The sequence below is a fragment of the Vicugna pacos genome, chromosome 12 (genome assembly GCF_048564905.1).
Source record: "Vicugna pacos chromosome 12, VicPac4, whole genome shotgun sequence".
Taxonomy (NCBI): Eukaryota; Metazoa; Chordata; class Mammalia; order Artiodactyla; family Camelidae; genus Vicugna; species Vicugna pacos.
The window spans coordinates 9,877,309-10,158,280 of record NC_132998.1 but is presented as its reverse complement, the minus strand read 5'-3'; the positions used below and the strand labels follow the sequence as shown (position 1 = coordinate 10,158,280).

General features: G+C 43.3%; 13 protein-coding genes, 1 long non-coding RNA gene, 2 other non-coding genes and 2 pseudogenes across 58 annotated transcripts in view; 11 read left to right on the top strand and 7 right to left on the bottom strand.

Annotated features, from left to right (window-relative positions):
- ESPL1 (extra spindle pole bodies like 1, separase) overlaps positions 1–13,217 on the top strand; it is a 20,263-nt gene extending 7,046 nt beyond the window's left edge. For 3 of the 5 annotated variants that reach the window (XM_072972747.1, XM_072972748.1, XM_072972749.1), the window contains exons 10-31: positions 69–207; positions 416–555; positions 1,448–1,582; positions 2,933–3,052; positions 3,521–3,692; positions 4,098–4,226; positions 4,361–4,517; positions 5,030–5,139; positions 6,526–7,514; positions 7,937–8,273; positions 8,471–8,620; positions 9,022–9,235; positions 9,337–9,527; positions 10,047–10,174; positions 10,296–10,418; positions 11,094–11,249; positions 11,362–11,532; positions 11,662–11,766; positions 11,943–12,058; positions 12,221–12,304; positions 12,466–12,630; positions 12,922–13,217. In XM_072972747.1, the coding sequence (XP_072828848.1) occupies positions 69–207; positions 416–555; positions 1,448–1,582; positions 2,933–3,052; positions 3,521–3,692; positions 4,098–4,226; positions 4,361–4,517; positions 5,030–5,139; positions 6,526–7,514; positions 7,937–8,273; positions 8,471–8,620; positions 9,022–9,235; positions 9,337–9,527; positions 10,047–10,174; positions 10,296–10,418; positions 11,094–11,249; positions 11,362–11,532; positions 11,662–11,766; positions 11,943–12,058; positions 12,221–12,304; positions 12,466–12,630; positions 12,922–13,123 (4,233 nt within the window). In that variant the 3' untranslated portion in view covers positions 13,124–13,217. The remainder of the gene's footprint in view (positions 1–68; positions 208–415; positions 556–1,447; positions 1,583–2,932; positions 3,053–3,520; positions 3,693–4,097; positions 4,227–4,360; positions 4,518–5,029; positions 5,140–6,525; positions 7,515–7,936; positions 8,274–8,470; positions 8,621–9,021; positions 9,236–9,336; positions 9,528–10,046; positions 10,175–10,295; positions 10,419–11,093; positions 11,250–11,361; positions 11,533–11,661; positions 11,767–11,942; positions 12,059–12,220; positions 12,305–12,465; positions 12,631–12,921) is intronic. The other 2 variants (XM_072972750.1, XM_072972751.1) reach the window with 2 other exon arrangements.
- Positions 13,218–14,247: 1,030 nt separating this feature from the next.
- Positions 14,248–17,415, top strand: PFDN5 (prefoldin subunit 5). Its single transcript, XM_006203041.4, has 6 exons — positions 14,248–14,367; positions 14,555–14,657; positions 14,969–15,000; positions 15,920–15,994; positions 16,111–16,216; positions 17,205–17,415. The coding sequence occupies exons 1-6, from the start codon at positions 14,296–14,298 to the stop codon at positions 17,279–17,281; spliced, it is 465 nt and encodes a 154-aa protein (XP_006203103.1). The 5' UTR covers positions 14,248–14,295; the 3' UTR covers positions 17,282–17,415.
- A 235-nt stretch (positions 17,416–17,650) lies between these two features.
- Positions 17,651–24,489, top strand: MYG1 (MYG1 exonuclease). 2 transcript variants are annotated; one of them, XM_072972731.1, is made up of 7 exons: positions 17,651–17,917; positions 18,110–18,222; positions 20,684–20,843; positions 23,411–23,563; positions 23,704–23,826; positions 24,071–24,126; positions 24,275–24,489. In XM_072972731.1, the coding sequence occupies exons 1-7, from the start codon at positions 17,702–17,704 to the stop codon at positions 24,471–24,473; spliced, it is 1,020 nt and encodes a 339-aa protein (XP_072828832.1). In that variant the 5' UTR covers positions 17,651–17,701; the 3' UTR covers positions 24,474–24,489. The 2 variants fall into 2 exon arrangements, with proteins under 2 accessions (XP_072828832.1, XP_006203105.2); XM_006203043.4 differs by having other exon boundaries at positions 17,653–17,917; positions 23,945–24,126.
- Positions 24,490–24,793: 304 nt separating this feature from the next.
- AAAS (aladin WD repeat nucleoporin) lies at positions 24,794–39,058 on the bottom strand. Of its 4 annotated transcripts, none has more exons than XM_072972726.1 (18): positions 38,842–39,058; positions 37,214–37,337; positions 35,604–35,984; positions 34,826–34,953; positions 32,240–32,295; positions 31,851–31,942; positions 31,622–31,668; positions 31,264–31,362; positions 30,796–30,939; positions 27,185–27,305; positions 26,559–26,683; positions 26,299–26,359; positions 26,067–26,157; positions 25,768–25,861; positions 25,615–25,682; positions 25,394–25,475; positions 25,182–25,266; positions 24,794–25,052 (listed from the first exon to the last, which is right to left on the bottom strand). In XM_072972726.1, exons 3-18 carry the CDS (start codon positions 35,724–35,726, stop codon positions 24,825–24,827), a joined length of 1,644 nt encoding a protein of 547 aa, XP_072828827.1. In that variant the 5' UTR covers positions 35,727–35,984; positions 37,214–37,337; positions 38,842–39,058; the 3' UTR covers positions 24,794–24,824. The 4 variants fall into 4 exon arrangements, with proteins under 4 accessions (XP_072828827.1, XP_072828826.1, XP_072828828.1 ...); XM_072972725.1 differs by having other exon boundaries at positions 38,810–39,055; XM_072972727.1 differs by having other exon boundaries at positions 34,826–34,920; positions 38,810–39,055.
- A 127-nt stretch (positions 39,059–39,185) lies between these two features.
- Positions 39,186–71,008, bottom strand: SP7 (Sp7 transcription factor). Of its 4 annotated transcripts, XM_072972729.1 has the most exons (4): positions 47,833–47,903; positions 47,279–47,519; positions 46,767–46,834; positions 39,186–42,082 (listed from the first exon to the last, which is right to left on the bottom strand). In XM_072972729.1, the coding sequence occupies exons 3-4, from the start codon at positions 46,785–46,787 to the stop codon at positions 40,808–40,810; spliced, it is 1,296 nt and encodes a 431-aa protein (XP_072828830.1). In that variant the 5' UTR covers positions 46,788–46,834; positions 47,279–47,519; positions 47,833–47,903; the 3' UTR covers positions 39,186–40,807. The 4 variants fall into 4 exon arrangements, 3 of the variants coding, with proteins under 3 accessions (XP_072828830.1, XP_072828831.1, XP_072828829.1); XM_072972730.1 differs by lacking the exon at positions 46,767–46,834; XR_012078332.1 differs by lacking the exons at positions 39,186–42,082; positions 46,767–46,834; positions 47,279–47,519; positions 47,833–47,903 and adding exons at positions 56,682–57,518; positions 58,469–58,581; positions 70,809–71,008.
- A 5,392-nt stretch (positions 71,009–76,400) lies between these two features.
- SP1 (Sp1 transcription factor) lies at positions 76,401–111,672 on the top strand. Its single transcript, XM_006203048.4, has 6 exons — positions 76,401–76,504; positions 77,584–77,741; positions 78,078–79,593; positions 107,261–107,429; positions 108,966–109,165; positions 109,588–111,672. The coding sequence occupies exons 1-6, from the start codon at positions 76,498–76,500 to the stop codon at positions 109,899–109,901; spliced, it is 2,364 nt and encodes a 787-aa protein (XP_006203110.1). The 5' UTR covers positions 76,401–76,497; the 3' UTR covers positions 109,902–111,672.
- An 8,611-nt stretch (positions 111,673–120,283) lies between these two features.
- On the top strand, positions 120,284–130,741 carry AMHR2 (anti-Mullerian hormone receptor type 2). Of its 4 annotated transcripts, none has more exons than XM_072972745.1 (11): positions 120,284–120,502; positions 120,804–120,992; positions 121,237–121,428; positions 121,681–121,758; positions 121,914–122,038; positions 122,146–122,376; positions 123,867–123,981; positions 124,127–124,299; positions 124,490–124,637; positions 124,802–124,938; positions 130,629–130,741. In XM_072972745.1, the coding sequence occupies exons 1-11, from the start codon at positions 120,418–120,420 to the stop codon at positions 130,641–130,643; spliced, it is 1,488 nt and encodes a 495-aa protein (XP_072828846.1). In that variant the 5' UTR covers positions 120,284–120,417; the 3' UTR covers positions 130,644–130,741. The 4 variants fall into 4 exon arrangements, with proteins under 4 accessions (XP_072828846.1, XP_006203112.2, XP_072828845.1 ...); XM_006203050.4 differs by lacking the exon at positions 130,629–130,741 and adding an exon at positions 125,799–127,681; XM_072972744.1 differs by lacking the exon at positions 130,629–130,741 and adding an exon at positions 125,215–125,707.
- A 5,353-nt stretch (positions 130,742–136,094) lies between these two features.
- LOC102526785 (3-hydroxyisobutyrate dehydrogenase, mitochondrial pseudogene) lies at positions 136,095–136,820 on the top strand (annotated as a pseudogene).
- Positions 136,821–140,755: 3,935 nt separating this feature from the next.
- Positions 140,756–144,228, top strand: PRR13 (proline rich 13). The gene is made up of 4 exons (XM_006203051.4): positions 140,756–140,870; positions 141,469–141,507; positions 141,826–142,211; positions 143,557–144,228. The coding sequence occupies exons 2-4, from the start codon at positions 141,489–141,491 to the stop codon at positions 143,593–143,595; spliced, it is 444 nt and encodes a 147-aa protein (XP_006203113.1). The 5' UTR covers positions 140,756–140,870; positions 141,469–141,488; the 3' UTR covers positions 143,596–144,228.
- Positions 144,229–149,477: 5,249 nt separating this feature from the next.
- Positions 149,478–171,023, top strand: PCBP2 (poly(rC) binding protein 2). Of its 15 annotated transcripts, none has more exons than XM_006203053.4 (15): positions 149,622–149,746; positions 152,078–152,220; positions 152,788–152,811; positions 152,901–152,933; positions 153,499–153,615; positions 155,491–155,622; positions 156,578–156,706; positions 157,741–157,815; positions 159,662–159,754; positions 160,833–160,874; positions 162,106–162,178; positions 162,688–162,726; positions 163,657–163,709; positions 164,666–164,835; positions 170,591–171,023. In XM_006203053.4, the coding sequence occupies exons 2-15, from the start codon at positions 152,152–152,154 to the stop codon at positions 170,625–170,627; spliced, it is 1,086 nt and encodes a 361-aa protein (XP_006203115.1). In that variant the 5' UTR covers positions 149,622–149,746; positions 152,078–152,151; the 3' UTR covers positions 170,628–171,023. The 15 variants fall into 15 exon arrangements, with proteins under 15 accessions (XP_015093668.1, XP_006203115.1, XP_006203114.1 ...); XM_006203052.4 differs by having other exon boundaries at positions 163,654–163,709; XM_015238178.3 differs by having other exon boundaries at positions 157,729–157,815.
- LOC116282726 (U6 spliceosomal RNA) lies at positions 153,995–154,101 on the top strand. Its single transcript, XR_004192308.2, has one exon. It is a non-coding gene; the product is annotated as a U6 spliceosomal RNA (small nuclear RNA).
- Positions 171,024–171,404: 381 nt separating the features above from the next.
- On the bottom strand, positions 171,405–186,141 carry MAP3K12 (mitogen-activated protein kinase kinase kinase 12). Of its 4 annotated transcripts, XM_072972720.1 has the most exons (16): positions 185,956–186,074; positions 179,050–179,231; positions 177,856–178,028; positions 177,548–177,756; positions 177,044–177,227; positions 176,669–176,860; positions 176,249–176,407; positions 175,942–176,100; positions 175,085–175,193; positions 174,713–174,822; positions 174,473–174,589; positions 174,208–174,345; positions 173,388–174,012; positions 173,126–173,196; positions 172,764–173,037; positions 171,405–172,389 (listed from the first exon to the last, which is right to left on the bottom strand). In XM_072972720.1, exons 3-16 carry the CDS (start codon positions 177,990–177,992, stop codon positions 172,291–172,293), a joined length of 2,583 nt encoding a protein of 860 aa, XP_072828821.1. In that variant the 5' UTR covers positions 177,993–178,028; positions 179,050–179,231; positions 185,956–186,074; the 3' UTR covers positions 171,405–172,290. The 4 variants fall into 4 exon arrangements, with proteins under 4 accessions (XP_072828821.1, XP_072828822.1, XP_031538778.1 ...); XM_072972721.1 differs by lacking the exon at positions 179,050–179,231 and having other exon boundaries at positions 185,956–186,089; XM_031682918.2 differs by having other exon boundaries at positions 177,548–178,028.
- Positions 174,291–176,645, top strand: LOC140700108 (uncharacterized). 2 transcript variants are annotated; one of them, XR_012078329.1, is made up of 2 exons: positions 174,291–174,615; positions 175,672–176,645. It is a non-coding gene; the product is annotated as an uncharacterized lncRNA (long non-coding RNA). The 2 variants fall into 2 exon arrangements; XR_012078330.1 differs by having other exon boundaries at positions 175,518–176,645.
- Positions 186,142–187,636: 1,495 nt separating the features above from the next.
- On the top strand, positions 187,637–192,944 carry TARBP2 (TARBP2 subunit of RISC loading complex). The gene is made up of 9 exons (XM_006203061.3): positions 187,637–188,029; positions 188,576–188,745; positions 189,555–189,657; positions 190,265–190,360; positions 190,931–191,003; positions 191,227–191,344; positions 191,623–191,750; positions 192,145–192,346; positions 192,505–192,944. Exons 1-9 carry the CDS (start codon positions 187,977–187,979, stop codon positions 192,660–192,662), a joined length of 1,101 nt encoding a protein of 366 aa, XP_006203123.2. The 5' UTR covers positions 187,637–187,976; the 3' UTR covers positions 192,663–192,944.
- A 267-nt stretch (positions 192,945–193,211) lies between these two features.
- Positions 193,212–195,966, bottom strand: NPFF (neuropeptide FF-amide peptide precursor). The gene is made up of 3 exons (XM_031682917.2): positions 193,885–195,966; positions 193,530–193,651; positions 193,212–193,418 (listed from the first exon to the last, which is right to left on the bottom strand). Exons 1-3 carry the CDS (start codon positions 193,990–193,992, stop codon positions 193,301–193,303), a joined length of 348 nt encoding a protein of 115 aa, XP_031538777.1. The 5' UTR covers positions 193,993–195,966; the 3' UTR covers positions 193,212–193,300.
- Positions 195,967–196,104: 138 nt separating this feature from the next.
- LOC102544487 (cyclic AMP-dependent transcription factor ATF-7) lies at positions 196,105–278,768 on the bottom strand. 11 transcript variants are annotated; one of them, XR_012078325.1, is made up of 13 exons: positions 278,207–278,261; positions 262,895–262,963; positions 221,577–221,673; positions 217,736–217,854; positions 214,469–214,609; positions 212,612–212,769; positions 210,938–211,037; positions 210,293–210,406; positions 209,544–209,696; positions 207,053–207,250; positions 205,741–205,849; positions 202,011–202,359; positions 196,105–196,938 (listed from the first exon to the last, which is right to left on the bottom strand). XR_012078325.1 is itself a non-coding variant. In XM_031682911.2 (12 exons), exons 2-12 carry the CDS (start codon positions 262,940–262,942, stop codon positions 202,139–202,141), a joined length of 1,452 nt encoding a protein of 483 aa, XP_031538771.1. In that variant the 5' UTR covers positions 262,943–262,963; positions 278,538–278,768; the 3' UTR covers positions 198,921–202,138. The 11 variants fall into 11 exon arrangements, 9 of the variants coding, with proteins under 9 accessions (XP_031538771.1, XP_015093647.1, XP_015093648.1 ...); XR_004192116.2 differs by lacking the exon at positions 196,105–196,938 and adding an exon at positions 198,921–199,424; XM_031682911.2 differs by lacking the exons at positions 196,105–196,938; positions 278,207–278,261 and adding an exon at positions 278,538–278,768 and having other exon boundaries at positions 198,921–202,356; positions 214,469–214,606.
- TRNAV-AAC (transfer RNA valine (anticodon AAC)) lies at positions 229,181–229,253 on the bottom strand. Its single transcript has one exon. It is a non-coding gene; the product is annotated as a tRNA-Val (tRNA).
- On the bottom strand, positions 253,670–254,153 carry LOC102544223 (large ribosomal subunit protein uL24 pseudogene; annotated as a pseudogene).
- Positions 278,769–280,972: the final 2,204 nt, after the last annotated feature.

The window sequence follows — 280,972 nt, the reverse complement described above, 5'->3', positions numbered from 1 at the left end:
AATTATTTTCTCTGGGCCCCCAGCAAGCTGATACCAGCTCTGTTTTTTACCCTGATCACCCCATCCAGGGTATTGAGCGGGATCGGAGAGCCCAGGCCCCTAGTAACCTGGAGGAGTTTGAAGTCAATGACCTGAACTATGAAGACAAACTCCAGGAAGATCGTTTCCTATACAGTAACATTGCCTTCAACCTGGCTGCAGATGCTGGTGAGGAATGTAGTGTGGTGGGATAGGGCCTCCTCTGTGGCTTCCTAAGAGCAGAATGGGGACCCCAGGGGTGAGAGAGACTACCCTGTGGAGTGGGAGGTGGGCACAAAGGACAGAGGCTGTTTTGGAGAAGAGGAACACCGTCCCCTAGATGGCCCAGGCTGAGAGAATGGCTGGTAATGGCTGGTCCCTGTCTTCTGACTTCCAGCTCAGTCCAAATGCCTGGACCAAGCCCTGGCCCTGTGGAAGGAGGTGCTTACAAAGGGGCAGGCCCCCTCTGTGCGGTGTCTCCAGCAGACAGCAGCCTCCCTGCAGATCCTGGCGGCCCTCTATCAGCTGGTGGCCAAGGTAACAGGGCAGGGCATTGACACAGACCCGAAACCCAGCTCCCTCACCTTTGGTCTGTGTCCCTGCTGCAAAGTCATGTAATCCCGTGTGGGCTCTATCGCCAATCTCCTTGAGTTTAAATCCAAGCTCCATGGCCTTAGGCAAGTTGCTTAACCTTCTAAGCCCATGTTTCCTTATTTCTAAAATGAGGGTAATAATAATACTACCTCATAGCCGTGTTAGTGTTCAGTGAGCTAATGCACGGAAGATTGTGTGTGTAAATGGAATACTCATATGTCAGTCATGATTATTGGTAATATCACTTGTGACCTGTATATTCAGAAAAAATACATAAATACCTTTGGATACAGTTTTACGTTTTACATGCAGTGTCAGGAGGTTTCACAGACTTCCTGACATTCTTCCCGGGACCCCACATTGGGAACCTCTGGAAAAGAACACTGCATGTAAAGGATTTTTGTTAGTGTGGGCATTAGGCCCTGTTTCTAGCGGGAGGAGCCTGGGCCCTAGATTCGAGTCTTGGCTCTACCACATGCCTGTTAACATGAACTTAGACCAGTAACTTAACCTGTGTAAGTTTTAGTTTCCTTATCTGTAAAATTGGGATCAGAGTTGCTATGAAGATAAAGTGAGTTGGCACAGTGCCTGGCACGTAGCAAGCGCCCATTAAATCCTGGCTGTTGATGATGACTGGTGTGTGGGCTTTAAAATGGAAGGGAGGGGGTAGGAGGGTTTGCAGACTCCCTCGCTGACGGCTGATGAGTGCTCTGTGGGGTAGCCACCTTCCAGCCAGGCTGCTGGTCAGACCAAGGTCCCAAAGGGCAGGAGAGGAGGGGGTGGAAATGGAGGCTTGAGCACGAACTGGGTAAACTTGCTGCTCCTGGCCAACCAGCCCCTGCAGGCTCTGGAGGTCCTCCTGCTTGTGCAGATCGTCTCTCAGAGACTGGAGGACCACGCCAAGGCAGCTGGCTCCTCCTGCCACGTCACCCAGCTGCTCCTGACACTCGGCTGTCCCAGCTATGCTCAGGTGAGTGCCCGGTCTAGGGGGCTGCCAGGAGACCTGCCTTCGGTGACCCAGCTTTTCTCTGAGAAGACAGGATCCTGAAAGGATGGCTTCCCTGCCTTCTACCGCATTTGGCAGGAGGACCATAAAGTGTGGAGCGGTTGGGAGGCGGCTGTGGGAAGAGGAGACATCTTTCTCCTTCTTACTGCTAAAACAACTGTTCATTAAGTCTTACATAGTCTGCAGCTACCATATGCTGCTAATCCTGTATTTCCCAACTATTTCTACTTTTTTAATTGAAGTCTAGTCAGTTTACAGTGTTGTGTCAGTTTCTGGTGTACAGCACAATGCTTCAGTCATACAGGAACATACATATATTCATCTTCATATTCTTTTTCACCATAAGTTACTACAAGATACTGAATATAGTTTCCTGTGCTATACAGTATGAACTTGTTGCTTATCTGTTTTATACACAGTAGTCAGTATCTGCAAATCCCGAACTCCCAATTTATCCCTTCTCACCCCCTTCCCCCTGGTAACCATAAGTGTGTTTTATATGTCTGTGAGTCTGTTCCAACTATTTCTGTTGCCCTAGTTGATGCTTCCTGCTCTCTTAGGGCTGTTACAATGTCTCCTAGCTGGTCTGGCCTCCAGTTCCTCCCATTTCCACTACATCTACTGGCATAATCTTTTTAGGCACAGATCTGATCTTACCTCTTTCCTGCTTAAGGGATTTTGTTGGCCTCTCCATCACCTGGAGGATACTGACCAGATCCTTTACTCTCCATCGCACACTATTTCTGCTTCACACTTTCTTGCTGCTCCTGACCACGAACCTTATGCCAGTCTGTACCACTTACTTTATAGTCCTCGTCCATGCGAGGCTGTGTTAGTCCCTGTATCCTAAATGCACCTTCTCCCTCACTTTTTTTTTTTCATTCAGCAAACCTGTCTTTTCTTTTCAAGGCTCAGCTCAATTGTCTCCTCCTTCATAAAGCATTTTCTCTGTCCTCTTCTTCAAGGACAAAATCAACCCCTTTGCCTGGGTCCCCACGCCACTAATGGCATTGGCTCATGATTACATAGGTATGCCCCTGCACCACCCCCCTGCCACCCCCATTGCAAGCTGTTAGATGGAAGCTGCTCATCCAACTTCATCTCTCTAGCTTAGTGGTTAGCTGAAAGGCACTAAATGAACTTTTTGTGAGTGAGAGAATAATTCCTATATAGATTATAATATTTGAAATAATTTCGTATTTAATTGGACATGTTCAACATTTTGCTTGGGGATGCTTTAATCTGCTGTAATCTCAAGAGTCTGGCTGCCTCTCCTCACCAGCATGGTCACGTACCCCCTGATTGCTTCCTCAGCTGTACCTGAAAAAGGCAGAATCAAGTCTGAAGCTTCTGGATCACACCACTGACACGTATTTGCTCCTTTCCCTGACCTGTGACCTACTGCGAAGTCAACTCTACTGCGATTGCCAGAAGGTGCCTCTCACTTTCTTAGTCTCTGAAGGTCCTGGGTATTGGAAGGACTTTAGGATTCTCGAGATACCTGTCTGGCTCCTGAGGTTTCCCTGGAGCTGGGGAGAACGGTCCAGGCCCTGCGAAGCAGCGCTCTCTCCTCGCCTTGCCCTCTCCCGTGAATCGTTCACCAGCATTTCTCTAGGGGCCACAGCATCCTTTTCACTCTTTTCCAGTTTTCTCAAGGGCAAGGGGGAAAGTGTCCTGGGACTAGAAACTGGGATCACACAGGTGCCCTCGACTGGAAGTCCAGTGGGATTTCCACACACAAGCTGTGTGACTTGGCCCGTCTTGTGCCCTCTTGGGTTCTAGTTTTCTTTCCAGCTTTTATCGTCTGAAAAGCAGGGGGTTGGTGACGTTCAGGGGCATCTTAAGCTCTGAATAACCGAGCCAATATCACTCACTGCTCTCCTCCGCCTCACCCCTGCCCAGGTGACTGAGGGCGCCTCTCTGCTGCTGTCTGTGCTTCGGGACCCTGCCCTCCAGAGGTCATCCAAGGCCTGGTACTTGCTCCGCGTGCAGGCCCTGCAGCTGGTGGCCGTCTACCTTAGCCTCTCATCAGATAGCCTCTCAGCCTCGCTGTGGGAGCAGCTCTGTGCCCAAGGTGAAGGAAGAGGGTGGGTGGCCCTGCTTGCTCAATGTGTGTGGTTTGTCTGCTGTAGCTCTTCTCAGCCCTCATCCCCTCTGCTGTCCAGCTGCATGGACAAGCCTACCTAGAAGCTGCCCAGAGCAGGCCTGGGATAGCAAATGAGTTTCAGTTCGTTTGCTGACTCGAATTGATTGTTTAGTGACTGCCCAGAATACTACATTGACAAGGATTCTGAGACTCCATGAGTCTCAGGGGAAAGAGTTCTGTGATTGATTAGCTCTGTCTGCCTTAGGTGCAGAAGGAAAGGGTGAGAGCATGCTTTGCATTTGCTGTCTTAATAGTTGGAGGTGGCAGAAGTTCTGGCCATATCATCTCCCTTCTTGTCCCTCCCCTCTTCCCTCCCTCTGCCCACTTGCACAGGCTGGCAGACACCTGAGATAGCGCTCATCGACTCCCATAAGCTCCTCCGAAGCATCATCCTCCTGCTCATGGGCAGCGACATGCTCTCGACTCAGAAAACAGCTGTGGAGACACCGTTTCTGGACTATGGTGTGTCCGAGGAGGAGAGCTAATGTGGGAATAAACAGGCTGGATGGTGGGGCTGGTAGATTTGTCTCCAGAGGATCCAGGCTATGGATCCAGGTTCCATGTGGTGGTGATCTTGTCTCTCTCCTTTGCTACAGGTGAAAATCTGGTACAGAAATGGCAGGTTCTTACTGAGGTGCTAAGCTGCTCAGAGAAGCTGGTCTCGCGCCTGGGCCGCCTGGGTAGTGTGAGTGAAGCCAAGGCCTTTTGCTTAGAGGCCCTGAAACTCACAACGAAGCTGCAGATACCACGCCAGTGAGTATAGGGCCCAGGAGGATGCCGATTTCCAAATCTGAGTGCCCGTGCCCTTGACTGTGGGGTCCCAAACTATTCCACAGATGTTATGTTTAGAGGGGTTGGTAGAAGAATGCATTCTGTGGCTAAAAGGAGGGAAATGCTGAGTTATTCAAGATTAGATGTTTTTATTTCCTATAGGACTTCTCTTGTCCTCCAATATGCTAATAATTATAAACCCAAAAGGGAGGTCTGGTGTACAGTGTTTCCCTAAATCTCTTTGCCTGGAGGATCCTCTTTGTGTGGAATCCAAAGATTGGGAAATCGAAAGATTGAGAAATCCTGTCCTCATGCACGGGGATGAGTTGGTTTGAGAGAGGAGTGTAGAGGGTTTTCCCCAGGGAGCGCTGGAAGTCAAGGCCTTTTGGAGGCTGGAAAAGACTAATGGCTCTCCCTGGGAAACGGGCATAAAGAAAGACTCTCCAGGGAAACAAAGTTCCCACCAATGGGTCATCGTCTGCTCTCCCCACCAGGTGTGCCTTGTTCCTGGCGCTGAAGGGGGAGCTGGAGCTGGCGCGCAGTGACGTCGACCTCTGTCAGTCGGACCTGCAGCAGGTTCTGTTCTTGCTGGAGTCCTGCACAGGTGAGCAGCCACGCCCCCGCGCCTGTGGGCGCTGGTGCGAGTGACACACGCACCGTAACACATCTCTGTATGTCAAGGTTTGGTTCCTTTCTAAATCACAGCCTTGGCGGGAGGGTATAGCTCAGTGGTAGAACACATGCTTAGCATGCACAAGGTCCTGAGTTCAATCCCCAGCACCTCCATTAAAAAAAAAAAAAAAATTACAGACTTACTTCTGGTCCCATGGAAGGTGCCTTTACTCCACTCAGACCATGGTGTCCCTCCTTCAGATGGTCTGTCTGGGACTAAGCCTACCCATTTCTAGTTTTCAAAGCTAATATATTCTGGCTCTTTAAATTTAGAAACTTCACTGATCTTTTATTTTTCCTATTTGACTTTTCAAAAAGGGTGGCATAGTCAGAATTTTCTTCGATATGGTTTGATAATTGTATTCTCTTATTCTCTATTCTGAGACTTTTCCATAAGAATATTCACTTTAATCTGTCTTTGTGTGGCTGCAAAAGTGGAGATGTAATAACGCTTTCAAACTCTCTTTCTTTACTCCCTCATGCTTCTCAAGTGGAGGAGGCTGGCTCTGGTCTTTTTTTCAAGATTCTTTCCTTGAGGTTTTGCTCTACAAGTTCTCTCCCTCGAATCATGCATTCCTAGCGGTCTTTTAAATTTTACTTTAAATAAAATTTAACATTCAGTGCCTTGGGTAGTCTCCACACTTGCCATGTTCAGTAGCCACATGTGGCTGTGACTCCTGTATTGGGCAACACAAATGCAGCATCCTCAGCAGGGCTTAAGCTAATAATAAAATGTATTTATGGTACGTTTTTTCTTATCAGCCATGTTTTTCTTTTTTTTTTTTTTTTAATGACAGTATTGGGGATTGGACCCAGGACCTTGTGCATGCTAAGCAGGCGCTCTACCACTGAGCCATTACTCACTCGCCCTCTTAGCAACCACTTTTACTTGTAGTATTTCATTGGACCCACACAAAACCTTGGAAAGAAGTGGGAACATAAAGTTTTTTCATTTGTAAAATAAGAAAGTTGAGAACTTCAGTGTTTTGGGCCAGGATCACGGGGCTAGTCAGGGGCCGGAGCCAGGATTAAGAGCTGGGCCTCGGGTGCTGGCCTGCTGGTCTGAGCCACACAGCCTCTGAGCTGTAGGTGTGGGGGCTTTGTGGGCCGTGACGATCCGTTGTTAGAAGGGAAGAAGACACTAGGATTTTATAAGAAAAATAATAAGCCATACGGATGTTCAGTATGTTAGTATAGTAATGTATATGGGCAGTTAGTAAGTATATGACACATAATAGGGCATCGGCCGCTGGGGTCGCTCAGGAAGCACTGGTGTCATTTCTCCCAGTTTTGTAATTCTTGTTCCACTGTCCCTCAGAGTTTGTCGGACTAGCGCAGCACCCAGGCTCTGTGAAGAAGATCCACTTGCGGAAGGGGCAGCAGCAGGCCCGGGCGCCCCGCCCTCCACAGCTCCCAGAGGAAGAGCTCGTCCTGAGAGGCCCTGCCCTGGAACTGGTGGCCACTGTGGCCAAAGAGCCTGGCCCCATGGCACCTTCTACAAACTCTTCCCCAATCCTGAAAACGAAGCCCCAGCCCAGCCCTGGCTTCCTGACCCATTTGCCCACCTGTGACTGCTCACTCTGTGCCAGCCCTGTCCTCTCGGCAGTCTGTCTGCGCTGGGCGTTGGTCACAGCAGGGGTGAGGCTGGCCATGGGCCATCGGGCCCAGGGTGTGGATCTGCTGCAAGTTGTGCTAAAGGGTTGCCCTGCAGCCACTAAGCGCCTCACACAAGCTCTGCAAGCTTCCCTGAATCACAAAGCAGCCCCTTCCCCTGTCCCAGGCCTCTTTGATGAGATCTTGGCTCAGGCATACACACAGCTGGCACTGGAGGAGCTGAGCCAGCCATCAAACAAGAGCCTAGGGAAGGTCCTGGAGTCGGGGCTGAAGTTTGTGGCAGCACGGATACCCCACCTGGAGCCCTGGCGAGCCAGCTTGCTCTTGGTTCGGGCTCTTGCAAAGCTGTCTGGCCTCAGCTCCTGCACTACCCAACTTTTTGCGAGCTCCTGGGGCTGGAAGCCACCATCAGTAAAGACCCCCTCAGGCTGCAAAACCTCTAAGCCTCGCAGCCAAAAACATTCTGGACGTGGGCGCCAGCAAGTGGTCTCTGCTACCCTGCCCCTCTCAAATACCTCTCTGAAAGGTCTGGAAGGCCAAGGACCACCCTGTACACCTAAGCCCCCAGGCCGAGTCAGGCAGGCCGGAGCTCGTGTCCCTTTTACCGTGTTTGAGGAAGTCTCCCTTACAAAGAGCAAGCCTGAGGTTCCCAAGGCCCCCAGGGTGCAACAGAGGGTCCAGACACGCCTCAAGGTGAGGTGGGACTGTGGCTAGGTGTTACTGGTGTCGGGTGGGGGTGGTCCTGGAGAAAAGTCCTGCAGGTCAGGTGTCTGTATGGAATAGCTTCCCAGGGCCTGGTGGGGCCTTTAACTTCTGTTTTTGTGGGATGCCTATATCTTCCACAGCAAGACCTAGTTCAAGTCCACATTTGTTTCAGACAGAGGGGACTTTCCTTAACTCTACAGTTCCTTTTCCCTTTTCATCCTTCCTCCTTATCTTCTGTTCCTCCTCTCCCTCCTTCCACACCCCAGAGTTAACTGCCTCTGATTGAGTATGTGGGAGGTTAATTGTTGTCTTCCCCAAGGGCCTCTGTGATGGTGCGTCCGCAGCGCCATCTGCTGGCAGACATTGTCACTGAAGGCCCCTTGGCCCTTCTCTTTTTCCCACCATCCTAGGTGAACTTCAGTGATGACAGTGACTTGGAAGACCCTGTCTCAGTTGAGGCATGGCTTGCGGAGGGACCCAAGAGACGAGGCACTGCTTCCCGCGGCCGGGGCCGAGCTAGGAAGGGCCCGAGCGTGAAGACTAGTGCAGTGGCTGCCCCAGGTAGTGCCCCTGGGCACCCTGGCCTTAGTGGCAGAAGCCTGAGGGCCAAGAAGGTGGCATCGGGACATTGTGAGGAACTGGGCCCCGAGATGATGAGGACCATCCCTGAGGAGGAACTGAATGACAACCAGATGGAAAGGAGCTTTGAGATCCTCAGGGGCTCTGATGGGGAAGACTCTGCCTCAGGTGTGATGGCAAGGGTGGGAGGTGGAGGTACATGTTTTGGAGGGGCTGCCCTGGGGCCAAAACACAATAAGTAACTGGTGCCAAAGATGGAACAGAAAGAAAATTCTCTTGCCAGGTCTGGGATTGGACCCTAGAAGGGAGAGCAGAGGGGACAGCAGAAGGAGGGAACTCTACAGAAAAGTCATGTTCTCTAACAGGTGGGAAGACACCAGTTCCAGGGCCTGATACAGCCATGGGGGAATGTGAGGTGCTGAGACGGGATGTCAGCAAAGAGGAGCTGCCCGTCCCTTGCCCAGACAAGGATCTCGGTCCTCAGCTCCAAACCCCCTCAGCCTTCGGGGCTGTCAGTAAGTATGCTGATCAGTGAGGTCTGGTCACGGGAGAGGGCAAGTCTCAAGGTCTTTTGATCCCAATGCCTTTCCAGTCTGTCCTTGGTCCTGGCTTTGGATCCCCATCTGGATCTGGTAACCTTTGAGCCTGGGTTTGAATCCCAGCACTCTCTCTACCAGCTGTATGCTGGTCATGCCACCTCTCTGAACTTCAATTTACTTAGCGTAAAGTGGAATTTGGGGAGGATGGAGCGAGTGATGCATGTAAATTGTGTAGCACCCCAGTTGGCACACTGCTCTTCATAAATGGTAGCTGCTATTTTCCTATGGGAGAGGAGATGAGTACTCGTTCTTAGAAAGTTCCCATCAGCTCGGAAGCCAGGGATTCATCTGTAGTGAGTGCCTTGACCTTCCTCTAGGTCTGTCCACCCTGGATTCCATCTGTGACTCACTGAGCGTTGCTTTGCGTGGGGTCAGTCACTGCCCTCCTAGTGGGCTCTATGCTCACCTGTGCCGCGTCCTGGCTTTGTGCCTGGGCCACCGGGATCCCTGTGCCACTGCCTGCCTTGTCACCGAATCTATCTCCATCACCTGTCGCCACCAGCTGCTCATCCACCTCCACAGGCAGCTCAGGTGAGTGCCCACCATCCCCAAGACTTGTGCTGGGACAGACTGGAGGGGAGGGTCCAGACTTTGAAGGAGGGAAAACTCACCCCCATTTGTGTTGCCTGCAGCAAGGCCCAGAAGCGCCAAGGATCACTCAAAATAGCAGACCAGCTGCAGGGGCTGAGCCTGCAGGAGAGGCCTGGAGACGTCCCCCTGGCCCGCATTCAGCGCCTCTTTTCCTTCAGGACTTTGGGATCTGGTCACTTCCCCCAGCCAGAGAAGGAGAGTTTCCAGGAGCGCCTGGCTCTGATCCCCAGTGGTATGGTGACAAGCATCGCTGGCTCTGCTGTGCTTTCACACAGCTGGGTGAAGGAGTTTAAGGCATTAGTTAGTTCCCAGGCAAATTTATGTTCCTTATGGAAGGACATGTTATACTTTTCCTTTGGTTATTTTGTTGCTCTCACCAGACAGACATAGCTTAAATCTAAAAGTCTTTTTTCAAATCTCAATTTTTGTATCAGCAAATTCAGTGTCTTTCTTCAGAGGTAAGTTCAAGTGTCCAGGGCCTTCCTGGGCTAACATGAAACACATTAACAGATGATTTGGCTGCCTCACTGTGTGCAGGGGCATTTGTTAATTTCTGTAGGGACAGAAAGAAGTACAAGATATGGTCTTTGTCTACAGGGAGCTGTTGGGGCAAGGGAGAGCACCTTGAACTCCAGTGGCCAAGGAAGACTTCTAGAGTTGTCTTGAGTGATGGCAGGGATTGAGTGCAGAAGACAGGGAAAGAAATTCCTTGCAAAAGCTGAAATAACTCTGGGCATGTCCTGTGTGTCAGGGATGACTGTGTGTGTGTTGGCCCTGGCCACCCTTCAGCCTGGAACTGTAGGCGACACCCTCCTGCTGACTCGACTGGAAAAAGACAATCCCCCAGTCACTGTGCAGATCCCCACTGCCCAGAACCAGGTAGGTCTCCTGGGCCAGGGAGCAAAGTTGGGCTGGGGCGGGCTTCTGGTCAGGCTGTGCCTGGGGGATGGAGAGGTGGTGACCACGTGGACAAGCAATCTCACAGCCCCATCTCCCAAAGCTATCTCTGAGTTCGGCTCTGAAAGAGTTTGACGCCATCCAAAAGGAACAGAAAGAGAACAGCAGCTGTACTGACAAACGAGAATGGTGGATGGGACGGCTGGAGCTGGACCGTAGGATGGAGGTGTGTGCCCCAGGTGGGGTGGGATCGGGCCTGCCCAAGGAATATCTTCTCTCTCAGGGCTCCCAGGTCTGTACTGAGCTACCTCAAGTCCTTTCTGGAAGTAAAGCCTAAATAAGAAATCCTGTCACTTGGTGGGGTGTGGGTATAGGACAGCTCAGCAGTAGAGCGCATGCTTAGCATGCACGAGGTCTTAGGTTTAATCCTCAGTACCTCTATGAAAAGAAAAAAAAAATGTGTAAAGCAAAACAATAAAGGCCCCCATTAAAAACAAAAATAACAACTATATCACTTGGGAAGGACCTTAAACAAGAGCCCAAGACTTGAAGGGGTTATGGCAATGGAAGTTTTAAAAATAAGTACAAAAAAAAAAAAGAATTGAACCCCAAGTATCAGCCTCCCAGCCTCAGTTTTCAATTCATTTCCAGCTTTTGCGTTTGCCCACCTGTTTGTATTTGTCAAAATGTAATGATTTATTACAAATCGTCTTATCTAGACTCCCCCAGAGTCTCAACAAATGAAAAATGTTTCTCACTTCTTGCCTTTCACGACTGGCAGTAAGAAATGTAAGACAGATCCTCTCATTGGAAGATCTATTTCCTTGTCTCCAAAATGTGGGTGCCTGTAGGGAAAGAAACTCCGCTCCCTCCCTGACAACAGGGTCTGTTCTGCACTCAGGTTCTCACCACTTCCCTAGAGAAGTACGTGCTGGGCTGCTGGAGGGGGCTGCTGCTGCCGTCCAGTGAGGACCCTGGCCCTGCCCAGGAGGCCTCCTGTCTACAGGAGTTGCTGCGGGAATGTGGCTGGAAATATCCTGACCCAACTCTGCTGAAAGTGAGTGGAGAAAGCAGGGGAGGGGAGGAAGAAGCCAGCCTGAACTCTGCCACCTGCCACTGAGGGTGGGGATGGGGAGCTTTGGTAATTGCTGACCACAGTTCCCCCACAGGTCCTGCTCAGCAGTGCCAGTACCCTCACCCCGCAGGACATTCAGGCCCTGGCCTATGGGCTGTGCCCAGCCTGGCCAGAACGAGCCCAAGAGCTCCTGAGTGAGGCAGTAGGACGTCTACAGGGTCAGACGGGACCAAGCAGTAAGCATCTTGTCTTAGTGCTGGACAAGGTAAGGAGCTAGGGGCCAGAGGGGCAGCATCTGGTGGGCAGTGGGTACCTCCTCACCCTCACCGCCATCCCTTCTGACTCCTGCATACACCTGGCTCTGGACCGTAACCTCTGAGTGCCCTTTGCTCAGGACCTGCAGAAGCTGCCGTGGGAAAGCATGCCCAGCCTCCGGGCCCTGCCTGTCACCAGGCTGCCCTCTTTCCGATTCCTCCTCAGCTACTCCATCATCAAACAGGTGTGGGGTTCAGGGAGTGGGGCCTGGAGGGGTTGGTGATTGGGCGAGAAAAGGCAGAGACCTGGAAGAGAAGGGGAGGTCTTAGGAATGGGTCAGTTGTGGAAAGGGGCCTGGGGTTCATTGGAGCCTGGGCCCTCTGGCCAGCTGGATCCTGATCACCAGTGTCTCCCTCTCAGTCCGGGGCATCGTCGGTGCTGAGCCAAGGGGTGGATCCTCGCAGTACCTTCTACGTCCTGAACCCTCACAATAATCTGTCCAACACAGAGGAGCAATTCCGAGCCCATTTTAGCAGGTCAGGAGGGACAAGAGTAAGAAAGCGGGTGGGGAACGGTAGATATAACACACGGACAAATGTCCTTTTCTCCAGAATCGACTGTTGCAGCCCACCTTCTCCCTAGTGTTCGTCTGCCCTCTCTGCCACGTGACCCTTCTCATGCCTACCTTTTCCCTGCAGTGAAGCTGGCTGGAAAGGGGTGGTCGGGGAGGTGCCGAGCCCAGAACAGGTGCAAGCGGCCCTGACAGAGCATGACTTATACATGTGAGTACTCAGGGCAGTGAGTGGGGAGAGGAGCAGTCCCAGGGGCAGAGGGATGGGAGGATATCACCAAGGTTTGCTTTGGGTGACACAGGATACCTTGGGAGACACAGCAGAGGCCTGGCACTGCTAGTTCAGGCTCATCTCGCCTCCTTCTGCCTTAGTTATGCAGGGCACGGGGCCGGCGCCCGCTTCCTCGATGGGCAGGCTGTCCTGCGGCTGAGCTGCCGGGCAGTGGCCCTGCTGTTTGGCTGCAGCAGTGCGGCCCTGGCTGTGCACGGAAACCTAGAGGGGGCTGGCATCGTGCTCAAGTATATCATGGCTGGCTGGTGAGTCTCGAGGGGCAAAGTCCATCCTAGGTCCCCACCCCAAGTGCTTTCCCAGGTCTGAACCCTAAGTCTTTCCTCTTTTGTGCTCCACCTTCCTCCCACTCTAGTTCCCTGGCATGTCTGAGCCTTTAACCCTTTGCCCTCTTCTGTCCTCCTGCTAGGACTGTGGGCCAAGGGACTTCCTCATTGGCTCAGTTTCTCTCTACTCACTCACCACCACCATCAATCATGTTTTCCTAAGTCTTCTGTTTTAGAGCCCTTACTTTGTATTTCTTCCTTCTTTTTTCCCAGCCCCCTGTTTCTAGGTAACCTCTGGGATGTGACTGACCGTGACATTGACCGCTATACGGAGGCTCTACTGCAGAGCTGGCTTGGAGCAGGCCCAGGAGCCCCGCTCCTGTACTATGTCAACCAGGCCCGCCAGGCTCCCCGACTCAAGTATCTTATTGGGGCAGCACCAGTAGCCTATGGCTTGCCTGTGTCCCTGCGGTGACCCCCTGGAGGACTCCTGTTGCTGTCAGAAGCCATGTGACTGCTCTACCTCCAAACTCAACTTGGCCCTTAGAATAAATATTTTAATTAATTTTCCCCAGTGTTTTATATGAAACATTTCATTTTGATTCAATCTTAATATAATAAAGATATATCACTTAAAAACCCGGGGTTTTTTTTTTCTTATTTTGTTAGTAAAACTCTGTTTTATGTAGTTCTTCTGAGAACATTTGAAGACAAGACTATTGCCCCCTTCCCATGATGTGGTACTATAAATAGGTAACAGCTTGCAGGAATTCAAGTCTGAGTGTGTCTGCCTGGCTTGGCCTCAACAAAGCTGAAAGAGAAAGAAGTAACAAAATGCTCTATGTGGGGATGGGGGCCCAAAGAAAGGTACAGATAGACCCATTGGGAGTGTCTTGGTCAGGTGCCCTCATGTCTATCCTGTCTCCCTGCCCTCGGATATCCTGGGAGTTGACGCTAGCTTTAATGCTTTCCAAGTGGGTGTTAGAGTCTGCTCCCCTCCAGCATACAGTGGTTAGACTTGTCAGTGCTCTGCACCTTAGCAGCAGATTCTGGGGGTTTCTGCTGCTTATGTATATATATTTTCTCCCCAAATAGATTGTTAAGCTGGGAAGCACGTATCTTACACATCGTTCACTTCTAGTACGAGGTAAAACACTGTATTAATAAACCTAATGCTGTACTTGTTGGTTGACAACGCGCCTCCTTCGTGTTCTCTCCACCACCAGACTCCCACTTCATCTGCCCGAAGCACCCCTTTCACAAGGCTACTCCCCGGACCCGACCCGGAAAACTTCACAAGCCCCTTCTGTGTCTTTTATCACTAGGTTTATACCACTCACGTGGAGTAACATACATTGCTTTACAAACACTGTGGTTATGGCCTGAATACTTTTAAGATTCTTAAGTTCCTTGAGCACAGGACTACGCTAGGCTTGGGATGTTTTGTTAAAAAGAAAACGCCAATATCCTTTTTATTCCAAGGCGAGTCACAAGAGAAGAGTCAGCTCGGTCTCCTGCTCCGGAACGGAGGACCATAGAGATGTCTGGCGCTGCGAGGCCTCCCCGCGCAGCCACCGAGATGCGCAGAGGACGGCTAGAGCGTTACTCTCCCGGCTGGCTTCCGTTTCCTTAGTCCTCCTACCCAACATGGCGCAGTCGGTTAACATCAGCGAGCTGAATCTGCCGCAGCTAGAAATGCTCAAGAATCAGCTGGACCAGGTGGGGATGGGCCCCACAGACACCCCTTTTCTGCCTCACTACCTTCCTTCCCACGAGTACTCTTTCGCTCCCCATTCCGCCCCATTTGGAGAGGCCTCCCTTTCCAGGTGAAGGACCCGCCCCTTCTCCGGCCGTGCCCCCCTCTCCCGCCATTCCCCACACTGACCCTCATTCCCCTCCTCTGTAGGAAGTGGAGTTCTTGTCCACGTCCATTGCCCAGCTCAAGGTGGTACAGACCAAGTACGTGGAAGCCAAGGACTGTCTGAACGTGCTGAACAAGAGCAACGAGGGTATGGGGTAGGCGCGTGAAAGCAACCTGGGGCATATGGTGACCCGGCTTCTCCTCTCGTCCTGCCTCCTAGTCCAGTTTTCCTTACCTTAGACTAGAGGACGGTCTGTTACGTATTGTATACCACTGCAGGAACCCTTTGCATGTTGCGTATCTGGAATTGAAATGTACAGGACATTACAGCTCCTGTTGTCCCTGTTTCGGTCCTTTTCGTACAGTCTCTGGGCGCTGTCCTGTATTGAAACTCCCTTTAACGTCTAAAAGTTGGAGCTGCCAACCTTCCCCACATGTTTGTTTTAATTGCTTTCACAGGAAAAGAATTACTCGTCCCACTGACGAGTTCTGTATCCTTTCCACAGGAACCGCTACCTTGCTCTCTCCTTTTCTCTCATTCCTACCCTGCAAAATGGAGCGGAAGGTTTTGATTACTGCAGAGTACCCCGATGATTCAGAGAATACCTTTATTATACACACTTGGTGGTTCTTTTGCCTAACCTGGGGTCAGCATCCAGCTAATGCCTTGTGAGCACCAAGGTGTATGTAGAATTGAGGTCTGATTATTTCTCTTCGCTGTGTGAGGATATAACCTAATAGGGAGATAAAACTGGTGGTTTACACTTTTACTAATGACTTAGAAAACAAACAACAGAAGAATAGAGGATATAGAAACAAAGGGATTGGCTCCGTTTATTAGTCCTCAATTTCAGTTTAATTGTGGCTCTTATTCCTAAACTGTTGTTACTAAGAAACCTGGAGTGTGTCCACCTGTTGAATGTTTTATTTGAATGAGCAACTTATGATAGTAGGGCATCTGTAAACTACCTGAGAACTGACAGGCTGAAAAGGGAACACAGGAATAACAGCATAGTAGGGATTGCTTAAATAATGAACATTAAATCCATCAGAATTAGCTGGTTGATGGTTGGGGGTGTTAAAGGGGAGGTGAGGCCGGTTTTTCTCTTTTACTACTCAACAGCAGCAGGAAAAAACCATTCTATCTAGTTTTTCTGGAAGGGCTAATGGGGATTGTAAGAACTGCTTGGAGGGAGGCAGATGGATCAGGGCAACAGAGAATGCCAGCATATGTGATTTTCTCCATAAGGAACCGACTTTCCTGTCTCTCCCCATTTGGATTTTATAGACTTTCAGATTATTCAGTCCCTGTGCCTTTTTAGGAAAGGAGGGTCTTGGGAAGTCAAGCTTCTAGCTTCAGGGATTCATGACTTTTGCTGGACTAGTTTTCCCTTAATCCTTGCTTCTCAGATGTATGTCCCTGGGAAGCTACATGATGTGGAACATGTACTCATCGATGTGGGAACTGGCTACTATGTAGAGAAGGTGAGTGGAAGAAAGCACATTGATGCTGCTTTGAGGAGGGAAAGGGAGTTTAGGGGGAGATCTGGAGTGCAAAATGTGGGCTTCTCTTAGCCCCTCATTCACTGCTGACCTTGCAGACAGCTGAAGATGCCAAGGACTTCTTCAAGAGGAAGATAGACTTCCTTACCAAGCAAATGGAGAAAATCCAGCCAGCTCTGCAAGAGAAGCATGCCATGAAACAGGGTAGGCTTGGCTTTGGGCACCTCTTCACCCTTTCTGCCTCCATAATAAAGAACATGGATTGTAGTGTGAGCCATGGGGGTGTCGCCTTTGCTGGATTAAAACCATGTTTTTCTCTCTGCTGTCTTCATGTATTACTCTTTAGATGCTGTGCATTACATACCCACTATTTGTAGGTTCCTGGGTAGGGTTCTTGCAAAATTTAGAGGAAGAAAATCATGTCTGTGTTCTCTTGTCTGAGTTCCTATTTAATGTGGATGGAATGAGGGAGAAGATGCATGTAAATGAACACACAGGAAAGAAATATAGTCCTAACTAGCTAACTACTGGCAATTACAGCCCTGGCTGCACGTTAGAATCACCTGGGGAGTTTAAAAAGAAAACCTGGGCCCACTCCAAACCGACTACATTTGACCCTTGAGCAGCGTATGGGTTAGGGGTGCTGACCCTGCGTGAAGTGGAAGAAAATCTATACATAACTTATAGTCAGCCCTCTGTATCCTCAGTTCCACGTTTATGGATTCAACCAACCATTGATCATGTAGTACTGTAGTATTTACTGTTCCAAAAAATCCATGTATAAGTGGTCTTGTACAGTTCAACCCCGTCTTGTTCAAGGGTCAGTTGTAAATCAAGGGCGTGGGGGCGGAGGAATTCCAAGAATGTTTTTTAAAAAGCTTCCTAGGTGATTCTGTTATACAGTCAGAATTGAGAACTACTGTTCTAAAGTCAAAAATCTTTTCACGTTATAATTTTCTGGTTATATCTGACTCATTTAATACAGTATTTTGTTCAATTTTGTATTTGCTACCATATTTACTGACACGTTGTAGACTCTAAATTTGTGGTGTGCCCTCCACAGTGGATCATTATGTTAAAAGTTTTAACTGTAGTTGGTTGGTTACCTGTACTTAAACTTCCCTGTAACTTTTTCTTAGCTCTGGCATCTCCTCTTTAGCTCCTGACCAGGGTCTGACGTTTTTCCCCACAGCTGTCATGGAGATGATGAGCCAGAAGATTCAGCAGCTCACAGCCCTGGGAGCAGCTCAGGCTACTGCCAAAGCCTGAGAGCCTTGTTTCAGAAATGTGGCCCGCTTCAGGGGTCTGGGACTTTGTGGGCTTGGCTCCTGAAACGGGGGTAGAGAAGGGTCTTATGTTTAATGCTAATAAATGTGCCAGCCGGGCAACTCTGCACCGGGCAACACTCGTTGGTCTTTTCTTGCATTAAGTAAAGGACTGGTAATGAAATGGGAGGGCGGCGGTCGAGAGGGTGCGCCCTTCCCCAGAGCCTGATAAGCAGGGTGATGCAGTGCTCTTCTTGGAGGCTCTGCCCGTGGCCTGTCGAGGAGATGGAGTCGAACTTCTGCGCGTGGCTGCATCTTCTTCCTGCGCGGCCAGTTGCCATGGGGACGGCTGGCAAGCGGAAGTGGGCCTTGCGGACGCTTCTTCTTCCGGGTCGGCGTTCTATCTCTTCTCCGGGGTACCTGCATGGGCTACCGGTTTCTGCGCGGTCTCCTTCCTCTGCTGCTGCCGCCGCCACCCCTCTGGGCCCCGCGCCCCAAGCTCAGCCTGGAGTCGGTCCCACCCTCCAAACGATCCCGGAGCCACGTCATGGCCCCAGCCCGAATCGGGACGCACAACGGCACGTTCCACTGCGATGAAGCGCTGGCGTGCGCGTTGCTGCGCCTCCTGCCTGAATACCGGGTACGGTCCGCGCAGACTGACCCGGGGGCTGCCGGCGAGTCTCTGGGACGGACCGCGTGCCCCTCATGGGTTCCTGTGGTAGCTCAGACGGCCAGGGCACCCGTCCTCACCTCCGCGGCTCCCCGGAAGCCCAACATTAATCCTCGACCCGCGCGACCCCGGCAGCCCCCTCACCTCGTCTTTCCCCTGCAGGATGCAGAGATTGTGCGGACCCGGGACCCCGAGAAACTGGCTTCTTGTGACATCGTGGTAGACGTGGGGGGCGAGTACGACCCTCAGAGACACCGCTATGACCATCACCAGAGGTGGGTTCCCACATACCATGTTTCTTTAGCCTCCTTGAGTTCAGCTTTCCTCAGTGCTCCAGTCCACCGTCGTGGTCCGTGTCAGCGAAGGGAACCGCCTCATGCTGGAAGGCAAACTCTTGTGTCCCACGGACTACTGTCTTCCATCCTTTCAGCTCTCTGCCTGCTTGCTCTGCACCCATCTACCTGGCCTGGGGACTCCCGGAGCCCTCGCATCTGCCCAAGTCTCCCTTGGCCCTCGTCAGTCCCCTGGCCCCTCCCGACTCATCTCTTTCTTCTGCTCAGTTAGGCTTTTCTTCCCCCAACTCCGTCATCACTCCGCTGAATACCCCAGCTGAGTTTAATGCATTCGTATGCCCTTATTGCCCACCTCAGACTGCTGGACCCCTATGATTGTGGTGGGTGGCGACAGTTCAGATATATGTTGTCTTCCACATCATTTATGCTCTTCCAATGGGAAATCGTTCTTGTCCCAGGGTAGCCCGTTATCCCCAGTACCATTCTAATCCTTTTCCCCTCTCCTCAAGCCTCTGCCTCATCAAACTCCCTCAGTGAGTGACCCTGCCTCTTTCCTTTCAAAGGAAATTTAGCTTTTCCTGTGCACACACATCCTCACTTTCCCACTCCTGAACATGTCAGCTTTATCCTTCCAATTCAGGAAACATTGTTTTCTTCTCTTTGCCCCTTTTCCAGTTTATTACTTTCTACCCTGGGACTTCACCTCACAGTTCTCCCCGCCAGTACATCTACTACAGCAAGAAACTCTGCTTGGGCATCTCCCATCTTGAAAACAAAGGCATGAATAAAAACAAAACCCTCCCACAGGTACACCACACTTTTTGAAGTTGTTATTTCTAAGGGGTCATGAAATTTTATTTTGTTCTAAGTCTTTTAAGTATTTCTCACCACCTCTGTCCTTCCCTCCCTCTCTTTTTCGTTGAAATATACATATTACTTTCATAATGATACCGGGAGGGAATGCTCCCAGTATTTACAGCATGATCTCTCACCCTCACTTCTCAGGCACTCTTCAGAAGAACTGATCCTGGCCCCACATCCCTTCCAATTCATTCCATTCATTTGTTCGTTCATTCAGCCGGTTCTGTCCCAATCTCTCCACTGGAAATGCTTGTGGAAAGGGCACCAGTGACCTCAAACCAAATTCAGGCTGCTGGCTGAGGGTCTCACCTCACTGACCTCTTTGTGGCACTTGGCATTATTGACTACTTCCTTTTTTATAATGACTTTATATACTTGAAAAAACTATGCAGGATTTGACATGTAAAAAAATACATGTAACATTTCTGGAATATAGAACATAAAATGAACACCCATGAACCAATCTCCCAACTTAGGAACTAGATCATTACCTTTGTGTCTGTACCTGTGGGCCTCTTCCCTGTCCCATCCCGCTACCTCCCCCAGGAGTAAGCAGCAGCCTGAATTTTGTGTTCATCATGCCCTTGTTCTTGGGTGCAGTTGAGCACGTTACGTGTATCCGTTTGCGTCAACTATTTAGTTTTGCTTCTTTCTGAATCTTTTCTGGAGGGTAATTGTTACTAGTCTTTATACCTTAAGAATATTTTATATTTTTGTATTTATTCCATATTTAATAATAAAAACCATTAGAACAATAAATGAGCTCCCTTGGTGATTCCGGACTGATATTTAGAAATTACAGCTGTAGTTTCTACTGCCCTAACAACTGCCATTCCTTTCCCTGCCCTCTGTCCCACTGCTATTCAAAGCCCTGCCTTCCTCCCTCACCCGACCCCTGCAGGTAAGCGTGCATCTCTTCTCCGTGCTGGCTGGCGCGGTGCTCTTCCTGACATGCACTGGCCTGCTTACGCTCTCTCGGTGGCACCCCATGATCTACAGATAAAGTCCAAACTCCAACAAGGCCTGCTGTGGTCCAGCTTTATCTTTTGCCACTCATTCCTCAACCTAAACTGCCTTTCTTGCAGTTCCAGGAAGAGACCTGTCTCTTAGCCCCTGGACATGTTCCCTCTACGTAGATTGCTTTTTCTCCTTTACCCTTTGTCTGTTTGATGAACACCCACTAATTCGCCTTTCAGGAGTGACCTGAATCCTTTCCTTCCCCTCCCCTTTTCTTTGTTTATAACTAGAGCATTTGCTTGGTTGTTTGTGTGGGTGTCTTCTTTAGGTGGATAAACTTGAAGGCAGGGACAGGGCCTTAGTTTTTTCATCTGTAACAGTGCAACACAAAGCCTGGCGCGTGGTAAACATTGAGTTTACCATTGCCAAATGAATGCATGAATGGAGTCTTCAAACTGGGGTCCCTGTAGGCCCCTGAGGACAAGCCAAAACCTTGCCAGCAGAGCTTTCTCCCAGCTCCCAAGGTACTCTCCCTTCTCCCCACCCCACTGTGCCTGCACGTGCGCACACACGGCAGGTTAATTGGAGCGACTCTGCCTCAGCCCCACCTCCCTGTGCTCCTCAGGTCTTTCACAGAGACCATGAGCTCCCTGTCCCCGGGGAAGCCGTGGCAGACCAAGCTGAGCAGTGCGGGACTCATCTATCTGCACTTCGGGCACAAGCTGCTGGCCCAGTTGCTGGGCACTAGCGAAGAGGACAACATGGTGGGCACCCTCTATGACAAGGTGGGGACCCAAGGACAGAGATGCTCCACACGTGCATCTCCACCAGGCCGGCTGGCATGGCGCTCACACCACACTCAGGACTGGGCTCAGGTCAGGGTTCCTGACCCGTGCTGGCCCACCGCCCTCTCCCTCAGTTGGGCTCATCTCACAAAGGGATAGTCACCTCTTTCCTGCCTCCATCCTGGGGTGGTTGTGAGAAGTGGGTAAGGTAATATGTCAGGAAGGGCTTTGGAAACTAAAAAGCAGTGTTCCCCAGTCTTTTTCTTGACCTGACACACACATATGATCATTCAACAGCTTGGTAATAGAGGAGGTAGCTTGTGTTTGGAAGCATATGGCTGAGATTCTGACTGCCCTGAAGGTGGAGAGCAGCATATCGTAGGCACCGCTATATTCGCCGGAGGCACACGACCAGGGAAACCAGGGAAGCCAGGATGGGAAGGGTTTGATTATGAAAACCTCGGCAGGTTCTGCCAGTGCCTCCTGCAGGCAGCTCAGCAGGTGCCGGCTGCTGGGGAAGGAACAGGCTAGTGGCCCTGGCGTGCATGTCTTTGTCAGATGATGATTCTTGACCCTGCTTGACCCTGCTCCTCTGAAGGTCACAAGTCAAACTTCAGGTTCATTCAGCTCTGGTTTTTTTGCAGGTAGGCTGTTGAGTTCAGTTCTGTCTCAACTTGCCTATCATCCCCTGTGACACAGCATTCGTGTGACCCAAAAATGTGGAGAAGTATAAACAGTTAAATTGGAGCTTTTGGAATACTGAGGTTTCAGACTGGGTCAGTTTTCCCTTCTACTGCTGAGGGGTTTCTAAGCAATTGAACTAAATTATACCTAAGGTTTTTTAATTTTTATTGTTTTATTTTTTTAATTGAGGTGTAGCTGATGTACAGTGTTATGTAAGTTTCAGGTGTACAACATAGTGATTCACAGTTTTAAAGGTTATACTCCATTTATAGTTATAAAATATTGGCTTTATTCCCTGTGGTGTACAATATATCTTTGTAGTTTATCTTATAGTTTTTACCCTTTAATCCCCTACGCCTGTCTTGCCCCTCCCCCTTCCCACTGGTAACCACTGGTTTCTCTGTGAGTCTGTTTCTCAAAAATTCGTTAATTTTTTGATTCCACATATAAGTGATAACATACAGTACTTGTCTTTCTCTGACTTATTTCACTAAGCATAATATCCTGCAGTTCCAACCATATTGTTGCAAATGGAACATTTTTTTAACAGCTGAGTAGTATTTCATGGTATGTATATATGTGTGTGTACATATACCACATCTTCTTTATCCAGTCATCTGTTGGACACTTTTTAAGTTGCTTCCATATCTTGGCTATTGTAAATAATGCTGCTATGAACATTTGGGTGCATGTCTCTTTTCCAATTGTGTTCTCAGTTTGGTTTTTTCTTTCTTTTTTGGATATATACCCAGCAGTGGGATTGTTGGGTCACATGAGAGTTTTATTTTTAGTTTTTAGAGGAACCTCCGTACTGCTCTCCACAGTGACTGTGCCAATTTACATTTCCACCAGCAGTGTACAAGGGTTTTCTTTCCTCCACATCCTCACTAACATTTGTCTGTGGTCTTTTTGATGGTAGCCGTTCTGACAGGTGCGAGGTGATATCTCATTGCGGTTTTAATGTACATTTCTCTGATGATTAATGATGTTGAACATCTTTCATGCTCCTGTTGGCCATTGGTATGTCTTCTTTGGAAAAATGTGTATTCAACTCTTAATGTCCTTTTTTTAAGTTGGGTTGCTTTTTGGCTATTCAGTTGTATGAGCTGTTTACATATTTTGTATATTAAAGTTACACCCAGGTTTTAACTGAGCTTTGGGTTGGGGTCCAGACCAAGAGGTGCCAGGCATAGAGTTCTTTTTCAGCTCTCCCTGAGAGGAGCACTTTTTCTACATACCACAGGTGTGATATATGGGCCTATTTTGAAAGGCAGTGTTGCATTAAACACTGATAATCCCCCAAATTCTTGAGGCATTGTCCTACCACCTCTTTAGGCTCAGGAGATGCAGCAACTGCTAATGCCATGTTACATATCGTGGGCTTCCCTGGGCCCACATCCCAGCTCTTGATGTCCAGTCCAGTACTCATCTCCACCCGACTGGTGTGCTTAGCCAGACCCTCTCATGCCTCCTTAACTGGATTACTCAGTAGCCTACTCAGCCCACCTGGAGATTTACCCCCACCTCAGCCATAGGGATCCACTCCCACCGAGCCCCTTACAGAACTCAAGACCTTCCCATTCAGAAGTCAGCAGCCCCTTCCCCACACATGCCGGCCTTGGCTCAGGCTTTGAGTGGCAGTAGAGTGAGTACTGGATTAGAAATCAGGTGACCTGAATTCTAGCCCCAGCACTGTTTGCTCGCTGACCTTTAGCAAGTTGCTGAACTCCCCAGCTCCCCCTTTCCTCATTCAGCTCATGTTGAGAGATCATCGCACGGCTGTTAAGATTAAATAACAGTGTATATGCGTAAACTTTGAAACCTACAAAGCTTTGTGCAAGTGGTAGGCGCCCTCCAGAGCATTCCTCCTCCTGCTATCTTAGATATACGAGAACTTCGTGGAGGAGTTGGATGCAGTGGACAATGGCATCTCCCAGTGGGAGGAGGGACAGCCTCGTTATGCGGTGACTACTACGCTGAGCGCCCGGGTTGCTCGGCTTAATCCCACCTGGAACCAGCCCAACCAAGACACTGAGGTAGGGAGGGCCCCGGGGAAGAGCCCATGAGGTGTGTAGGAAGCTCTGGGGAGGAAATGAGAGTGGTTGCCCCCATCAGGCCCTAGCAAAGTCCAGAGTTCCAGCCAGCACCCTGGTTCTCATTCCCACATAATTCCCAGGAAGGATTCAAGCGTGCAATGGATCTGGTTCGCGAGGAGTTTCTGCAGAGACTAGAATTCTACCAGCACAGCTGGCTGCCAGCCCGGGCCCTGGTGGAAGAGGCCCTGGCCCAGCGATTCCAGGTATAGGCCTGGGAGGAGGCACTGGGGCTCAGGAGTCAGTGACTGCTGGCGGGCTGCCAGTCACCAGGACTCCTGCTCCTACCCTAAGTCTTCTTGCCTTGCTCTGCTTCCCTTTCAGGTAGACTCAAGTGGGGAGATAATAGAACTGGCAAAAGGTGGATGCCCCTGGAAGGAGCATCTCTACCACCTGGAATCGGGGCTGTCCCCGCCGGTGACCATCGCCTTTGTTATCTACACTGACCAGGCTGGACAGTGGCGGGTACAGTGTGTGCCTAAGGAGCTCCATTCATTCCAGAGCAGGTGAGGCCCCAGGGGACCACCCTGCAGCCCTTCAGGCTTATTTCGACCCTCTCAGAGGAGGCCACCAACACTGCCTCTGCTACCCCTCTCCCGGTTCTTCAAGGCCTTCATTTGCTCCTAGCAGCTCCTTCTTTCTGCTCATTCATAGGCTGCCCCTGCCAGAGCCATGGCGGGGTCTTCGGGATGATGCCCTGGACCAGGTCAGTGGGATTCCTGGCTGTGTCTTTGTCCACACCAGTGGCTTCATTGGCGGGCACCGGACCCGAGAGGGTGCCTTGAGCATGGCCCGTGCCACCTTGGCCCAGTACCCTGCACCTGTGCCTCCCACACATCCCCTAGGCCAATAAAATTTCTTCCATCTCAGACTGACCAAGTGTCGCTCCATCACTGCCCCACACCATTCTGGGAACTTGCTGAAACCTGGGAGGAGTGTGACACCTACCTGTGCCAGAGCCTATGCAAGGTATTTTCTGAGCTTTGCTTTACAAATCATTGGAAAACCACCTAGTTCCTAAGGTTAAATAGCTTGACCAAATTCAAAACTTGACCGAATTCATCACAAGAAGTGATGAAACAGTGAAAGAACCAAGATCTTAACCAAAAGTCAATGCCCTTTTTTTTCTTCACTATACCCCAATGCAGTGCCCTGGAAAAGACAGTCTTGTAATTGAACAGAAAACAAAAAAGGACATTTTTTATTACTGGAAGTGGGAATGAGGGGAGTGGGGCCGAGCAGGGGGTGGCCCTGGGAGAGGGTCCCAAGGGGCAGAGATTGGGGATGTCTCAGTAAAGAGAGGCAGATCGTGAATAGAGCCTCCGCCCCCAGCTGGGGGCTCTTGGGTTCGGCTAAGCACCGGGCTAAAACGTGGAAACTGGGCGTTGACAAAGTACAAAGGGATGTGGGCAATCCGGCCTGTGGACCAGCACTGCAGAGAGAGGCGAAAGAAGAGTGTATCAGAGCCTGGGCCCAAAGAAGGCTACACTCCAGAGCCACACAGCAGCCGCGGCCCCCTACTCCTCCTGCTCCTGAAACCCCAGCAGCCTGGCCCACTCACCACACTGAGCAGAGCTCCTTTGCTGAAGGAAGGATGGAAGGTGATGAGCTGGGCCTGGGCTCCTGGCTCCCCCTGAATAATGCCGCTAGGAGAGGAAGAAATGGTGAGTGGGCTGCTGAAGGCAGAAGGCAGGTGCAGTGGGACGTGGGATGTGGGTTTGGTAAAGGAAGGCCAGTGAGGAACCCAGACTTAATGGCCTGCCTAGCACTTACCAAGGAAGTAGCTCAAACACAGGGCTGTTTCGAGTGCGAAAAAGGAGGATGACTGGTTTCCCATTCTGGACCCGTGGATTTCCTATAAGAGGATGCCGGGATAGGAAGGAACTCAGGAGGCTGCATCCCAGGGCAGGGGCAGGGAAACTGCAACCGGGGCATGGATACACGTGGTAAATGGGAGGCCGGCCTGAGCAAAGACCTTCCTCCCCACCTCTTACCTTTCATGAGCACAGCCAGCCGTTCTCCACTCGGGTCCCAGACCATGGAGTGAGCCTCTCCCCCAAGTCTGGGTCAGAACAGCAGGTTGGGAGGGCTCAGTGTCATCCCTCCCACCTTCGTCCCACTGCCCCTCCCTCACCCACCCCACTCACCTTTCCTCTCCATCCGGTGTTTGTACTGTCGTCTCAGACAGATCTGCTACGATCATTGCTGACTTTGCACCTCCAACGCCCCCCTTTCCCTCACCTGTGGATCAGGGCAGAGGCTCTTACATACAGGAAGCAGGCCTCTCACTGGTCCCCTGCCTCCTCTCCACCACCAGCATCAACTCATCTTAAGTTTCCTAAGCATCTTTACTCCCCTTTATCCTTCAGAGCATCATATTCCAGAGGGTTCCTGCCTCCCTCCGACTCCCCAGATCTTCTGCATCTGGGGATCTCCCCCAACTCACCACAACGTTCAGGGAATGATAAGGAGTAAATCAGCGGTTCCCCCAACACTGTGAACAGCAGGCGGCTTCCATCAGGGCTCCAGCAGCCAGTCTGGGGTCAGGGAGCAAAAAGCAAGAAAGGGTGGTCTATGGGAATATAGGAGGGGTATACAGGAGGGAGAGAAGTAGAGGAGGTGGGGGGGAGCAGGGCCCCCCTCCTCCCCAGCTCCTGGGACGCACAGTCCCCTCCTACCTGACATCGCCCTGACAGCGTAGGCCACCTCTCGCAAGTCCACATCTGGGCCTCCCAGACTCTGTGCCGGAGAGAGACAGGTCACAGCTTAGAACCTCTGGGTGCCACAACTTGAAATAACCTCCCTGTCAGTCCCAGGTCAGGTCAGGTCAGGTCAGCGAATGGGAACGGGGACATAGGGCTGTGCTGCTGGAAGTTCCAGGAGCCTGGTGCCTTTCTCTGGGGCGTTCCTACCCTCCCACTGCCCTCCCCCAACTCACCGAAAAACAGCTGAAGGAGTGGTAGCCAGGACTTTGCTGCCATCTGGGGACCAGAGCAGGTTGGTAACCCCACCTCCCCGAAACCAAGGAAGAGGAACACAGGTCTCTGTTGAGACATCCCATACCTGGAGAGAGGGGCAGAATGAGACAGGAGACTCAAGCATCCCTATCACTCCACAAGGGGCTGCCCTTCCTTAAGGTACAAAGAACCAGAGAGGGGAAGAAGCAGGAAAGGCACTTAAAACAGGAGATACAGGGCACAGCGCAGCGGTAGAGCGCATCTTAGTGCTCTTAGCGCACTTCAGTCCCCAGGACCTCCGTTTAAAAATAAATAAACTAACCTAGTCACCCCCTCCAAAAAAGTCTACAAAAAATTTTAAAGAACAGGAGGAAATAGGTTTATGTTTACAATGACAGCAGGTGGAATTTTACATCTGAGGGGTTGGGCTGGTGTAGCGCCTTCCCTGGATAAGTTTAAAATTGAATGACACCCCACAAAAAAATGTTTAACATTAAAAAACAAAACAGTGAATGGACGACTCTTCCTCTCCTTCCCCCAGGGTATTTCCCACCACTAGGTGAAGAAGGCTCTTTTCCGACAGAAAGAGGAGTGGGGACTAACTCACCAGGATGGCAGCATCCACAGGTGAAGCTGAGAGCAGCCGCCCCCCACTGGGGGCCCAGGCCAAGCTGGTGACAGGTGTGTGCCCAGGGTGAGAGAGCACTTGGGCACAGCCAGAAGAGGGTCTGCCGAGGGGAAACAGTGTGGAGTGAGAAGAGGACAAGAAGAAAGCCCCGTGATTCTATTCCCTTGCCTCCTCCGGCTAAAGCTTCCAGATCCCAGTGGCCACTCTGAGCTCAAATCCAGGTTGGGGAAAATAAGTAAGGATCGTGGAAAGTTAAAAGAAAAAAAATTTTTAAAAAGGAAGAAAGGGCAGTTACCACCAGGAGTTCCAGGGAGGAAAACGGGTAAAAGGGAGTAAGCCTGAAAGAGGCAAAAACTTCTGACCCATAAAACTAGAGGCACTGAGCTGGGGAGATGCAAGCTCTGATCCAGATGAGGGCCTTCTCCCCACAGGACCATCCTGCTGGAGCCTGGGATGATCCATGACCACCTCAAGGTTCCAGTCTCATCTTTCTAGACTTACCTGCCACTTCCCAGAACTCATCCTGTGCTCCCAAACCTGTCTTTCTGCCTTTCCTTGTCAGAACTAGCTTCCCTCTGTGCTCCTGCATCCTTTTCTGCTGGTCAAAGATGGCCCTTGTGGCTACCTCCCCCAGTAGGCTGGAACTAGCTGAGGACCCCGGCTATGCTGGTCAGCCCTGAGTCTTCAGAGCCACGTACTTGGCCTGACAGGCACAGGCTACTGTCTGAATTAATGCCACCTTGTCCCTCTTCCTCCTAACTAAAACCACCTTTAGCTCTAATGAGGTTTGGGGTCACCTACAAATTATCTTAGGTCTACAACTTATTCTCTTAACTTTATAATAAATCAGTTCACAGAGATCTGTCTCATTCTTTTCAGTGGCTCCTGTATTCCACTCAGTAGATGAACTGTAATTTATTCAGTCATGCCTCCATAAACGGACATTTCACTTGTTTGTAATTTTTTATTACAAACAGTGCTTCAAACAATATTCTCTAGATCTATTTCTTTATGTACTCATGTCATTATTTGTGTAGAAGAGTATTAAAATGGAATTGTGGGTAAAAAAAAAGGCTTGCACCTTTCAAAATATAAATATGCCAGCAAATTATTTTCTAAAAAGTTTGTACCACAATATACTCTACCATTTCCCTAATCCTGCTAATACTAGATATTATCAAATATTTCAATTTTAATAATACTATCATTCCAAATGGGCAAAAAATGTCTATATATTCTAGTCCTTTTATGTATTTCGGCATCTAGTTCTTTTGTTTGCTTGGAATTTATGTATATATAGTGTGAAGCAAGGACAAATTTTATTATTTTCTAAATGGATAGTCAATTATGCCAAAACCACTAAAAAAGAAAAAAAGAAAGAAGTCTAAATTTCTCTACTGCAATGCAAAGCCAAATTCATCATGTATTAAACTGCCATGTTATATATATGTATGACTGGACATTATGCTGTACACTGGACATTGATACATTGTAACTGACTATACATCAATTTAAAAAAAATTGCCATAAATTCTTAGATCTTTCCTGAATGTTGTTCTGTTACATTGCTCTGTTTTTCTGATCTTATGCTAACAGCTTTCTCTGACTGTAACTTCTTAAAATACTTTAATACCTGGTGGGGCAATCTCTTCTGGATAGTCTTCCTTTTCAAGCTTCTCTTGGCGATTCTTCCACAGTTATTCTTTCATAAAAACTCTAAATATCATTTTGTCTAGTTCACAAAAACAAACAAAACCTAGCAGAATTCTGATGGAAAATACACTTTACTGGACATCTTTATGATTACATTTTCCTACCAGGAATATAGCATGTCCCTCCACTAATTCAGCTCTTGTTTAATATTCTTCAATCACTTTCTTCAGGTGTCTAATAAATTAAATGTAACAATTTATTCCTAGTAATTTAAAGTAATTGTTGTACCTATTGTAAGTAGAGTGTTTTTTCCACTGCAATTTCTCAACTGATTATTGCTGATACAAAGGAAAGTTATTACACTTTCAGTTTCTTGGATCCAGCTACCTGACCTAATAAATTCCTTATTAAATAGGTTTATTTTAGTTGAATCTCTTGTATTATCTAGGTATAAAATCATATCTCCAAATAAAAATAATTTTCTCTTCTCTCTCAAGACGTTTCTTTTTCTTGTCTCAATGTACTCACAAGAACCTTCAAAATTAATATTGATTAATAATGATAACAACATCTCTATATTTATCTTGACATTATTGGAAACACCGTTAGTATTTCCTATTTCACTATTTAATATGGTAGCTATTGATTTTGAGTATATACTCTTATGTTTAGGTCATCTCTTTGTATTCCTATTTACTGTATGTTTTCAACTGAAAAGTCTGCTTTCTGAGAAGTGCATTTATTAATACAAACATTTTCTCCTTTAATTTGCTAATAAGTCATTTAAATAGATTTTCTAATGGTGACTAGTCTTTAATTTCTGGAAAATTCTACTTAAGATTTTTTTTTAATATGCTTTTGGACTCTATTTGCTAATATTTTATTTAGGATTTTAAAATCTATGCTCAAATATTTTCTTTCTTGTACTACCTATTGTCAGGTTTAGGGTTACATTAGCTTTATAAAAATAAATCAGGGTTAAAAAAATAAAAATAAATCAGGATGGATCCTGGGACAGAAAGACGACACTAACAGAAAAAAAATCTCAAAAAAGTCTGGAGTTTGGTTAATAACAATGTACACATGTCAGTTTCTGAAGTTTGAAAAATGGAACGTGATAATATCAGATGTTAACAATGAGGGAAACTGTGTGAAGGATGTACCGAAACTCCCTGTACTGTCTTTGCAACTTTTCTCAAAATCTAAAACTATGCCCAAATAAAGCTTATTAAAAAGAAAATAATAAATCAGGAGGCTTTCCAAATTATTCTATGATCTGGATTAGTTCAAGTAATGTGGAGATTATCTTTTCTTTGACAATTAAATGGAAATCTCAGAAAACCATCTCAGCCTGGCATGTTTTTTAATGGTAGGGATCATCCATTTTAATTCTTCTACAGTTCACTTTGGTAATATATATTTTGCTAGAAAATCAATTATTTCCTTTAGGTTTTCAAATTTATTGGTCTAAGCTTGCATATAATATTCTCTAATAAGTCTTCTATTTTCTTTCATATTTGTGATTATCTCTCCTTTCCCATTCTGAAAATACTTTGTGTACTTTGATTTTCTCTTTTACCTTAATAAAGCTGGCCAAAAGATTTTCTTCTTTATTCATAATTTAAAGAACCAGTTTCTGGTTTTATATTTAGTTCTCATGGGGATTCTTCCAGTTTCATCTGACAGTCTTCTAAAAGAGACCGTCTTTCCATTCCACGAACCAGAAGTACACACTCCCCACAATCCCAGAAGCCCTCAGCTCTATCCCTTTCTCTAGATTAGAGCTTCTCAGCACCTCCCCATTGGCCTTAGGTCCTTCTCTTCCAGAGCCCTGGAAGTGCTGTGAGGACAAAGAACTTCCCCCTCCAAACCTCCTCACCACCCCAGCATGAACATAACCCTCTGGCCAAAGTAAGAGAAAGACTGCTGGGACTCACCGGGTAGACAAGGAGGTGGGGTCCAGGGTCCAAATGAGAATGCAGCTCTGACAGGCCACAGCCAAGACGGAGGCACTGAGGGGCTTCCAAGCTAGGGCCGCCACATTTCGCTGCAGCCGGTGCTTCAGGGAGGGGACTATAGTGCTGGGGTGAGAGGGAAGGGGACCAAGTCAAAGCAGGGACACAAAGGCTCAGGGAAGCTGAGGGTAGTTGAGGAAGGAAACACAAAAAGAGCTGATCACCCTGGGTCTCGGGGCATCACAGGACAGAAGGACAGCATAGAGGCTGGATGTGGAAAGAGGACACATCCAGTTGTGGGCGCCCCTCCCCCCAGCCCCAATTCTGGAAGGAGCCCTGCGGATCAGGCCTGGGAACTCAGGGCTCCCTGGGCCTCAAGACTGGAGAGGGAAGTGGGGGCTGACCTATGGAAACTGACGAGTCAGCCCGCCCAGTACGCCCCCCACATACCTGTTGGCATTATACACACGGATTGAGTCATCCAGCAGGGCCACCGCGAACTTGTTGGTGTGGGGGTGCCACGCAAAGACCCTCAAGCAGCAGCTGGACCTGGGGCGGGGGTGAGCACAAAGAGGCTGAGCCTGCGCCTCGCCATTCCCGGGCCCCCGAGCTGATTCCCTTTCACATGAGGATGTTAATATTTTCACTTGTTATTTTATTCCTTTTTTGGGAAGTAGAAGGAGTGAGAATCGGGGAAGCAGTCAGGAAAGGGGTGGGAAGAGTCTCTGCCCTGGTTTCCCTCTCCCCAAAAGAAGTTTCAAGGTTCGGGACCTCCTTTGCGCAGAAGCCACAGAGCTTGTACACTCACCAGTTGGTGACTTGGGCAAATTCAGCGATCAGATCTTCGCTCCTGAGCTACAAGAACAAAGTGGACAGAGGATACACGGGAACAAAGAGAGCTTATCCCCTCAACACTCCTAGGGCGGAGCTGGACCATTCCTGCCCTCTGCAGTCTGCCCATCCCACCCTGACCTTAAGGGACAGGAAGTGGAGAGGGGACGGGAGTGGGGGAGGGCCGGGGAGGAAGCCAAACTTACAGACAGATGGGGGAACAGGGACCCATGGAGGGAGGAGGCCCATCGACAGAGGGCCAGGGCCCAGCTGGACGCCGTCTTCACCCACTCAAACACTGTGGGGTTGAGGAAGCAGTTCTGATTAAACCATTCACAGGGTTCTCACTAGGCACCCTCTGGGGTGACGGACGAGCAAGGACAAGCACATCCCAGTTCCTCCCACCCACCAAGTGCTCTGGACACTCAGTCCGAGGTATGTGGGGTAGGAAGAAGGGGAGGAGAAGTGGAGACAACTGGGCCAGGAAATAGAGGGCTAAAGGAAAAGGCCACCAGGTACTGGGATGAATTAGGGAGACAATGGACGGGAGATGGCAACTATAAATCTAGAGAAGGCTGAAGGTAAACACACTTACCCTCCTCCTCTGAGTTTGCAATTTCATTTAGTACCCCAAAAAGGCCCACGTCGCGCCTGATGAGGAGAGGAAGCTGCGAGTCAGATTATTCTGTTCCCTTCAGTCTCCCCTCTAAGTTCACCCACCCATCCATCCATCCATTCAATAAACATGGATTAAAAATAAGAACACTTAAAAAAAAGATAAAATAATCAGGGGGAGGGTATAGCTCAGTGGTAAATAATTACCTCCCCCCTCCAAAAAATGAGAATTCTCACATTTAATAAGTGGCAACTGTGTGCCATGCACTTTATATTGTCCTTTCATTTAATCATCGCCCATTCTGCCCATTTTACCAATGAGGCAACTAAGGTTCAGAGGGCTTTTAGGGCTTTCTACGCAGATCAAGGAATCAAGACTTGCCCTAAGACCATGAATGGAAAGCCAAGGAAGGAGTTAAGCAAAGGAATATACTGGTCACACTGGCGTTTTAGAAAGATCAGTCTAGCTGGAGGTTAGAGGGGGACAAGAATGGAGAGAAAGAGATGGATTAAGAGGTTATTCGGAAGATACATGCACCCCAATGTTCATAGCAATACTGTATACAATAGCCAAGACATGGAAGCAACCTAAATGTCCATCAACAGATGACTGGATAAAGAAGTTGTGGTATATTTATACAATGGAATACTACTCAGCCATAAAAAAATAAAATAATGCCATTTGCAGCAACATGGATGGACATGGAGATTATCATTCTAAGTGAAATAAACAAGAAAGAGGAAGAAAAATACTATATGATATCACTCATATGTGGAATCTAAAAAAAAAGACACTATGAACTCATCTACAAATCAGAAACAGACTTGCAGACATAGTAAACAGTCTTATGGTTACTGGGGAAAAGGGGCAGGAAGGGATAAATTTGGGAGTTTGAGATTTGCAAATGTTACCCACTATATACAAAAATAGATTTTAAGAAAAAGTTTCTTCTGTATAGCACAAGGAACTATATTCAATATCTTGTAATAACCTTTAATGAAAGAGAATATGAAAACAAATATATGTATGTATATGCATGATTGGGACACTGTGCTGTACACCAGAAATTGATACATTGTAATTGTACTTCAGTTTAAAAAAAAAAAAAAAAGCGGCTATTCAGGAATCTAGAACAAAGTGGCCTGAACCGCTGGGGATGGAGAAAAGACAGATTTGACAGCTGGAGGGAGTAGAAGGGACAGGATTTGAGGACTAATTAGACATTAGTAAGGGAAAGAGTAATATCAAAGGGAACCCCCTAGGTGATAATTACAGCAGTTAGTATCGCTCACAGTGAGCCAGGGCTGAGCTGGCTGCTTCACAGGCATCATCTAATTTTGCCGTTATCACAACCCTCCTAACTAGGTATTGTTATGACCTGCATTTTTAGATGAGCGAAGAGCGTGAAGAGGTTAATTACCAAGGTGACCTAGGTAGGAAGTAGCAGAGTCAGGATTCAACCTGTCTGTCTGCCCCAGAGCCTACACTCAAACCACTTGCTCCTGTATGATTAGTAAGGCCACTCCTTGAGATTAAAAACACAAGGAAGAAGCTGGTTTGGAGAGGGAAATGAAGAGACTGATTTTGAACCTACTGAGTGGGTGAAGCTGGGGGAATATCTGACTCGGGGCATGGCAGACAAGTGAACACCCAGGTGTAGCACATCAGTCACAAGTCCAGCCCAGGACACAAACGTCTAAGAGACATCCAGAAGAGAAGCAACAGCTAGAGAGGCAGGAAGTGAGGAAGAATCCAGGACTCAGTGGCTTTTCAGACCATGAACTGATGTTTAACTTCACTCAAAGAAACATGCAAATTAAATTATAATGCAAGACCAAATATCAGAGTTTGATACTCATGTGTTGAGAAACAGGCACTCTCATAAACTGCTGGTGGGACTGTAAATGTGTATAATTTAAACGGAGGACTATTTGGCAATTTCTCATGAAATTACAAATGAAAAGACCTTTGAACCCAGCTACTTCATTTGTAGGAATTCACTCTACACGTGACAATGATAATAATAATAGCTAACACCTGAAGAGATTGACATGGGCCAGGGACTGTTTTCTAAGTGTTTTAGTCATTTAATCATCACTACTACCTTGTAAGACAGGTTCCATTTCACAGCTGAAGAAACTGAGGAACAGAGTGATTAAGTAACTTGCCTAAGGTCACACAGCTAAAGAATGGCATAGCCAGGAAGTGAATCCAGGCTGTATGGCTCCACTCCTACACATGCAAAATGAATGACCTGCGTATGAAATTAAGAACTGTCACCTAATACCTAACCTTGCTGAGGTGAAGGCTCAGAAAGTGCTAATGACATGAAGAGGAGGCAAGGAACAGATTCATATAATCAAATCAGAAAGGAAGGCAAGTCACGAGATGAAATGGAACTACTGCTGCACAGCCTTGAGTTCCACCCTTGAAAGGACTGATAATTTGATACTTTGAAGGAGTGACAGCTCTGAGCTAGAGAAAGTCTGGAGGCTCAAGGCAGAGGTGTGGTGACCTCATTTCCTCCAGCATCTGCAGACTACGGCCCAGGAGACCCTTTCTCACCAAATGTTGATGCATCTCTTCCACACTTGCTCCCGGTGATGGATAAAGGCAGTTCTTGTGCCATGGTCCAGCCTCCCAGGGGTCTTCAGAGGATCCTTAGTGAGGTTTAGGACAGGAAGATTGATCCACTATAGCCAGAAGTGAGAGGCATGACAGTGAGTCAGTCCCTTCCTCAGATCTCTGCTGAACTCCCTGACATCTCCAACTGTGGCTGGGCTAAGGGTGAGAGGCTCCACAGACCTGTTTCCTATTTCCACAAATAAAACACTTGTGGAACTGGGAAACAGGTCTTAGCTCCCTTATCTGTAAAACTAGGATAACAAGGTTGCTGCGATTATTAAGTCACATTATTAAAACACTGTGGAGAACACTTGACTCAGAGCCTCCTTCTTACAGAGCAATCGCTCAATAAACGTCAGTTTCTCTTCCTTTTCCTTCCCAGGAACACCACGGGAAAAAACGCTCCAGGTTGCGCCTTCCTAGTTTTCCCAAATACTGTCCCCGACTTTGCATAAGTTCTTCTGCACCCTCACATCCCCTAGATTTGCCCTCACGCTCCCCATTCTCTCTAGGCTCCACAGATCCTCAGCATCCTTCATCCTCCTTCATTACATCCTCCAATCCCAGTTCTAAAATACATCCCAGCCCAGGCCAGGCTGTTTCCGGTCCTGCAGCCTGGGGACCGCGACCCCGCCCCTGTCACGCTGCCTTTGTTCCTCCATTCTCTCCGACTCCGCCCTCCATGCCTGTAGGTCTCCTCCCTCATCGCTCTAGCTACCTGGCCCCGGAAGTCGGGAGGCGGACTCTCATAGCTACTCCCTGTCACCAGCTCGTTATTGTGCTCGTATAGGGTGACTTGTCCCCTTGGCGGCGGCGGAGGGAATAACCCCAGGGAACACATCTTCCCGGTCCCGAGCACGTCCGGAATCAGCAAACTCGCCGGATCCCACTCCTCTGACTCTTAGTTCCCGGGCTAGATTCGGATGCGTACGGGTAGCCGCCTGAGACAAACGGCGTTGCAACGCTCAACGGAAGTGATTGGAAGAGTAACGGAGACGAAGCATTGGTGCGCAGTCAAGGGACACATTTCCGGGGCGTCCTCGCGCGCCGCCTGGCGGTCGGAGGGGGAGCGGCGCGGACGCGTCCCCAGGGCTAACCCCTAGTTAAGGGTCAGAACGGTGTTTTGTTTTGTTTTCCTGTGAGACTGCTGTTTTTCCCAGCTCCAAATTCCCCAACACAGTCTCCCACTCACTCTCAGCGCTAAGAAAGCCCAAAATAAGCCACGTTCAGGGAAGTACCTAATTAAACTCTTCTGGGACTGTGTATCGCCCAGAGGAAAATACCGACTGTGTCCCGGGCCGCTGGCTGGAAAGCTGAGGGAAAAAAACCTCCGGAAGGAGGAAAGTCAGGCGGGAGACCTTGGGAGGGAAAGGGCTGCGCCCGCCAGAGCCCATAGGGTTAAGCCTCCTGGAAGGAAAAGTGGGAAGAGTTGGGAAATAACATTTCCTGAGCACTAATTATTGTAAGTGTTTGTATAATCTTTACAACAACCCCATGAGGTAGGTACTGTTAAATCAACATGAAGAAAGTGAAGCACAGGGAAATCGGACCTAAGAGTATCAAACCCAGGCATTTTGACTTCAGAATAATAGTGAGGTGGAGAGGAGAGGAGCAAAATAGGTGAAGGCGATTAAGTGTTCAAACTACAAGGTATAAAATAAATACATTACAAGGATGTAATGTACAGCACAGGGAATATAGCTAATGTTTTGTAACTTATGGAGTATAATCTATTAAAATATCAAATCACTAAGTTGTATTCACCTGAAACTAATATATTGTAAATCAACTATACTTCAATTTTTTTTTTAATGAAACTGATCTTATTCTAACTCCAAAGGATGGAACTAGCACTGGAGTCTAATGCAGAAAGGGGCTCCTCTTCTTAAAAGCTCCGTGGCTTTGGAAAAATCGTTGAATTCTTTGAGCTTCATCTTTCTCACTTGCAGAGTGTTTAATTATTACACATGGTTGTTTCCCATACAGAATAATGGAAATGAAGCCATTTAATAAATTGTGAAGTGCTAAATAGATATTAGAGATTATTAGCCATACAACTCTGCATAAAGCAGGTAACCTTGGGTGTTGGTTCATTCATTTAACAAATATTAATAAGCAATTTCATGCTCTGAGGACATAGAACTGCATAAGGCATAGTTCCCACTCCCAAGAGCAGCCAGTAGCATTCGAGAATCTAGGAGGCATTCTAGCTTAGCATTCTTGGATTCTGTGTTTGCTTCCCCTTCCTCATGAAAAGTTCCCCCCAAGAGAGTTATTCCGGGGTCAGAAAACAAGGGGCTCCAGAATGTTAATGGACATAGGACTCACCTGAGGATCTTGTTAAAATGCAGATTCTAGGGTGGAGAGTTGAAACTGTATTTCCAAAAGCCCCAAAGTGATACTGCACAGAAAACACTTTGAGTATCCGCTCACCCCTCCGTAATTAGTTCACCTGGAAAGTCACAGAAAACTTAAAAGAGAATGTAAAAACTGGGGGTAGTTTGGAGAAATTCGCCGGAAAATCTCTCCTTGTGAGCGGAAGCAGTACACGTTTGAAGGAAAAGTGGGAACCCCTGACTGTGACAATTGGTAAAGAGCAGTGAGAAGCCACCCACAGTTTTTTTGTTTGTATCTTAATCATGACACCATCCAACCCCAGATACCCTAAGAACTCACTACAGCCTAGGCCTAGAACTTCCACCCTCCCTGCAATGAAGCCTGATTTTCACCAACAGACTGTGTTATAATTATCAGCTGGGTGCCTGCCTCTTACCCTTAATGTGTCCTGGAGAGAAGAAACATGTGTATTCATACTCCGCCACCGCCTCCCCCATACAGCTTATTTAACGTTTGCGGAATGGTTTTTCACAATTTGCAGATTCTTGGGAGGCTATGAAGTCCAGGCCTAGCGCACTCCCCCACTAACTTCACCAGGGGGCGCGGCGGTCCCGGCGACACAGTTACTGTGACCCACCGCCCCGCGGGCTCGGGACGCTTAGCGGGCGGTCTTCACCCGGCCCCTCCCTGCGACCTGAGCAGGAAACCGAGGCACAGACCAAAACTTATAAAATGGGCGCCCCACATTGGGAGGCGGAAGGCATCGCGGGCGCCTGGGTGCCTGGACCCCGGCCTGCCGCCCCTTCCCAGGCGCGCTGAAGCCCGGCTCCCCGTCCGGGGGCGGGTAACCAGGCGAACATGGCCCGCCCATCGCTGTTTGTCCTGGCAGCGCGCCGCCGCTATTTGAGGCGGTTTTTATCTCCTAGAAACCAGCAAAACCCCAAGCGAGTCTAGGGAAGATGAAAGGGGCCGAGGGGCCTGGGAGGGGAGGACCGCGAGGCTGCGGCGGGCGGGAGCTGGCACCGAACAGGCGGAGCCCGGGAGGCGAGAGGGCCAGGCCCTGGGGGGTCCCGAAGAGCCGGCCCGGGGGTCCACTTGCGGCTGCCCCCTCTCGCGGTCCGGCTCCCAGGCGTCCCCCGCCCCTTCCTCACGGCTCTTCCGCCGCTGCCCCCAGCCCGCGCAAGAGTCCTCGGAACTCGAATTTCTTCAAAGCGCCTTTGAAGCCCCGCGCCCCGCCGGAGGGCAGGAGATTTCGCACCTGGACAGGGGCGGGGTAGGAAGAGGGACGGCCGCCCGACCCCACCTCGATCGCCGCCTGGGACCCGCTGACCCCTCCCCCGCTCCATTGCCCAGCGCCTCTCCCGAGCCCGCGAGGGGCACCGGCGGACAGGGGCTCCGCCTGCAGTCGGGTCCTAGCTAGGCGAGCTGCCCGCGCGCCCCTCCGCGCGGCGGGGGAGCCCTGGGGGGCGGGGGCCGCACAAAGCCCTATTGTAGCTGGGGGCTGGTCGCCACAGTGTGGCTTTTGTTCCTCCGCTAACTCCGTGGCCGGCACGACTGATTGCAGGCCCCAGGCCCGGGGCGGCTTACGTGCCAGGCGGGTCCGCCCGCGGGAGCCGCACCTCGCCCGGCCCGGGCCGCTCCGTGGTCCGCGCGGCGACAGCGGGGCCGGCGCTCTGCCCGGCCGCTGCCCCGGCCAGTTCTGCTGATGTCGAGCCCGAGAAAGAGCCGGGAAAGAAATCTCTCCACTTTCTCAACTCTGCAGAGAGCGCTGGGCGGTCACACACACAAAAAACCAAAAAACAAAAAACTCCGCCGCAGGACCCGGCCGCCCGAAGTATTCTACCCCGGCAGTAACGTGCAAATGGGCACGACACAATGCCCACGGGGACTCTCTGGTTTGCCAAGGAGAAATCCTGTGGCTCACACTTCTTCCCCTCCTTCCTGTTTTCTCACCAAGACAACATTTAAAATCGAACTCTTATTTATTAAATTAAAAAAAAAGACTCCATGAGGGCGTGATCCCGTCCCTTCCACAATATTACCCTCTCCCCAAGCTCCAGCGGCTTTAACCCTTTAACTTGGGGACCTTGAGGGAGCAAGAGAGAGAAAAGGAGGATCCAAAGTCACAGGAAAGGCATTCAAAGGCACGAAGCGGCTTTAAAAGTCACTGGAGGTGAAGTTGGGGGCATCAGAAGTCCCAAGTTGGGACACACCCCCAAGTCAGCTTAGGGACTTATGTCCTCCTAGCTCTATAAATTCTTCTTTCTCATGGCTTCTAGGCACCAGCCTAACACAGCGCCTGGCACAGAGTAGACAATAAATACTTGATTTCCTTGTTCTGATCTCAGAGAAAGCCTTTCCCACCTATTCTTCAGGAGAGGCACCTCCAAACCAATGTCCTCCTCCGGTTAGGTGGGCTTCCCCAAAGAGCATGTCTATGATGGCAGCTGCAAGCTCTCCATAACCATGGCAACAAAAGATTAACCTGATGGGGTTATAGTGTCAGGGGAGGGGCAGTGGAAGAACCTGCTCTGGGGTCAAGGGAGCTGGGGTACATTCCAGTCCTCCCCTCCATAGGACTTGAGGTTTCACAGCTTCTGGCCGGGGCTGGAAATATTAGGGATCGCCTAATTGTGAGATACCCCATCAACTCTTTAACAGAGATCTAGCTAATCAACCCTATTAGCAAAGATTCCATTAAGAGAAACCCCATTAACTGAGACCCTGATGATAGAAATTGTATTAACAAGATCTCCACTATCACTTTTTTTAGACAGAGATGCATTTGGCTAAAATTTCCATAGCAGAAATGGACCCCCTTCCCTCCCCGGCTCACTCTAACCTGACCTGTCATCATAACTTAGATAAATAGAATTATTATTATTACTATTCATTTCTCTTGGAACATAAGGGTTAAATATACAGGCCTGGGGGCAGCCTCCCTGACCCTGGGGTCACCCCATCTTTGGGATCAGATCCCCACTGGTCTGCCTCCCTCTTGGCACCCTGCTCCCTGCCAGGTCACTAACCCCAATCCCCAAGCTCTAGTCCCTAAAGAAGAGGCCACCAGGGGGCAATAAATTATCATCATCTTCATCATCATTGTGTTTGTTAAAAAAAAAAAACGCTCTAGAGCATAGAAGGCAGTGGACTGCAAAGTTGGGAAGACTGGAGCCTGGAAGCTAAGGGATAGTGGTAAATAAACTTAGGAAGCAGAAAGGATGCATGTCAAGTAGTTAGTGAGATGGAGAAATAATGTGTTAGGAGCCCAAATGGAGGGAAAGTGAGTTGGTGTGGAACAGAGGAGAGAGAAACTGAGCCTTGGGGAGGAAAGAATTTAAGAAGCCTGAGTGCAGAAATCAGGCACGAGGTGAAGGCCTGAGATGGGAGTTTGCGGAAGGGGCTCATGGCAAGGGGAGGAAGTGAGGTGAGGAGGCGTGCAGGGAGATACCCAGGCCCAGAATGGCAGGGGCAAGAGATGGAGAGAGTCCCAAAGGGCAGCATGCATGGGGCAAAGGGAATGAGGGGCAAGCAGTGGTCCACAGAGCCAGGAAAGGCTGGCAAGGCAGCCGGGGGGCTGGAGACTCAGATCTCCAGCAGGTTGCTCTGCTCTGGGCTGCCTTCGGGGGCTTTCTCCGGGGGTGCCGGCGAGGCCGAAGGTCGGGGCGGCTGACTGGCTTCCTCTTCCCCCGCGCTGCGGCCCTCCCCCAGCTCCTTGGGGCCGCTGGGAGGGGGGCCTGGGCCTGGCTCGCCGTGGGTGCGCTGGTGTTTGCTCAGGTGGTCGCTGCGGGTAAAGCGCTTGGAGCAGAGCAGGCAGGTGAACTTCTTCTCCCGGGTGTGAGTGCGCACGTGGCGCTCCAGCTCGTCCGAACGGGTGAACCTCTTGCCGCAGAAGAGCCAGTTGCAGACGAAGGGCCTCTCGCCCGTGTGCCAGCGCAAGTGGGCCTTCAGGTGGGAGGCCTTGCCGTACACTTTGCCGCAGCCGGGGATGTGGCAGCTGTGAATGGGCTTCTTCCGCAGGCCGGCTGCTGCTGCCCCCAGGCGCTCCAGCTCCTGGCAGTTGGGGCAGTCGCAGGAAGAGCGCCCTGCTCCACTGCCCCCGTATCCAGCACTGCCCCCTGTGCCTGCACCTCGAGGGGTTTTGGCTCCAGCACTCCCCTCCAGCTGCCCGCTGTTGCCCACAGCCTTGGGCTTATAGACATCTTGGGGCAAGACATGCTGGGGCCCTGGTTGCAGGAGGTGGGGAGCTGGATAGGGGGCTGGATTCAGGGGGGCAAAGTCGGACGGGTAGGTGGGCAGCTGGGGGTTCAGTGGAGGCTGAGCAGGGCCCGTGGGCAGTGTCCCTTGCAGCCCATCACCCTGGCCCTGCCCACCACCTAGCCAGTTGCCCCCTGGGTGCATGTCCCACCAAGGTGTGGGAGCATTGCCCGGGCCCGGTGAGATGCCTGCATGGATACCTGCCTTGTACCAGGAGCCATAGGGGTGTGCCATGTCCAGAGAGGTGTAGACACTGGGCAGGCAGTCAGAAGAGCTGTGCCCCTTGGGCACTAGTAGCCCAGGGTCCTGGGTGCCCGTGGGCCCAGGGAATGAGTGGGAAAAGGGAGGGTAGTCATTGGCGTAGCCTGAGGTGGGTGCTGGAGGACTGCCTGCTGGTGAGAGGAGTCCATTGGTGCTTGAAAATGGGGCTGGGTAGGCATCCCCCATGGCTTTGGGGACAGAAAGGTCACTGCCCACAGGGTATGGCTTCTTTGTGCCTGCTTTGCCCAGTGTCGTTGAGTCCCGCAGAGGGCTAGAGCCACCAAATTTGCTGCACGCCGCTGTCAGCATGGCCAGGGGACTGGAGCCATAGTGAGCTTCCTCCTGTGGAGACAGGGAAGCATTGCTTAGAGGGAGAAGAGGAGACACAGGACTGTGACCCAGAGACCTGGAGAACTGAACAAAGGGGTCAAGGGAGAGTTGAAGAGGATGGGGAATTGAGGGGTGGGGGAGGGGCAGTGAGGACTGGGACCCAGGGCAGAGCTTGGGCAGAGCTCAGGCAGAGTCTGGAAAAAGAGCAGAGGACTAGGACTGCAGACTAACCCCCAACCCAGGAGCAGGACATAGAGCTCACTGTGGCACTGGGGGTGTGCAAGGGCCTCCGAGAAACAGGAGATGCTTCTTAAATGGCTGTGAGAAGAGCTGGGGCTAGAGGCAGCACCTGGATGTGGTGAGAATTAGGGATCCTGACCCCTGGAAGTGGGTTTGGAACAGAGGCCATGGTCAGGGACTTGGAGAGGAAAGATGATGTTGAAAGAGCCGCGTGGGGAGAAGGCGAAGACTTAGGGGACTGTAGTTGCCCCCATTCCAGATTTTTCCCAGCTTTATCCCTATTCACATCCTGTCTCTACTTCATCTCTTGACTAAGGCAGTGGCCTGGTCTCCCTCAAGCCGTGTCCTCATGTCCCTGGTAAGGAATCTCTTGGCAGGCACCCTGGGACTGGGGAGCAAGAGGAAGAGACGGCGGAGACACTGGGACATTGAGAGGGAACAGGGCTGCCGCCAGCCAGGACTGTGGCTGAGGGAAGAATGTCTTTCAAGCGGGCATTGGGCACCTCCTGCTTTGTGGAGCCAACTAGTACCCCTTTGGGAGGGCTAGGAGAGCCGGAAGCCCTCACACCCGCCCAGGGCAGGGAATTGGGGTGGCTAAGACACTGGCTCACAGCCACACTGCTCCATGCCTCAGTGTCCCCTAACGTGTAGAGATCACTCAACTCGTCTCTCTGCACCCCTCCAGCACAGTGAGTGAAGGAAGATATGTCGATGCGGGGCCTGAGGTCTTTTAGAAACACAAATTGCCCCTCATGCCCATCATGCTGCTGCTACCAGGCCAAACCACCCTGAGATCACCATCCCTCAGGAGCTCACGTTACCCCTTCCTGAGTCAGTCTCGACACATCCCAGAAGGAGATGCCCTTCAGGATCCATGGTTGCCATAGACAGGCATCCATTGCTGAGAATCCCACCAAAAAAGATAATCGCAAAAGCTGATCCTGTGCATTTCCTTGACTGAGGTCCTCAAAAAAACAAGTATCTGGTGCCTTCCTGGTAAAGCTGAAAAAGAACCCAAGAATCCAGGGTTCGAAGACCTGCCCGCCAGCTCCTAGCATGCGGTATGTGTGGTATGTGTCTGTGACACCAATCCGAGAGGAAGGGCTGGAGTCTAAAGGTTGGGGTGAGGGATGTGCAGTCACCAGTCCTGTACTACTCCCCAAATGCAAACCTGCTGCTCCTTCTGCCCAGTTACCTCTCTCTGAGGTCCTGTTGACCTCATGGACTCTCAAATTTGAGCCACCAAAAGCTTTCTCAAATCTGGCCATGGCAAAAACCCTGGGTCCTTCCCAGCCAGGGTTTCCCCGGAGTCTCTTACCTCCCAAGCAGAGGGTGGGTGAGGCAGGGTAGCTGATGGGGCAGGAGGCAAACCCTAGCAGAAAGGCGAGGTAGAAACATGGGGTGCAAAGGAGAGAGGCAGAGACCCAGAGACTTCATCAGAGCAGAGGACCCTGTAGGGTGAGGACCTGACATAAAAGCCCGCAGGGACGGGAAAGAGAGGACAGAGGGAGAACTGGCCCTAAGAGGCCGAAAGGAGCAGGGACCCAGAAAAGGAGAAAGGGAAAATGACAAAAAGGAGCGAGAGAGAGGAAAGCAAAATAAACAAAGAAAGAGAAGGATGGAAAGAGACTGGGCAAGGCAGGCAGAGGAAAACAGAGAAAAAGGAGGGGAAAATAGAAAAGGGGGAGGGGGAGGAGGAAGGCAGATTTCCTACCTAAGAGAAAACCCTCACGGTGCTGGGCCCCAGAAAACCCCCAGACCAGGCCACTCCTCCCTCCTTCTCCCCCTGACCACCCCCTCCCCCTCTGCCTGCCCGCCGGCTCCGTTGGTTTCCCTGCGGTCGGTTTATTTTTAAAAACGCCGACGCCGTCCCCCCGCCCGGCCCTCACACTGTGGCCACAGGGGCCTCAGCCAAGCCCAGGGACCCCACCCAGCCGTGGGGAGGGAAGGAGGGGTGAAAGAAGGCAAGCAGCCCCAGACCAACAGGAGACCCCAGTCCTGTGGAGCAGAGGCCCCCAGGGCCCCTGAGGGCAGCAGAGGGGGAGCAAGGCACCAAACCCACTCAGAAGGTTCTGGAGGCCAAGAGCTGGGCAACCCGGCTAGGTTTCACCACAGCCTCAGTTTCCTTCTCTTGCTGCTTGGGCTTTCCTGAGAACTTGGGACAGGGTCCTGGCTAAGGGTTCTAAATACGCGTCGCCATAGCTCATCAAATGTATTACTTTTCCCCGGGCCCAGGAGCCCACCTTCAAGTTGTTTTTCCTCCTACTTCCGCCTGCCATCCATTAAAAACAACAGCAAAACATGCTTTAAGTGTGGAAGGGGAATCTCTGGAGAAGGGACAAGATAAGGAGCTGTCCCAGCTCTCCCGCCCTGACAGGGAAGGGAGCCCCATCTTTCTGCTGCCCCTGCACTGGAATGCTCACTGGACATCTGAGGGCTGACTGGCCATAGGTTCTGGGCACCCAAGGTCCCAGTTTCTAGTTCTCCACTTTCAGCTTGGTTTCCCCACTTCCAAGTCTCCATCATCCCCATCTCTCCCCCATCCCCATCTCTCCCTCCTCCTTGCTCCCCTGCATCTCACTCAGCCCAGGTGACCGTCCCTCTCTGAACCCCCAGGTTCCTCCCACTGCCAAAGAGGACTTCCTGGTGGGGGGGGCAGGGAAGAAGAAAGTTGAGGGCACAGGTGCCCAAAAGATCAGTGAAAGAGACAGAGGGACTGAAAGCCTTGGCGTGGGGGCATCTCCAGCTCATGGGGAGTGAGGGACATGAAAGTCCAGTTTCCACGACACACGCCTCTTGCCAAGTGCTACCCCAATCCCGTGTCTTTCCAGCAGGCCTCTGGCCCAGCCCCTCCCGCAGGCACCAGTGCCACGCTGGCAACCCTGGCATGAAGCCCATGCCCACTGACACTGCCCTGGCCTTGGGTGGATGGACCCAGGATTTCCATGCTCCTTAGTCCTCCAGCTTCCTCAAGACCAACCACAGTGTGTCAATGCTGGCTCAAAAGAAAGTCTCTTGGGGAGATGGCGGGGTGAGCAGTCTGCCCTGGTTGCAGCAGGGGGTGGAGCATAACACCTGGGGACCCCCGGCTGGGTCATGGTTTCCACCCCCTTGGCTTGCACGCCATTCTCTCCAACTCAGTCACAAACTCAGTATCTCCAAGCCTTACACATGCACCATTCCCCACTTGGGCTAACAGGGACTCAGAGGACCCAGCTTATACACGCACACCTGTGCTCTCACGAAGCCAGCCAGGCGGGCAGGTGTGCTGCTTGACATTCTGACACTTACACGCAGGCCAGTGAGCACAGGTATTAAGAGACTCCAGCTCCACCTCACACACACCTCTCCTGCAGGCTGAATGAGTCGGCTTTCAGTTTGGCCCATCACCCCTGGGACCTGAGCTAGTGCACTGGGACCAGGGATAGGACCTTCAGAGGAGCCCAAGAATATGGAAGGTTCAAGGCTATTGATGGGAGTTGATCTTAAGGGAGAGCTCTCTGGTCCCAGATTCCTGCAGAGGGACCAGAAAGCCAGACAGAGGGTGACAGAGACAGAGTCAGAGACCCAAAAGCAAGAACTCAGGATATTTGAACAGGCTCTGAGTGGCTGTGAGTCCCCCAGAAGCCCTGACAGAGTCAGTGATTTCTCAAGCCCCCAATCCCTGACCCCCATGGTACCCTAGTTCCCTCCATCCCCAGTGCCAGAGGCAAGGGATGCTGGGGTCCCAGCCTAGAGGGGAAGTGGCCCAGTCCGCCCTGGAGCCTCCCACTCCCAAAATAGAGCTGAGTTTGTCTTTGGCTGAAAGCTAAATATTTGTGAGCCGGGCAGGCGGCCTCAGACCCTGGCCCTCCTCCTTGGTTGCCTCTCAGGCCTGGGCCCAGTTCTTCTGGCCAGCCCCCCCACATGCACGGACTGCCCTCTCTCTCCTCTCATTGCCCACCTCCTCTCCTACACACACCAGCCCAGAGGCCCAGGCCCCTCCCCACCTAAAAACCAGACAAGACCCTGCTTAGGCTAAGAGTCCCGGGAGCCAGGACCCCCAAGGGACCATGGACTCAGTGCTACTCTGTGCCCACTCAGCCAGCCCTCTGGCTTTCTTTCTCTGCCACTGTGTGCTGCCAGCTTATCCATCTCCCACTCTCACTTCCCCCTCCTCTCTCTCCTTTCTCCATCCTTTTCCCACTCCTTGGAGTTGTTGGGCTTGCCTGACCTTAGGGGTCCATGCCTTCTTCTAACCTAATCCCCTCTCATCCTCCCCTGACTGCTCTCTGACCCCTGGCCCTGCTCTCCCCTCCCCTTTCTCCTACCCACTGCTCCTCACTCCTCTGACCCCTGGAAGTGACAAGCACCACGGCAACTGTCTGTGTGAGTTGGGAGGTGGGAGGTGGACAGGGATGCAGACCATCAAGATCGGATCGTGGCTGGTGTCCTGGGGGAAGGAGGGGTCAGTTACCTCAAGCAGGGAGGACGCCATCCTGAGGCTGGGGAACGGGTCCCAGGGAGCCAGGCAGATGGAGAGAGCTGAGCCGGAGAGAGAGAGGGAGAGGGAGGGAGAATGGGAGAATGGGAGAGAAGAGATCTAAAGTTAGAAGAGACTGGGGGGTGGGGGGTGGGGGGGGCTGCTCTCTGTCTGTAGGGATCCACCCTCTAATTACAGCTTTCCCAGCGGAGAAGGCTCCGGATCCAATGAGCAGGGCGAGAGAGGGAGGCAGAGGGTCCAAATTTCCTGCTCCATTTGCTGAGCTCCCCAAAGAAGGGATCTGGGCGGGAGAGGAGAAACAGGGCTCCCCGGGATGGGGTGGAAGCAGGAGAGGGTAGGGACAGGGCAAGTTGGCAGAGCATGCTGGGGGGTGCTGAGGGGAAGGACCGAGGGCACGTGGGCCCAGGTGTCCCACACCCTGCCCCCAGCAGTCCCATAGGCATCTGTGGGAACCCCTCCCAGACAGAGCTCCCAGTGTCCTGTACCTGGGGGATTTGGGGCTGGGTGTCCTGGGTCTCTCCTCTCTGGAGGTCTGGCACTGGGAGTGCTGGCAAGGGGTGGCCTGAGGGTCCCGGGAGGGCTCCGCTGCTCTCCTGGGCCAGCTCCACTCCTGTTCCCACTCAGGCTCTGATCCTACAGTCCTACTCCAGAGCCCTGGCTGCCGGGCAGCGGCGGCGGCTGCTGCTTCTGCTGCTGCTGCTCCTGCTCCCGCTGCCGCCGCTGCCGCTGAGGGAAGGAACAGGAGGGAAAAGGAACAAACCCCAAACCACTAATTAGAGATCCAGGGGGGGGATGGGGGATTGGGGACGACACTCACACAGAGAGACTGGAACACACTGACATCCACACTCATGGACAAACACAGGATGATACATGCACACGTACACATGCACAGAGCTCCCCACAGGGGCACAGCCGCTGTCATGAATGAACAGAGACGGACTCGCACACAAATGAACACAGTGACATGGCCGGAGGCGCACACACCACACACACACCAGAGCTGACCACAGAGATGCTTGCTTCCCCAGTCACCCACCTCTAGGTCAGGAGCGCGGTGTGTATTGTAAAAGCCAGGAAGGGGAGTGTGCTCTGGGGTGGAGGCTTTTGCTGCTCAACCTTTTAGGGTCACTGAGGCAGGTTCCAGAGTAAGGCCCGGAGGAAGAGGCGGAGAAGTGGGGGAGGCTTGGCACAAGCTCAGGGCTCCCCAGTCTTCCTCCCAATGCCTCAGTTTCACTCCTAGGAAGTGACACTTAGGCCTACCTCACTTTGTCGGGCAGAAGCTAGATCTTCTGGTTCTGAGAAAATCTAAGGCAGGCAGGAGGGAGGGTGGGGGCAGAAGGTCATTGGGTCAACTCATCCATGCCTGAGCCTAGCCTCTTTGGATTAACCCTCCCAAAAAGATAGACCCTCGCCTCCATCATTCCTTGCCAGTTAACACCCCCTAGGACCTTCTTGGCCACACATTAAATCTCCATCCTTTGATGGCCAGTTCTTCTCATGAGTGATCATGCTTTCCTGGGAGGGAGGGCCAGATTCCCTTTCTTAGTGCCATGCATCATTCCCTCTGCAGCAGGAAGAATTGAAGTTAGAGCTGAGGCAGGACTTCCCAACTTTGATGAGAGAGCAGTCAGGGAAGAGGAGAAAGAAAGTCAACCAGTTGTAAGAAGGACATTCCAAAAGTCTATTGACTGAAACCTGGGCCTTGAGGTAAGTTTACAGGAGAGAGAGGACCGGGCAGCCAAGTGGTAGAACCTGCATCTCCCCCATGGAGGGGCCCAGCCAGCTGGGGTTGTTTTGCAAGTTATTCCCCAACACACCCCTTTCTTCGCTCCCAGCCCTGCCCATCAGAGGAATGGAGCCTTGTCCTTCCCCGCTCCCATCACTCCCCAACCAGTCCCCTAACTTTCAATTCCTGGGTGCCCACTTCCAGTCTCCTTTTGCTCTCCCAGCTCCCCCAGGAAAAGGTGGGGAGGGGGCAGGAGCAGCTGGAAGTCCAGAGAGGGTTAACAGCAGTTTCATCAGCAGGCAGGAGCAAAGTTCAGAGTAGGACCCGGGGGTCGGGGTCGGGGGAGTTCGGGATTCCAGCCCCATGATTTGGTTTCCCCCCAGGTACCCTTTGGGCCCAACTTTTGACAAGAGGGTTAGGGAACCAGGATGGCTGGCAGACAAAGGAAAAGAAGCAAAGGAAGAAACACAGAAAGACTGAGAGGCCTACAGTGCAAATGAAACAATCCAAGAGAATCAGAAGAGAAGCTATGGGATGTAACAGGGAGGAAAGAGAGGAAAGAGAAGACCAGGTATGTGGCTTTAAAAAAAAAACAGAGAGCTTAAAAAGAAAGAAAGAAAGAAAGAAAGACAAGGGGGCAGAGGGTGGGAAGGGATAGACTGGGATTTCAAAATTGTAGAATAGGTAAACAAGATTATACTATGTAGCACGGGGAAATATACACAAAACGTTATGGTAGCTCACAGAGAAAAAAATGTGACAATGAGCGTGTATATGTCCATGTATGACTGAAAAATTGTGCTGAACACTGGAATTTGACACAACATTGTAAAATGATTATAAATCAATAAAAAATGAAAAAAGAAAGAAAGAAAGGGAGGAAGGGAGGAAGAAAGGAAAGGAAGGAAGGAAGGAAGGAAGGAAGGAAGGAAGGAAGGAAGGAAGGAAGGAAGGAGGAGAGAAAGAAAGAAAGAAAGAAAGAAAGAAAGAAAGAAAGAAAGAAAGAAAGGGAGGGAGGGAGGGAGGGAGGGAGGGAGGAAGGGAGGAAGGGCAGAAGAAAGGGAGGAAGAAAGAAAAAAGATAAAGAAACAGGCCCAGAGAAACAAAGATAAGGAGACAATGGCTTCAGAGGACAGGGGAGGGAAAACAGCCGGAGGCCTGGCCAGAGCCCGCGGAGGCAGAGGGTTAAAGCGGCCAGGCAGGTGGGGGGCGGGGATGGAGTATAAATAGTGCGTAATTGTCTCCGATGATTACACGGGCCACCCCACCCGTCTGCCCAAGAGGAAGTGCCCGTGGTGGGGTGTCCCATGACCTCGCAGTCCCCCCACTGGTGGTGGGTGCTTCTGATCCTGAGGTGCCAGGTGGACTTCTGGACCACCCCCACCCCCACTCAGAAGTTGAGAAGAAACAGGGGAACTTTGGAGAAACGACCGCACTGCCAGCAGAGAAGCCTGAGGCCAGTTAGATCAGGCAGGCAACTGAGGCAAAGGAGAAAAGTCTAGACTCCAGAGAAGAGACAGCAGGTGGGAGAGGAGTTGGGGCTCAAACTAGATTGGGGAGGAAAGGAAGAAGCTGACGGGGGTGGGGAAAAGAGGCAGGATGAAAGGAAATGTGGGGTTGAGGAGAGGAGAAGGGGGCAGGGGTGGTCAGCCTTCTCTTCCTCCAGGGACCTGGATCCCGAATCCTACCTGGGCAGGAGCAAGAGTGCTAGGGAAGGACAGGGGGAGCAGGGTGCCCAGGAAGATGGGAGCCAGGGCCCCTGATGTGTCAACCCCAGTAGGATCGTCCCTGGACATACAGCCCCCTCCCAGGGATCTATGTCACAGCCAGGCAGATGGGCTGCCTGAAGCCCCCAGCTGCTTCCCTCAGGACCCCGGGTTCTGACTTCTTCCATATCCTTTTTAAAGATAGTCCTGCAGCCCAACTTAGGCCCTGCTATTCCTGGGTCCAGACCACCACCACCCCCCGCTGCCAGTGCCCCCAAGGGCTGGGGTCAGCAACTGGGAGTCCTGACCAAGGACCTGCCTCCACCCTCGCAGGCCTCCCTCAGCCCAGCCTCCCAGGGGGTGGGGCAGGCCAGGCAGAGGCGCCATGTGGCAGGGGCGGGTAGAGGCTGCGGCTCTGGTCCTTCCAGTATAAACCCCCTAGGCATCTGGTTTCTATCCACCACCCCCCACCACCCTGGGGGCCCCTCAGCCTCCGCCCATGGCCACCCAGACGCTGAGCTCCAGAGATGGACGCCCCTGAAGGAAGGGGTGGGGTAGTGCCTTTCTGATCTTTCAACCCCAGGACTGGGCTGAACCACAGGGACCGCTCCCTTCCCTCTCTCCCCTTCCTAGAAGAATCAGGGTGGGATTTCTAGGTTAGAGGGGGTTGAATCTGGAACCCGCCTCAGTTCTCTTAAGCTCTTTTTGGAAAGGTCAGAGAGGGTGGAGAGAAAGTGAACACTGGGGACAGTGGGAGACTTCTACCTCCCTTCTCCTCAGGGACGCCCCCTCCTTCCACCCCGCTGCCCTCTGCCCACCCTCCTGGGCTGGGCTTCCTCTGAGGGCTCCAATCTGAAGGGACGCCTAACCCTTCCTTTGTTGTTGTTATGGGTTTGGCTACCCTACAGAGAGCCACTAGTGAACAGAGAGCAGAGCCCCTGAGATACAGATCAACACATCCTCTAATATGTACCTAATGAGTGACACACTTTCAGATACAGACTTGGACACAGGCTGAATTACGAACATGTATGTATTCTGCAGGCATCCACATTGACACACACTGATGTATATACATTATCCAGACGGTACTTACACCAGGACACTGATCCAACCTCCAGTCACAAAAATGCACAGTCCAGCATACAGACATGTGGATAAACTGACAGTCACCTACAACACCCTACCCAGGGACTCACACAGACTCACATCAACACACGCATTTATATGTATGGCCAATTTCACATTCATACACATAGGTCTATCATCACAATCTTACAGCTCTAGAAATCCCTGAGAGCCCCTGGAGGGGATTTAGGAACTCCTCTTCCTACCAGAATCTGGGCATCAGGGTGATGTGGAGGGCACTGCCGGTCCTAAAAATTGCTGCCTGCAATTCCTGCTAGTTTAGGAACCTCCAGGTTACCTTTAACTTGCTGATCCTTTACTCCCCATATCCAGAGTTCAGAGACCCAGATGGCCCCAGCAAACTCCCTGGCCCTGGGGAACCCCGGCATCCCCACCCCCACCCAGACCCCCCCCTGCTCTGCGGCCCCGCTGACTCATCTCTCCCTCTGTGGAGCTCCCCAACCACAGGGGCCTGGAAGAGAGGCTTGGAAAGTTGCGCTCATGTCCCGGGCCCCTGGTCTGGCCACTACCCGCCCCGCCATGCACCCAGGCCCAACCCTTGTCTCCAGTGGAGTCACTAGTGACAGAGAACACAGAAGGGACAGAAAAGAAGAAGACACCCAGAGACAGGGAAACAGAAAGACAAAGGGAGAGACATCGAGGGAAATAGAGATGGTGGGGATACAGACAAGAGACCCCGAGGGACAGCGGCTAATCTGAGAGGGTCCTCCAAAAGCAATGGAGGGAAACTTGCTCCTTGGGTGAGGGGAAGATCCACTCATAACCTTGGGATGTGGATACTGCCCAGTGCCTTGACATTCTGAGCCTAGGCTCAGGAAGCTTGGGGAAGAGAATCCCATTCTGGGAGGCAAAGCTGAGGACACAGGGAAGAAGGGAAGAAGTTCTTAGGAGGCCAGCAACCTCTGTACAGCATAGAAAAGGAGCACAGCTTGGAAAAGGAGCTCCCCACCCCAGCATTCACATATGCACATTTACACATCTGTGCATACTTCCCGCCCTCTCTGCTGGGTCTCCCCATCCCCTCTTCCAGTGCCCAGGCTACAAGGCAGGACTACTGGTGCTGGCCCTGGCTCCCCTCTGCTCTGAGCTTCAGTCTCCTTAGTTGACATCTGAGCCCTGAGATAATATAAGCAGTTCCAGGAGAGGCAGATCAGAATCAGAAGGAGAAGTTCTGTGGGAGGGGGAGGAAGGAGCCAGGATGGCAGCGGACAAAGAGGAAAATGGAGAGAAAGGGAACACTGAATCCTGATCCTGAAACAAAGGAACCTGCGTAGGGTAGGTGTTTCAAAAGGGTCAGCGTGGAATTGACTCTGGTCATCTCGGGTCATCTCCAGGAAGTGCCTCTTTGTAAGAAAGATACCCTGGAATCCGATACATGAAATATATTACTTACTGTCTTTAAATAAAGAGAACTTGGGGTGATAGGGTCCTGATCCTATTTATAGATAGAATCCTATAAGGATTTCTATCCTTAGCAATGGGACTGAACAACCTAAGGCATGGTCCTTCAAAATCTTAGACACACTCCACCCCACTCCTCCTGCTTTCTCTGACTGGCTTAGAGTTTCCGTGGCAGTACAGTTTTTTAAAATGTAGACTGGACCCAAGGAACATTCTTTCATTCAACAAATGCTCAGCAAGCACCTACTTTGCACCACGCAGGCAGGGCTAGGCTCAGGCATGCAACCGCCAACAAGACAGACCCAGTCCTTGGCCTCACAAACCAGCAACCAACATAAAGAGTGGGGAGTATATTAAGAGAGTAAGTACTGGATGTTACTGGAGACAACAAAGTGAATCTAAGCCAGTGTTGGGGGAATCAAGGAAGGCTTCCTGGAAGAAGGGATGACTAGGTCAAGAAACTGAAGGATAAAAAAGAGTCAGCCAGGTGAAGAGAGGAAGAATGTTATAGGCTGGGGGGTGGGGTATTGTATACAAAGGCCCAGAGGTCTTGAGGGTTTAATGACATTTTGAGGTGCTGAAAGTTGAGTGTGACGAGAACACAGAAAGTGGAGGCTGATGGAGGTCTGATTAGCTGTGCAAGGAATCCGAACTTGATCCTCAGGGCAACATATGGGAATATTTGTATTTTAAAAAGATGACCTGGACTGCATAAAAGAGAATGGAATAGGGAATTAGAGCCAGGCCATTCTGGGCAAATCAGCCGTTTACTATGGTGTAAGATTGGGCAGGGTGTTTAACCTTTGACGCCTTGGATTCTTCTTCTTTAGAATGGAGAAATATAATACAGCAACCTCCCAGGGTTGTTATAAGGATTAGAAATAATACATGTGGAACTCTTACCACAGGGTTTGGCACTTAGTTGTTGTTCCATAAATGGTGCCTATTAGTATAGTCAGAGTTTGGAGGAGAGCAAAACTGAAGACCAGTTTATTGCAGCAGTCCAGGCAAGAGGTGAGAAGATGTGGCCTGTAGCAGCAGAGGGAATGAGAAAAAGTCAATGGAAAGGTGATATTTAGGAGGTTGTATAGACAGGACTTAGTGACTGGCGGCATGTAGAAAGTGTGGGAGAGGGAGCAGTCAAGGATGACTTCCCTTGGTAAGTGTGTTGGTGTGGGCACTTGAACACAGGACATGCAGGCACGTTAGAGGGATCTGTTCAGTCCTGAGAATGGCCCCTGATTCCCAGCTGCTGGGAGTAAAGGGCCATGCTGTGTCTGCCACCTGGCCTCCAGCCTCCCAGGAGAACCCCCAACACACTCTGCCCTAGCCCCTCTTTAACTATTTCTTTTTCCCTTTTTCACCCAAACTTGCCCCACCCCCACCCCAACGAGGGAACTCTGTAAGTTCAGAGTCTGCATAGGCCACCTTTCTTCATCCTTCCTTTTTCCACCGCCCGGATTAATGAGAGTCCCTGGGACTCAGCCACCACCACTACAACCTCCTCCCCACACACGCTCAGTCGGACGCCCCCCGCTGGATCCCAGAGCAAGCACTGCTCAACTTTCTCCGAGGCGAGGTTTGAGGCCCTGTGAGCCATTAAGCTAAGGCAAGACTGATGGTCTCAGCCCCAGCTCCAGCTGTTGCAGGGATGGGTGCCCCTAGACGGACAGATCGTGAGGTCTGGGGGTGTGAGGAGAGGCCGAGGACCTCCCAAGCCGCCTCTCGCAGCCTGGGCTGGGCTCAGGGCAGCCGGGGACGTCGCCTCCCGGCAGTGCCTCAGTGTCCCCACATGTGCGCGCGCGGCTGGGAGGCGGAGGGGCGGGCCAGCCGAGGCCCGGGGGGCGGGGCGCGGGCGGGGCCGGCCGGGCCGGGCGCCCGGGCAGGAGGCAGCTGCATATCTGCGGTCCCGACCACAATTGCTGGGAGTCGCGTCCCGGAGACTGGCGGCGCTGACTCTGCCCGCTGCGGCCGCCGCGCCGATTAGAGCCCGAGAGAGAGCGCCAACCGGGGGGAGGGGGAAAGAAGGCGGCGGCGGGGAGCTCTGTGTGCCCCTTTCCCCTCCGCCCCAGCCAGCGCCCCCAGCTGCCCCGCCCAGTCCTTTCTCAACGGCCTGAACCGAGGACAGAATTCCTGCCTCCCAGCCCTGGCTTTCTCCAGACCTGGATCCCTAGCGTCCTCCTCCGGACCCTGCAGAGCCCCAGGTCCCAAAGACACTAGCATTTCGTGGACCCCAAGCTGCCAGCCTCTCGTGCCCTGTCTTTTCCTTATCCATCCACACAGAGAAGAGTCTGAATCCCAGGACTCCTACATTCCTCCATCCCTCCATCCCTCGCTCCCCACGAGCACCCTTTAGACAAAAGTAGTTCCAAGAGAAGAAGGGGTCCGACTCGAGAGGACAGGCATTCAGGGGCCAGAGCACCCCCTGCTGGCTGGCCTGAAGCCCCTGCCCCTCCCCCTCCAGCTGTGACCTCCAGCTGTGGTGGTTGGGAAGAGCTGGCCTCTTTGATCTAGGAGCGTGGCCACCCCCTCCAGGCGCCCCATTAACCTCCATTATCCCAATTAGGCAGCCCTCCCAGTCCTGGATCCCAGCTTCAAAGCCCCCTCTGTGGGGAGAAGAGGGGGCTGAATCCTATGCTCCTCCCCCAATCAAGCCACACCACTTTTAGACAAGACCCAGGTGTCCCGGTCCCCAGCTTGGGTATATGCTAGCAGGGCCAGAAAAGGGACGCCCCCACCAGAGGCCACCCAGATCCCCAATCCTTAAACTTCACTAGAAAAAGAACCAGATAAGAAAGGGAACCCTCTTTTGCTGGCTCTCAGTTTTCCTGCATTAAATGATCTAGGTAGCAGCATCCGGGTTCCTGGCTGACCTGAGCTTCCCATCAATTTATCCTGCTTTATCCATAGAGAGGGGATCCAAGAGCCACCCCCTCCTCCCTTAATCCTATCTCAACACTCTCCCCCTCCCTCCTGGAACAATTTCCGCTGGGGGAGCCAGAGCAGGGCCCAGCACAGTGGCCGCTTCCTGGAACATTTTCCTGTATCCGAAACCGCGGCTCCCTCCCCAGGGACCAGCTGATCAAGGCCAGATGGGAGCAGGGATGGAGGAGGAGGAGAGGGAGCCAGGATCTCACCATCACCCCCTCCCAACATACATGCACACCACAGGGAGCCCCTGCCCTGACACACAAAGGCACACACCACATGCCACGGTCACACACCCATGGGCACTCATGGCGACACTAACAACCACAGGGGCCAGGTCTTAGAAGGAGACATATATCATAGAAGTCAGATTAGTACATTCAACACACACATGGATGATCACAGGCTCTCTCTCCCCAGTTCCTTAGCCCTCAAAAGTCTCCTTGGGCCCTAGGCCTTCCCTGCCAGCTAAGGAGACCTTAGGAATCCAAGAATACAGGGTGGGACAGCAGGCAGGCCTTACTCAACAGGGTGAGGAGGCAGACCAAGACATCTAGGGCTGCCTGTGCCCTGCCAGAGAGCCCCCCTCCCCACCCTGTGTTCCATTCCTGGACAGTTCTCAGGCCTGACCCAGGAGGGAGAGGAAGTCTGCAGTGTTTCCCTTCAGTGCTACCCTTAGAGCACTTTCTAGTTACTTCCAAATTCCTGCAGAAGACACATATGCTGTCCAGTGGACTCAGTCATGGCAACTAAGGGACAAAGAGAGGGCAAGAATGTGGCCTCCAGGAGCCTGGGGACCTGTGGCTCAGAGGTGACAACCCACCCTCCAGCGCTCACCTCTGCTCCCCCGACCCCTTCTATCTCAGCCAGATTGAGAAGAGTATAGGAATGGTACCCCCAGCTCAGCCCTTTTTTTTTTTTATTATCAAAGTATAGTTGATATACAATAGTATGTAAGTTACAGGTGTACAATATAGTGATTCACAATTTTTAAAGGTTATACTCCATTTATAGTTATTATAAAATATTGGCTATATTCCCTGTGCTGTACAATATATCATTGTAGCTTATTTTATACATAATGGTTTGTACTTCTTAATCACCTCACCTGCTTCCCTCTCCTCACTGGTAACCACTAGTTTGTTAGAGAATCTGTGAGTCTGTTTCTTTTTTGTTATATTCGGCTCAGCTCTCTCTTTAGCCTTATCCTCTTCTTCCCACTGCCTTTCCAGTTCAGGGCCTAATTCTTATATCCTGCACTTTTGTTGTTTGTTGGGAAGGATACAGATCTGGGCATGGATACAACATGGGACAAAGCATTGGAAAAGGATGGAGATACATAGTCTGCTCTTTTTCTGGAACATCTCACTGGTTTAAGGGAAATATCTGAAGTTGTAAAGTTCCAGAAAAATCCAGGATTCCAGGTCACCATGGGGGGATGAGGGAATGTGATAATCAGAGGGAGAACCAAAGCTAACCAGCCCGGCCCAAAGTCACTGTGTTCTTTACTCATCCAGTGGCCTAGTTAGAGGCATATCCTTCTCTTTCTCAAGCTCACCTGGGGAGGGGATGCCTCAAGCCATCTTTTTTCACTTTTTAATGGTTTGCCTCTCAACTATCTAGAAGTCCTCTATTTGGTGTAGCTATCAGCTTCCACCTACCTATTTAGCCTGCAGTTCTTTGCTCCAGCTCTGGTATAAAAGCCTACTCATCATTTTAGTAGTCAGTGGGGTTCATTGAGTGGCTCCTTGATTGAAATATAGAAAATGCTACATAGGACTCTCAGCACTTACTTTTCAGGGTCTTAACAACCTGTGTAGGGAAAAAAGAAACATGAAAAAGTTAGGGACCATATTTGAAAGCATAGATGACCCACTTTACCTCTCATTGCCTCTGTTTCCTCATCTGAAAATAAATGAATTTGGCTACATCTAATTGGGAACCAGTGACTTCCATGAGCACTAAGGTTCCTTTGTGGTTTATCTCAGGAATGCTAGAATAGATATTTAATAATGAAAGTCATTAATAAAGAGCATGTTAATATGTCAAACAAGAAAAGTCACATTATCAATATAATAGATGCTAAGAAAACATTTGACAAAATTCATAATGGCTATTCTTTTTTTTCTTTTTAACAAAAGGGTGTTCTTAATAAAACCCAATAGAAAAAAAAATAAGATTCAACACATGGTAGGGATTCTTAGTATTTTGGTCCCTACAAGCTCTAAAGTTCAAGGGTTCCTTTCTTGGAACTGAAATCAGATTTCCTGGAGGGAGGAGAAAGGGTTCTGACTTGCAAAGAGTAAAACTAAAGATGCAGAGAGATAGGCAGCTAGGCATTAGGCACCCAGCAAGACTGTGACAAAGTAGAGACGGTCTCCCAAAGGTCCTGGCAGCAGGCCAACCAGGACTGCATTTCAGGTAAAGACCAAAAAAAATCAAACATTGATTATTATCTCCTGTTATCTCCCAGGCACTGTGGGGTCCCCAGAAAGACAAACATTTTTAAAATACAACAACTCGTACCCTCAAGTAGCCCATAGGCTTAAACTAGGAAGATTTTCTTTTTCAAAGCAGGATCCATGGTATGCTACCTGGGTACCCAGTACCCAGTAGGGCTTAGTACACAGGGCAGCAAAGCAGGGGCATTAAAACAAGTGGAAATTTTGAGAAAAGTTTTTATTTCATTTTTTAAGCATTAAAGTAATCATTGTAAGAGAAATCAGAATTTTGTGTCACCTCCTTATTTGTACTTATTTTACCGTTAGTATTGTTTCTGTCTTGAAGCCTTTACATTAGAGGTGTGCACCACAATCTTTTCGGAGCTTAGGATCTGTAAGGGTCTTAATTCCATCCAGCTCAGCTCAGTTTCTTTCTGTGAATGGGAAGGGATTTCAGAGAAAGAAAAACTCTTAGAGAAAGGGCAGTGTGCAAATAAATAGCTTCTAGACTTTTCAGACTTTTCTCCCTAGATCCATGGGTCTGAAAGAAGAGTGAGCAAGGCTGCCCAGTACCACCAGGTGGCAGGAGTGAGCTGCCCAACAACTCCACCTATTACCTACTCTCCAGGGCTTGTTCTTGGGGCAGAGACTTGGCTGCCACCTTTTTGCAGGTGACAATGGCAGAGCTGCCAGTGTTGAGGCAACGGCTGTGCTGGGAAGAAGCCTCAGAGGTTATGGTACTGATTCTGCACCTTCCCCCAATCTTGACTCAGAGAAGGCAAGACCCTTGTCAAAGGTCCCAAAGTGTCCAGGCTCCTAGGCCAGAGTTCATGAAGCAAAAGTCTATTTTTCTGCCTGACCCACCTTCCTACTAGCCTTTCACAGGCATTTCCTGAACATCTACTGTGTGCCAGATATGTGCTAGAAGTGTCCAAAATAGCATTAAACACAAAGTGTGCGATCTAGTGGAAGTGAGCCTGGTGGACAGCCACACAGCCACACATGGAGGCAGTTTGAGTAGTAAAGTCACCATCTTGGAAGTCAGACTAAGGTGTGGATTCAAGCTCCACCACTGGCTAGTTGTGCAAACTCTGAGCCTCAATCTCCTTGTCTGTAAAATGGGGGTAAATGACTTGCATGGGAGACTACCAAAATGATATATAAAAATTAACTGCCTAAAAAAAAATTAACTGCCTAAATTTTTATTTTATTGAAGTCAGTTGATTTACAGTGTTAGTTTCTGGTGTACAGTATAGTGATTCAGTTATACATATACATATGTTCTTTTTCATTATAGGTTATTATAAGATATTGAATACAGTTCCCTGTGCTACACAGTAGGACATTGTTGTTTATCTATTTTTTTTACTAAAAACTTTGTTTGTTTTTTTTTTGGGAGGGAGGTAATTAGGTTTATTTATTTTTAATTGAGGTACTAGGGATTGAACCCAGGACCTCATGCATGCTAGGCATGCTCTCTACCACTGAGCTATACCCTCCCCTCATCTATTTTATATATAGTAGCTTCTATCTGCTAATCCCAAACCCCTAATTTATCCCTCCCCCAACTGCCTATATTTTTATAAATAAAATAAATAAAATTCACTGTCTGCTTTATAGCTGTTATTATAACTGCTAAACACTAGGCGGGCAGCACCCAGTTCAGTCTTGAGGAGACTTCCCAGAGAAGATGACCCCTGTGTAGAAACCTGAAGGGTTAGTGGAAGGTTTATAGGGGAAGTGGGGAGAAGAGGCGCCCATGTATGGGAGGAGAGAGGAGGTGGGTAGGGAAGGAGTGGACAGAAAAACTGTGGGGAGGATGGATGCACACTCTCTGGTTCACCAGCAATGGGGACAAAGAGGCTAGCTTCCTAGATCTGAGGCTGGCAAAGTCTCCAGGAATCAACATGCACTTAGTGAGTACCTACTCTGAGCCTCTTTCAAAGGTTATAAGGGATAATGAAGATAAATGGAAGAAAAAAAAAAAAAAGCCAGATCTTTGTTCTCATGAAGTCTACAGAAATTGGGAAGAAAAAGGCCCCGAACCTCCTACTCTAAGCCTGGTTAACCTGACCCTCTCACCTTCCACCTTCTGGCTCTCCCTCTTCCCTCATGATACTGAATCAACACTTGAGTCTGGGTGACTGCCTAGAAAGTTCAGTGAGCATGCTGCTCACTCCTTACGTTTTCACACCACACCACTCAAGTCTAGCTAAAATGAACACAAAGCCCACCTTGACAAAGGATCACATGATATCACTTATATGTGGAATCTAAAAAAAAAAATGACACAAATGAATTTATTTACCTATTTACAAAATAGAAATAGAATCACAGACATAGAAAACAAACTTATGGGGAGGGAGGGATACATTAGGAGTTTGGGATTAGCAGATACAAACTACTATATACAAAATAGATAAACAACAAGGTCCTAATATAAAGTTTCTAATAACCTATAATAAAAAAGAACATGTATGTATAACTGAATCACTGTGCTGTACATCTGAAACTAACACAACATTGTAAATCAATGATGTTTCAGTTTTAAAAAAAGATACAAGCAAGTAAAAAAAAAATAGCAATCTATTAGTAAAATCATATTCATAGTTTTTTCCAGGCTATCATGACACTTCCCCTGAAGCAACTCATTTGATCTTTACAAATGCCTTATCCATCAGGCAAGTATTGTTAGGTCTTCTTATGAAGAATAGGAAAGTTTAGAGACATAACATGACTCGCCCAGGGTTACTCAGTTAATAGATGCTAAACTGGGGTCTCTCAGGAACCTGTATCTGCTTCCTCGTGCTTCTTCAGCAGGTTGAGGGAGTGTAAAAGGGCAGAAAGCAGTCCCTCTCCTTCACACTGGGGAAAGGATTTAACATTATGAGGATGCCCTGCCTGGGAATGTAGGAGATGGAATATGGGACAGGCATCTCCTCTGAGGAGGTACTATGTTGAGTCCTGAAAGATGTGAAGGTAACAGCAAAGCCAAGAAGGAAAAAAAAAGGGGAGCCCAGGCAGAGAAGAGAGCATGCACAAAGTCAGGGTGGTATCAATGAGCATGACACCTTTCGAAAACTGTAATTAGCTAATGATGGGGGGAAGAGGCAGCAATTACAGGGGCCAGATCCTAAATCCTGAGTACTGCCTTGGTCATCCTAATGAGTCTGTGTTTATCCTAAGGAAATGGGGAGTCATTGACAGATGTGGAACTGGGAAGTGAAATGGCCAGATTGTTATCTTAGAATTATCACCATGAGAAAATATTGCACAGAACAAAAGACAACATGTAGGAGGATATTAAAAGCTTTGTGGTGTCAGGAAGATTCTATGCAACAGAAGTGATGAACTATAGTAACAAGGATAAATCTCAAAAAGAGGGTTGAGTGAAAAAGATAAAACAATGACACTTACAATGCAATTAAATTCTACATGCAAATTAAACACACCCATAAAACTAGCATATGTATATTCAGGGACAAATGAAGCACACTAGAATGATGCTTATAGGGAGGAGGGGAAGGATTCAGGAATGAAGAGGGAAAAAATGAAGTGAACTAGAGAGGGGCCTTGGATGAACTCAAGTGATGACAGTGTTAACCTAAAACAATAAAACAGCCAGGTATTTTACCAGCAAAATGGGCTTTTTTCTGGAAGAGCAAAGCATGGCAAGTCAGGACAAGCAATCTTTGCTGAAACATAGGCAAGTACTGAGAACAAAGGAAAGGATCCCTCTTTTATAGAGGAGACTAGGCAGTTGAGAGGGGCTGATATAAACAAAGAGTCTATTGAAGGAATCTGGGAGTTCAAAGTGTAGTAGCTTTTCACTGGCTGAGTTGTGACAGTCTCTAATTGGCTGGGCTGTCGCAGGGCAAGGAGAAATTCTTCCTTCTGCTAAGTAGTAAGGTCATCAAGGCATAGGGTATGAGTGCTCCCCTTTCTTGGCTTCTGATTCCATTTTGAATAAGGTTTCTGTTTATTAATTTTCATAGTAATGTACTACGAAGCCAAGAATATAATTAACTTGTTGACTTTGCAATATAGATTAGGGGAAAAAAAGATTCTGTATTCCAGGCTCTCGTGTCTCTATTTAAAAGTCTTCAAAATTTCTTCATAATCTAGAAGACAAAGTTCAAGGCTCTCCTGTGTCTAGAACTTATGTCCAGCAATACTTAGCTGCTTTGCCTTTGCTCTCTGTCTGGAATATCCTTGTTTCTGCCTTTGCTTTCAACTCTGGCTGCATATTGAAATGACTTTATAAGCTTTAAAAATGTATAAATGCAGAGAAAGATAAATACTGTATGTTTCCACTTATATGTGGAATCTAAAAAACAAGACAAACAAAACAGAAACAGACTCAGATACAGAGAACGAAGTAGTGGTTACAGGAAGGGAGAGGGCTGGGGTGAGGGGTGAAGTGGGTGAAGGGGATTAAGAGGTACAAACCATCAGTTACAAAATAAAAAGTCACAGGGTTGTAATGTACCACACAGGGAATATAGTCAATATTTTAAAATGACTGAAAAAATGTATACATGTCTGAGCCTCAATCAACCCCAGACATACTGATTTAATCAGACTGGAGTGGGGCCACATATGGGTGTTTTTTAAAAGATCCTCAGGTAGGTTAAGAATCACGATCTTCTCAGTTCAGGTGTTTCCAGGCTGGATTAGGGGCCCCTTATCACTGTGCAGTTTCTATTGTCTGATTTTCTGAACAGTTCATCTCAGCCTAGTGGGAGTGATTGAGCCTTTTATGTCTCACTCTTCTGCTTCAAACCTTGTAATGGCTTCCCTTTCCCCCAAGATAAAATCTAGACTTCTTAAGGAATCCTACAATTCCTATTGTTCCTGGCTTAACTTTAATACATCCATCCATTCAACCTTTATCAGTGTCTGTTATGAGCTAGGCACTCCAGTAGCCAGTGGGGACAAAGAGGCCAATAAGAACAGCACAGTCTTTTCTCTCGTGGAACTTATAATTTGGGGGAAAAACAAAAGTTGAAAGAGTAATTACAGGGTTATATGGACCCTACGTCTGTTTTAGAAATTGGGGAAGGAAGGCTTCCCTGAGAAATTAAGAGTTAAACTGGGTCCAGAAAGGTGATTGGAAGTTAGGAGGAGGTGGAGGGAGAAAGGAGTGTTTCAGGCAGAAGGAGCTGCATAATTAAGGACAATGGGTTGGGGATGATCACGGCATGTTGCAAGAATGAAACATGTATGAACTAGGAGGAGGAAACCTTGGCCAAACTTGAAGACCAGATGACTCAGAGCCTTATAGGCCAAGTTAAGGTTGGGGAATTTATCCCAAGGGTGCTGGAAAGCCTTGAAAAGGTTTAAGCGGGGAAGTATAATACAATCAGATGAGCTTCTTAAAGAAGGCTTTCTTCGGGTATATAGTGGAGCACACACTGGGTTTGAGTGTTCCAAAATCTCATCAGCCTCTTCCTTGCAGATAATATTATGGAGTCTTTTACTGGTGGTTAAATTCATCTGTTGTGACTTGTTTATGTTAGCCAAATGATTGGAATCTGATTCTATTTACAAACTCCTGGGAATGGCAGTGGAATTCCTCACTGTCCTTGGGTCATTCAGTAAACACTCCCTGAGGGCCCAGGTCCAGGTGCTGGGGATACCAAGATACAGAAAGAAAGAAAGATTTGATCTGCAAAAAGTAAGTTCTATTGCAGAGATAACAATAAAGTTAAAAGGCAACTGATGAGAAAATATTTCTAATATTTTTAAAAAAGGATTAGTAGTATTTATGTATATTTTAAAAAGTAAGATAGTATAGCAATTTTAGAAAACAGTTTAGCAATTTCTTATAAAGTAAAACATACATTTACCATAAGACCCAGCCATTCCACTCCTAGGTATTCTACCCAAGAGAAATAAAACATACCCACACAGAGGAGGGAGGTTATAGCTCAACTGGTAGAGCCCATGCGGGAGATCCTGGGTTCAATCCCCAGTATTTCCTCTATAAATAAATAAACCTATAAACCTAATTACTCCCTCCCCCCAAAAAAGCAAAAAACAAAACAAAACACCCCCCTTGCAAAATCCCACACAGAGACTTGTAAGGGATTCATAGCAGCTTTATTCACAATAGTCAAAATACTGGAGACAACTCAATTGTCCATCAAAAGGCAGAAGGATGAACAAACTGTGGTATTTTCATAAATGGAATACTACTAAGTAATAACAGGGAACAAGCTACTGATATACCCAACAGTGTGGAAGAAGCTAGAGCAAAACAAAAGGTACATACTGTATGATTCCATTTCTGCAAAACTCTAAAAAACCAAATCTAATTCTTTTCTAGAATCAAATCTAGAAATCAGAAAGCAGGCCAGTGGCTGCCTGGGGGCTGAGGTGAGGGATGGGTTGGTATGGACTGTTTGAGGGAATGGAGCATAGGGAAATTTTAGGGTAATGTTCTATGTCTTGATTGTTGTGATGGTTACACAGGCGTATACGTTTATCTAAGCTCATCCAAATGTACCTTGAAAATGGGTGCATTTTACTGTGTAAAAATTATGCCTCACTACAGTTGATTTTTTTCTATTTCAAAAATAAAACAAACAAAAAGAAAAAATTTGACATATTTTAACAAAGAATTAATATCTAATACACATAAAGAGCTTAAGTCAAACAATTCAACAGAAAAGTGGACAAAGGACATGAAAGGATAATTTAAAGAGGACAAAATACAAATGGACAATAACAGAAAAGACATTTGTCCTTGTAAATCTCAACCAGGAGAAAAATTTTGATAATGGCATTGTCAGATTGACAACAATTTTCAAAACTGGTGAGAATTCAGGGAAACTACGACTTTCACAACACTGGTATGAGTGTAATCAGAAATATTTTTGGAAGATAATTTGGCAGTGTATCAAAATTTTAAATGTTTTTAATCTCGACTCTGTAATTCCATCTAAGAATCTATACCAATAATCCAATACTTCTGTGCCCTGGGATTCCTACCATACCTCAACTATTCCCTGGAGTAAATATTCTTTTTTGTTTGTTTTGTTTTCTTGTTTTTGGTAGGGGAGGTGATTAAGTTTGTTTACTATTTATTTTTTCTTAGAGGAGGAGGTACTAGAGATTGAACCCAGGACTTCATGCATGCTAAACATGTGCTCTACCCCTTGAGCTATCCCCTCCTCCCTGGAGTAAATACTCTTGTTTCCTCATTTTTTAGATAAGGTAAGGAAGGAAGGAAAGGAGGTTAAGTGACTCACCCAAGGTCATATAGCTAGTAGGTGACAGAACCTGGATTCACACCTGTCTCCAGAATCAGTGCTCTATACAGCTTTCCATCTCCTAAATGCCCCAATGGGCATAAATATATAAATACAAAGATGTTTGCTGCAGGAGAGTTGGAAAAATTATGAACAGATGAAACTAATGAAAAGATTTTCAGCATATTTTGTTAAGTAGAAAAAAAGCAAGCTATAGAATATTATAATATCTACTTTAAAAAATACCAGCAACAAAGAACATATGTGAATATAGCAAGTAAGCTCTCAAAAGAGCAGACAAACATCATATGACATCACTTATATGTGGAATCTAAAAAAAGAAAAAAAGATAAAAATTTTGTTTACAAACCAGAAGTAAACATAGAAAATAAACTGTGGTTACAGGGCAGGGGAAGGGAGGGGAGGGATAGATTAGGAGTCTGGAATTAACAGATACACATTACTATATATAAAACAGATAAACAACAAAGACCTACTGTATAGCACAGGGAACTATATTCAATTTCTTGTAATGAGCTTTAACGGAAAAGAAACTGAAAAAAAATATATATGAATATATATATGTATATGAATTGCTTTGCTGTACACCTGAAACTAACATTGTAAATTGACTACACTTCAATAAAAAATAAGAATAAAAAATAGAAAGCAGAGTTTTCACTGTTGTCTTTTTTTTGGTTGGGGGGTAATTAGATTTATTTATTTATTTAATGGAGGTACTGAGGATTGAACCCCGGATCTTGTGCTTATTAAGCACTCACTCTGCCACTGAGCTATACCCTCTCCTCCCCACTGTTGTCTTATTGTCACACAAGAACAGTATCTGGCACATAGCAGATATTGAGTAAATATCTGTTGGATGTATATAAATATATGTAAATACATAGAAAAGGGATTGAAAAGCTGCAGATCACACTGTCAACTGGTCAAGGTGGTCCCCTACCCTGGAAGAAGAAAGAATGGTGTATGTAGGGGGGTAGGATAATGATGGGAAATGTGCACATACTCACTAAACTGTTTCAATCTTATACAAAGACATGATGTTCATGTTACTTGGATAGTAAAAACAAAAACCAAACAGACTTTTTAAAAGCCCCACAACAAAAGCAAAAAAGACTGACTACCTTTCCATTTAATTTCTCTGCAACACTTCAGGTAAGAAACAATATTCTCATTTTATAGATGAGGCAACTAAGGCTCAGAGAGGTTAGGTAACTTGCCTCAAGTTACACAGTTTCTAACCCTGGATGTGAACTTTGACCTGTGGCTCCATGACCCAGATTCCCGTTCCCGCCACTGTTTGTAAATGTACAGATAAGTAAGTGCAACAAAGTGTTGAAAGCTGCAAGCTGGAAGACAGCAGAGGTTGCAATAGTGGCACATTTGGAGAAGCGTGGCCAATCCTACAGAGAGAAGGGATAATTCTAGAAGGGAGTTCAGAGATGAAGCTTGATCTAAGACTTGAAAAGTGAGTTCTTGAACCCCTACTGGGGACAGGCACTTCAGGCACATACTTATATGTGTATCAATGGATGTCCTGGAGGAGACCATTTGGACTATTTCATGAATCATAAGCAGTTAAGTGAGGATGGCTGGAGCTTCGCTTATTTCTCTAGGTGAGAGGCAGGGCCTGGGAAGATTTGATTTGATTTGTACCAGATGATGAGCTTTGTCTTATCAATGAGCTAAGACTCCCTGGGGTCTATTTGGAAGAGGATCAACCTAGAGGCAAGGAATCCATTCTCTATAGAAACATCATCAAGTAAACAATGCTGGGGATGGGATGCCTGATTAAGATAGTAGTTAGGGACGAACGGATAAGGAAGATGTGGTGTTGTATGCAGTGGAGTGTTGCTCAACCATAAAGAAGAATGAAATAACACCATTTGCAGCAACATAGATGACCTATAGATTATCATATTAAGTAGGGTAGGTCAGACAGAGAAATACACATATTGTGTGATGTTGCTTATGAGTGGAATCTTAAAAAAAGAAAAACAAGATAAAAATGACTTATTTACAAACCAGAAATAGACCCAGAGACATAGAAAATAAACTATGGTTACCAAAGGGGAAAGTGGTCGGGGTGGGGGATGGTGGGGAGAGGGACAAATTAGGAGTTTGGGATTAGCAGATAAAAACTACTATACAAAGAATAGATAAAAAACAAGTACCTACTGGATAGCATAGGGAACTATATTCGATATCTTGTAGTAGCTTATGGTGAAAAAGAAAATGAAAACGAATGTATGTATATTCATGTATGACTGAAGCACTGTGCTATACACCAGAAATTGACACAACATTGAAAACTGAATATACTTCAATAAAAAAAGTTTAAAAAAATCTTGTAATAACCTATAATGGAAAATAATCTGAGAAATAATATATGTATAACTGAATCACTTTGCTGTACACCTTGTACATCAACTACATTTCAATTAAAAATTTTTAAAAGATAGTGGTTAGTGATATGGAGAGAGAGGAAGGGATGAATCTGAGAGATATTTGTGGAATAAGATCATCATTGGCACTCGATGACTAAATACTGCTGTGAGTGAGGATTGGGGGCAGGGGTCTGAAGAGAGTACAAGTTTGTTGGGGAGAAAACTGGGCACAAGGTCCTTTAAAAAGGGGTCCTTTGAGCAATTATACTTCAATTAAAAAAAAAAAAGGATTGCTTGTGTATGCATTTCCTCCTATCTTCCCCAGGATCTGGTGCCCTGTCTCGCAGAGAACATGTTCAGTACTGACTGAAACAACACAGCAGAGAGACTGGCTTTTGGTCTGGGGTGGGACAGGGGAGCAGGGAATGGCTGGGGGTGAATAATCACATAAGCTGGGAGGCAGGAAGTTTTCCAGCCTACTGCCTCCCTCCTCAGCCTCGGTCAGAAGCCTGCCCCAGGGGGGATTGCTCCTATTTCCCCCAAGTCCCTTCCTTCCCTGCCTTTGCCACACAGTGTGATGGATGCTGACTGGCTCAGACCTGGGTGGCTGCAGTGTGCAGAGGAGTGTCTCCCTCAAATTCTGTTACCACCACCCAGAAACGGATTCTAAAAGGGGGCCTCAGGAGAAGCCTCAGACTTCTACTCCCCTGCTCTCAATCACCAAACCTTGAGATGTATGGCAAGAGGTGGCATGTCTTTGGCACCCTGCCACAGGCTGATGTGGCAAGGGAAGCGGGGAGAGAAGGTGTGAACTCCAGCAGAAAGGAAAGGAGGTCAGGAGCCTGAGACTTGGTATGTGAAAGAAGAAAGGAGCCAGGGGGAATTTTAATTATTATTATCTAATTAATTATCTAATTTTTAAAAAACTATTTGTATTAATAAAAAATCATTTAAATCAGAAGAGAGAAGAAAATGAATCTGATATAACTACCACCTGGACTTAACAATTATGAATATTTGCCCTATTTAGGTCAGTTTTTTTTTTAAGTATTTTAGTATAATTTACACACATTATGAGTTAAACCCTTAAATATTCCAATATGCATTGCTAATAAAAACATATTGTTGTATCCATTATCATGCCCCCTAAATTCACAATCACTTCTTAATATCATTCAATACACAGCCCATATTCAAATTTTCCCAACTGTCTCCAAAATGTCTTTTTACCTTTGTTTTGCTCAAAATAGGATCACGTTGCATGTGCTTGTTTTGCCTCTTTAGTTTCTTTTAAGTAAGAGAAGCTCTTCCTCCTCCTTTTCTGTGCCAATGACTTGTTGAAGAAACAAAGTGAGATGCCCTGCAAACTGCTCTACCTTTAGGGGTTTGCTTTATGTTTTCACTTACCTTATTCCTCCAGCCCCCATATTTTCTGCAAACTGGAAATTAGCTCTAGAGACTTCCGTAGATTCAGGTTCAATACTCTTGGAAAAAATATTTGTTAGTGTTCTTCACACTGCCTTACATCAGAGCCACATAACGTACATGACTGGCCTGGTTCAGGGTCTTTGAAGCTGCTGGAGGAGGCTAAGCCTGAGGGGATCTAGGCATTCAGCCACCTCTGGACCTGACCTGAAAGCTGAGCTCTGAGGGACCCCAGCCTCTGTGGCTGCTGGCCTTAGCAGCACAGAGTGGTTTGAGGTCAGAGAGGGGGCACTCAGAGAAGCATCAGGTTAAGGTTGGCAGCTTGGAGTGGCTCAGTCCCTTGGCAGGATTGAGCAGAGGGTCCTGGGACAGAAATACTACACACGCAGCAGTGCCTCCCTTCAGCCCTGCTGTGTGCACCTTGCAGGAATGAGACTAACCAGACAAAATTCCCCAGGACTGGAGGCAGACTAACCATTCCAAGCCCTGTTTGCTGTCCTGCACTGTCCTCTGTGGAGAGCAGGAAGCCTTCCTTTTTGCTCTGGGTCTTTTGGTGGTGGGCCTGGTGTTGGTGTGGCTCAGAGAAAATTCCTGACTTTGCTAGCTCAGTTTTTCTTGTTCTCAGGCTTCCAGGGTCTGCCTTAAATACTTTTTTTTCCCATTTTATCACTTTTATTTTTTGTTTTTTTAATTGAAGTATAGCCGATTTACAATGTGTTATTTTCTGGTGTACAGCATAGTGATTCAGTTATACATATTATATATGTTCTTTTTCATTATAGGTCATTTACAAGGTATTGAATATGGTTCCCTGTGCTATACAGTAGGACCTCATTGTTTATTTTGTATAGTAGTTATCTATGAATCCTGAGCTTCCAAATTTATCCCTCCCCACTCCCTTTCCCCCCGGTTACCTTAAGTTTGTTTTCTATGTCTGTGAGGAAATACTCCTTGACTGATCGTAAACTTTAGAATGTCAGTGCTGGAAGAAACCTTGTGGATCATCTAGACCAGCCCTTCACTGAAGAATCCTCATTCTCCCTCATCCTTCTTAGAAACAGCTACATGTAAGATGGTGAAACCAGGATGGTACCATGTATTTCCCCAGACTTCAGTCATTCACACTCCACTTCCACCTTCTTATTTTTATCATGATCAGGTTCTCCTTGTTCCGCAGTATAGGGATATTTTTTTCTTCATTCTAACAGTAACACCTCTGAAATGACAGGTTTGATATGTAGTTCAATTTCTTTCCAAAATTTTATTGAAAGCTTACGGAAATGTTCAATGCCCCCATACTTTGGGAAATGCTGGAGTAGAATTAACATCAGTGAGTCCCACCTAACTCTGCCTTGAGACCTTGGTTGGACACACCTCTCAAGTTCTAAATTTATTTCCCCATCAGTAAGAAAGAGACACCATACTATCTACAGGTATTAGTTACTAGCCTGGCTGGGACTGCCTGAAGGTAAGTTCTTCCCGGAAGACGCCCAGGGACCCCTGTCCAGGCACCTCTGATCAGCTGCCGTGGTGGGGGAGGGGAGAAAAGAGAGAAGCAGGCCTGGTAAAGGTTACCTCTAGGCTGGGCATCAACGTCAGGGCAGCGGTGGGAAAACCTCTCTCGGAGGCAAAAGTCTGCGAAGCTCCCGCCCTCTCCCCATCTCCCTGGGCACCCCAAGAAGTCCTGAACATGGTGTTCCAGGGCCTTCCCCCAACAAGAACCACCCACTCGCCCTGGGGACAATGAAAACTTCCGGAAGAAGAGAGAAGTCAGGTGTCAGGCCTCTACGAACTTCAGCTGGCTTCTGGGGCTCAAGGGAGGGAGGGCAAAGCAGGAAGGAGGGGTTTGCGGTTGAGGAGAGCCAGATGGTCCACCCATAGCCGGAAACTGGGGGTGGAGAGGCCCCGGCCCGGCCCACACCAGTCTTCCAGCTCCTTGCTGGGCCCGAGAGGCCGGCAAGCCCCACCCCGCTCCTCTGGGCACCTCATGGCCCTGGCGGGTTTGTTTATGAATGCAACTCCCTCCTTCCTCAGCCCGGCCCTCCGCCCGCCCTTAGGGTGGCCCCAATTCCGTGGGAAGGGGGAAACCGGGCCAGCCCCTAGCCAACCCCCCACCCCGTCCCCCTCCCCTTCCTTCCTCCAGCCGCGGCTGTGGATGCCTGGAGAGGGCAGATCCTTTTTATAGACCTGTTGAGCCTGTCCGGGCCATCCTCCCTTCTGGGAGTGAGAAGCTGGGGGTGGTGTAGCTCTCTCCACAACTCTGGACTCTGGAGGGGACTCAGGGCTTCTTGTCCCAGGAGAGGAAGGAAAAAAGGAAACTGCTTCATTTTTGGTTAAAAGAGGAACTTGTTTTTTCTTTCTAATGCTGAACTGCCAGGCAGGACCCCAGTCACCCTTGGGATGCAGAGGTCCGGGTCCGGGTGGAGTGGGGGTAACTGGTGAGGGTAACTTGGCAGTAAGTAAGCACCCGCTTCCTTCCAGGTCTAGGAAGCTGAGGAGCCTGAGGGGTTTGGATGTTTGGGGGAGGGAAATAGTTTGATTACGTGTTCGTTTCAAGCTGGAGTCCCTAGGGCTCAGATTTAAATGTTCAGTGATGCTTTCTGCTAGTTCTAGGCGCCTCTCTTGAGTCTCCCAGGGGGCTCTTCTAGCTCTCAAGAATGCAGATGGATCCTGGAATTTGTTTCTTAGCAGTTTCTCTTCCTCTTCCCCACCATGCCTTAAACCACCTCTCCTTTTATTTGCCAAAGGGTCTTCAAGCTGCAGGGATCATCAGCTGGGTTCACAATCAGGCCTGTCTTCTTGCAGTCCTCTTCAGAAAAGAGAATAACTCAGCTCCTACAATAACTAAATTGTGCTTTTGATGGTGCCTCCCAACTCTCAGAGAAAACCCTTCTCCGCCAGCCTTTCTTCCTCCTCCAGGGCCTTCTCCAGCACCAGAGCAACTGACTAGTTGCCAGACTAGACAAAGGCCTTCCTCTAGTACAAGGTACAGTCTAGGCAGGGATGAACTGTATTGCTTCTCAGATAAGGAAATAAAGCCAGCAAAGATACAGAATGAGTCATTTAAAATGATAATAATAATAAAGAATATCAGTAGCCCATCCTGGATTTCTCATCAGCAGGTTCTGGGCTTCTCAAACAGTAAGAAACCTGACTTGTTAGAGTTCTTTTCTTAGTTTCTTGCCTTTCTAGGGTCCTGAAAAGACTGAGGGATGTGTGTGATGATCCGTCTAGCTGCTCCAGTCCTCACTGCACTGCAAATGACCTTAGCCTGCATGATGTGAAAAATCTAGGCTTGCTTTCTTGTTCAGAGAACTAGAACATGAAGGATTGCAAGACTGCTGAGACTATCTTCTTGTTGGGACTATTTTTCTTTCCTAAGCTCCTTTATCCTAGAGGAGGCAGGACAGGTAAATGAAATTTTAGTGTGTTTTGCTCTGAATAGCTGTAGTTGAAAGCTTACTGAGAGGGAAGATTACAATGATGGTAAAAAGAGGAGAATTTGAATCATTTGTGTATTTTAATTTGTAAAATGTTCACGTTACCAGATTCCTAAGTGGGAAATTGCTAAAAACAAAGAGTAGCTTCAAAATCAGGTTTAACTGGTGAAAGGCAACCAACTGAAGCTGAGCATCAGTCCTTGGCATTGTAATATCTGGAGATACATTCAGGATTTGGGGGACTGGGTTTCCCCTTCCATTTATCAAGTGTTTACTAGGTGTCAACTATATCCCAGGCCTTGAGGATACAAAGTGAAAAGGCATCATCCTCGCCCTCAGATTACTGTGTCTGGTTGGAGAAAATGTGACATTTAGATACCTCTAATGGACGTATGTGAAAAGCATGTGGGGAGGGTATAGATCAGTGGTAGAGCACATGCTTAGCATGCATGAGGTCCTGGGTTCAATCCCCAGTACCCTGATTAAAACAAATAATAATAAATAAATCTAATTACCCTCCACCACAAAACAATCAAACAAACAAAAAGAGCATAGTGGACAGAGTATTCAATAACTGGGAAAGACTTGTAGGAATGTAGGAAAGACTTTATTAGAAATCGTTCTTATTAAAGATAAGAGTTAATGAGCCCAGAAGGAGGACAAGCTCAATGAACTGTGGTTCTGAACTTTGGAGACCCAAGAAAGCATACTTTTGGAGAAAACTTCAACAAAGAACAAACTGAAGGGTAAGAGAGTATAGTGGACAGTTATGGAAGATGATCCTAAATAGGTGCAGGGCAGACCACTGACTGCCACTCTGGAACAGTACTGCTTAAGTGGCTTTGAAGCAAGACAACTCTCAAATCATCCACATTGCTTTTTAAACACAGTCATTAGGAGTTATTTAAGTGATTTCATAAATGGTTATGTAGACAGACTTGAAATAAGTTTATTCTTTGTTTTTTTCGTTTTGTTTAGTCTAAAGAAAATTGGTTCAGGTTTTCACAGATGAATTGGGCAAGATGGATCATGTTCTTTTGCTCCTAGGATCTGTCAGTAAACAAGCTTATGTTGAGGACATCCCTGACTAGGCAGGTTCGGAATTCTGTCTTGTCCTGGAGAAGCAAGAGAGAGTACTGTGAAAAGGATGATGGCTCTAGAATTTCTGAGTCTAAATCTAGGCCTTTTTTTCACTACCTGGAATTAAATCAAACCCTAGTTCCCATTGCAGGCTTAGACCAACTTAGAACTGGGGAAAAAACACAAGCTTTGGAACCAAACAAAACATAGTTTAACTGAAGTATCTGAGCCTCAGTTTTCTCATCTGTATAAAAGGATGACAATTTCTTAAAATGGTTGAAACATTAAGTAAGACAATATACGTGATGTGTTCAGAGGACTGCTCCAGAAAGTTAGTTCCTCCTCCCTCCCCGCCTGCCAGTTTGGGTGTGGTCTTTTGCTAAACACACTAAACAGCTGTTGGAATCTCTAGAGCTTGGTTTACAAAGATGAGTAATGCAGTTTCTTCCCTCCAGGAAGTTTCTTTCCTTCTGGAAGTTTCTTCTCTGAGTTTCTTTCTTTCCTGTTTCTTAATCTCTGATTTATAGACTAATGGAAGAGCTACTTTAAAATGCATATTCTCAAGCCCCACCTGAGAATCTCATTTAGTAGGTGTGAGATGGGGTCTAGGAATTTACCTTTTTAAAGAAACAGTCCAGAGAATATGGACAAAGACCCTGATATTATATTTTGAAAACCTTTGATCTAGGGAGACATGCTATTAATGGAAATGCAATGTGATGTTTTATAAAAAAGTTATAGAAGGGAATGATACTGAGACAGGAGGGAAGGGGGCATGTGAACTGTCCTGGAAGTATGGGCAGGATTTTTTTCAGGACCTAAAAGGTAAAAGTAAAAAAATTTTTTAACAATAATTTTTTTAATTAAGCCCATTTTTATAAATGGTTACAGAAGGCACTACTTTATTCACTTTAAGAACCTGTAGAAAACTTTGTGGAACTATTCTGGATTGGTATCTGGCACTACAATTCATTAGCTTTGTGATCTTGGGCAAGTTACTTCCCAGCGTCCATTTCTTCACTTACAAAAACACGTATCTGTAATACCTACTAATATCTTACTTATGAGAATGACATAAGGAATGCAAGATGCTTAGCTGACCTAGGCACCTAACACTGTAGGAATTCACCTTCTCTAGATCTTGCCCAAAGCAGCAGAGGCCTGTTTTCGGGGAATCCAGACTTTAAAAACTGACGTGACTACAATAACACGAAGTGCTGAGTTGTAAGTTATGAAGTGACACATATAAAATCCAAGTGGGAAAGACAATGTTATTGACAAGCCACCTAGGCTGCCATCACCGAACTAGGATAAAAGAGCGTTAGAATGGGAGGCCACAAATTTAGGTGTCTCAGGAAAAATTTTTAACCTTTGTAGTTGCAAAAAACCTGGAACTCTTATCTTGCTATCGTGCTTTATGTCAGAGGGTATTTACAATTAAGGAGTGGGGAAGTGGCTTACAGGACCTTGACTCTGGGAGGTTCTCCAAAATACTCCAGCCTCGAAAGCAAGCTCTTAAAAAGTTAACCCACCATAAGCAGATAGCACCTTTGTCTGGGGGAACTTAATAAAATGGCGTTTGCTGGAGTCTCACGAAGACCTTGCAAACTGGTCAGCATTAACTGATTGTGTGAGCGCCCTCGCCAGATCTCGTTTCGCCTGCCCCCACAGGGCTTAGACCACATTCAGAGGCGTCCGCCTGCCTGCCTGTCTGCCTGCCCACCCGGGAGGGGTGAGACTTGAGAGGTACTTTTAAGAGTGATTAAATGAAGACTCAAACGAGCCCTGGTGGTGAGGCCGAACTGCGCGCCGAATGGCTCAGCCTGGACACTTGTTGAGCCGCAGGACTCCAGGGAAGCGTTGCCACCTAACCACTGTAAAGACAGCCCCTGAGGAGGGCCAAAATGGCGACGGGCTCCTCTTGGCACAGCCCTGTTCCCTCCCTGACGACGGGCGGCTCTAGTAACGCCCATTGGCCAAGTTGGAGGCGGTGCCTGGCTTCCCCCGCCGCCTCATTGGGCTGAGTAACTGAGGGAGACGCCAGTTCTCCTCTGCCCACTCTAAGTTCCCGCCCTCAGAATGCACAGGGCGTTTAATTGGCTTTTAGTTCACGTCAATTTACGTCCTAGCCTGTCTCTTTTCAGTGTTAATCCAATCATAAATTTCCTGGCTGCCCGCCTGATTTCTGATTGGTTTTGATCGGCTTCATCCTATCCCATTCCTGTCTACTTCTTACCTCCTCCCACCAGTACTTTGCCCAGGTACGTCCAGGGTTCTGGTTGGTCGTTGTTCTGTCACTCCAATAAAAGCTCTTCCTATCCCTACTACTCAGGGAGCCCGCCTGGCAGTTGACTGGTTTCTTTCCGAAGCCTATCATCTCTAGTTCCCGCCCATCTTCACTTCCTGCGTGTTTCATTGGTCTTTAAAACTGAGAGGGCGCTCTTTCAGGGCGGACACCACGCACGCAACTTTGTCTTACACGCCTTAGAGAGCAACTGAGTCTTTCCATTGGGTCATCTGGCCGTCTTTCTTCTGCAAATCCCTCCTTTCTCCCTCCCTCATTGGGCGGGGCAGCAGTGAAGGGGCGGGGCCTAGGCTGGGCTTGTGGCGCTCTGCTCCCTCCTCCTTACCCCCCCCCTCCCTGTCCGGTCCGGGTTCGCTTGCCTCGTCAGCGTCCGCGTTTTTCCTGGCCCCCCCCAACCCCCCCGGCAGGACCCCCTTGAGCTCATCCCTCAGCTGCCACCATGAGCGGTAAGGATGAGTCCACTCCAAGCTTAGGGGTGGGAGGGAAGTGAGGGGGCGCGCGCGAGGGCCGACCGGGCGGTCCCCGCCGTGAGGGGGGGCGGGCGGGAGGCGGCGGCGGCGGCCTTGGTCCCGCCCGGGGCGGAGGGAAGGGAGGGAGAAGGGGCAGTGGCGGGGCCTCCGAGGAGGAGGGGGATGGGCCGCCCGCCCCGGGGGAGGGGGCAGCGTGGCCTCGCCCGCCCCCTGCCCGCCCCGGCCACGGGGGACGGGCTTTACCCCCCACTACTCGGCCGCCCGCCTGAGGCTCCTCCTGCCGGGGGCTGGAGCCGCGGGGGCGGCCCGAGCAGTGCAGGCCCCGCCCGGGCCAACCGCCTCCCTGGTCCGCCCTCTGGTCGCCGCCGGCCCCAAGGCCCTCCCCAACCCCCCCTACATTACCCCTCCCCCCCCGGTAGATTACCCCTCCCCCTACCGTCCCGCCCTTTCCACGCCCCTCACCCCGAAACCGCCCTTTCCCTCTGGGGCCCGCCCTCTATCAGCCCCGAAACCTACTGATTTCTAACCACTGGACCCCTTTAGCCCCTTACAAGTGTTAGAAATGATTCCCCACTCAAAACTTTTTATCTGTTCTTTTCCCCTTTCTCCTCCTCACCTCATGTTACTTTTTACACTTGGATTTTTCTCTTTCTCCGTCTCCTTTGACCCTAATTTTAGCAAGTTTTCCATCCACCCACATGTTGTTTTGTGTCTTACCTATCCTTATTTTTTTTCCCCAGGATACTTTTACTAAACTCTTTCAAACATGCCAACAGACCTTCACATTTTCTATACCACAAGCATCTTCTCAGTGTTTTCTGAGTTTAATTTTGTGCAAGGGAGAATTGAGGCCCAGTTTTGGCACCACCGAGCCTAGTTCACGTCCTACTCGTCCTACAACTGTCCCTTATCCCCCAATCCCTTTTTTTTTTTTTTTTTTGCACTGGTGCCTTTCACCTCCCTGTTAGTCATTTCTGTTTCATCATAGCCTGTTTAACCTTTCCTCACTTTATTCTTTTCCTTCCCCCAACTTTAAGTTATCTTTTTCTTTTTAGACCAAGATCACTCCATGGATGAAATGACAGCTGTGGTGAAGATTGAAAAAGGAGTTGGTGGCAATAATGGGGGCAATGGTAATGGTGGTGGTGCCTTTTCTCAGGCTCGAAGCAGCAGCACTGGCAGTAGCAGCAGCAGTGGAGGAGGAGGAGGGCAGGTAAGTGATGATTTGGACAGAGTGAGGAAGGTGTTGAGAGGATGTAGATATTCTTAGGTGATTGTCTTTTCACAGAAGAATTTTTAGGAAAGTGCTAAACCATTTTATAGATTGGGAAGTAAGCACAGAGACAGGTGACTTGAAGATCCCCAAAGATGAGAATTTCAGTAGTACAGACAGGTCAGGTTTTTGTTTGTTTTTTATTTATTTGGGGTTTTTTTTTCTCTTTATTTGTCTGCACTGTTTGGCTGGTTGGGTTTTTTTGTATAGTGCCCCCTGGGCTGGTAGTTGGGTGTCATTAAACTCCCTCCTTTCCTCTCCCTTATTTCTGGCCAGGAATCCCAGCCATCCCCTTTGGCTCTGCTGGCAGCAACTTGCAGCAGAATTGAGTCACCCAATGAAAACAGCAACAACTCCCAGGGCCCAAGCCAGTCAGGGGGCACAGGTGAGCTTGACCTCACAGCCACACAACTTTCCCAGGGTGCCAATGGCTGGCAGATCATCTCTTCCTCCTCTGGGGCCACCCCTACCTCAAAGGAACAGAGTGGCAGCAGTACCAATGGCAACAGTGGCAGTGAGTCTTCCAAGAATCGCACGGTCTCTGGTGGGCAGTATGTTGTGGCTGCCACCTCCAACCTACAGAACCAGCAAGTCCTGACAGGACTACCTGGAGTGATGCCTAATATTCAGTATCAAGTAATCCCACAGTTCCAGACCGTTGATGGGCAACAGCTGCAGTTTGCTGCCACTGGGGCCCAAGTGCAGCAGGATGGTTCAGGTCAGATACAGATCATACCAGGTGCAAACCAGCAGATCATCACAAATCGAGGAAGTGGAGGCAACATCATTGCTGCTATGCCAAATCTACTCCAGCAGGCTGTCCCCCTCCAAGGCCTGGCTAATAATGTACTCTCAGGACAGACTCAGTATGTGACCAACGTACCAGTGGCCCTGAATGGGAATATCACCTTGCTACCTGTCAACAGCGTTTCTGCAGCTACCTTGACTCCTAGCTCTCAGGCAGTCACGATCAGCAGCTCTGGGTCCCAGGAGAGTGGCTCACAGCCTGTCACCTCAGGGACTGCCATCAGTTCTGCCAGTTTGGTATCATCACAAGCCAGTTCCAGCTCCTTTTTCACCAATGCCAATAGCTACTCAACAACTACTACCACCAGCAACATGGGAATTATGAACTTTACCACCAGCGGATCAGCAGGGACCAACTCTCAAGGCCAGACACCGCAGAGGGTCAGTGGGCTACAGGGGTCTGATGCTCTGAACATCCAGCAGAACCAGACATCTGGAGGCTCACTGCAGGCAAGTCAACAAAAAGAGGGAGAGCAAAACCAGCAGACACAGCAACAGCAACAAATTCTTATCCAGCCTCAGTTAGTTCAGGGGGGACAGGCCCTCCAGGCCCTCCAAGCAGCCCCATTGTCAGGGCAGACCTTTACAACTCAAGCTATCTCCCAGGAAACCCTCCAGAACCTTCAGCTTCAGGCTGTTCCAAACTCTGGCCCCATCATCATCCGGACACCAACAGTGGGGCCCAATGGACAGGTCAGTTGGCAGACTCTTCAGCTGCAGAACCTCCAAGTTCAGAACCCACAGGCCCAGACAATCACCTTGGCCCCAATGCAGGGTGTTTCCTTGGGGCAGACCAGCAGCAGCAGTACCACCCTTACACCCATTGCCTCAGCTGCCTCCATCCCTGCCGGCACAGTCACTGTGAATGCTGCTCAACTCTCCTCCATGCCTGGCCTCCAGACCATTAACCTCAGCGCATTGGGTGCCTCAGGAATCCAGGTGCACCAGCTTCCAAGCCTGCCCTTGGCTATCGCAAATGCCTCAGGTAAGGCTTCAATCTTTTGCGTTTATTTCCAAAACTACCTAGCATCTCAGCTGAAACTATTGAGTCTAACTAAGGGAGTAGAACCTTTTGAGGGTAACAGTTTCTTGAGAGCAAGTCAGTTAGAGAAACAGCAATGATTCTCTTTAAATCATTTGAAATTGACATGGTGGAAACTTTTTTATTTCTTCAGGTAATCAGATGAGAAAGGAGCACTTCTGGGCAATGTTCTTGGGGGTCTCTGTACTTCCAGTGCCTTTGGTGCTACGGAACAAGGGTTGGCAAACTTTTTCTCTAAAAGGCCAGATAGTAAATATTTTAGGCCTTGTGGGCTACATGTGATCTCAGTTACAGGTACTTTTTTGTTTGTTTTTTACAACCCTTTAAAAATGTAAAACTGTTCTTACCTTGAAGGCTTTATTTGGCCTGGGGGCTTACCCCTGTGGATAGGAATTCATTATAAACTTAACCTATTTTTAGGACAGTAAGTCATCAGATATTTCTCGTGAATTGTAAGCAAGGGAACTGTGATACAATGGATTCCAAAGGATTTTTCAACAAAGTAAGTTCCCTCGTTAATCTTTAGTTAACCAGAGTAACCTATCCTCTGAGCAAGCTGGTTAATCAAGGTTTAATTTTTTAAAATTCTACTTACCTTGAAAGTACTGATTTTTTTTTTCTAGTGTATATTTGTAATAAGCTTCCTAGGTGATTCTCATACTGCCTAGGTAATAGGAGCACTTTCTAGGTTGCTTTGAAAGTAGTGAATGGTTGAAAAGGGAGGGGAGAAAAAAAGAAAAAGGAGGGGAAAGAAAAGGAGTGGGGCTTGGAATGGAGTTGGGAGGTGGAGTTGAGAGGAGTTAGGAATAAGGAGAACTTTGAAGGGGAAAAAGAGTCAGGGAGAAAGTATATATTAGAATGTATGTTGAGTCAGTTAACGCTACTATTCAGTCATTTATTTTGAACTGTGTTCATTGTTGGTTAATTTGAAATTTAAAACATCTTTTTAAAAAGGTAAAAGTTCATTTAGAATTTGTCATTTTAAATTCCATTGTGATGGAACTAATCTTAAATAAAGCACAATAAGGATACATACACATTTTTATATTCTGGCATGATATGTAGAAATAATGATGGGAAATAGCTTAATACCACCGAACATCTACTTCTGTTGGAGTATGTGTAGGTTTATTAATTGTTTACTTTTATTATAGTGTCCTCATTCCCTTTAGGCTGGTTCTTATGTAAGAGAGGATAACAAATAGGCAACCGTATTTCCTGCCTCCTGCAGTTAAGTAAAATCCTTGGCGGGGTGGTCTGCTCACATTCCCTAACTTTCTAACAATTCTTGTAGCATGTTTAAAATGACTACATTTTGAGCCTTAAGACAGTAATTTTCTTAGTGAATTGGAGATCATGTAATAATAGAAAGAGCTGGAAGGGACCTGAGAAATCATCTTATACAACTGCCTTTCTAGATGAGGACTTTGAGATACTGAGAAGCACTTTAGTGATGAGACTGCTTGCCATTAGTTCTAGTCTGATGCGTTACCTGTTAATTTTATCTTGGGAAGTGAGAAATCCTTTAGATTGTTAAAAATGTGTTAGAAAAGGTATCTTTGTTTCTTTGAAATTTAATGCTCTAGAGTTGGCAAGTGTTTTATAGGCTAAGAATTTGGGAGTAGAAATGGGAAAAGTTTAATAAAACCTGAACCCTACAGCCTGGAAAATTAGACACTTTCTAGGTAATCTACATTTGTGTGTTTTCTCTTTGCTCTTAGGTTGTTGTATCCAGCAGTTTTGCTCTTCCACAGGAAAGCAAAGCTGCGATTGTTCCAGTTAGTGTTAATTTGCAACTTTTAAAAGGTTTATAACTTAAGCCCTAAAGAACAGTTATGAAGGCACTCTCATTGCTAAATCATACTCTGGGGAAGCCTGCCATTTAATATGTCATAGGATAGAGCTACCTAGCTGTTAAACTGATGGTCTCTGAGCTTAGAAAATGCATGCCTTTCTGTAAGGTAGCAGCAGCGTGACATTGCTAAGGAGAGAATGAGGCTCTGAAAGGCCATTTTGTGAGAGTTGAGATTGCTTGCTTCATTAATAGTGGTTTCTGAAGATACAAGTTTCCTCCTTTCTGGTTTGTCAAACTTGTGCAATGTTTTTTCCCCCTTCAATTGATCTGACTTTATCCGTAATGAAAGAGAATAAAATCATTTCCTGGAACCATAGTGCTCTTTATCTGTTGCCTGGCTGCTACAAATCCTCTCATTTTACTCCCTTTTCTGGTATATAGTTATTTTGGAAAAACAACTTGGCAGTATGATGTAGTGGAAAGAGCCTTGGATGTGAAATCATGTTGTAAGATACAGATAAGTAGGTAGATAGCACTCTGCAAAGTGAGACATTATTATTACTTGGTTGTGGAAGACTGCAGCTTCCATGGTGTGCACTTAGTCTGTTTACGTTTTTATTATTTTTAAAAATCGTCTTTTAAAAATCTTCTAACCTCTCCTGTTGACTTTCACTGTTTACTTTTTTTGCTGAATATACACGCAAAGGCACAAACTTAGAACCAAAATAAGCCAGCCATCTCTGTATTCCTGTCTTTCGTGGCTCTGCCCCTGGTGGGTGGTAGTGAGGAAGGGACCACCCAGTAAACTGAGTTTAGTTTCCAGACAGTGAAATTATCTGTGGGCTCTTAGTTTTTGTTGTTGTTGTTGAAGTTAGTAGCTTTTTCTTTTTTTACCAACACCCTTTCCCCCTTTTCAGCACCCTTTCCTCTCATTTTGTAGTGATACTCTCGTAGATCTTGGTTTTTTGTTTGTTTTAAGCTTAAAGCTTCACATTTTTTGTCAGTCACTGCTAAATCCAGAAAACTTCCCCCAGGTTGAGGAGGGGCCGGTTTTGAAAGACTGAGTTTGGATAACTTCGTGGGAGTTCTTCCTAATAAAGAGTGCAGGGCTGGGCTTTGGCAGGAGAATAAAACATATTTTCTTGATGGCTATAATTCACTCAAGAAGCAAATTTCAGACTCACATCTGCTCAGTTTTATCGAGGTTAGGAAAATGCCTCCTCTTAGATGTTAAGTTGAATGTGATACCAGAGTTAGTTTGCCAACAGTGTCGCTAAACTTGGGGTCAGATTACTGAGACCTAATTTGTTTAAAAAAGTTGTGTTTTAGACTAGTGCATTTGAACATTAGTGATAAGTAGGTTTAGATGATTTAAATGTGTTCAAAATTACCATTCTAGTGCAAAAAGGTCATAGAAGAGAATTTTGTTTTAAAATATACTTTTATCAAATACAGCATCAAATGTTTTTGCATCATTTGCTTTCTTTCTAATATATTTGATTCTTCGAGTGTAAGTGCTTTTTCATTGAGTTCAGTTTTAAGTAGAAAAGGTCTTCTTTAAAACCTAGGTGCCTTGATGATTTGAAACCACTGAGAAGGCAGTCTTCAGACCTTTTCAGTTGCTCCTATTTATTCATTCCAGTGCCTTTCTGTAAATGACGTCACTGTTAAATCACGTTGCATTGTGTAATGTGGCCATTTTAGTTCTTAATTAAATAACACAAGAGTACAAGGGTGCCTAGTGTTTCAGAATTTAGTATCTCTTCTGTTCTTTTATCTCCTTTTCTGTTTAGTTGTTCTACTTTGTAAAGTAACATGTAAGTGTTGCCACTAGAAATTTAGTTCTTCTTGTTCCTTGCTAATTGTTTTGTTTTCCTCCTTGAAAATGTTTTAAAATGTAAGGTGAACATCTGTAGAAGTTTTATTACATAATGCTTTGTAAGTTATCGATTGAGTATCTATAAACATTAATAGATAATAATCAGTTGAATTTTTTGAATTTGCTGCTTAACTGAAAAACAAGCATATTTTTATATTTCTTGTGTCACAACAGTACTATCCTTTTCTCTAACATTTAGCATTATTATATGGGCCCTGGTGTGCTGAAGCATTATTTTAAAAGGTATTATGACCACACCGTGGGTAAGTTGTTAATACTATATTAGATTTTAATAATTAGTCCCTTTAGAAGACCCTGAAAAAGTTACTGAAGAAAGTTATTTTCTTCAGAGTTGATTGCAAATCTGGGCTGTAATTTGAATTTGTACTTTTGCTCCAGTGTTTTTTAAACTCTGAGTGGCTTATGGAAACTGGGAGGTTTTACTTGTTTGACAAGTTTGGATGTGCCTATCTAATTTGGTATGAATCTTGTCACCCTATACGTACAAAATAATAGTTTAACGATTTCGGAGAAGGTGTTAAAATATGAAATACTCAGGTCAAGACAAAGACTTGCCCTTTACAAAATGAGAGAACTCAGTTAAAATCTACATCTCTGAAAAAAATTTGATGGTTTTCATAGAAAATCAGATGTTTGCTGCAAATAATTTAAATACGGTTACATGCTGTTGAGATGGATCTTTTCAAATTATTCCGTATGTTCTTCATTGACTTGACGTTGGATTGCTTAGAAGTTACAGCTCTTTGCAAACACAGTACAATTAAACCAGACTGTCCATGCTAATAGCAATTAAACGGCACGTTGCTGGAGCTGGAAACCCACATCATCTCCAGTACCCACCTTTTGACAGCCTAAGGTGTAGCAAGATTCAGTGAGTTGCCGAAAGTCACTGACAGAATTTAGAGTAACAGAGAGATTTTGACTCTCAGATCAGTATCCTTTCCACTTTATTACTACTTTCTTATCTTTTACTAGGACTTCTTTCAAGTAGGAAAATGAATTTTGTTTTTCGACCCAGTTCAGTTATTTTGAAGTGTTAAATTTGTAACCTAAAACAAATAATAGAAAAAAAGGACAAAAGGCATGGTTAATCAACAGCCTCTTTATAAACTTTGTTATGAATCAAAATTCGTTGTAACCAGAACAATTAATTTGAATTTATTAAATCTGTAATTATAGTCAATGATATGATCAACACATTAGGAAGAAAGAAGCAAGATGGCAAAAGAGAAATCAGTGACTTACATAATCATAAGCAGTTTTTGAAAACATGAAGGTCAGCTGTGTCATACTGGGGTGAGGGAGTATTACTCTATTCTTCCAGCTTTCCCCCTGCAGTTAGGAAGATGTGATCTGTTTCCCTGACTGTTCCTTTCTTATTTTCACCCTGAAGTGCTTAAGACATTTTTATAGCAAACTTAGATGTATTTAAAAAAAATTATCCTGATGTATTTGGGGATATGATTTAACAACTCTTTGAGATACTGTGTATGGCCCAATTTTATCCAGGTTCTACATAGACAATGCATGATATTTTTTTTTTAATTGAGTTATAGTCTGATATTTATTATAGTCATCAGTGATATATCTGAAAATACTCTGCTTAGAATTCTTTGCCAATTTCTTGCACTCATGGAAAAATGTATTTTAATTTTTATGCAGACCATTTTTCTTAAACAAGACAAAAAGCTCTTAACTCTGGCACATAAATGCTTAACAAATTTTGCTAAACTTGTCTACGAATGAAGCATCAAAACTGGAACCCATTTCCACTGTTAACACTTTTGTATATAACTCTTAAGCCTGTTGGGGGCAATTATATTACTAAGTACACTGGTGTCTAGTAAATGCCTACGTAAGTTAGGCTCTTGAAATTCATGGAAACAAATAATATGGTCCCTTGCCTTCTTGGAGCTGTAGTTTCTATTGTGCTGTAGTTACCTACACTTGATGCATTTTAGAGGGGACCAGTTTTCACACAGCTAATCCTAGGGGTTGCAGCAAATATATGAAATAATAGGGTCCCACAGTATTTTGGACTATAGTCTCCTGGTACTGTGTTATATATTGTCAGGCTATTTATTTTTAATTAAGAGTGCATGCAGAAGCAGATGCATGGAAAGAGGGAAGAGATTTGCATAAATATTGTGATGTACTTAATGGTATTTTTGTTTGGTCACTGTTAAATCCCCAGCATTTATGTATTTTTAGGGAAAAATAGTTTAAAATGAAAGAATATGCAAAGTAATATAGTTATTTTTCTAAACAATTATTCTTAATTGTTGTCAAAAACACATGAAATTTACTGTCTTAACCATTTTTAAGTATACAGTTTAAGTATATTCGTATTGTTATGCAACAGATCGCTACAACTTTTTTTATCATACAAAACTGAAACTCTGTACCCATTACACTCCTTATTTCCGCCTCCTCTGGGTCCGTTGCAACTGTTATTCTACTTTGTATTTTTATGAATTTGTCTACTTTAGATATATTATGTAAGTGGAATCGCAGAGTATTTGTCTTTTTGTGACTAACTTATTTCACTTAGCATAATGTCTTATAAGCTCATTCATGTTGTAGCATGTGACTGGATTTCCTTCCTTTTTTTTTTTTTTTTTTTTGAGTAAAGGTAGATTTAATTAGAGAGATACATACTGCATACATAATGCATTCCCATTATTGATGCTGCTGGGAGAAGCTTCGAAAATGAAGCTGGGGAGATGATGGGGTTCTCACAGAGAAAGCTGTGGCATAGCCTGACCACTGAGTGTAAGGCAAGAGAAAGGCAAGTAAAGAGGTGTGGGAATTGGATGCTCAGGTTAAAGTAAAAGTAGGTACACACTCCATAGACAGAGTAAGGGCCGTCTCTGAAGAGGAGGGAGCCAAAAAGGGCCTGGATTTCCTTCTTTTTAGGGCTGAATAATATTCCATTGTATGTTAATACTGCATTTTCTTTATCCATTCATATGTGATGGACATTTGGGTTGCTTCAGCTTCTTGGCTATTGTGAATAGTGCTGATGGGAACTTGGGTGTGCAAATATCTTCGAGATCCTGCTTTCAGTTCTTTCTTTTGGATAAATACCCAGAAGTAGGATTGCTGGATCATATGGTAATTCTATTTTAATTTTTTTGAGGAAATTATATTTTGTAACTTTGCTTTTACTTCTATGAATAAACATTTTTAAAAAGTACATTTTTATACTATATTTTTAGTCAGAACTACATTTTAAGCTTTTCTATCTGAGCAGTTTTTTTTAAACAAAATTACTTTCAAATTTCCTAATCTAACAGAGCAAGATCATGAAAACAATATAGCTGATATCTGGCTGTTTTTACATTATTTAAATCTTGGATACTTGTGAAGTAAAGTGCTTTAAATGTAGCTCAGGGATTGAGATTTGAGACAGGACTTACTGCTGTTTAGGATTGTACATGAAAAATTGTCATGATACACAATGTGTTTGAGCATGTTTTTAAAGATAAATTATTCTTAGGTAACTAGTAATTGCTTACCTCCTTGTTTTAATTACTTATGTATAAAAGAATACAGAAAGCAAAGATGGCTTCTTGTTGGCAAGCAGTTCCCTTTTGGGAATTAATTCAGTGACCCCCTGCCCCCGAGCCCCAGAAAATTTAGGAAACTGCAGCATGGCCAAGCATCTTGGTGAAGTGGTAATTAATCTTTTAGTCAAATACCTGGTCACAGCTGTCTTAATAAAAGCACTAACATATCATGACATTGTAATATTTTTAATTGAAATGTGAAGCAAATTCAGATGTATTCAGACTTAAATTACTGATGGTTCTTTGATTAATTCCTGAAAACGTACTGATGACTAATTGGCTTAAGACTTAAAAATTTTATTGCAATAACTAGAATGGAGACATTATAAAATGTTATCATATTACATAATCTAGATGTGTCTTACCAAAAAATTTAGGAAAAAGTATTTAAACTTTAAAGAAATAGGCACATGTAATAGGGGTTACATGAAATAGGCACCTTCGTTTCCTGTACATGTTTCTTAGTATTGAAAATTTTTACTCCGTTAGGTTTTAATCATTGCTTTGCTTGGCAAAGGAATTTGCTGCTGTTGAAAAGTAGTACCAGCAAAGAAATTTCCAAAAAGCTAAACATCAAACTTATAGCAAACCTTTCATTTTGTTTAGCTCCCCTAAAGCCTCAGTACTATAGATAGCATTGTCCAGAATTATTCTCTTAATGAGAATATTTCTGAAGGACTAATGTTGTATCATCTGAAGACCCACTCATAAAGGCAAGGGTGTCCAGGACCACAGAAGGGGATTGTTTAGAGATGCCTGGCATTTGCTCAGCATGCTCTACAATATTGTACCTAGAGGAAACATAAATACAAGGGTTATGTTTGGAAGACAAGCTTCTGTTCAATTAAGAAGTCAAGTTCAGAGGCTTTTCTGGTTCTGGTTCAAAACCACCTTCAGGCCCATGCAGCTGCCTTCTAAAACCTGAAATGGAGGCTGATACTGAAACCTACTCCTGCACATGAATGGTTCTGTTTATAAGTGAATCCATATTGTGTTATGTCCCCTGTTTTTCTATACCCCACTCCACATTTACCCCTCTTTCTTTCTTTTTTTCTTTTAAATTTTTACTAAAGTGTAGTCAGTTTACAATATTGTGTCAGTTTCTGGTGTACAGCACTATACTTCAGTCATATAGGAATATACATATATTCATTTTCATATTCTTGTTAACCATAAGTTACTGTAAGATATTGAATACAGTTCCTTGTGCTATACAGTATAAACTTGTTTATCTGTTTTATATATAGTGGTTAGTATCTGCAAATCTTGAACTCCAATTTATCCCTTCCCACCCCACCCCCATTTCTTTCTCTAGTCTCCTGTGAGACATTGGTACTATGAACAAACTCAGGAGCTTGCTCAAGAATACTGTTTGTTACGCTGCTGTTAGGAGGGAAAATGAAATGACTCTTTGAAAGTACAATATGAAAATCCACAAAATTGTTGGGAACAGTTGTTGGGAAAAGTTTTTCTACTTGGCTAATACTCTTTTGGATGGGAAGTTATAGATGACTGACTATAACTGGGATCTTAAAAAAAAAAAACTGGAATCTTAAAGCCAAAATACTGTGCGTGTGTGTTTTTTTTTAATGTATTATTTTTGCAAATGAACATGTCTCACACCCTGTATAAGGTTGACTGGTTTAGCTGTGAGTGTACTCTTTAATCTGATGGATGAAATAACTCCAGCTCTGAAACTAGCAGTAATTGGAAATCCTTTGTGAAAGGAAAAGGAAGTTTGTCCAGAATGAGATATTTAGTATGGACAGGGTAGTGACACACTAGGATCCAAATCATAACTTTACTTCTTACTGGCTGTGTGATTTAGGGGAAGTTCTTCATCCTCTCTGAGCTGAGATTTCTTTATCTGTAAAAAGGGGTTAGTATTAATAAAATGAGGTAGATAACATGTAAGAGCACATAAACAAGTGCTCAACACATATCAGAGACTATGTCTCTGTAATTAAAGTTCCATCCCTGTAGTTCTCCCATCCAGTTAAAGGTAGGATTTTAATGACTTAGTTGAAGGCTACTCTTTCTTCTTGTTGTGTGCAGACCTTCATATTCTTTCTTGCCCAATATAGTCCTTGTCCACTGTTGTGAGCCTTAAACTACCACAACTACCAAAGGAAGTAAATTCCAGCTAGTATGCTTTGTTCTTTCATAAACCATTCTGGTATAAATAGTAGTTGACAATAGAGGTTTTTAGAATTACCCGTGGATTTTGTTTCTTTATCTCTCGTTGGCCTGGTTATGAAGTTGATACAGACTCTTTGCTAGAAAAACATTCTCCTTGATGAACACTTTAGCACTCCATCTAATGATACTGGGTTTCTCAGTTTCTGTTTCAGTGAATTATTTTTCTGTTCCTATTTTCTTAAGAGTTGTTTGGTTTTCTGTACATTAAAACAGTTTTGGTTTTTCATTTTACCTTCTTAGAACTTGGTTTTACTAAATCACTTACTTCCTTTTCTACTCTCAGCTAATTCTTGTCTCACCTATCACATCAGCCCCTGCAAAAAAAAAAAAACACTCAACACTTCAAAAATGATTATGAAATAATTTGAGACATGTAGGCAGGTATAAAGGATAATACAAATGGATATTCTTTTACCCATATCCCAGTTGATGAAACAATACATTGCAAATATTATTAAAGTTCACAAAATATGTCTGCCCTCTTAAAATTTTTTAAAATTTCTGCTGAATTATGTGGTTTTATCGAGTAATGGTTGTTTTGGTTGTGTGTTTGTATGCACTAGCTTGTTTTAATCTTCTGTTGCAAAAGGAAAATAGAAAGTTAAGAAACTGATTAGGTCTGAACTGACTAATTAGTAGTTTTGGGATTTCCTGACTTCTGTTCATCTACAGAACAAGGATTATATCTGCTCAATTCTTTGGAATGATGTAGATTCATAGATTTTTAAAAATTTTTTATTTATTAATTTTACAATATTTTTTTAATTGAAGTAGAGTTGATGTACAATATTATATTTACAGGTATACAATATAGTGATTCACAATTTTTCAAGTTTATACACCATTTATAGTTATTATAAAATATTGGCTATATTCCCCATGTTATACAATATGTCCTTGTAGCATATTTTATACCTGATAGTTTGTACTTTTTAACCTCCACTTCCATCTTGCCCCTCCCGCTTCCCTCTCCCCAGTGGTAACCACTAGTTTCTTCTCTACATCTTAGAGTCATAGATGTTAACTGCTCTTTGTACAATTTTAGTTACATCAGTGTTTTAGATCTTAAATGTGTATAGGGCAGGAACCACCTCTGTTTTTCTTTATATGGGGCTTGTTTGATACCATAAACATGGAAATGCAGAATAAATGATCTAAAGAGAGAACAATGGTTGCTGACAAAGGCTGCTGATGTAAATTACAGTTCAGTGTGGGAAGTGGGAAAATTCAAAGCATTCACCTTATGAAGCTCTATAGGCTGAGATTAGAAAACTTTTCTTTGAGGATAAGAAAAACATTTAAAATATATTTTTAAATAACTTGTTTAAATGATATTGGTAAAGACATTAAACAATGCAGATAATACTGCAAGTAAAGTAAAAATTAATTGAAATTTATCCAAAGATAATCACTGTTGAAATTGTGGTAATCATCCTTTGAGCTATCTTTTTGTACTTTTGTGTACAATTTACAAAGAAATCTGTATTTTGTTATATTAATACTTAAATAGGACCATACCATCCCCAATGCTTCATGATCTTATTTTCACTGAACAATGTATCATAAACATCTTTTCCATAAATAATAATAAATACACATCTGCATCATCATTTTAAATGATTGTATGGGAATTCCATAGTATGTTTGTACTAGGATATGCTTAACCGTACTGATAAAAATTTTTTTCCTAAAATTTCATTGTCGTAAGCAATGCTTTGATGAACATCCTTGTTCATACTTTTTATTTTTTAATTTTTTTATTTTTTACTTCTTTTTTTTTTTTTCTCATTCATACTTTTTAGGTTAAAGTTCTATAAGCGAGCAGTTCTACTCCTAGGTATATTTCTAAGAGAAATGAAAGTGTATGTCCACACAGAAACTTGTACACAGATGTTTATAGCAGCACTATTCATAATAGCCAAAAGGTGGAAACATCCTAAATGTCCAGTGGATAAACAAAAGTATATCCTTTTGATGGAATATTATTCAGACATTAAAAAGCAGCCAGATAGTGATACATGCTACAATGTGAGATAACCTGGAAAATAGTCTGCTAAGTTAAAGAAGCCAGACAAAGAAGGTCACATATCATTTTGTTTATGTGAAGTATCTAGAATAGGAAAATCCATAAAGACAGTGGTTGCCAGGGGATGGGGTGATGGGAGACTGGGGAGTGATTCCTTAATGAGTATAGGAGTTTTTCTGGGGTGATGAAAGTTTTGAAAGTAGAGGGAGGTTTTGAAAGTAGAGGGAGGAAAGTAGTTGCACAACATTGTGAATGCATTTAAATACCACTGAGTTTTATACTTTAAAATAGGTAATTGTGTGTGAATTGGTCCTCAAAAAAAATTTCTAAGCATTAGTGGTCGAAAGTTTTATACATTTAATGTTTTGATATTTATAGCTAAACAGTTTCAGAAAGCTAGCAATTTATTGCTTTAAATTTTATTATTTTGTATGTGTGTTTTGGCTGTTTTATTTTCTTTTTTGATGTACAACATAATGTTTTAGTCATACGTATATATACATATATTCCTTTTCATATTCTTTTTAAATCTTTTATTTCATTTTTATCATATTCTTTTTCATTATAGGTTACTACAAGATACTAAATATAATTCCCTATGCTGTACAATAGAAACTTTTTGTTTATCTATTTTATATATAGTAGTTAGTATCTACAGATCTTGAACTCCCAATTTATCCCTTCTCACTCCCTCTTTCCCCTGGTAACCATAAGTTTGTTTTCTGTGTCTGTGAGTCTGTTTCTGTTTTGTAAATAAGTTCATTTGTCTTTTTTTTTTATAAATATACCACATCTTCTTTATCCAGTCACCTGTTGATGGACATTTAGGTTGTTTCCATGTTTTGGCTATTGTAAATAGTGCTGCTATGAACATTGGGGTGCAGGTGTCATCCTGAAGTAGATTTCCTTCTGGGTACAAGCCCAGGAGTGGGATTCCTGGGTCATATGGTAAGTCTATTCCTAGTCTTTTGAGGAATCTCCACACTGTTTTCCATAGTGGCTGCACCAAACTGCATTCCCACCAGCAGTGTAGGAGGGTTCCCCTTTCTCCACAGCCTCTCCAGCATTTGTCATTTTTGGATTTTTGAATGACGGCCATTCTGACTGGTGTGAGGTGATACCTCATTGTAGTTTTGATTTGCATTTCTCTGATAATTAGTGATATTGAACATTTTTTCATGTGCTTTTTGATCATTTGTATGTCTTCCTTGGAGAGTTGCTTGTTTAGGTCTTCTGCCCATTTTTGGATTGGGTTGTTTATTTTTTTCTTATTGAGTTGTATGAGCTGCTTATATATTTTGGAGATCAAGCCTTTGTCATTTGTCTTTTTTTTTAGATTCCACATGTAAGTCATACCATATGGTATTTTTCAGAAAGCTAGGAATTTATACTACCATTGATAATCAATCTTTGCCAGTATGATCTGGGGAAAAAAGGTACTTGCTTTAATTAGCACTGTCTGGTTATTAGGGAATTAAATATATTTTCATTTATTATTTGCATTTTTTTCTCATTTTTGAGTTGCCTGTTTTTATTTTATTATTTTTCTGGTACTTTGTTTTAATAACTCTTCCTTTATGAAAGTTGTAATATTTTCCCTCATTACTACTTAGAATTTTTTTCCTGATTAGTCTCTTATTCTTCCAGGTGAATTGGACACATTTTGTCAGTTTCCCTTAATAAATTCTTCTGGAATTTTTATTTTGATTGACTCATATTATAGTTTCATTATTTTCTTATTGATCCTACATATTTATTTTTACTAAGTTTAAGCTTAGTATTTTACAGTTTTCATTGCTATTGCTAATAGGATCTTTTCTTCTGTTTTATTTCTAACTGGCTCTGATTTGTGTATAGGAAGCCTATTGACTTATGTGCATTAGTTTTATAATGGCTATCTTACTGTAATCTTATTTCTTTCAGTAGTTTTCAGTGATTTTCTTCAGTGATTTTCCAGGTGTACTGTTATGTCACCTACAAATAATTTTACCTACTCTTTTCTAATATTTATACCTCATTTCATTCTTGTCTTGTTAAATAACAGTCGTAATAGTAGGGAATCCTTGTTTTATATCTTACTTTTGAAGAGATGATTTTTCATCATTGCATAGTATTGTCAAGTAGTTTGCACAATTTTTTTCTCTTTTGTCACTCAGGTAGTTTCAAATTTTCCTGTATTGTAAATATAGAATATAATAGAGCATACAGTTCTCTCATTTTAAATCATTTCCTTAGAATAAGTCCTCAGGAGTTTGCTAGTTTTTATTCATTGCATAATCAGTATTAAAAGAGCAGAGAACAGAAAACTCAAAATATATTAAATAAAATGCATACATCTGAATTATTCATTGCCATATTAAGCAAAAGTTGAAGGAAAACAATTTAAGAAAAGGAGTACACAAATGCATAAAAGAGCACCTGTTTATTTTTATGGAGTAGCATTTCCATCTTTTATCCTTGTGTCATACTGTCATTGGCAGTTTAAAGCTGTGATGTGTTTTTGTAAGACTGAGTAGAAATGAGAGTATCTGCTTTTAGTGCTTATCTGGTAATCTGGACAAATTAAGACAAGGGAGAGTCTAGATCTTATATTAAAAAGTAACCCTGGAGTTTATACCTAGGGAGGGGTTGAAATATCAGCTGTACTATATCAGATCCTATGCTTGTACTAGGGGCTTTACTCATGCATGAACTTAGAGACCCCTGTCATTAAAAGGTACCCAACATGTAATTGCCTATTTACCTGGTCACTTCAGGGATCTCAGGATGGTATGGATCTGCAAAGTTACTTTTTTAATATTAATTCAGATATTTATGCTTAATGTTACTACTGTATTATTACACATAGGTAAAGTTTATTTGTGCAAATTAATAGTAATTGAGGGGAAGAAAAAGTGATAATAATGGATATTTTCACCCCCTTTTTGGTTTCCATTATTGTTAACAGTACTATAAATATTTTTTAGAATCTTGTTCACAGAGTATGATAGATGGCTACTATTACTCATTTTTCTTCAGGCCCTGAGGGACAATCTCTAGGGTATTTCCCATGTACTTTATTTTGTTTCAGCATTCTTTCATGCTTTTATTATCACACAACATCTCCTTGCTATATTTTATCCATGAAATTTTCTGAAAATGTGAAATTTTATCCACACTGTTTCTCCTTTCAAAATACACTGCATTCAGAACAGTTATTTCTGCATTGCTAATCAACCCTAAGCTATTTTTAATGGGAATTACATGTAATTTGAAAATTCCGATATGATTATCCTTTTTAAATGGTAAATCCAGTGGTTAGAAACTAAATGTTAGATTACTGTGCATTTTATCCTTTGTTTTATAGTATTCTTTTATTGCTGCTGTTTTAGACACTAGTTACTGAATTTGATGTTACAACTCCCCTAGATAAATTCAAAAGAACATACTGTGAGTAGTAAGGGTACATATATGTATAGAGAGAGAGAGATAGAAAAAAAAAAATTAAAAGTCACATTTAGCTCTCCTTTTATTTTCCTAATATACAGGGATTTATTGAGTACCTCCTAAGTGCCAGGAACAATGCTAGGTATGCTGTATATTAATTTTTATTTTTTAGCATAATATAATTATATCCTTTTTGCCAAAGAGGAAAGTAGGACTCAGAGGTTACTCAGATAGTAAGTGGTGAAACCAGGATTCATACCTAGATTTTTCCAGTTGCACCATTTAGTGCATTACAGTGTACATAATAGCTCTTACTAACTTTAATCATCAGAGGCGCTCAGTAATTTAAAATGTCAGTTGTTGGATATGCACAGTTTGAAAGTCAGTTAAAAGAACGTGATTTAAAATCCAGTGAGGGAGATGAATTGTGTTCATCTCTCCTTTAATCAGGGAAATGATGGAGGCATGAAATAGTCCAAAATTAATATTTTTATCATTCTCTTGTTTTATCATCTTACTGTTCTTACTAAACCAAAAGACTATATTCTTTTAACCTTTATGCTTCCCCTCCACAGCTTTTCTCTGGTATATATTATATATTTAAATGGATTTTAAATCATACCAGTATGAATAGCAATCGGTAATTATAACTAGTTTTGGAAGGATGCTTAAGTAAGTCTCTTTCCCAGGAAATCATCACTATTCTGAGAGCTGGGGAAAAAGATAATATAATTCTAATTCATTTCTCTGTCTTAAAAAACAATCTTTAGTATGGAATGGTGTTGACAGAGTTGAGAAGTAGGTGAAAGTCTTGAAATTTACAAGAATTTCAGTATATTACTAATAATGATCAAATTTTCAATCTTTAGTTTTCTTGGACATGAAAAATAGAGAAATGTGTACCTTTGGATTCATGGTGGATAATATAAAAACTAAGAGTGTTTAGTAAGGAAACATTACCAAAACTTGGGGAAAAAAATGTAGTTTAATGGAGAGATAGCTGAATTATAGTTCCTCAAATGGTCCCATTTAAAATTTGTGCACACCCCCCCCCCTTTTTTTCCCTTCAGCCTCTTCCTTGGGAGAGTGAACTTTTAAAACGCCCATCTGTCACTTAGATACAGTGACACCTAGTGGTGAGAGAGCCTTTGCCATCATTATGTTGATTGCCCTGTACCTCATGAAAACTACCCACTTTCTGAGATGGGAAGAACTAGTTGTTAAATCTATAAAACACTGTTAACATACCAAAAAGTGGGGAGACGCATAGGCTGATTTTTTTTTTTGCTGTGTAGGTGTTTTTAATGATAAAAGTTGTATAATTACACTACAGAAAGTAAGAGAAAAAGAAAGGAGAAAGGGAAAAACAAAACTAACAGCACTCCTTTATTAGTCACCAATTTAGTGTTTGTTCTACATTATGTAAATCTTAATGTATGTATTTCTTTAGCATAGCTTTCTTCTTAGTATGCATGTAATGTGTTTCTTGGTTTGTTCAGTTATATAGCATAAACATTTTTTCCAAATTGTTATACTTCAGTTAATCATAAACTTTACTGACTGCCTAGTATTCCATCAGGTTACTTTAACAATTTCTTTATTTACATTTTAATCCACTTCTTGTATTGCTGTTGTAAATAATTTGATGAGTGTCTGTTCAAACGACTTTTTCCATAGTTGGATTTTTTTAATGGACTCTGACCTTTCCCCGAATAAGTTTTTGTGTTTTTGCTTACTAGTGACATTGAATATTTTTCCTTCTGCTTGTTTACAAGTTGTACCAGTTGATTTGTCTACTGGCATAATATTCTTAAGAACTTGTCTGGGCTCTCTTTTTTTTAATAAAGAAATTCATTGTTTTTAAAGTTTACTGAGAATAACTTCCTCAAGCTCTTACTGGCTTTTTCTAATACAGGAGCTTTCATTTTTGTATGTCAAATGAATTCATCTTTTTTCTTGTGATTTCTTTAATGAATTTTTAAAAATGACATAACATAGATCTCTATGCTTTATGCCTTCTTAAAGTTTGATAATTGTTTTCTCTCTTCATATTTAAATATATATGTGTATGTATTTAACTCCTCTCCCTTTATTTTTTTATTATATTTAACATGAAAAAATACATGAAGAAGGCAATCCATCATTTAAAGAAAACAGTATTAGTGTTTTTTAATTTCTTGCCAGGCTTTCTTTCAGACATTTTTGTAAACAATTGAACATTATCTACCCAGAATTTTTTTTGAAATGTGATAAGGGTGGAGCTATCTAAAGTTATTTTGAACATATGGTTTGTCTCTGAGCCTCCTGACATCTAGAGCAAAAAAGGCAATTTGGAGATACATTTTCTCTCTTGTGTGTTATCTCATTAGAGTTTGCCTCCTTGACTGTAGCATCTAAAATAAGTGTGTGGCACACAGCAGAGGTGCAATAAAGATTTGTTGTATTAAAACAAATAAAAGATAAATATTTTCCTTCTGCCTATTCCTATGGTACCCTCCTCACTCCCTGGCAGTTTAGTGTTTTTTCTTTTTAATTTTTCCCTCTTCAAACTTTTTCCTTCTTTTTTCCTCGCTTCCTTTTTTTAAAAATAGTTTTTTAATTTAATTTGCTTTTTAAAATAGTTGTGTTGAGCTCTAATTTATATACTCTCTAATTCACCCATTTAAAATGTACAGTTCGGTAGATTTTAGTATATTCACAGAATTGTGCAACTACCACAATTTGAATTTAAGAACATCTTTATCACCCCAAAAAGTGACCCATTGCTGTCATTCCCCGTTCTCACTCCTCATCTCTAGTCCAAGACAACCACTAATCTAGTTGCCATCTCTTTGGATTTGCCAGTTGGGAGCATTTCTTATAAATGGAATCATAAGTATGTGGTCTTTTGGGACTGACTAAGCATAATGTTTTCAGGGTTCATCCATGTTGTCGCATGAATCAGTACCTCCTTTTTATTGCTAAATAATACTTCATTTAGTGGGTATACCAAATTTTGTTTATCAGTTCATCAATTGATACACATTTGGGTTGTTTCTGCTTTTTAGCTCTTAGGACTAAAACTACTTTGAGCTTTTGTGTACAAGTTTTTGTGTGGACATATGTTTTTACTTCTCTTGGTTATATACCTCAGAGTGGAGTTACTGGGTTAGATTCAGTTTTAATGAGTTCCTTAATCTGTATTTTGAAAAATCTTAGAAAATATTTGTTGTCTCTCTTTTGTTCATGTCCCACACAGTCTTGCTGTTTCAGTTATACCCCCAAAATGTGGAAGTTCCCTGTGTTCAGCCACTAAATCCTGCCTTTTTAAAATCCTGAATTTTTTTTTATCTGTGTCTTTCTGTACTGGAACCACTGCCCTACTTTAGACCTTTATTATCTCTCACCATTATCTAATGGAATAGCCCAGAATATTCCATTTGTTTCTTCTAATATTTCCCCCTCCCAACTCTTAAACTTATCTTATTAGAGCATTTTATTAGTACTTTATTATACAAATTACAATAAAGTACATATTATACTTGTTGATTTCATTTTGTGTCTTCCAAGTGAGATAATGAAGCTGGGAAGCCCTATAATGGCCAGGATTATACCTAACTATCCCTAGAGCTTAATACAGTATTTGGCACATGTTCTTATTCTTATAAGTATACTTGCTAAGTTAAATATTAGTCACATCTTAAAGATTTGATCTATATTGCCACCCTGCCCTACACACACCATGCTGTTTCGCTGACATATGCTTTTGTGCATTCATGCTACTGGGAGTTGTATGAAACTGCTTCTCTCCCCATACTCTCTCTACCATCACTTTTAAAAAAAATCAGTCATTTAAACATCTGTCTCATCTAGTAATATCATCTGTTTTGAAGTTTCTTTCTCCATCCCCTGCTCACTACATTCCTTAATCCTGCTTATAGTCTTCCCTCTGCCTGGGACGCCCTTCCCTTGCCAACATTCTTCACCTGGCTACTCCTATGCATTCTTTAAAGTTTGGCCCAAAGCTCAATTCCTTTAGGAATCAAGCCTTTTCTGAAATTCCGGACTGGAGAAATTACTCTTTTCAATTCTGGAACATCTTTTGAATGGTTTTTACTATAATATATATCATTATTTTGAAATTATGTGTTTTTCTCTTTTCTAGTGAACTACAAGGTCTTTAACATTGAGAACTATTTCTTTGAATCTTCAGAGCTTAGTATAATACCTGGAGCAATAAAAGTAAATAACTGATAAACATTTCTATAGATTGCCTTTATGGAGTCCACGTCGTATAAGGCACGATAGGAATAAGCTCTGAAGGAAGTTTATATGTAGTAAAGCCTATGAATTATCATTCATACATGTGTGTATGTGCGTGTATAAAATATGCTGTGCTAATTCTCTAACAGGAAAGATGTAATATGAAGAAATAAGTTTAGAAACTATAACACACACACACACACACACACACGGGTTTGTATAGAACACAAGTTACTGATGAATTAGCAAGGGATTGCAGTCTGGAACAGAAGGAAATTTCTGGTGTCCATTCTTTACTCTTGTGTGGTCTGCTTTAATGTAAAATTATCATCATCAGAATTTTTTGTTACATGCTTACCCTTACAGCATAGTTCTGGGAGCTGGACAAAGAAAATTAGACTCTTATCAGTTTCACACACACACAAAATAGTGACACAGAATACTGGTAGATCATACTGAGATATAGACTGTAGCCAGGAGAAATTTATGTGTGCTCAATATAATCATGACTTACTTTAAGAAAACATAATTCCTTTTTTTTTTTTGTAGTTAGGCAGTGCATTTAGCTATATGTACTAGAAAACCTATTGCAGGCGCTTAACCAGATAGGGGTTTATTGTTCTCATACAACATGAAATCTGAAGGTAGTGAGTTCAAGGTTGGTGTGGCAACACCGGGTAACAGTAGGAATCCCAGCCCTGTTTACTTTTGCCTTAGTATCTATGGGACAGTTGCCATGCTTGCAAGGCAGCTACTCCACCTTTGGTCATTGTGATCTCTTTCCAGACAATAAAGGAGGAAGCAAGCCTAGTTATTCCCAGTTTATTTAAAGAGCTTTTTTGAAAGTCTTATCCAGCAATTTTATTTTAATACCTGATTGGCCAAGACCTTGATACTTAACTACTTCTTATCTGCAAGGGAATCTGGGAAGGAGAATATTTTTAATCTGGGCACCGTTACCCTGAACAAAATTCAGGTGGCTTTTAGGTAGAAAGAATGAAAACTGGGAACAAGAATTTGTAACTCCCATTGAGCACTGTAGCCTAGTGCACATACATACACATACCACTGAAACAGCCACACATTGAGAGTGAGGAATCCACTGAATTATCTTCCGGTATCTCCCTCCTAAAAACAGAGTATGCTGATACCATGCATTTTTTAATATGATGTGATAAGAAGGGCATTTCACTTATTTGGTATTCTTTAAAACCCATAACTCCAGTCTGATAAGAAAACATCTGACAAATCAAAATTGACAGACATTCTATAAGATACCAGCCAGTATTCTTCGAAGTTGTCAAGGTCATGAAAGACTGAGACACTGTCACAGATGGGGGAGCCTAAGGAGACATGACAACTAAGTGCAGTGTGGTATCCTGGATGGGATCCTGGAAGAGAATAAGAACATTAGTGAAAAAATAGGTGAAATATGAATAAAGTTTGTCATTTAGTTATCAGTATTATATCAATATTAATTTATTGATTTTGACTAATGTACTTTGCTTATGTAAGATGTTAATATTAAGAGAAGCTGGATGAAGAATATACAAGAACTTTCTGAATCTTTGTAATTTTTCTATAAATCTAAAATTGTTTCAGAACAAAAAATTAAAATAGCTAGAGAAACTAGGACAGCAAAACCGAAAACTCTACAATGAAAGCTTATATGTACAATGAACTATAAAATGATGGGAACAAGCTATAAGATCTATGATTATTGGCATTTGGGAAGGGAAGGAAGCAGAGGGAAGGCAACGGGACTTCTGATGCCCCTGAGAACAGAATAACCTCTAAATCACAAGCAGGTATTCACTGAAGAAACATCTAGAATAGTAACTGAAAATAGGAAGGAGTTCTGCCCTTAGAGGTTGAGTACAAGGGAATGGAGATAAAGTCTGAGAACTTTGAAATTAACAAACTGAAGTTCTAATGCACAGCAAACTGAGGAGAAACTTCTAGGAGTAGAATACACTTTGAGCAAGACAGGGACAAAGAAAAGGACATGATAAAAGAGAACAAGCAGAGGGGTAGAAAGAATCAGAGTTGTGTGTTTCTTGTTTTGTGTCTTAAAATCTCTGAAACCATGAAACTTAGAAAAACCATCCTAGTTCCTACCCCTCCTTCCAGAATTTAAGAAAAACTCATTTAACTTTAAAAAATGAGTTTGATTCCATATAAAGTTACAATTAGCAAAAGACAGTGATAGCAACAATGGAAAGAAGCAGAAAAACTTTCTAAGGCAATGAAAGGATCCTGGAAAGACATGTCCACCAAACAGATGAAAATTCAAAATAAGCTAATTTAGGAAATGATAGAAGTTATGAAAGAAAATATAAATTCAAATTAGAAAAATCTCAGAATTGAGGTGATTGGCGAAATGGAGAATTTGAAAAGAAGTGCTGGACCACACAAAAAGAATTAGGAATAAGAGAAAAAAATCATTTCAGAAATAAAGATGATAATAAAAGGAACATAAATAATAAGAACAACAGATAATGACTCAGTAAAGTAAAAGCAAAGTAAAACAAAATCAAGTTTTTATATGTAATAGAGGGAAGCATATAAAAGAACCCCCCCTCCAAAAAAAGAGAGAGAGATAAAGGGGACTGGGGGAAAAATGATACGAAAAATAGGCAAAGAAGAACCAGCACTCATGTAAACAGAGTTCCCGAGGGAGAAAACAACTGAAGCCATGGGACAGAAAGAAAACTTTCCCAAAATGTGCCTGGGGAAATCAACCCAGAATGGCCAGCACTGAGACATAATCTAGTAAAACTGATGGACACTAAAGAAAAAAATCATTTGGGCATCCCAGCAGAAAAAGACCTAATCACTTATACAGGAAAGAAATGGATTTTCACTAGACTTTTTGACAGCATGTTTAGTGTTGGGATGCAGTCAATTAACATTTAAGAGAGTCAAGTAAATAAAACAAGAACCAAGAATTTTCTGTCCAGACAAATAGACTTCCGAGTATAAAGACCACAGACAATTCAATACTAACATGTAAGAATTCAGGATATAGTGTTCACATGATCCCTTCCTATGGAATCTACAAGAGCTTCAAATAACTAAAATGACTACAGAACCAGATTATGGGAACCAAATACTAATTTCTCATTAAAAAAAAAACTAGGAATACTTGAATAGCTGATTCTAGATCTGGAGCAGGAAATTAACATCAAACATGGGATATCTTGTCAAAGAATAAAGGAGCCAATTTGATGTTTCTGTGGCCAAATGTTAGAATAGCTTGAGCATCATTAAGGATAGTAAGTGCAGTGGATTGAAACATCAAATACATTTAAATCCATGAGTTCATATGGATGCAAAAAAGACAGATTGCAGAGGGCTTGAGGGAGCTACTTGAGGTGGTATAAATATTCTGTATCTTGCTTGTAGTAGTGTTTACACTGCTTACTGTATATATTTGTCTAAAGCATGGTTTCTCAACCTTGACACCATTGACATTTTGAACCAGGTAATTCTTTGTTTTGGGGAGGAGTGAGCTGTCCTATGCATTATAGAATATTTAGCAGCACTAGATGCCAGACATGACCATCAAAAATGTCTCCATATAGTGTCAGATGTCTCCTGGGCAGTATAAAGGCTCCAGTTTGAGAACCTTGGTCTAAATTTACTGAAAGGGTGAATTTCTTTTTTTTAATTGACGTATAGTTGATTTACAATGGTATGTTAGTTTCTGGTATACAACATAGTGATTCAGTTTAAATATATATATATATGTATATATATTTTTTCTTCATTCTTTTTCATTATAGGTTATTACAAACTATTGAATATAGTTCCCTGTGCTTTAGAGTAGGACCTTGTTGTTTTATCTATTCTATATGTAGTAGTTTGTATCTGCTAACCCCAGACTCCTAATTTATACTCACTCTTCCCCTTTCTATGTCTGTAAGTCTGTCTCTGGTTTGTAAATAAGTTCATTTGTGTCTTTTTTTTTTTCCAAGATTCCACATATAAGTGATATTATATGATACTTGTCTTTCTCTGTCTGACTTATTTCACTTAGTATGATAATCTCTAGGTCCATCCATGTCACTGCAAATGGCATTATTTCATTCTTTTTATGGCTTAGCAATATTCCACTGTATAAATACACCACAACTTCTTTATCCAGTCATCTGTCGATGAACATTTAGGTTGCTTCCATTTCTTGGCTATTATAAGTAGTGCTGCTGTGAACATTGGGGTGCGTGTATCTTTTTTGAATTGGAGTTTTCTCTGGATATATGCCCAGGAATGGGATTGCTGGGTCATATGGTAAGTCTGTTTTTAGTTTTTTAACTAGTTTTCCATAGTGACTGCACCAAATTACATTGTAAAAGGGTAAAATTTTTATTTTATGTAAATTATATCTCAAAAAACTTCATTTTTAATAAAAGAAAAATTCATTGGTAATTTTTTAAGAAGTCTAGGAAACCAACTCATTATTTTAAAAACTAGTAATTGACAGAATCAAGCATTTATCCTGTCTCTCCTACATTAAACTGTACCTCAAGAGCACAGATGGTCAATATAGGGATAGATTTGTGGGCCATTTATGTATATATCACTCCCAGTTGTCAGTTACTATGCCATTAAAAGTACGATTCTTCCTTTCCTTTTTCTTTAAGTTGCTGCCTCTAATTCACTTTGTTTGAAGTTTATTTTTTTATTTTTGGTGGGGGGAGGTAATTAGATTTATTTAGTGTTTGTTTATTCTTAGAGGAGGTACTGGGGATTGAACCCAGGACCTCATATCATGCATGCTAAGCATGCGCTCTACCACTTGAGCTAAACCCTCCCTGCTAATTCAGTTTGTTTGGACTGGGAAACTAAAACAAGAATATTATTATTACTTAAAAATATAAAATATTATGTATTATTAATTATCTATCTCTGTTAATAGAGATGTTTTTATTTCTTGATTTGGGGCCATATTCTAGATACTCTGTTCCTCATGCGTAAGTGATGTTACCAGTACTCCAGTTCCGCATGGCTGAAAACACACTTTGTGATCTGAGATATACTTCCTTGAATTAAATCTGTTGTGTAAAATGAAACACATTCAGAAAACCCAGTGTGTGCTTAATATATATAGATACAGTTTTAAAATTCAGTCTTACTGTATTAATAATTAATGTTAACACAATGTTTCCAGAATCATTTCAGAAAGCAGATGAATAAGGAAGTGTATGGAAACCACTCTTTTGAAAATTATTGAGGAGGTTATTTCATCTTATTTTAGTACTACCCAAGTTTTTTCTCAGAGAAGAATAGGGTGTTTGACTTACCATGTGGTGGTCTTGAAAGTTCATGACTTCAGCACACTTCTTCACTTTGAGGAAACTAAAAAAGTGTGTTAACTGCCATGGCTATTTCAGAAACTATTGCTGGAGGCAACCACTGGCTTGGGCAAGACTGTCATTAAACTGTGCCTTTGGTTTATAGTTATTTTCATCATGGTAAGGAAAATCTTTAATTTATTTCATTGCTTAACCAGTGCCACATTTTAAGATAAAACTGTTCTTTTTCTAAAACTGTTATTAAAACAGGCTGGAAACGGATTCTAGTCTGATGTTGATGCTTTTTTGACGTTTTATCCCTCCTTTTTGTTAAATGAAATTGAGAATTGTTCATTTTCTCTAATCCCATTCTCAGTTTTCATATTTAAGAAAAAAATTTGAAAGCATTGTAGGGGTCCAGGAGGATATTAATGTTGACTGTCCATTCTGTAAGAATTTAAAAGAGGGTTTGAGATTCAGTTTTGGTAGACTTGATATTTAAGTATTTCTTTGTGTCCCAATTTACTGAATGATGCCTATCGTGAATGTTATTCTTATGTTTCAATAAAATGGAGAAAGATTTGCCTCTTTCTAGTTGACTGGGACAAGGGAGAACTTTGGGGATTAATTAACTTCTTTAATTTTAATAGAGTTAGATTAGCTTGGAAAATAGATCAAAGAAGATGATTTGCTTGTATGTACCACAGTATTGTCTTCTTTCTAAAGACCTATTAGAGGTAGTTGGATCTATAGTTTTCATAAATTTCTCTTCTGAAGGTAATTTTAGTAGGTAACCACTGACAGTACTAACTAGCATCCTACCTTGTCAGCTATTTGGGCGTATTTTAAAGGATAAATTCTCCATCTCCACTAGATGGAGTTTCTACTCAGTAACACATACGATTTTTAAGGCAGAATGATTAAACAAAATATTGTGAAAAAAATACTGTGTATATCTTATTCCATGATTTGGCACTATGGTTTTCCCACAAGATATTTTCCTAATAGTATTAGCTACAGTGTGTTGAATGTTTGCTCTGTGACAGATACTATGCTAAGCACCTTACATGTATTATTTCATTTGTTTTTACAGTAACTTTATGAGATTGATAATATTTCATCCCAATTTTATTGATGGTGAAATTGATAACTAGAGAAGATCACTGCCAGAAAGCTAATCAAATCATAGTTGCAGGGACAAATATCTAGGTCTGTCTTACTTAAAAACCTGTTCTTAACCCTGTACTCCAGTACTTCCCAGTTTTAGTTCTGCCAATATCATGAAAATCTCAAACTATTCAAATTAAATTTATGTTAATACCATAGGCTGGTGCTTAGAAATGGTAGAGTGAGAAAGAAAGCACAAGAAGAGCGGCTTATTGGATATAGTAACTCACAATTATGTTGATGAACTAAGAAGAGTAGAGATTAGCTACAGAGGTGAAGTCAAGAGCCTAGGTTTCTAGGTAATAAGTCTGACCTACCCATTTTTTTAGTTTCGTTCTTTATAAAATAGATAAAACAAAGCAGACCAATTCAACATTCTTCATTTATTGGAATCATAAATATGGGTAGAGTCATTAGCTTACTTACAAGATGCTTTCTTAGGTGAATACTTACTGATAGTAGATGTGAAAGCTTGAGAAGAATGTCATCTATTCCTTTAAAATGTTGCTTTTGTCTATTGTCCTAGACCAGTGCTTAAAAATGTCAAGTGTGACTCATTACTAATTTATAAAATCAATATACTGGGTCGTGACCAGTAGAAAGGAAAAAAACTTAAAGTGTAGGAAATTTCAGAATACATAACTTATCATAAGCATTTTTTGTGAAACTTTTGTTTCAGTTGTGTGTGTATGTACTAGGTCACAATGTCAAGTATATTTTTTACTGTGGGTTGCAAGCTTAAAAAGTTTAAAAAACACTGTCCTAGAGCTTTGTGGCATTTACCGTTTTTAATTTAACCAGGACAGAAATTATAATGAGTTCATATAAATTTATCTTTACAAGCAAATGACATTCAAGTAACTTAATAGAATGTACATGGTATTTTCTTCCTTTTTCTAGCATTCTGAAAAGCATCCAGTCCCAAACCAAAACCTTCCTGCGGTGTATTGCTAGCTATACAGAATTAACTTTGACCTCATTTCTTTCCTTTTCTCTTTGTGTCAAAATTTATAGTATACATTCCTGCTGTATATTCAGTGCAATTTTTTATTTATTTAAGGAAGTTTCCCCTTTTAGATTTTATATGGTTTTGAGTTTGGAATCTCTGAAAGTTATTTTTAGTCATTTCAATTTGGTTGGTTCCTAGCACTTTAGCTCTGGGAAAGAATAAGAGATTTGTTGTATATCTTTCTATAACAGTACATGATTTTATCTCATTCTTCTAAAGTATGTGTAGTATTCCATTGCATAATTTTATCATAATTTACTTAACTAGTTCCTCAGTGGTGTACATTTTGATTTTTTTTCAAGTTTTTTTTTTTTGTTTTAAAGCTGCAGGAAACATCATTGTCACACATCTTTGTGTACTCAGGAATATATCCATAGAACATTGCTGATTAATGAAATTACTTTGAAAATGTGCATTTAAATTTTTAGTAACATTGCCAAATTGGCTTTCAAATAGGTTATACTAATTTATCACCACCTGTGTATAAAAATTGTCTATTTCCCCATATCCTTGCCAATGCTCGATTAGAGTTTTAACTTTTTGTAATCTGGTAGGTGAAAAATTATAAAAAGTCCATTATAAATAAGTAGAGTTGCGTTTTAAAAATTGAGTGAGAATGGGGGAGAGGGTATAGCTCAAGTAGTAGAGCGCATGCTTAGCATGCATGAGGTCCTGGGTTCAATCCCCAGTACCTCCTCTAAAAATAAAGAAAGAAAGAAACAAACCAACCAACCTAATTACCCCCCCCAAAAAAAAACCAAAATAAATAAAAATTGAGTGAGAATGAACATGTTTTCATATACTTACTGGCTCTTTGTCTCTTCAGTGCCAGTTCTTGAGATTTCAAGTATGGACAGTATCACTGAATGTGGTTTCAAAGCTTGAAGAAATGGTATTGTAGGAGTAAGTTGTCACTGAGATACTTGGGGCTGTGATGACCTCCCCTACTCCCCACCTTGACCCCTTTACTCTCTTAATTTCAGGTGATCATGGAGCTCAGCTTGGTCTCCATGGGGCTGGTGGTGATGGAATACATGATGATCCAGCAGGCGGAGAGGAAGGAGAGAACAGCCCAGATCCCCAACCCCAAGCTGGTCGGAGGACCCGGCGGGAAGCATGCACATGCCCCTACTGTAAAGACAGTGAAGGAAGGTAAGTTGACCCAGCCAATTTCTTAAGAGTATAAAGAAGAAAAATTAATAGATCTAGAGGTAAAAAGAAAAGGTTTTTTTTTTAACTTTTAAGACTTGGCGGTGTTGCAGAGGGATCAGAGATAGTACAATATATTTGATTAGGTTATATAAGGTGTTGGTTCCAGCTCTGATCCTTTTCATCAACTCTTAAGACCTTGGGCCTTCGTAGGTGCCTGCTTTCTCCTAGAGATTAAGAAGTCAGATGGAGCCAACAGGTCAAATAATTGTTACCATATGTCTGTTTTGAGATGGTTTTAATAAGGTAGCTTGTAAAACAGCCTTGTAAAGAAAAAGAAACATGTCTACTGTAGTGATTTTTTTTACAGTGGCTGTATGAAAATCATGAGTTTTCCAGAATCTTATTTTCCCTCAAAATAGATAAAAGTGCTTATTCCAGGTGGAAAATGCTTCTATTAGGGAATGTAATATGTTCTACGGAACAGAGTTCTGACAGATCTTCTCCTTGGGATACCAGCTATTCAGTCTTATCTCTGGAGAGTTCCAAGTTACATTCTTTTCCTTCAAGTCACTGCTCTTGACAGAGGATAGAAAGTCCCATAGTTTTTTAAATGCCTTTGAAAAAATCTGTTAAAATTTTGTCTCATTAAAAATAAGCACAAAAACAAGAAAAGTACCAAAGCAAAATAATTTGAAATCTTTGTAGGTTACCCTACTTTGCAGGAAAAACCTAAATTAAAAGCACTGAGTACAATAGAGTTTCCCTCTAACAAAGCTTAAAGTGGATTTAAATTTTTGAAGGAAATTGTCTGATTTTCACCTAAGTGTGATTTCATTTCTGTTGTTTTTTTTCCCGTCTGCTAATATGGGCTGTTAAAACCCAAGAATAATCCCTCTTGGGAATCTCCCCAGGGCCCACTGATGGGTCACACATGGTACAAATTGGTTTGGGAAAAATATTTAGGATTTGTTTCATACAGGGAATATTTTCTTACATATCTTGAATTATAGTTAGCATCCTTATTTCTCTTTTAACTTTTATCCAACCCATCTTTCTCTAACACTGAAGTCTGATAGTTGCTCTATCTTTTCAGCTTTTAATCTTCACTGTTTGGCTCTTGACCTTTATTCAAGGAGAAAAGTTCTGTAGTTGTAAAACATGTTTTCTTTAAAGTTTTTCACCAAATGCTTAAATGGAGAGACCCTTTATTCATTAAGTAAGTTCCCAGCCAAAAACTCACCATATCACCACCTTCACAGTAGTGAATGGAAAATGCTTGTATTGAATCCTAAACTCCCAGAAGAATACAAGAAAATGCCTTACAGATTTCACAGGTCACCATGAGAATGAATATCTCTGCATATATCAAACATCAGATTGACTAAAGATTTTGATAATTTTGATACTAAAGAGAAGGCTCTTTTAAAAACAAAAGTTTGGTTAGTTTTGAGTGGGTCCAGTAATTACTATGGATACTGTGATTCTTTACTTTTTGTCTCTAGAATGAATGATGAATAGTTGTGTTCTCACTTTCAGGGGCTCTGGGGATCCTGGCAAAAAGAAACAGCACATTTGCCACATGCAAGGTTGTGGCAAAGTATATGGCAAGACCTCACACCTGCGGGCACACTTGCGCTGGCATACAGGCGAGAGGCCGTTCATGTGTACCTGGTCATACTGTGGGAAACGCTTCACTCGTTCGGATGAGTTACAGAGGCACAAACGCACACACACAGGTAAGTTGAAAGTTGGGGAAGAGAGGGGTAGTAATAGACCAGAATGGGAAGACACAAAATATACTTAAGAAATAACTTAAATTTCCGAGCAACTTGCATTTGATACTGAATGTATGGGTCACAAATGGAATTGGAGTTAATCTGGAAAACCTTAAAGAAGGAAGGAGCCAGCTTCTGAGTGGGATTTTTAAGGTCTTGCCTTACTTTTTCTGCTATATTCCTTCCTTTCTGAATATTCCCCAACGTTTCCCTATTTTTTGTCCCTCCAGAAACCAAAGGTACTCATTAGACTTTTCTTGTTTTTATTCACTTTCTAAGACTAGCCTTATCTGCCTTATGTAGTTTGAAAGTAATGAATTGGATAAGGGACCCCTACTTCCTGAGATGTCAGTTTCTTATTTTCCTTCTCTTCCTTTACCTAGGTGAGAAGAAATTTGCCTGCCCTGAGTGTCCCAAGCGCTTCATGAGGAGTGACCACCTGTCAAAGCATATTAAGACCCACCAGAATAAGAAGGGAGGCCCAAGTGTAGCCCTAAGTGTGGGCACTTTGCCCCTGGACAGTGGGGCAGGCTCAGAAGGCAGCGGCACTGCCACCCCTTCGGCCCTTATTACCACCAACATGGTAGCCATGGAGGCCATCTGTCCAGAGGGTATTGCCCGTCTTGCCAACAGTGGCATCAACGTCATGCAGGTGGCGGATCTGCAGTCCATTAATATCAGTGGCAATGGCTTCTGAAATCAGGCACCCCGGGGTAGAGACATATGGGCCATACTCATCAACCCTGGGATGCAAGGTAGCGTGGGTCCAAAAGACATGTGGGAGAGAGAGCCATGAGGCATTAAAAATGCATGGCAGTGGGAAGAATTGGGGGAGGGATACCAGAGAAGAGATGGGGTCCTGGCACCCCCCTGTATCATCAGTACCTCTTTGAAGTGGGAAACATTAGTGAAAATTCTGTTGGTGCCACCCTTTGACAAGCATTTGTTTGACCCCAGTTTCTTAACACTTCTTACCCCAGCCTCCCCTTCCTGCATTTTCCCTTATCAGCTCCCCCATGATGGATCCCCCCCATTTCCTAAAGCCATTATGCCTTGATAAATATATATGATCATTGAAATACTTTTTAACAAAAAACAGATTCTATATTATATATATATATATAAAAGATATATAGATATGCATTTGCAGGGGTTGGCTGGGAGGAGGAAGGAGACCATTCTGTGACCAAAATACCTTGGTCATTTTTTTTTTTTATATTGCCTTATTTCCTTATGGCTGAGCCTTGTTGTGACACATCAAGATTTTCTATAGATGTTGTCTTGGCTTCCCACCAGATTAAGCATTTATATGCTCTGCTTTTAGTTTATATATACATACATAATGTTTTCCTTTCTTAATATTGTCTTTTAATTTGGGATCAGCTTCTTGTGCTCCTTTCCTGACTCAACCGTTTCTGTCTCCCCTTCTCTCACCTGATCATTCATGTTTTGTTTTTGGTAGTGGTCCCTGGATGAGGCACTTCTGTCATTCTTTTAAGTCCTTAGTCCCAGCAGCAGAATGGAGAAGCCTTGAAGCTCAGGCGGATGCCTGAGGTAGCTGTGAAGAGAGTGTTCAAAATACTACTGACGCAGGCACCCTCTTGGCGCTGGAGAGTCCAAGTCACCTCTCTTCATTAGCTCCTCTGAGCATCAGGAATCAGAAGTCTTTCTGTGGAATTGTACAAGAGGCCCTTTGAAGGTCATAATCTGGGATCAGTTTGTATAAACCGTGAATGGTCAAATAATAGATAGGGGCTTTCAGTAGGAAAAATGATGTGCTCAAAAGCGGAAGTGACTCAGGTAGTCCAGTTCAGGAGTTAGTGAAGTATTTGGACCTTTGTACAACTGTCTTCCAAGGTAGCGCTAAGCTCCGATGTGTGGGCTTCTGAGTTCACATTCTGAAAGGAGATACAATTCCTCTTTTGAACATCCCCAATAGTTTCTTTCCCATTATGTTATTAAGAAGCATCATCCAACGAGCCTGTTCTGAGTTTCCAGTCTGCAGAACTCCAGAGCATGTACTAGTGGCAAGGCAGTGGTTCTTTGATCTTTTCCCTTAACGCTTCCTCGGATGGTTCCTAAGGGAAAAGGAAGCACACGCGATCATGAGGATGATAGCCCAGAACAAAAGGAAATCTTGTCTTACCACTGTGGTTTATAGGAGAGATCAGGAAAAACCATCCTGCTTTCTCCATGGCCTGATTCCTGAAGAGACTGATCCAAAAATTATAGCGGCAGGGAACTCTTAGTGCATTTGGCACTGAGATTTAAATGCAGCCAGAGTTGTCCTCAAGGCCCAGCCATTAAAACATGTCTCTCTCGACATTCTGGTATCTTGTCAGAGAGCTTTTCACTGTGAGGAAGTGTGGAAATGGCTGTGTGTATGTGTGTAATCTGTTAGGTTGGGGATAGGTTTTCTGTTAGCCAATACTATAAGAGACCTGCAATAAAAAATTACCCTGATCTGATAGAAAGTGAAGTGTTTGTGTATGACTGTGTGTGAGTGTGTTTGTGCCTGTATATATCTACACACAGATGAGAAATTATATTTGAAATTGTTGGAAAATAAATCAAATTCAGATCAAAATGCCTTTCAGGCCCATTACCTAGAAATCTATCTTAAAACCTGGGTATGTTCCTGAGGTCATTTCTTTGCTTGTGCTAAATTAGTTACAATTATGAACGGGGGATATTCTACTGCACTTTTAAAAGAAGAAACTTATTTTTGTGTTTGAAAGTGAAACCAACATCCAGATCTAGTTCCTTTCATAAATCTTTTTACCTTGACTACAAATAGATGATGCTATGATTCTACTATATATTTTATATAAAATCTATCCAAATTAGGGTTTGGGTAAGTTTGTGTTGTTTAATCTGTAATACAATAACTGTTAATATTCTAAACAAAAGTTCACTCCATTTGGTCCTTTCTCTGCAGACTCAGTACTATTTTTAACACTCAGGAACTTTTGCAAGGAACTTTCTCCACATCAAATTCTAGTAATACTGAAGTAAAAGTCATTGATGCCCAGTCACTTACCACACCCTTTATTCCCACTGAGAGGCAGATCTCAGAACCTGTTATTTTATGTCTGTAATCATGTATAGGCATCTTCTGGAGGAAAGGGGCAGGATAACTCACTGGAGTGTGCAGTATTCAGCCAGAGCATTTCAAGGAATGAAATCATCCCCAGTATGAAATTATTAGATATAAACTAGCTTAATGATGCTGAGGTCTACAAGCTTTTAAAAGATTATTTGATGATGTTTTTCTCTGGGATGGAATGCTGATTTACCCTCAACTCCATTTATCAGTATGAGAGAATTTATATCCAGTTCTTTCCACTTGATCTGTTTCCTTCTCACTAAGGAAGCTCCAGATCCAGTATCTTGTTTGGCCCTACAAGTGAAGCAGCTTCTGCTTTGGTCTCCCAGCAGCAGTAAGCCACTCAGTCTTTTCCACTGGAAGTTAGGAGCCTACATTCCTTGAGTCAGGAGGTTATTGCTGAAAATCCCTTTCCCTGGACTTTTTGCCAGAAGAAGTTAATGTAACTGACAGGCATATTGATTCTAAATTTTTTTTCATGAGTTGCTTTTTTATTTAATTTTTTAATGACCAAACCTTGCAGGGTCCGGGATGCCCAGAGGAGTGGTAATATTCCTTTGTCCTTTCAGGTTGCCCATCCACATTCACTGCTTATCATTTGACTGTCTCGCTTTTTACTCAGAGCAGTAACAGCCCACACCATCTTCCTTCAGGGACCTCCCAGCTAGCACCCTGTTTGTGGGTGCTATGCAGAATGCAATTTAATGGACATTTCTTAGCCTGGTTCAGAATAAATAGAACTCTTGATCCCAGGAAGTATAGACTGAAGTGTGGGGTAAAGATTATGTTTGGGGGAGGGTTAGAGACAAAAGCTGTAAATTACTATGGCTGATTGATTTATTTCTACTATATACATATATATATTTTTTGCTTTTGTATATCCTATATAGGAAACTAAGCATTGTATTTTTTTTAACAAATCTGAGAAAGCACTATGAACTGCAGATGTTTGACTTTCAGAATATATTTTGTATTGTTAATATCTTCACATTGTGTGAATACTGGAAGCTGCAGATCTTTGCTAGAACGCAATAAATTTATATACTTTTTGAGGGGTTCTTCTAGGGGTGTTAATCAGGCCCCTGTTATGCTTTGGGGGAGCCCTGGTGCTACTTGCTTAAAGTTTTCATTCAATTGTGAGTACCCTGATGCCTTTTGGACCTTGGGATCAGATTAAAGGAGTTCTGATCCAGGTACCAAGGAAATGAGGATAGTCTAGCTGCCTCAAGTGAGGGGCCCTTTGCAGAGCTTTCCTCCCCCCTATTCAAAGCTGGGTAGCCTCTTGGAGTTGGGAGGAGAAATGTGAAATCTGAGTTTCATCTCCCTTAGAAGAAAGCCAGTAACTTATGTGCAAGGATGAAAGGTGGCAGCAGTAGCTTTGGGGAAAGGGAGGAGGATATGGCACTCCTCCAACCCCGGAAAACATTGCTTTTGAAAACTGCTGATAAAATATGGGTAGATAATTACTTTTGTTTGGGAGCCTGTGCTCTCTCTGATGCCTCCCTTGGCTCTACTCCTGGGGTACAGACCTCACCGAGGAGGATGAGCAGACCAGCTTTGAGGCTGACCTGTTTCTTTTCTTTGTCTGCCTTCCCTAAACACCAGCCCTCAGGAGGACATTAAGCAGCCTTAAGCTTAAATTCCTACTCTTTCGGATTTAGCTCACTTGCCTTAGATTGGAGTCTGGGAAAGGGAAAAAATGGGAGTCCCTGGCTTCATTCCCCTCCTAGGTCTTCCCCAGTTTGACTTCCCCAAACCCAAAAAGATTTCCTCCTCAACATTCATTTGAGATAAATGAGTATTTTGTCCCATTTTCCCCTTTCCTCATTATCAAACAACCCCAGGCTTGTCCCAGCTAAGCAAGAAGAGGTGTGGTAATCTGTCCCTCAGCTCCCTTCAGTGTCTGAGAAAAAGCATAACAAATGGGTTTAAGCTGAGGCTGCTGATGGTGAGGACCTTGTTGATACCTTTCCTGGTATGTGTGTTTTCCTCTCTCTCACCTTTCAGGAATTAGTGTGCCTTCTCCACAGAGAAATGGGTTCTCTAGCCAGCCCCCCACTTTCCCAGCACCTGCTCTTGAACAGTGTGCTCAAGGGCAAGTCTTCATGTTTCTGATCACCCCTTTCTCCCAGTGGCATCCCTTAGCTCTCACCTGGAGTCTGGGGCACAAAGACTTTGGGGAAAGATGGGGAAATATGCTGAGACTGACCTGAGGAGACCCCTTCTACACACACCAATGGCAGCTGCCCCAGGGCCTGCTTACTCTTCCCAAGTCTGTCATCCTCTGGGAGAGAGGAGCAGTGCTCCAGTCTCTGGTGCCTAAAACAAGTTTATTTTTCTCTTTTAACACTGGCAATAACCAGTCTCCATACCACTGTTGCCTTTTTAAACCTCTTAATAATTTCAAGCTGTGTTTGTTATTGGTTCCAATCCGATTATCACCAGGGCTGTGTGGGGAAATACTTTTAAATGCTCTCATCTTTCTTGCTCTCCCCCCACCCCATCTTGTGTATGTATGATGCTAATCTCTTGTCTCAGTTTCTTCCTGCTCTTTTGTATCTTCCTTTCTTCCTCTCCCCCTACCTTTTGTCTCTGGGTGTTTGGGGCTTTTTTTTTTTTTTCTTCCTTTTTGTACAAAGATTAGTTTCAATGTAGTCTGTAGCTCCTTTGTAAACCAATTAAAAAAAAGTTTTTTTTTAATAAAAAGCCATGTCTCTGGTGTGTTGAGAGGGTTGGGAATGGGGAGAATATGGTTATAACTTCATATACTGAACCCAACAAAGGTTTCCAGCCTCATACATGTTACATACATATTAATCAGCACAGTTGTCCTATGCTTCACTCCCAGGTAAACAGTTTCATGACCAGATTAATGTGCCACAACTACATAGAAATGTGGAGGACCCAGAGAAACAGGGGCACCCCCCAGCCTTTTTTTTTTAAATAAGGTTTTTATTTTGAAATATGTTTAAATTCAAAGGAAAATTGCAAAGATAGTACAGAGGGTTTCCGTATGCCCCTTCCCCAGTTTTCTCTGTTAACAGTTTTATGGTATGTTGTCAAAACTAAGAAACTGACACTAGTATATTATGTTAGCTAAACCCCGGGCTTTATGGGCTTCATCCACTGATGTCCTTTTTCTGTTCCAGGGTCTATTTCAGGATACCCACATTGCATTTAGTTGATATGTCTCCCTAGTTTCCTCTGTGACAGATTTTTAGTCTTTTCTTGTCCTTCATGACCTTATCAGTCTTTGGAAGTATTGGCCAGGGGTCGTGTAGAATGTCCCCCAATCTGAATTTGTCTGATTTTTTTTTCATTATTAGACTGAGCTTACAGGTTTTGGGGGGAAAAAAATACCACACAGGTAAAATCCCCCTCTCATCACATCCTGTCGAGGGGTCTGTGATAGCCACATGACATTACTGATGACAAAACCTTCAGCACCTGATTAAGGTAGTTTGCCAGGTTCCTCCACTGTTGCTCTTTCCCTATTCTTTGGAATTTGGTAAGTCTAGCCCACCCTTAATGGGGTTGATGGAAATTAAGCTGCTGTGAGGAAAGTGTCTCTTCTCCATTCATTTACATTAGTGGTGACTCATGTAAATTTATTTTATGGTTGGGTTATAATCCAGCTCTATTTTTGTTGCTCAGGTTGTCCCAGCTTTGGACATTGGGAGAGCTTTCAAGTTGGCTCCTGTGTTCCTTTGATATGTCTACATCCTTTTATTTTTTTGAGCACTTTCTTACTTTCTGATACATATACTGTATTTTCCCTACCCCAGCCTTGTAACAGCCAGGTCTCTAAGAGCCTTTGTTCTTTTAATTGAAGAATGGTATTTAGAAACCAAGATCTAGCTCCAGCATGTTTTACGTTCAGTTAATAACAGCCTCTGTCTAAAATGATTGAATCTGGACTGTGGCCCTTTCTGAAAATGAAATTACTCTGACAGCCTTTCCAATTTCCCATCAGCCTATGGCTTTCTTCCCTTCCTACCTATCCAGGAATCCTTGGTTGATTGTACTATAGCTACGAGCATTCTTGATTATTTTGGCTCATTTGACTCCCTGTGTCGGCCTTGTCAGTCACTCAGTCATTTGATTTCCTTATGTATCCATTAACAATATAACATTTTAATACTTGACTTTACTGGAGGGTTTTTTTTTTTCTGGGGAAGGTTGTTTATTTTGGGGCTTTGCAGCCTTAAGTGGACCTTTAATAGTTCTGTCATCTATTCAGTCAGTAAACATTTATTGAGCCCTTACTATGTGCTAGGTTGAGCACAAAAAAATGAAATAAGACAGACCCTGCTATCAAGTACTTCATAGACTGGTGAGTGAAACATACCATTTTTCCCAATCCTTACCCCATTTTTTTTGGCAGATGATTTACTTCCTATTTCATAGAGAAAGTGGAAGCATCAATTTCTTCAAACTTTCCTCTGTTATCTCTGACAAATATCTATGTATTCATCAATACCAGTTTACCTCCTCTCTTCTTAGGAGAGAAGTAGTGTTTTTCTTTTGCAAAGCCAATCCTGCCACGTTCTCTTAACCTCATTTTCTTTGACTTCTTTTTGTTCTTTGTTTGAATAGTATTTTCTCCTTTCATCTTCAGTCGCTCCTGGGTTCCCTTGTGTCAGCCTATAAGCATGTTAAAAGATCCCACCCCACCTTTTGAAAAACCTTTCTCTTCAAGCTGCTGATCTAGTTGTTTCCATTTCCAAAGTTAGTGAAAGTAGTTTACATTCCGTTTTTCTCTTTTTTTCACCCCTCAGGTCACTTTGTTCATCACCCACTGTTTATCAAAGTGTTTCTTATCGACACCAGCACCCTGGTTGCCTGCTGCAGTCGCCTTTCAGTCCTTAGCTTCTTAGCCTCTGCAACAACTGCATCTCAGTACTGCCTTCCCAGAGTGTGAAACTGATGCGCTCCTGGTTCTCCCTCAGCCTTTCTATTTGCTTAGCCTCCTTCCTAGCCACTTCTTCCTCTGTCCCTGAAATACTGGTGTTCCCTGTCCTGTGTCCTTTCCTTACTCTGCCTTTCACCCCTAAACAAGTGGCATCCACTCTTTAGCTATTACATGTATGTTGGTGACTCCCAAATCCACACCTCTCACTTTTCTTTCAACCTGGTAGCCTGCTCAGTGGACAGTTTCATCTGGATGTCCCACAGATCACTCGAAATCAACCTGTAAGAAAGGGAAACCATCCTTTGTGTTCCCCACCTCACTTAAACAGAATTACTACCCCTCGATCACTTATACTTGAAACCTGAAAATCATCCTTTAACCCTCCCTTTCATCTACCAACATTCATTTGATAACCAGTCCTGTCAATATTACCAATACAATGTACCTCAGTTTTTTCCCTCTTTTATTTTTATTTCCACTGTTCTGGTACTCACCCTGGCTACTGCTTAGGTCTTGTAACTGATCTCCCTGCTTCCAGTCTCCCTGAGCCCCAGGCGTCTATCTTCCACATTGCCACCAGACCCCTGCCTAAAATCCTCTGCTTTTAGGAAGAGTCTAACATTTCCAATCTGGTTCCACTCTATCTCTGGGGTGATTTTCTGCTTCATATCTCATACCCTTTTCTTCTGCTTACCCCCATCCCCCCACCCCAGCTGCGACACACACACTCTGTGTTTATACCTTTATTCTTGCTGTTCCCTTGGCCTGTGATAATCACCGTCCTTCTATTTGTTTTCAGTGTGTTTACCTTTGAATTTAAATACTGCTTTCTCTGTGAAAAAGGGAAAAGTGCCTCTGGGCACTTGTCTTCTACACTCCGGACAGAATTAGCTTATTTGATCTTTCTGCTTATATAGCTCCTTGCTCATACCCCTAGCCTGATACATACTTTCCTTGTTGCTCATTGACATATTTTCCTGCCTTTCTAGACTATGAGTTCTTGGAGGGCAGGAATCACATATTTTTGTAGGTTCAGCACATAGTGAAATACCTTTCTAAGACTGGGACCTAACAGATACTTTCTGAATTAAATGAATAAACAACTCACTGTAGCCCTGTCATCAGTGGGGTCAAAGGTAAATTATTGATCCTAATGAGGAGCTTTGTGCATGTGGAATCCAGGAAACCTTTCTTCCTATGCTGAAATTCTTTCTCAGGACCTTGTTAATCCCCCAGCTGTCAAATTCTTACCCCTTCTCTCACCATCCCAACTCTAAACTTTGACTGCCCCAGAGCAGGTATGTTTCCCATAAACCTGGCTGAAATGTTTCTATCTTGAGAGTAGTTATCCAAGGTTTTGGGTGAGGAGACTCTCCCCTCCTACCTGATCCTTATCTTGCTCTCGTTTGGAGGAGAGTCTCCTGAGACACTCCTGACACAAGAAGCTATTTTACCTTCAACTCCTCCCCCAGTCCCAGACTTACCTGATCTGGGAGCTGGTGAAGGAAGACAGCTGTAACTAAGTACAACATTCCACCTCACTTGCAGGGCTCTGCAGACTCCCAAAAGGGCCCAACTAAGGATGGACAGTTATCCATCTGCCTCTAGCCCTGGGCATACCACTCACTGCTGCTCCACACTACTGGAGCTTTTACCTTCTCCTTCTTTCATGCAGGCTCCCCAGGAAAAAGGCTTCAGAATCAAAGGGTATATATATAGCTCAGTGGTAGGGCGCATGCTTAGCATGCACGAAGTCGTGGGTTCAATCCCCAGTATCTCCATTAAAAAAAAAAAAGATTACTCAGACCCTCATCCCTGATGTAAGCCAGCCTATTCCCAGAAAGGGTTTTCAGGAAGCCACCAGGGGAACAGAAGGCTAGGAAAACAGGGAACCTGTCTCCTTGACTCTAATTCTCATAGGAGCTAGCTGCTCAGAGGTGTGGAAATGATCACCAATCACTGGTTTCTCATTCTGGCAATAATCTGGTGGAGCTGGACTCCTATCTGTCTCTCCATTGCAGCACAAGCTATAGACCTCTCCTGCCATCTCCATGCTGACATTCCCTTTACACACCCTGTGCCCTCCCTTCGTATTTTGCTTTTCCTGCAGCTTAATAGATATTGGAGATGTACTATGGATATTAGTCATCAGAGGAGGCCCTTCTGCCCCGTCACTTTGTCTCGAGTTTCTCCTATGTCTGCTGGCCTCTGGTGGTGATAGTTTGAACTGTTCTTTTTTTAGTTAATGGCCTGCTGGCAGGCAATGGTTCACATTTTCTCAATCCATATTCAAATATTGGAATACTATGTTCAATGGAAATACTTTTTAATTACTGAATTTTGTATTTTTTTAGGCATCATGGCATAATGCAAAGAACAAAGCCTGAGTTTTAGGGTCAGACTTACTAGGTTCAAATCCTAGCTGTGCTATTTCCTTATCAGAGTGACTTTGGGCAAGTTACCTAACTCAGCTTTCTTACCTACAAAGTGAAGATAATAATAGCTCAGTGGGAGAATTAGATGAGATGATTGTAAAATTCATAGCCTGAGCTGTGCCCTAGCTCAATAAAAGTTTGTTACCTTCTCAATAATGGTGATTTGTTTAGTGTGTGACTCAATGTGGTTTTTTTAAATTTTGGTACCGTAAAATTTACCATCACACCTATTTTCAATGTGATTTTTTACAACTGCTTTTCTGACTCTTGAGTTTGGGAAATGAGGTCAACTCTAGTGTGGGCCGTGAAGCCTCTCTGTGCCCAGGGAACTGTGCACATCTGAGCCCAGAAAATAAGGGCTAGAAGGACTCTTGGGCGCAGCTGAATGGCTCTGAGCACTTGACCTCACTTTGGTTTCCAGCCTGGGAAGGGCTGACGGGGCCCAGCACTTTTCCCAGGGTCAGTAAAAGGCAGAGGTTTGAAGTTAGGCATCACCAGGTTCTCAGTGGGGCCTCTAAGGCCCCCCTCCCACTTTACAGGGAAAAGAGGAGGTGGCTGAATAGAGGAGGATATGAGATTCGTTCTCTGTTCCTCCTTCTCCCTGCTTTCCCTCATACCCATCCTCTCCCCCACAGCAGCCGTCTCTCCCACAGAGACTGGGAAGAGGGAGGGGGGCGGAGTTGGGGACTGAGGGATCAGAAGCCCCGCGGTGCCCAGTATTATCTGAAGGAAACTCTGGCCAGGGCAGCTGTGCTGGCTCATGCTCCCCCCTCCCACTGCCGCCTCCTTCAGCATGATGCTGGGGTGTCTGGGGCTCTGGGCACTGCTTCCCGCGGCTGTGCAAGGTGAGTGTCTACGGGGAGGGGCAGGGTCTCTCCACCTACCCATTAAGGGAGGGGGCACTTGAAGCAGCCACCACCCCTTGGGAAGATGGTGAGTGGGGTGGGTGAGTGAGGGTGAAGGGTAGAGCCATGTGTCCCCCTGATGGAGATCAGGTTCCAGGTCTCTGCTGACCCTGTTTCCTCCTGTGGCTTTACCATGCTGGCCCTGGGATGTAAAACGTGTTTTGTCTCTCCTTTGGCTGCTATTTTTGCCCCTGCATTCACTCCCATTTGCACCCTCCCCTCTCCCCATCCTGGGCCGCAGCGCCCCCAAGCAGGCGGACCTGTGTGTTCTTTGAGGCCCCTGGAGTGCGGGGAAGCGCAAAGACACTGGGGAAGCTGCTGGGTGCGGGACCAGGCCCCCCCAGGGTTATCCGCTGCCTCTACAGCCGCTGCTGCTTTGGGATCTGGAACCTGACCAAAGACCAAGACCAGGCCCAGGTGGAGATGCAAGGTGAATGGCACAGCTTGTGGCAGGTGATAGCCAGGGTAGGAGAGAGGCACATGGAGGGGGTGGGGGCAGCTGAGGAGAGAAGTGGAATGTGTGGAGGGAAAGAAGAGCCCTTGAGAGGTGGAAAGGATGCCTCTGATAGAGAAGGGACACCCTCTGTGTTCCCACCCCTATTATGCTTGCTCGTGCACTCTCTCTCCCTCCCTTTCTCCCTTTTTCTCTCCTCCTCCCAATCCCACCCCATCAGGATGCCGGGACAGCGATGAGCCAGGCTGTGAGTCCCCCCACTGTGACCCAAGCCCCAGAGCCCATCCTAGCCCCAGCTCTACTCTCTTCACCTGCTCCTGTAGCACTGACTTCTGCAATGCCAATTACAGCCATCTGCCTTCTCCGGGGATCCCTGGGATTCCTGGTTCCCAGGGTCCCCAGGCCATACCAGGTAGCCACCAGGGTGCTGGAGCCAGGTGGGGGCTGGGGCCCAGGTTAGGATGAGAGGTAGAACCAGGGCCAATTCCCACCCTACTCCCGTCCCAAGCTTCCCTCCTACTGGCCTTGAGAAGTTGGTTGTCCTGGTGACTGGGAGATAAGGGAGCTTGTGACCAGGATGGGGGTGGATAGAGGAGAGGGAGAGGAGCAGAGGGCAGATTTGGGGCCAGGCTCATTCAGCCTACATTCTTGCCTTAACACACAGGGGAGTCCATCTGGATGGTGCTGGTGCTGCTGGGGCTGGTTCTTCTCCTCCTGCTGCTGCTGAGCAGCATCATTTTGGGTACTAGTCTGCCCCACCCCACTCTTGTGACCCTAGGACACTGCCCCCAAGTTCTGACCCCCTCCAGGCTCCCCGACCCCCATTACCTCCCACAGAGCCTCCTTCCCAGTCTCCATGCCCATGAACCCTGACCCTAAGGCTCTTCTCTCCCCCAGCCCTGCTCCAACGGAATGCCTGCCGAGTGCAAGGTGGGCCAGAGCCGGAGCCAGAGCCAGACCCAGACTCGGGCAGGGACTGGAGTGCCGAGCTGTCCGAGCTGCCCGAGCTGTGCTTCTCCCAGGTGCCCCGGGAGGAAGGGAGGGGGTCTCTAGGCACTCATGGAGGGTGTGCTGGGGAGGAAGTCCCGGTACTAACTGAGGCCCACACCCAGCACCGTGTCCCCACCAGGTAATCCGGGAAGGAGGTCATGCAGTTGTGTGGGCTGGGCAGCTGCAAGGCAAGCTGGTAGCCATCAAGGCCTTCCCCCTGAGGGCTGTGGCCCAGTTCCAAGCCGAGAGAGCACTGTATGAGCTGCCAGGCCTACAGCATGACCACATTGTCCGCTTTATCGCCGCCAGCAGGGGCAGCCCTGGCCCCCTGCCCTGTGGGCCCCTGCTGGTGCTGGAACTGCACCCCAAGGTGAGGCGGGAGGAATGTATCTGTGAGTGTTTGCCTGTGTGTGTATGTGGGAGGGGCGCTGGATGGTAGCTGGGCCCTGTCCACGCTTATTCTTCTGCTTTAGACTGCCTCTTTTCTAGAGCAATAAAAATGATTTTTATTGTTTTTTTCTTTTTATTACACAAGCAATACTTGCTAAATTTTTTTTACTCATAATATATAGACAAAGAAAGGGAGAAATCAAAACAATTCATATTCCCAACCTTAAGGAAAACCACTGTTAAAGAAATACCTCCAGGCATAGCCCTCCAAACTCATTCATTTATTCATTCGACAAATACCTATGAACTATATGTCACACTTCCTGTACTAGGGAAAACATACCTAATCCCTGCCTTTTCAGATTTTATAGAGTAGGAGGGAGACAGAAGTGGATCAAGCAGATACAAAAAGAAATGTAAAGTGTCAAGCGCATTAAGTGGAAAGAGAGGTACTATAAGAAAAGAAAGAGGGGAGAGGGTATAGCTCAGTGGTTGAGTGTGTGCCTAGCATGCACAAGGTCCTGGGTTCAATCCCCAGTACCTCCATTAAAAAACAAATAAACAAACAATTACCTCTCCCCAATAAATTAATTAACTAATTATTTTTAAAAAAGAAAGAAAAGAAGAAGGATCTGAGACTCAAAGGGAGGACCATAGGCAATAAGGATGAGGAGAAAGAGGTAGGCGGGGCCAGACCACACCGACCTTGAGAGCCTGCTAATGACTTGGGACTTTGTCAGCACCTGTAGTTCCTCTGAAATCTTGAATTCTGGAAAGTCCCTTCTTTGCCTCACTGCCCAGCTCAGAAATCACTGCTTCTCTGGTTTCATTTGTTTGTTTAACTTTCCTGGCACGTGGAAGGTACTCAATAATGTTTGTAGAATGAAGGCCTCCTTTACTCCTTTCCCTTCACTTCCCACTTGCTTCTTGAAGGCTGCTTTCCGACCCAACAGCTCCCCCAAGCCTCACTCTGCTACAGGCTGACACCTCAGGCCAGGTGGCTCACGAGAGGTGCCCTTGCCTAGCCCGCCCTGCCTCTGCTGTTTCTGTCTTTATCCCAAGTCCTGTGAGGCAGTATGAGGTGGTTAACAGTGTGATGCTGGATTCAGACTGCTCGAGGTCAAGCTCTGCTCCTCTCTCGCCAAATGATTTCCAGCAAGTTTACTTGGCTCTCTCAAGCGCCTCATCTAAAACTGACAGGAATGCCTAGCTCCCAGGTTGTAGTGAGGGTTCCAGGAGGCCTGGCACACAGTACGTGCTCAGGACCCTTGAACTAGAGGTGCTTTTCTTCCTGTCACTCTGACTGATGCACATTCTCCCACCTCCGCTGCCCGCTGCCTTCGCCTGGATGTGTCAGTGTGTAAGTCTGCTGGGAGATGCGGGGAAGTCTGTCCACTGATCTCTGCTCCTGTGGGCGGATCAGCCACCTCAAGCTTTGTGTGTTCCCCCCTTCTCTCTGCTTCTCCCCAGGGCTCCCTGTGCCACTACCTGACCCAGCATACCAGTGACTGGGGAAGATCTCTGCGGATGGCACTGTCCCTGGCCCAGGGCCTGGCGTTTCTCCATGAGGAACGCTGGCAGGATGGTGGGTGAGCTGGGAGCAGGAAGCCATGGGAGTCAGGAGCCACACTGCTGTTTCTGATTTTCCCTTAGCTTGGAGGGGAAGAATTGGGTCAAAAAGAAAAAAAGGAAGAAGATCCATGCCCCTTCAGCCTTGGCTTCTCCCACAGGCCAGTATAAACCAGGTATCGCCCACAGAGATCTGAGCAGCCAGAACGTGCTCATTCGGGATGACGGGTCGTGCGCCATTGGAGACCTAGGCCTTGCCTTGGTGCTCCCTGGCCTCGCTCAGCCCCCAACCTGGGCCCCTACTCAACCCCGAGGCCCAGCTGCCATCATGGAGGTCAGTACTCTGGATAAGCGTAAGGCCCAGGATGGTGGTAAGGATGCTGATGAAGATGTGGCAACAGTGCGGCAGCACCTGTCCCGTTTGGGACATTGCTGAGTCTGGTCAGGGGGATGCCACGTGGACCAGCATTGCGGTGAGGGTTGCCAAGGAGATGATTCTTGGCCTTCCATGCCTCGCTCTCCAGGCTGGCACCCAGAGGTACATGGCACCGGAGCTCTTGGACAAGACTCTAGACCTACAGGACTGGGGCACAGCCCTCAGGCGAGCAGATGTTTACTCTCTGGCTCTGCTCCTATGGGAGATCCTGAGCCGCTGCCCAGATTTGCGACCTGGTAAGGATGGATGTAACAGTGCCCCCTGACTTGTTTCCTCCCCCCATGCCCCATTCACCCACCTACCTCCTGACCCAGGAAGCTCTGCCCTTCTCCCTCGTGGCCTTTCCACAAGGGAGCACCCTCAGGCTAGCTGACACCTGAACTCATGTGCCTTGTCTCAGACAGCAGACCACCACCCTTCCAACTGGCCTATGAGGCAGAACTGGGTAGCAACCCCACCACCTGTGAGCTATGGACCTTGGCAGTGGAGGAGAGAAGGCGCCCCTACATCCCGTCCACCTGGTGCTGCTTCACCACAGTAAGAGGCTACAGGCTGGTGGGCTGGGGACCTGGAGGGTCTCAGCATGGGCTTCAAGGACTTGTCTGCCAGGACCAGTGCACCTACTCCTGTCTTCCTCTTCTCTCCCACCACTCCTGGCTCATGTTCAGCTGGAGCTGGGCCGACTTGCTCTGTCCTTCAGGTCATCCCCTTCCATAGTAGGTCTCACTCAGGCCATTCCTGAGCTGCACCTTCCTCTTGCTCAGTCTTGCCTAGTCTTTCTTTTCTCCATCATCATTTTGCCCTGTTCCTCAGTTCCTTCCTCCAGGAAGCCCTCCTTGGCTTTACTTCTGCCCTGAGCTCTGCATCAAGATGGCCCCTCTCCTAGTACGCTGGAGCTCAACATTCAATCCAGTACTTCCTCATCTGTGTTTCTGCCATGACCCAATAAAAGCCAGAACTAGGTATAAAGGGTTAAAACAGTAGCCTAACTGAAATTTCAGGGTTTCCTAGGAAATTCATTTCCTAACAGGAAGCCCCTTCCCCTGCTACCAGATCTGAAATTTCCACCACCCAAGAATCTGTTGGGCTGGATAAGAAGGCCCAGGCATTGTTTGCAGAAGACTCTGGTTGACTGAGAGGAAAGAGAATAATTTCCCATCTGCATGTTAAGCCATTAACCTGAATTAGCTCCTCAGAGGAAAAGGTGGACTCTTTGGAGAGAACCTGTCTCATATGGAGCAAGGTGCAAAGGGCTGGATATCAGTGAAGAAGGCTGCAAGAAGGATCAGAAGAGGAGTGTTGAGAATAGGGCCAGGACAGATACCTTTCACCCTGGGGCCACTCAGGGGGCCACTCAGGATCCTGGGTCAAGCCTGCCTCCTGGTCATTCTTCCCAGGACCCTGGTGGCCTGAGAGAGCTCCTGGAGGACTGCTGGGACGCAGACCCAGAAGCACGGCTGACAGCTGAGTGTGTCCAGCAGCGCCTGACCGCCCTGGCCCGTCCTCAGGAGGCCCACCCCTTCCCAGAGGGCTGACCACATGGCTGCCCATGTCTCTGCCCAGAAGACCATCTCTCAACTCCTCCCTGCTACCATTCTCCCTCGTAGGCCTTAGCTGAGTGTCTGTCACCTCAGTGTTCAGCAAAGCCCTTGTTCCAGAAATGCTCAACCTGCCTGTAGCACTTCTCATGTGTAAATATGCAGTTTATGTGTAATCTATGTGCATGCAAACATAAATACTGAGATCGGATGCCTGTTCTGCTTCACCACTGCCTTTCCTACTTGCCCAATGCTTGTACGCATCCTTCTGCGGGCTTCCCCTCCACCGCTTCTGACCAGTGACTCTGGCTGGGTGTGCACAAGACAGGGATAAAGTCAGCTTCCCTGACTCCTCATCTGTAATCTTGCACACCTCCTCTGCCTCTTCCTTTCCTTCTCTTCCACGAGCCTTTATTTGGTGGAATCTCATGCTGGACCCTGGGGAAGGAAGGATGATAACAATGGAATCACTTCTCTGAAAGCGTTCATTTTGCTGGGGTCCTGCGCAGTGTCCTGGGGGAATATCCTCTCCTGAGGTTTGAGTTGGAAGACCTCACAGAGCACAGGACGCTTGGGCTGGGGCTTGATGAGCAGGAGTTTTCCAGGAGTGTTGGGGGCAGGTGGGCATTCCTGGCCCAGTGAGGTATACCATCACGTGGTGTAGGAAGAAAGTGCAGGGAACCTGGGTAGCAAAAGTGGAGGGCGTGGAGAGAGGAGAGGTGGTTGTGAAGAACTGTAGGCAAGGCTTTGTGAGCCATGCTGAGTTCTTCATTTCTCTTTTTGGGTTTCTCTACAGGCTTTTCTTTATCATGACAGGCCCTTTAACCCTGAGTGCTGCTCGAGGTCAGGCCAGTTGCAAGAAACTGGTTTACAGCCTTAGCTCAGTTTCTAACTATCTGAGTTGCTTCCTCTTTCTAGGCCTCAGGTTTCTCATCTGTCAAACAAAGGGACTGGAGGCCTTCTGATCTAACCCCAGAAGAGCAATGGGAGGGCTTTGACATCACTCCAACAGGATTGTTTTCTGCTTAGTGACCAACTTGCCCTATGTCCTGGGGCAAGTTACTTAACTCTAGAAATCTCAGTTTTATCATGTGTAAAGTATGGATAAAGACACCTACCCTGGGCTGGGAGTAAATAAGTAAATAAACCTAATTACCTCCCCCTGAGAAAACAAACAAACAAACAAAAGCAATACCCTGCCTTCAGGGTTGATTGAGGGTGGAAAAGAAGAGGCACCAGTCTTGTGCAACACCTGGCCTTAATAGACATTCTGTAAATGCTAGAAGTTGTGACAGAGAGTTAAGATGGACCCCTTCTAGCTTGGCTTGCTGGAGTTCCAGGAAGAGCTCAGGGCTTGGGACTTACTTCCCTGCAGATATAGATTTCAAATTCTCTCCAGACATCATCACTTGGATAGGCAGCCACCATCTGAAACTAAATACATCAAAATCCATGCCCCTGCCTTCCCCTCACCGACAAGTCCACCTTCTTCCCCGATTCTTATGGGCACCAACACCAAGTTTCCCCAAGGAAGAAACTTGTCCCTTGTCCCTTCCTGTGGCCCCAGCTCGTCCCACCATGTCCAGTCAGTTCTTGCAAGGGCAGGGTCTGCTTCTGGCACCATCCCCCTTTCTTTTCTCCAAGGTCTAACAACTGGTGCCCAGTTGCCCCTTGGCCACCTATGTCCCCCACCAATCTAGGCTAAACAGCACTCTTGGAATAAACTTTAAATATAAGTTTCATTATGTCTTGCCTCTGCTCAACAATCTACTTGCCTTTTTCATGACAATCCTGTGAGCACCATTTACAGAGAGGGAAACCAAGGGCTCAGAGAAGTTCAGAAATGTGTCCAAGGTCATACAGATTTTAAATAACAAAGAAGGGATTTTCAGCCATTAAAAATGTTTATGAAGATGCCATAAATTATTAGAAATAGATATGTCATGTGAAAAGAATATACAAATATATGTTGACAAGCCTAATGTTTGTTAAATCAAAAATAAACCTATGGTGGGGAGGGTATAGCTCAAGTGGTAGAGCACATGCTTAGCACGCACAAGGTCCTGGATTCAATCCCCAGTACCTCCTCTAAAAATAAATAAACAAACCTAAATACCTCCCCCGCCCCCCAAAAAACACAAAACCTATGATCACAAGAAGAGCAAACAGACACCAATGGAAGGACATTTTTCAAAATACCCAACCACAAGTATCAAGATCATCAAAAACAAAGAAATTCTGAGAAACAATCACAACCAAAAAGAGCCTAAGGAGACATGACCATTAAATGTAATGTGATATCTTGGATAAGATCCTATAATGGAAAAAGGACACTGGGTAAGAGCTCAAGAAATCTGAATAAAGTGTGGAGTTTAGTTAACAATCATGAAGCAGTATTGGTTCATTAAGGTAACAAACATACCATACTAATGTAAGGTATTAATCATAGGGAAACTGGGTATATGGAATATGAAAACTCTGTATTACCTTCTCAATTTTCTGTAAATCTATAATTTGTTCTAGACAAAATAAAGCTCATTCAAAACAAAACAAAACTATGACCATCTTCAAAACTTCAGAGGCCATAAATACAAAGAACAAGGTTGTGGTAAGCACCACAAGGTTTACCTGCAGTATTTTTGAGTGAGTGTCTAGTAACGTGTTGTATTGAAGGAATCACTAACATAAAAACCAGTAAGCCTAGATTATAATCTTGGCTCTCCTGTCAACTCTTAGAAAAGTTTATTTAATTTTCAGGAAGTTGAATGAATGACTCTCTAAGTCATTTCCAACCTTATAATTCCATGATGATAAAATAGTCCCAGTTGTAAAGATTACTTCACCAAATCCAGTATATTCCTAGTATGATATTGCCATGATGAGTGATGCTGAGCTCATGGAGATGCAGTGTGCACGTAAGTAAACTGTTTAGAAACTTGAAAGCATAAATCTATGAGGAGAAATGGACTCATGGCAAGGAAACTATGTAGGGTGGTGGACAATGGGGAGAAGACTGATTTTTTCTTTTCTACCTTTTTTTAACCTCTTGATTTTGAACTATTTGCATATTTTGTATATTAAAGTCAAATATTCACTTATTACTTTTAAAAGTCTATGTCTAGAAAAAAAGACTAGATGGAAATATGCCAAAATATTAACAATTAGTGATTCTGTTTGCGTGATGGGACCTCAGAAGTAGTTTGCTTTTTCTTTCCAGATTTCTGTGTTTTCCAACTTTTCTTCAATTCTCATGAATTATTTATAGGAGTTAATAAAAGCATATAAACAAATTTACTATCACCAGAAAACATTCCTTAAAAAAACCACATGTGACTTTACAGTGCCACCCTTCGGCACTGACGGACACGACTTGTAGCTTATGTTACGTTTGTGGTTATGTTGTTTGCTGAAGTTATTTCATTTGTGAGCATCGTATTCTCATCTAGACTGTAACGAAAAACATGGAGTGTGTGGAGAACATAGATTATATTCCTTCTGACTTCATTATAGCACCCAGTTCAGGACTCAGCACACAGCCTGGTGTACTGGAAAGATAGAGTCCTGGGTTCCTGACCTGAATTGGCCTCTAACCAAGGCAGAACCTGCAATAAAGCCGCTTCTCCTTTCTGAGCCTCATTTTTTGCATCTGTTCAAGGAGGATGCCATTCGCTTTTGATGTGCTAAGGTATGTTCAGTAAATGCTCATTGACCAACAGACCTGGTAGGAAAAGGATGCTATTTGGTCCCGTGCCACAGTTTTATGTCTTCACCTACCTGCTATAGGCCTACCTGAAGTTCTTAGAAAGCAAGTGATAGGTGATTCATGCTGCTTCGCAATTTTATAGCGCCTTCCTTAGGTCTAGGGAAGTAACTACAAAATCTTCTATAGCTTCAACCTCTCTGAATGTCTCCTTCACTTCTCCCACCCATTACTATTTTTAAAAATTATACATAGGAGAGAGGGGAGGTAATTCGGTTTATTTATTTATTTATTCCTAGAGGAGATAGTGGGGGTTGAACCCAGGACCTCATCCATGCTAATAAGCATGTGCTCTACCACTTGAGCTATACCCTCCCCCGTCTCCCAAATTGAACCTTACTTTCCCTGGAGTGGTAGCTGTTTTTTCTTTCACATACATTGGAGGAAGGTAAATATTTTCCTTTCTGTCTGTTGCTGCATCCAGACCCTTTCTCCATCTTTCTCCTTCAAAAGCCCAAGCTGTTTCTCTGAAACACATGTCATCAGACCACATGACTTGCTACTTCACCTTATTGTGATCATTTACAGACCTCCTAGTCACTCCTGTGTATTTGTTAATATTTCAGCATCTGGCTCAAAATCTTTCTTTTTATCACTACTTTTGTCATCATTCTTGGCAACTTAAGTCAACATGTGGATAATTTACTTAATCTTTTCATCTTGATCTTTTTACTTCCAACAAAATTTTCCTCCACTACTTCAGCCACCAAGATCTGTTTCAAATTGTTCCTCTCTCTGGATGCCATTTTGTGATCTAAGCCTGGACACAATGCTTCCCTTGAACAGATCTCAGTAATGAATGATCTTAAAGGAAGTGAGGGAATGCAGAAACAAAGGAAAAGCAGTCAAAAAACAATAGTTTGGAGAAAAAGTAGAATCCTGGTTCCTCCTCAGGAGATATATATAACAATCTGATACCTATCTTTAAGTTCTGCAGGAACTAAGGCCCACACCCAGGTGGAGAATGGAATGACAATGTTGGACTTTTCTGACCCTCAATCAACCAACCAAAGCTTGGACTCTGTCAACCTTTGTCCCAATTCTATGCTGAATTCTCCTCTGTTCAAGCCCTTGCAGGAATATGCACTTACCCTTAGCTTAAAACTTTCCTAATTTTGATGTTCAAGGGAATACTGCTTTGGGAAAAATCCCAGGTGTTTTTCTTACTTGCTGTAAATAATAAATCCTTCCTTCTCTTGATCTCTGTCTTGGCTGTATCTTTTGGCTTGACATTCACCAAGAAGTAAACCCAGCTTTCGGGTAACAAGAGCTCATCCTCTCAATCACTACACTGTGCTAACTGAACTGTCTTAGCTAAGGTCAGTGTCTTGACCTGTAAACTTGAACCCCTCTCTTCCTGGTTACTTAGGAACTTTGCTCCTTCAAAGGAGCAAAAAAAATCCTTTCTTTCTCCAGCAATATTATTTTTTTTCTCTCTACTGGATAATTCTCATCAGTTTACAAACATGCTTTAAACTTTCCCTCTTAAAAAGTCCTTCCCAAATTGCCCATTCTCTTATGATTACTGCTCCGTTTCTCTTCTTCTCTGTTTTCCAGGACTCCTTGTGAAAGAGGATTAATAAAATGGCCACATTTAGACTAACAGATTGCTTATTCTTATGCTTGCCCTTAAAACGGTCAACTGATCTGACTGACCAGTTGCTACTCACAATTTCAGGCCCATTGTTAAAACTAAAGGTAGTAATTTTACTGTTTCTGCTTTATTCCAATAATCGAAAACAATAATCATACTTGGTTTCTGAGCTGTTCTCCAGGGAGGTCACAATTCTGTAATCTTACAAAGTAGGATTACCAAGAAGACCACGCCTTGGGTGCTTACGTACTTATGAGATAAAGAGATCAAAAAGTGACAACCGCTAGGCTCTATAAAACTAGTCGCCTGGAAACATCATGACGCCACTCTAAGTCTTCTGATGAGAAAATGACTCTGTTCATTGTTATCAGTGCTTTATTGTTTAAGCTATGTCTATATAATCACACTACACCATCCCCAAGGGGGGTTCACAGTTTTGAAGGCACCAGCCTGCTGTGAGTCCCCTTTGCCCAGCAAAGCAATAAAGCTGTCTCTTTTCTTCTAAGCTCAAGACCCTGTCTCTGAATTTTTCTGCTCATCAGAGACAGGGCTGATCTTTCCGCAACACTTGGAAGACTTGCTTTTGTTTGCTGCCTCCATCTTCTCACTTTTCATTCGCTCCTCAGTTCGTTGCAGGCAAAATTCCATCCCTAGCATGTAATTAAAACCATTCTTAAAAATTCACTATCCTTGCAAAATCCAATAGCCAATTCTCAGCCTGCATCCTACATAATTTATCAGCAGAATTTGACACATTTGATAGCTTCCTCCTTGAATCCTTTTTTTATACTTTTGGTTTTCTTTGCTGGCCATTCATTCTTTTTTTCATTTCTTTATGTCTTTTTTTTTTTTTTGAGTATAGATAGATTTATTTAGAAAGATACATACTGCGTAGAGTGTAGGCTATTTCGGAAGGTGAGAGAAAGGCCACAAGGTGTGGGGGTTGTGTGCTTAGGTTAAAGTAAAAATAGATACACACTCCATAGACAGAACCAGGCCATCTCTGAAGATGAGGGAGCGAGAGAGTGGTCATTCATTCTGTATCCTTTGCTCATTCCTCTTCTCTTGCCAGTTTCTAAATATTGGCAGGCCAGAGGCCAAGTGCAGGGCCCACTTTTCTACTCTGGCTACCCCTGCCCCATAGATGACTTTATCTAACTCCTTTACATACCCTGATAACTCTTTTTTTTCTCTTTGGACAAGACCTCCCCCTGAGCTCCAGACTGCCAAATCCAATGGTCTTTTCAACATCTCCACTTGGATATCTGATAGACATCTTCAGCTTAACCTTGTACAAACGTACACACATCTGCTCCTCTGCCATCTTCTTTATTTCAATAAATGACCAATTATTTCCCAGTTACTCAGTATTCTTGGGTTCATCCTTGATTTCTCTATTTTTTTCATTTCTACATCCAGTCCAAATCTGCTAAGCTCTACCTTAAAAACAAACAAAAAACAAAAAACCCCCCAAAAAACCCAAAAAACTCAGAGTCTGACCACTGCAGATCATCTCCACAACTTCCATCCAAGTCACCACATTCCTTCCTTGGACGACAGCAGTAGCTTCCTAACTGGGTTCCCTGCTTCCACTTAAACCAGCTCTCCCTATTTTGTTCTTTCACCACACAGTGGACCAGAATTATTATTGTTGTTGTTGTTGTTGTTGTTGTTATACCATTTAAACCATTTTTAAGCATAAAGTTTAGTGGCATTAAGTACATTCACATTGTTGTGCAACTGTGACCACCATCCTTCTCTAGAACTTTTTCATCTTTCCAAAACAAAACTCTGTGCCCATTAAACAACTTTCCATTCCCAGCACCTCCCCACCTCCAGTTCCTGGCAACTGCTTTCTGTTTCTATGAATTTGAATTTGACTATTCTAGGTACTTCATATATATATGGAATCATACAATATTTGTCCTTTTGTGGCTGGTTTATTTCATTTAGCATAATATCTTTAAGGTTCATCCATATTGTAGCATTTGTCAGAATTTCCTTCCTCTTTAAGACTGTATATGATTCCTATTCCATTGTATGCATATACCATTTTGTTTATCCATTCATCTGTTGACGGGTTGTTTCCATCTTTGGGCTATTAAGGATAATGCTTCTATTAACTTTGGTTATAGAATGATTTTTTAAAAATGAAAATCAGATCATGTCATTTCCCTGCTCAAAACCCTCCAGAGGCTTCTTTTCACACTTAGAATAAAATCTCAACTCTTTTCATGGCTTATAAGGCTCTATAAATACTTTCCCATGGCTTACAAAGCTTCTCCCCCTTACTTTGGGTTAATTTTTCTACACAGTACACATCACTATCTGACATTTTATTATGTAGTTATATTCTACCTTTCCCATCAGGATATTACCTATATGAAAGAAAGATTTTTTTCTCTTGTGTTTTCCCCAGTGCTTAGAAGAGTACCTGGCTAGCTTGAGAAATTTTTGTTAAATGAAGGAATGACAGAAGCATGATAAATAATTATGGATTTAATGAATGAGCTGAAACAAGCTTTAAAAGGATTATTTCAGTGCTTTTAGAATACTCTGTGATTAATTCTGAGGAAGAATTTTCCAACTAGCAGGTTGGTGAAGAGGCACATGGAGGATACCAGTAACCTATGAGGGTACAGCATGGAGGTTAAAATCATCTAGTCTAACAGTGTAAATTCTTCATGTGTATGAGAATCATGGTAGTAATACATGATAGCATATAATAAGTGCTTATTATGTGACAGGTACATGGTTATCTCATCACAACTCTATGAGATGGGCACCACTGCCACTGTTTTACCAACGAGGAAATTGACGGTCCAAGAGGTTAAATAACTTATTCAAGGTCACACAATAAGTGTCAGAATCAGGATTTGAATCCAGGTCTGTCTGACTAACTCCAAAACCACCATGCTCTAGTTGCCTAATCATTCATTCATGCAGTTATTCATTTAACAGTTTATTCATTGATACCCTCCTAGGTACCAGGCACTATGCGAAGTGTTAAGTGGTATTGAACACAGTCCTTACTTTCAAGAAGCTTACAGTCTAATGTAGGAGGCTAACATTAATCAAGTAATTACTGAATCATGTTTATAAACTGAGATAAGTGTGCTAAAGGACAGGTAAGTTTCTACCAGAAGCTACAACAAATGAGATTTACCTGACTAGGGTGACAAGGCAACTTCCCTGAAGAAAAGATCCTGGAGCTGAGAGCTGATGAATGAACAAGAGTTAATTAGGCAAAAGGGAGAGATGGGGAGAGCTTTACAGGCTGCAGGGGCAGCAAGTGCAAAGGCCCTTCTGCAACAGGAACCAAGATCTCCTGGAGGGATGAAAGAAGCCTAGGGACTGGAGGGCAGAAAGTCAGGGGTGACCAGTATAAAAGGAGACCAGAGAAGTAGCCGGGCGGCCCACTGTGGACATTACAGTAATCAGATTTTGAGTGTTTCTTTGTTGGACAAATTGGAGGAAACAGATACTCATACATTGCTGTTGAAATGTAAATAAATATAACTTCTATGGAGGGTAATTAATCAATATTCATAAAAAGAAAATATGTAAAATGACCTATCTTTGTCAGGTTATTTATTGCAATGTTGTTTTGAATAGCAGAAGATTGAAAACAACACAAATATCCATTGACTGTTTACATCAATTATCATACATTGTACATCGTACAAAAGAATAAAAGGAGATTGTGAAAAAGATGAGGGACACTGTGTACTGATACGGCAATAGCTCCAAGATATATTAAGTGGGGGGAAAAGTTGCAAATTAAACTCTGCATAGTTTGCTGTTTGTATATCAGTATTTGCTTGACTGTAGTGAAGAAACTGTGGAAGTAAATCGAAGAATCACAGGGTATGTGGGTTGGGGGAGGCTGGGTAGATGAAAAACAAGAGTGGGAGGGAGACTTCTCACTTCATACCTCTTTATCCTTTTCAGTTTTCAAATCATGTGACCACGTTACCTCTTCAACAAAGATGAATGCATACATGTAAAAATAGTTTCTACCTTCGTCTTTAGGATAACGCAAAGCCATTGAATTTTAAGCAATGGAGTGACAGCAGTTGGCTTTAGAAAGACATTTCCCAGATTGCAATATGGAGTATGAACTGGAAGAGGGCCAGAGTGGATGCTGACAGGACAGTTAATGAGACACCACTTCACACCCACTAGAAAGCTTATATGAGTAAAGACAGACAGTAACAAGTGTTGGCGCAGATGCGGAGAAATTGGAGCCCTCACACATGGCCGGTGGGGATGTAAAACGGTGTGGCTATTTTGGAAAATAGTCTGGCTGTTCTTCAAAAAGTTATACATAGAATTAGCATATGACCCAGCAATTCCTCTTGTAAGTAAATATCCAATAGAATTGAAAACATATGGTCGGTGCATGCGGACCCACGTACCCTCCTAGTCAGTGGGCCCTCAGGGAGCCACAGAGGTCACTGTGCTGAGCGGGGGTGGGGACAGCACGACAGCTTCCTTATCGCTCCATGGAGCGCCTCCAGCCTCCCTACTGAGGCCACCCGCAGTGGCCAGCCTTGCAGCGATATGTTCTGGCTCAATGGCTTCAAAGACTCCAGCTGGATTCATTGGACTAGGCAACATAGGGCACCCACTGGCAAAAAAACTCATGGAACAAGGCTATCCACTCACTCTTTATAACGTATTCCCTGATGCATGCTAAGAGTGTCTAGGTTTGTTCCCTGATGCATGCTAAGAGTGTCTAGATTTCCCAGCGGAGTCTTCCCCAGCAGATGTAGCGAGAAAGTGGATGGAATTATTAACAATGTTGCCCACTAGTATCAATGCAACAGAAGCTTATTTTGGAGCAAATGGAATTCTTTAAAAAAAGCGAAGAAAAGCTCACTATCAATAGATTCCAGAGCTATCAATCCTATGGTTTTGAAAGAATTAGCTAAAGAAGTTGAGAAAATGGGAGCAGTTTTTCTGGAGGCTCCCGTTTCTGATGGTGTAGGGAGTGGCTCAGTCTGAAAACCTAATGTTTATGGTGGGAGGAGTCAGAGATGAATTCGCTGCTGCTCAGGAGTTGCTGGGGTATAAGGGCTGCGATGTGGTGTGTTATGGAGCCCTTGGGACTGGGCAGACTGCAAGGCTCTGCTACAGCAGCCTGCTGTTAGCTATTTGTATGATTGGAACTGCTGAAGCTATGAATCTTGGAATCAGGTTAGGGCTTGACCCAAAACTATTAGCTAAAATCCTAAATATAAGCTCAAGACAGTGTTGGTCAAGTGACATTTATAATCCTGTACCTGGAGTGATGGATGGAGTTCCCTCACCTAAGAACTGTCAGGGTGAATTCAGAATAACACTCACGGCTAAGGAGCTGGAATTAACATAAGACTCTGTTACTATCACAAAGAGCCCAATCCTTCTGGACAGTCAAGCCTATCAGAGCTACAGGATGATGTGCGAGAAGGGCTAGTTGAAGGGCTGCTCAGAGAAAGACTTCTCATCCATGTCCCAGTTTCTATGAGAGAAGGAGATGTTCTGAGTTTGCCCTTTGGCAGTGGACACTGTTGGAAACCAGACTCTGTCTTGGAGCCTCCTTATAGCTCACTCCACAAGTAAAATGAGTTTAATCAAAGATCACCTCTCTGCTTTTGATTGTCTAGGTCACAGTAAACCCTGGGCTTTTTTACCCATTTTTGACTGCTTATTCTTTAAAAAAAAATCTATTTAGTAAATATATAATATCTGAATTTTTTTTTTTTGCAAGCCACTGATTTTCTCTGTTAAGTAGCTGACTGACATTTTTCAAAGGTCCCTGAGCATCTTCAACTTACAATCTTCAATCAGGTATTATTTACTCCAATTTACAAAGAAAGTCATTTTTTTTCCCCAACAGGATAAAACCTATCTTAGGGGAAAGAAAATAAATCGGTATGAGGAAAGGAGTTAGAAAAAGGGGAAATATAGTGAATTACTACCTGTGTCCCTCAGAAAGTTTGTCCTTTTAACCAAGTGGTAGTATTCTTGTATTACTGAGGTTACTGATTCATTTTCCAGGAGTTGATAAAGCAAGAGAATGCCTGCCTTGCCCCATGTTATTTAATTTGGACTCTGTCACATTTATCTTGGTGTGTCCCTCTTGTAATAACTCCCAATACTCAGCAAACTTGTTTTTTATATTTTTGTGTCCTTGTGCATTCTTACTACATATTTTCTGACTTCAAGAGAATGACATGTTTGGAACTATTTCAGAGCCAAGGGTGATATGTGCTGTAGGTAATTATTACATTATTCTAAACATAATTGATACAGAGCAGGACCCTGCAGGTCCCCTCTCCAACCCCTGCCTCTTGTTTATTGCCCCATGTTACTGAGGCTGTTGCCCCCAGGATCATACCCTTGCTTCTCCCTTGAATAGAAACCAATTACTCTTATCTAAGTCTCCGGAGGCAGCCACAAAGAAAAGAAAGAAGAACCGGTTAGAATAAACTAGGCCCAAGATGGCAGAGGATTTGCCTTCCAGTGGACCTTGAGCCTCATTATATAGTCATCCTTCATTGTAATGTATTAGCATGCCGAATGACACACCCACCAGTGCCATGACAGTTGACAATTGCCATGACAATGGGAAAAGCCCACACAAGGACAGAAAAAAAGGTAATTGGCTTCCAGCACACCCAGAAGGAGGATATGATGGCAGAAGCTTCCAATAAAAGTCCACATGGCCTGACCTGGAGCTGGAGCTGCCTTGACCAGCCGTCTTGGCTGATGGCTCCCTACTTGAACAATTTCTTTCCTTTTCCTTTTTTGAGCGATAAAACAGCTTTTCACTTTGTCCCTCTGCCTCTGCTGCAAATTCTTTCATAGCCAGTGGCAAGGACTCACACTTTGGTGGGCTTCTGAATTTAGGGGTCTTACTATCCACTAACATAACCATATAATTTTGAATTGAAATTAATTTCCATGCTGATAATAAACAAAAGAAAATATGCGTTCATGTAAAAATCTGTACATGAATGTTTAAAGCAGCAATATTCATAATAGGCCAAAAGTGAAAACAATTCAAATGGCCATCAACTGACAGATAAATAAACTAAATGTGGTATATCTAAACAATGGCATTTTATTCAGTACTTCCTTCATAAAAATGAAGTACTGACTCATACTATAATATGGATGAACCTTGAAAATATTATGCTAAGTGAAAGAAGCCAATCACAATAGGTCATATATTGTACACTTTTCCATTTGTACAAAGTATTTAGAATAGGAAAATTTATGGACAGAACATTGATTAATGGTTGCTTTGGGCCTGGGTGGAATGGGGGAGCGGTGGGGGAGAGGTAAGAAGGGGAATGAGGATTCATTACTAATGGGTGTGGAATTATTTTAAGGGGGACAAAAATGTTCTAAAATTAGGTGATGCTGATGGTTGCAGAAGCTCACAATATGCTAAAAACCATTGAACTGTACACTTTAAATGGGTGAGTTGAATGGTATATAAACTATCCCAATAAAGCTGCTTTAAAAGAAAAAGATAGGTTTAAATATTTAAATTATGAAAGGCATCATGCCTGTATAGATGAATCAATAATTTCTTTCAAACTCAATGATCTTCCAAGAAGGAAATAATGCAGATATAAATTGTTGCCTTAGAGTTAAAAAAAAAAGAAAATATTCCAACTCATTTCAAATATTTAGAATGAACCTGATACAAAAATATATCAAAATGTGCTATGGTTACATAACTATTTCAATAAAATATATATAACAAAAATTTTAAAATTAAAAAAAGAAAAAATTTTAGTTAAAGATGACAAACTTAGTATACAATTTTTCTTCTTTATATTTTTTGTATGTCACAAGTTTGGGATGTAATATTTTCTCTAGGGTTTAATTCAGAGTATTTAATTTCTATCATGTTTTATTCCTTGACCCAGAGTTACTTGAAAGATTTTTGTTTGTTTTTTTAACTTCCAGATGTATATTTGTGTTGCCTAATGCAAATTCCTGTGCCCGACGAAGAGTGAGGTCAAACAAACTGGAATGCTGGAGTTTAGATTGCAGAAAGGTTTATATCAGGGCCAAATAAGGAGAACTGGTGGTTTGCGTTAAAAAAAAAAACAACAACCCGATCTCCTCAGTGGTTTTGGGGGGAGAGTTTTTATAGGCAAAATTTGGGGCAAGAGCTGCTTTCTTCTGATTGGTTGGTGGTAAGGTAACAGGGTGATGTTCCAGGAATCTTGTGCTCAGCCGGAAGCTACCATCCTCCACCTGAGTGGGGACCTTAGTTCCTGCAGAAAAACTCAAAGATATATTGTTATGTATATTCCTTGAGGAGGAGCCGGGAGCCTCCTTTATCGCTACATAAATTGTTTCTTGACTATTCCTCCTTTGTTTCTGCATTCCCTCCCTTTCCTAGTTAGCCGCTGTCTGAATCTGCTCTTTGAAACGCAGGGAAGGTCTAGGAGGCTGAATCCTTTTTCCTACAAACAAGAAACGGGTACACAGAATGGCTTTTGTTCGTAGGACGGCCCCACAGGGTCCTGCTCAGTTTCGTTTATATTTACGTTTTAAACTGTGGTCAAAGAATACGGTATGTGTTACATAATTCTTTGAAATTTGAATATTAGTTGAGATCATTTTAATAAATGTTTTAAGTATGCTTAAGAGGAATAAACATTTTTTTAAACAAGTCAACTGTACTTAAATAAATTTTTAAAGAGAATAAGTACTTTTAAAGTTTTGGGTGCATGGTTCTATATATGTTCATTAAATCACGCTTGTTAATTATGTTATTAAAAAAACATAGAGGCCAGTGCAGCAATCCAGTTGAGAGATGACAGTAGATTGGATGTAGAGAAGATGGAGAGAAGTGGAGGGATTCCAGATTCACTTGCGAAACAAAACAGACCCTTCAGTGATGTTGGAGGGGGAAGAAGGAAAGGTGAAGGAGAGAGCCAACAAGGACGAGCTCCTTGGTTCCTGGTTAATGGCCATTCCACAGATGGCGGAGCTATGCAACTGAGATATGGGAATCATAGGAGAGATTAGAAATCTCTGTGTTTCCCCCAAGAATGTTTCTTTACTTCCTGCGGAAGCTCAGAGGGAGTCCGCAATATTGAGGCTTGGGGGTGAGCCTCAGCAGATCCCCGCCCTTCCTTAAGCGCTCTGTGTTATATATCTGTACAACACTTATCACAGTATATTCACATTACAAGGTGTGGCACCCACAGTTCAGAGGTCAAGTGTTGAGTTTCTTCTAGGCACTTGGGGACTTTGCCCATAAGCTGGTTAGGAGAGACAAGAATCTCTTAGCTCGTCCCTCCCAGCCCCACCCCGCAGGGTTTCCCGGCCCGCCCGCCCCTCCGCACCACCCTAGCCCTACAGCGCCCGGCTCCTCCCCTACTGCAACCGTTGCCCTCCAGCGTAGTGATTGACAAGTGAGTTCTCCAATCATATCGCCGAATGACCACATAATTACCAATTAGGCGATGGCAGAGACGGATGCGGGAGCTTAAGGTGAGACGGAGACCAGGAAGTGAGAGTGGAGGCTGAGAAGGACGAGTCAAGCCCAGGCAGTGGTGTAAAGGTGACTGGACATCTAGATTCCTGTTTCCTTCTTTCTTTATTCCTGGGTGAGGGGTCCGGTGGCAGCTGGGAGCCAGGAATCTCCATTTGCCCTTTTTAATGGGGAAGGGGGTGTGTCTACATATGTAAGCGTTTGAGGGTCTTTCAGCCTCCTGCCTCGTTTTGCGTCGAGGCGGGTCCTTTTCTTAGCCTAGGGTGGGGGTCCTGTCCTCCGTCACTCTCCCCCGGGGGGCAGTGAAGTTGTTTAAGATCCTTCGGCAGCATATAGGTGGTTAAAGTTTTCCGGAGTCAGTGTAGGAAAGGGAGATGAGTGATGGGGATAGCGAGATTCGAGGACTCTGACCCTCTCCGGAGGAGTAAGAAACCTCCAGCGGTGGCCAGAGCTGGTGGAAGGTAGAGGGGCCCTGGGAGCTAGGTTCCTGCGGTTAGGGAACTAGGAACCGAACAGGTATTGGGGAGAAGGGACAGGTGGAAAGAAACATTGTGGCAGTTCTCTGAGAGCCTGCTGTGGAGCAGGAGGCTTTGGAGTTGGGCTTGGTCTCCAAATCCCCTACCCACTTCTGGGCTGTCAGCTTTTGCCTTCATTTCTTTCTCCTCAGGCTGGTGGAAACACCTGAACATGTGGAATCCTAATGCCGGTAGGTGTTCGGGGAACTCTTCTCCTGCCCCAACCTTTTTTCATATGGGCTAGAATAAAAGCAAAGCCCTATTTCCCCAGGGTTCACTGTCTCCCCTTCTTCCCAGCCCTGCCAGGGACGTTACCTTTTCTCTGTACTACTTATGTTTGTCTACCCTACCCTCCATTCTCCTTCCTCACCTTTCCATTTCCCCGTAAGTGTTGAGTGAGAAACGGAATTCCCCTCCCCCCACCGTTTGTTTGTTTGTTTGTTTGCTTGTTTGTTGCCAGAGGCTCTGGGCAGTTCTAACCTTAATTTATTCTTTGCTTCTTCCACCAGGGCAGCTGGGGCCAAATCCATATCCCCCTAACGTCGGGTACCCTGGAGGTTGCAATCCTGCCCAACCACCTTGCAATCCTGCCCATCCACCACCTGTCAACCCTGCCTTTCCTCCAGGCCCCTATCCCCCTCCCCCAGGAGTTCCCCAGGGGAATCCAGCTTTTCCTCCAGGTGGGCCGGGTCATCATGTACCACAACCCGGGTACCCAGGATGCCAACCCTCAGGTCCCTACCCGCCTCCATACCCACCACCTGCCCCTGGCATGCCTCCGGTGACTCCATTGGCTCCTGGCATGATGGGACCAGGAATGGTGATGGACAAGAAGATGCAGAAGAAAATGAAGAAAGCTCATAAAAAGATGCACAAACACCACAAGCATGGCAAGGTCAGTGCCTTCTGGAGCCTGGCTAGGAAGGGCTGCCCCCTGCCCCAAACCAGAGGGACTAGGGAGGCAGAAGATGGGCAAGGAAGGGGGATTGGCAGTCTGAGGACACAGGGCAGCAATTGTGTTGCTCTGGCAGATGATTTTCCTCTTTGTATAGGATTCCAAAGGGAGGGAATCTGATAATCTTGAAAAGAACTATTAGGCTGTTTGGGGCTTCTTTCTGGGAGGGACTAGACTTAGCCTTTGAATGGATATCAGAATCTGAAGTCCTTGTGTGCCTTTCTGTTCCCAGAACTTCTGCCCCTCTCCCTGACCAGATGCATGTTTTAGCAAGTTGGACACACCCACTGAGGTGGTCAAATGTCAAGTAATAGAGTCAGTCCTTTGAAAAAGCAAAGTCTTTTAATAAAAATTGACAAATAATAATCTGGCCCTAGTTCCCAGAGTTCTTTCTCTCCTTCAGCGTTCTTAGTGTTTTGTGTTAATTACATGGGCCTTTTTGTCCAACCACCCAGCAGGGAAACTGAGAGGAAGAGCAGTAGGTGACTCAGCCTCAATAAAACCCTGAGTTTCATGCTCAGTCCCAGGGCAAAGTATCTTCATTCCAGAGGAATATTAATTAGCAAGGGTAAAGGTAGCTCTCAGGACAACTTTGGAAAGACTGAACCAACCTCGATCTTAAGGAGGCCCTAATTTACATTTTTCTGCCTAGTATTTATTTGCCTTATGGTTTTGGATGCTAATTCTGCTTCTGGATCTTTGGTAGCAGTCTGAGGAGAAGGAAAGGAGAAAGATTGAAAGGAGAGACTAAAAAATGTTTTTGATGACAGTTGTCTAGGGGGGTATGCCTGTAATGAACCTTGACTAGGAGTCTCCTAGCCTCCTCTCCCACCTTCCTCACTTTTTCCCGTTGAGGCTTAGAGAAAAGTAGAGATAGATGCACACACAGCTGCTGATTCTACTCACTTTTCTTAGACTCATAGCCACTAGGAACTTTCCATGCAGTTAACATTATAAGGTAGAAGCTGTTTCCTAGCACTATCCTATGCTTGTGCCTATAATTTATTCTTTGCTTAGGCATTGGCTTAGGTAAAGAAAGTTGGAAACTTGCTCCACATGCAGTGTGTTAAATTCTGTGCAGTGATTTAGGATGGTTTCATCCACTAGTGTATGCTCACTGCTGAAGGAAATCTTTGCGTTTACTGTTTAAGGGACAGTCTGGTTGAAGACTCCTGACCTTCTTAGAAAGCAAAGGGCACTTGGGTGGAGGGGTAGGGCACCAAAGCATGTGTCATGGAGGGATCAAAGGTCATTGGATCTGATGATATCCCCTTTCCCCTTGCAGCATTCCTCCTCCTCCTCTTCCAGCAGTGACTCTGACTGAATACAGGGCCTGGACCCTTCCCTCAAGTCTCTCCAGTTCTGCTCTCCCATCAAGCTTCAGATGCCATCTTGTACTGGGGGAATTAGCCCCGGTGTCCTTCCCCCTCGCACCCCCCCCCCCCGCAATCTGAGTCTCACTCTGCTGTTCAACCCTAACTGGCTAGGGAAAATGGGAAAAGAATTGCCATGGGTGAGCAAAGGCCATCTTCTCACTGCTGGGATAAAACTTTTAGCTGATGAGTTTTGCAGAACTATTTTTTTTGCAGATGGGGGGATCTTTGAGCTAAATGCTGAAGACAAATCTAAGATCTGTAAAATGTGATTTTTTATTTCCTTTTGTAATACTTAATGACTGGGGAGGTGTTGTGGAAATTTAGTAATGGGAAAAAGCCCAACCTGTACCTTTCTTGTAATTGTGGCATGCTTCAGTGATTTAGTGGCAAATAAACATTGCCTAGCAGGACTTTGTTGATTGCACTCACTGCAAGGCTGCTGGGAGGTGTAGCCCGTTTGGCTGATGAGCTCTGACTGCCATTTTGGAAACTAATTTGCTTTTTAACTCAGCATGCTGTCTCAGGTCCTCCTCTTCCTCTCCAACTGTCAGTCCAAATAAAGCTGTTTCTGTTGGTCTCTCTTCACCTGTGCCATTCTCTTGGGTGGGTTTAGCACATTCTACTACTTTTGCTGCCCTTTTACAGACCCTTTAAATGGTATCACTTTTATGGTAAGGAACCAGAGCATCATCAGAAAGACACCATACTGCCTCTGTATTTCTTAAGTGGGAGGATCCTTCAGAATTGCTTCAGGCTTAGTGGGATGATTCTTTATTGTCTTCCATTTGATAAATGGATATAGGTCTTTTGCAAAAGTTTTTGTATCTGCTACAGAGGTTCTTAACCCTGGCTGCCCATCAGCTATCAGAGAGTGATTTAGAACTTTGCCTAAAAGACTCTTGATTAAAGAGTCCTTAAGGATGGGATCCTACAAATCAGTATTTTTAACCGACTGTGTATGTGATTCTGATGCACAGCTAGAATTGAGCGCCACTAATTTACCAAATGCCATGCATGGTACTACATGTCAGGTTCTCAAAGATTTTCTGAGTAGAGGAAAAAGACATCTAAGAGACCAAATTAATAAAGATAGATGCTATAACACGCTGGAGAAATACCTAGGAAGGGAAGGAGGAGTCACAGATGACATCACAGGAAAGTGGCATTTCAATTACCTCAAGAAGCTTGAGTGTGAGAAGTGAGTAGAAAAAAGTGAAAGAATAGATTTACCAGGTGGATGTGGAGGGGAGCTGGGAAAGGTGTGTGCTTAGGCACAATCTAAAGCTCTACTGCATATTTTAGAATCCCAGGAATCCCAGTGAGGCTAAATTAATTCCCTGGGAAAGTGTTTACTGAGGAAATACTGTGTTCTGAGTGCTGAAGCTACAAAGATGAGTAAGACAGTCCTTGCCCTTCATGACCTGCAAGATCTAATGGAGCAGATGGACATGTGAATATGTGACTAGGTTATTATAATCTAGTAAAAAGGGCCACAATAGAGACGATCAAGCAGTGAGGGGAGGAAAGGGAAGAGTGACAGTGCCACTGGGAAATGAGCGAGGTCTTGGCTGGGCCTCAGAATGAGTAGGAATTTCCCAGTTGAATAATCTCAGCAACGCCGAGCATCATGTGCCAGGCACCAAGTCCTTTACGTTTATAACTTGTGTAGTAATCTTCACCGCAATGGTGAGGTAGGTACCACGTTCCCATTTTGTAGATGAAGAAAATTTCAGGCAGGATTCAAACTCAGGCAGTGCGGCTCCTGCATCTGTGCTCTTAACCCAGTGGATTCCAAGGCAGAAGAGGCAGTTCTGCGGAGGCACAGAGTTGGAAAAAGGCGTAGGATGGAAGTTCAGGAATTTCTGGGCGTGAGTTGCATGCAGGAGCCTGACAGCAGGAAATGCTGAAGTGGGAGAGCTGGGTCTAGAGGAAGGAGAGAACTTGAGAGATATTTCTGAGATGGGCCCCCAGCCTGTAGAGATTGAGTGTGGGGCTGGAAGGACACGGAAGCAGTGTTTTTAGTTGGCTGGATTGCATCTGTGACTTGTCCCTGGGGATAGTTCTATAAAATAAATGCTTAAAATAAATATGTTTTAGAGCTAGCTTCTAATCTTATTAGGAAATTGAAAACCAGGGCCTGTCTTCCAGTGTCCTGGATTTGGGGGCCATTTTGATGTTTTTTTTTCCCCCCAATGACACTCTTCATTTACTCATCGGCTCTTCCTTTTTGAGGAGGAGAAGGAAGATGTGGGCACAGGGGAATTGTAAGGTGAAGAGAAATAGATGTTGACAAACCAGAAATAAGGAGAGACAATGAGAAGGGTCTTCAGGGGGAAAACACAAAGAATCAAAGAAATGATAGAGAAAATTAACCAACCCCCTTCTTCCGCAATCTTAACCAAGGAGGGCCCATTTCCCCTTCCTGGTTTTTCTAAGCCACACGCAGAGCACCTTCTTGTTTTGTTGTTCTTTCGAAAATGTCTATTGACTTTGAAAGCTAAAAGTAATACATGTATTTGGGGGAAAACTAACATTTTTAATAGGAAGCTCAGTGAAAGGTAAGGTTCTCCTCTCTCAGATTTCTAGCTTCCTCCTCAAAGGCAACCATGACTACCAAATTCTTTTGGAAAATTCCAGAGCTATTCTTTGCATTGTTAAATCCCCCTTCTATTTCTATCTCACATTGTTCCTTCCTTTATATCAAATAAGAGCATAGTACAGGGCCTCTTTTGGACCTCACATTTTCTCCTTTAATTATCTACCTTGGAGTTGATTCCGTGTGTGTGTGTGTGTGTGTGTGTGTGTGTGTGTATGTATGTATGTATGGATAACTGTTTCAACAGCATTCAGTTTATTCAACCAATCTTTTGTTGCTGGAATTTTAGAATGTTTCCAATCTTGCTGTACACTTTACTGCTGTGGGGAACATTTTGGTACATGTATCTTTGCCTGAGGTTGAAAAATTGGCTATATCTGGCTATGGACTTTTTTTTTTTGAGGGACCAATTTCTGTGTAAAATATCAGACATTTTTAATAAAGGCTCAGGTTTCAAGCTGGAAACTCTAGCAATAGTGGGCCCACATTTCTGAAGACAGAAGTTCTGGCCCCTGACTAGTGGTCATTCCTTATAGATAGAGCCTGTACTTCCCAGTCTTCGTCCTTTCAACCCCCCATTGCCTTTCTTTAGGCCAGTTACATGATTTGGCTGGCCCCTGAGAACACTAGGTTAGTGCACCCTGTTTTGTGCATCAGTGTAAGACTCTAAAAATGGTGGTTCTCAAATGTTTTTATCTTATGTCTTCACCACCCTATGTCCATGAGAGGATCTGGGATTCTGCATTGTTTTCTCACTAGACACTAAGTACAGTAAGATTTCCAGCCAATTAATTAAAAATGGGATAGGATAGGAAACCCATTAGATCTAAAATACAAATTGACACTTTAGCTTTGGGGACCTCAACTCATGAGATGAGTCTTCAGTTTGCTGTCTTTTTGGAATCATTTCCCTACTTCAGGTTGTTTTGTGGCCGTAGGCAGGTTCACTCACTTGACTGGTTTGATTCCCCTTCTGAGAAGAATTTATTGATTCATAAAATTATTAAGTATTGCTATTGGGTACGTCTCTTTCAAAGCTGGCTGCAACTCTTGGCCAGCTCCAATAGAAGCCATGTTGTTGTTAGTAGAGGATGTTATTTTATTAACTTTTAATTTGAGCTTTGTTTTGCCCCCCATATTGAGGTGATTTCATGGATAACCACTCACTTTCACCACAGCTCTCAGAGCCCCTGGGTGTAAATGACCCGACCACGAAATCTTGAGGTTAATCTGTCCATCAGCCCAGGCCTCACAGTAAGCCTGCTCCTTGGTTTGCTTTTTTCCAGGTAGCCTAATGTTTTCCTACTTCTCTTCCTCTCTTTCAGTATTTGTTCTGCCTCTTGCCTTTGCCAAACGATAGACTTATTTTTATTTCTATGTCATGTTCCTAATGCCCGCCTCATCATTTGGGGGTGGGAGGAAAGGCAGTGGAGTCCCCAAGCCTTATTTTCCACTTTAGAAAGCCATCTTTCCACTGAATTGGGGTTGCCCAATAAAACTTAACTAATATTAAGGCCAGAACTGACAACCCAAGAACTTGAAGAAGGTTCAATAATAACCCTGTATCAGCCGTCTCTTTTGGTATCCTTCTTCTTATTTTGTCTTGCTCCCTTCCAGGACTCTTCTTTATTTTTTAAACAAAAGTTTAATGTGGAAATTTACAAATATATTCAGGAGTAGAGAAAGCAGTTTAATGAATTCCTATATTTCCATAATCTAGCTTCAGTAATGATCAACATTTTGCTAATCTTGTTCCATTCCATATCATATTTTTTTCCAATTTTTATTCTAAAAATTATTTTTTAACTTTTTAAGAACAGTACAATGATCACCCATAAACCTAACACCTACACTCAGCACTTGTTAACATTTTACCAAATCTGCTTTATTGATATACCTATGTGAACCATTTGAAAGTCTGTTCTATACATCATGACCCTTCACCCTTAAATATTTTATCACGTACTTCTTAAAACAGCATTTCTCCTACATAACCACAATTCCATTATCACACTTAAAATTAACAATACTTCCTAATATTAGTTAATATTCAGTTCATGTATGAGTTTCCTCAGCTTTCCCCAAAATGCTTATATAGCTATTTTTTTTAAAACCAAGATCCAAACAAGATCCAGATAGTACATTTGATTGTTACTGTCTTTTAAATTTCTCCTCTTTTTCAGCCCCCTCGTTCTCTTCTATTACATTTTATTTTTGAAGAGAACACGCTAGTTGTCTTGTAGAATGTCTCAGATTCTGAATTTGCTGATTATCTCCTTGGTGTGTTTAACTTTTTCCTTCCTCCCTTAAAAGTTTCCTGTAAATTGCAAATCAGTTCTGAAAGGCCTGATTAGATCAAGAGCACACACTTGACAAGAATACTTAATAGGTGATGCTGTGTACTTATTGCATCTCATCAAGGACTACGTCAAAGTTGTACCATTAGTGATGCAAAGTTCGATCACGTGGGCGACTACCAGATCTTTCATTTATTTATTTATTTTTCGATGGGATTTGTAAATAATCTATGTGGTGATATTTGGCACCAGGTTAATATCCTGTTCCCAAACAAACTTTTGCTTAAAGTTTTGATGATTGATGATGACACTTGCTTGAATCATTTCATTTTGGGTTGGTGAATGAATGGCAATTTTCTAACTCTTTCATTCCTCTACATTCATTATACGGAACGCAAAAAAAGTTTTCCCTTATCGACTGCCGATGAACTACAGTTCTACAGAAAGGGTAGATGCTTAATTCTTTCCTATTAATGGCCAATTTTCAGAGTAAGAAGTTGATGTAAAAGTTATTCAATGTGGCAAATTAGTTTTTTTCTCTTTTTGAGTATCACTATAGACTACTGGATTTTTCCTATCTCTTGTCATTCTCTCCTCACACATCCTATTTTCCCCTTGTCTCCTTATCCATGGCGACTGCCAACTCTCTCCGCACTTACGCCTGGACTTTTCAACCAGCCCGCTAGGGGCCACTAGATTCGTCTCGGCCTCCACGCTGCCGCTCTATCATAGACTTCGCCATCTGCTATCAGCTGTTGTCTCGCTGGTGCCAACGCTGTCCACGGAGCCGCTCTAGGCTGTTGGGAGGCCGTCCGCATTGCGTGGGGAAGGTTTGGACGACGCAGTCGCCTCGCCGGCCCCCAGGGCGGTTAGCGCTTCCGGGGTCGGAGGGTGCGCGGGGTTGAAAGCGGGCCGCTCCGCCCCGTCCCCCTCCCAGACCAGCAGAGGCAGCAGCCGGAGCAGCCGCAGCCTGCGCCCTCTCCCGCCCGCCCGCCCTCCGCCCGCCCGCCCGCCCTCCGCCGCCCTCCACCCGCCCCGGGGTCTCTTTCCCCCTTCCTCCTCCTCCTCCACCCCCCCCTTTCCTCCTCCGCCCGCCCGCGGGGCCCCCCTCGCCTTCCCGCCCGCCCCTATTGTTCCGCCCCCGGCCTCCCGCCCTTCCCCTTCCCGCCCGCTCCCCTTTTCCCCTCAGTCGCCTCGCGCCTGCAGGTAAGCTTCAAAATTCTTACTCCGCCTCCGGCTATAGCTTTATTTCTACTCTTGCCATCTTTCTTAGCGGGCTCCGGTCCTCGTCACGAGCCCCGGCCTCGCGTAGTCCCGCGTGAGCGCCTACCCTCTCACTCTGCTTGGCCGGCCATTCACGCGAGGCCCTGGCTCCGGCGAGGCCTAGTAGGCCTCGCGCAAGGCCTCCCCCCTCCCCCCGCCTTTTCCCGGTGGCGGCTGCGCAGGAGTCAAGGAGGGCGCGCGCGCGGTAGGGGGGGCGGCGGTGGATTTGTTGGTGGAGGGGGGTGGGGGGAGGCGATGGCCGCTTGCTGGCCGGGCGGGTGAGCGCGGCTCCCCGCGGGGGTCAGGCGCTGGCGCAGCCACACGAGGAGGCGCTACTAGTCCGGCCCCTCCCCCTGGATCGCAGCGCCCCCCCCCGACCAAACCGTTTATTTTTTTTTCCCTCTTTTCCAGTGGAGGGGTGGGGGGGTGCATTTTTTAAGTGGAAAATGCTTGGGTGACCAAGGGGAGGGGGGCTGCTGAGTTAAAGAAAGGGTAGACGGGCTCCCAGTTACCGAGTTATTCGGGACGTTCTCTCGGGGTAACGAATTTTGAAATTACAAAACGCCTGCCGATACAGACCCAGAGTGAGCTATTTATAGGAGAAGGGGTAATGGACTGACTGCAGGATTAACAGCTGGATTCCTGGGATTGGGTACTCTTACACTGACCTAGTCTGGAGAGAAATACGACAGGGATTTCTCGGATGATTTGCAGTTGGAATTGCACCTTTGTGCCTTGCCTCAAGAAATGGCTTCAAATAGGTTTTCAATTTTCTTGCCCTTTCGAACTTGCTTTATTGTGGTATTTGTAAAGTGCTTCCTATTACGTGTGAGTCGGGGTAAAGAATTAAACTACCAAATTTTTACCATGTCTTATTGAAAAAAAGAAAGTCATCCTTAACAGACTGAACTCTGTCTCTCCCTTCCTTCCCCACCCCCAGCATTTGTTTTTCCATGAGTGAAAAGTGTTGAATTCTGGGATTTTGCCATCAATTAATTATATTCTGAAAATGGAGGAATGTGGTGCTTTGGGGATACACAGCCCTTCTTTTAAATAATCACACACTTGAAGCAGCCCTGGGGCAGTTTGCTGTATACAGAATGGTCTGGCAGGCACTTAAACACTTTAAATATTTAGAATATGGGCTTTGTTTCAGAGCAAAGTTAAAACGGTGGCTGGTTTTGTGAAGGGGGAAAACTGGCTGTAGGAGAGAGAACATTGATGTTGAGTTTTGAAGGGATGGATGCTAAAAATGTCACTGGAGAAATTTCACAACTTGGGGGAGGTTGTTTTTAAAACTAACATCTCTAGGTTCCAAGGAGATTTTGTAGGCTAAGGTATATACAAAAATGTTTTTACATGTAATAAATTATTCTAAAGCAGAAATGTTAGGAACAGTTGTTTTAGAGGCTAGGTGGGGAAAGGGCTTAAGTAGGAAAGGCTCCTACTGCTGTTGCTTAAAGCAGCTACCCAATTAATTTTTAGCAATATGTTTTATTTTGATTGTTTTATTTGGAAGAAAATTTAAGATTTAATAGACTCGAATAAAGAGTGACTGGGATCAGGTTAATACACAGAAGGAAGGAAAATTTTCAAATTTTGAGTGACTATCATTTGGGTTGGGAGAAGAGGACTCAAGCTGCAGTTAAGGTATTGGATCATTTCCCAAAGGGCAATATGGAACCCCAGCCTGCATAAAAGGCTTTTCAGATGATGCCTTTTTCAGTGAGGTTGTCGATTTAAATCTTTTAAAAATTATTTGGTGACATCTATTGACACTCAAAATTTCAATGTGAGAGACATCTTAATTTCTCTACCTAGAAATTGTGCCAGTAAGAAAATTTACATGTGTCTTTAGCTTTTAACCTCAGCTGCTACCCAACAGGGAAGCAGGTCACTGCCCTTACTGTAGTTGGTTGGTTTAAGGTTTGGCTTCATGATTTCCAGGTGTTTCTGCATCCTTTTGAAGTTGATTCTGTTGAAGGACAACTGGTGCATGTTCCCTTAGAACCATTGCCAATTGAAAGAATCTTTCTCATTTTGAGAGTCAGCGGAAACCCTACCATTAATGAGCAGACTGGAAAGTCGCCTTCCATACTTTGTAACAGAACCTGAGCAGTTAATGCACTTGTGCTGGGTATATACAAGCCTGCCAACTGATAGGCTGTCATTTAAGGAAGAGAATCAGAAAACATTGATAATGGTTTAAATAACTTTGGGAAATATTTCTTCTATTGTTTTCATATTGTGATTTTGGTCGTCTTTGCATTTCAGTTTTTGGCTTTTACCCCCACCAGTGACCAAAGACTTGACCACTCAAAGTCCAGCTCCCAAGAACACTGCTCGACATGGACACCGGTGTGATTGAAGGTGGATTAAATGTCACTCTCACCATCCGGCTACTTATGCATGGAAAGGTATGCACCAGTTTGGGAAATTGGGTCATAGTAACTGCTAGGGGAGGGGCCAGGAAGAGAGGGCATGCATCTTGGAGCTCATCAGATTAGCACTGTGGGGCGCCTGGCTTTAGCACTCTTCTCTAGCAGAGTAGATGAGAGCGTGGTGGAAAAATGGACAGACTTGACTAGGAAGCTCCAATGAGCAGGAAAGGCTTAACCAGAGGCTAGAGCCAAAGACTGTCTCATGCCTGGATGAAAAGATTTTTCTCATGGATGTTGCTAAAGCTTGTAATAGGTAGATTTTCCCTGTCTAAGCAATTTTGGGTAACTTTAAGATGGGGTGATACATTTGGTATTTTAAAACAATTTATATTAAACACATAGATAGCATTTAATGACTCCATTATTTTCAGAATTCTTCTTTAGCTTCTCTCATATTTTGAGCAAAGAAAAGAGTAAGCCTGTCCATTCCCCTTCCCTATAAATCTTAGCTTTTTCATTGCTTTGAACTATTGAAAAATTACTTTTTGTGATAATTAACACTTCAGGTTTCCTCTTACTTGACACTAGTTTTCTCCATTGCAGGAAGTTGGCAGTATCATCGGAAAGGTAAGAGGTTTACTTCAACCCTAATTACTAATTAGTTAGTCTGGGTTGAAATAGCAGTTGGAGCTCACTCTTGATTTTTCCTCTTACAGAAAGGAGAATCAGTTAAGAAGATGCGCGAGGAGGTGAGTTGTTGAGGGTGGGAGGTGGTTAGGGACTGTTGACTTGGGAAATTCAAACCCTTTAAAACAGAAGTAAAAGTTCTGTTTAATGAGAGAGGGGGTATAGTATAGTTTAGTGGTTTAAGTGTGTGCCTAGCAAGCACAAGGTCCCGGGTTCAATCCCCAGTACCTCTATTAAAATAGATAGATAAATACAACCTAATCCTCCCCCAAAAAGTATACAGTGCTATATGTCAACCATATCTCAGTGAAACTGAAATGAAAAAGAATTTTTTTAAAGCTGGGGGAGGATCTTAATAGAAGAAACTGGTATTTTTCTGGCTTAGTTATTTGTAATGACAAATAGTATGCTGGGAAAGTAGCTCTAGTAAGTCTTCAAGACTTTAAAGCAGCTTCTGTTTGTTGAGTACAAACATGGAGCAGTATTTGAAATGATGCCAACATTGCCTTGTGTCAGGATCATGTTTGTAGGTAGCTCCTTGCCTATCTTTCTTAGGAGGAGTTATGTATTATGTGTTTATATATCTTTTTGTCTATTTAACCTCCTCTGGCTCTGTTTTCTATCCAGAGTGGTGCACGTATCAACATCTCAGAAGGGAATTGTCCTGAGAGAATTATCACTTTGGCTGGACCCACTAATGCCATCTTCAAAGCCTTTGCTATGATCATTGACAAACTGGAAGAGGTTTGTTGTTTCCGCTTCCCTCATTCTTTATTTTTAAGTGCTTCTAGATAACTTAGTGATTCTCTGAGGGCTTTTAAAAATCAAGGACAGACTAGATCATAAGAATCTGTAAATGGATCCTTTGCTCCCATTCATCATCCCCCAAATTGGACCATTTGTAGAACAAATATAGTTGGCCCTTGAACAACATGAGTTTGAACTGCGTGGGTCCAATTATACTTGGATTTTTTTCTGATAAATATATACTACAGTACTACAGGGTCAGAGGTCAGTTGAATCCATGGGTGTGGAGCTATGGATAAGTTACACTTGGGTTTTCAGCTGAGCAGAGAGTGTTGGCACCCCTAACCCCCATGTTCACGGGTCAGCTGTATTTTGAATGCTTTCTTTGGCAGCACATACGCTAAAACTGGAACAATACAGGGTAGAATAGCATGGCCCCCGTGCAAGGATGACACACAAATTTGTGAAGCATTGCATATTTTCCCAGTAAGAAATCATGGGGAGGTAATACACAGCATGAGGAGTACAGTCAGTGATACTGTAATAACTTTGTATGGGGGAGGGCATAGCTCAGTGGTAGAGTGCCTGGTTAGCATGCACGAGGTCCTGGGTTTAATCCCCAATACCTCACTAAAATAAATAAACCTAATACTGCCCTCACCAGAAAAACTTTTTATGTTGATAAGCAATTACTAGACTTACTGTGATGATCATTTTGTAATGTGTTTAAACGTCAAATCACCATTGTGTGCCTGAAATAAAGTATTGTACATTGACTATTCTTCCTTTAGCAACAAAAATCTTGAATAGTTTTAATCGTTACATATTTTTAATCAGTCTGATAGTGTTAGAGCTATACTTGGAGGGAAGGGAATGTGTTTTATCAGTTATCAGAAGCAGAATATCAATATCAGAAAATTTTTGGAAGAAACGGTTTTCTTCCAAAATGGATGCTGCGCAACCACTGCCCCAGGTCCAGTCAGCCTCCTCCCACTTCTGCAGTGATGCTGTTAACTGTGCAATTGACACCAAAGGCAGAGATCTTCTGGGCTGCTGCTTGATGCCTAATGGTGCCTGAAATCTTACCCTTGCCAAGATCAGAAATGTTATCTATTGACCTGCAAGACCTTGCTAATCCAGTTTGTAGCTTAAACATTCAGAAAATCTTTTCATACGCTTACAAATAAGAAACACTTTCTTGACTTAAGGGTTTATGTTTCAGGAGTTGTACCCACTACAGAGTTCTACTTACGTAGGCTGGGAAGTGATGTTTAAACCGCTTAATCTTCAGAAGGTTAAATTGAACTAGTTTCTAAAGCCATGAATTTTTGAATGCAGTATATTGTTACAGAAAAGGCTATGGGCTTTGGAGCCAATAGTTTCAAATCTGCAGCTTTTTAGATGTGATTGGGGCAGGTGTTCAGCCTCAGTTTCATTATTTGTACAACGGTAATGTTAACAAGGAATTAAAACAAGGATGAATAGAAGTACACTAATTAATCATTAAAAAGTGGTTGTTTGAATTTGGGTTGCATTGTTTCATCTTCCTCTTAATATTTTAATTTTGACTTCAATATTTTACTTTGCCCTATCAACTCTTTAACCTCCCCCCCCAAATTGGTTTCTCCCTACCAAGAATAATGCTCCCAGGGTGAAGGAAGATATATTTAGGGCTAAATCTGAGGTAGTTTTTAGTCCTTTTTAGCTTTTCAGAAATAGTTGGTTTGGAGAAGAGGTCAATATTTGAACTGTTGTCTTTGGCGTATTGTGACACAATATATGTTCCTTTATAAAGGTAAGTGGTTCTTTTATGACAGTATGGGTTCCCAGGGATCTGTCTAAACTTTATTTTTCCCATGTTTCTTTTTGTAGGACATCAGCAGCTCTATGACCAATAGCACAGCTGCCAGTAGACCCCCAGTCACCCTGAGGCTGGTGGTCCCTGCTAGTCAGTGTGGCTCTCTCATTGGGAAAGGTGGTTGCAAGATCAAGGAAATACGAGAGGTTGGTAATTTTTGTGCTGGTTTTTTTTTTTGAAGTGTAAATTATTCTAAATGTGGTTTTCTCTTCTCTTTATATGTCTAGGAAAAGTTAGCATGTGTTGACATTAAGATTTTTATTAAAGTAGCAGTCCTAGAAGATTGTATTTTGATAATTGTATATATTTTTTCTGTTACAACAACAATAAATCAGACTGTGGAAAAGTTAACCAGAATTTTCAGCTATTGCATGTGACTTGCTGGCAACTTTTCCATGAAGCTACATAAATCTTTTTCATATCTAAAGAGATAATTTGCTATGTAGTAATAGCAAATATTTTTCTTGGCCTAATTCCTAAACAGCAGGGGAAAATGGGAAGATACATTGGGATGTAGTTGTAAATTCTCCCTTTTAAATTGTGAAAGTTGCATTGAATTATGAAAGTTTTCAATTATATCTAGGGATTACTGAATTGGATGTTGGAATGAAATTTGAATGGCTCCTAAGAAAAGCTAATTTGGTTTGAGTTTTTGGGAGCCTGTTTTATGTGCCATGTGAACAGGGATTTTGGTTTTGTTCACTGATAAATTTCAGGTACCTGGAATGGTTTCAGGCAGGTAGAATGGGCTTAATATAAATATTTGTTGAATAAGAGTGAAAGGTGGGTGATACTTGTGGGTATTTGGTTTGATGGCCCACAAAGCTGTCATTTGCTGAGAGAAACTGTCTAGAAAGACCTTTTTCTTGAGAGCAGGTTAAATTTAGCCCATTATTCAGGCTTATTCTCAGCTTTCAGAGGCTAATTTATTTATAACTGTGATTAAACAGTCCTATCTGGACTAAGGGAAGAATGAGAAGGGAGGATAAAAATGGTAAGATAGAGAGATGGTCACTGAGCTTTAGATTCTAAAGTTTCTGCTGGGAGATACTGGAGAGTATGAGCTATTCTTTGATTTTTGAATTTCTTTTTACCCCAAAGAGTACAGGGGCTCAGGTCCAGGTGGCAGGGGATATGCTCCCCAACTCAACTGAGCGGGCCATCACTATTGCTGGCATTCCGCAATCCATCATTGAGTGTGTGAAACAGATCTGCGTGGTCATGTTGGAGGTAAGCCCTCAGGCTCATGCTGAGAATGGGGGGAGGGTGATTTAGGGAGACAGACTGATCTATATTTAGTAAGACTAGAATTAGGTGAGGCTGTTAGAAGCCTCCGGTGGGGGTGGGGAAGAAGTTCCCTGAATTCATATTTTCCTTCCCCCAGCTTTGACTTTTCTTATAGTCCATACAAAAGTAGAAACGGGGAAGCAGTGGTGATCATTTGGTTTACAGCAATTCTAGCAGCGTTGGTAGGGGAAGGTTCATTACTTGGACTGACTAGACAAAGGATTTATCTGGGTTCCTGAGAAACTAAGTTAAGTTGCCTTTCAAATTACAATAGTTTGGCTACATGCAACTTTGATATATTCTTTAAATTAGTTTCTGTGTTTTGAGGCCAGATTATATTCAAAATGGTAGATAAATAGAAAAAAAACGTATCCATAATGATGATCCTGAATGACTTAACAAGGTCTTGGTAGCTGCTATTCAACTAAAATAAGAATAGCAAACTTAAGATTAATTAAACCTTTTTAGAATTGTCATATGGAGTTGATCCCATATTGGTGAGAAAGTAAAGTAGAATTTTCAAGTAGAATTCAGAAAAATGTTGATTGAGCCTTTGAACTATTTGGATAGTTTTGTGTTATCCTAGATAACAACATTTGGGTATTTTATTTCCTATTTTGGCTTTATTTCCTGTTCATGCCAAAATGTAAGATCGTAATTACTAACTAAAATGTACATATGTACACATAGAGGTTTTTCACATTCACTAGATTTATTTGAACACATGGAAGTAATGCCTGCGTTACTACAGGGGAGAATTCGTATGAGCTGTCTTGTCCACAGACCATCTTACTGCTTTGAAGGCAAATAACTGCAGGTGACTTGAGATTAGATCTAGCCAGAGACAATGGTGGTAGGTGAGAGGATGGAAATAATAGTTGTTAATTTAACTGACCTGTGTGAGCTTAAGCCACACAGCTGAAGCAGCTTTGAAACCTTATCTCTTTTTGTTTTTTTCCCCTCTGACTCTCTCCCAGTCCCCCCCGAAGGGCGTGACCATCCCGTACCGGCCCAAGCCGTCCAGTTCTCCGGTCATCTTTGCAGGTGGTCAGGTAAGAAAATTTTTATTGGTGGGCTAGGGTGAACAAGAATTATATTTGAAATGTCGACTTTGCTAGCAGCACACCAGGCCACTCTGCATGCTTGCTGAAACCTGTACTCTGGCCATAGTTTGACTTGCTTTTAGTTTTATTTATTTTTTTTGTACTGGAGAAAGCTATGAATGCCACCTTATTTAATTTTTAGCAGGCAATGGAAGTTTTGTAGACACTCGGAAGAGGTAATTTATTTAGTAATTTAAGATGGGTTGGGTTAGAAGAAAGGGTTAAATTGCCTTGGTGTCACTACTTCTCTCCCTACTTCACCCCATCCATGCTTTTTTATGTGTGGGGTGTTCTTTAGAGGTCTAAATAAAGGTAGCAGAGAGTTGGACCTCTGAAGGAGATTCTTGGATGGTGGTCTCAAATTGGGGGATCCTAAAATTGAGTGTCCTACAAACTTCCCCTTCCCCCCACCTCACCTCCCCTACTCCTTCCCCTTCACTCCCAAACTCCAGTGTGTTGTCCCTGGGCTCTTAACCTCATAAACACTGGTATGAACCCACATGGCATAACTGAAATCAGCTGGGGTAAGGGTTCAGTGTCTTAATAGAAGGGGGAGAGCATGTTGGGCTGTGGTGCTGTGACCTTTGGTGTTAAGAATAACACCAAAGCACCCCCTTGGCCTCTCTCCTCCTTCACTCACCTAAATTCTGGATCCTTGGCACATGGTTTATTCTGAAGTTAGATTTTTAGGACAAGGGCACTGATTAGCACTATGGTAGTTTTATGCTTTTTGGTTAGTATATGAGGAGTAGGTAGGTTAGTTTTTAAAATATTGGGATTCGGGTTGAAATAGTGACCTTCATTTTGGTAGCTTCCTAAGCTTAAGAGTAATGCTCACAGTGCCTTTTCATGGGGCTGACCTGTTAACAAGCACAGTTATTCAATTAGTTCCATCTTGTATTTGAACTGGGGAAGCACTTAAGTTCATCTCATTTACATTCTACTGAGTAGTCAAAACTGAACAAGTTTTGGGGGACTTAGTTTGTCGTGCAGTTCTGGAAGCTTTCACAAGAAGTTAATCATATCACAGTGTTAAACCTTGAGACAGTTTAGTACCTTGCTTTTGACACTAGCCTTGTACAGGCGGGTTTGGTGAAAGGGCTCCCAGTCAGTCTGGATAGTCAGGCAGGGTAAGCAGAGGCCCAGAGTCAGCGTAGCAAGGAGGTTTAGCTTTAAGTTTTCCCTTCTCCCCTGGAACTACAGGTTCCTACTCTCCTGTCAAACCCATTTGGGATTTATATAGAGTCCCATGCTGCAGAGCAGCAGTCCTCTCTGTTTACAATTCTTCCTTCATTTCCCTTTCCTTCCCTTCCCTTCCCACCTCCCCCTTCTTACCTCTTTGCTTTCCTTCCCTCCTCCCCTTTATTCAGTTGACCACCCTGTAAAAGTTTGCAGCTTCTTCCATGAGTGGCCCTGTCATGGATTATTTTCCCACGGGCCTTTTTAAATGGACCAGTTCATGCAGTGTCCACAGATGGACCTGTGTCTTTTGCTCCTTTGTGACAAAGTGGGCTCTATAGGGGTTTGATTGAATCCCACACTGACCAGGAGCTGGCATCAGCTCTGTTGCCTTACCCCTTCATTCTTACTGAAAATGGCCCAGTTGTGCAGTGTGAATCTGCCACTAGGTAACTTTTTTTAAAATTCACTGATTGCAGCTCGTTTCAAATTGTGTTGTGAGCTCCTTTTTAAAGGAAAATTAAAAATTAAACAACTTTTTTTGTGTGAATTTCATGCTGGTGACAAGGTGCCGGATTGACAGCCCTGGAGACTGAAATCCTCTATTTATCCACAGGACAGGTACAGCACAGGCAGCGACAGTGCGAGCTTTCCCCACACCACCCCGTCCATGTGCCTCAACCCTGACCTGGAGGGACCACCTCTAGAGGTGAGAGGGGATGTTCAGTCTCCAAGGCTCACTCAATCCTTCCGCCTCAGCCGAGACTGCCAACACACGGGGGGCCAGTGGCGCTGGTGATTTTTGTGCTGTGGACACCACCTGTCCACGGGGACCTGGACTGACCCCCCCACCTCATTTCACACAGGCCGCGTAGCCCACCAGATGGTAACACCAACTCTTTTTTTCTTTTTTTTTTTCTTTTTTTGTTCAACCCTCTTCCCTGTTTCCTACTCCTCCTACCCCATTTTCACCTTCCCACCCCCCACCTGGGTGCACTTTTGGGGGTACTGGACACTGTGATGTGAGAAGCTTCACATCCTGTTAACCAGTTGCTCCTTCCTTCCCCTCCCTTCCAGCTCCTCCTTGCCCCCCCACCCCATTGCCCTGAAGACCCAGCTCCCTTTTTGGGAGGTTATGGTGTTGGGGGGAGGAGGGCGTAGTGGGAGCTGCAAGTGCCTTTTATGGAGGGGAGGTGGGAGAAGGCAGAACTTAGAACACTTTTGTATATGTATTCCTGTGGTCAGCTCCCTAGTGCTAGGGACCCAGCTAGCTTCTAGTGCACTTAAGATCTATAGGCAGATATAGAGAAAAATAAGATAGGGAAAGGGAAGTGTTTCAAAACATGCCATGTAGGTTTGTGCAGATATAAATCATTCATGTCACCACGATCGGTAGAAGAGCTTGGGGGTGGTTGAGGGAAGAGACTGTTTTCCTCCTAGGTTATCTTGGACACAGGGAGGAGGAAGGGGGCTTTGTCAGTCGAGGCGTTGTTTAATCCCACTTCCCACATTGTCATTAAGAAACAGATGTGTCATTTTGTCTTTGATTGCAGGGAACATGGCTCCCTTTATAGGCATCCCGGAATAAGCCATCATATTTAGGGTTTAAAAGAAGGCCAACTCGGGTCTGACTGTATTTGAGATACCATCTACTGCCTCAATCCCTGGCCTCCCCATTCTCTAGTTCAACTCTGGCTTCCTGGCTAGTTGAAATCTGTCTTTTTTCCCCCCACTGGGTGGCTGTCCGTGATTGGTTTTTAATAGGAACTGTTTTCCTCCTTTTGTAGGCCTATACCATTCAAGGACAGTATGCCATTCCACAGCCAGATGTAAGTTTTGTTTTCACTTCTTGTTTTGAAAAGCTCCCTTTCCCATTCAAAATTGTCTCCTTTCTCCACATAGGCAGAAGTGAGTTGGGTTTTAAACATTTACAGTATTGTTTTCCTCACAAGGAGAACCCTATATTTTGAACCTTAAGTAATCTTTAATCAGAACATAGTAACGCCTTGTTTTTGACATTTAATCCCTGGAAGTTATAATTTGGCAGATTATTAGATTCTCATTTTTCCCATGTTCCAGATTACTCTAAAAGAGAGATGTCCCACATTACTGTCATGTGTTATCCCAGGGCATGGCTTAAATTGACAGTGGACTGTGCGTCTCTGCATGGAGTCCTTTCCATGGTAGGGGGTGGTGGGAGGTTGGGTTTGTCCTTGTGCACTCCTCAGTCTGAGGTGACAACTTAAAAAGCATCTGGAGGGGTGGGAAGGGTGCTTATTTATGTAGGGAGGGGTAGTAAACTGAAAATTTGGGGATTCAACTCAGTAAAACCTTCCTTGTCACTAAAAACTCGAACTTAAATGTGCCAGTATTTAGACTTCAAGGGCATTTCTTTCTGCACTTTTCCTCTATCCTTACTAACCCTTTCAGGTGCTGAGCTTTAGATTTGGGAAGTTGAGTTTGGCTCTTGGTTAGTGGTAGGCCCCAGGAGGGGAAGGAGACTTAAAGAGGGGTGGTTTTACAATAGCCAGGGCAGTTTATATAGATGAAGAAAAAAGCTGTAGAAATCACGGGGGAGGGAGTGCTAAGCCCAGTTTGGTTTCGTCTTAATCTCTCTCCTCCTTGCAGTCTCTCCTCATCTCCTTTCCTCCTCCCGATACTGACAGAACCCTGCATGGTGTGTTTTCCTTAGCACCACTGCACAGTTTGTTTACCTAGCCTGTCTGTGCTTGTCCCTGGGGCAACTGTTGCAATGGCTGCAAACACCTTCATTAAATAGCCCACGAGGGGTTGGTTGTCAGGCGGGTGCTGCTGCTTTTCTTTCCACACACCCCAAATGCATTCATTCTCTTTGTACTGATACCCTGTTTCTAACCCTTACCTTCATGTTCTGCATATCCCGAGGATTGTGGTCCAAGCCCCATCCCTTGCCCTTTGTTGTAGTTTGAGTAGTAGCCAAGTTTGGGGATCAGGAGCTCTGCATTTTCAAATTTGAATGTGCTTGAGCCCTGGCTCTGTTTCGTTTCTAATGCCAACCTCTCTCCTGTTTCCTCCCTGCAGTTGACCAAGCTGCACCAGTTGGCAATGCAACAGTCTCATTTTCCCATGACGCATGGCAACACCGGATTCAGTGGTATGGACACCTCAGTGTTTATTTCTGTAAGGTGTAGTACAAGACAGAGGCCAGCCCCAAGGTCTCAGTTTGACATCTTTTTAAAGCAAACTTCAGTACCCAGCATCCTGCTGGTTTAAACTTGCCTGTTTGCTATGGCTAAACCGAAGGAGGTAATGTGTTTGTTAACTTGGTTTTCATTTGGGGAGAGTTATTCTAAAAGAAAAAAGGCCCTGGAAGATTTGGGGTGAGGTCGGGGGATGCTTGTCAGGCAAAGGGTAGGCTGATACTTCTTGCAACCCATCCTCACTGCTGCCCCTTTGATCTGATTGGCACCCCCTTTCTCTCCACCAGTTATTCACAGACGTGGGTAGAAACAATCCATTTGTGCCAAATTGTGTAGTGTTTTTTGGTTTTGGTTTTGTTTTGTTTTGTTTTTTGGGCTTTTTTTTTTTTTCTGTATAAGGAATAACTTGTCCGATAGGGTTAGGATGAGACCACCAAACTCATTTTCACTTGTATCTTAACAGGCATTGAATCCAGCTCTCCAGAGGTGAAAGGCTATTGGGGTAATGATTAAAAAAAAAATCTGTAGTATTCTACTGTTATATTAATAAACTGGTGGGAGTCTTGTTTCACTGCCCATGACATACCAGCAAAACATGCACATGGCAGAAAGGAGCCGAGAGCACAAAGGGGGTGGGGCCTGGTGCCCCTGAGGGTCCCTTGATGGATCTGGCCTACCTCCTTCTAAAAATGTTGAGTTTGAGCAGCCACAGCAGAGAGAAGGACTAGACTTGAGACTTAGCCAGCTGGCCTGGTTTAGTCCAGGTGTCATAGATGGATATGGGTGTTTGCTGATAGGATTTTTTTCTTTTTGTTTGGAAAACAGTAAAAGCCAGAACAAATTGAGCGAAAGACAGAATAAATCTGGAGAAATTAACTTCCCTCACCTTACTGCCATTTCATTCTCTCTGACCTTCAAGTGTAGGTTAGGGTAGGGGTGGGGGGGTGTTAATCTGATATAGGTATATTTAAAGCAACTCTGCATGTGTGCCAAAAGTCCATGGTACCCAGTAACAGGCATGATACTGGCGCTGGTGATAGCATCAGGTGAGAGAAAATTGGAACACATCATCAGGAAATTCAAGCAGAAAAGGGGAGGAGTGCAGAAGGACTTGGTTAGATTTTGGTCCTGAAGATTGAGGATACCACATTCCCTTGCTCCTTGCTTCCATCCCCTTAAACCCTAATAGGCTGGGCTTTGCAGGAAATGGCATGAAATCAGCTCTTCTCTGTGTAAAGAGGAACCTTTACAGCACTATTTCTACACCCCTCTCCCCCTCTTTCCTCCTTGGAGGCTTCAGAGTTAGTGATGAATCCCAACAGCCAATGCTGGGTTTCCAGTTCGTTTTCCTTCTGTTAGGTTAATGTGCAAATCAGTGGGGTTTTATATGCTGTGCATTGAACTTTTTTTGCTCTCTTCTGTCTTTTAGCAGGTTTGGATGCATCTGCTCAGACTACTTCTCATGAACTCACCATTCCAAACGATGTAAGTATAGTTAATTGGGTTGCATGGGGTGAAAATAAGAGAATTGGTTTTAAAAAATAGAAGTTTTTTCAGCAGCATCATGCCACTTCTAATGCCTAGGAGGAAAAAAAGTAGGGTTTTTAGGCATCAAGTTAAATTTTTAAAACAGTATAAAATCCTGAGTAAAAACTGATGTAAGAGATTGATAAAACTTTTGTAAGATAGATATCTTGACCCAGAAAGAACCTTTGTGTCTCAAATAGAAATTCCCATTTCCCTTTGCTTTTTATAGAATCTGAATACTTAACCTCTAATGCATTTGTCCTTGGATGTTCTATCTGTGCTGTTCAACATGATAGTCACTAACGACATTTTTTGTGGCTACTTGAATTGAGAATAATAAAATAACTTAATTTCTCAATCTCACTGGCCACACTTCATGTGTTATTATAATAATTATGTTATTAATGTGTACAGTATTGGGCAGTGCAACTGTTTCTCAATGTTTTACTTTTTTCCCCAAGGCAAAACCGTTAGAAATTAGCCAGAATTCTTGTCAGTATAGTAAAGTAGTAATAGTGGCAGGAAGAATTTAGGCATCTTTGTTGACAAAAATGAAAGATACTTTTACCTTTATCCCAGCCATAGGGATAAATTAGACTTATCTTTGCTCTACTTCACTTTGTCTTTGGAGTTAGTACTCTGAGGAAATGAGCTTGATGCTCCGAGGAGTCTGTCAGCTCAGTTGGCTCTGACTTGTATTGATCTAGCAGAAGAACAGAGCAAGAGTCGATACCATCTGTAACTTAATTTTTTAATTTTAGAGTATTTGAGTAGAGTATGTAGGATACCTATAGTAGTTTCCATTGCCATGTTTATGGACCCAAGCTATAGAAGGCTGAGGGGTGGGATAGAATTCTTGGATTTAGCCATTGAGGCTTTTAATTTGGTATGCCTTGTTGTTTTTCTCCCTTAAGTTGATTGGCTGCATAATCGGGCGTCAAGGCGCCAAAATCAATGAGATCCGTCAGATGTCTGGGGCGCAGATCAAAATTGCGAACCCAGTGGAAGGATCTACTGATAGGCAGGTTACCATCACTGGATCTGCTGCCAGCATCAGCCTGGCTCAATATCTAATCAATGTCAGGTAAGAGTTCCCTACCTTTTGTGTTATTGATGTGTTGGGGAAAGTTACACTGTAATGTTAAGTGTGGGATTATTTATTTGTGGGGTGGGAGTTGGGAAGGGTAGAGATGGCAGAAGAAAAAGTGTAGCCCTACTTCATCCTTCCTTAGTGTAGCAGAAAAAGTAACCAGATTGTAATGATTGCATGGGCTGGGGGAAGGGGAATGAATTGTTTGCATTTGACTTTTCATTGGTTTTAGGAGTGGAAAGGATGGAGCATGTCTTCCATCCACTGTCTAATATAAACTGTTATTTCACTGATTGGGTTTATTTAGGCTCCAGAACACCCTTAATTGAAATAAGGATAATGAAGTTATGTGACACCAGACAGTTTCTTGGAGGCAGTCATTACCATTTACTCCAAAAACATCCATTTTTCTCAAATTGCAAATGTGTTCCATTGTTCAGAGCTTGTGGGAAAGGGGAGGCACAGGTATTGGAAATACCTAGTGTTTTCTTTCTTTTTTCCCCATCTCGTCTCATCTCATCTCGTAATGACTTCTTGAGGTTTTCTCTTATGCAAACCTAGCTACTGTTAGTACACATGATTGTAGCAGGACTATTCACAGTCCAGTGGCCATCCTACAAGGCATTTATATTTCTTGCTTTCTTAGCACACATACTTAAGTTATGTTCTTAATTGCTTACTAACATTTTAAAGCAGTGTTAGTGACCCATTTCCCAAGGGGATTACTATCCTTATGTAGACTTTGGCCTAGTTGTCATTTATCTCTGTCACACAAGTATTTGGTCTCTGTTGTTTGGTCTAGAAGTTTTATATGCAAGGGAAAGGATTTTTGTATGAGGTCTGTTTTTTGGCATGCTTACACTGACCATGTATTTATTCCATGGTCTTTTATTCCTTGGTTAAGAAATGATCAATTTTCCATGGTGATTCTGACTTTGCCTTAAGTCTTTGCATGTCTTGAGGTATTTTCTTCTCTTTATGTAGAAAAGACTTTATCTAGATCTGCTTTCTTCTTCAGCTACCAAGCGCGTCATTTCTTAATGTTTAGAGTGAAGTGGTAGTTACTAACTTAGCATGGAGGCTGGTTGCAAAGATTTGTTCCCTTGTTTCTAATTGGAGTGGGGGGTTGTTAAGTAGTTAAGTAAGGTATTGGAAGCTGGAAACCAAGCTGTTTTCTTCTGCTTGGGTAGACTTGCCCTGAATATTGTCAGTGTTTCCATGTAACTTGCTTTCCTGACCCCTGTACCAGGACAGTGACTAAGTTGTAAGGGAGTGGAACTTGGTCCACCTTCGTTTCCTGATTTAGTCACTCTTCAGGATCATCCTTTTTAATGAAACTGTCCAAGCTATGGATTTGGGTCAAAACTTTTTAAAGTTTCATTTAACACCAGGCAAGGACTAAGCATGCACACGGCTTAGTCTTTACTTTCTCATCTTAGACCCGTTGAACAAAAAAGCAAACTGGTTTTATTATGAATACTAAGCAAGAGAGATTTCTCTGTTTACAGTAATGGATTCTAGGCATTTCTGCTGATTCTGGCAATCCAAGTCCTTTTTTATGGATTGCAACTGTCCCTGGATTTAGGTAAACAGGATGGAGTCTTAGGAGGAGCCAAATAAAAAAGAGGAGCCTCCCTGCCTTTGAAGAGTTACTCTTGTGTGATAGGTTGTCCAGACTTCAGCAAATACCTTTAGTTACTTAGTCTCGTGGCTTAGATACATGGAGGCATTTGGCAGCTACAGGTTGTTACTGTTACTTAGAGCTTATTTTAGAAGTGGTATTTTTACTTTATTAAACTGAGATTTTTCTGTAGTCCTTGGAGTTTCTTCTGGCTTTGTGAGGTCTATTTGAGAAGTATGGTCTTAAAAAAAAAAAAAAGCCCCTTTCTCCCCTCCCCCTCACCAGAAATGAGGCTTTTCTAGTTCTTATCTGTGGTTCTGCTCTAAGTCTTTGAAAATGCTACATTCTTTGAAGTTTGAAATTAGTGACCTACTTTGGTCTCTTGTCCCTTTCCGTCCTAATATGTTGGTTTGCTGTGGAGATGGAAGTAAATTTTAATATTACAGGAAAAACAATTTAAAAAATTTTGTAGATTAGCATCCGAAAGCTTCACAGGTAGTTGGTGGGTAAAACGTTTGTTCGTTGTATGGAGATTGATGAGTACTCTTTCATTTTCTGCTTAAAATCATTCTGCCTTCTGGGTTGGATCAGTGTATCAGATATGTGGAAGTGTGTGATTTCTTTTCTCAGTCTGTCAGCTTTTTCTTCATCATAGCAGTTTTAAAAAGCATTGTGGAATGGAACTTGGCAAAATACACATTTTTTTTAGAGGGTGGGACACAGAATAAAAACAGCTTGTCAGAAGTTGGTATTAGGTCTTCCTAATTAGCAATGAGAGGCACTTACTGATAACTGAAGCGGTTTTTGTCCTGTACTTTTCCCTTTTGTGGTCTTCCCTTCCACCCACCCTTTTTTTTTGTTCCTTTTTTCCTCTGTTACAGTTTAGAAAACGCTAAACCCTCCTCCCAGGCAGCCTCCGTCACGATCCCTGATCACCTCAGCATCAACCTCTCTCAACCCTCCACCCCTTCTTCTTCTTCTTCCTCCTCCACCACCACCCCCTCGCTCGCCACAGCGGGGACCTCCGACGCACCCTCCAGCCTCCCCAACCCTCTTCCGACCGCCCCTTGTGTCTCCAGTCTGCTTGGCATGAAACCCATCCCTCTCCTGGCTCTAAATGTTGTGTCTGCTGCTAAGGGTACCGGGGCTTCAGCTACCACCACCACCACCTCTGCCGTGCCATGTGTAACTAACAAACTGAAAAGCGAGAAACAGAGATTCTCCCCCTACTGATTGCATATTTGGGGCACCCCTTCAAATATTTCTTGGTTTATTTTGTTTTCCTTTGTTAATATTGGTGAGAACCAAACAATTGTGAGCTTGTGACCGTTTCCATTTTACTATTTTGGGGGATAACAGGGTGGGGGCAGGGGCATTGGTAACCTGTGTTTAGGTTTAGGCCGTTTCAGCTGAGTGCCTGTTTCAGTCTGACTTGTTGAATTCTTTATCTAGAGCCTCAGTTCTTGCTCTTCTTTCTCATGTTACTTTTTGTAGCTTTATTCTGCCTTGCAATATACCAATGTGTTAGGCTCTATGTTAATGAATAAAAGTTTCTCCGTTAACTTTTTTTTTTTAATTATTTCATGGTTAAGTTCCCAGCTGACCTTCTTGGCCAGATTTGTGTTTCTAGCTGTAATAAAGTTGCCACAGTGAGAACCTTAGTTGATTGTATGCTGTGAAGGAAAGAAATTATTTCTTTACCCAGAATGGGGAGGCAAATTGGGGAAAGTCTAATAAAGTTTGCCAGCTTCTGTCTGCATTCCTCTGAACTAGTATTACCCCTCTTCCTGCGACATTGGGTAAATCTTGAACAACCAACCTGTGACATTGCCCAGAATTTGACAGGATTCTGTCCAGTCATGCTAAACCAATCCTGATTACTCAGCTCGGTTCCTTTACTCTTCTGCTGTTCCTTGCCTTCAATCTCCCTACCAACCGTGTCATAAGTGGAGGGTTAAAGACCTAGATTTGGAATGAACCTAAGATGAGCTGTAAGTCACTGATCCACTTATTTATCATATTTAAAAAGCAGAGGCCCTGGGAGATTTTAATTTGTAGATCACATGAGTGACTAGTTAGAACGGACAACTTGTGCTTTACTTTTACTCAAGTGTACTTAATCTCCCTGAAGCTTCATTCTTAACCTAAGATCATAGTTCTCTCTACGTAAAAGTAAGAATGCTCTAGGTATAGTGACAGAAGGCCTCTGATAGTCTCTATTCAGCCTGAATGCTTACTGCCAGGGTAATGAATGTATAACGTCCTTCCGAGGGGTTAGAGAATCAGTGTGAAGATTTTTTTTTTGTACTGATAACTTTATCCCACATCCCCTTTGGATTATATTGTTTTTTTAAAAAAAAAAAACAACCCAGCTAATTACTCATGAGTCCTTTCAGTACAGTAATTCATAGTATTGTGTCCCCTCAGTCCCAGACAGTGAATAGTGTTACGTGTCCCAAGGCTGCCGGAAGGACTAGAGGGGTAGAGTTCATTGTCCACATAGGGCTTCTCTTGTTAGTTGGTAGTTGCTCCTTTACCATCTGGTCCAGCTCTTAGTAAGTTCTTTCTATATCTTGGTGATAACCATCTCCCCCAGAAACCTAGTTTTTATTTTATCTAGTTCTTGGTTTTAGAAGGTCTCTTCACCTAATGAGTACTCCCTGAGTGCAGGGAGGAAAATCAGTTGTTTTAAGGGGCTGACTACCATCACCATCTCCAAAGGTATTTGGTGTTCAATGTTTTAAAAGCTTACAGCTCCCCCATGTGGTCCTTCTAGCATCTTTAATGTAATATTTCTGGTTGAGTTTTTCCTTCTCCTTGCCCCTCTCCCTTCCCCCAATTCCTGCTCAGGCTGTGTATAAATTCCTGACTATTCTTTGCAAGTTCTTTTTGGTGCCAGAGTGCCACCACTTTCTTGCATGAATATAATTTTAGGAGGCCCTAGATCTAAACTATTTTCGGCAGCTCCTTTCTTGAACTTTTACAGTTTTCACTAAAATCAAGGCCTCTTTCTGTTGCCCTAGATCATGCCATTTTGAGGTTGGCAAGAATCTACCCCCTTTAAGAATTGTTTATTCCCCTTTATGCTGAGATTGAAACACCATTTCTGACTTAAACTAAATTCAGTTTGTAGTTGAAGGATCTATCTATTTCCTGGTCCCTGCCCCCACCCGCCCTCTTTGGCCGCCTTTTGGCTTTGCATTATTCTGAAAGAGATACAAATGGGGAAGTACCATTCATGCTCTCTTGACACAAATGGCAGTAGATTTAAAATATTTATGAAATTTATGAACTGAAACTTGAGTCTTACGCATTTAGTTCTATTGAAAATGGGAGCCAAGTCTTGCTGGCCCCCTAGTAGTGAATCAGGCTGAACGCTGAACATCGTAATACGTTTCCTTCTGAGCTCAAAATTGGATTCTGGGACCTCTGTTTGAAACAGAAAGGCATTGTAGCCGGATATATTTGGATGGAGAATTTGACTTAAGAAGACCACAAATTTGGGAGTGTCTAGAGTGAGCTAGAAAGTTGTTAAAAACAAATTATTTTTACTTCTACTTATTTAAGTCTTGAACACTAGGCCCAAAAACTATAGGTTGAGGCTAATTCTTGACCCATATTTGTTATACTTATTGCTGCCTGTTTAATGTGCATTAGTGTTCAAAACTAATCTCTTAATAGTGGTAGTCTTCACATTGATAGAAAAACCCAGGACTGATCGGTAGTAGCTTGGGAGGAACTAAAACAAGCTCAGCTGTTAAAAGAAAAAAAATTATGTTTCTGTGTATTGTGACCGTCTAGGATGCTTTAGTGTGACTCATATTTTCAGACAGTGCTTAACATCTCCCACAAAGATTCTAAAGAACATAGTTTGAGGAATACCCACAATTAATAACCAAGGTCCTCGATTTCCTTTGTTTCTGAAGTAACCTGCCTCAGAAGGCTTGGATTGTAGGGGGTTACGGGACCATGGTACTGGTTAATCCAAGAAGTCTAAAGTGTCGCCCTTGATACTGAAACACTGATGATGTACTCTTTCACATTTTGTGAACCAGGCAAGTTTTGGAGGTGAGGGTACTGCTGGAGACTCAGAAAACTAACTTTGAGTTTTTTTTGTGTGTGTTACAGGCTTTCCTCGGAGACGGGTGGCATGGGGAGCAGCTAGAACAATGCAGATTCATCCATAATCCCTTTCTGCTGTTCACCACCACCCATGATCCATCTGTGTAGTTTCTGAACAGTCAGCTATTCCAGGTTTTAAATAGTTTGTAAATTTTCAGTTTCTACACACTTTATCATCCACTCGTGATTTTTTAATTAAAGCGTTTTAATTCCTTTCTCTGTTCAGCTGTTAATGCTGAGATCCATATTTAGTTTTATAAGCTTCTCCCTGTTTTTTTTTTTTTTTTGGCTCATGAATTTTTTTGTTTGTCATGGAAATGTAAGAGTGGAATATTAATACATTTCAGTTTAGTTCTGTAATGTCAGGAATTTTTCAAAAAAATTAAAAGATGGACTGGAGCTTTTTTTCTTTGTGAATAGAAACTGGATGCCACAGTGATTCATGTGGGTTTTTATTCCTGTTGTCTTGCTGTTATTTTTGCACCTTTTATCTCTCAAAAGACAAGGACCCTGCTTGGATTTTGAATATAAGCCTTTATTCCAGTGGAGGGGAAGATGTTTTCTTCTGTTTTCCCACTCCCACCTTTTTCTGTAGCTGCTGAGCCAGCATTGCAAAGCTATAGCAATCTGGCTGTTCCCTCGGTCCAAAAGGTTGGGGGTTAAATTCTCCTAGGACTCTGCAAAGAATAAGTATGTACTTCCACTAGTGGGTGGAGAGGATGCACATACATACACATGGGAGCAGTTGGATGTGTGTTGCACTGGGATTCAGGTTATTGAGAATGTCTGTCCTCTTGTCCAAACTTAAAACTTCAATCTCTTGTTTTTTAATAACTGTTTATTTGTACTCCCCTCTCCATAATAGGAATGGGTGTTTTAAGATCTGTCCTTCTACTAAAATCCTTTAGAAAGGTTGGAGCTGTAAGTGATGTTCATTTAGTTAGAAAAGCATAAATGGAGGAAGTAACTCAGAGTCCTCAGGTGAGTTAGGATCCTTGGGCTCCAGACATTAACCATGTGAGCTACCCCATTCATTCACCAAAAAAAACCCTCAACAGCTGGGCCTGCATGGAGTGGTTATATTTCAAGGTTTTTTCACAGGGGTTACAATATGACAGTCCCCACCCCAATCAGGCACCAAGATAAAAGCAGGGACTTAAAACAACACCCCAGTTCTTCAGCCTGAGCCATCACATGCTTTTCACAATCTCCTAGCCTCCCCCTAGGCCCTAAGCCAGGGCTTGGGCAGAGAAATGGAGGGACAAAGAAATTACATTGCCACCTGAGAAACCTCAGAGGGGAGGACCCAGCCTTAGCCTCCCTCCTCCCAAGTGCAAAATATGTAAACAGAGTAAACGGAAAACAAAAGTGCAGTCTAAGTGGCTCCCTTTCCTGCTCCTCAGGGTTTGAGCAGAAAGAGTATAGAGGAACACAGGGAAGCCTGTTCTATTTGTGCCTCACCACTTGCTGAGCATATTGGGGTGAAGCAGGGGGGCCAGCTTGCCTGTACCCATGTCTCTAGGGCTGTACTTGTCCTTCATTTCCACAGCTGCCAGTATCCCTAGAGTTTTATCAGGTGACTTGGTCAGGGGTCGGTCTCCCTTGAGCCCTACTTAAGGCTGGGACAGCCCTGTCTTTGTTGATTATGTGGCGCATATATATTATTTATATAAATATTTCTCTATGTACAGGGGTAAGAGTGGCTTTCATGGAGGGAGGGAGGCTGGGGGCCGCAAGGCTTCACCACTGTTGGTGTTGTCCAGTTCAGTGCTGTCACAGTCTGAGTCCTCAGGATTTGGAGGGCCCTGTGAACAAGAGCAGAAGCACAGTGAGGTGCAGCCCAGCATCCCCTGGCAAGTACATTCCTTCAAGATCCTTCACTGAGGCCTTTGTAGTGGCAGCTTAGTGATTTTACCGTCTCCAGATTTCAGTTGCTCAGGCCCTCCAAGGCACCAGAGCCCCTAGTTTGCAGATTCCTCCCCTGCTGTAATTAGAGGCACCATGCGAGTAACCTTACCAGGTGCTCTGTACGCTGCTGCCCTCTCTCTACCACGTGGGTACGGGAGGAAACAGCTGCAAGTACTGAGTGACTCAGGCTAAATACCTATCTTTCTGTCTCAGTACCTCTTAGATGACCAGGCACCTGCTCCCTGTCCAATACCTGGTTTCTGTGACTCACCTGCTCCCCTCTGAGTAGGTCATGGTGTGGGGTGGGCAAGGAGCTGGGTTCAGGGCCCGTGACCACCTCTGAAGCAGGAGGGTCCAGTGGGATTTCTGAGCCCTGGGAGCACATGTCATCAGACCGCTCATCTGGCCGCTCGTCAGTGTTGGTACTGCCAACTTCAGGTGTGCCACTGGGGGAAGGCTCACTAGCTGTGCCTTCCTCCCCATCGGATGGATTCTCTGAGCTGAAGGTAGATAGTGACTGGCGCATGTTCAGGCCTTGAGGCCACCTATATGTTGGAAAAACCAGGGTTACAGCTTGTCTCTGGGTCTCGGCAACCCATAAAAATGCCATTACCTCCTGATTCTCTCGCTCACCTCTGGCTTGATGTCAGCTCTACTTCACTGTCCACCTCTCCTTCCTCTTCCTCTGATGAGATGCCACGTTTCTGCGAGAGAGATGAGTGGATTGTAGTCAAAAGCAGGAAGAGGTCATTGAGGATCCAGAAGGGAACATGCTTATAAAGGGTTAGGTGGGGGAATGGCTTAAGATCACAGAGCCCATCATGGGAGGTAAGTTAATGGACTTGAACCCCGGGGGGAGAGTGTGGAAGAGCTCAGGATCCACCCCATACTTTACCTGACTTCGGGTGACAGCAGCCCTGTACAGCAGTGCAGCTGGGGTCAAGTGCTGGGACCCAGCCCGGCTTCCTCCCCGTCCTGCTGTCCCTTCCCTTCCAGGTCCCAGCAGCCCCACATCGTCACCAGGCCCTACTGGTGGAGGTGGCTCCCCTTTGGCTCCCCCTGGTGAATCCGGGCTGGTGGAGCCGGGGGCCGAGCCCTCACTTGGGGGGGTGTCACCCCGGGCTGGAGGTGGTGAGCCAGGATCCCTAGCTCCCCCTGTTGCCCCCCGGCCGCGGGCTCCTAGTGCTGCTGACAGCAGATCTGGGGACGATGAAGACATCTTTCGAAGCAAGAGGTCATGGTGGAGCCCACGGAGGGCTGGAGGGCAGGCTTCCCAGGCTGAGAGTCCCCCTCCTAGCTCCCCTGGGCTTCCTGATCCCCCAGGTTCATGGGGTGGCACAGCTGCACGAAGACCAGGCAGGTCCCCACAGCTGCCCTTGGCGCTGGCCTTGCGGTGACGAGTCTTGCCACGGCGACTCCGTCCTGGTGAAGGTGGGCCCTTAGCACACCCAGGAAGCCCCACCCCACTCAGGGCTGCATCTAGTTTGGGTAGCAAAGACTCAGTCTTGAGGATGTCTGGCCTGGTGGGAGAGGGAAAGTGCAAGATGGAGATTAACAGATTTACCACGTGCAAGTACTCCTTAACCTTGGGCAGTATAAAGCACCTCTCTCCCATCTAAATATCAGTCTTTGTGGCATCCTTGAGCCCTACTCCTGCCTCTGCAGCCTCCCCCTTGCCATTCTCGAACCATGGCACTTGCAATCTCTGGTCCTACCTTTTGCTGTGGGGTGACAGCTTCTGCGGGACGTTCCTCTTCTTGATGAGCTTCTCCATTGTGTTCCCATGCAGGAGACCTCGGGAAGGGTGCGACTTCAGCAGACCAGGGCACCTCCGCTCCAAAGCTTGCTCCCTCCTAAAGACGAGACACCTCAGTTGGGCGTGTGACCAGGAAGGGGGCCCAGGCTCAGTAGGCTCTCTGGGTCAGGCACAGCTTCCTGAGGACGAGGAGGGATTTGGTGCCGGAGGATGTGTATGGTTACCTGAGCAGCTCCCGTTCCTTCAGCTCCAGCTGCAACATCAGGGCGTTAAGTTCCATGTACAGGTTGTTGGCTCTCTCCAGCTTCCGCTCATAGTGTTCCCTGATGTCCAAGGCGTGTCTGAAACGGGCAGAAGGGTCCCCAAGGTAAGCTGGCTTCACTTGGTGCCATCATTTATCCCAGTCTCTGGGAACTGGTCCACAGGCCCAGTGTGAAATCACCTTCCCAAACACAGGCACACACCTGAGCTCCTCCCTCCTCCGCATCACCAGCTCCTCTTCTAGGCGGTGTAGACAGGTCCCTTCGGACTTAATTTTTTCAAAGTGCAGCTTGACCTCTTCACGCCACTCTGCCTGGGGTGGAGAGACGATGAGGGGTGAGGGACATCCCTTCACCTAGCAGACCCGTAGAGCCTCTGCAGGGGCCGGCACCGCTGCAAGCGGTACAGTGTGCGTTGGAGCAAAAGGAAGTGGGGCGCAGGATCAACAAGACCAGGCGTAGTTCCCCAAGAGCCGATCTTCCCATCCCCATCAGCCCTTCTTCCCAGCCTCCCCTCAAAGGGCATCATCTCTGCCAAGAGGGGGCTAAGGTGTTCATTTTCCTCCCATGGCATACCTGAGACTTAAAGTAAGTCTCTTGGGGTGTGGAGAGGACATCGGCTGAGGCAATGTCCAGATGTAGCAGGATCTGTCGGAATGATGGGCGATTTCGTGGCTTGCTATTCCTGGAGGGTGTGGAGTTAGGGGAGAGAAAGGAATTTCAGGGAGGACCAGAAGGGAACTAGAGCATCCTTTCCCAACAAAGCGCATCCCGGAAAAATCCAGTCCTAGAGCACACTCTGTGACAAAAAGAATTCCCTGGTCAGCTCTCTAGGAAATGTTACAGGTTGTCCGTTAGCACATCAAAATCCTACAGTGAGGAAACCTATTTAGTCCTGTTTCCCACTTGTTTGCCAAGACAAAACCTTATTCTGAGTAACTCCATTAAAAGGAACACACTTCGGGAAATGCTTAACCAGAGATTAGAAATCTTCCACTTTCCTTCACAGCCTAGGCTCCAAATAGAGGTCCAGCACCCTGGCCTTCTGCGTCCTAAGGCAGTCGACTTGAGGCTCAACCAGCGTGCTTAGGGCTGTACTGGTCCTTCACAGGCGCTTCATGGCCACCCTCTCTATACCAAACAGTGTCATCCCTATTTTGCAGATAAGAAAACAGAATCAGAGGGGATACTGCTGGTCGAAGGTCACACACAGCTCGTGCACCCCGGTAGAGGACTGACCAGTCCAACCTCTCAGGTCTTTATTGTAGTCCCCTTGATCGACTCTCTGAATCCTGGGGTCTTGGAGAGCCATATCTGGGAGCTCTGTCCCCCTTTCCCTGTTCAGGATTCTGGGCCTGGATGCCTGGGTCCTAGGTGCTGGCTAACCATCAGCAACACTCCCGTGCTTCCCAGCTTGGCCAAGCCATCCTTACCAGCACTGGCGAAGCAGGATTTTGAAGCCATCGGGGCAGCTGGAGGGCACAGGCAGATGAAGACTGTTGCTTCCCACACCCCAGATGATGGCGGAGGAATCTACATCTTTGTAGGGGATCTCGCCAGTCAGCAGTTCCCACAGGACTACGCCGAAGGACCTAGGGATAAGAGGGGACCTCACTTGGAAGGGGCTTCTAAGCCCTGCCTACAGCAGACTCATGTCACTTCTCACTCGGACCCTGGAAGGACCGCCCCCTACCCCCATGCTGGCTGCCTGCCATTCTCAGTCCTCGGCCTGGCCCTCACCAGATGTCCACCTTCTCAGACACAGGCTCGTTGCGGATCACTTCAGGGGCCATCCAGGCTACTGTTCCTGCAAAGGACATCTTGGTACTCTTGTCACTCAGCTCCTTGGAAGTGCCAAAATCGGAGATCTTCACCACATCGTCGTACGTGATTAGCATGCTGGTAAAGAGTGTAGTCAGCTGGGGCCTGGGCCCCTCCACACACCTCATCTGGCTGCAGCAACTCATCTGGGACACCCAGAGGCAGACCACAGCACCCCCCGCTCCCTAAGATAGGACTGTCCCTTGGGAGGGCTTTCTGAGATGGCCACATGAACTTAGGACAGGGTCTGGGAGGAGGTACGTGGCCGCACTGACTTGTGTGGGGACACCTGCAGGAGACTACACACAGCAGCTTCTCCCTGCTTGCTCGCTTACTCACTTGGGGGACTTGAGGTCTCTATGGATAATCTTGTGCAGGTGCAGGTAGTTCATGCCACCAGCGATGCCCATGGACCAGTCAACCAGCAAGGAGGGGGTGACAGGGCGGCCAGCCCGCAGCACCTCATACAGCTGGCCCTGGGCGCAGAACTCCATAAGGATGCAGTAGCAGGGAGCCTGGGTGCACACACCCCTGGGGACCAAACAGTGGTATGAAGGCCTCAGCCAGCCCAGCATCCATCTGATTCACACCTGGAACCCCCATCCCCACCCTCGCCATTTTGGCATCTCCTTTAGGAAGGGCGGGGTAGATCCCTGCTGCCCGAGTAGGTCCCTGCCCTCGGCACAGTACCTCGGCCCCTGCCCTGGACCTTACTTGAAGGTGATGATGTTGGGGTGCTTCAGCTTTCGCAGGTGCTTGATGTCTGTCTCCTTCAGGTCCCGTACCTTCTTCACAGCCACCTCCTCCCCATGGAAGCGCCCCAGGAAGACGGCGCCCTGGGCCCCTGAGCCCACCCACTGCAGGTCCAGGATTTCCTCAAAGGGGACCTCCCAAAGGTCTGTGGACAGGAGGCACAGTGCCACAGGCTCAGAGAGCCACGCTCGGGGCCTTGTGATGGTAGGCACAGGGGAAAGCATTGGGTTGGCTGGAATGATTCGAGGGTGAAGCTGTAAGTAGCTAAAATGGGCCGAGAAGACTAGTTTTGAGGGGACAGGGAAGGAAAGGAATGCGTGATCTCAAAAGAAGCTGCGGAGTCAGGGGCTGATGCAAAGATAGGGGGCTGGGCCCTGGGGAGAGAAAGGGTCATCAGGTGGGGCTGTCCAACAGATCTCGGGCTCAGGGAGATGGGGAGGGGCCCCCCTCGAGGACACAACCTACCTTCCTGCTGCTGCTTGTGCTCTGTGGAGTAGGCTTTGCCAATCATGGTCCAGACGGGGCGCAGGCAGCCGAAGAGGCCTTCCAGGAAGCCACTGCCACTCTGGCACTGTAGCCGCACCTCATCCGCTCGAACTCTGGACGCCCGACTCTCAGGGGACCCAGCAGCTCCCCCTGGGCCCCCTGCATCCTGCTCATGGAGCTGCAGGACACTGTTGGCAAAAGGCTCAGGGGGCGGCTCTCCACCTGGGGAGGGGCTGGGCCCGCCCCCACCCTGTCCCCCAAGCGGCACTACATCTCGAAGTACACACTGGGTAGGAGTCAGGTCCTTCTCGGGGGTGCAGTCAGAAGTGTCTGGGTCCAGCTTACGCATGGATGCCTCGCTTAGCGTGGACACGAAACCCCCAAAGGAAGGGGAGGGTGTGCGGGTCTCATGGAGGCAAGCCATGGCCTCAGGGCCCCGAGGGGTGTTGAGCGGTGGGCCCTGTGGAAGAAAAGGAGGGAGGGGCTGTCAAAGCCACAGGCGCCCCAGCTCAGGATGCTGGCTCTGGAGACAGAGACAAGGGTTGGGGAGCTGGGCTCACAAGAGCTCTGCTGGAATTAACCCTTGAGCCTCACCCTTAGGTACCCATCCACCTCCAAGTTTCACCTGGGACCCGTCTTAGGAAACCTGATAGATGCTTGAGAGGAAGCCTTTGTATTAGTAACACAAGGCTTCCCTACTCAGTGATGCAGGTAACATACCTAAGTATTGTTCTCAGGTAGACACTGGTAAAATACATCTCCAACTCAAGTATTATGGTAACAGGCTAGTACCCTTCTCCCTGTAAATGACTGTAATTCACCTCTGGAGTACATATTTCTTTCACTTGAGGCTCACTTGCACATACATGTGTCATATAAGGGTCTTTTCAGATACACACATTTTACTTTGAGGCCCACCCTTAGGCACACAATAGTAACACACCACACCTAGGCCTCCCTCACATTGAAGCGCACACAGGGGACACTGGCAGGATTGCGGCTCAGGCACTCTCGGATGACATTCCTGGGCCTCACACTCACTCATTTGATACATGATACAGCTGAGAGTCTTAAGGCGCACTCAGGGCTCACATCTGGGTCTCCCTCCCAGGTGCTCACAGGTACACACCTGGGCTTCTCTGAGGTAAGTGAGGCTGTAACCAGTCACCTCCGTTATCCACCCAGCACAGATGGGGGGAAAAGGCAGAACCATCCAAGGAGAATGCAGAAGCTGTGTCTGGCTGAGCTGTAGCCTACTGCTTCATTCCCCTTAGCCCCCCCCATCAGTCCAGCTGCTCCCCCAGGGGTCAGTTACAGAAGGCCCTGAAAAAGCAACCATTAAAAACATTTGAATACTAGCTTTGCTTCTGCCACTCAATGACTGCATGACCTCAGGCAAGCTGTATTTGAGCCTCCACTTCTCCAGCTGTACAAAGGGATAAACAAGCCATCACTAAGGCACAGTGAATCCTTCAACCTACGCCAGTCTTGTCCAGAACTTGACACCAGAAGTCACCTGGCCGCCGATTTCCCTCCACATCTAGTCAGCAGTCCTGAGATGTAAGGATTCCTGAGGACAACAGTCCCGTTTCTCATAGCAGGTTCCTTCCTTAACCTCCTGCACCAGAGCCTCTGAATCACAACCGACGGGGGTGGCAGGAATCTACAATAAAAAGGGCTCACTGGGTGATGACGCATGCACATGGAGGTTTGGCAGCCCTGATAGCCTCAGTTCTTGTACCACTTAATTTCTGGGTCTCTGAAAGACTTTTTCAGCAGGTGTGGGGTTGGCCCGGAATCTGACTATTTAAGACACACCTCAGGTGATTCTTATACCTGGCACATTTGGAAAGTTCTGACCCAATGCCTTTGTATTCTTCTCTAGTTCGAGGTTACTGCCTTAATTTGGGCCCCATTAGCAGGACAACTGCCTCTTAAATGGTTTCCAAGGCCCCCCACCCTTTTCTCCACCTTGCCTTTAAAATAATCTTTCTAAAGCACAAATTGGTCAGCACCCCTCTCCTACTTCAAACCCCTTTGGTAGCCCCCACTGCCCTTGGTTGGGCAGCCTCACTTCCATGCTCTGGCCTCTCCCCAGCCTCACCTCCCACAGTTGTTCCTACCCAGGCCTAACCAAACAGAGCCTGAGGCTAAGCGACATCAGGCGTTTGGGCCAGGGCATCTAACAAGAATAGTTAACACTTATGGAAGGCTTACTATACACATGAGTCTCTGTTATAGGTGCGTTAGCTCATTTAATCCTAAAAAGTTGGGTATCCTTACGCCCATTTGACAGAGGTCTTCAATAAGCTGCCCAAGATGCTTCAGCTAGGAAGAGGCTCGAGTTACATCCCCAGTCTATCCCGAGTAGTGCGTGGCCTGGAAGGCGGTTCTCTTGTCCTCCAAGTCTCACTTCATCCTGGAAATCTTCCTTCCAGTTCCTGCTGCTCTGCATTAATGTCCCTTCTGGGCTGGCACAGCCCCCTGTGCTTCCACAGTCATGGCTCCCATTATCTTGGCGGCACAGTGTGTTGGGGCGGGCGCCTGGCTCCTCTGAGACCCTGGACTCCTTGAGAAGCACGAAGTCGCACAGGATCCCAGGGCTTCGAAAACCACCTGGCGCGCAGCAATGTGCCCAGTAAGGTGCAACCACTGCTCTACCCACCCCAGAGGATCGTCTCAAGGACCAGATGTACGCTACGTATGCATTAGCTCCCTCGCTCCATAGAACCACCCAGGGAAGGAGGTATTATCATTGGTCCCTTTTATGTTCATGAGAAAACTGAGGCTCAGAAATCTGAAATCCCAGTCTCGGAATCCCCAACGTATCCCGCGAAATAAAGGCGGCTTCAAGAGGTGAGATGCACGCAGTCAGACAAGTGACAGGCCAGGCAACGTGCCAATTCACCGGAGAACGCCTGCTGGAGGACCCGAGGGCTCTCCTCTGCGCCCCGCAAGCCGGGCTTCCTTTGCAGACCACTGAGAACGGAGGCCGGGGCTCTCGGCGCTCCGCCTCGGCAGGCCTGCAGGAAGCGCTGGCGGCATTGGGGCGCTCGTGCAGCTAGAAGCCCTAGGAAGGGCCCTTACGAAGCGGAGAGGAAGGGGTTACGGCCCCGGCCCCCCTCCCCCTTCCCCACTTCCTTCCCGGCCGTCACGTGGCGCGGGGCTGGGGGCGGAGCGGGGGCCCGGCGGCGGGAGGAGGGGGTCCGGGTGGGGAAGGGGAGGGGACACAGCGGGTTGGGGGAAGCGCTGGGCGCTGCGGCGTAACCATGACGACTGGGCCCGAGGCGGCGCGTGAAGTCACCCGGACAAGATTAGCCTGGGGTCACGTGAGCGGCGATGGCGGGGGTGGGGCCGCGCCCGGGCCCCGCCCCTGACCTGGGCTGGCCCACGTGCTGATTGCGGGCTCGCGGGCCAGGACCCCCGACCCCGGCGGCAGGCCGCCTCTGCGCCTCCTCCTCCTCCCCTGCCGACCCCGCATGCAGGCAGATCCTCGGCCGGCGCGCCGAGTGGAGGGAGAGCTAGTGCTGTTGGAGGGAGGGGACTTAGGTTGGCATTGGGGGTGCGGTGTCACAGAGAAAGCAAGAAATGGGGGGACAGGGAGACTGGACACGAGAAAGGGCGACAGGCACAGCCAGAAAAGGAAGGCCTAGTGGAGAAAAGGGGATAGAAACAGCATGAAGCGCAGGGAGAGTCGAACCTGAGAAGGATGGACTGAAAAACTGATTTTTGAAAAGCAGAGTGGACGGTGAAAAAAGGAGATAAAAGGGGACTTAAAAACAGGAGATCATCTATGGCCTCCCCAATTCGTTTTCTGTCTAAAAGCTGAGTTCTGAGTAGGCACAACACCTGGCTCTTTAAAGGAATTTTTCAGCCTTATGGTGCTTGGCAGCTAGGAGGTTCAGGCATAGAGAGGGTGACACGCTCAGAGACACTTGCAGCCCAGCCTCCCTTCACTTCCCCAGGGGCCCCTCCGGTATCCAGGGCCAGCAGCTAGGGAGACCGAGGGAAGCCATTTCACCTGTTTGCCTTTTCCTGCAGTGGAAGTAGCTGAAGAAGCAGGAGATGGGACCAAGGGAAAGGGAGGGAATCTAGCCAGGCTCAACGCCCCGCCCTCCCTGGTTCTCAGGCTAAAGACAACTCTTCCAGATTGACCTGAAGGGGGGAGGGGTGAGGCCCCAGGGAGTTATAGTAAACTGGAGATTCCTTTCTCCCAACCCACACCCTCTCTCTGTTTCCTTTATCTCTGACCTGCCAGCTGTGTCCCACTGCCCCCCAGCTGGGCCTTGGCGCCAGGGCTTTGGGGGGGGGTATCATGGCTAGGAGCCCCTGGCCCAGACATTCGGTCACCCTGGGGGAGGGGATCTGTCTCCCAGGCCATCAATTATGCAGAGCATGGGGGAAGGGCAGGGATGTGACAGGAGGGGTGGGTGTCTCCGTTAGTCACTCTGTCAACCATATTTACCAAATGCTTATTGTGCAAAACTCTGCTCCAGAATGGGTAAGGGGACATAGTGGTCCCTAAACTATACATCTTCCGGAGGAAGAGGCTCTTTGGAGTCCCTGGGAGGCCCCAATTCAGTTTCAGCTAGCTACCATATTTTCTATTTGCTGGTGGTTCCCTTCAGGAGGTGGTAGGGGTGGAGTTGGGGCATAGTGCCCGCCCCCAACCAGTTCCTCCTCCCAGGTTCTCCTGCTTGAGATGCTGGAGGCCTGTGGCAGGGCGAACTATTGAATCGTTTCTGGATCCCTCCTGTTCTAACAGCAGAACCTCAATGCCATGCTGCTCGTCTGGCTGTCTTGGGGGCTCAGTTGAGAGGCCATCTGTCTAAATCTTAGGCTCTCATACTGAGGCACTCGCCACTGTCTTGGCTCTTATTTTGCACTAAGGAAAAGGAGGACAATTCCCTTTCTCTCTTGAGTGGGGGGTGGAAGGGACATCTTCACAGGGAAAGGAGACCCAAGACTGTGGAATGCTAGTTCCACCTCTGCAGGCTTTGAGATCCTGAGAGGATAAAGGACTCTGACCCTTCATGGCCAAGGCTCCAGGCAACTTGGCTGCAGCTTGTTTTTGTTTGGCTTCTTACAGGATCCATGGCCCTGGCTCCAGGGTTATTCTCAGAAGGGAAGAACTACGGCTTTTCTATTGTGCCCTCATCATGGGGAGATGCCTTCCCTGAGAACCTGGGGAAAACTGAGTTCGCCCCTACTTACAGGCCCCCAGCCTCAGACAGATCCACCCCTGAGACTCCCTAGCTGCCACTGTCTCCTCTTCCAGTAAGGTGAGCAATGATGGGGATGGGAGAGAGGGTGCAGTACTGCTTAGGAATAAAGACTCAGCTTTGGATTTGGAGGGATCAGAACTAGAACCTCAGTTTTGGCATGAGTTAGTTCGAGGAATGTCACCTTTCTGAGACTCCCCACCCTACCTTATGGGGTGGTGAGGGTTAATTAAGATGATGTGGGGAATGCCGTGAACAAGTGCTGGGCTCCTGGCTTTGTCTTTCTGGTTGGCTGGACACCAGGTCTCTCTCTGTGGGTTCTGGAGGGGTCTGTCTCTTCTGTCTGACCAGAAGGGAGACTTGGTCTTTGATCTTCTACTTCTCCAGGACAAGTCTCGATTTCAGGTCCCAGGGGAACCAGGTCACACTGGCAGTCGTGTGCTAGAGGTACCCCCACCCCCAGTCTTTCCTCTGCAATTCTTACATGCCACCTCCTCCGGACTGAGAGGGAGTGCCTAGTTCTCTGTACCGGACCCTCACCCCCTGGCCATCACGGCCCAGGATCACCCCTCAGCCCTACCCACTGAGGTCTGAGGGGAAGGGGAGGAACAAGGTATGATGGGCCCCAGGGGTCCCTCCTACTCTCGACCTGGAAGAAGTATTTTAACAAATCATTCCTGAGCTTGATGTGCCTTTAGAAAAAGCAGTTTCTAAGTAGGTGGAATTGTGGGTATTTTTATTAAGAAATTAAAAATCTATTTTAAATTGAGAAAGAGGAAATGAAAATTACAGACTGCCTATCTATTTGTGTCAGCCAGCCTTGGACAGTGAGCTGCAGAGGTAGGGTGGAAAGCCTGAGAAGCAGAGAGGTTGGCTGAGGTCCTGTCTCTGCTCCTGGCAGGTTGGGCAGCCTGGAGTCCGAGGCTTCTTAACAGACCTCAGTTTCTTCATCTCTATGTGGGGACAGTGGTACCTAATTCACATGGGGTAATGTACTAGGCAACATGGGTAAGAACACAGGCTCTGGATCAGACAGACCTGAGTTCAGATCCTAAGCTCTTGCCATATCCTTTTTTTTTTTTTTAATTTTGAACAGATTACTTAACTTCTTTAAGTTTCAGTCTTCTCATCCCTAAAATAGACATGCTGATAACACTACCTCTCAGCATTGTTATGAGCAGTATTGAGATGATCCAAATAAAGTTCCTGGCCTAGTACCTGGTGCACAGGAAGCAGCCGATAAACATTAGCATGTGGAAAGCGCCTAACAATCAGTAGTGGGTTTTTAATAAACTTGTGTCCCTTCCCTTCTTTCCCTTGTCTGCCTCTGCAGAGCAAGAGGCAGCAGCGATGGTACAGGTGGAAAGGGATATGGACAAACACAAGGGATAAAAAGGACAGTGAAGAAGGAAAGAACCAAAGGAAAAGGGCTCTTTATCCTGGATGATCCTCAGTCTCCCCTGGAATAGTGCCCCTGCCATCTTATCACCTTCCCCCAACACACAGATGCCCCTCATTCTGGGAGCAAATGAAGCAGGCAGACCAGTGTCTGTGGCCAGCCCATCATGAAGCTCCTGTGTCCTCTGCTGGCATCTCCACACTATCCTCTTTCTGCCCCGGCAGGGACTCCTGAGGGGATTGAGTACCTAACTCCCTCTTTCTCCCAGCCCAGCAGGGCGAGGTAGGACTGCACACGATCAGCCACTGGGCAAGTCCAGGGTGGTGGGTACTAGAATTTAGCCAGACTAGCACATTATCACCTCCGGGAGAAGGACGGGGAAACAGCAGTCAGTTTTCACAGGGGTTCTGCCATCCTCAGCGGTGAGGACACCCGGGAAGTCCTAAGCCACTTCCTTACTTAAACTTCTTGCCTTCTCTGCCCTTAACTGTGTTTAATTAGGGGATGAATATTTAGTTGTCCGTTTTCATGTGTGTTGGAGTTGGGGTATCACACCATTGGTCTTCCCAGCATCACCTCAGTCCCTACAGTGAGTGAGTGGACGAGTGACAGGCTGGAAAGGGCAGAGCTTTTTTCCATCCTTAGGTGTGAGATAGGAGAGAGCAGGCCCTAAAGCTCAGAGGAACTTCAGTGTCAGGATAGTTTCGAAGACCCAGGGCGTACTTGGGCCTTTTCCGTCCTGAATCCCTCCTTCTTGCCTTTCCTTGGTATGGCCCTCTGGCTGAAAATCAGAGCTCTCAGAGCCACGGAGTCCATCCTGTGAGTTGGAAGGGAAGTGGTGTTTAGAGGGAGGCACTGTGGCTTGAGAGGATTCTGGGTGGGGGGAGAGACTTCACATCCACTCTGTCCTGGTCCAGGGCCACTCTCCCACTCTCTTCCCAAGAGGGAGCAGGTAACAGACCTCAAAGGTGGGACTCCTCCTCCAATTCTAAGGAACACCCCACTATTTCCTTCCACTGTCTATAGAGCCTCTGACCCCTTCTCTTCCCTCCTCTCAGCGAAAGGGCCGTGGTTATCAGGAGTTTTAACTTTGTGGAAAGGATTCCTGCTTATTTGTAAGCCAAGGAGTTTGAGGAGTGTGGAGGGAAAAGGAAGGAGGTTCATGAAAGCCCTGGGCTGGGGAAATGGGTTAGGGGAGCCAGGGGAGATGGAGAGATGGAGGAGGGAAAGAGCCACATATAAATGGGGGAGGGGAGGATGACCATCACCTGGGCATCCAGGAACAGGTGCTCGCTTCCTATAATCCTCAGGTGCAGCCCGCTAAGTGGGGGGGTGGGGTGAGGTGACGGGATGCTGGACACATGAGGCCTTGTCCTTCCTTTCCTTCCCTGAGGGGGCCAAAACTCTTCCTCCTCCTCCCCTCTCCCTCTTCTTGAGGGTGAGTGGGAGGAGATGTTCTCTTGCCCGCTGTCCTTTAAGTCTGTCCCCCAGTCATCCCCCCACCCCCACCCCATACACTCCTTTCCAGCTCTGGAGGCCCTTCGCCTCCAAGCTGGGCCGCGGCGTCCCTCTGCTTGGTTCCCCTCCTTCCCATCCCCACAGGCGTCGGGTCCAGGTTCCCAGTTCCTCCATCCCCAGTCTCAGCATCCCCGCGCCACCCTCCCCACACCCAGCCACATCTGCATCCCGACCCTCCCTCCGCACCCGATCTCGGGACCCGGACCCATCCCTGCCCCCCACCCTCCACAACTCGGCCCGGCTCTCACCTCGGGGGCTCCACGGCCGCAGCACAAAAGGCGGCGCTGCTGCAGCTCGGCTCCGGATGCTGCTCCCGCCTCCTCCTCCTTCTCCTCCTCCTTCCCTCCTCCCCCTGCTGCCCTCGACCGGACCAGGGGCGCTGTCACAGGCGATGCTCGTGCGGTGTCCGGGTGCACGGGTGTCAGTCCCAGCTTTCTCCCCCCACCCCCCGACCCCAAGCCCCGTCCCCACGCGGCTTGAACTCCCGCTCCTTCCAAGGCCCCCGCCCCGGGCCCCCCGGGACGGACACGCCCTGAGCGGGGGATGCTGCGCTGGAGCCGCCGGCCTCTTAAAGGAGCCTGCTGCTGCCATCCAGCGCGCTCCTGGCTCGTCCCTGGCCCATCTGGGCCCCGCACCTCCCAGCTGGTGGTGTGACCTGGGGCGATCCCACCTCCGATCTTCGGCCGATTCCGTAGGAGCCTCCTAAGACCGGTTTTTTAAGCTCCATCCTATATCCTGAGACAGCAGCCCCTCAGGTGGGACCCCCTCACCTCCACCAGCGATCTATCATTGCCTCCCCTGTCATATCGATCTTGCCAGCCTTCTTTCCCCTGTCACCAGTCCAGTTCCACTCAATTGGAATCCACTCAGTTCAGTGCCCCGTCCCCCTCCAGTGTTCCTGGATGACCCTTCGTTATTATTCCAAGATTCCTCTGAATCTCCACCCCTTTTCACAGCAAGTCCATCTCTTCCTTGACCCATACTCAGAACACTCATTAGAGTCAGGCATTTTTCGTGATCTTTCTCTTCAAGGTCACAAGATTCTCCCTACATATTTCAGCCCAGTGGCTGTGAAACTTTGGCGGGGGGAATGCAGCTCTGGGCCCCCAAACGCACCCAGATTAGTTCATTAGTCTTAAGAGGCCAGACGCCTCTTGCTCTCTAGTTGAGAGACCCAAGACCCATGGCAGAGGGAATGAGGCCACCTTGTGCCTTAGTCCTTCTAATCCTGTTGTTCCATTACATTCTGATTCTCAGGCCCCAGAGGGGGTCTCCTGGCATAGGGAACCAGTACAGAAAGTTTCAGTAGGACCATTCTAAAAAGGCTTTAGAAAAGAAGCAGAAACAGACAGGCTGGAGGCAGAATTAAGGGGAGGGAGGGAAGGTGAAGGACAGCTTAGGAAAAGAAAGCAGTTTCTGTGAAACGAAGGCCCGAGAGCCAGGGGCTTAGGCCGAAGGCTGAGGAGGAACTGAGACTGAGATGGACTTGAACTTACAACTGCCCCAGCGCTCTGAGAGGCAGAGCTCAGTCCCCTCTCGCGTCTAGGCCGGGCCCACCCTCCCAGACTGCAATGAGCCAGAAACTGACAGCTGCCTCGTCCCTGGGCCAATCACAACCTTTTCTCAAGAAAGAGGCGGTGTCAAGGGGGCTGACTCTTCCCTTGTCCCCGCCCCTCTAGGTGAAGTAACCAATCGCAATCCCCCTAGAGCAAGCAAGTGCAATGGAGAATAACCAATTACGCAGCGAAGCTTTTCGTGCATGCTTGACCCTGCCCCTCCAGCTGCGACAAAGACGGCTCGCGAGCTGCTGGGTTCTGTAGTTTTCTCGGGATCTGAAGGCGCTCATGCTCCAGTTCGCCCTCACTACCCCGCTCCCAGCCGCTTCCACTCTGCTAGTACGCATGCCCAGAGCCCCAGCCTAAGGGAGAGGGACACAGAGGGAAGGAGGCGGGGCGATATTAAAAAAAAAACAAAAACGAAAACAAAAAACCGCCCTCAGCTCGGGAAGCGACAGTGGAGGGGTCCGCTCCTCCCAGAAGGCGGTGCTGCATGCCAGGGCGAACCACGCGGAGGGTTGTGGGGCGGATAGCTCCCCTCCTGATGGAGACCCATGGAGTCAGGTGGGCGGGGGACTTCATATCCCAGCATGCCCCGCGGCGGGCCCGACCGGCCGCGACTCGGGGCTTGGCCCCGGCCCTAGCTCGTCGGCGGTGTATTGGGGCGCGTGGAGGCTGCAGTCACGGTGGCGCCCGCGGGGACGGAGGAGGGAATGAGTGAAGAGGAGCAGGGCTCCGGCACTACCACGGGCTGCGGGCTGCCCAGGTAAGCCGCCTCGTACTGATCCCTGCAGGGCGCAGAGCGTGGCGCGGTGCGGAGGGAGTAGCGGCGCGGCCCCAGCATGCACCTGGCCTGAGGGTTGTTCCCGGCAAGCACTGGGGTAGTGGGCCGTGGTTCCCGGCATGCACCCCGGCAGTGGCCCCTGCCTCCAGCTTTAGATAGTTTGGGGTTGGCCGGGTTCCCAGACCGCACTGGGGCACTGGGCTTTATGCCCCCGACATTCAGTGCATTTGGTGGGTACTGGGTTCCTGGCCTGCACTGTGTCAGGGGACATGCGCTTCCAACCTGCACTGGGGTACAGGATCCCCCATCTTAACTGAGAGAGGAACAGTGCATTCCCCACTTGCCCAGGGGCAGTGGACCCTGCTTTCCCAGCCTGCACCTCTACTCTACATTGAACCCAGGCAATGGCTGCTTGAGGTCCCCTGGACCCTATGTCCCCCATAGTGTGCCTGGGTCTGATATGGCAGTGCTTGGCCAGGTGGGTGCAGAGAGGGGAGGTGTGATGAGGGTCTATGCACCTCCCCCCAGTATAGAGCAAATGCTGGCAGCCAACCCGGGCAAGACCCCGATCAGCCTTCTGCAGGAGTATGGGACCAGAATAGGGAAGACGCCCGTGTACGACCTTCTCAAAGCCGAGGGCCAAGCCCACCAGCCTAATTTCACCTTCCGGGTCACCGTTGGCGACACCAGCTGCACTGGTGAGGAAGGCATGGGCAGCCTGGCTGGGGTGTGCGTTCACAGGGCCCCTTTGGCTTTATTACTTGGAGTCTCTTCACAGTCCTTTTCTCCATGACCAGTGAGGGAAGGAGAGATTTCAGGGGGAAAATCACTGACTGGATTGGGAGAACAGGTCTGTGAGGAGGTGGGTAGGATTTGGGAAAGTTAGAGGAGCAAGTAGGACAGCCACAGTGATCCGGCAGATCATCCTCCTAGAGGAAAAATTAAGAGGAGATAAACCAGAATCTCAGTGAAGTATTTGGGGGAGCGAGTACCTGCTGCACTGGGCTCTGTTCCAGGTACTTGACTAAATTCCCACTTAACCTTAAACCTTGGTGGAATCCAGTGTTGTAGGTGGTAGTATCCTCATGTTGAATATGAGGAAACTGAGGCTTAGAGAGATTTGATAACTGGTGCAGAGTCACGTGTCTAGTAGGTGGCGGAGCCAGGCTTTGACTGTAGAGCCTGTATTCTGTCTATCTTTCCAGCCATCTGTATTTATTGAGAACAGAGAAAGTGCTTCCCAGAGGAAAGTAAGGCAGAGAAAGAACATCCAGACAGGGTGACCTCAGGAGCAGTTCTGCCTGCATGGCTTAATTTGGGGAGCTCGTAGAAAGATAAGGGCCCTTCCTTCTAGCAGTTAGTGTAATACTTCCACTCTTGGGCAGGGGAGGTTGGTGAGAGGGGCCTTCGTTGACTCCCTCCAGCTGTGAGGAGAGAGGCTGTGGGATGCTGGTTTCTCTTCCGTCCTTCCAGTGACCTCCAGTATTGCCCACACCCCCTCTCTCAGGTCAGGGCCCCAGCAAGAAGGCAGCCAAGCACAAGGCAGCTGAGGTGGCCCTCAAACACCTCAAAGGGGGGAGCATGCTGGAGCCGGCCCTGGAGGACAGCAGGTGAGGGAGGATCAGCCGAGGCATCCTAGTGGCTCTGCCAGGAACCCAGGCCCCTGTCCTAGCCCTTCTGCCCAGTAGGCTTGGCCTGGTGACACTGAACCACTTTGACTTGACCTCTTCCTGAGAGCTTCCTCTGGACCCGAGCAGGATGCTTCCAGGGCTCCTGCTACTGTGAAGGATTCTGGGGTGGGGCGGGGAATGACCAGTCCCAGTGAGGGGTTGTGATTGTGGTTTGGGGCCCAGGTTGGAGCCTTGGGAGGGAGAAGGGTGGAGGCTGAAGCTGGAGGGAGTTGCCCCCGGACATACTTCCTCTCTCCAGCAAGACGTCGTTCCTTCTTCCACACTGAGGTTGGAGTTTGTTGCTCCCATGGTTCTTGGGTAGGAAGAGACCCTCCTCCCCCTTTTCTCAGTCTTCTTGATCTAGTGTTTGGCAGCAAAGGATCTCAGGAGGAAGAGCTGGTGGTTGAGCTTCCTTGAACTTTTGGCTCGAGTGGGAAGGGATTTTCTTAGGGGATGAGCAAGTCAGGTGGACCAGGGCCCCCCACCCTCTATCCCCCACCCCTGCCCAACATGGGTGTGAATCAAAGGCCCCCTTCCCCTCGGGAAGTTCTTTTTCTCCCCTAGACTCTTCACTGCCTGAGGACGTGCCAGTTTTTACTGCTGCATCGGCTGCTACTCCTGTTCCATCTGCTGTCCCAACCAGGTATCTTGTGTCTCCTGACTGCCTGAGGGTGGGGGAAGGGGTCCTGACTCCTGGCCCCCCAGCCCGTGGCCCTAGGCTGGTCAGGCATGAGGAAGCCTGAGAGTAAACAGGATGGAATAGTTGGGGAACAGAGTTTGAAGAATTTGCACCAGCTGGTAAGCTCTTGGGACAGGAGGTAATTTATCATTTTTAAATAGCCATATGGATGATATTTGACCATGATAAGGGTCTTGCAGGCCCCAGTTTCTTCTGAGTTGGCCACAGGATGGTCCTGTGTTTGAGTCCCAACAGGTGCTTCCAGGGACTGGATATACAGCCCCTCCCACTGTCCTGGCGAGGTGATAATCAAGTGTTCCAGAAAACTGAAATGGGCCTCGGCCCTGGAGGAGACCTGGCTTGCTTGGGTGGGAGGGGGAAGGAAGTGGTCTTGATATTTGGAGAGAGAGCTGCCTGCCTGGTGGGAAGTAGGGTGATGGCAGTAGGGGAAACTAGAGCAGGGCTTGGGACTCATGGGCAGCTGCAGGAGGAACCAGTCCCCTCAGTTTTGGCCCTGGGCCCTTTTTCCTTCAGGAGCCCCCCCATGGAGGTGCAGCCGCCCGTCTCCCCTCAGCAGTCTGAGTGCAACCCCGTTGGCGCTCTGCAGGTGTGCCCCCCCAACCTCATTTCCCATGCATGCCTGTCTTCGCTTCAACCAGGGTTCATGAGGGGAGCTGATGTGGGGCGGTTTCCCTGTTCTGAGGGCTTTTCCCACCCCCACCCCCCTTTATTCCTCCTCTGACCTGGAATCTGAGGCTCCCAGTGTGGGGAGAGGATGTGAGGACTCTTCTCTCACTCAGTCTTGCACACCCTCGTTTCTCCCTTCCAAGGAGCTGGTGGTGCAGAAAGGCTGGCGGCTGCCTGAGTACACGGTGACCCAGGAGTCTGGGCCAGCCCACCGCAAAGAGTTTACCATGACCTGCCGAGTGGAGCGTTTCATCGAAATTGGTAACTGGGCGGAGAGGAGTTCTTGTAACTACAGCCCCAGCCACAGGCAGCTCCCAGCCTCTCCCTGTTCTCCTGGCTGAGACCCCTGGCTTGGCGTCTTCCTGGCACCCTATCCTGTCCCCTTCTGTTGACCAACTAGGTTCTCGGGTGCATGGCAGGTCCTGAACTCCTCTTTTTGATTGACATCCCTTTTGGGGACCACCAGCCCGAGTTAGAGCTGGGTGGAAAGCACTGGGTTGCTGGGTGTCATAATTCAGCAACCCTCTTCCCACATGCAGGCAGCGGCACTTCCAAAAAGCTGGCAAAACGTAATGCAGCAGCCAAAATGCTGCTTCGAGTGCACACGGTGCCTCTGGATGCCCGGGATGGGAATGAGGCAGAGCCTGATGACGATCACTTCTCCATTGTGAGTGGCTTCATGGGCCGGACATCATGGTCCATCTTTCATGCCAGGGCAGGGGACTGGGGACTCAGGTCTCTGACTCAAATGTGAGCCTCTTGGTCCCAGGCGTGCTTCTGCCCATTTTCCTACCAGACCCAGGATTCCTTGGGCTTCAGCTGTAGGCCTGCCTGATGAGTGCTGTGCAGGAGCTGGCTTAGGGCAGGGGCCCTGTAGGCTTCTGCTACTGTAATGAGGAAGGCTGCCTGGCCATCTGGTCCATAGTCTAGTAGTTTGAGGGGGCCATACAGGGGTTGACTCAGGGGAGGCAAATGGGAGGAAGCATTATTTGGGCTTTTCTCTCCTTAGATGTTGAATGTCTGTTAAATGCCTGGGTCTCAGACATTCCCCATCTTGTCAGGGTGTGGGCTCCCGTCTGGATGGACTTCGGAACCGGGGCCCAGGCTGCACCTGGGATTCTCTGCGAAATTCGGTGGGGGAGAAGATCCTGTCCCTCCGCAGCTGCTCCCTGGGCTCCTTGGGCGCCCTGGGCCCTGCCTGCTGCAGTGTCCTCAGTGAGCTCTCTGAGGAGCAGGCCTTCCATGTCAGCTACCTGGATATTGGTATGGCTAGTTGGGGGCCTCAGGGATGGTGGGGCCTGGACCAGCGCAAGTACGGGTGGGTATAATGGTTCGGGAGGGCATGACAATGACATGGACGTACCCCTCCTAGTACTGCCTGCCTGCCCAACACTGCCTCCCTCTTCTCTCTTGGTCTCCAGAGGAGTTGAGCCTGAGTGGGCTCTGCCAGTGCCTGGTGGAGCTGTCCACACAGCCGGCCACCGTATGTCATGGCTCTGCAACCACCAGGGAGGCAGCCCGTGGTGAGGCTGCGCGCCGTGCCCTGCAGTACCTCAAGATCATGGCGGGCAGCAAGTAAAGCCCCGGCTGGACTCATGGACATACATTCTTTGCTCCCTGATCTTCCCGCCCCGGCCCAGGCATCTGCCGAGCTCTGGCACCCCCTGGAGGTGCCATCTCTACCTCTGACACAGACTGCCTGCCTGCGGCTGAGGAGGGCACAGGGCCAGGAGCCAGGGACCACAGGGCCTCAGCTGGCCCAGGTTCTGTCCTCATGTTACTGGTAATGACAAAGGGGAATGAAATCAGGCGGCTCTCCAATAAGAGCCCCAAATAAACGTGCTGCTTTTTGGATTCTTAAGCCCTGCTCTGTTTCCCTGAGTAGTTGGTAGCAGAGGCAATGAGCACCAGATCACCTCTCCTGGTGTGTCTCCCAGCTTCGTTCCCCACAGGCCCCCATGTTTGCCTTTCTGGTGGCAGGAAGTTGGGTGCACTGATCTCTGGGATCCATTACCTGTGTTCCTGGAGAGTTTGGTTTGGTAGAGGTGGAGGGGGCTGTGGCTCTTGTCTTGGGACTCCCTCCCAGCCCTTTTAAGTCCCATACAGACACAACAGACCCACACACTGATTCAGAAGCCAGACAGCTTTATTTGAGGGGATACACGGGCACTTTTGAGTGTGGGCCTTGCATGCAAACATCAAAGGATGACATGTTTGTTACTTCTTTCCAAAGCGCTGCGGGGCAGCCAGGCTCCAGAATGAGGAGCTCAGCCCGTCCGCAGCTCGGGGACTCAGCCGTTTGTTGCTCCAGAAGCCCCAGGTGTTTCTGCCAAACCTTAGGAGAGATCCATCCTCAGCTGTAGGTCCTTGCAGTCCCCGCCTTCCCTAGTCCTATCCCGTTCCTCTCCCTTTGGTCCTTGCCTTGCCCGTGGCCTCTCAGACTCACCTTTGAGGTTGAAACAGGAAGGCTGGACTCCGGCTGGTTCTCTGCATGGCCTGGAGCAGGGACTGCAAGAGTGACCCAGGGATCTGGGCATCCTGTAATGGGCGGGCTCCACTATCTTCCTCCTGTGGTACGGGAGGCACCCGGGAAGGAAGATGGGCAAAGGCCTTGGGCATTTAGGTCACAAGGGGAAGGGTGTGGCTTCCAGGGGCAAGTTGTAGGAGGCTGAAGAGCCATTTACTCAGCTGTGAGGACCCAGTGACCCTGGCAACCATGGAGAATCTCAACCTAGAGTACAAGTCTCAGGCTGAGGTAAAGGATTATGGTGACAAGGGAGAGGGGGCCGGTGCTCACTTACCGTGAAGATCTGGTGTCCTCCATCCGGGCCCCCTGGTCCTTCAGCGTGGCCCCAGTCCGTTACTAACAGCAGTACCACCAGCAGCACTGCTGCCCGCGTGAAGTCCATACTGCCAGCTGCCTTCCTGTGGCCACAGCCGCCTCTTATACCTGCTGCTCCTCTGTTCCTCACCCCCCCACAGCAGCCTGAGGGGGGATCTAGAGCTGGCAGTGGAAATGCACTGCTCTGTTAGGAGCCGCCTGAGACCCCCCCCCGCCCCCACCCCCGGGACTTCCTGCTCTCAGCCTCCGGTCCCAGCCCCTAAGCCTGGAGTTACAGACTTTATTAGATGCATAAATCCTGTCTCCAGAGCTCAAGAAGCATCATTAATTGCAGACGCTTTGTCAAAGCCAGGCCCTGGAGGGCCTTCAAGAACTCCCAATCCCTCAACAGGTTGGAGAGCTCTAATCGATCACCTCCTCTCTTTCCTAACTTGTAGAATGAAAGCATAAAGTCCTGTCAGGCTAGACATCATGTCCTGGGAAGGAAAGGGAAAAGCCAGGGTCAGAGTTGGTCCGGAAGCCCCAACCCGGGCCCTCCCCACCGAGGCTGCAGTCAGGGCCAACCAGCCCATTCACATCCATGCGTACCTGCCTCTTGGAGGGTTAAAAATGGAATCACTGCTCTGAGATTTGCCTGTGGATAAAAAAGTGAGCTACAGAAAGAGATTAAACGGTTTTGGAGCCCCCAGAAAGTGGAGACCGCTTCAAATGTTTGTAGACAGACCCCACTTTCATCAGCGCCGCGTGGGGCCTGCCTCCCTTCGGCCGACGGGGCCGCCCTTGGCTGCCGCGGCGCTGCTGCCACCCTGTGGTCACGGCTCTGCACTGTCAGGCCTGGCCGTTTCCTTCTGGAACAGAGCTCTTTGAAGGGTAGGGTGGATAGAAGTTCTGACTCCACAGAGTCCCAGAAAGGCAGGGGCAGGATACTGGGGCTGGACTAGCATTTTGTCCACCTCCTTCTAGTCAGTCCAGCCTCTGCCCGGCTCTCGCTCTGACTTACTGGGACAGGTGCCTAGAATCCCGCCTTAGGAAAAATCAGTCACTGCCTCCCAGGAAGCGTTCCTTCAGAGTCATCTGGTGCACCTTCCCTTCTGATCCTGGAGTCCCTCCCTCAGCACCCTCACCAACATGGTTCTCTAGCCTGTGGTGGGGAGGGACCACGACACAACGGGCCTGTGAGTCAGCCTTGGGCAAGGTGCTCAGGTCTCTAAACTGCAGTTTCTTCACCTAATACATGGCAACATTGAAGGGAACTCAGAACAGGATCTGACACAGCGCAACTGCCCTCACAGTGTCGGCTATTATCCTTGCACATCCGAGTCCCAGGGAACTTACCGCCTCCTGAGATGGTCTTCAGATTCATCTTTGCACCGAGCTGGCTTTCACCTCCCTGTGGTCTCCACCAGGGGTCCCAGTTTACCCTCCTCTCACAGAACATCTCTCCTCTTTCATGCCTTTCACATGTTTGAAGACAGATTTCATTCTCTCACTCTAGAGTCTTTTTTTGTTCAAAGGGATGCATCCCTCCCTTCTTTAAAGCAAGGCATCTGGAAACCAGCTAATACTCTGGGTAGGCAACTTAGAGCAGGTTTTGATCTGGACGGTCTAGATACTCATTTCTATCAATGCAGCTGAAGTTACAGCGAACCTTTCTGTAAACTTTGTCTCAGATGGTCCCAAGCACAGAACCCAGCATCCATCGTCATTATATCTTGTAGCTTCAACGCTTCTTAAAAGGGAGTGTAGCAAGTCCACGTGTAGATGGTTCTTCTGCAGGAAATGGATTCTGCACCACGTCGAGGTCCTTGTCCATCCTTGTCTGACAGGAGCTCGGAGGAGCAGAGTGTGAGGCTGGGGTGTGGGGCTGCACAGTGGCTCTGGGGTCAGGACTGCTAATCCCAGCTCTTGCACTTCACCGTGTGCCTTGGGCAAGTGTCTCAACTAAACCTCAGTTCATCATCAATAAAATGAAGCAACTACTCCTGTTACCGAGAGGTTTTGTGAACAGTAAACGACTTGTTGAATGCAAAAGTTCTAGTCCACCTAGCACAGAGCAGGCACACAATAAATGTTTACTCTCTTATTTCTCCAAACACCAGTTACAAGTGGATCTGAGCTGAGGCTGCATTCAGAAAGGGGCTGGTCTAGCTGCTGCTTGTGTCCAGGATGGAGGTGACTGGTCTCTCCTTTTGTTAGAAGTTGGAATGGGTTAATTCTTCTTCTTGCCTTCAGAGTCTCACCCCCACCTCCAAATCCTCTCAATCTTGGCTTTGGTATTTGGCTTTCAGCAACTTCTTTTACCACTTTCTGGACTCTCATGTGATCCTGACCACAACACAATGACTACTACCACTGCCTTTCCCACTCCCCTAGAGGAGCTCCCTATTTGTGTCAGTTGTACCACATACCAGCCGCAGACAGCATCTGAATCACCTCTCTCCTACTGGAAAGCCCTCAGAGGCCCCTGGCTAGCTCCTGGTCAAGTTCTTCGGCCTGGCTCTCTCTCCTACTGGGGGTATCAAGGAATACACAGATGCAGGAAGTTAGCAGTGAGCGCCCTACACCTCCCCCCGGTTCCTGAGCACTACCTGTTTTTCTTGTGAACTGTCTTACCTGCTTTTAAATAAACGCCACCCCTCATTTCCAGACCCACCTCCTCCCCATAGCCATAAAACTCAGGAACCATGCAGTGTTTCTCCTTCTGTCTATGTCTGTGTGCACTCCCCAGACATGCTGGGAACTTCTTGAGGATAGGGCTTACTAGTTTTTCATCGTTGGGAGGGGGGTGGGGACATAACACTGAAAGGTAAGAGGCCACTTACCTTCAGATACCCTCTGACCACCATCCACACAAAGCACACAGGTCCTCTAGTGAGGGCTCCTGTGATGCCCAGGGCAGTGCACAGACCCGAGCCTTCTGCTGTGTTATGTAATTTTATAAACCACCCACCTTCTCAAGGCTGTGTCTTCCCTGCATTAAAATGGAGGGATAAGGATGCCAGCTCCTTCTGTCCTAAGAAATGGGAGAGTGAAGATCTCAGACATGAAAACCCAATGAGTTTCCAGAGAGAGTGGTCAGGTCAGTGGGGCTTGTAGATCAGAGCATTAAAGCATCAGACAGAACAGTGGTTCTCTTGATAGTTTAATGTTATATTTGCAGCATAAATAAGGCACAATATATGTCAGGGCAAGGGAGAGAGGGAGAAGGCATGGCTGAGGGGGTAACTGCTATGTGGCAAGGGGAAGGAGGAGGGACGGTCAGGGAGAATAGAGCGAAGCCTCTGCCTCAGCCCCGTCCCGGGAGACTGTGAGAGCCTGCTCACAGGGATCATGCTGACGTGGGTGGAGGGGAGAGGGAGAAAGTTCTGTAACAAAAAAGCCTGTAGCACTGCATCCTCCCACCTGTCAAAGTCCACTACTGGGGGCTGGGGAAACCCAGACCCAGAGTCAAGCTCCTTGATGAGACAGAGAGGTGTTGCTACATGTCAAAGATACACAGATGAACAGAGATACAACCATAGATACACACAGCTTTCTTTTTAACAGATACTATGTCAGGTGGCTGTAGCCCCCACTGTTGGGGCTGGAGGCTCATCTCCCTGCCTGAAAGGTGTGTGTAGTGGGTGGTGGTGGGAGAACAGGACAGCTGGTCCTTCCTGCCACAAAGAACATGGCGTGACCAGTCTGCAAGGGAATATGGGACAACTCCCGTCCGGACCCATGCAGGACAGGTTTTAGGGGTAAGTGAAAGGAAGACAAACCTAGATTTTGAGATGAGTGATGTTTTAATGGGAGTAGAGGGAGGGACTAGAGGAAATGGAAAAATACATGTTAGTGCTAAGGCAGAGGATGGTACTTAAAATATCTTTGACACCCTGTAAGAATCTCCCAGCTTGCCCCTAAGGCAATGGTTCTCAAACTTTAGTGTGCATTAGAATCACTCTGAGTGCTTGTCAGAGCCCATCCCAGAGTTTCTGAGTCAGTATGTCTGGAGTGGGGCCTGAATGTGCATTTGTAACAAGTTTCCAGATGATGGTCCTGCTGGTCCTGGACCACCTTCTGAGAACCACTGCCCTAAGGGAAAGTCAATGAAACTAGTGCTCATAGCCATTTCTTACAGCTAAAACATCACTCACCAGTAGTTAATGCTGATGAGAGATCTCTGTGCTACCAGCTCCCATTAAAAAGATAAAATTACCCACACCAGCTACAATACAAACCTGCATCTACAAAGGACATAAGCTGTCTTAAGCTGCCCTACTCTCCCCAGCCTTTTCTCATTCTGGGGAAGAACTTTACCCCAAAGAGAGACAAGTGAACTGGTATGGAGGGTGGGAATGTTGGCCAGCAACCACCTCTGCTCAGTCCTGCTGGGTCACCACCCTGGGGTGGTGGGGATTTATGTCCGTGTGCACATGCATGTGTGCAAACGGAAACAGAGAAATCAGTTCTATACTTTGAGGGGGATGATTAGGGTTGTGGGAGGGTGAAGTAGGATGGGGGGGTCCTCTAATCTGCCTTAGGATCCCCACCTGTCCTACTCTTCCCTCCACCCCTGTCAAAAAAAGTCAAAAGAAAGCAGAAAGAGCATATCAACAAAGGCATATGTGATATATAGCTAGCAGGACTGGATTCTAAACAGACTGGTTATGACATTAAAAAAAAAAGAATACATTTCCTTCCTGTGTATACAATGTACAATATTAATGAAAAATAATGATTTGGGGTTGGGAAGGGAGTTATGAACAAAAAAGGAACTTTGTGGGGAAGAGCTGTCTTAGGGCTAGCACCTTAAAAGGAGCCTCCCAGTGTGGGTGAACAGCGGGGTCTCAGAAACCAGAGAAGGGGTGTTTTGGTGTGTGCTTGGTGGTTCGGGCTGTAGATGGGGCGTGGTTATGGTTGAGCACCTTGTCTACCGGGATAGGTGGTGCTGGAGGGCAGTGAATCAGGAAAGGAACCAGGAACAACAGAACAGGCACAGGGAAGGCAGCAAAATGAGGTTCAGTTAGGCCATCTCCTCTTTTACTGCACTGAAAGTACATGGTCTAGGGCTTAGGGCCAAGGAGGGGAGCAGAGGCCAAAGGAAGCAAGATTTGGGATGTACAACCAATAGGGAAAGATGAAGTAAAGGAGGTTCTACTCTTTCTAGTCCTTCCTAATAGTGTGGGAGGCTTTCTCAGACTTTTTAACTCCAAGCAAGCTTTCTTTTAAGACAATGGGGCATAAAGTCTGCAGACCAGAAGGCCTGGTTCTGGCCCCTTCCTCTATGGCCTTGGGTCTCCAGCAGCTGTGTCCTTGAAGTAAAGTGGGAGATCTGAGTCCTGTGTTCACTCAGAAGAGTCCCAAGGCACCCACACTCCCAGCCCCTTTCAGAGTGTGTCTTTCCCCTAGAAAGGCCATGGTCCTTAAGAAGGGCTCAGTGACACCCTCCATGGTGTTTGGTGCTGGTCCAGATGAGTCTGGAAGACGAAGAGCAGGGGAGAGTGGCCACACAGCTGCCTGAAAAACAAGGTAAATGAAATTCCCCTTGACTACAGGAGAGGCTTCAGGGTAAGCAACTGATCTGCTTTCTCGGTGAGACCAAGGGCCAACTGAATAGCTGCCTGCGGGTCCTGTCCTGCTCCTTCCTCACTTCACTGATGCTTTACTACTGAGGTTCCAGTCAGTGCCCCTCATTTAGGTACCTGATACTAACCTCCCAATGATCAAAATGAAATAAGGACTCAGGAGACTTAGACATGGGGACTAAGAAACTAAAACCCTCTACATAAATTAGCCATTCTCACAGGGACACAATGGCAGGACTCAAACTTCCTCCAAGGCCACACAGTGAGGCAGGGCCTGCGTGCAGCGACAAACTGATTCTTAACTTGAAAAACAGTTGACTGAAGGGGGAAGAAAAACAGTCAAGGGTCTTACGAAGGCTCCTTAGGAGTCATAAACTCAGTTAAGCTTTAGGGCAAGGCTACTAGTGGGCAATCAAGATAATAAAAAATGAAATACAACTAAGGCGGGAGAAAATCCCAGGGAGCAGCCGTCTAAAGGAAAAGTCCTGAGCACAAGTTCTGGCTGTGACGTTTTAAAGGCAAGTGGAAGCCCTGGAGGTGGCAACCTGCATCCTGACCATCTGCCATGCCATTTGCTAGTCTGAGTCACCTCAGGGGCTGTTCCTATTGGGTCCTGGGTAGGGGAGGATGAGAAAACTATGTTTTCTCTCCTTTCTCTTCACCAGGTGTGGCTTGTTCAGCACCAGCTCTGAAAAGTAGGAGGGGAAATGAAAAACAAATGCAGTAGAACATGTCCTCTGCCTGGCTCACCAATTTATCAGTCTGAGGAGATGGGACTCTTGTAGCTTAGGACATTTTCTCATTCCTCTATTTTGGAAGACAAAATAAGAGAGGAAGCTGGCAGTTACTTTGTATGTATGTACAAGACGGAGGTAGGAGAGCTACAGAAAAGGACATCATTGGCTTGGGCAGATGGCAGAAGGTGGCTCTGGGACAACTGGAAGGGTTTCATACTGAAGTGCTATTAAAGCTGACCTATCTATCCACAGGCCTCTGGCTGTGGATTGCTTCCTATGGCTTTGGTAGAAATTGCATAGTTCAGAGCCAAAGGAAGATGAGAAGTCTTAACAGGGAAGAAAGAGGGACAAGAGGGTTGAATTTCTCCCTCTGCAACCCAACTTTTCAAAGTAAGAATGGCTGAGAGCAATAGTCACCAGTTTCCCAGACAGGCCCACCCGTTCAACAAGCAGGGCTCTTCTGCTGACATTCGTACTCCACCTCCCCTTCCCCTGCTCCCCCCATCCTACCTCATAATACTCAAGAAAACCCACTCAGGACCTTGGCTATGAGGCCTTAGAGTCCTGGGGCTTGGACTATGGAGAAGCATTGCATTTAGGGGACGGAGAGCAGAAAAGAGCTAAAGAAATGCTACAGAACCAGAGAGATCTAGTGGCTAGCCTCAGAGCCTGGCAAAAGAGAGAGAAGGTAGATCCAGAGGGTGAGGGACTCTTGTGAATATAAGACCCTAGCTAAGAAAAGAAGATAGAAATGTGAGGTTGGGGGTGGGGGCTGTGAGAGAGTTCAGAGTCCCCTATATGACACTCTCCAGAGGGCTGCATCTGAACTAACTATAGAAGAGAGACAGAGGCCGGAATGCAGACGGAGGGATGAAGAGGGAGAGGCAGGAGCAGAAAGATGGCCAAAAGGAGTATGTGTGCTTTGGCCAGTAAACTCTCGTAAAACATAAAAGAATCAATCAAGTAACCTGATGGAATGAGCTTTAAACTACACTGTTCCTGTCAGTCCTGCTGATAGCTGGAGGAGGATGGAGCAGGGAGTGGGAGGGAACCAGCCAGTCAGATCTCGGGCTCTTTCCCTTTTCACTATCAAGCAATATCTAATAAGGCCACAAGATGAGGTTGCCAAGGCTTAGTGGGAGGTGGAAAAGATCCCACCACTGGACTGGGAAATTGCAACAGACAAAACAAGGTACCCAGATAGCTCTGGAAATAGATGAAAAAGGACTAGAACTTTTGGGGTTTCATTTCTTTGTTTTTGTTTTGGTGGCAGGTAGGGAGAAAGGCTAAAGTTTACGGAAGAGCTGGGAAATAGCTACTTCATAAATCAAAGGTAATCTTACATTCCCCATCAGTCAATGTTTTAACTAGAATTCAGGAAGGGAAAAAAGGATAGATAAACAGCTACTGGGAGACAAAGTCCTGAGTCCGTGGGGTGGCTGGGGATGGGTCAGCCGGTGATCAACTCCAGCCTCCCTCTACCTAGCAGGAAGTGGCATGCTGCTAAGGATCAAGAAGGTGACAGCCACGGCTGAGTGGGAAGAGAGGGAACTGAGAAACCCGAATCTTAGAAGTGCCAGGGTTAGTGTTAAAAGAGACAGGTACACGTGCATGGGCAGGGATGATTGTTCGGACCATCTGGAAAGGCCTTTGGCTGTGGGTACATCAGAAACTTCCCCCTTGGGGGATGATCTATGTGGCTCTGGGGCTGGGAGGCTCCTAGTACAGGTGTCAACGTACATGACGATGTGAGAAAAGCCCCGTATCTGACCATTACTCACAACTCACGATTCCCCCCCCTCTGCTCCACACTGCCACGTCCAAGGCAGATGGGAGAGGATAAGATGACATCTCTCTTGGCTCTTGGGTGGGCGAGCTCTGGCTGGGGACCTCTCCACCAGGGGAGGCATCATCTGCCCGCAGACTGGGACTGTGGGGTCATGATCACATGCGACTGTATCGGCATGCTCAGTTCTGTCCTTTGGCTGGCCATCTGAGTGAGGACTGAGGTGGCCACAGCTTCAGCTGCAGAGCGGACGCTGAGGCCATTGCTAGGGGCTGTTGCTGAGCTGTGCTGAATCACAGGGGCTGGAGAACCCGTTGGCTCTGAGCTTTCCTTGGGGCTTTCTGCTAGGAAGGAGGGCAAAAAGCAGAGAGCAAGTGGTTAGAAAACAGAACAGGGAAACAGGCAGAACCACCTTTTGCCGTAATTCCAAAAGAGCCCAAAGGAAAATGAAGCCCATCTTTTGAGGGCTTCCCAGAATCTTGGCTTCTATGCCATACATGGGCTAGGAAACGGGAAGCTGTGAGAAGGGAAGCAAGTTAGGAAAAAATTAACCTATCTATCCCAGTAAAGCAAATCCCTGACATGTTAGTTACGCTGCCTGGCTTCTAGGTCTTTGTGCAGTTCATTACCCCTACTGGAACACTCTTCCTCTTATTCATGTCTTTAAAGGTGATTAAAAATAGTTTGTCTCTTTTTAGCTGTCCTCTCTGATTAATGCTCACAACAATACAATCATTCTATTGTTTTTAATGTTCCTTTGCACCACAGGTAAACCTGGGAAATATCAAGCTACGATCTAATGATGTCATTCTGAATGACCAGTCCTTGGCCAAGGTTCAGTTAATACAACAAACTACAAAGAGGTCTGTTAGACCCTCCTGACTATCAACTAGCTGGGAATTAATAATTTAACACATTTATTTTGAGCTATGCCACTTAACCTAAAGTAACAATAACAGTTTATTACTAAACATAAATGTCTGAGCTGCATATAAAGGTAACTCCACGTTGCTCAACAATCAAGGAGTTTTATTAAACATCAGATAGCCTCGCTGGCTATTTAGACAGAGGTGTGTAGAATAAGGACAAACTTCCAATAATTGGTTGTATTTCTGGGCTCCTGATAAATGCCTGAGTCTCCTTACCTCCTCTGTGAAGCCCTCTTTGTTACAGTCAGGAAATTAACTATTTCACTGCTTGTGCTTTCAGAGTATACATTCACTTATTCATCAGATATTTACTGAGTATTGCCCTTGTGCCAAGCACTGGAGTATATAAAGAATAAACAGGCTCCCTGACCTCAGGAAGCTCCCAGTCCAGGGACTCTCTGGGATATCTGTGCTTACCTTATCCACAGGTTGACATGTGTATGTCCTCATAACCCTAGGAGTCTCTCAGAGGCAGGAACAGTGTCTCGTTTGTCTTATGTTAGGTACCTACCACAATGTCTACACCACACGATAGGAACGAAATACATCTTTGCTATAACAAACAAGTAATTTCAAAGATGGACTACCTGTCAGAGTTCTTGTAGGGACTGAATAGAAACCTTACTGTATGTAGACTTCATACCGATGACATACTCAGTCCTTGTCTTCCTTAGCCCATCAAAAGGATTTGAAATAGTTGATCACTAAACTTGAAACGCTTTTCTGATCTTGGCTTACAGAACACCACACTCAGCTATTCAGCTCGTTTTCCTCCCACCTACTTGGTTGCTCATTCTCAGCTGCCCTTGTGGGTTCCTTCTCATCTCTCTGACCTCTAAATGTTGCAGTACTCAGGGCTCAGTCCTGGGACTCTATGCCCTCTCTTTTGACAGTAACATTTCATCCAGTTTCATGGCTTTAAAAACTAACCATGTTCTGCTGACTCCCGAAGTGGTACCTTCAACTTTCCTCTGAACTGCCGACCCATACAACCAGCTGCCTGCTTGACAGCTCCACCTGCAAGCTTAAGAGGCTCCTTAAACTTAGCCTGTCCAAATCTGAGCTCCCGATACATGCCCTTTCTGTACTTACCCCCCATCTCAATCAATGTCAACTCCACTCCTGCCATTGCTCAGCCCAAAAAATTTGGTGCAATTTTTGATTCTTCTTGTTCTCACATATACTGCCCCATCCGGCCATCATCAAACCTTGTCACTCTAACTTCAAAATATATCCTGAATTAAATTCCTTCTCATCACTGTCACCACCACCATCCTGGTCCAAGGTTCCATCATCTCTTGCTCTTATGATACCCTCCTAAACGGACTGCCCACTTTTGCCCGTGCATTCCTGCATTCTCTAACAGAGCGATTCTGTTCAAAATAAGTCAGATGACTGCATGTCACTATTTCACTGAAAACCCTCTAATGGTCCCCAGTGTAGAGTAAAAGCTGAGGTCCTCACTAAGACTGATGAGGGCCTAAAGAAAAATGCTCTCATTACCTCCCCTACCTCATCTCTGAATACTCTCCACTCCCAATTCTCTCCAGTGCAGCCACACTAGTCTCCTTGGTGTTCCTAGAATGTGCCAGACACCCTCCCACTTTGGGTCTCTGCATTTGCTGTTCCTCCTGCTTGCCGTACTTTTATCCCACATTAATGCCTGGCTAACTCCCTTGTTTCCTTAAGGTCTTTGGTCAAAAGCCACCTGATCTAAAATTTCAACCCTGCTGCCAACATTTCATATTCCTCTTCCCTGTTTTATTTTTAATTCCCAGCATTTACTCTTATCTAACATATTATATATTGTACCTATTTATCTCGTTTATTGTCTGTCTCACCTACTAAAATATAAGCCCCTCAAGGGCAGGGAATTTAATCTAATCTGCCTGGTTCCCTATTATATCCTCAGCATGTAAAACAGTGCCTGGCACAGAACAGGCTCAATCAATATCTGCTTAATGAATGAATGTACTCTGAAGTACACAGTAAAATTAAAATTTAAATAGAGATGTTTAAAATTGGTGATGTGGTTACTCTTTTTCTATGGGAACACATCTCTGAAATGATAAAGACAGTTAGTGGAAAAATAATTCAATATATCAAAATTTGATAGCCAACATTTCTAAGAATTTATTTAATTTGTAAGGGAAAATGATTAGCTTTTACTGTCCATAAGCAAATTATTCACAGTAATTTTAATTTCAGGATTATGCTTATCCTGAGCATGACTCTGTGACCAGCTCCTTCAAGCACTGTTTTATGTGTGCTCTGATTACCAGCTGAAACCAACATTAGCCCATCATTAGAAAGACAAAAATATACCTCCAAATCTCAACACTTAACAACCCTCGGGGTATTATCTGCTGTTATATCCTCTTGAGGTCAAGACAGTGGCTTTGGAATAAGGAAGAACTGAATCTGAATCTTGGCTCTGTCACTTCACCAACTGTGTAACTTCACTCAAGTGACTAATCTGAGTGCAGGTTTCTTGTGTATAAATGGAGGTAATATCTATTTCATGAGAGAACTGGGAAGATGGTTGAGTGCCTCACACAAAGCAGGTACCCAATAAATATTGCTACCCTTTCTCCAACTACAACAGATAATTAGGATAACTACATTCTTCTCAAAAAATTTTTTTGGTAGGACTTATTGTTCCACAAAGGCTACTCACTCATCAGTCTGGACCCCCCAGAACATTCAGAATGTGGTTATAAAATCATAAGCAGTTGAGACACTCATTACATGCAGTTTACTGACTGACTGACCTTGCTTAGGTGGTGAGCCACTCACCTAAATAGCCTTGGGTCTTTTTCTGTAGTGCTGTGACTGGGCAGTCTTTATGAGCTAACAGTAGCTGTTTCAACTGAGCCACCTCATTGCGTAGTAACGTGACTTCATTCTGAGGAAGGAGGGAAGAAAAGAATATCAAGAAAATTCATGCTCCACTCTTGAATCCCACCGTGGCTGTCTCCAAAGCGAGGACAGAATGCTGCCTAGACTTTTTCCCTCAAATCTGGGAAAGATCCAGCAAGGCTTCAGACAGTCCATGGCCAGTAGAGCCATGAATTCCATGACAGGAGCTGCTTACAATAAAGGGATTTAAAATAGAAAAATTACTCCTATTTAGGATAAATATGATCATACCAAAATTAATGCTGCATATATATCCTTTGACTAAGAAAGCCTACTTTCAGGAATCTATTCAACAAAGCAGTCTACTCAAGTGCATACAATGTACACTGCAGCACTGCTGTTCTGGCAAAAAACTAGAAAGGTTATCAATATCCACACCTTATAATATAACCACACTACTACTGTACAGCTATTTAAAAAAATGAGGTAGATCCTCTCTATATACGACTAAATCTCCAGGAGATAACTGTTTATATGTTAAAAAAGACACACAGTCCCCCTTGACTCCCTCACAAAAACTATAAATGAAGAAAATATTTAGAAATACATACATGTCTAATAGGCACACACCAAACTTACCTATACGAAAGAGAATGAGACTGAGAAAGGCATATTGAAGAGGGGCTTTATTTTTATTCTGTACCTCTGTGTGTGTATGTATGTGTATTATATATATATATATATATATATGTTACATATGTAACTATATTACCTTTGTAATGAAATATCTAAAAAATCATAAGGGAAAATAATATTCAAGGAAATATCTGGATTATAACTGTTCTATTTGTGCTTGTGTAGCTTTTTCTTTCCTTTATTAAGCTGCATTATCTGGGGCAAATTCATTTCCCTTTGGGTGTTCCACTATCCCCGTCAGATTCTACTGATGACTTAAAAGAGCACCCTGGGGCACTTAATCTAATTCCCTTCATCCAAATGGTCCTATGGATGACTAATTCTAGTCTGACTCATTCTATTTGGGAGTAGATGGTGTGTGTCCTTTCCAGTCCCCAGGAAAGAGATTTCAACTCATACTGTTAAGAGATTCTTTCTGCATTCTTCCTGGCACATTTCTAGACCTGCCCTGGTTTAAAAAATTACCAACTTCTATTCTATCCTCCCACTTTTTCCTGGTTCAGTCTCACTTTCCAGATTCAACAATCCCAATGATCACCCAGGCCCCACTCACACTCAGCTGAATGTTCTGAGAAGTGAGTTCCTCTGCCTTCTTCTCGAGAGAGGACACCCATAGCTTCCGCTTTTGACGGCAGCGGGAGGCTGCAGCCCGGTTGCGCTCCAGAAAGCGCTGCCGCCGCTCATCTGGATCTTCATCCACTGTGCGCCGACGTCGCCCTCCAGTACTAGGCGTGGGTTGGGCTGGTGAGACCTGTTGCCCAGAAGGAAGAGGAGTTACTTGAAGGGAATGTCAGTCTTTTCCAAATTAAACCTGACGTTAGATTAGTAAGATCTGGTAAAGATCTGGTAAAGGGATGTACCAGTCTCTGTAACCACAGCAAGTCTCATCACTATGTCCCTTAGCTTCTCTTTTGTAGTAGTTCCTCATTCTGCCTCCCATTTCCTTTCAGTCTTCTCAGTTCCATACTTAGACAAACCACAGTTCAGTTGGAAACTCTGATTATTTCTGAGACAGACAGACAAAAATGAAACTAGAATCACTTTTTGTTTCTTAACAGGAAATCTTGTAGGCAGGGAAATTATAATCAGGAGAGGTATCAGGGGAACTTTTGGGGAGACCGTGGAGTAAAAATTGGAGAACACTGATTTGGACAAGCAATATATACAAACAACTGCATGCTACAAGTTTCAGAAAAGAGAAAAGATTTTACTATCAGTGAGTTATGGGCTGATACAAGATTTTACTATCATGGAGATATATATATTAGTATATTCTTTTTATTTACAATCACTTATTAATCATCCTCAGCAAGAACCCCCCGCCCCCGCCCCTACCTTGTTTATTCTGTTTGTTTTTCAAGAGAAAAGCATTTTTAAATCCCTTTACAAACTGGCCATACAGGACTATCTTTTGTTTTTAAACTTCAGGCTGATGTCTCTTGTCTCTAAAGCACTTTTGGATCATCTTCCTTTTCTGTTAGCTGGTATGTATTCAAAGAAGATAGACCAATTTTATAATAGCAGCCAAAATTAAAATATAGAAAGGTCAACCACCTGTATATAAGGAACTATGTAATGTAAAACAATGCCCAAAATAAATTCTTCCTGAAGCTGTTGCTATTAGGGAACACCTATATTGGTAGTTCCCAAATGCTAGAGCTCGCATCAATTGCATGAGAATAAACATAAGCTTATAAGAAAAAAGAATCTTATACTCCACTTTAGGCCCTACTGAATCATCTTCTCCAATACAGATAACAAAGAGGTTATTTTATTTATTCAGACTAATACATTTTTCCTAAAAGAAATTTCAAACTCAATGAGTTAGAGGCCTTGGGTCATTGCTTCCCACTGTACTAAGGGAAGTTTACATGAATTCTCTTGTGATTTTCAATCTGTTCTTTGTCCTGAGCTTACTGGCCCGCAGGTAGAGACTGGCGCTTGAGGAGAATGGGGAAAAGGAACTGATGGGTTCCTATTCTCGCACAGGAAACTCAGTAACACATGCAGGGAATGGAGGTGAAAGAACAGGCCAAGAAAAAGAAAGGAAGAATAGGAAGGAAGGGTTAGTGGTGACTGAAAAAGAAGTCACATCATTTCCTCAAGAGGGAAAGTAGCACAACTTGGGCAAGGGGACAACCGTTTTACCATTTCCAGGGACTGGCATCAGAAGGGGTTACAGGAGGGTGGGCAGGCTTAGCTTCCAACAAGAAAACTCAAATGAAGGCTTTTGTTGTTGGCCAAGCTTTGAGGCAGCATATGGTCATGAAATGTTAGGACATGTGGTGGTAACTGATGAAGCAGGTGGGTGACATCAGGAAAAGCGGATGGGCAGAAGACGTAACTCTAGATACTGATCTCAGATTGTTGTCACCTAAGCAGTACAGACAATACAGAAAGTGAGGCCTATTCAGTTTTCAAAGAAACTTACTAAAACTAAGGCCTCTTTGAAAAAAGAATTGGGCCTCTAACTGGGATCCTTCTGGCTTTTTAAAGACTTTAATTTCTCCTGAAAAAAGAGATAAAACTGATAAGGAAAATGTATTTTTATGGGTGTTTGTTTACTGAGCCACCTTAATACTGTGCGTCACATTTTATTAATATATTGTTATCTGAGTGTTGCTATAAATCTTAACAGGCAAGTTTTTTTGTTTGTTTCTTTGTTTCTTTGTTTTGGTAAGACTTAAGATGGGAGAGACTAGAGGAGCACTCTTTGGAGTACAGAGTGCTTTAAAGTGAGGTTCTGTCACATTTTTGAGGGTTCTGCACATATAGCAGTCATGTATACAAATAACCAAAAGGCAGAAAACAAGTTGAGACCTCCTCTGTGACAGTTCTGCATTATCCAGTCTGTTTGCATTAGTGTAACACAAAGATGGATAAAGAATAGTGTGTTTTGCTACTGTCAAACTGTCAACAAGAAACAAAGTGCAGGAAGATGCCTAGAAAGCCAAAATCCATCCTTTTCTCATTTTTCTGCTCCTTGAAAAATAGATATGACAGAAAGAGTAATGGTGACACAGCTTATTCCCCCATCCACTGACCTGTGGCTGGGCGGGGGATGGGGCATCAGGGTGCTGGATGAGGATCTGACTTTGCTCTGGACGGGCTGTCACCATGGTGCTGGCAGTACCCACCACCATTCCACAACCACCATTGATTGAGGAGACTTGGTGGGTTAGGGTGGCTTTTAGTCTCTGTGGGAAAAGATAAGAAAAAATCGCTTGTCAAGGGTGAGACGAGTGGGCTTAGAGTTTACTACTGACCAGGCAGTTAAAATTCCCACACCAATTTTCCCTTAAGAGAGGGATTAAAAGAAAATGACAGGGAGAGAGAATGTGCACATGGATCCCTAAAATGCCTACTCTGTTCCCTCACTATTATCCTGCACACAGTTGGAGGGTAGGGGTTGCTGAAGCAATGGAGTCCAGATGAAAGCTCTCTCCTGGAACCTGGCCAGGGGCTGGTTACGCAGTTATTCACCTCTTGGCCAGCTCTCCTGCCCACTCATCCACCCTCCATCTGTCACCCTGGAACTGAAACAGCAAGAGTTCCACTCCAAACAATCTGTACTGCTTCTTTTCACTCCATGGTCTATGTACCAGGCTCTAAAGGTGGAAGAGAGGAGACAGGAGTCATGAATCAGGGTCCTTTCTTCTCCAGACCACACAGCAGGGTGGGTCTTCGCTTTGCAAGCCCCAAAAGGTTCCCACGCTTGGCTCACTTGAAAAACTTAGGCAGATACCACTTCTTTCAGAAGCGCCAGCATTACCTCAGGCTGGGATGTACTCACCATCTTGGCTTCTGATGGCATAGGGTGGCCAGAGGGGGAAACGGAACCACTGCTGTTAACTGGTGGGCCAGGGATACCAGGAATGTTAGGCACCATGGACACAGGTCTAGCCAGCTGGATCAAGAGAAGGAAGAAAAACCAGAAGGGAACATAATACTATTGGTAGGGCAATAGCCTCCCCAAATGAAGTGCTGTTGAGACTGGCACATTAGGCTCTGTTCTATGCAACCTGCCCGTAGGACATGCAGAAACAGGCTGGGAAGTGCCTTCCCCCATGGAGCATCACAGGACAGGGGATCTAATCCTTCAGTGCTATGACAGTTGCTATGGGAAAGGCTGAGGCTGTATCTTGAGGAAAGTGGTGGGCAATTTGTAAGGTACTTAGTGCCAAGTGAAATCAACCGGTCACCAGGCTGGCAAGATCAATTCCTAGACCAGGAGCCAATTGTCCAGATGAGTCTCTGTCCAGTGTTCCATAGCGCTGGCTTGGCAGAGGTTAGTGAAGAGTATGGGCAGGCTGCCATGCTTAACTAATACAGACCAGAGCCCACGTTTCCCTGGGGCTCATGTGTGTTTATGAGCACTCAGGTGGAAGGGAGGGATTAGTTTGTTGGTAGGGTTGGCTGCCCCAACTACAGAGCTCACCGATATAACAGAAGGCATCTGTACTGGAGGCCCTGGCAGCATAGGCATGGTCTGTCCATTAGCAAGATGCATGACGAGAGGGAGGGAGCCAGTGGGAGACCTAGAGGAGACATGAAGTGAAATGCTCATAATACAGACGTTTCTGCCAATGATCTTCCTTCTATACAGCAGATTTCCTAGTCTTTTCTAGTTAGGGTAGCATTGCAAAATCTTGACACTCTCATGGAGGTGGAAAAAGCAGGGAATGCTCCTTATCTTACTTTATTGATGGAGAGAAACGGCAAGATCTTTACACCGTGCAAATTAAGCAAACACCACTGAATTCAAGTGAATAGGAAGCTAATCCTATTAAGAGTTTAGAACAAATAACAAATAAACATCCCTACCACTGGGTCTTGCCTTAGGCAAGGAAGACTTGGATCAAAGTTGTCATTTTGCAAAACTGAATTATGTCATATGATAGCCAAATGTGAGTAAGTTCTTGTTCTTTCCACGTTTTGCTCTACTCTGCCTGAGAAAGCAGCTTTCCCATTGTATTTTTCCTAGTGGGTCTGGAGAACAATAAACTTTAAGAGGCTGAATCCTGACAACAATCTCATAATCCATAGGAACCTAGGGACAGGATCTTAAGTCATCCCATTAGGAAATCTGTATGGGCCATGCTGGGAGTGAACACAAAACAGACAAAATCAGGAATAACAAAGACGAAGAACCCTAACTGGGACTGAGGGGAACATCAGGCTTAAAAAAGATGACTTAAGGGGTTTCAGCCTCTCATTTAGTAGTGTCCCCATAAACTCCCATATGATTGAGGCCAAGAACTAAATATATACTTCCCTGTGTGTCTTCCACCATTACGATGAACTTCCTAAAGTTCTAAGGATTCTTCTTATAGATTGAAGAAGTGTTAAACTTCCAAACTGGAAGTACACCCCCAAATAAATTACTTGTCTACTAAAAAGGTAAAGATTATGAGGGGGGATTTATTTTGAGAGACAATCTCAGTGACTTGTTTTCCTTGAGTATTCAGAAACAGTCTCCTTTGTATGTGTGTAATCTTCAGTGTTTTCTAAATAAGCCATGTCATCTGTGACTAGAGATGATTTTATTTCTTCCTTTCTAACTCAGATGCCTTTTATTTCTTTTTCTTGCCTACTTGCTCTGACTAGAACTTCTAATACAATATTGACTAGAAGTGGTAAAAGTGGGCATCGTTCCCGATTGTAAGGAAAGAGCTTTCAGTCCTTCACTGAGTATGTTGTTAGCTGTGGGTTTTTCATATATGGCCTTTATCATGGTGTGGAAGTTTCCTTCTATTTCTAGTTTATTAAGTGTTTTTTTTTCTTTATCATGAAAGGATGTTGAATTTTCTCAAATTCTTTTATTGCCTCAGTTGAGATGATTTTGTTTTTTTCCTTTATTCTATTAATGTGACATATTACATTGATTAATTTTTGTCTGTTGACCCATTCTCAAATTCCAGGAATAAATCCCATGGTGTATAACTCTTTTAATGTACTGCTCCGATTTGCTAGTATGTTGTTCAGGATTTTTATGTCAATATTCATAAAGGATATTTGTAATTAAAAAAAAAGTCTCTGTATTTTATCAAATAATTTCACAAAGAAGAAAGAGATTCAGGCTTTTCTGTTTCTCCTCACTCTCTTTACTTACCCCAGCTGCCTGTTGGATGGTGGAGCCTGTGTGATGACGGACGTTGGGGAGGGAAGGGTTGGGTGAAGTGGATCATAGCCCAAGTGGAGAGGCAGGGAGCCAGGGCGTACGATGGTAGGCGTAGGGGTAGAGATCACAACAGGCTTTGGGGCAACTTCCTGGAGAGAAAACACCAGCAGATCACAAAACGCTTCAAGGGGCTGCTAACAGGGAAACACATAGCTGGTAAAATCTAGCATAAATTTCCCGGAGAGAGCACTAGTGCTACTCGTGTAAATTATGACCTGATTTAATTATGATCATGGACCCATACCTCACTCACCCATTCAGCAGGAATGCCGAGTAAGACCTTTTGGCTAACTCCCTTTCAGGGATGATGGCTATATGAAGGAGATGACAGTTGGAAGACAACCTGAAATCTTTGTAGAAGCATGACAGTATCACATAAATTCTAAAGACTGTTACAATTTTTCACAATCTAGATTCTCTCATTCTAAACTTATGCTCAAGTGTCTGCTGATCTCTAATGGGAAAAGGCAGGTATAAGACTGGTGATAAGGCAACCCAATATCTCCTATAGACCCCTTAAAAAAAGGGCTATGGAAGTCTGAATAATGATCATGCTGTGATAAAACAAACTGCTTCCTACTGTTAGCCTGTTAGGACCTTACATTGCCTATGGCCACACTGGCCCTAAAAACATCTCTAGACAGCCTCTAGGGCCTGGCTGTTGATGAAACAGGGTGGGGGGGATAGTTGTAATGTTATGGAGGGAGTAGTTCTGAGATGTTATCAAACCAGTTCTCGAGGGAGGTAAGATGAGGTATGGATGCTCTATACACAATGGATATTAAAATTACCCACTGGTAGAACAGTAGCGACTAGAAGGAGGCATGACAGGCTTCTGAGGTTCTGATAACATCTAGGTGCTGGTTACACAGGCTGTAAACTTTATGAAAATTCAGTAAGCTGTATACTTACAATTTACGTACTTTCCTATATGTGTGCTATATTTTAATAAATTTATAAAAATAATACTTCACAAAGAGTTTCCTTTAAAAAAACAATAATTAGAATCCTGGTAGACATTCCCTCTGAGTCACTAGAAAATTTTCCTTTGGGAAGACTTTTCTCCTGAATTGTTTAATGTCCAATTTATGAATTATGTGATTTTGCTTTTCCACTTTAACTAAAGTACAACATATATACAGCAAAGTACATTGATCTAAAGGATAAAATAAAACTAAATGACTCTACATATGTAAACTCAAAACAGAGCCTGTTTCCAGCACCCCGTGTCCCTTCCTAATCTATACCTTCCCTCACAAGAGGTAAACACTGTTCTCAGTTCTATCATCATCAAATAGTTTTGCTGCCTCTTGAACTTGATATAAATGGCTTCATATAGTATGTGCTTTTGTGTCTGAATTTTTTTGTTGTTGTTCAACATAACATTTGTGAGCTTCATCCACACTGCTGTGTAATCATTAGCCCATTCTTTTTTTAATGCTATGTGGTATATTATTCCACTTTAGAAATATACTACAATTTATTCATTCTCTTGTTGATTCATTCATTCACTTGGATTGCTTCCAGTTTTTTCACTATAATGAATACAATTGCTATGGACATCCTCATACACCTCTTTTGGTGGACATATTCATTTCTCTTTTACACAGACTTCGAAGTGGAGTTGGTGGGTCACAGAAGAGGTGTAATTTATATAAACCTTCTAAACAATTAATATTTGTTTAAATATAATCAATCCTCCTGTATCATACAACACTTATACAACTAACGCATCATAACTTCATCTAGCAATTAATATTTGGGATGACTCTTGGTTGAGAGTTCTACCTTTTCCTTGAGTGGTGGGGAGCAGGGGCTAGAGGCAGGGCTGTCAGGTGGTGATGAGTCCACCTCCACTGGCTCTTCTTCTTTGATTTTGATGTCTGGTGTAGAAGGCAGAGACATGTCTAGGGGCCCAGAAGCAGCCTGCTGAAAGAGAGAAATGTACATAGTTCAACCCCATGATTCCCTTCAGGTTAAATCCATATCTTTCCAGTTAAAAGATGAGGGAATGTACTTCTAAGAAGTTCAGCCCTTGGTCAAAGCACTGAACTGAAAGGCAAAGAAATGTGGAGCCTAGGTTTTAGTACAACTCTGGCCAAATCGTTTAACTTCTCAGGGCTCTGTTTCCCAAGTATAAAATGAAGTCATAACCTGCTTCACCAAGGGTGAATATTTATAATGACTTCAAAAGGGGAAAAAAAACTTAAAGTGCTTATAAAGACCCTGAAAAGGGTGAGGGGGGAAATATGTCATTTGCAAATACTATGTAAATACTATTATTATATTATTTTTCAGGAAATACAGTGATTACTGAATCCAGTGTCTTCATATTCCCAACCAGCTCTGTTGGCTACTAGAGAGCTGTGAACACTTTTTCTGTTAAGCAGAATGACTAGATTACCCAAGTATCAAAAGCAAACAAAAGCCGATTGGTTACTAAGGTACTGTCAGCAAGAGAGGAAATGTCTTTTCTGGGGAACTCCCCGTGCTTGATGATGATCTCATCCCAAAATCTGGTGTTGGGGCTAGAACTTAGGAAGATAGGCTTTTGGCGTAACAAAGAAAGGAAAGGCTGATCGTTTGATCAGTTCAAGATGTTAAAACTTGGTCCTAAGGGCAGGACGGGAGAAAACCAGAAACGAAGGAGTACTTTCTGGCAGTGGTGCAATCATCTCACAGAACTATGGTGCTGTAAACGGCTTTGAAGGGAACAATAAACCATCTGAGACGATGGCCCTGGTAACTGCGCCACAACAGGAGGGCTGGCATCGCAGTTCAGTTTCATGACAAAGCGGATCCTTTGTTCTATTCTTCTCATATCCTAGGCTTCTTGGTGAAAGAGAAGCTTGTTTCTAATTCGTCCCTTGCTACCTTAATCACTAGAAATTTGGTAGTTGAGCAAATTGAGGATAATTTGGTGTCTACTACATTAGAGAAGGTGGTAACGGTTCTTTCTCTCCCATCTGATGACTATGAGCAACAACAAGGATGGTTTCATTTATGCCCTCGTGTTTTTTACAATGTTAAGATGTCAGGCCCAACTGACCTAATTCTTGAATCCCTGAAGCCAGAGGGTTGGTGGGAAGGAGAGGCCTCTAAGTAAACACAACCACAGGTTTAAAATCTCCTAGGGGCATCTCCTAGAAAAGCTGTGGTTCAGGAAAGTTTTGAGCTCATTAAACATTCCTGGAGACAATTTTCTACTGAGCCTGTGCTTCTCATCAAGGGGGGTGAAGACCACCCCTGTACAGGAAGGGAGAAACACCGAGAGATGCCCACTGAGTAATGGCCTGACCAACTATGAATGGCCTCCTTCCTGTGTCAACCGAGCTAAAATGGCAGTGGAAAAAACTTGAAGCCTTTAAAAGGAGGCTAATTTTCTTGAATTTGCCTATTATGAGTTTGGTTTAAAATTCTTTCACATCCTGGTAGAAACAATTTGACTTATTTTTTATTTGGGGGGAGAGAGAAATGATGGGGGATGAGGTAAGCAAGCTGTAAAATAAAATTATACCACACAGGCTGAAGCAATGGATTGATGAAGGGCTTGGGTCTCTGAAGAAAAGAATGAGGAGACTGTGGCTAGTTTCGCCACTTGAAAGGAGAACTACAGATACATGCCACTGAGTTTTTCCCCACTTTCTTTTAGTTTGCAGGAGATAGCATGAAATGAAGCTCACAGAAAGCTATGAAACGTGCAAAATGTCCAGTGATCAGAACACTTTATTCTTATAATTTAAGCTGGCTGGGAAAATCCTGAGCAAACTCTCTTGATTTACCTGCTATCTCCCTCTTAGAAGGAAAGGGCTCCCTTGGAAATTTTTTCTATGTCTTCGCTTTTCTATATTCTGATGGGATACCATGCCTCACTGCACCATTTAATTGTGGGAGGTATATGTGTTAATAAACTATAGACGTTTTGAGATAGAGATATTGGAATTTTTCTGAATTATTATGGAACATAGATCTGACTTTATTTATTTTTCTGTGTGTGTTTTAAAAAATTTTTTTTGGACTCAAATTTGAATAGTGACTAATAAACCAGAATTCTAGTTCTAAAGTAGAATAAACCTTGATCTTTCTAATTTCCTTTCCTTTTTCACTAAAACCTCTTATTCCATGCAAACTATTTTTCTTTGACTCTGCTTCTTAAACAATTTCCTCTGATCTTCCAAACTAAAGGGATTTGGAATATAAAGGCTAAAATCAGAAGCACAGCACCTCAGAATCTGAAGTGATTCCAACATTTTAATCCTCTCTACAATATCTATACTAAGTGGCACAGACATAACTGAACACACTTCGTGATCACTTCCACCTGCTGGTCCTACTTCTGTGTCTGAGGCACACAGAATAAGTATAACCCCTCTTTTACATGAAAGCTCTTAAAGTAGTTGAAGATTCCAATTTTGTTCACATAAAATCTTCTCTTTTCCAAGGAACATTTCCTCAGTTTCTTTAAATGCTCCTGAAATAATCTAATTTCTAGTTCTTTCTCTATCCTGGTTGTTGACCTTTGAAAGGCTTTAAAGAACATCCTTCTTTAAGCTCAACATCTTGACTATTTCTAGAGGGCTACCTGAAGGTAAGAGCCAAATACACTGAAACAAAGAGTCTAAATTCAGTAAGTGTTTATTGATTGGCCACTTGAATAAAACAGTACAGGTGAGAAGTCAGATTAGCTCAGAAAAGAGTGGGATTTGGCAGAAAAAAAAAAGATGCTACCTAACAAAATCTGAGTTACTTATAATCTTTTTTAAAACATCTTCAACATATTCAGAAAATAATTTTAAAAAATAGATTACTGGATAGTACTCCATTGGAAGGGCAAGAAGACTGAATTTTGATGAAGATCCAACACTTGTGCGGATCCATCATCTGGACCCCCTAAAGACCTGGATGGCTGACTAGGACTAGTGAATATTATCTGGTTCTATAGAACAAAGCCCATAATTTTGTGCTTTAACCAATTAAGCAAATTATCCCAGGGCACAACGACAGTTGCCTAGATCTGAACACCACCAGTTTTTCAGCAAAAGCCCCGCCTCTTGCCTTTTTTTCATCCTCATCTGCAGCTTTCTTGAATTCATGTTCAAAGGAGCTAGCTAGTTCATTGAAGAGCCCCACCTCTTCACAGTTCTTCAGGAATCTAGTCGGAGTAGGAGTCTGATCTGTAGACATGAAAAGAAAAGGAATCTCTATTTTAGTTTTGACCTGAAATTAAAACTTGAGAGTATAAAGAGAACAGATTTTTATTTTTCTATTTAGAGAGAATCCCTGTTTTAGGGCAAATTTGCTTTTATGGAGTCTAGTCAGTAAAGACTGGTGCTAGGCCACCAGAGGGTGTCTGTGCTGTGTTGCCTCAAGGCCAGCAGAGGGAAGACGGAACAATGTTTTGCTGTGACTATAGATGTAACCACCTTTCTCCCAGAGGCTGGTTTCAGCTTCTGCATCCCCAAACAAAACAAAACAGCCTATCCAGGTGGAGTTCGTGAAACCTCCAGACTGGAACATCAAGTACAGTTAAGTGACATTTTCTCTTTGCACTTACTCCCTGCTAGGTCTGACGTAAGCAGTTTGAAGCAGATGCATGTTAAAAATCTGATGAGGAGAAACTGAGGATCAGATGGTTCAATCTGTATGCTAAAGCTAGCAAGTAAGAAATGATGCCTTGTCTTTCAGTGGTCACTGAGGTAAGGGTCTGTTACCTTCTGAAAGCATTCCAAGCAAATCTAGGGGCTAGGGAACAAGACAGCAAGATCCTGAGCTAGAAAAGGAAACTGCAAACAATAGCGCTCACTTCACAGAGACCTGGGCCCAGGGCGAATTCCGGAAACGAGGATATTTGGATTTATATTTGCCAGCCAAAATACCCTCTTGGGGACTACACAGATCTTTCTTCAGCACAGTGCCTCTGCCCTTGGGAAGAGGAAGGTTCTTGGTAACCCATGGGAACTTTTCAACTGACATAAATTTTAGATTTCATCTTCTTTCTCCTCAACCTGCTTTTCTAGTTTTTCTCTCTTAGATCAGTTAACTCTTGTCCCCTGGTCCTAACCCTATTATGACAGTTTTCCTTGGCATGCTTATCATCTCATACTCCAAACCACTAAATTGAATGATAGGAATTGAACAATGTTTAAATGATATTTTAAGGAGACCTAAGATTAAAATCACTCCTTCTAGCATGATCAGTTGGGAATAGTCCAGTGGGATTTTCCATGGAAACAACATAATTTTTTTTTTCATTTAAACAAAACCTCTTCTGAATCAGAGTGTTTGGAAAAATTACCACTACCTCCCAAAATAGTTTTAAAAGGTTCTCTGGCAGCTTTGGTTGGCCAATGATAAAGCCACTTTCCCTCCATCCCCGGGTGAGTGAAGGTAATATTCTCTTATGCTTAGAGAGTACTTCAGTAAGGGCACATAAAAAAATCACAACTCAAGTTGAACAAGACAGGGCAGCTAAGGGCATCGCTGTGCAGAAGAGGGCCTTTTGGATCTCTGATCTGAGGCTCATACAAACTTCTCCCATTCCTGAACAAACAGCCAAACAGCCAAAAAATGTATAAGAAAACCCTTAGACTGCTCTGATGATTCCAAAGAAATCAACAAGTGTTTACTAAATACTTTCTGTATTTTGGTGCTACATGCATACATTTGTGTGTACATTTGGAGGTGGTAAGAGATAGGAGTATAGGAGTTTTGCCCAAATATAAGACATGGTTCTTGCCCTAGAGAATTAAGAAAATGTTTTTTTAGGTGAGGAAATAAAATTAACATATACAGAGAGTATCAAAGTGTATAAAAAATAGGTACCATGTGCAGTAGAGAATAAAATTGTTGCAGAAACTAAAGACAAAATAATGACAGAATAAAAAAATAATGACAGAGTACATAGGAAGGGTTTCAAGAAGTAGGACTTGAGCTAGAGCCTTAAAGAACAGCTTCTGACAGTAGAGAAAAGATTTAGAATATAAGGGAGTAAGCCAGGTGAAGGCACAGAGAGAGACAGGTTATGGGCACCAATATATAGATGAGGAGAAAAAGGTGTGTTTAGGTCAAGATAATCATGTTAGGTATATAAGCTGCATCTCAAGTTGGGTTGATACCATGGGGCTAGGGTATAGAAAGCCTGAAAACCGAAGTATAAATAGCCTTAAAGTAAGAGAAAATAGGATAATGACAGATTTTGAGCAGAGGAGAAAACTTAAAGGAAGTCTGGCTTTTCAAAAGAATGCAAGATGGATTAGAACAGGAGACTAGTCAAGGAGGCCAGCTGGGGACTATGGAAGAGCATAAGACAGTGGATGGCAGGAAGCGCAGAAAGAAAGAAAAGCCAGAATTTGAAGAAAGAATAAAACAACTCAAGATTTTGGGAATACTGATATCACTGAATAACAAAGGAGAGAAACTGGCTTAGGGGACAAGGAGGTAAGTTTAGTCATTGACATGAAGACAAGACAGCCCAAGTGTGCAGTGGGACAAGCACTCCAAAAGAGAATGCAAAGAGTAACAGGGAAACATTTTCTTTCCTTGGGAGTGTCCGTATCAATTTCTCTCACTATTCCTGGAGACATGGCATAGGCCCTTCCACTCATTTGGAATAACCTCTCTAACTTGATAACCTTGCCCCAAATTCACCTTTCATAAACTTCTCTGATCAATTTCACTTAATATTAATTCTCTTAGCATTAATACTGTTTGTATTATTCACCTGTACTTGACTGCAAATACTAATTTTTTTTCATGTACATATGCCTTGGCAATAACTTTAAGTATGTGTTGCCTACATATATGTTTACACCCTAGCTATCCTTTCCGAAGACCTCCCTCAGGGTTTCTTAAGGGTCATCAATCACAAAGTCCCCCACTCAAGTCTTTTTCTGGGAATTACAATCCACAAACTCCCAGCAAAGTGCCTGGTGCACACGGTAGATGTTCAACAAATACCTGCTTAATTAATAAGGAACAGGAAATCTGTAGGGCAAGCCCCCTTCTTCATGTACAGAAATGTGGGAGGAGATTCTCTCTTTCCTTCTCTGTGTCTGAAGCAGAATTTTGGCTAGTAGTACTCCGAGAAATTGTGCCTATGTGAGTCATTAACTGACGTAATATAATAACCACCAACTAAATCCCCTATTGGTTGAATATCGAGATAAGCTTGTTTAACTCAGGCTAAATCAGAACCCCTCATGGTATCAAAATAAAAAGCCCACTTTGGTTTGTATGTCTGTCCAGCTGAAAATGGCGTAACAGGACTACCGTGTGGTTTGAGAGCAGTTTGTGAGAATGCTCCTTTGAGAAAGGCGTAGGTGAGCAAAACAATACCTAAACAATTATCTAAAACAACCGTTGAGAGGTTCCAGGTCACCCAAACTGGCTAAGAAAAGTCCCATTGACTAAATGTCTTGTTTGCCCTCACTGGTGTCTGGGTTCATAAAGGGAAGTTGAATTTACGAACTGACAATCTGCCAGCTCGCCGGAAAACTGACACCCGGTGGAAGAGAAGCAGCCAGGCTAGGTCGGCTTTCTAGCTTTCTTTTGTTCACCCCTTCCCTGTGGGTAGGGAGAAATGCCAAAGGCATCTTTTGTCTGTAAATCTTCCAAAGTCTTAATAAAAAGGCAAGGAGGGAACAGACTGAAAAAAGCTAAGACAAAACCTCAACACACCTACCCTCAAAAACCACAAAACCCAGTCTTGCATTAAAAACTGAGAGTGGAGGGCACAATAGAAACTTGGGAGCATTTAGTGTTCCTTTTTCCTGATTAAATGCAGATCACATAAGGGCTCTTAATGGGAGAAGGGGAGTATAGCTCCCAGTACATCTGGTCCCTGGTATTAATCTTAACTGGTGATATCAAGGCACGTGGCTTCTGGGGCAGCAAATACCTGCAATGATGACTGAGTCAGTTCGGGCTGGGCCAAATTTCAATGTCATCTCATGCTTGTGTTTATGAACTGCCAGGTGGTCCTCGTTTGTAAATCTCTGAAACGAAACAGAAACGGAGATGTGAAAAAATAAGTGATTCAGTGCCCATTTAAAACGTCCAACCAAACAACCTGCAATAAGGTTGGTCCCTGGAAATAGGGGCTGGAGAAGGAATGGAAAGGAGAGAAAAATGGAAGTGATGGAGAAGGAGAGGATATGGATTAAAAATGAGAAAATAAGGAAGGAGAAAAAGAAGCACTAGAAAGCTGGGAGGAGAGAGAAAGGGGAAGAGCGCAGCACCAACTGCTCTGTAATATCAGGTCCAAACGAGAGAAATGGACAGATTGCTGGTGAAGTGGGATCCAGGCAGGAGGCTCCAAATGAAAGAAGAAAAAACAAACAAACAAACAAAAAAACCACGAAGGCAAACTCAGAGCAAACAAGGGGAAAATAATTTTTAATAATAATAATAATAATAAAGAAAGAAGAAGGGAAAGGCTGGGCACTAGCTGGTCATCATGAAAATAGGAAATTCAGAATGAAGCTCTCCATGGCGGGGTTGAACTGGACTATTTATGAGGGGGCTAACAGGGAGATAAATTATGCAGGATTAGGAGAACCATTTAACTTCCTGGACCCCACAGTGCTGCAGCAGGCGCCTGCCCAGCTATTTGGCTCAGGGTTTTAATGAGCCAGGATGGGGCTGTAGAGGACATAGGCCCAATGGCCAGCAGTAATGGCACACACCAGCCCCATCGGCCAAATGCTATCTCCCTTCATCGGGCAGCCCGCCTGGGCTCCATCGGCCATAAAGGGGCCAGTGCAATGTTGCTGGCTATATAATGGTAGAATACAAATGCAAGCAAAAAAATTTTCTGTTAGGGTAGGGAGAAGCCTGTAGGCAGGATAAGGGAAAGGAAAAGGAAGATGGTATAGATTTTATTTATTTAGGGGCTTGGGTGAAAGGACAATGAAAATGTGAGGCTAGGTCTGCCTCAGTTTATGACTAAAAGATAGAGTTACCGGACAATAATTTATGCTCCCACCCTTTCTTCAGAAGAGGGAAGTGAAGGGAACAGATGAATAGCAGTAATTCAAAAAAATGATACCCTCAAAATTCCCTTTGAGGCTGGCTAAGCACTTTCCTTCATTAAAACATGCCTGCAAAACAGTAACAGCTTGCATGCTGCAGTTTCCACAGCTCCTTCACCAGCCAGGCTCTGAAACATGGTTCCGTTTGTCTTTTTGTTTCTAAAATAATGACTGGTTAGTCCTCTCTTTTCACTCTCCTCTTTAGATACAACACTTACCTTTAGAGCCTTCTTTCCACAGCTCTTCTTGACTGCAAACCAGACAGGAGTTGGCCCCACCCTAGCACCTATCCAGTTAAGAAAGCAACACTGAACTGTTTAAGTTTCTTTATTTTACTTAAAAGTTGCTTTCCCTAAATTTTCTCTGAGCCCTATCATAACTAAAGCCAGTTTAAGACCTAAAGTCCTTCCAAGCGAGGTCCATAGGCCTGAAGGGGTAAAGGGAATTTTCAATTAAAAGAATGAAGAACCAAGAAGTAAAACAGTCAAAAGAAGACTGCCTTAGTGGTTTCCAATGGGTCTAGGACAAAATCGAATTTTAAAGTGTGGCGATATTTAGCCAAGAACTTTAGTTTTCTCTATTGTTGGTTAACTGTAGGCATCAACTTTTTAGTCACAGATTCTTCCCTAAGGAAAGAAGGATGGGGATGGGAGTGGGGAAGGGAGGGGATAGTCTGTTAACCAGGGGTAGGATATTTGTAGGTTAAACAAGTCACTGTGGAGGGTCTAGGACTGCTGAGTATTCAGTAAAAGGAAATGAGCAGAACCTAGTCTACAGTGAAGGAAAAACACCATTTTACATGGATAGGAGGAATAGTGAATTAGACAGGGGCATAAATTTTCAAAATCTATTGGTAATGTTATAACAATCTTTTAAATAAAAATACATTTATAGGTACTTCAAGGAAATATCCTGTAGGTAGCTTGAAAAATCTAGCACTATGTTCTAGTATATACAAGAATGACTTTCAAGCAAAAAGTCCTTTTCTACTATCAAAAACCTTAGTTTGCTCAAAAATATTCAGAGAACGATTTTAAACCTTGAGGTTTTACACTGGTTAGGACTGTTTAATATTTTAAAAGGCAACTCCCCTTCTTGTTACAACTGTTCTGCACAGTCCTGACTTGCCTTTTTTGTCCTCCAGGTCTTGTTCCTCTCTGCTGCACACCCCCAAACTCCCTTCCACAACACCCCATTCCACTTTGGGTTATTTATTTTTTTCCAAATCAAAAGCTGGGGTCTGAAGAGAACTGAAGGTGGCTGAAGGGATCTCCCACCCATCAGCATCTCAGAGGTTTTGGTAACCATGATCACGGATAAAAAAAAAAAAATTTACACTTTTATTTTCACTAAACTCTAACTAAAATTTATTCCTAATTCATAATAGAAATTGTACCTAGTTTCTTATCATATTAGTTATTATAGATACCTCAAAAATAGTCTTTCTAACTCATCACTTTAAATTATGATAGTTACCAGAACTTCCACTAAAACTTATTTAAAGTAAGGATGAAGGTATAGCTCAGTGGTAGAGTGTGTACCTAGCATGCACAAGGTCCTGCGTTCAATCCCCAGTACTTCCATTAAAACAACAACAAAAACCCTAATTACCTCCCCCCAAAAAGAGGACAACAATAAAACCCAGAACACTAAAAACTAAAACTTATGTAAAGCATTAACTTTAAAAAAGCACATATATCACATTATCAAATATTTTAAGACTTTTTGATAACTATTTCAAAATAATTGCTTACTGTGTAATCCTGTATCTTCCATTTTACTGACTTAAAAATAGTATTCTGAGAAGGGGTTCGTAGGCTTCACCCAACTGCCATTGGGGGTCAATGACACCATAAAAGTCAAGAATCCTTCCTGACTACATCAGGTAGTATGCATACTTCAGAGGAGGAGGAGCCAGAAGGGCAGAATTTTAAGAAGCAGAGCACTGGCCTGGTCTTGGTTCCAGTCACCTCTCCCTGCTACCTCTAACACAATTCTTGCACAGCTAGAGTAGGAGGGAGAGAACAAAAGGATACTAAAGCTTTTTATCAAAGTGAATGTCAATCTCGCTATTATTTTCATTGTTCCCTATTCCCTCTTATTTATTAAGAGTTAACTCAAGAATTCTCTAGATCAATCTTGAACTGAATACTTAGGAAACCATCTCTCTAAAAGCAATTTCTCAATTAAAAAACATCTAAAATTAAGTGATAAAAATTTGACCTTATTAAAAATATAGATTATTCTATTGAATTAAATCAAATGAGTGGAGGGGCTCCCAAAAGGATTTTCTTTTTGAATTATTGCCCATTTAAAATCTGGCTCTCCCATTTGTTAATTCCCTTAACGGATCTTCTTTGATCTTACCTATGACTAAGATTTTGGCAAAGAGCCACTCACCTTAGGGAACACTGACTCTGGTTGTAGGGTAAATAATGATAATTTTCAATAAATGTGTAGATATTAACCATCTCCAAGACACTTGAGGGCTGATATCATTCAAAATGGGGGCTGAAGAATTTGAGTCATATTGGATCAGGAAGGCAATTTATAAGTCTCGGGAAAAGATCTGAATAGTAACACAAGTTTAGAGCTTTATTTGCTCAAGTAAACAAATCAGGACAGTTTCTCGGCATAAATGGGAGAGGGAAAGTATTATGTGCTAATTTGCACCCTATCTAGAGACCAAGATGATTTAGATTTGCACTATCCAATATGGTAGCCACTAGCCGCACATAGCTACTGAGCACTTGAAATGTGGCTAGTTCAAATTGAGATGTAATGTGAATCAAAACACACAATGAATTTCAAACAGTACAAAAAAAGAAAAAGAGAATGTAACATATCTCATTAATTTTGATTACATGTTGAAATAATAATATTTTGGACATATTGGGTTAAATAAAATATATTACTAAATTTTACTTGTTTAGTTTTACTTTTTAATGTGGCTACTAGAAAATTTAAAATTACATATGTAGCTTGCATTTTGTGGTTTGTATTCTATTTCTTTTGGACAGCTCTGATCTAGATAACATGCTAGAAGATCTAATGGGAATTTTCATCATGTGCCAAACTTGATTCTTTCCCCCAAGCACATTTTCTCTAAATGCAGCTTACACTATACAGCAGTGGTTCTCAGTTAGGGGTAACTCTTGCCCGCCATGGTACATTTGACAGTGTTTGGAGAAATTTTTGATTGTCACAACTGGGAGGACGCTACAGAACTCTAGGGGGTAGAGGCCTGGAATGTTGATACATATCCTATAATGCACAGGACAATGTCCCAAAACAAAAAATTATCTGACCCAAATGTCATTTGTGTCTCTGTTGAGAAACCCTGCTACAAGGTAACTGGGAAAGAGAGAAAGAAAGAAACAAACAAAAAAGCCTGTTTTTTAGTTTCCCTTGCCAAACTACCAACACATGTTTTTGGATCTGAAACTTGGAAGGCAAAAAACACAGGCAGAAAACTCCCAACCTCATTTCATAAAATGGCTGATGTACTACAAATCTGCAAATACTTAGGATAGGGAAATTAGGAAGATGGAGACAGAAGGCACTGTAATTCGGAGAAGAACAGACTAAATGGAATTCACGTGCGCTGCCTTGTTAGTAACAAGAGATAACACAGAAGGAGCAAACCAAAACAATTTTGGTTACTTTTGATTTCACTCCCCAATGGAGGAAAAAGAAATAATGAGAAAAGAAATTTTCTTAGTTGAAGAAATGTTAAGAAGCATAAAAAGGAATGTCAGTCTTATGAGGAAGTCAATCTGAAAACTGGTATTAGTATTAGAATGGGCAGGGAAAGTACAGTTTTGGTAAAACACTTTCCATTTCTAAGAAGTTTCATTTTTCACTTATCCTTCTGTGATGAGAAACTGGAATCCCACCTCTTAGCAAACTGACTAAATAAACAGAGCAAAGTAAAAAGTTAGGAATGGCTTGAAGAACAAGCATGGTGGGAACTGGAAATCAGGAATCTATTTCACTAAATGAAGTCTTCAAATTTTTAAATTATTTTGGAGGGAAGGGAGGTAATTAGGTTTATTTATTTATTTTAATGGAGGTACTGGGAATTGAATCCAGGACCTCGTGCATGCTAAGTATGCACTCTACCACTGAGCTACACCCTACCCCTCCCCCAGTTTTTAAATTTTTAAAATTGATGTATAACGTATACAAACATCACACATCTTATGTGTATAGCTTAATGAATTTTTACATGCTGGTGTAATCACAACCCAGATCAAGATATGAAACATTTCAGGCACCCCTGAAGACTCCGTCATACCCCTCTTTTCTTAAGCTTTTAAAATGAAATAATTATATAAAACACTTAATACCTAGCAGACAGCATGAATTCAGCTCGGCCATCTTTCCCTTTTTAAAATCTCAAAGCAGACAGGTATTGTAGTAAAAATTAGTTTTTCTTTGTAGAATAATTCGAAACAAGTTAATGTTTAGAGAGAATTCTTTTTCTAATCCTGTTAAGACTAGTCTTCCAGAAGCTTTTTGAAAAAGCAGCGCTAAACAGAACTGAAGAGAAGACTCAGGGCAAATGCGAGCTCAGGCCAAACTAAAGCTAAATTTTTGTCTGTTGACTCTGAGCCAGGGACAAGCATATGGGCATCAGAAATATAATAGTTTCAAGTTAAAGCCTTGGTAAAGTTTTGTGACCAATGAAATTTCTGTGCAATATGCATTAAACTCCTAGCCAAAGTCATTCCTGAAATGTTGTTTTTGGCCATCATAGCTCCAGTTTCCATGTGGATTTGCCTCACATTTTAAAGTGCTTTTATATCCTGATCTATGATTAATTCACATCCCTTTCCTTGATTTAGAAGAGTAGACTGGGGGAAGGAGACAAATCAGAACACTTCAGTTATTAGGAAATGAGCCCTGAATGCCTAAAGTATCAGGGAATTGAGTTTGTATTTGTGACAGTCTGAAAAGTCATTTATGCTAAAACCTAACTACCCTCTTCTCCAAAGTTTGTGGGTTTGGCAGTGCTTCATGGACAGGCTAGCTTTCTTTTATTATAGTATCTACACTTGGGCATATTCTGAAGAAAGAAAATAGTTTGAAAAAGGGAAATTGAGAAACTGTGGGGAGCAAGCTCTAGAATATAGTGGTATCAGTGCTGAGCAGGGTGGAAAGAAGCTGAGGTTTTTTTTTTTTTTTTGATTGCTATTTAATTACTTCAATTGATCACATATTCTGAAAGAAGAAACTGGAAGATATGTAACAGTCTTAAGGCTTCTCACCCTCAATGCAGTGCTTCTATTCCCAATGCAAGATATCATTTATGTTTGGGAACATGGGGAAAGGCAGAAGGGAAGGGACTAAATACACACACCTCAAAGCGAACATAACTTTCATTTGTACCTTGGTCAATCCTAGGCTCCTGCTTTCTACTTCAAGATGCTGCTGTTTACCAAATGAGTCACACATCCTGCTTTGAATGCCTCATGGCTCTTGAATGAATCATTTCAAAGTACAGGATTGTTCAACAAATAAATACAACCACAGAAGCAGCAGCTCATAGGCTGCATGTGTGAGCAAGGTAATTTATAGAGGAAAAATAAGGACAGGAAACTTCTTCCCAAAATACTCTAAAAGAAAATGCTGTCAGCGGAATGAAGGAGCACAAACTAAAGGGAGGTGGGAAAACCCACCAAATTGTACCTACGGTAAATTCTGCTCTCTGTGGATTGAGAAATTATCTGCTTGGGGAAGGCTGTCAGTGTGTCTTAAAGAGATGATTCTGGCAGCTGACTAAATCAGTCCATTGTAAAAAGAAGAAATTTTGAGAGAAGAGACATTATTTGATAGTTGGTCTAGCAGAGGACCCATCTGATAGAATATAAGCCCCTCAAAAACAAGAATCCTCATTTGTTTGTTCATGGAAGTATCCCAAGCACTTAGAACAGTACCTGCACACAGTAGCTGCTTAATAAACATTTGCTGAATAAATGTCAACTAGCATACCTCATTAAAGTGCTACAACACATCCCCAACTCACAAAACTCTTACCAATGTGTACAATGGTAGGAGTATTTTCATCATAAATATTCAAAAGGAGTGTTGATATTTTATTATTTTTTAAAATGGAGGTACTGCGGATTGAACCGAGGACCTTGTGCACGCTAGGTACGTGCTCTACCACTGAGCTATACGCCGCCCCCAAGGAGTGCTGATATTTTAAATACCAGCTCTTTCCTATGGAACTAAAGGGTGGACTCAATGAGGACCAAGAATTCTCTAATGGGAGAAGCTTAGAATTTCAAAAATTAAGACAAAAAGAAAAGGTCAAAAAGGCAGCAAAGGGGATTTAAATTACTGGGAAGAATTTCTTGACTCTGAGGGTGAGGGAGTTGAAACCATTCCCAAAGGAGATTGTATTTTTTAAATTTTTATTAAAAATTTTTTGGGGGGAGGTAGTTAGGTTTATTTATTATTTTTTTAATGGAGGTACTGGGGATTGAACCCAGGACCTCGTGCATGTTAAGCACCCGCTCTACCACTGAGCTATAACCTCCCCTTCCCAAAGGAGATTTTAAAGCAATGTAAAATGCATTAGTTTTCTGGTCCTCTTATATTTTTATAACTTTATTTTCTCCTATTCTTCCACTAACACTTTCCATCCAGGTCAGTCTCTACTGATCTGCAAAGTCCACTTGTTTTCAATATTATGCCTCTACAGAATCCCCTATTCTCAGGCATGCCTTCCTCTCTCCCTTCAGTTTATCCAAATACTACCACTTTCCAAGGCCCAGCTGAAATTCAATTGCCTTTTGAAAGTTTCTCTAATGACTCTAGCCCTCAGCAGTCCATCATCCTGAACCTGTACGGCACTTTGAACAATCTGCACCATGCAATCTAGAATTCTAGTCTACATGGTCTCATAGTTTTATCCTTTAAAGTAGACTGTAAACCATCAGAAGGTTAAAAATATATCCTACACTTATTCTTCACCCTTCCCACCTATCCCGTATCTCGGGGCTTAACCCAATGGAGAGTACACAGTAGCTGCTCAATAAATTCCTTTGTCTGTGATTAGGTCAAGTTTTATATAGTGGTATGAGAATAACTATTGAAAAGCTTTATCACTTTTGGATTCTAAGACCTTTAACAGTGCACACTTTCTGAATGATCTGATACCTTTCCATCTCTATTTCCAAAGTATATTTTTCATTAAGAAATAAGTGAGAATCAGTGTATCCTCCCCACTATTTTGTTAGACATCAGATTCCCTATATTACAGAAAGGCACTTAGGACACTTTCAATATGCTAAAGTTATACTGCTGTTGGACACTGGTGCCGTGTCTTGTGGGTCAATCTACTTTCTTCGGGTATCTGATTCCATCACTGAACTTAATTTTATTACCAACTAAAATGCTCTGTGTAAAAAATGTCAATTCATCAATAACAACCTTTTCCTTCTTCACTCCTCAAACCATTAGTGGTAATTTTAACCACATCCTTTTGAGCATTTTCTTTTAGGATACCAATACTTGAATTTTATTGAGCAGAATATCAGCATCCTACAGGAGTCAAGCAGTATCAAGAACTGGACTCCTTCACAGACATAGAAAACAAACTTACGGTTACCAGAGGGGAAGTGAGTGGGAAGGGATAAATTGGGAGTTCGAGATTTGTAGATACTGACTGATACATATAAAACAGATAAACAAGTTTATACTGTATAGCACAGGGAATTATATTTAATATCTTGTAGTAGCTTACAGTGAAAAAGAATATGAAAATGAATACATGTATATTCATGTATGACTGAAGTATTGTGCTGTACACCAGAAATTGACACAACACTGTAAACTGACTATAGTTCAATTAAAAAAAAAGAACTGGATTCCTTCTTTTACAAAGTTTACCCTGGAGTATCTGACAACAGGAAAAGGTATATTACAATCAAATCAACAAACCAGTTAGAGGTTGAAGAGTGGGAAAAGAATATTAAAACTCAGAGTCAACACTGAATTGCTGAACCTTCATTCATAGGATCTGGGATTAACATCAACACATTATTCCACAAAACACAGCCCAACAATTCAACTATTTCTCTAAGTAGCAGAAGTTTTAAACACTCATCCACACCTGATCATTCATTTTTATTTTCGTTCCTGTTCCCCTCTCCTGATTATGACAAGTGTGAAAAATCATGAGCCCCATGGGTGGTGTCTTGTGCCAACTAACTTGCAGGTACCTAAGAACTCACAGCAAAAAAGAAAATGAGCTCCAAAGTTCATACAGGCCGACTCCAACCAGGGACTGGGCAGTATAGGAAAGATGGTGACAAATATAATTTCTCATCAGTTTAACTGGGAAAAGATTAGGTTATTTTACTTTTTGAATCTTGCGTATTATGCGTTTGAGAAATATAATCTTACTTCAGGTTTCAATATACTTAGAAAGTCCCGGTCATCTCAACTTCTATGGTATTCCCTAGTAACACAGTAAAGCAGTAAGTATAAATCTTTCCCTTCTCCTTTCTCATGCTCTTTTTTATTTTTATTGTGGTAAAATATAAATAACATAAAATTTACTATCAAAACCATTTTAAGAGTACTGTTCAGTGGTACCAAATACACTTGTATTGTGCAACCATCACCACCACCCCTCCCCCATAACTTTTTTTTATCTTGTAGAACTAAAACTCTATACTCATTAAACAGTAACTCACCATTCTTCCTTCCCCCCACCCCCTGGCAACCACCGTTATAGTTTCTGTCTTTATGATTCTGACTACTCTAAGTATCTCATATAAGTGAAATCATACAGTATTTGTCTTTTTGTGACTTATTTCACTTAGCACATCTTCAAGGTTCCTCCATGTTGTAGCATACTGCAGAATTTCCTTCCTTTTTAAGGCTGCATGATAGCCCATTGTATGTTTATACCACATTTTGTCCATTTATCAGTAGATGGACATTTGGGTTGCTTCTGCAATTTAGCTATTATGAATAATGTTGCTATGAATAGGGGTGGACAAATATCTCTGCTCTCAATTCTTTTGGGTATATACCCAAAAGTGGAATTGTTGGATCATATAATAATTCTGTTTTTAATTTTTTGTGGAACTGTCATACTGTTTTCCTCATTGGCTGCACCATTTCACATTTACACCAACAACGCACAAGGATTCCAATATCTCCATACCCTCCCCAATACTCATTATTTTCTGGTTTTTTGTTTTGATAGTAGCCATTCGAGTGTGAAGTAGTATCTCATTGTAGTTTTGATTTGCTTTTCCCTAATGATTAATGATACTGAACATCTCTTCATGTGCTGGTTAGCTATGTGTATATCTTCTTTGGAGAAATGTCTGTTCAGTTTTTTTGCCCTCTTTTAAATCACATTTTTTGTTGTTGAGTTTCAGAAGTTCTCTATACATTCTGGATATTAAGCCCTTATCTGATACATGATTTGCAAATTTTTTCTCCCATTCCGTAGGTTGCCTTTTTACTCTGTGGATACTGTCTTTCAATGTACAAAAATTAAAAAATTTTTGTAAAATGCAATCAGTCTGTTTTTTCATTACTTGCGCCTTTGGTGTCATATCCAAGAAATCACTGCCAAATTCAATGTTGTGAAGCTTTTTGTCCTATTTTTCTTCTAAGAATCTTATTGTTAGGTCTACCATTTAAGTCCTCGATCCATTTTGAGTTAATTTTTATATGTAGTGAAGGGTCCAACTTCATTCTTTTGCAAGTGAAGGTCCAATTTTCCCAGCATCATTTGTTGAAAAGACTGTCCCTTCTATAAATGTTTGGTAGAGTTCACCAGTGAAGCCCAGGAATTTTCTTTGTTAGCAGACTTTTAAAAAATTACTGATTCAATCTCCTTATTAGTTACAGATGTATTCTGATTTTCTGTTTCTTCATGATTTAGTCTTGATAGGTTTTGTGTTTTTAGGAATTTGTCCATTTCATATAAGCTATCTGATCTGCTGGCAAAAAACTGTTCATAATATTCTCTTATCATCCTTTGTATTTCTGTTGATTGATAGTAATGTCCCCACTTTCATTTCTGATTAGTAATTTTTATCTTCTCTATTTTTTTCTTAGTTCACCTAGTTTAAAGTTTGTGAATTTTGTTTATCTTTTAAAAACAAATTTTGGTTTCACTGATTATCTCTATTGTTTTTCTATTCTCTATTTTATCTTTGCTCTAACCTATTTTATTTCCTTCCTTCTGCTAGCTTTGGTTTAGTTTGTTCTTGTTCTAGTCTCTTAAGTTGTAAAGTTAGGTTGTTGATTTGAGATCTTTTTTATTTTTTTATGTAAGCATTATAGTTATACATTTCCCCTTTAGTTCTTCTTTCACTGTGTTCCGTAAGTTTTGATATGTTGTGTTTTTGTTTTCATTCATTTTTAAGCTTTTTCCCCCTAATTTCTCTTGTGATTTCTTCTTTGATCCATTGGTTGTTTAAAAGTGTACTGTTAAATTTCCACAATTTTGTGTATTTTCCAGTTTTATATCTGTTGTTGATTTCTAACCATTCCATTGTGGTCAGAGAATATACTCCATATATCATATCCACCTTTTAAATTCTATTAAGACTTCATTTGTGGCCTAACATATGGTCTATCCTGGAAAATGTTCCTTGTGCACTGTTGCTGTGGTTAGAGTGTTCTATATACATCTGTTAGATCTAATTGGTTTATTGTGTTAAGTCTTCTATTTCCTTACTTATCTTCTGTCTGGTTGTTCAATCCATTACTGGGAATGGGGTTATTAAAAGTCTACTTTAATATCTATTTCTCCCTTTAATTCTATCAGCTTTTACTTTACATATTTTGATGGTTTGTCATTAGGTGTGTAAATGTTCATAGTTGTTATACCTTCTTACTGCATTGAAACTTTAATGAATATATAAATAATGTCCTTTGTCTTTTGTAACATATTTTGATCTAAAATCTATTTATTCTGATATGAGTATAGCCACCACTGCGCTCTTTGGGTTACTATTTGCATGACATATCTTTTTTCATCCATTTACTTTCAACCTGTTTGTGTCTTTGGGTCTCAAGTGAGTCTCCTGTAGACAGCATATAGTTGGATCATATGGGGTTTTCTTTGTTTTATTGAAGTATAGTTGATTTACAATATTGTGCTAGTTTCAGGCATACAGCAAAGAGATAGTTATATATATATAGTTCTCAGATTATTTTTCATTACAGATTATTACAGGATATTAAATATTATTCCCTGTGTTACAGAGTAAAGCCTTGTTGCTTATCTATTTTATATACAGTAGTGCATATCTAGTAATCCCATATTCCTAGTTTATCCCCCCTCTCCCCTGTGGTAACCATAAATTTGTTTTTGGTGTCTGTGCATCTATGTCTGTTTTGTAAATAGGTTCATTTGCATTGTTTTTTAGAGTTCACATATAAGTGATACCATATAATATTTGTCTTTCTCTAACTTCATTTGGTATGATACTCACTAGGTCCATCCATGTTGCTGCAAACAGCAATATTTCGTTTATTCTTTTTTAGATCTTGTGTTTTTATCCATTCTGCCAATCTCTGTCTTTTGAGTTGAAAGTTTAATCCACTTATATTCGAAGTAATTATTGATAAGGAGGAACTTACTTCTGTCATTGTGCTTTGTCTTCTATATGCCTTATAGGTTTTTTTGTCCCTCATCTCCTGCATTACTGTCTTTTTTTGTGTTTAGTTTTTTATAGTAGTAAGTCTAAATTTCTTTCTCATTTCCTATTTTCTTTGTGGTTTCCATGGGGATTACATTTAATATACTCAAGTTTTAATACTCTAATTCAAATGTATACCAGCTTAACTTCAATAACATACAAAAACTCTGTTCCTTTATAGTTCTCTGCTCACCTCTTTTAGTTGTTGATGTCATAAAATTACAACTTTATACATTGTGGGCCCCAAAACAAATTAATAATTCTTTTAAATGCACCAATCTCTTAAATTACATGGAAAACAAGACTTGAAATTACAAGCCAATGTTACAATAATACTAGCTTTTACATTAGAAATTTTTTTTCCATAAATGTACTACTGTCTTCAATCATGTAGAAAACAAAAAGTGCAATTACAAACCATTCTTACACTATTAATAATATCTTTGTAACTGCCCACGTATTTACCTTTCTTGAGATTCTAATTTCTCCCAATGGCTTCAAGTTACTGTCACTTCACTTTGCAGGACTCCCTTGAGCATTTCTTGCAGGGCAGGTCTAGTGGTCACAAACTCCCTCAGCTTTTATCTCTCTGGGGATGTCTTAATTTCTCCCTCGCTTTTGAAGGGCAATTTTGCTGGATATAGGATTCTTGGTTGACAGTTTTTAGTTTGAGCACTGCATGTGTATTTGGTCTACTGTCTTCAAGCCCATGAAGTTTCTTATCAGACGTCTGTTTACAATCTTATAGAGGATTCCTTGTACGTGATGATTCACTTCTCTCTTGCTGCTTTCAAGATTCTCTCTTTGTCTCTGGCCTTTGAAAGTTTGTTTATAATGTGTTTTGGTGCGGATCTCTGAATTCATCTTCCTTGGAGTTTGTTGAGCTTTTTGAATGTTTACAGTTATGTCTTTCATCAATTTGGAGAATGTTCAGCCATTATTTCCTCAGTTTTTCTCTCTGCCTCTTCTTTCTTTTTCTCTATTCCCTCCCTCCCTCTTTCTCCGTCCCTTCCTCTACTTCTTGGACTCCCACAATGAGTATGTTGGTCTGCTTGATGGTATCCCACAGGTCCCTTAGGCTTTGCTTGCTTTTTGTCAGTATTTATTTTCTGTTCTTTACACTTGATAATTTCCAATCTCCTATATTCAAGTTCACTGATTCTTTCTTCTGCCTGCTCAAATACACCTTTGAATCCCTCTAGTGAATTTTTCATTTCAGTTACTTAACTTTTCAGCTCCAGAATATCTTTTTTTGTTTCTTCTTAGATTTTCTATCTCTTTATTGATAATTCAATTCTGTTCATACATGGTTTTAATGACTTTCTCCACATCTTTGTTTAGTTCTTTGAGCTTTAACACAGGTGTTTTAAAGTCTTTGTCTATCATATCTGCCATCATGTCTTTCTCAGGGATGGTTTATGTTGATTTTTTTCCCCTTTGAATGGGTCATACTTTGTTGTTTCTTTTTATACCCTGTCATTTTTTTTTCTTGAACACCAGGCATTTAAATCTAACAAAACAGTAACTCTGGAAATCAGATTTCTCTCCCCTCCCCACAATTTCTGATTTTTGTTATCATTTTTGTTATGTTTGTTGTAGGGTATCTCTGTGCTAAGGATCAGCCTGAGGTGTATGTCTTCTCATGTCTTTCCTGATCCTTTCCCTAGGTATGCACACTTTCTAATTTTCCCCACATATGCAGTTAGTTGTTTTTGAATGTCTCAGACTTTAATGTCTGCCTCCCAAAAGGGGAAAAAAGTAAAAAATGAAGGGGAGAAAATGGACACAGGCTCTTTAAATTCCCTAGAAGTCACTTTAGCCAGAGAGGGAGGGTCTTGTAACAATGTGAGGAGGTGCAACAAAATGGCTACCAGTCTACACTTCTGTGATCAGAAGCAACAATCAGCACCCTGAGAACAGATCCCTGATACTTAGAGGAAAGGGTCTTTTTTGCCCATCCTAATTCCCCCATATGCTAAGCTACTGTTAGGTACTTGCAGCTGAAATCATTCCTAACCAATACATGATGATCTTCAGGACACAAAGTTTTCCTCATTTTCTATTTAAGGAATTTAGAAATGGAATATGTGAAAAAATATCCCATTCTACATCTCTAAGAGTATTTATCAATTGTACCTAATGCAGAATTCCATTGTCATTTTCACATAGTATACCAAATAAATTACTCTATCTCATCATCACCTATTGCCCCAGGGCTCCTTAAAAACAATGGCTATATACTGTCTGGGCTTTTGGGAAGGACAAAACAGTAAGAGAGAGGCACCTTAAGATGCTGCTCTTGAAACTAAAGAAATTAAAGATCACTCTTCTCTACGGTATAGAGTTTTAGGCTTAACCACATCTTTTCTTATTCCTGGCTGGCCCTCTCCCTCCATACCTTATGGCACTCTTGGAAACTACGCTAAAGAATTAACAATAGATCCATTATCTTTCTTTAGGCGGCAGCTACTTACTTGGATGGATTAAATGCTCAATGAACTTTAAAGGACCAGTGCCCAGGAGTAGAGAAATCCCAGGGGCAATTCAGCAGGACTTGATCCTGTGTCAGTAACATAGCTAACTGCTTTCTCCATAGCTCTTGCCTAATGGTAGAACTTTTAGTATTCTACTTTCCAGATGTAGCCACTTAGTTGGGGTACCATTAAAGTTCCCAAAGGGATAACTTTAGTTCTTAACAAAGCAAGGAAAGCTTTTGGGTCAAAATGATTATCACACAGTCCTATTAAGTTCTTGTTGACATTACAAACACATTTTTCAATCTCATCTCTCTTCCCAAATTCTTATTAAGATATTATGAGTCTTTGAAAAACATATCAAAGACTTCTATCTTCTAATTTCCAATAGAGTAAGTGTTGTCATTCCCAGATCTCACATATGGGTGGGAAGGACATAGATGCAGTGTGAACAGTGTGGACCATAACTGTGTTTTTCTCTTGGACTGCTGAAAATTTCACTATGGAAAAAGAATACTTTATAAACACTTCTTGATCATACAGGAGATTCTGAATGCTTACAACAAGTACTGAGTAAAGCATGTATGAGTCACAGTACAGACCCTACAATAACTAAAACTCTGTCTTGTAAGGGTATATACAATTCAGTACTGTAACCATTAAGCCAAAAGAAAAATTAAACCTGGGGAAGAGAGAGAGGCTGAGAAGGAAAGATGGAGGGGAGAGGACAAGGAAAGCAAGATCTCAGTCTCCAAAACTGAGTGCTTAGACTGTTGGAGCAAACTTACAAGATTACACTCACTCACTCTCAGATAATTCCGAAATGCAGCAATGCATTTTTTGTTTTAAACAAGTTATCAAATGTTAAGTGCCCAGAGCTTTCGCAAACACAGAAGAGGTTACAGGCTGGTAAAGAAACAGGCAAAGACAAAGACTCAAATGGTTTCGCAGTCTCTAGAATAAACCAGAAACTTGTAAGGTATACTGATTCTGTCTTGCAACCTTAATTTAATGCAAAAAAAAAAATTCTTACCCTGATTTGCTGACATATTCAGTTGATTCATTATCTTTGTGTATAACCTGGAACGTTTTGAAATAAAACCAAGCAAATAGTAAACTCATTAAATTTTGGATGTTTGCTTTTTAGCCATTAGAGATATATTTTAGAATGTTGGCCACTGAACAGAAGTCTATAATAAAAGAACACAGGCAGGTAAGGGGAAAGAATGGACCCTATGCTGCCTAACAGTAACACTTACCCACATACTCCTTGACTTTCACAGTGATCCAATACAGCGAGAACATCCAATACTTGGGAAACTGCCCCTGCTAACCTCTTCAGCCTCATCTCCTGTTGCTCTCTATCCCAATTTGTGCTCCATCAACATCAAACTACCTGCAGTTTCTCTGAACATGCTATGCTGTTTCATTCTTTTGTATCTGCTGTTGTGTTACATGTTCTTCTCCACTTTCTCTGTCTGGCAAACTTTTATTTATCTTTCAAAACTAGTTAAAGCATCATTTCCTTCCTGAAGCCTTCTCTGACGTCTAACAGACCTCTTGATAACTTGCAAATACTAATATTATTTATTACACATATCATGTTACAAGTAACTGCATTTTTATGTGTCTGATTCCTCGATGAGAGAGTGAATACACTGATGTCTTACACATCTTTCTGTCACAGTATCTAGCATGGTGCCTAGCACATTGCAGATATTAAAATTTTTTAATTAAATCAAACCCACAAAAGCTAATGAGGGTCTGACTGAATTGTGAAACTTATTCATGGACTACTTTCTGAAAACCTGTCCCCAGACTTATTTAAGGTTGGAGGTACCTGGCAAAATACACAAAGAGAAATGCCTTGATATAATCTTAACAATGGCTCCTTTGTGTGCACTAAGTCTCTCACAAGAGACATTTGTGAAAACCCATAGTCAATTTTTTTAGCACCTTTATTGTGGTATGGTTCCTATACAGTAAACTACACATATTTCAGATATACAATTTGATGAATTTTGATAAATGTATACACCCATGAAATCACCACCACAATCAAGATAGCTAACACTCCCATCACTTCCCAAGAGGTGCAATTTTCATTTATCCCTTTCCACCCCCTTTAGTCTCTGGTAACCATAAGTTTGTTCTCTATGTCTGTGAGTCTGTTTCTGTTTTGTATGTAAGTTCATCATTTGTGTCCTTTTTTTTAGATTCCACATATAAGCAATATCATATGGCATTTTTTTCTTTCTTTCTGGCTTACTTCACTTAGAATGACAATCTCCAATTCCATCCATGTTACCTATAGTCAATTTTTGATTGTAGTCTAAAATGATAACAAATTGCTCCAATTACATAGAACCTCCCCCCATTATATCAGAATATAGACAAGCCAGGAGGTGGTAATGGGATCCCATTAACCTTCATCTCACATTACAGCAAGCCCATCTGTTAGGGGAAGAGAAGAGAGAAAGGATAAATATAAAAGCCATTAAGCATACTGATGGTGTCAGGGAAAAACTAAGATTCTGGTATTCCTAGTCCTCGCTTCTTGGTAACAACTCACAATAACAAATTGCAGATTTCAACCATAGCGTGGTAGGCCAATAATGGCTCCTGTGTTAGTTTGCTAGAGCTGACAAAGTACCACAAACCTGGGGCTTAAACAATAGAAATTTATTGTCTCAAAATTTTGGAGGCCAGAGTTTGAAATCAAAACGTCAGCAGGGCTGGTTCCTTTTGAATGACATGAGGGAGAATCTGTCCTAGTTTCTCTCCTAGCTTCCAGTGGTTTGCCAGTTTATCTTTGGTCTTTCTTGGTTTGTGGCAGCATAACTCTAATCTCTATTCCTGGGGTGCATGTCTGTGTCCCATTTCTTAATTTTATAAGGACACCATTTGTACTGGATTAGGGGCCTACCCTACTCCAGAATGACCTCATATCAACTAATTACATCTATAATCCTATTTCCAGATAAGGTCACATTCTGAGGTACTTGGGGCTAGGACTTAAACATGTAAATTTGGGAGCACACAATTCAACCCATAATAGCTCCCAAAGATATGCCCATGTCCTAATTACTAGAACCTGTGAATGATACCTTAGATGATGACTCAATTAAGGGTTCTTAGATGAAGAGGTTATCCTAGATTATACAGTTGGGCCCTCAATGCCAACACAATTATCCTTATAAGAGAGAGGTAAAGGGAGATGCACATAAACAGGAGAAGGTGATGTGAAGACAGAAGCACAGACTGGAGTGATGTGGTCACAAGCCAAAAAATGCTGGCAGTCACCAGAAGCTAGGAGAGGTAAGGAAAGGATTTTTCTAAGAGCCTCCAGAAGATGTGTGGCTCTGTTCATGCCTCGATTTCGAACTTCTGGCCTCCTGAACTCTGGGCATAACAAATACAGTAGATATTAAACCAACTATCAATAATCACTTTAAATGTCAATAGTCTAAATACATCAATTAAAAGAGATTATAAGAGTGGATCAAAAAAACAAGACCCAATTATATATTGTTTATAAGAAATTCACTTTAAATACAAAGACATACATAGATTAAAAGAAAGGGGATGAATAAAGATATATTATGGTAACACTAATCAAAAGAAAGGAGAGTAGCTATATTAATTTCAGACAGAGCAGAATTCAGAGCTAGGAAAGTCATCAGGTATAAAGAGGCATTACATAATGATAAAGGGATAAATACTCCAAAAAGACAAAAAAAAAATCCTTAATATATATGTGTCTAACCATAGAGTGTCAAAATACCTGAGGCCAAAACTGGTAAAACTGCAAGGAGAAAGAGATGAATCCACTATTATAGTTGGAGACTTTAACATTCCTCTATCAGAAATGGACAGATCCAGCAGGCAGAAAATCAGTATGGACAAAGGTGAATTCAACAGTACCATCAATCAACTGGATATATTGACATCTATAGAATACTTCATTCAAGAACAGCAGATTACACATTCCTCTTAAGTCCACATAGAAGGAACATTCACCTAGATAGACCTCATTCTGGGCCATATAACATATCTTAACAAATTTAAAAGACTAGAAATCATACAATATCTGCTCTCAGACCACAATAGAATTAAACTAGAAATCAATAGCAGAAAGATAGTTGGAAAAATCTCCAAATACTTGGAGACTAAATAACACATTTCTAAATAACACATCAGTCAAAGAAGAAACAGAAATCTCAAGAGAAACTTTAATATAATTTTAACCGAGTGAAGATAAAAATACAACTGTACCAAAATTTGTGGGATGCACAAAAGTAAGGCTTAGAGAGTAATATATAACATGAATGGATATTTAGAAAAGAAGAATGATCTAAAATCAGTAAGCTTTCATTTCAGGAAATTAAAAAAGAAGAGTAAATTAAATCCAAAGTAAGCAGAAAAAATAAATAAAAACTAGAACAGAAATCAATGAAATTAAAAATAAGAAATCAATAAAACCAAAACCTGTTTCTTTGGAAAGAGTAATAAAATTGATAAATCCCTAGGTAAGCTAACTAAGAAAAGAGAGAAGATACAAATTATTAATACAAATGAAAGAGGGACATCACTACAGACTGCATGGACATTAAAGGAAAATAAAGGAATATTATGAACAACTCCATGTCCCACAAACTTGATAGCCTAGATGAAATGGACTAATTCCTTAAAAGACACAATCTGCCAAAACTCATGCAAGAAGTGGACAATCTGCAAATGACAAATGCTGGAGAGGCTGTGGAGAAAAGGGAACCCCCTCCTACACTGCTGGTGGGAATGGAGTTTGGTGCAGCCACTGTGGAAAACAGTATGGAGATTCGTCAAAAGACTAGGAATAGACTTACCGTATGACTCAGGAATCCTGCTCCTGGGCATATATCCAGAAGGAACCCTACTTCAAAATGATACCTGCACCCCTATGTTCATAGTAGTACTATTTACAATAGCCAAGACATGGAAACAGCCTAAATGTTCATCAACAGATGACTGGATAAAGGTGTGATATATTTATACAATGGAATACTATTCAGCCATAAAAACTGACAACATAACGCCATTTGCAGCAACATGGATGTTCCTGGAGAATGTCATTCTACGTGAAGTAAGCCAGAAAAAGAAAGAAAAATACTATATGAGATTGCTCATATGTGGACTCCAAAACAAAAACAAAAACAAAAACAAACATAAATATAAAACAGAAACAGATTCATAGACACAGAATACAAACCTGTGGTTGTCAAGGGGGAGAGAAGTGGGACAGACTGAGATTTTAAAACGTAGAATAGATAAACAAGATTATACTGTATAGCACAGGGAAATATATACAAGATCTTGTGGTAGCTCACAGTGAGAAAAAAAATGTGACAGTGAATATATGTATATTCATGTATAACTGAAAAATTGTGCTCTACACTGGAATTTGACACAGCATTGTAAAATGACTATAATTCAATTAAAAATGTAAAAAAAATAGGGGGAAATAACATATAAAATAAAAGCAAAAGAAAGTATAAAATTAACTGTTAAAAAAAAAGAAGTGGACAATATGAATGGGCCTATATCTATTAAATAAATTGACTCAATAATTAACAACCTTCCAAAACAGAAAGCACCAGGCCCAGATGGGTTCACTGGTGAATTCTAGTAAATATTTAAGGAATAAATTAGACTGATTCTCTATAATCTCCTCTAGATGATAAAAGCAAAGAAAATACTTCCTAACTTATTCTAAAGGCCGGCATTACTCTAATACCAAAATCAGACCAAGAAAAGAAGACTACAGACCATTTTTTCATGAACACTGATGCAAAAATCCTCAACAAAATATTAGTAAATCAAATCCAACAACGTATTAAAAGAATTATACACCACAACCAAATGGGATTTATCTCAAGTATTCAAGACTCGTTCAACATTAGAAGATTAACTGATGTAATCCCTTACATCAGGCTAAAGGAGAAAAACCACATTATCATATCAATAGATATAGAAAAAAACATCTGACAAAATCCTACACTCATTCATGACAAAAATTCTCAGCAAACTAAGAATATAGAGGAGCTTCATTAACTTGAATAAGAACATCTACAAAATACCTACAGCTAACATTATACTTTATGGTGAAAAACTCAAAGCTTTCCTTTTAAGATTAAGAACAAAGCAATGATGTCTCCTCTCACCACTCTTTTTCAACATTGTACTGGACATCTAGCTAATGCAGTAAGACAAGAAAAGAAAAGACATACAAATTGAGAAGGAAGAAATAAAACTGTCTTTGTTCACAGATGACATGGTCATCTACATAGAAAATTCAAAAGAATCAACAAAAAACTCCCAGAATTAATAAACGATTATAGCAAAGTTGCAAGATATAAGGTTAATATACAAAAGTCAGTTGTTTTCCTATATACCAACAATTAAAAAGTGGAATTTGACATTAAAAACACAATGCCACTTACATTAGTACCTCTTCAAATTAAATACTTAAGGTATAACTAACCAAAAATGTACATGAGCTACATAGGGAAAATTATAAAACTCTGATGAATGAGGTGGAAAGATACAGGTCAGTGGTAGACTGCATGCCAGCATACACAAGGTCCTGGATTAAATTCCCAGTACCTCTGTTTAAAAAAGAAAAACAAATAAATAAAACTCAAATTACTTCCCCCATTAAAAAAAATAAAAATGAAAACTTTGATGAAGAAAATCAAAGAACTAAATAAATTGATGTTTATTGTCAGATCTTCCCAACTTGATCTACAGATTTAATACAGTCCCAGTCAAAATCCCAGCAGTTATTTTGTGGATGTCTAAAGTTTGTATGGAGAGGCAGAAGACCCAGAATATTCAAGACAATACTGAAGAAGAACAAAGTTAATGGACTGACACTACCTGACTCCAAGATACACTATAAAGCTATGGTAATCAAGACAATGTAGTGTTGGTGAAAGAACAGATTAAAAGATCAATGTAAGACAACAGAGTCCAGAAACAGACCCATATAAATATAGTCAACTGATCTTTAACAAAGGAGTAAAGGCACAAAGGCATTTTTCTCAAGTGCACATGGAACATTCTCTAGGATACATCACATGTTAGACCACAAAACAAGTCTTAATAAATTAAAAAACTGAAATCATATCAAGCATATTTTCTGACCACAATGATATAAAACTGGACATCAATCACAAGATAAAAACTGGAAAGTTCACAAATATGTGGAGATGAACCACGCTACTGAACAACCAATGGGTCAACAAAGAACTCGAAAGAGAAATCAAAAAATACCTTGAGGCAAATGAAAATGGAAATATAATATACCCAAACTTATGGGATGCAGCAAAAGTAGTTATAAAAGGGAAGTAAACAGTAATAAATGCCTGCCTAAAGAAACAAGAAAAGTCTCAAATAAGCAACATAACTTTACACTTCAAAGAACTAGAAAAAGAACAAATGAAGCCTTAAGTGGAAGGAAATAACAAAGATCAGAGCAAAAATAAATGAATTAGAGACTAAAAAGACAATATAAAAGATTAATGAAACCAAGAGCTGGTTCTCTGAAAAAGTAAATGAAATTGACAGACCTTTAGCTAAAATAACCCAGATAAAGACAGAGGACAAAACAAACAAACAAACAAACAAACAAAATAAATAAAAATCAGAAGTAAAAGAGGGGACAATACAATTGGTATCTTAGAAATACGAAGTATCATAAGACACTACTGCAATTATTAGCCAAAAAACTGGACACCCTAGAAGAAATAGATAAATTCCTAAAAATACACAACCTCCCAAGACTGAGTCATGAAGAAATATAAAATACGAAGAGGCGGTTTACTAGTAAGGAGATTGAATCAGTAATCAAAAACCTCCCAACAAACAAAAGTCCAGGACAAGATGGCTTCACTGGTGAACTCTATCAAACATTCAAAGAAGAATTAATACCAATCCTTCTCAAACTTCCAAAAAAATGAAAGAGGAGGGAACACTTCCAAACTCATTTTACAAGGCCAGCATTACCCTCATACCAAAACCAGACAAGGATACCACAAGAAAAGAAAGTTATAGGCCAATATCTCTGATAAACATAGATGCCAAAATCATCAACAAAATGTTAGCAAATAGAATTCAACAGTACATTAAAAGGACCATATACCATGATCAAGTAGGATTTATTTCAGGGATGCAAGGATGGCTCAACATTTAAATCATTCAATGTGATACACCACATTAACCAAATGAAGGATAAAAAGCATCTGATCACCTCACTAGATCCAAAAAAAGCATATGACAAAATTCAACATCCCTTATGATAAAAATTCTCAGCAAAGTGGATATAGAGAGAATATACCTCAATATAATAAAGGCCATAAATAACAAGCCCACAGCTTATGTCATACTGAACTATGAAAAGCTGAAAGCGTTTCCTCCAACATCAAGAGCAAGACAACGATGTCCACTCTTAACACTTTTATTCATAATATTGGAAGTCCTAGCCAGAGCAATTAGGCAAGAAAAAGAAATAAAAGGCATCTAAATTGGAAAGGAAGAAGTAAAACAATCACTACTTGACAATGATATGATATTATACATAGAACACCCTAAAGACTCCACCAAAAAATTCTTAGAATAAATTAATTCAGCAAAGTTTCAGGATACAAAATCAATATATAAAAATCAGTTGCATTTTTATAAACTAATAATAAACTATCATAAAGAGCAATTAAGAAAATAATGCCATTCACAATCACATCATAAATGGAATAAATTTAACCACAGAAGTGAAAGACATGTATACTGAAAACTCTAAGACAATGATGAAAGAAACTGAAGAAGACACAAATAAGTGGAAAGATACTCATGCTCATGGACTGGAAGAATTAGTATTACTAAAATGTCCATACTACCCAAAGCAATCTACAGGATCAATGCAATTCCTATCAAAATTCCAATAGCATTTTTCACAAAAATACAATAAACAATCCTAAAATCTATATGAAATCACAAAAGATCCCAAACAGCCAATGCAATCTTGAGAAAGAACAAAGCTGAAAGCATCACACTCCCTGATTTCAAAATATATTACAAAGCTATTGTTATCAAAACAGTATAATACTGGCATAAAAACAGACACAAATATCAATGAAACAGAATAAAGAGCCCAAAGTAAATCCATGCATACATGGCCAATTAATTTACAACAAAGGGGCCAAGAATATACAACGGGGGAAGGACACTCTCCTCAATAAATGGTGTTGGAAAACTGGACAGCCACATGCAAAAGATTAAACTGGACTCCTATCTTATACCATATACAAATGCTAACTTGAAATGGATTAAAAACTTGAATTTAAGACCTGAAACCATAAAATTCTTGAGGACAAAACATAGGCATAAGCTCCTTGTCATCCATCCTGGTGACTTTTTTTTTTTTTTTTTGATCTGACACCAAAAGCAAAGGTAACAAGAGCAAAAATAAACAAGTGGGACTACATCAAACTAAAAAGCTTCAACCATCAATAAAATGAAAAGACAACCTACTGAATAGGAGAAAATGTTTACAAATCATGAATTCAATAAGAGCCTAATATCCGAAATAAAGAACTCATATACCTCACTGTCAAAAACCCAAACAATTCAATTAAAAAAATGGCAGATCTGATCAGATATTTTTTCCAAAGAAGACATACAGATGGCCAACTGGTACATAAAAAGATGTTTAATAATACTAATCTGTATCGATGGATACAGAGGGCCAATCATATGTGGAATCTTAAAAAACAAACAAAACAAAACCTCACTAAGCTTATAGATATAGAGAACTGATTGGTGGTTACCAGAGGTGGGGGGTGGGTGGGCAAAATGGGTCAGGAGGGTCAAAAGGTACAAACCTTCAGTTATAAAATAAATAAGTCGGGGATGTAGTGTACAGCATGGTGACTATGGTTAATATATTACATATTTGAAAGTTGCTAAGAGAGTAAAAGTTCCTATCACAAGAAAAAAAATTCTGTAACTATGTATAATGATGAATGTTAACTATATTTATTGTGTGATCATTTTGCAATATATATAAATATCAAATCATTATGTTGTACAAAACTACAATGAGATATCACCTCACAACAGCTAGAATGGTCATCATGAAAAAGTCTACAAACAATGAATGCTGGAGAGGGTGTGGAGAAAAGGCAACCCTCCTGCACTGTTGGTGGAAATGTTAATTGGTGCAGCACTATGGTAAACAGTATGGAGGTGCCTTAAAAAACTAAAAATAGACTTACCATATGATCCAGCAATCCCACTCCTGGGCACATACCCAAAGAAAAATATAATTCAAAAAGACACATGCACCCTAATGTTCATAGCAGCACTATTTACAATTGCCAAAACACAGAAACAACCCAAATGTCCATCAACAGGTGATTGGATAAAGAAAATGTGATATATATACACAATGGAATACTACTCAGCCATAAAAAAATAAAGTAATGCCATTTGGCTGGGGTAGGGTGCAGGATATAGCTCAGTGGTAGAGCATGTGCTTAGTATGCACAAGGTCCTGGGTTCAATCCCCAGTACCTCTATTAGATAAATGAACAAATGAATGAATGAATGAATGAATAAACTTAATTGCCTCCCCTTACCAAAAAATAAAAAATAAAAAATAAATGCCATCTGCAGCAACATGGATGGACCTGGAGATTGTCATTCTAAGTGAAATAAGCCAGAAAGAGAAAAAAAAAAGATATCACTTATATGTGGAATCCAAAAAAAGGGGACACAAATGAATTACTTATTATATATAACTTAGCTGACTGATTTCTTGAATATGTGTAAGCACATTTGACTGTCCTTTATGATTGGATTACTGTATTCTGTTGATTCTTACTTTGTGGTTGGCTTTATTCCTTTGATAACTAGGTAAGTTTAAGAAGCTAAGGCTCTAAACTGTTCCTAGAAACAATGAACAGTACATATATGTAAATTTTAAAATAGTTTTATATCTCTCAATGAGTTGCTCTTCCTAGAATAAACTTTGTTTACCCCCCAAAAATCATTATGTTGTACATCTGAAACTAACACAATGTCATATGTCAATTATACCTCAATTTTTTAAAAAAGAGCAAATACAATGGAGTAAAAATAATCTTGACAAATAGTGCTGGGACAACTGGAAATCCACATGTAAAAAGTGAATATAGACACAGACTTTAAACCTTTTGGCTAAATTAACTCAAAATGGATCACAGACATAAATGTAAAACACAAAACTATAAACTCCCAGAAGATAACATAGGAAAAAACCTAGGTAATCTTGGATTTGGCAATGACTTCAGATACAACACCAAAGGCACGATCCATGAAAGGAATAACTGATAAGCTAGACTTCATTAAAATTAAAAAACTTCTCAAGAGAATGAGAAGGCCTGGGAGAAAGTACTTGCAAAAGACACATCTGATACAAGACTGTTATTCAAAATACACGAAGAACTCTTAATACTCAACAATAAGGAAACAAACAACCCAATTAAAAAATAGGCAAAAGCTCTTAACAGACATCTTGCCCAAAGATATACAGAGAGCAAATAAATGTACGAAGAGACGCTCAACATTGTATGTCATCAGGGAAATGCAAATTGAAACAACAATGACATACCACTACACATCTATTCTATTGGCTAAAATCTGGATCACTGACAACACCAAATGCTGACAAAGGTGTGAAGCAACAGGAACTCTCATTCTTTGCCAGTGGGAATGCAAAATGGTAGAGCCATTTGGAAGACAATTTGGCAACTTCTTACAAAAACAAACATATTCTTACCACAAGATCTAGCAATCATGCTCTTTGGTATCTATCCAAAGGGGCTGAAAACTTATGTCCACAAAAAACTTCACATAGATTTTTATAGCAGCTTTATTTATACCTGCCAAAAATTGAGAGAGGAGGGTGTAGCTCAGTGGTAAAGTGCATGTTTAGCATGCAAGAGCTCATGGGTTCAATCCCCAGTACTTTGGTTAAATAACAATAAATAAATAAACAAACCTAATTACTCCCCAAACCAAAAACAAAACAAAACAAATTATAATTGGCAAAAATTGGAAGCAACCAAGATATCCTTCAGCAGGTGAATGGATAAATAAACTGTGGTATAGCCAGACAATGGAATATTATTCAGCACTAAAAAGAAATGAGGTATTAAGCCATGAAAAGACGTGGAAGCTTAAATGCATTTTAAGTGAAAGACGGCAATCTGAAAAGGCTACATACTGTATGATTCCAACTATATGGCTTTCTGGAAAAGTCATATAGCTCTGGTGACAGTATAAAGATCAGTGGTTGCTGGGAGTAGAGAGGTAGGGGGGAAAGATGAATAGCTGGAGCAAAGAGGATTTTTAGGGCAGTGAAAATACTCTATATGATAATATAATAATGAATACATGCCATTATATACTTGTCCAAACCCATTAAATGTACAACACCAAGAGGGAACTCTAAGGTAATCTATGGACTGTGGGTGATTATGATGTGTCAGTAGAGGTTCATTAGTTGTAACAAATGTGCCACTCTGGTGGGGAATGTTGGTAACAGGGGAGGCTATGTATGTGTGGAGGCAGAGTATATGGGGAAATCTCTGTCCCTTCCTCTCAATTTTGCTGTGAATCTAAAATTGCTCTAAAAAAGTCTTCAAAAATGTTTAAGAAAAATCACCAAGGAAAAATATACAGCTTATTACAAGTTCATTGTCATAGAGTGCTCAGAAAGAGCCTGAAAAATTAAGCCTTAAGTAGAGTACTTATTGCTTATATTTCTAATGTTAAGACAGAAAAGCATGGCAGAGCAGAAAGTCCAGCTACCAAACAAGAATTGTCGTCTCTTTGACAGAGCTCCAATCCAATTATGCCCTAGCCACTGATTTTTCTATCACCATTTCCCCTTTGTTTCAGAGACAGCATCCACGACCTTTTGTTCATGTGGTGGAGGAAAATATTGCTTCCCAGAAAGGCTTAGCCTGCTGCATTTTACTAGATAAAGAAAAAACAAAAAGCCATCCGACTCTGACAAGCTGATTACTGTCTATGGAGGAGCAAAATGCTTCCCTTAGGACTAAGAGAATAGCCAACAAGGTACAATATGTTCAAATCTTTAACCACTGCTCTGCCATGAGCTGCTACATATGTGCACACAACTCTCTCTCCTCTGAGCAGTCACATGCATAACTGAAAGTGCAAGCCTCCATAAGGCCTTGCCTGGCTATAGCTTCAAATGCATATACAGTGAACAAATGCTGAAATAGTCTCCCCTTCTCGCTTTTGCAATTATCTAGGTAAAATTTAAAAGGGAAGAAAAGGAAGGGCTGAAGAGGGAATAGCTAAATTGTTGAATCTAATATGGTACCCTATAAAACATATTTAGACACATAGACTCCTGAAAATTTTAGGTAACTTTTATTGTCCTCTCTCAGTACTAAGTGGGCTACAGTCTTTTCCTTAGTCCTAAGAAATACCTAAAACTGAAGTAAAATGACAACTGTCTGAAGTTATAAACATAAAACAGTGAAAAAATTAATGCATACAGATTGCCACTGTGTAAAAAAAATGATGCTCACTGAAGTGATAGATGTCTGTACTACTATCTGCCCACTCTGGTATTATACAGCTAACTCCACCTACACACTACAACTGAGATCTTTAAAACTTGATTTCACTTGATTCAAATAACTTATGGTAGTGAAAAGTTTGTTGTTGTTGTTGTTATTGTTGTTCTGGTCAGTAAGCTTGAGAACAGAGACACAAAAAGGAGGTAACTGAAGCTAGCATTGAAATGTAGGACCTTTTTCTTTTTTAAAATAATCATCCATTCTATTAAGTTGTCATTGTCTATCTGATAATCTCTTAAGAGCCAAGTTTGTAGTTTGCTCAGTGGGTTGCCACTCTGAATCACTTTTTTTTTTAATTAAATATTTACAGTTTTACAGAAACATTCAGCAGGACACACACACACATTTATACGCACAACTGATTGGCTTGTCGGAGGCATCCAGCAAAATAAACAAGAGATCTTTGGAAACCTAGAGTAATCATTTTGGTAGTTTGTGACCTTGCCCAAAGAGGCATTCTCAGCTCTGAGGCCAAGAATTTGACTTCATGGTCAGAGGTAGAAAAGACGAGATTCCAGTCAGATATTTCCTGCACTTGAATGCAGAATTAGTTTTACATACTCCACAGTTATATAATCATTATCAGAATCAAGAAGGAAATGTATATTTTAAAAAACTTTCCAGTAAAAGATAAAGATATTCAGACAAAACATACAAAGAATACCTTAACTAAAAATATCAACTATAAGACTCTCCAATCTCTTTTGATCCTTTATGTGTACTTCAACGTACTTTTATCACAATTTATTTCACATAAATATTTCCATGTATCTACTTAGCCATATTCTTTCACTTCCAATGATAAATGAAATGTCCACTGCATCAACACACCACAGTTCATAAGAGAAAAGGGAAGAGCAGATATGTGGAAGTGCTGCTATGAAGTCAAAGAAGGAAAATATGTGAGATGTGAGTGGAGAAGAATTCTAGTATTTAACAGTTAAGATACTCCATATGTAGTCATATGTCCAAAAAGTCAGAGAATAAGCAAGTTAGCAATCACTGGGCAGATCATACATCTCACTACACTGGTAACATAATCCTAATCATACCCTGATCTCACCTTAGTCATATTTCCTCTTATTATCAATCAGTACAGCAGCCACAATCACAAAAGCCCCACTGCTACATGGCACTATGTAAAGCAAGACAGCCAAATATCATCCTTTGCATTTGGGAGAATATAGGCATAAAACTAAGACGAGGAAGGGAATATGAAGCAGGAAGTGACCCAGTCTAGAATTCACAAAGATGATACCACAATGTTTCTTTGGGCCTGTTAGCGGAAAATGCTGAAGCTATGATTTTTAGGTCACAGTGTTCTAGTTCTGTCTACATTTCTGGTTGGTCAAAAATTAGTTTTCTTTCCTATCTTAAAACCATGTCCCTGCTACTAAACAGTGGTTGTTTACCTCACAGAGAGTTAGATACATCTCAGCAGCATTTCTAGGCAGATAAAAAACATTACAGATTAATAAGACTAAGGCAGTTGCAGAGAGGGCTCTTCATTTTAGTAAGAATTCTTATCTTTTTGTATAGGCAGACTCAGCTGTTGACCCAGCTCTCTGGTATGGCAGCCAGACGTCTCTCTAGATCAGAAACAAACTATAGCCAGGACTTAAGTGATTGCATTTGGGCCATTTACCACCACTACTTACAACACATTTTTTTTTCTATGCTAGATGTGCATATTTACATATGTATGGAAAAGAATAAGGAAGCAATTTATCCCAATAGAAGTGCTGGTCTGAAGTCTGTCTCAGTTTGTATTGCAGCTCCATCACACACACAAAAATTTTTTTAATGGAGGTACTGGGGATTAAACCCAGGACCACGTGCATGCTAAGCACATGCTGTACCATGGAGTAATTACCCTCCTCCTACAAAATATTATATAACCTTGTACAAGTTATTTAACCTCTCTGAGACTTCATTTTCTCAGTTATAAAATGGAGATAACATTATATCCTCCCTCAGGGGATTTCTAGGGTTAAATAAAATAGTATCTGTTAGTACTTCTGAACAATACATAAGAGATCAGCTTGCTTTAGTTATTGTTGCTGTTGCTGCTATTATCGTTATTATGACATTGATAAAGCCAAATAATTCTCTTCGTATTTTGTTCTCTCCCATTTCCCCCATATGATCCCCAGGTGGCAAATAATTTTCCTATACATTATATCTTTATTATTGTATTATCTAATTATTTTATTTTGGTGAGGGGGGATTAAATTTGTTTTACTTTTTTAGAGGAGGTACTAGGAATTGAACCCAAGACCTTGTGCATGCTAAGCACGCACTCTACCACTTGAGCTATACCCTCCCCTCTTTCCTATAGATTATATAAACACATTTCCTCTAAGTTGTAGATGTATGTAGGCATACATAAGATGTTGGCCTGCACTAATTGATGTTAATCCTGAACGCTATGCTACAGAGCTATGCTACAGAGTTCATTTTTATCATAGCCAATTCAGTTCAATAAGTAAGGAAATTAAATTAGTATTGAGGCCAAGACTGGAAGCTTCTCATATGAAGCCAAGTTTAAAACATAAAGAGTCAACATCTCTATGAAAAGAGATCTTACCCAATAACAGGGAGTTAACTTCCCAAGTAGATAGGAAACTTGAATCCTAGAACTAAAGAAATCAGGTCACTCCTTTTCTCCCACATTTTATCAATCTAAAATTTTCAGGCCAGGACAAGGAGGAAATGTCTCTTTCTATCCAAAGAGAATTAAGTTGTTTCTAGTGTTTACTTGGGCCCTTCTTAAGATTTATACTTCTCAACTAGCTCCTAGCAGAAGGAAGTTGAGATAGCCAAAAACAAAACTAAGAAATAAATCTGTTTATCTTTGACATCTCATAAGTTGCCATGTCTCCTTTGCTCAGAGTCCATTCCTCCTAAGCCAGTCCTCATCTGCTAACCCCTAAACCTTTGAAACTTATATTGCTTTATGTAGTCAATATTACATCTGTGGTTAAACTAATTCATACTAAAGTGTGAATGACAGCTCCCATATTTTTCTAGTAACATTAATTTACATGAATTTTTAATTAATACAGAAGTACAGGAGTTTATTTGAACTGATTTTTTCTTCTTCTTTCATTTTAACAGTTTTTAATGAAAGCTGTATACAAGATTACTTTATTCCTGCATCTTTTCAATTGTTTCTTCCTTATATTTGCCCTTTTCCTTTCCTACTTGGTGAGACTTGGCTTTACGTTCAAGGATCTTTTTGTGGTCTTTGTCCAGTTTTAGTCTGGTGATAACCACCTTGCTGGGGTGAATGCCCACGTGGATAGTCATGCCATTTGCCTTCTCCCGCTGCACTTGTTCAATGTAGGTGACATATTTCTCCCTGTAAACCTGGACTACTTTGCCAATCTGTTGCCCTTTGTAGTGCCCTCGTACAACCTGAACTTCATCATCCTTTCGGATAGGCATGGATCGAACATTGTACTTCTGTCTCAGCTCTTTGGAAACAGGAGAAGACATAATCTTTCCGTGAATGTGGGAAGGTGCATTGAAATGCCTTTTACAGTTCCGGCTTCGGTCAGAAGTCACGAAGGGATTGAACTTCATTTTGGCTGCTGGTGTTTCAGCGATGGCCACGAAAGGGAAGAGCTGATTTTTTTCAATTACATATAAGGCTGCCCATGGGAGGGAGGGAGAAGAGACATCATTGTCCTCAACCTCAACAGAGGAAAAGGGATTACAGGCTTTACTTCCTCTCGTCTTGCCTGGCCCTAATATCTTGACTCCCCTGATATAGCCCATCCAGTGTTCATTCTGTCCTTGTTCCCAATATCTAGAATGAGTAAAACTGTCACCAGGCAAGCCAGAAACCTTAACATCAGAGAGAATCCCAGTAGAGACAAAAGGCTGGCCACCTAAATCTCCCTAGACTGAGTTTTGTACTTTTAGAGAGACAGAGCTGTGACCTCACCGGTCTTAATTTTCTCTCTTCCTTTCTCCAGCTATTCCCAATCACATGGTTATCTGCTCACAACTTTAAAAAATTAGAGGACTGCATGATTCTAACTATATGATGTTCCGGAAAAGGCAAAACTATGAAAGTAAAAAGATCAGTGGTTACTAAGGGTTGGGGTGGGGTAGAGGGGATGAACAGGTGGGGATTTTTAGGGCAGTGAAACTATTCTGTATGATACTGTATTGGAAGATACATATTATTATACATTTTGTCAAAATCCATAGAATGTACAACAAAGAGTGAACTCTAATGTAAACTATGGACTTCAGTTAATAATAATGTATCAATATTGACTCATCAGCTATAACAAATGTACTACACTAATACAAGATGCGGGGGTTGAGGGTGGAACATGGGGTGGGGGTGTGGGAACTCTGTACTTTTCTCTAAATTTTTCTGTAAATGTAAAATTGCCCTAAATGATAAAGTCTACTAATTTTTTTTTAATTAGAGGAAACACTGATTTATAATAATCCCCACCACGTACATGGCTAATAAGAGCCAAGATAAGTAGTACAAGAGAAAAACCAAAAGTAAAAAATTAAGACTATAGGGCTTGATCTCAAACTGGAGAGGACAGTGACTAAAGACAAGGAAAAAGACCTGAGGAAGTGAGAGAAGGAAAGACAACTCTTGTAGCATTTTTATAGTGGCTGGTGTGCAAAACACTAATGTTATCTCCCTCAGAGAAAGACAAGAGACGCCAAGCTTATATGCGGCACTGAGATACTCAGCAGAAAAATCACCACCATTAAGCCTCTGGCATACTTACGAGTGTCACCCTGAGGCCTCTCCCTGTGGCTAAGAAATCAGAGCTTGTCACTATAACCAAGTCTGCAACCTGTTCTGGTGCCAATCTTTATAGTAGATTGAGGTATTTTTCAGGAAAATCAAGGGATAATTGCCCAGTATCAAAAGAAGATCTGACCCTTGGGAGGAGAGAAGAGGCGTTCCTTTTGCCACAGATGATTCTCTCTGGAATAACATAAATGGTTCTTAGAGAGACTATGTATCTGATAAGCAGAGCTGCAACTCTGACAGCCAATCTGCTGAATGCTGAACAGAACTCAGCTTTCTACAGTGACTCAAAGGACACAGCAAGGCTGCAGATTTATTCTGCTGACTTTCCCTGCAGAGCTACTCAAGTTTTTCAAAGGCAAAAAGGAAGAACTCTCTCTTTCCAACCCAGGGAATTGCAAATTCCACCTGGGATCTAAAGCCAGAACTGTGTTTGCTCAAAATCTGACATCATCAATGTGAACAACAAGATTTAAAAGCTGGAATGATGACTGGCAATTTTAGCCTTTAGAGCAGAAGATGGTTTAGCTCTTCAATCTGCCGGCAGAATCAGCAGCCACACAGGGCACATGGTGTGCCAGACTGGGAATGGGCTAATTTCACAAAATTCATTCTCATTCTCTGTACTTTCACATCACAATTGCAAATAGTCCAGATTCTTACCAAAGCACAATCTTAGGTAGCATACTTCACTGCATGAAGACATTTCAAAGTAAAAACACAAAGGCATCATCACAAAGAGATAAATCCCAAAGCTTCCATCTTTTTTCCATGAAGCTTTCCTTCTTAAAATCCTTTCCTTAACCTGATAATTATATGAGAAAACTTAAAAAACAACATTTATCTATAACAAACTGTTAATAGCAGCATTTCTCCCTCACAATTTGTATGTCGCTTCCTCAAGATGAGATTTTAAAATGAGAAAAGCTTTCTACATACCCTAAGTAGAAAGTAACAACCACACGCTGATTTATAGGACTGTCCCTCTGTGGTTAAATTCAACCCTCAACAGACAAAAGAAAACTAGGCTTGAAAGTTAAAAGATACCTGATTTGTTCAAAACCTTTTTTATGTTATGATACACAAAGATAAAAAAAAAAACAAAACACCTAACATTTAGAGATAGTCAGTTTTATTTTGATTTGTAAAAAGATGCATTGCTGTACTGAGCAAGTACTTGAAAATAAGTACTGGAGCAAGGGGATTAATAATAACAAAATATAACACAGAAAATTATAAGCAGAAAACCAGAATAATGTTGTTCCCCCAAAACAAAATACATAACCATTTTTAGAAAAATGAATAAAAAGAGGACAAAAATAAATGTTTTGCTCTATAAATAATACTGACAAACAATGTATGTCAATTTTTTTTGGATATAATCAAAAGTCTGAAGTTTAGCTAACTGAAATTTAGCTAAGTGTTTATTAACACTTGCAACTGTAACCCTTTCAAAGGGATTTACCATTTAGTTATAAAGACTCAATTAAAAAAAAAAAACTCAGTTAAGATCGAAACCTGGCTCTGACCTAACTCCAGCTGAAGGGGCTTTTCTTGTATTATAAAGTCCAATTTAAAAGGGGCATTGTGTTTTATTTAAGCCACTAGCATATGGTTAAAAAAGCTTAAGTTTGCCCAATCACATCCTTTGAGCAGAGCATTGAAGTTCTCTTATGAAAGAGCTTCCAGAGAGCATCTCTTGCACCTTGTTCATAATGCACAATTTATCGGCATTCTGTTTCCTTTCTAAATGGCCGGGAGGGAAGAAGAGCTCCACAGCCACTGTGTGTGGTTAGTTATGGCGCTTTTACTTGTCATTGTACAAAGCCTGTTAAATATTTACAACACAGACAGCAATATCTAGTCCTAAACACCCAGTTGTGAGTTTGAATTTTTTTAGAAATAAATCTATGACAAGTTTTCCCCAGCAAAACGCCAGAAGACTCTCCTAACAGCTTCAAGAGACCCAGCGGGTCCAGAGGAGCAGTTATAGGCCATCTGGTGATTACTTATTATTATTTATACAGCACTGTAGATGTACACACAGATGTGTTATGAATCCACATACAGAGTAGGCCTTAACAAGGGCTTCAGACAAAATGCGACTGCTGAGCAAGGCAATCTGCATTAAAGAAACACGCTAACCAGACAGAGGGAGCACACTAACTGTTCAATCTGCCACATTAGTTGGAATAGTATTTGATTAAAGAATGAAGAATTCTATATAATGATGTCAATATCTTGTAAGTTAACAACCAGCTACATATATACGTATGTGGTTTTGCAGGGGTGGCAAAAGAGAGATTAATGAAGGACAGATCCAGAAGACACTTAATAAACTTTGCAGTTTGTAAGAGAAGGGACCAGGAAAGAACCTTTTCTTCTGACTTAGGATGAACTTAGGACGAACAAAGATAGAGGATTTTTTTTTTTTTTCCTACCAGGAATGCTCTGAGAATAGTTTCTGGGCTCCCATTCCAAGTATTAAGTCATATCCAAGGAAAACAAGAGTGAATAATTGAAAATTTTCATCTTAATTTCTTAGGTATAGCTCCAATTATGTTTACATAGCCTTTTTTTTTTTAGCAGACTGGAACAGGGATGTTTTTAATTTACTGTACTTAGTCACATAATAATAAATATAAAACACACACAAAATAAAATAACCAGCCACATGTTTCTAAGAGCAAGTGTTAAGAGTGCCAGATCTGACATTAAAAAACTTAGGTGTAATTTGTTGCTCTTAACATGTCTACATTTTTTTGAATCCCAGGCCCAGTTTTTTCTTTACTATGCATAACAGTGGTTTACTTCTATTACAAGATTACATAAAACTGCAGCATACTCAGAGTGGACTAAAAATTATTGCAAAATCAACGTATTATTGCAAAAACCAAGGTTAGCATTTGGCCTAATTGTGTATAATGCAGTGGATTTTTAGCTGCCTGACAGCATGCAGGCAATCTTACCAGATGGGAACTGGATGAATTATTGAATGAAGTATGAATTATTAAATAAAAATTTGAATTTTTTTAAACTCTTGGCAGGGCATGAAGAAGAAAGGCTTATTTGTTTGCCTGAAATTATCCTCACCTGTCGAAGCATGTAAAGACAGCATATATCATCATAAATGGCATTTATATACCAGAGTCATTTCTTCCTAAGTTATTCTCCAATTCAAGATGCTCCCCTAACATAAAGAATTAGTAATCAGCACCAACCATTCTTCCTTGCTTTTCTTTTGTCCCAATGCCAGTTAACAGGGAAACTTGCCAAAGGGATAGAATTAAAAATCCAGAGTCCCATAGTACCAGTATGGCCCATTTAATGGGAGGGCTGGGATAAAAGGAATAGATTTGTGTTATATAAGCCATAAAACATACACCTTTGTAGCATGCCAGCATTTAACCAATCATGGAAGCTATTTGTTGCCTCATATATTACAAAGCAATAGAGATTTAAGGGATAATGTTCATGGAAGCAGAGGATACGAAGCAATAAACAGCACTGGAGGTTGGTTAAATGCCAAGTGAAGCCAGGACTACAGCACCATAAACATTATTCCTATTATACGACAAGATAAGGAGGTAAAGAAGTGGCCCTACATCCCACCCCATCTAGGACTCTACTGCTACTCACGGCCTTAGGAAGGGAAAGCAGGCCCGGAGGTCTACCAGCTAGTTATATGTTTCAAGTTTCAGAAAGATATGAACAGAACCTCAACCTGTACCTAAATGTTCCCTAAGAGAAGAAAAGATCTGGTAGTAGGTATCCTCAGGGAGGCGGGGGCGTCGGGGGTGGGGAGACTAACAGCCCCTCAAGGCCACACTGGACAGAGAAACAATCAAAGGATTTTTCCTTAAAGGGACAGAGTTGATACAGAGTGGTTATGATAGAAACCTTTTTCAATGGCTAATAACAGGACGATACTAACTATCCAATAACAGTATCTCCTCAGAGGAAATGTGTTCCTCTTCTTAAAGAAATAGACATTTTAAGCAATAAGCTTATAGGACCAGCTTCTGCTCAAAGACTTGATTATGGTAACCAGAAGAACTACTTAAATCTGCATAATTTGTACTGCAAATCAGTATCATGTGCCTGAGAGGGAGGTATAGGAATATGGAAATTGTTGACTCCTGGTAATAAAAACTGGACAAAAAGCATCCTAAAGGTTAACTATCTAACTGTATCCACATGAAATAATATCTCAAATTCAAGATTACATACATAGACATACTCATTTTTCCTGCTTCCACATACAATAGAATGACTTTATAATCTACCTTCAAGTAAAAGTACCCTTGAAATCATTACAAACTTACAAGACTTCCTAGATTCAGCACCAAACGGTATTTGTATTATTTTAATAATAGAGGCAAAGCCATTTTATAGTCGCAATGTTTTTAAACAGATGCTATCTTACAAACATTTCTAAAATGAACACAACTCAAATCAACCAGCCCTTTACCACAGGGTATCTGGGGCTCTGTTGCCTTAACAACATTCTCCAGTGGCAGCTCTGTTAACTATCCCTGCTACCACAGTCCACAGAGAGGTATTAGCAGGAATATTACTTTCCCTGAGTTTCTCTTCATGAGCGTGATGAGGCCTCAAGAGAAACAGAGACTCAACAGGAGAATAGGAATGAGAGCTCAAAAACCCCATCACCTGTCTTTTCAGATAAGAATGCAAAGAACACAAACTTCAGCAGCCATCTTTTTTTTTTTTTTTTAAGTACATGTAGCATATTTAGAACTCAGCTGTGTCACATCAGACTTACTGTTGGGAAGTGGATCATGAACAGAATCCAAAAATAACAGCCCATTAAAGACCTAGCAACCAAAACATGTTTACGTATCCATTGAAAGCCTGGTGGTTTTGATTATATGGTGGAGAGCATAATCCACTAGTCTATTTTAGGTGAGTTTTCCTTTCACCTTCCCTTAATATTAAGGCATAAGCTGATTTCTGCGTTCAGGGGTACACAGGGTAAAATCTGGGCTAAGAACAGATATTTAAATAATGCAAGATTCCTCGAGTTGGTTGGTTTTTTATGAACCAGTCTCTTGAATTATAATTTGCTTTAATTCCTCTTCTTCTAACTGGTAGGAGCCACTGATTTTTGAGAATTATATGGCAGTGACTTCTAAACATGTCTTGCAAAACTTATCATGGTCCTTATTACCCTTCCTGGGTCTTACACAGTCTTTTTATTATTCTACCATTTCTGAAGTAAAGAGTGTGAACCAATAACAGTTGATTATAAATAGGCCTGAAGGCTTCAAGGTGGCTCCAGAAGGACACCATTTTCAAGGGATATAAGGAAGCTGGATGACAGGCCAAGAGTAGTTCACGTTACCAATTTATCTTCTCTGCCAGATTTTCACTATTTCATATACCATAAAGCAATCATAGTAAATCTTGTAGAGATTCCACTCTAGAGTTATCTGTTACTAGGTACTGGGAGAAACTTGGAAGAAGACTAAATATAACTAAACTATAATCTCACCTGACTATAAAGTTTTGATATGCAAAGGAGGTAAAGGATGAATCATGCTACCGTAAAGCCTTAAACTGTAGCTTTTTATCCTTTTTTTTTTCTGTGAAACAAGTTAACTTGAATGCAAAATAAGGCAACAATCTCCCTGAGTTCCATATTCACTGAGGAAAAAAAAAATCCTTCAGGACCTATGCCAGAGGTTATAACGAATCCTAATAAACAACATACCAACAAACAATTCAGAAATGGGAGGTAGAAGCAGGGGAAGGAAAAGGCTTATGGTAAACAGAACTCAACAATACAAGAAAGAACCAAAGTAAAAAGTCCCTGTTTTCCTATCTCTAGTCCAAAAAAAATGCAAAATAAAAACAAAGAAACACAAAATCCTTCTGCGATCTCACAAATTTCAGCGAAAACTACTTTTTTCGGATAAGACAGCCTGAAGAAACCCTACTTATATATTTCTTCCTCAGAGAGCTTAAGAGATGCTTTTCTATGTATTCCTTTATTTTTATCACTCATTTTTATTTCTTTAAGTCCTTGTCTGGGTAGTCTTAAGCACAGAATGTATAAGAGGATCACTGAGCAGCTTAAACAATAAGTGAAGAAAAATAAATGTAAATATTAGAAAAATAAATACTTTCACCAAAAATGCAGATTTTTAAAGTAAGCGACATAAGTAAAAAGGGTACCAGGTATCAATTATGTAAGTTACAGAAAGTACTATTATCAACAAATTCACACACAAAAATCTGGAGGAATCAGGTTCAGATATGTACTCCAATAAAGCTGTCTGAAAAGTGAAACAAATTTACTCTATTTTCCCAAGTGGTTTCCACTGTGAAAAAAAGGGGGGGACATGCAATCAACAAATAATAAAGTTGAAAACTTTAACAAGGAAGGAAATAAACCCTACAATGCTAAATACTTCAGAATACAATGGCTTTCTTAGTCTTTATGAAATCTTCAGCATTTACTGGAATTTGGAATCATCCTTCTGCCCATTCCTTGTCACCAACCCCAGCTCATCCACCTCTCAAATTCCAATTCTTAGGAATCTCTGGAACTTAACTCTCTTCTTTTTGTCTAAGTATTTACAATGTTTAATAGAACTAGTCTGCAATCTCACATACTACCAGTAAGTGTCACTGGACAGTCACATGACATACTCCTAACCGAACAGAAATTCAACCCTTTAGGTCCCATAAAATCAGTTCATGAAGGTGAACAAAATTTTCTTAACAAAACTTTCTTTGTATTCCTTTCTTCATCCTTTGTGGAACATGGCAGAAAGGGAGGGTCTAGGAATGAGCTGAGAAAGTGCAAAATGAAAGAAAAAAAAAGGCAGTTTCAACAAAATTACTTTATTTAAAAACTATATGATGAAAAATGTTGGACACATAATGTACAAATATACAAACAATAACATGGCAGCTGACACAGAGAACAAGGCATTTCATGGCTCTGGACAGGGAAAATAGCTGTGGAATCTTGTAGTCTATATATTGCTGTGAGAGATGGCGTTCTATGTCGGATTTGTCTTTCCTACATAGGTATTTGTCTTAGCTGCTAACAATGATCTTCTGGATCAAGAGTCAAAAGAAACATTTTTTTTCTTATTTAAAAAATCCAAAAGAGACTCTGGCAAATTGAGGTTCACAATGAATGGGTGCATTTTTAGCTGCCTATACAAATATGTTGAGCAGACTTTCATATCCACGAAGGACGAAGAGAGGATATTTCTAAACTTGTTTTGTATTTACATAAACAGCTTCAGAAAGAAGGTGAGAGCAACATGTATTCCTCAACACTGTGCTGGGAAACAAACACCAGTAGAGTAACAATATGAAAGAGAGCAAGGCAGATTTCATTATGGTAGAGTGCCTACACTTCCTCATAACTTGGATTTACACACTGCAAATCCTCTGATCTGATTACCTCCAGTGATCACGTAAAACACCGGCTTTAAACTCTTTGCCTTAGTGATAAAACAGCCACTTTGATTCACAACGAGACATTCACAATAAAGTATATTGTAAACGTACCTGTCCACAGCCCGGGGCATTGCACACAAACGGTCTGTCGTCTCCCATATTTCATATAGCAGAGCGGAGCTGAGGAGGGGGAGGTAGGGGGAAAAGTTATGTTAAATACGCTGGAGTTTAAAAAAAAGTGCTTCAAAAATATCAAGCCTAGAAACAGGTGTTCCAAGAATGCCGTCTATCAAAGCTGTAAACACAGGCTACTTTGGGGAGACCCAATAGACAGGTGGCATATGATCTACTGTGCCTCAACTGAAACTTCTAATTAGAAAATTTTAGACCTAAGTAGTCAAGGAATTTCAAACCTTTTGCTAGATTTTTCCCTCTTTCTGCTACAGTATATAGCACACTTCTCCAGTCTACTGAATTACAACCAGTGCAGTTCCCTACGTCAGTAAATCCACCGAATGCTCAATGCGGAAGCCATATTTCTGAACTAGAGAAGACCAAAATTTGTCATTTAATTAATTAAGGGATTATAGGAGGGGTGCTCCATTTTACAGGGCCATAATCTGGCTCCCTGGTGTATAAACTACGAGACTGTTGGCAAGGGCCGTTTATCCCAGATTATTGCCAAAGAAAACAAAGCACCCATCCTATTGGGCTACATGGGAAATGATTTTCATTAATAAAAAAAGAAAAAAGAAAACCCTTCTCTCCCCACGGGGAGCCTCCTTCTCCCCCCACCAATCGTCTGTGGCAAATGGAGAAATATCGGTGCCCTTCCCCCTCTGATTCTATTTATGGCTAGGTTTTTAAAAGCAGCAATAAAACAAATGTCGACTCTTTGGGGGTTTACTGGGTGAATATGTTCCGGCTGTTTGTGCTGCTCTCGGCCAGAGTTCTTGGGCTGCTCTGTTGCAGCCAACAGATGTGTGCTGCTGTAGGGGATAAAAGAAATGGCACTAAAAGGCATCACCATCCATCCTCTCTGTTTCTCTGAAGAATTTAACACGGTTTATACTGTTGTTTTTTAATTATTGAAGCTAAACTCTTGAAATGTTGATAGAAATTCTTTGTCAAAGAACAATAAATCCAAATGAATGTGTTGGGGAAATTTCTCATATCCCATCTAGGAATAAAAATAGAGGTAGAGATGGATAAGGACTAGACATGCAAATCACAATAAAAATATTCCTAAAAGATAAACAGTATTTAGAAGGAGTAAAAGAGAAAAAAAGGGGAGGGACATAAAAATAGTCTTTCTAAAATGAAATCCTAAAGAACATTTTCAAACATCCTTCTATAAGAGAGAGCTGTATGAAAGAATACGAACAAGAGAAGATGAAAGAGAAAGAACTACAATTTTCAATATGCCTAGAGATGACTTCAGAACTGTAACCAAATTTCAAATTTTTTTCTTGGAGACAAACCAAAATGTCAGGTTAACCTTAGTCAGGTCTCCATTAAAATAAAATGTTAAAGTATTAGACTGAATCTGGCAATCAGAGAACTGTGCTTAAAACTCAGAGGGCAGAGGTAACATCTCTCCTACTCTCTTAAGACTCACTCTGGGGTTGGAAATCTGTATTTCTGGTAGTCTGATCAGTAATTTCACAACTAATCAGTGTTTACAATTGGGGGGGTGCCCCATAAAAATAGAAAGGGCTTCTTAGTCATCTTTCAGTGTGATAGGAACAGGGGCTAACTATGAAGGAAACTGACGCTGCAGCACTGCTGTAATGGAAGAGAGCGTGTGTGTACATAGGCGTACACAGATTTATATCACATTTAGTCAGGATAAATTACTTCAATAAATTCTGTTCCTGGGAGAGGCCAGCTCAAGCTGATGATTGGGTACTGGGAAAATGAGAGCTTTATTCTTCACATAGCCCCAGGACAAGGGGGTTTTCTGGTTGGTTGGTTTGTTTTAAATACATGAGGAATTTTTTAGCACTGTCTGGAACTATGACATAGTGCAAAAAAAAACCACAAAAAACAAGTATATAACAGTAAATAAATGCAAAGACCAAGGCCATTATGGCGGAAAACTCAGAACATTTCTGGAAAGCAATTCATCTCTGGAAAAATTCCTAACAACTGCTGTGCTGGAGATAATTTCACTTCCTAGTCCCAGAACCTGCTTTCCTAAAATAATCACCAAATGAGAATTTTATTTCAACAAGGTCCTCTAATATATTTTCAACCAGGAAGTAAACTACAAGGGCTACAGCAGATACAACATAAACACCAGGCAAGATTCCTTATTTTACCTTGCTTCTGTTATTTGAGGCTATGTTTTCTCAGTTTTCTACCTATTTAGAGGAGGAAAAGCGTCTTGACAGAGGAGTAGGGCAGCACTGGCATAGGAAGTGATTAAAAGAAATCTGGAATGGTTTTCTTCAAACCATAAAATCCAAAATTTAACTTGGTTTCGCACAATCACAATATATGGCTTCCAAATTTTATTTCATTGCATCCTTATTAGGAAATCAAGATGAAAAATCATGACTTTCTAAAAGTAAACAAAAAAAGGCAAAAATCAGTTTTGGGGAAAAGCATTAAAATGTAACAGAAGCAAGCATTTTCATGGCTCTCAAATCAGACCAAATCTGATGGTCACTAACTAGGATTTCCTGCTTCCTTCCCACTTTGCTGGCTTTTGTTTTGCCATTTTCACCAAAGGGAGATCACAATGGGAGGAAGAAGGCCCTCTTTCTTAAATACTTACAATTATTCTTAAATCATTTGCTCAATCTCTTGACCCTTTTCATCTCCATCGTTCTTGCTTTTTACTTTAAAGTGATCTTTATAAAAATTTAAATATTTAACTATAATGACGTCTCCCCACTTAAGAAAAATTTCCAATTAACATCTTTTTAAAAATTTCTCCTTCATTCCCACTCTGCTATATCAATTGCTGCATATAAAGAATGCTATTGCTTATTTCTATTTGATACTTAAAACAAATCTCTTATTATGAGAGGTCAAACTGATGCCTTTTCAAAAACAAACAGTAACACATTTCCATAGTATAAACAGACAGAGGCAAAAGGTGAAATCTTGAATAACGATGCTGCCATTCAATAGGATTTAACTCACAGCCCATTTGTAATCGTACTGCTTAATAAGTAGATCACGTGTCTGGGCATGGCCCTCAAGTCTGTCATCTGTTTCTCAGTCTATTCTTCAGGATGAAACTCAAGCATTTTATAGAACTAAGTAATATATGACAGACAAGGGATACACATATTTAGGGACATTTCCAAGGGAAAGTGAAATGATCTCAATGGAGATATTAGAACAGGAAAACAAAGATGCATAAAAAGGCTGTCTGTCCTAGGGGCCAAGTTTGCTGAGGAAAGGGCTCATGTACTCAGAGTCACCAGAATGCATGAACAATGAAAAATAGCACCTACTTAAAAGAAAGCTACCTGAATTCTGGCAGAAAAGTGAAGAAAATCCAAGGTCTAGAGACTGATTTTTAATAACTGGGTCATTTCATAAAATCTTTATTAAATAGTTTCGTCAGAACCAGAAGTACATCATAAAATGGTCAATATGCAAATAAGAAAACAGATTCCTTTGCAAAAAGAATCTTTCATCTGTATCAAAGAAAAATCAGAGCTGGACAGTAGCTAAAGCAGTGAAAAACAGATTTTATTCAGGACGATTGCAATAGTGGGTAAGACACCTCAGTATATAACCAGGCTCAGTTTTGAACACAGCATGGACAAGTGGGAATTTATAGCCAAGGATAAGGGTGGGGCTGGTGGCTGGAAAATTACTAAGAGGAAACATAAGGGATAAGGGGGATTCTGGTTAAACTAACCTAACAAGATTCTTGCTGAAGACAGGCCAGGGTAATCATACATCACCTAGGGGATGGTAGAGGATGAAGAACCTAATCAGATATGAGGTGATCAGATATTGAGGGTGGTAGGCTCTTGCTAAACTGACAAAGCAGAGTTCTTGTTAAAATTTGGTTTTACAAGGAAGTACACAGATGGGCCTAAAGGAAGGTTCAGAAGCCTGACTAAAGTTTGGGCAAAGAATCCTTATCATCTTGCATGAAAGATGCCAAGTAAATGGTAAGAATGATGGCTTAATTTACAAATTCAATTAGTCATAGGTTGATCAGTGTACATATTAGATCCCTTACTATTTCTCCTATTCTTTATGGTCATTTATCAAATTCTTTTGCTAGTAATTCCAGAGTACAGATGAGCACAAAAAAGATGGGTTAACAGTCATGGTAAAAGATTTGACAAGGAAAACGTCTGAAACTAATAACTACAATTTACTTTTGAGTCAAAAAGTAAACTTAATCATTTAAAAATTGATTAATTCACTGAATATTCAGTGCCTAGCATATACTCTAGGCCCTAGAATTCAACAGTGAATGAGACAGACAGGTTTCTCCCCTCATAGTGCTTACTTACAGTACAGTATACAAAGAAGAGACAAACACAAAGAAGTTAATAAAATAATTTTAGATTAACAGCAGATAATTGCTGTGAAAGAAATGAAATGGTACTGTGTTAGAGACTAGGAGTGGACTACTTTAGTTTCATGAATAAAAAGGAAATGGCTATATTATCTGTGACCAAAAGGGGATGGGGCAGAATATAGATTTAGCTTAGAACTTCTGGAAGCCTTTCGTTTCATAATACAGTTGATGTTCAATAAATATTTATTGATTCAATCTGAAGTCAATATTTAATTATTCTTTGCTAAAATTTTACAGTTATCTTGCAGAAAGCTTCTGGGTCCACAAAACAACTGCTATGCAGCTATTATGAATATAAAGCTATATATATTTAAAATAGATATTTACAACGACTTTGTGTCAAGGCACTTTATGTTCCCACGCCCAACCAATTCTACGCTTTTCTTATCATACAAATAACATAGAGGAAGCTCTACAGTTTTTAGTTAGAGTGTTAAAAATGGGGATGAGGGAGGTATTTGCCAAGTTAACCCTTAACTGACCCTTGAAAACAAAATCTAGATCAGAGCTGTTAGGATACATTTTTAAGTATAAAAGAACGTTTGCTAATCAAGGATGCAACAGAGAGGGCACCTTAATACGGAATTTTGGGGAGTACATATTTGAACAATCTTTCTGGGAGGCACTCTGGCAGTATTTATATTAAGTGTCTTAAATTTTTTTGTGCCCTTTGAACAAATCATTCCTCTTTCAGGACTTTATTCTGAGCCTAAAACTGGAAACATGGGCCATTTTTATATTAAAATGTTTATCAGTCATATTTATAACAAAAAAGGAAAATGAACTAAATTAAATGTTTAAAAAGAAAAAAAGAGTGAATAAATATAAATTAAGATACTGTCTTACAATAGACTACATTCAAGTTGCTAAGAATAACGCTTCTGAAAGCTATTTAACGACATGAGAAAATGCTATACATTAAGTGGGGGGAAAAAAGCGGGATATAAAATCGCATACGTACCATAACTCCAAATCTATAAAAAAAAAAATAAGCATAGAACAAGATGAGGGAATTAACATCAAATGCTAATAATGGTTATCTCTGGATAACGGTATTCCAGATAATTTTATTTACTTTGTACCTTCAGTACTTTCCAAAATCTCTACAAAGATCAGATTGCTTTTAAGAAATGAAAAAACTATAACATAATGACAAAAGAGAATACTGATCGTCATGACAAAGTGTCTGAATTAAAAAAAGAAAAAAAGACCCAAATCTACTAGACTATTCTAAAGCACTAAACAGTTTAGTATTTACAAATTATACAAAGTTGTTCATTCTCTACTACAAAGCAACATAACCACAGAACTAACTGACAAATTAAGTTCAAAAGAGACTACCAAAAAAATCTTTCTAAAAATATAAAATAACAGCGTCATATAGAAATAGACATGGTGGAAACTTCAACTGATACACAGGGTAAATCAAGCAGTTCAAGATAGTTCCTCCTTCGTTACCTTCAAGAACTCATTTTCAGAATCCTATGAATGCTCCCTAACAACGAGTATTACTTATACTAAACACTTAGAAGTTGTCCCAATCATCCATTACAAAGGGTACAGAGAGCTGAAACCAAGTTTGGCAGGTACCGAATGCCTTATAGCTAAGCTACAAACAAGCTAAATTATTTATATATTTTTTAACCTTTTTTCAACTTGATTGCATTTTTGTGGGGTGGGAGGTAATTAGGTTTATTTACTTATTTTTTAATGGAGGTACTGGGGATTGAACCCAGGACCCTGTGCATGTTAAGCACTCACTCTACCACTGAGCTATACTCTACCCACAAACAAGCTAAAAAAATTTACACAGGCACCCAAACAGAGCTCTTGAGGCTCCATTCTCTTCTGAAATTAAAAAGAAAGAAATTAGATACAAACAGTTCTCTTCCAAGAACATAACTTTGAATACCAAGTTTCAGACTCTAAGATAATTTAGCTACTACTAAGCAGAGTACAAACACTGAGGCTCTCCACCACAGCAATCTCAACATTTTATTCTCCATAGGATACTCTGTGCTGTTGTGACTTGCATTACATCTAGAACACTCACTTAAGGATAAAATTCTAATAAACATATGAACTGTGAGACTATAATGAAGGTTATGTAAACCCCAGAAAACAAAGAAGACTGAAGTTTTACTAGGCAGTAGATTATTTAGGAATTGACATTTCTGTTCATAAAACTCTGGGTTCATTTCCCACTGTATTATTTGGCATAACAACAGTTTAACGCATATTATTTCATTAGTAGGTAAACAAACTGCCCCAAAAGGATTACATAAAAAGCATATACACTACTATAACCTTAAACTAATGAGCCTTTTGTAAAGCACTTTGCTAACTAACAGACTGGAAAACTGAGGTAGAGTTACCAAAAAAGTAGGCAAAAGATGGGTCAAGAGGTTGAAGTTGGACTAAATCCTAGTTACCTGTTCTCACATACTCCAAGGAAGATACAAAAATAAACATTATATCTTTTTATAACACCTGAAAGTTGTATGACAACTTACATACTGCATAACTACTTCTAACTGAATCATGTATTTCCAAGTTTACACACAACAGGTGTTTATCATATAAATGAATGTCCAGAAATATGAATTTGAGGCACTACCAATTTCTTGGAGCATTATTTTTTCCAGGAAAACTAAGTAATGTTCATAGTTTTAACATTAAGTATATTTTATTATAATAATTCTTAGACTCATAATCCAGCTATAGTATATATCAAGGATTGGCAAACTCCAGCCCATGGGCCAAATTCAGCCTGCCATCTGTTTTCGTAAGGCCCACAAGCTAAGAATGATTTTTACATTTTTAAATGGTTGGAAAAAAAAATCAAAGGAAGAAAATTTTTGTGACACATAAAATTATAAGAAATTCAAATTTTAGTGTCCATAAGTAAAGTTTTATGGGAACACAGTCACATTTATTCTTTGCCTGTTGTCTATGGCTACTTTTGTGTTACAATGGCAGAGTTGAGTAGTTACAACAGTTTCACACCTGCAAAGCCTAACATACTATCTGGCCTTAGTTTGCCAACTCCTGGTATTTATAATTATTATTAATTAAAATACATGGTTAAGATATCCTAATTATGACAAATATCACAGTGACAAGTTAATTATTAATAAGGACTTTTACAATGTGACTATTCAAGTACTAATTTCTTCTGACTTTTCAAAATTCAGAAATCAGGTTTTCTTAAAATATGATTAATTAAGCTAGCTCCACAATTCTCAATCTTTAGCATATTCACCCAGGCACCTTGTAAAATACAGATTCCTAGGCCTCCTGGATTCTCCTGGCTTTGGGGGCCCAAGAATCCACACTTTAAAAACACCCTGGGTTATTCTGACACAAATGGCCAGTAATCCACCCTTTGAAAAGCACTAAAATGGTTGGTGAGTTTATATTCCTCCTGTAAGGTAAACAATTGTCCTTTTCAAATTTGGTACCATAAGACAGCAAAGTGAGACACAGTGATCCCTATAGATCCTTGAGACCCTTTCAGAAAGTTCATGGATGTTCAAATCATACATAGGTAAAAGATCTATTTAAAGGGCAAGATAGGCCAATTCATTTTAATATAACAGAGTATTAAAAGTTCACAGATGTGGTTTCAGATTCTATGCAACAGCTAACCTTTAAGAAACTATCACTTTTCAGATTTTGGTGTAGCATCAAAGAAGAAAGATTATTTACAATTACCTGAAAAGAACCTTTCCTTTTCCTATTACATATCCATGTGCAGACATGTTTTTTTTCATATACTTCAGCCAAAACAACATTATCACAACAGATTGAATGCAGGAGCAGCTATGATAATACAGCTGTTTTCTATTAGCTAGATAGTTGATGCTCTTCCCCCAATTTTTTGAAACTATATATGTTATTTTAAAACAAGTAAATGAATACTCTAAAAAATTTCTCCATTTTAACTTCTAATATCCTAAATATAAATAGATACAACCATGATAAACAACAGCTCTTTGGCATCTTCAATAATTTTTAAAGGTATATAGGGGTGAGTACTAAGTCCAAAGCAGTTTGCGACCCACAGTTTGAGAAATAACAAACAGCAGAGTACCCTGGATTGATCAAAGAGAAGGTTAAAATTAATTTTTGGATTTCAGGCTCAGACATGCAGGGACAGGTTTCAGAGAAAGGAGCCAGCTTAAATAGACCAAATAGTTTTGTAGCAAATGACTGAAAACAGATGGGAGTGAGAATTAGACTGAATCATAAGTTAGGCAACACATGGCCTAAGCTTAGACCCAATCTGGAAGCAGCTTAGTATAGGCAACTACTGACTAGAACTTTTTAAAAGTCTCTCCAGGCTTTTGGAGGATTCAAGAAACTATTTTGAGCTGTTCTCAGAAAGGTTACTAAGGGAAAAACAAAGATCCAACAACATGCTAAAGTGACAGCAAGAAGCAGAGTTAGAAATAACTAGAGAACATCATACCTATCTACCTATGCTTGCCCTCAATATGCATTTTAGAAACAGGAAAATTCCTGGAAACTAGTAGGCAGTCAAAAATCTAGTGTTTTGTTTCATTTTTTTTCTTACTCATTTTCAGATAAAGTATGATCCCTAAAACAATAAACCAATAGCAACCAACCCCAAAACACTGACCTTTAAGGATAAAATTTAAGCCTTCATGGATTTAATTTAAACAAACTGTAAACAACAACAAACCTGATGGACTTTAATATTAAACTCCAGTATGAGTTTGGTCCGAGATACGAAATAGTTACAATATCCCACGATGACAGTCATGGAGACGCTCAGGAATACTCAAGGAAAAAAAAAAAACTATTTTCTAAGTCTGTCCACAAACTGGTAACACAGTGATCTACCCAGGGTATTCCAGTGTTCACTGACTGACTTTCAAAAGTGCCTAACACAGATATGCAAAATATTCGCAAACTACTGCTTGATCAAAACTTAAAAAAAAAAAAAAATTAAAGAAAATGGTGCTATGAGAGACATGTTAGTACCAGAAATACCAGAAAAACCATGTTAAATAAAACCAGCATGGTGTTACTCAAGTTTGATAAAGCTTAAATAAACATTACTGGCACAAATCATTTACAGCAATTGTATGTTATATTCCATATATCATCCTGTTTTTATAATAAAATCAGGCATATTCCTGTTTCAAAAAGAATGGTTATGCTCTGGTTTTTAATCTGAAAAAAAATAGTGTAACTTTTCTATTATATGGTAAATGCTAAGCTCCAAATAAAAATCGACTAATTACTAAATGTACATAAACATCCTCTATTTGCTATGTCAGAAAGAAGCACCATTCCAGATAAGAAGATATCAGTAGGTAATTCCACTCAAAGAAACAAGTTGGGTTTTGGGAGAACGTGAGGCTACAGCAGAACAAAACTGTTCCTGTGCAGGCCCAAGCCACGAGCTCACAAAGTAACTTTTCTACCCGAGTCGTGGCTCCTGCTAGACTTTCACAAATTGTATTTATTAAAGACAAATGCAGTATTGAATAGAAAAGAGAAACTTTTTGTAGTCAGGTTTCAAATGTATGAGAATACTGAGGATTAAAATCACCAAAAGATGGAGGAGGGAGTGGTTCAAGTGGTAGAGTGCATGCTTAGCATGCATGAGGTCCTGGGTTCAATCCCCACTACCTCCTCCAGAAATAATAAATAAAAAAAAAACCTAACTACTACCCCCACCAAAGTTGTAAAAAAAAAAAAAAATAAAAGAACAAAAAAAGAAAAATAAAAAAAAATAAAATCACCAAAAGATGAAAAAGCTAACAAAATGAAGTCCTAAGTCTGTAATGAGTTGTTCTCCTTCATGAGATTACTGCAGTAACTCACTTTTGGTTTAGTTGGGAATCTTTTCTAGATGTCTGCTTACAGTTTTAAAAGCTAGATAATAAATTTGTCTTCTCATAAAACCATCCCATTTTAACACTTATCCTTCCTCTCCAGGGAAGCTACACAATAAATGTTTACTTTCAGTGAACTTTGCTTCATTGTATACAAGCAGTGAGTACATTATTCAGATTAAAAAAAAAGTTTCTAAACAAAAGGACAAACAAGAGAAGGAAAGGAAACAAAATACTATGATTTAACAGAAGGAGAGAGAAAAAAAAACCCCACACATTCTTTCAACAAAGTGTCCACCAGGGAAATTCTGAAGAGAAAATGTCATAATAAAATATTTTAAGACATAAAATGACCCCAATGCAAAATATTTGTTGTTGCTGATTTTTGTTCTGTTTTTAACTCAAAGGAGTTACTATTTCTTGTCATTTATGTTCCTTATTTTTTGTTTATCCATTCCCACTGGGTCAGTCGAACCATTTCAATTTCATTTTCTTTACAGTCTATTTTTCTTCCTGATTCTTCAATAGTAAGTTCCTTGATCTAAGGTTCTATTTATGAATGTTTGGACTACAAAGGACCTTGAGAGGTCATCAAGTCCATCCTTCTGCTTTCCAGTAGAATTCATAACTACAATCTCAGATGAATGAGAATGTATCAAAAGAAAATGTGTCCTGTCCCTAGCAGCATGCTACTTTATTCCACACGAATATTTCCATTCACAATTTGCAATTTTCTAAAACTGAAAGTAAAAATTAAAACCCCAAAAGAGGAAGGTGCTTTAAAAATGCATTTATCAGCTAAAATTGCTCAAACATAAATTCAACTATCAGGCTAAAATTAACACACAGGAAAGTTGTTAGTTGCCAACATAAAGTCTTTAGTCCCTAGAGATGTCTTCTGATATTTTATCTTTTTGGTAGTACCATTTTACCTTCATAGCATGAAAAACTTAAGACCAGCACACCAATAAATTATAATTATAAATAGCAATTATATGTATCATGTATGTGTGTGTGTCTGTGTACATTTTTTTTCACATGTGGTGTAGGTTTTTATTCCAAACAGAAAATGAAAAGTTAGGTCTAAATTGAAGATGTCAATATTATGGGGAAGCTACAGTACAAATGTTATACGGGCAACAATTTAATTCTTTAATATGTAACTTTAAATGTTCAGGAAATGATTTTTCTTCCTAAAAGAGTTTCCAAAACAAAATTTCATCTGATGGCAAAAAAACATGCAACTATGAGGAAACACTGTTAAATCATTCTAGAATTTTTTTTTTTTTTTAAAGGAAGCAGGACCAGAAGTCTTGGAAATGGGGGAAAAATAATACTTAAAAAAAAAAACACAGGGACCAGGGACCGTAAAGTCCAGAAACTATATTCTGATGAAATAGTTCCCCAGGAAGATTATAAAATGAATTATTATATAGATGGCTTACATGAACTATTGGTAAGTAATGTAGTGATCTATAAACACTAGTGTAAGACAGCTAAACAGTAACTCATGTTTAACTTTACTTTCTTTTTTGACAGAGTCACTAGCCTAGGAGCTGAGATAATGTTAGAGACAGATATATTTAGATTTCACCAGAACACCTCTTAATACTTCACAGGAAATATAGGTTAGATAACAAAACAGTAGGTGGATTCATAACTGAATGTTACCCAAAAGGTTCATTAATGGATTAATATCAACCTAATGATAGTATGCTGATGCCCGTATACATTTTTACCAGTGACCTAAAACAAAAGCATAGGTGTCATGTTTATCAAATTTAACTATCAATGATACAAAGATATGAGGAATGGTTAAGAGGCTAAATAACATAATCAAGCTAAAACAATAAACCAAAACTAACAAGATGACAATTACAGGGATAAATGCAAAGTCATCAATTACAATGAAAAAATTAATTACAAAAAATTAATGTGATCTTAGGCTTTAAGAACAAAGGTATCAAATGCAGTAAAAACAAAAACAAAAACAAAAGACCTGTACTCTCCCCTATACTCTGTATTAATCAGATGACATCTGAGATGTTGTATTTAGATCTAGATAAGAAACCCTAAAAACTCAGGCAACTAAGGTGATTGAACTTTATTAAAAACGTCACTTAAAAAATAGTTGAAAGAACTTCCCAGGAAGAGAAGCCTTAACAGGACATAACTGTCATCGAATATCTGAAAGGCTACCATGTTGACAAGAAATTAGGTTTATTTACTGTAGCTTCAGATGGCAGAACTAAAGAGCTTCAGCACAATGTAAAGAATGTTCTAAAAGTAGAGCTCCAACAGGGCCATCTGTGAAGTAGGCATCTCTTCCTTACAGCATTCAGAAGTTAAAAGACCACCCACCAGAGATTCTAAAATGATGCATTTTCACATTTCATGAATATACTTGACCCTAAAAGAAGCCTGTTAGGTAGGGTAAGGCAACATTCAAAAATGAGAAGCTTAAAAATTGTTTTCTTTGAAATGCTTCTAGAGATGGAAGACTTTTTTCATAAACTCTAAAATCATAGTACCACAATCAGAGAAACCAACAACAAAAGAAATTAATACTTTTTCTTTTTTAATGAATGCTGCATTTGTTTTTCTCAAAGAAACAACATCTGCACCTTCTTCAGTACCTTTATCAAGGGATAAGAGACAATTATATGCCAGCCTGCCAACTAGTTTCAAGAAGAGAGCTGATTTTATTAGATATTTACATGGCAATGCTATTTGCGCCACCTAAAACTTCCTTTCAAAAAGGCTCCTCCTCATCAGACGTGGATAGGAGGCTGCTGTAACACTGACTCCCTCCTACTGCAGCCTAGGAAAAACTCAGTCTTGACATTGCAAAACAATAACTTGTGAGAACTTCAGAGCAGCTGTGTTCAGCCAGAGCCAGGGACTTAAAACAGCAGCTTGAGAGTTGGTTGAAAAAAAATTTTCATTTTGGGTTGGAAGTTGGGAGAGGAAAGAGGAGATACACAGTAACAGTATCCAGTAACATTTAAATAGCCACGGTAAATAAAAATGCTTAAAAGTTACAACACTGAAACTGTCACAGGATGTAACCTTTGATCCACAAGTTTAAAGATGAGCAGTGTTATCATTCTCTAGCTTTCTGCTAGGTGTTAACACTAGAGAAAAAATAATCTTGCATTTAATAGTGCCCGAGTCAAAGCCACCACAAATTCTAGGATGAAGGACTAAAACAGGGAACTTTGTTCTCTTGTTAGACTTTCATATGTGTGTGCTGCTGCCAGGCCAACTGTGAAAATGTCTGAATGTGCAATACTGGAACCCAATTAAGTAATTAATTCTAAAAGGTCAGTAATTAATTGGTCTCAGTGTGCTATAGGGGTAATTTCCTGGCCAGGAGGACAAATGGTTGCTGAAAACCAAAGGTTAGTATAAACATACTCTGGATTCTCTTCATATAACAACTTTACCAGTACTTCAGATGTTACTTTGCTTCCAAAAGTAAAAGGAGAAGAAAAGGAATGTAAAAGACAAATCTATGCAATAGTGAAGAAGTTATTAATTAATTGACTGTATTATTAGTTCGTTATTAAATAATACACAACTATCAAACAAAGGGCAAAGACTTGTCCTGTTTCTGTACAGAATTTAGAACTGGTAAGACTACTTAGTATAGCTGCCAAACTTTTCTTTAGCTTCTTTTCTTACAGACATGTTACATTTCGCAATAGTCTCCACTTACCTTATATCCTCCATGTTTAAGTACAAATTGTGTTTGATTTCCCCAACCCTTGCCTTATTATGACATAGCTTTAGTTTCTGAGTCTGGACACAAAGAATAAACTGAAATTTTTCACTTTCCTGAAATATGTGTCCATTTTATTTACACCGTTAAAAAAAATTACACTAACTAAAACTAACTGCAACTATCCAATTAGCAACTCTTCAAGAATATGAGTGGGTAAGACATACATTTAACAAAACAAACTTCAGTATCTTCTATATTTTTCTGCACTTAGAATACCTATAAAGACCGATGTCACTACATTACTTATACTACTGCAAAGTTTTTAAATATAGGAATCAAGTGAGCTTGCAGAGAAAACTCTGCACACCATCACAAATCTACACGTATTATGACACAACCCTCAGAAATACTAAAACACCCTCTGTTAAGTGGAAAACAAACTTTTAAAGATAAGAAAGTAGCAACGCGGGAATCTGGGTAGGAGGTGCCCTGGGTAGTAAACACCCCAGTCAGAGAACATAACAAGCAATTCAGAGCAACATATAACTCCCGATGGGGCTCCAACTTGGCCGATCAAGTCCCAAGCCCCTGTCCCCGAGTTGAGGAAAAGATGAAGTGTGGGAAGAGGAAGAGAGGGAGAAAGGAAATTAGAGTAGAAGCAATGAAAGTGTTCTATTTTTCTCCTTCTCTACCTCTATCCCTGCTTGCTTGCAGGCTGGTCACCAGACTGGGTGCCATATCCACCAAAAGCCCTAAATCCATTTCTCAGGCTTCTTCTGATACCTAGACTAAACACCTGTATATATCAGCCGTCTCCTAACCAAACACTTCCCTTACCCCCCTGAATTCCCTCATTCCTTTCCCAAAGTGATGTCTTTTGGCTACTAAGCTACCTACTAAGTCTTCCTAAGCTCATTCACTTAATTTTCTCCAAATCTATACTTTCACTCTTATATCATGTCACTGATACTCTTTTTTATAATTCAATCGAAATGGCATGCTCTCACTTCCAATGGTTTACCTCTCCCGATCTTTCAAGCCAAACCCAATGCTGTATTTTCACCTACTCATCCCTACCTCCTGCCTATTACCCCTGCTTCTTCCACTGCCAAGCCTCTAACTCCACTCTTAAAAGAAGCCCTAGGTCTTCAACCAGTTTAGTACCCCTCCCCTTTCTCCCATTCCACCCCATTCCAGGCTCCAGTAGCCTTCCATTCCCTCAGGATTCAACTCCCCTCTCCTTGCCACGCCCTGTGCCCCCCGGGGCTACTTACCCCAAGTTCTCCCCACACTTCAGGCCTCTGGCCCCGCCTTCCCCCCAAAGGAAGGAGGCGGGAGGAGGGAGAGAAGAGGGGCGGCACGCCTCAAGGTGAAGGCGATCACCCATTAGTGGTCATTGCCGCCAGTCATAGCTTTCTTCTCTCTTATTGGTCGGCCTTAGCCTATGCCCCACCCTCTTCCTCAGATAGGGCCTGGCCACCGCCTCAGCGCCCCCGTCCAACACACACTGGGAGGGGAGACCCCGGCCTGGGACAGTGGGACTGGCCAGAGTTGATGGAGAGACTCCCGTCAGATCATGCACTAGTTAATATTAACAGGACTTACCCGCTGGTAGCTCCGTCGCCTCCCGCCCGCCCGTGCTCGGTCCCACAATCTGTCTCCAGCTCCTCCTTTCCCCCCTCAGCGGAGCAGATACTTTCCTCTCGTCCGGCCAGGCGCGCTCACTTCTCGCGAGATGTGGAGGGGGTGGAGGAAGGGCGAGATCCGCAGAGCCTGAGTTGGAAAGGGGCCGAGGGGCGGGGCTCTGGAAAAAGACTAGGCCGGACTTTCGGTGGGCAGGGCTAGGGAGAGAGGCTGAGCGAGTTGGGAAAGCGTTGGTCACACGTGTTTGGCTGCCGAGAGTAAAGGGGGAAAGAAAGAAAAAGAATGAAATGGAATCCTTACAGGTGCCTGTTGTAGTGGAGATCCAAAAGGTTCTTACTTTAAAGAATGAGATTATCTCAAAGGAGCGCACGTTAAAAACGAGACAAGATTATACCTCAATAAAGCTGTTAAAAAGAAAGTGGGGGGGGGGGGGAGGACCCGAGATAGCTACGCAAGATGGTTCAGGGTTCCAGATGGCCAAGTAGTTTCATTTTCTTCTTTGCACTTAGAGTAGCATCGCTGCAGTGTGTGTGACTGTATATAGAGGTAGGGAATGGTAAAAAACTCAACCGCAGGAGCTGGAGACTTAAAATGGGCAGATTGTTTCTACTGTCCTCCAGTTACTTCCTTAATGGCAAAGTGGTTTGAAATACCCTTAGCCCTAGAACTGAAGTGAATGTATTGGGAAAAGCAAGTGCCCTGCACAGCAATCCCAAGTCCGTCATTTTCTCTGAGTCTCTTTCCTATGGGATCAGCAATCGCATTTTACTCAGAGTTGTAGTGATCAAATGAGATAGTATATGAAACTTCTTGGGAATTAAAAGGCACTATATTTATTACTCAGCAAGTATTTTAACAAATACTTAGGACATACTATGTGCAAAGAACTGTTCTGGGCATGGGGAGAAGAGTAAACAGATCAGGCCCCACGTTTTAGTGGGGAGGGGGAGATAGTTATTAAACACAAATATTTCAGTTAGTGTAAGAGTGCTTCAGAGTAATGAGAGATAGTGACTAAGAGTAGGAAAGCAACTTTGCTACTGGTGTTGAGAAGGCCTCTTTGGTTTGAATCGAGTTGAACTCTGAAAAGGAGACTGCCTTGGGAAGATTTTGGTTGAAACATCAAATTCACAGACTGTATTTAAAATTTTCTCATATGGTTACCAAGGTGGTAAATTTTATGTAATGTGGTTTTTTACAACTGAAAGTAATTTTTAAAATGTTACTGTAATTATAAGGAGAGTTGCCTCAAAATACTACCTAAGGAATCTCTTTTCTCTTAGGTAACTTTCTCTTGCAGCTTTATATTACTCAGCTTTCTGAACTTCCTGCCTAGGATCTCATCTAGCCTCGTAGCCTCTGAAAGGTAGAAAGAATCCAGGTGATTTCTTCCTAAGTAACAAAGATGAAACAGAAGAACAGAATCACTTAACTTACTTAAGTTCTTGTGAAGTGAATTGAGAAAAGTTGAGAGGAGTCCTGGCTTCCAAACTACTCTTCCCAAAAACAATTCCTACTTAAAATAATACAATGATTGAAACAGACTCTCAATATATATGGGAGATTTAATAACAGAAGGGCCATTACAAATCAGAAAGGAGGTGATTCTGCAAATTATGCTAGGTAAATTGACTATTACTCTATACATACAATAATAAACAGAATAGCTAACATTTATAGATCTTATATGTTCCAGGCACCATTCTAAGTGTTTAACATGTATTAATTCATTTTCCCCCAAATTTATATTTCCAATTCATCTCTCTCCCCTGAACTGCAGACTAATATCTCCAACTGCCTACTTAACAGATCCACTGGGATGTCTGATCAGTATTTCAAACTTACCATGTCCAAAACAAATTTTTCCTTTCTCTCCCACATGTGCCCTTGCCCTAGTCTTCCCTATCATAGTAAAAGATCCCTTCATCGTTCCAGTTGTATTTTTTAATTGATATAATTCATATACCATAAAATTAATTTTAAAGTGTACAATTCAGTGATTTTTTTTAGTACATTCACAAAGCTATGCAACTATCACCAATATCTAATTCCAGAACATTTTCATCACCTTCCAAAGAAACCTCATACTCACTAGCAGTCACTTCCCATTTACCCTAACAAAACCCTGGCAAACACAAGTCTACTTTCTGTCTTTGTGGATTTCCCTATTATAGACATTTTATGTAAATGAGATAATATCCTCAAAAAACTAAAAACACTTACCATATGATTCAGCAATTCCCACTCCTGGGCATATATCTGGAGGGAACTCTTAATTTGAAAAGATACATGCACCTCAGTGTTCATAGCAGCACTATATACAATAGCCAAGACTGGAAACAATCTAAATGTCCATCCACAGATGACTGGATAAAGAAGCTGTGGTATATTTACAC

What these genes read in the sequence shown, in the direction of transcription:
- PRR13 (XM_006203051.4), top strand. An exon ending in AACACCACAAGCATGGCAAG is followed by an intron (nt 142,212 to 143,556) that starts GTCAGTGCCTTC and finishes TTCCCCTTGCAG; the next exon opens with CATTCCTCCTCCTCCTCTTC.
- SP1 (XM_006203048.4), top strand. An exon ending in GTGGAGGAGGAGGAGGGCAG is followed by an intron (nt 77,742 to 78,077) that starts GTAAGTGATGAT and finishes ATTTCTGGCCAG; the next exon opens with GAATCCCAGCCATCCCCTTT. An exon ending in GCACAAACGCACACACACAG is followed by an intron (nt 109,166 to 109,587) that starts GTAAGTTGAAAG and finishes TCCTTTACCTAG; the next exon opens with GTGAGAAGAAATTTGCCTGC.
- SP7 (XM_072972728.1), bottom strand. Translation starts at nt 70,925, where the DNA reads ATGTTCAGGACTTCTTGGGGTGCCCAGGGAGATGGGGAGAGGGCGGGA. An exon ending in CGTTGATGCCCAGCCTAGAG is followed by an intron (nt 42,083 to 70,808) that starts GTAACCTTTACC and finishes CTGTCTCCACAG; the next exon opens with GAGGAAGCTCACTATGGCTC.
- MAP3K12 (XM_072972722.1), bottom strand. Translation starts at nt 177,992, where the DNA reads ATGGCTTGCCTCCATGAGACCCGCACACCCTCCCCTTCCTTTGGGGGT. An exon ending in CGGAGGAGGGAGGAGCTCAG is followed by an intron (nt 174,590 to 174,712) that starts GTGTGTGCCTGT and finishes TGCCCGTTTCAG; the next exon opens with ACACGCCTTGGACATCAGGG. An exon ending in CTGTCACCCCACAGCAAAAG is followed by an intron (nt 174,013 to 174,207) that starts GTAGGACCAGAG and finishes CTCTCCCACCAG; the next exon opens with GCCAGACATCCTCAAGACTG.
- PFDN5 (XM_006203041.4), top strand. Translation starts at nt 14,296, where the DNA reads ATGGCGCAGTCGGTTAACATCAGCGAGCTGAATCTGCCGCAGCTAGAA. An exon ending in TCAAGAATCAGCTGGACCAG is followed by an intron (nt 14,368 to 14,554) that starts GTGGGGATGGGC and finishes CCTCCTCTGTAG; the next exon opens with GAAGTGGAGTTCTTGTCCAC. An exon ending in TCGTCCCACTGACGAGTTCT is followed by an intron (nt 15,001 to 15,919) that starts GTATCCTTTCCA and finishes CTTGCTTCTCAG; the next exon opens with ATGTATGTCCCTGGGAAGCT.
- NPFF (XM_031682917.2), bottom strand. Translation starts at nt 193,992, where the DNA reads ATGGACTTCACGCGGGCAGCAGTGCTGCTGGTGGTACTGCTGTTAGTA. An exon ending in GAGGACACCAGATCTTCACG is followed by an intron (nt 193,652 to 193,884) that starts GTAAGTGAGCAC and finishes CCCGTACCACAG; the next exon opens with GAGGAAGATAGTGGAGCCCG. An exon ending in TTCCTGTTTCAACCTCAAAG is followed by an intron (nt 193,419 to 193,529) that starts GTGAGTCTGAGA and finishes ATCTCTCCTAAG; the next exon opens with GTTTGGCAGAAACACCTGGG.
- LOC102544487 (XM_015238161.3), bottom strand. Translation starts at nt 262,942, where the DNA reads ATGGGAGACGACAGACCGTTTGTGTGCAATGCCCCGGGCTGTGGACAG. An exon ending in TGACTCAGTCATCATTGCAG is followed by an intron (nt 217,855 to 221,576) that starts GTATTTGCTGCC and finishes TCATGTCTACAG; the next exon opens with ATCAGACTCCTACTCCGACT. An exon ending in CAGATGAGGATGAAAAAAAG is followed by an intron (nt 214,610 to 217,735) that starts GCAAGAGGCGGG and finishes TCTCTCTTTCAG; the next exon opens with CAGGCTGCTTCTGGGCCCCT.
- TARBP2 (XM_006203061.3), top strand. Translation starts at nt 187,977, where the DNA reads ATGAGTGAAGAGGAGCAGGGCTCCGGCACTACCACGGGCTGCGGGCTG. An exon ending in ACGGGCTGCGGGCTGCCCAG is followed by an intron (nt 188,030 to 188,575) that starts GTAAGCCGCCTC and finishes ACCTCCCCCCAG; the next exon opens with TATAGAGCAAATGCTGGCAG. An exon ending in ATGACGATCACTTCTCCATT is followed by an intron (nt 191,751 to 192,144) that starts GTGAGTGGCTTC and finishes CCATCTTGTCAG; the next exon opens with GGTGTGGGCTCCCGTCTGGA.
- AAAS (XM_072972726.1), bottom strand. Translation starts at nt 35,726, where the DNA reads ATGTGTTCCCTGGGGTTATTCCCTCCGCCGCCGCCAAGGGGACAAGTC. An exon ending in ACTCCTTCAGCTGTTTTTCG is followed by an intron (nt 26,360 to 26,558) that starts GTGAGTTGGGGG and finishes TCTCCGGCACAG; the next exon opens with AGTCTGGGAGGCCCAGATGT. An exon ending in CGCTGTCAGGGCGATGTCAG is followed by an intron (nt 26,158 to 26,298) that starts GTAGGAGGGGAC and finishes CCCTGACCCCAG; the next exon opens with ACTGGCTGCTGGAGCCCTGA.
- AMHR2 (XM_072972744.1), top strand. Translation starts at nt 120,418, where the DNA reads ATGCTCCCCCCTCCCACTGCCGCCTCCTTCAGCATGATGCTGGGGTGT. An exon ending in GCTTCCCGCGGCTGTGCAAG is followed by an intron (nt 120,503 to 120,803) that starts GTGAGTGTCTAC and finishes CCTGGGCCGCAG; the next exon opens with CGCCCCCAAGCAGGCGGACC. An exon ending in CTGCCCAGATTTGCGACCTG is followed by an intron (nt 124,638 to 124,801) that starts GTAAGGATGGAT and finishes GCCTTGTCTCAG; the next exon opens with ACAGCAGACCACCACCCTTC.
- PCBP2 (XM_015238177.3), top strand. Translation starts at nt 152,152, where the DNA reads ATGGACACCGGTGTGATTGAAGGTGGATTAAATGTCACTCTCACCATC. An exon ending in TTAAGAAGATGCGCGAGGAG is followed by an intron (nt 152,934 to 153,498) that starts GTGAGTTGTTGA and finishes TTTTCTATCCAG; the next exon opens with AGTGGTGCACGTATCAACAT. An exon ending in ATGCCATTCCACAGCCAGAT is followed by an intron (nt 160,875 to 162,105) that starts GTAAGTTTTGTT and finishes TCCTCCCTGCAG; the next exon opens with TTGACCAAGCTGCACCAGTT.
- MYG1 (XM_006203043.4), top strand. Translation starts at nt 17,702, where the DNA reads ATGGGCTACCGGTTTCTGCGCGGTCTCCTTCCTCTGCTGCTGCCGCCG. An exon ending in CGCTATGACCATCACCAGAG is followed by an intron (nt 18,223 to 20,683) that starts GTGGGTTCCCAC and finishes TGTGCTCCTCAG; the next exon opens with GTCTTTCACAGAGACCATGA. An exon ending in CTCCATTCATTCCAGAGCAG is followed by an intron (nt 24,127 to 24,274) that starts GTGAGGCCCCAG and finishes GCTCATTCATAG; the next exon opens with GCTGCCCCTGCCAGAGCCAT.